Source organism: Vipera berus (assembly GCF_964194415.1).
Source record: "Vipera berus genome assembly, chromosome: 1".
In the NCBI taxonomy this organism is placed as follows: domain Eukaryota; kingdom Metazoa; phylum Chordata; class Lepidosauria; order Squamata; family Viperidae; genus Vipera; species Vipera berus.
The window spans coordinates 57,611,236-57,899,593 of record NC_138202.1 but is presented as its reverse complement, the minus strand read 5'-3'; the positions used below and the strand labels follow the sequence as shown (position 1 = coordinate 57,899,593).

The following is a 288,358-nucleotide window of genomic DNA, read 5'->3' as shown; positions in this document are numbered from 1 at the left end:
AACAATCAATGTGTTGTGGGGAATTAGGTCAAATCTGTAAACCAGTCGCTATACCACAGTGATTCAAATCCCCTGCCTTTTGTGTGTGTGTGTGTGTTTGTGTATGCATTTCTGTACAATGCTGTGCTCACTTTTTTGCATATATATTAATACCTTCCCCCACCTCATGGATGCCAGTAAATGAGTATCTTACTTTTCTACCAGTGGGAATTTGAAGTGCACTTTGTGGATTTGGGACTTTGTGACTTCAACCTTTGTAAGAGATACATAAATTTGTTTCTCATTCATCACACAGTCATAATATGATTTGTAGGTTATATCAGTCTGGGGACACTCTTGAGATGCAAAACAATCCACTGTTTAGGTTTCTTTCTAATTAATGATTGCCTTCATACTTCATACCCACTGTTAGAAAAGAACATTTTTTGCAGCACATTTAGTTTTACACCATTCAGCCTAGCACATTGATAATAACTGTCTAGAACTGGAACACTAATTGTGTGGCTAACCAAGGTTATCACCAATGTGATTTGTTAATTGCAGAGGAAGACACCACATTGATTGCATCATGTAGATCTCCACTTTCCCTTGAGTAGAAGATCAATTGACCATTATTTAAGCAATAAAACTTCCTAACAAATAGGCTGTGTGCATGTCTGGATATTTATGAATAACTAGAAAGGAATGGATAAATCTGTGAAATACTAAAATACTAGTATTTTGGATTCTGTGGAACAATTAACTGTATGCATCCAGTGATGCAATAGGTATGTCTAATATATTGAAGAAGACCTAGGCATTTTCTCTCCAAGAGATACTTCTGATTCTAAAACATTATAACTCTCAGAGTTTTTAACCAGATGTAGAGAACCAGCTGTTTTCCAGATGTTACTGAACTTGAACACCTCATGGTTCTGATTAGTACTGCCCTTGAGAGGGATGTTGGGAGTTGTAGTTCAGCAATATTTAGGGGACTGCAGACTCACCATCCTTTTTAAAATACTAAATGTGTGGCAACTGAGACAGTGCAATTTGTCCACTTTCTGTTGCTGGCTGTGAAGGAAGGACAGGAGCATTGCCAGCCTTTGATTGCTTGAGATTTAAATGTCCCACAGTTGCTTTTCAAAAAGCAACTGAACTTCATTCCCCCCCCTCTTAAGAATGTTTTGCTTCTCATCCAAAAGTTTCTTCAGTTTTGAAGGTCGGTGTTAACTCTATAATGACAAAGCGACCTTCAGAGTGCTAACGACCAGCTGACTGCTAGGGAATATAAATCCCTCTATTCAGCTTGATCTGAAGAAGTTTCTTGGATGAGAAGCAAAACATTTTCAAGAAAAAAACAAACAAAAAGAAAGTCCAATTGCCTTTTGAAAAAGCATCCTTGGGACAACCATGACTTGGATGATTGAGAAGCTCCATAGACATTGAGATTTAAATGCAGATCAGTAAGATAATTCTGCCTCAAGTGTTATTTGTGCTTTGTGGGAGAAAGTCAACATATGTTAATAGATTAACTGACTCTGCTACTTGAGCGATAATAGAGCCCTCAATGAAACAGATAATGCAGTAACCTCCAAGAAACCAAATGTACAGAGAAGGAAAGTGATTCCCACAGCACAACGATTTCTTGGTTTTAAGAGACTGGCTTTAAAACAGAATCTGCCTTCCTGAGCGTGTGGTTTTTCTGCCACCTTGTGGAAAAGCATCACTTTACTCCTCAAAGTGAGTGGAAAATCCAGCAATTTTATTCTGATATTCCTGCCTTCCAATAGTCCGAATAGCTCTTTCCTTATTGCTGTAATATAGTTGGATTCACACATAGGTTGACTAAAATATGTGTTGCAGCTCAGTATGCACTGGGAACCAGCTCCTTGGATGATATCAGGATATGCTAAAAGGAGCAGGGTGTCTGTGGTGTTTGATAAAAATAGTCAAGACGGGTTTTTTTTTAATATGCAATGGGGGTAGAGCATTGATCCCAGCTTCATAGTTGCCATCTTGTTTTTTTTTAAAAAAAGAAACATACACTCTGTGCCTACCCCCACCGCTCTGGAAAGGAGAGCTGTGGTAAGATGAAGAAAAGACTTTTGTTTAGAAAGTTACATTGGTGAGCGCTCAAAATTCATTGTTCTCAGGAGAAATTTTATCATTCCTTGTTGCGTGTATGATTCTGGCATTCATTCCATGTTCATTCAAATGATATTTCTTCAACCAAATGTGGTTTGAGAGCACCTTCTCCCAAGCAAATTACCCACAAGATTTGTTATTAAACTGCTGTGTCATTCATACATGACATAATGGCCTCTTTAGGCTGGAGCAAGATGGAAGAATAAAGCAAGCTGTGGGTGCTCCAAACATGGCATTGGTCACAGCATCTGAAAAGCAAATCATAGAGAGGTGATGTGGGTGGGAGAAAGGAGAATTACAGAACCATCCTGGCTAAATTGCAGTTTGCTGTGACCACATAATCTGAGTGGCTTTTTCCAAATATCATTGTTCTGTCCACTACTATTTTGGAAGCTGTTGTGGATAAGCTGTTTCCTCAGGCTGAGGCAGTGCTGCCAGATGGCTATAAATGACATAGACTGTCTCTCAGGGCTGCCCGAGCCTAAGGGTTGTTTGTGTCTGCATGCTCTTTCATTTAATCTGTTTTAGAATTAATCCCCATTGTGTCTTCTAAGGGTAATCCTGCTAAATGAAAAACAGCTTTCTTACTGTTAGGCAAACTAGTTCATTAAAGAGTACAATGAAAATGATGTGCTTCATACTATAAATCTAGAAAAGACTAACTCTGAGGACAAAACAAAATGGATGTGCTGGAACATCCAGTCATACAATGAGATCTCCACTCCTGAGAATTGCTAGTTTTGATCCAACTTTGTTGCATGAGTCAGTATTCTCAACAGACATGATGTGTAAGGACAATGTATTATTCACAATTATTTAAAGTTGGCTATGTCTGCTGAAGACTTTTCAGATGCCAGATCACCTATATGCAAAATAAGAAACAGATGACTCATTTTACAGGGTGTAAAATGGATGGAATTAAAAACAAACAAATTGAAAATACATTCAGTTGTGGAACGTTCCAATAATTTCAAGAAATTGTAAATTTGAGGCTGAGGCTGACATTGTTAGAGAAAGCTAGGAAGTAGGCATCAAAGTCAGGATTCTTCATTCCAAACTACAGAGTTTAGATTTTTCCAGATAAATAAATACTCCCAATATTTTGGGTTTTTTAAATGCAGAAGCAGTGTCTTGTTTCTGCAATGGAACATGGAAGCTTTGTATATATGCTGCTCAAAAAAATAAAGGGAACACTTAAACAACACAATGTACTGTATTTAATAGTAGGATGTCTTATCTTGCGTTCCGTTTATTTTTTTGAGCATTATATTTTCACTGGATTCATGAGAAATATGGTAGGAAACCATTTCATATGCTGTATTCTGAGGATTTACTCTGGAAACATGTCTTTCGTTTCTCCCTGTTATTATAGAAAATGCATGTTTCACCTCTTCATTAATGCAAACTTTTATTTTGCTTTGCATTGTTTTCAGAATAGGGCCAGCAAGGATATATTTTGTCCAACATTGCCATTTTTGATTCACTAGATCAGTGATGGCGAACCTTTTAGAGACTGAGTGCCCAAAGTGCAACCCAAAACCCACTTATTTATTGCTGGGTGCCGGGTGGGCGTGGTTGTGGTGGTCATGGCAGATTGGGTGTGTGTGGCCAAGGTGGGTGTGGTCACCCTCAATGTTGCTCATGGAGAGGAACTCCTGTGGGGGGGTGGGCAGGGTTGGGGGAGATCCAGGGGGGTCTCTGGCAGGTGGGGCAGGAGGCAGGAGGCTCCTCCTGTGGAGTGAGGTGAGGCAGGGCAGGGGCACACAGAGGCCAGCGAGTGCATGCAGGCCTACGGTGTCTGTCAGCAGCCACAGCCTGCTGGCCCCTCGACTGGCGCACTTTGGGGCTCCGCAGCCCACCACCAGCAGTTCAAAGAAGCCGCCTCTGAGCTGGATGGCCGGCTGACAGCTGAGGAGGTGATGCAGTGGGTTGTGCCTGGGAAAAGGAGAGCATGCAAGGCCAGGAGGGATGGGACGGAGGGGGCGAAATCAGCCATGCTGGGATGCATCCGGCCACATGGGGCCTTGGCGAGTTAGCAGGCGGCTGGTTGAGGAGGGACAGTTGCCATCTCCGGGGCATGGTGCACGTGCCCACAGAAAGGGCTCTGAGTGCCGCCTCTGGCACACGTGCCGTAGGTTCACCACCACTGCACTAGATCATTGTATTCATTACTTTGTCCTTCCAGTCTCTTGTCCAACCAGTTTTTCCCATTACAAGTTGGGTACAACAAAAACACAGATCTGAGGAGAAAAACAATAGGTGACAGCAGAACGCAGAGAATGTAAGGCCTTGAAATTGATTAGCTTAACGTATGTAATTGAAAGTATGGTTGAAACAACTCTGGTTTCTGTGCTATCTTGGGCTGGAAATTCCCTTTCCATTGGCCACTGCTAGCAGGAAACTCATTATTTCTTTGTTCCTCTCTTCATGGAATGTTGTTTAAAAGTTCCTTCCATCACAGAACAAAAGCTGATTCAGATACGGCCTCAACATATATCTATGCTAACACTTACCTAGCAACTGCATCTTGGTGGCACAAATCTGTATGATGGCTATCAATCGAGAGATACAAAATCTCCTCTATGCGCCATCTAATAGCTAATAGGACAATTGGTCATTCTGGAGAAAATAAAAGGAAGCCATGAAATTTATAAGCCCATCCCTGGTTTATTATTTATTTATTAAATTTCTACACTGCCCATCTCACCTAAGTGACTCTGGGCAGTTTACAACATCACAATAAAACCACATAAATACATAAATAAATTAAAAAGAATTAAAAGCAGGTTAAAACTTCCAAGTAAAGATAAAAGCATACTAATGATTTAATATGGTGAAAATGGTTTCATGCATATGATGAAAAGATAATTTGAAAGGTCTTTATTCTGTGTGCTTCTTCATTTGGATCTTTCATTTCTATCTTCATTTCTTCTCCACGTGCATGTTTTTTTTTTAAAGTTTACTTGACCATAGAAGGGAAGCTAGATGAGATACGGCTTCAACATACAGCCATACTAGATTGTGATTTGATACACAACTGATTTCACAAACTCTAGCTCTTCAGCGGCTGAACATCTTTCTCACAAAGACAACAAACCTTATAGTTGAACTCTGTCTCCAAGAACACAGCCATTGCATCTGGATTGCAAAAATCCAGGTGACCACTACCTTGAGATTAAAAGAGACAAAATCTCTGATTAACTGTTCTTCAGGAAGAAAAATGGAAATAATTTGTTTTGAAGAAAATCCATACTTAACAAGCAGCATTTCAAGGTATATTTTGTATAAGCATTGATGAAGTTTTTTTCTCATGGCTTAAATTTCAACCAGTGCCAATTTCTCTCCATACAGTGCCACACAGGTGGGTTATAGGAACACACACTCTTTTAAGATAGTGTTATTTGTAAAAACATGTTACCTTTAAACAAATGCATAGATGTTAAAATGTCCATATGAACATAGCTTTATTCCTCAATGTTTCCCAAATGTTATCTTATTTTGGGATAGCCCATCCCACCTTAAAAACACATGCCACTCACAGCTTATTGTTTTCTAGATATTGTTTATGGGCTACAGAAAATGACTTGGAGGAACACATATCACCTGTGACTGAAAATTTGAGGTTGAGTACCTTTCTTGACATTGTTAGAGAAAGCTAGGAAGTAGGCATCCTTAACAGAATAATTAGCATTCTGAAGCCAGCCTCCTTACACAGTGCTCCAGACTACAAGCTATTTACCTCCCAGGGATACACGTGCTATGTCTCAAGCAGAATCATATGGGCTTCTGTGTGCATGCAGTAAGCAGATTCCCTCAAATCCCTCCCTTTCTCTTAGAGAGGAAAAGTATCCCTGTCCTTTTCAAAAGCAGCCAGAATTTGGATATCAAGGCTAGATAAATAGTAAGAAATGACATTATTCTTCTGAGGCTCAGATTTAGGGCTGTAATCTACAAACATTAAAAAATCTAGGGAAAATAAGCGGCCTCATTTTTCCCTAAGGTATAGGTAACATGTTTAGCTAGAAATATTGTATTAAAATTTTTTTTTTTGGAATGTATACTGCCACTTACACCTTCTTGTTTCTGATATTTATTGTCCCTATGTAGCTTATTCAAGATGTTTTTTTAATCAGAATTGCTTCTAACTAGAAGCAATGTGCCAGAAGCTTTTCTATTTTTCTGTACATTTTTTTTTCTATTGGGAGTTCTTTAAAGAATCTGTTTTTAATCTTAGCAACTCTGTACATTTATTTCCTACACCATTACATGTTTTACATATGACTACTTATCATTAAAATGAATTTAATATTTTCCATTTTCATTTCCCCCCCCCCAAATTAATTCTATTTATGTCTTGTGAGATTAATCTATCTTCCAAAGGAGGAGGCTGATTTCTCTAGTCAGCTGTCTCTCCTTATTGGTCAGAAGATGATGCTATATAATTTATGCTATATTATACCATCTATTCCTTTAATTTGCCAGCAAAGTGGATAGATTGTTGGTGCCCTATCTTTTATACACTGTGGCTTTAGGGGAGAGGAGGCCAAATGAAGCAACTATCTGAGATAGGCAATAGCAAAAGTAACTACAAAGGCATACTCCAAGCCATGAGGTGGGTAAAGGTATGTAGACCTGACAATTTATGGGAAAGAAGGTTTCCACTTTCACTCTGTGGAATCAGGCCTGCTGCTACAATTAGATTTTGTGATTTGTACATGGATGAACTTAATCTGATGGCTCTTGTGGGAAAGTTCCCCTTGTTTGTGCAAATGCTGAACGGGAAGGAAAAATGTTTTTGTATGCAGAAATGCAAGTTCCAGTGGCTTGCAATGCTCCAGCATTAGCATATGAGATTCTGTGGCAATCTTAAGCCTTTTGTCTGTTCTTAGAACCTAAGCATAAGATGCCCATAAAACCCAGCCCTTTTCTGTTATGTTGGAAAGAAGTTTTCATGCTTGAGAAAAGCAGTTTTGCCCAAACCTCTCTAATCTCAGCAGTGCTGGCCAAAGATCAAAAATGTGTCATCTGTGTTTAAGTGTGAATTTTCAAGCTGCTGAGATTCAAGGTTGCCCAAAACAATTAGATTGGGGTAAATCAACTCAAGAGTCCAATGACTGATTTGCTGCTGGGTCCACAGCTCCTTGGCCCAGAGGATACACAGCTTGCTCACAGCCCCTCTTGAATCCTCATTTAGGCAGATGAAAAGCTGGCTACTCAGCATTCAGATGATACTGTAGATTAGCTTACAGCTGAGACATGATGGGCCATTTCACACACACCCCTTCCCTTCCCTCTCCCTGACTGGCTAAAAAGTTCTCCTCTTGTCAATTACAAATTAAATTTTAAAAATCCTTCTTTTTTTTTAAAGAAAAAGAATTTGTTTTTAGATTAAATGGCTGAAATACTTAGGAATCCTATTTGCTTCTAGTCCAGGGGGGGGGGTCAAACTCGCAACGTCACGTGATGTGTCACGACGTATTGTGACTTTTTTCCCATTGCCAGCAATTGGGTGGGCGCGGTTTCGTCATGATGCATCTGGCCTGCGGGTCAGCAGGTTGACACCCCTGCTCTAGGCAATGTTTTAAAACTGCACCCTATATTTAAAACATTGCTTAGATGTAAATAGGATTCCTAAGTATTTCAGTTACTTACAACCTAAACTGGGGGGAGGGAGGGATGATTTGCTTGGATGTTTAGATCATGTTTTAACATTTTTCATATTGTAAACAATTATACTCAAATTAGCTTGTGTTTGATAGCTACCAGGTGATTTGCAATAGCCAGGCTGAATTCATATGTGAATATCAATTTTTTTCTTCACACATAAATAATTTTGAACAGGTATGAATATACAACCTTACTAGAGCAGAGAGATCAATTCTCAGGTGTTGTTTTCTCTGAATAAATGCATAAAGACTCACGATGCTTGTATGCATGTGTGTTTTTAAGACAGTGACAGTGCACTTTCTCAACCCTCCTTGCATTTTTTTAGTCTGTCTCTTTAAAAAGCTTCTGTATTGTCTTGGACTCCCCTGGAAATGCAGTAAGGATTCCTATCACATCTCAGTTGCCATAGCAACAGCAGCCTTTCCCATAATGAGCTGCATCATCTGAACTGATGTCACAGCATCATGCAGCAGGTCAAACAAGGCACCTCCTAGTATTGCGTCCTACAGACTGTGCTGTAAACATCAAAGGGAGAATGGTGTGAAGTGGAGATGGTGAGTCTTATCATGAGACTGTCCTTGATTTGTGTCATGCTTTCTTGTAATAAGTGTTTGCCTACTTAGGATAGCTTTGGATGAAAGATGCTGCAGGTCTAAATATTAATGTTTAGGTAGGCAGGCTTAGACAAAGGCCTACCAGAGCTATAGGATGCTAGATAGATAGCTAATGACAGATAGCTGATTGCTTTGCTGTAGGGATCTGCAATGTATTGAATTTCATACCTTAATCTGTTCTCCCTCTTGCTTATTTCTTTCTTGGATTTAAGCAATATTTCATCTTGAAGCCAATAGATTTAAAAAAAAACAACCTACCTGTACTTGTATTTTCATGAGAAGTCACCATTCTACCTTTTTCTGACCTTTGCTAATTTTTAGAGGCTTGTGGTTTCATCAGCTTCCCTGAATGTGTTTGGCTAGCAGATAAAAATGGTAACTAATGGTGAATAAGCATTTGGCAGATGTTGCACTGACTTCAGCTAGACTCCTCCGCTGCTTGTTCCTTAGAATTTATAGCCCACAAGACGCCAACTTTTCTCCCCCCAAAAGTCACAGAGGTACTGTTCTTGTTACCTTTGCACGGCATAATGTGTCCCTTGAATTGAGATTGTTACTGGGGAAAAAAATTTTTTTTCCATCAAACTGCAGTAAAGGTATAGCCAAGAAAATTCATCTGACAATGCTGGTGTCTTATAAATACACTATTAGCATTTATGGTTGTGCTAACTTCCTCATAATTAACTGAGACCATTTGCACGCACTTGTTTCATACCAGGATGCTTTCCAGAAATTAATGGTATCTCAATGTTTCTGTTTCCTAATCAAATAATGTCATTGCTGATTCCTCAAGCCAACATGGGTCTCACTAACCTGGATGGGTGGGAAAACACCTTTCATTGTCTCTGAATGTTTAGATGAGTCATTGTTTCAATTGCTTGCAGTGAAAAGAAAGGAAATACTAGACACGTGTCATTTTCCCGACTGATGTATCCTCTGGGAATTAGGGAGTGGCCTCCATCTCTGCTTTGCTTATGTGACTTATTTTACCAGTGCAGTTAGACGTGGAGAAATATGGGGCAGTTTTGTTATCTGATTGAATCTTTTAAGAGCCCAAAGACAAGGCTTTTTTAAAAAAACAACAAAAAAAACCTCAGAGTTTACGGATGCTTACACCAAAGTGTAAAAGAGTAAACTGCAGAGAAGAACTGATTGTTTTTCAAAGCTGTAATGAGCACAAGGGTCTCATCTGGCATAATCTCTAATGGTTCTTTTTTATTTTAATTAGGCAGTTTACACTGTAATCTACAGGCATTATTCAGCATGGCCTCTTCTTTTAAACCAAGAAAAAAACCCTGTGACTATTTTATTTATTCTGATGGTTTAAAAAGTGACAATGTATTCTGTCAAAAGAAATCTCTGAAGTCCACCGGGTGTTTACCAGCCATGAAAAAGCTTGAGTTAGAGGCTCACGGTATTTTATTATTTGAGCATATGTTGAGCCATTGCTAAGGGGAAAAAAGTACTACTAATTATTATTAGTAATATACAGCAATGTTTGTGACTGTGTATGACCCAAGGAATTTGTTGGCATCATAGGTCTGGTAGGAAAAATATAAAATATGTGTGATTTAGGACATTTAAGACTAAGGCTGCTACTTGATGATCTTGGTTGCTCAAATATGCAATCTATTTCTTAGGGTTTTTCCTAATCATGCATCCAAGAAAGACAGTGGGCAATAAAGGATTCTAGCAGGTTTGATATGCTTCAGAAGCTTGTAGCCAAATTGGGTGGGGATGTGACTCAGTTTGAGCACACGAAGATTCTAAATTCAGCCTCATGTAGAGTAAACAAATATTCCTCTTATCTCAAAGGTGCTTTTTCACGAGGCAACTGGACTTTCTTGTTTTCTCTTTGAAGATTCTTGCTTCTCATCCAAGAAGCTGGATGAGAAGTGAAATATCTTCAAAGAAAAAACAAGAAAGTCGTCCAGTTGCCTTGTGAAAAAGCACTTTTGGGATAAATATGACCTGTATGACTGAAAATCTCCATTGATAAATGTTCCTCTTGGAAATGTTAGAGATTTCCTCTCATGTCTGAATCCAGTCATAGTGGGCATTAGTTAAGATTGTGAGATCCCAGAAAAAACAGATATACTATATGGCTTAATGTAATGTAATTTGTGAACTCAATGAGCTGTGTTTTTAATAAGCCATGGTTGAATAAATTAGTTAATATGATGTAAGGAGTTTTATATATTATTAGCCACGAACTCTGGAGGGAGACCTAATGTTATTGCTAAACAATGGGGGTGAATTTTGGAACAGATTTTTGAATCTGTTAACTAGTTACTTTAATTATATATTTTAATTGAACTTTGTATATTTTCCCACATATTTCTATCATTTTAACTTTTATTTTTAAAACATTTCTATATTAATAAAACTGCCTCCTGACAGTGAAGAAATGCAAATACAAATAATAAGATAGCTTCTTGAATATTACAGATATCAAAACCAGGATTTATATTATTATAGAGAAAAATCCTTTAATTATTTAAATTGAGACAAACAATAATAAAGCTCAAGATTCTCCTGAAAAAGTTCATGTTTAAAACTATAATGACAACATAAAAATATTAGAAGTACATCTGTCATTATTCATTAACTTTAAAATCACAGAAAACATTTTTAATAATTAATGATTTTGATGGCTAAATGAGGAAGGAACCAGCCACATAATATATCAGGATTTGCTAATCTCAAAAAGAATGAACCTATTTTTAGATACTTACTTAATATATATTAATGAATCTGAAATCATTCGTGTACTTAGTAAATCAGTAAAATTTGTGACAAGGTAAAAATGTGCATTTACAGAATTTTTTTCTGAGCTACAAAAAGCTCTTTTATCCTAATGGAATTTGTGATTCTTAATGATCTTTAATGATCCTTAAAAAGCATTATTGTTGTTGTCATCATTAGCATCATCCAGTTGTATGGCAATTTTTATTTTAAAAAGTTAACTAACATCATAGTAGAAAATCTGGAATGTGGAAATTATGATGATGTGAAAAATATGTTCCTGCCAATTTAAAAAATGCTTATCTGCTAGGAATTCATCTTTTAGTTATTGAACCAGATAAGTCATTTACCTTAGACATGATTGGTAGATATTTTTTCAAAGTAAATGGAACTATAAAATGTGACTCAGAAGGCCAAAAACAATCTACTGTCTACTCCTGACACATGAAGAGCCTTCATGTCATAAAACCAGATTTATCCTGCTCCTTGTATGTTGCAATATGTATTAAAGGAGCTACATTTTGATTAACAAGAATGCAGTACATTGTGCCTATATTATTTTATTTTTATGTAATTATTTTTAGTTGTTTATACCTTCTATCTCTGGCCCTATAATGAAGACCAATAATAACAATACTGTAATAAAACAAATTGGAGAAAAATATGAGTATATGTAGTGGAACTTGAATTTCTTGATTATCCATCTGCTAATATTCTTTAGGTAGCACATGCTTTATTATCAAAATTTAATTGTGTTAAATAGTACCCAAGGGTTGTTCAACGTAATTAGCTAAACATGGCTAATTTAGTTAAAGCACTGTCTGCCATTATGAGGAAGATAAACTAGAACACCCAGACGCACATGCTTTGCTTCACTTTCTCTGTTTTTCATGAGCACTGGGAGGATATTACTACAGTATCTTGCCCTTAGCATGTTTCCTGCTTAGATTACTGCCTTTGAGGATACCATCTGTAAACTTCAGCTGGTCCAAAGTGCAGTAACTGCATGTTTACAGGCTCCTGTTAATACTGCCGTGCTATACCATTGCTAGAGGAACTATGCTGGTTGCTAATGTGTTTTAAAGTACAGTTTAAGGTCCTTATCTTAAAAAAACTAAATATCCAAGTAATTGTCTTTCCCAGTTAAATTCTTCAACATGACTCAAATGGCCAGTGTTGTTCAACAGGAGATGGCCTGATAGTTGACATTCTCTATGAGAGTTGTACTCCTATGGAACAGTCTACCCCCTCCCCCAAAGCCAAAGATGGTCCCCACAATTAATGGCCTTCCAGAACCTGGTAAAGACCTTGCTTTTTTGGAGGTGTTTTGGAGAGCCACCAATACTGCAATTAGTTCTAGTCCAGGGGTGTCAAACTCAATTTCATTGAGGGCCGCATCAGCATTGCAGTTGCCCTCAGGGGGCTGGGTGGGTATGGCCAGGGTGGGCGTGGCCTACTGGGTGGGCGTGGCTAGAGTGCATATGGCTACTGGGTGGGCATGGCCAACTCTACATCATTCGCATCAAGGGTGCCTATGGGGGCCTGGGCAGGAGTGGGACAGATCTGAGGGTCTCTGGCAGAAGGAGGGTCTCTGGGCCAGGGCCAAGGAAGTGAGGGCCGTTCCCTCACTGTTTCCAGGATGGCTTCACGGGCCGCATGAAACCACTTCGTGGGCCGGATCTGGCCCCCAGACCTTGTGTTTGACATGTCTGTTCTAGTCTATTGTTATATTACATTATATTTTCTACTATGTTATTTTCTGTTATTATTACTTGTGTAGCACCTAAGGTTTGATTATATGAGGCAATGTATAAATTTCATAAATAAAAATAAATATTACTAGCTCTAGTTTTAACGTTGCAGCAGACTTTTGCCAGTTCTTTCAAATTGGATCTTGTTCCATTGTATCTACGTCACCTCACTTCATACTAACTCCCATATGATGCTTTCTGGAGCATAAAAGTCTTAATAGTTAGAGGCCTATGGCTGCAATTTTTTATAGAGATCTTTGAAATTCTCACACTTCGTAGTTTCAACTGAAAGTGTAAAGCCTGCCCTTTTTCAGAAAAGAAGGTATGGAAATTATGGTATTACAAATAAAAAAATTAAATGATGTTCACTTAATGTAGTGTTTCTCAACCTTGACAGATGAGTAGACATCAAGTCCCAGAATTCCCCAGCTAGACTACCAGTTACCAATATTGAGAATCTGATTTTAATGTAGGTTCTTGTATGTATTGCTACAGTTGGTAGTAAAGAAGATGGCAAGGAGGGTTTTGCTGTAGCAATCACAGATCTGACAGCAAGATATGGTCACAATCAGTGGTTCCAGGGTGCACCTTAGGGATTTAGGGTGTTCTCTTTCTCTGTCTCAGAGGAAAAATACCATTCTGGAAATTATCTTCCAGCATCTTCCCAGCCTCTGAGCCCAGCTTTTTGCATGTTGAGAAAACTTTATTTTGAAAAGGGCCAACAGCAGGTGTGCCTGGGGAGAGGCCATGGCTGTTGGATCCATGGTGTTGGATCTTTTACCCTCTACTATTTTTCTTCCTTTTGCCTTTTCAGCAGCTGTTCAACTATGCTTTTGCCTTGTGGAAAGTTTTGATTTCAAAGCTTCTCTAAATTGGCCGCAGAGAAAATCTTGTTATATTTTGTAATATTTATTCCTTTGTACATTACCTATTTACATCTTTTCTATCATACTTTCACAAATCATCCTAGACGAATTGTTTTGAGTTTCAAACTGAGCAAAAACAATGTTGGAGCTTCAAGTTGCACAACTGCCTAAATACAAAACTAGATTTTAGGCTTCTTCATTAATTGTACCCTACAGCGTTGCAGAGAGTTTTGTGGAGAATTTTTAACTTGAGGACTTGGACTTCAAAAACAGAGATTCTCTTTGTAGGTTACATGAAAAGACAAAAATGGGTTGTACCTCATATCCTAAAAGGTAATGCATTGAATCTAGTTTTATGGAATCAATATGTTATTCTCTGTTATTTGTAATTCCCCTGTATCTTATAGTTGCTTTTCCCATCTTGTTATACAGTAATAGAAAAACATGTTTAGAAGAGAAGATGGAATTGCAATATAATGCTTTTTGTTAGGAACACTAGGAGTCAATCATCTGAAAGTACATCTAATTAGCCCTATAATCCTTAACTCTTACACTTGGGAAATCATCTACTGTAAATAGTTCCAGAAATAAAGAATTTCATTTCCATAAATGAACTCTGCTGTTCTTTCTTTTGGAACTGGATAGAGCATAATTTAACAAAAGATGTATAAGAACAGGGGTGTCAAACTGCCGGCCCGCGGGATGGATGCATCATAGCGAAATTGCACCCACCCTATTGCCGGCAATGGAAAAAAAGTCACAATAAGTTACATGTCATGTGACGTTGCGAGTTTGACAACCCTGTATTAGAAGCCCCCTGGTATCAGAGAAAGACTAAAGAATACAATTGTGCTTTCACCTCCATACATGGAATTTTTCTGAATTTATAGGAAATGTCTTTTTGCTGAGGTCTTCTGCTTATGATAGTGTAATAACTCCTCAACCCTCTTTGAATTTGCTGCAAAATTGCATGAAAAGTCTTCCTTTCTGGTCTATACTGAGTCATGCTTGGAGCTGTCTCTAGTTTGCTACTTTATTCCTGGTTCTCTCCTCTTGTTGGAAGCATTTGGGTTGCCTGATTATCTTTTAAGAAATGGTCAACAGATCCTTTTAACTCCAAGTAGAGCCTCCAGGATTTCTTTCTCAATTAGTTTCAGAACCCTGTTGAATTCATTTAGGCTTGTTTTGAGCTTTTTCCATTTTTGGGACTGATAGCATCTGATTTGGAGTGATAGCATCTGATTAGTTGTTGTTCATTCAGTAACTCAGAATTTGTCCTGAAGAAACCAGCATGGGAGTAACAAAACCACAGGTATATGTTCCCCACTTCTAAGCAGCAGAAAATTCCATGGCTTTAGTTTTCTCTGAGTATTGGAGGTTATCTTTTGTAACATTGCTTAACTACAAAGAAGCAAGCAGAATATAATGTAAACAGCAGCTTGCATATCCCCAAACAGCAATTTCTCCATTTCCCTCAAATCTTTAATTACAATTTTAGCTAATATAAAATGAAGTTCTCACTCTTTTTTCTCTCCATATGTACTCCATATGTACGCCTGACGTCACCTAAGGGAGCATATTGCTGACAATTGGTTAACAGACAAAGATTACACACCCACCCCAAATCATTCTTAATAACTAGGAAGCAGAGTCAACATACTTCAATGTATCAAAATAATGTGCTCAGGAACGAGGTATAAGCCCTCTAAAGAGATTCATAAAAGTGATGCTAAATAGTTGCTGTAATTATAAATTCAATTATAAATTCAGATAGCATACAGTAAGGGATGGCAGTTAGGAAACTGGAAGTATATGAGAATTGCTTTAGATAGTGAGATGAGTGGCATATAAATTTAATAAATAATGAAGATGGATGTGATGGCAGTTAGGGGCAATAGATAAAGTATATAATGTGCAGTCTCAGCCACGTGTCCTGTTTTGGTTTATAGTTAGGGTACCCCTCTAGAATCAGAGGGAAATTACTTTCTGAAATATATACTTGTACAAAAGTGCTATGCTGTAGTGGCCCCCAACCTTTTGGGCACCAGGGACCGCTTCCGTGGAGAGAGGTTTTTCCACGGACCGGAGGGGGTGTGGTTTTGTGTGCTGCTTGTATCCCACGGGTGGGGCTTCCTTTGTTTGCATGGCCCGTTTTTTGGCCTGCCGCGGACTGGTGCCAGACCCCTGCTATACTGTATAAATAAAGGCTGTTTCAAATAAATTTGAGCAACTTCTTTCATGCTAGTTTAGTATAAAATCATGATCAGTGCCTCAGTTATGCTGATTCTTGATTTCTAGAACCTTATATTTATTTAAAAATAAATCTATAATAGTCAACTGGATATACTTTGTAATAAAAAATTGTGTAAGGTTGCAACCTAAGCAAGCAACTGCAAGTTAAGACTGGCTAACAATTTTTGAAAGAGAATCTGAAACTCTTGCTGTGTTCCTCTTCCCAGCAATGATGAAATTGTGCTATTTCCTGGACAGCCTGAATACAGCAAAGCTGATTCAGCCTTTTATCATTCCAAGGTCAAAAATGAGTTCTAAGTTTGAACAAACTTTAGAAGAAACTATGCCTTAATCTTATCTTGGCTGAGGGACTGAGACATTGGAAACAAGAGACGATGTGTTTTGCATAGATATTAAACCATTCATAATATATCTTTTCCAACTGAATGTTCTATCCAGTCTCTCTTCTGTTTTATAGTTTTTGATATTCTTCAGTTCCAAACATGGGAAGAACAGAACATTATAATCATACCAAATATATATATATAAAAACCGCACATCTCCTGAAAACTGGGTAATCTTAAACTGTTTTTCCTATAATTCTAACCTAGTGAACTCTAACATAAAATATAGCAATGTTTTCTTTGCATGCTTTTTTTATTTATTTGTCTAATTTATAGTCATCCATCTCACAAACAAGTGCTTCTGGATGCCATACAACAAAAATGCTTTTTTATTTATTGATATTTGGAATTATCTAAAAGAGAACACATGTTTAATGATATTCACACAACTGAACACTGGCTTTTAAAAATAATTGTATTTATTTAAAATTGAAATCTTTTTTCAAAATTAAAATTACTGATGACTAGATTTATAGATTGATTAATCATCTTCTAATTCCTGCTTAGGGCCCACTGCAATCTTTGAACTCAACCAATGGTTGCTTTTGGAGACAATTTTAGGTTTTCACTGCAGAGCATGAAGATTGTTAGGACCTCACATCCTTAACTGTTATCCTCAGAAAATTATTTTTATAGAAAGCTAAGCAGAGGTATCTTTCAAAAATTGTTTTCATAACTTTTTATTGACATGAACATTTATGACCAGAACTTTTTTTAAAAAATAAGCTTTTTGCAGGACCCAATCTGGGTTGGTCATCGGGACCAGAGGTTTAGTCTTCCTAGTTTTCAGACTTGTGCTGCAGTCCATCCTCAGGGAACATCTCTCTCACCAGAATGTGTCACAAGTGACTAAACCTTTGGTACTGGTAACTGACCCAGATTGGAACCTGCAACATTATTAGGGGACCCATACGTAAACCTTCATTTGTGAATTAATCTTTTAGTGGTGGGCTCAATATATTTGAATATAATTAGACATTGACTTAACAGATGCCCCTGATTCTAGATGAAAGACTATTACTCTTCTTCACATTAATGCTGCATTTAGTTGGTCTGAGCACAGGCCAGATAGTTTAGAAATACCATAGGCAGTTCTTCTCTTACCAGAAGATTCCTCCATCAATCCAGGGCACACTGCAAGCAAAACGAATAAAAAAGTTGCTTTTCAACTTTGAGAAATTCCTTTTTGTCCACCCCCACTTCTCATTCAACTGATGATTCATGGGGACCAAACGGGGTTTATTAGTGGTAGGCAAATGAAAAATAATGTGAGGCACATAGTTGATGTGTTAGAGTTTCTGGAAAGGAACAACCAGATCCCTGCGGTGCTAATCTTTCTAGATGCTGAAAAAGCTTTTGATCAATTGAATTGGCAATTTTTGATGAAAGTTTTAGACAAAATGGATTTTGGGGAAATTTTTTTACAACCGATTAGGGCACTATATCAAAAACAAACTGCCCGAATTATAGTTAATAATAGTTTGACAGAAGTATGTAATATTGAGAAGGGCACAAGGCAAGGGTGTCCGTTATCGCCCTTGTTATTTGTGTTAACATTAGAGATATTATTGGTTAAAATACGGAATTCGGAAAAAATTAAGGGTATACAAATTAGAGATCAGGATTATAGATTGAGAGCATTCGCAGATGATCTGGTTGTTACAGTGACCCAGCCAGAGAACTCTGTTGTGGACCTGATGGAGATAATAACACAATACGGGAAGGTTTCTGGATTTAAAGTTAATATACAGAAAACCAAAATTCTGGCCAAAAATATGACAGTTTCGCAAAAGGCTCTCTTAGAAGGATTAACTGGATTTGAGATTGTTAAAAGGGTTAAATATTTGGGGGTGCTTTTGTCGCCCTCTAATACAAAGTTATATAAAAATAATTATGAAAAACTATGGGGGAATATTCAAAAAGAATTGGAGAGTTGGGAAAAATTGCAATTGTCCTTGTTGGGACGGATCGCAGCAGTGAAAATGAACGTCCTGCCTAAATTTTTATTTTTATTTCAAATGATACCGATTCTTAAGAAAGATTCGAATTTGGAGGAATGGCAGCGAGGTATCAATAAATTTGTTTGGGCAGGGAAAAGGCCACGAGTTAAACTTAAGATTATGCAGGATACTCGTGAGAGAGGTGGTCTTAAAATGCCTAATCTTAAACTATACTATGAAGCTGCTGCATTAGTAGGAATAAGTGATTGGATTAATTTGACACAAGAGAGATTATTAAATCTTGAGGGCCACGATTTGTTGTTTGGCTGGCATGCATATTTGTTGTATGACAAGAAGGTAGACAATGTGTTTAGAGTGCATATTCTAAGACAGGCATTGTTGAGAGTTTGGAAGAAGTATAGACATAAGCAAGATTGTAAAATACCACTATGGGCAATTCCAAAACACGCAATAGAAAATATACATGCTGGTTTCAAACATGATGTGACTACGTACAAGGAGATTCTGAGCTTGGAAAGAAATGTCTGGAGTTTGAAATCATATAGCCTCTTGCGAGAAGAGAAGGTTGTTCAAAATTGGTTTCAATATACTCAGCTACGGGCCAGGTGGAAAGAAGACCAGAAAATTGGTTTTACAATGACTGATGAAAATTTGATAAAGCAAATTAGAAATCAGGGTCCAGCACATATCAAACGGATATATCTTGCCTTGATAGAAATTGACTCAGAAACAGAGCTTGTTAAAGATTGTATGATTAAATGGGCCCAAAATATCCAAGAAGTTGTTACAATGGATACGTGGGAAAGGATTTGGGTGAGGAACGTAAAATTTACACAAGCTCAAAATCTAAGAGAGAATTTTTATAAAATGTTTTATAGATGGCATTTAGATCCTAAAAAGCTTGCAAGTATGTATCCGAATTATCAGCCTAAATGTTGGAGGTGCGGTGACGAAGACGCAACATATTTTCACATATGGTGGACTTGTAAAAAGGTTAAGGCTTTTTGGATAAAAGTCTGGTGGAACATGCAGAAGATTTTTAAACAGAGGATAAAGTTTTGTCCGCAACTTTTTTTGTTGGGAATAATTACAGATGCAACAGTTGTGGACACTAAGTTGATGTTGAATTTAATTACGGCAGCAAGACTCTTAATAGGTCAGTATTGGAAGAAGGAGGAATTGCCGACTATAGAAGAATGGACTTTAAAGGTTTCTGACCTGGCAGAGATGGCAAAGATATCGGCCTATTTGAAAGATCATTCGCAAGAACGCTATATTATGGAGTGGAGAAAATGGATTGAGTATATCCAGAACAAATATGGGACTAAAAAGTTTCATGTAGCATTTGAATAAGTCTTTCCTTCTTTTCTCTCTTTTTTTTCCTCTTTTTTTATATATTTTATATTAATAGTGTTTGTAGTTATCCTATATGAGCTAGAGAGTGATAGATTTTAGAGTTTATGGTTGTTAGCATATGGTTGTTTATGATTCTTTTTTTTTTGTTTTTTATACCTTGTACTTAGCTCTGGGAAGTCGGGGGGGGGAGGGGGGGAGGGGTAAGGAGGGAGGGATAGGGGAGGGGTAGGGGGGTTTGTTAAAGACAAAATGTATGATAAAACTTTTCAATAAAAAAAAATGCTGCATTTAGTTGGTCTGAGCACAGGCCAGATAGTTTAGAAATACCATAGGCAGTTCTTCTCTTACCAGAAGATTCCTCCATCAATCCAGGGCACACTGCAAGCAAAACGAATAAAAAAGTTGCTTTTCAACTTTGAGAAATTCCTTTTTGTCCACCCCCACTTCTCATTCAACTGATAACAGCAAAATGCTGGGGAAAGCACTTAAAAGTGCAATGGAGGGAGGCAAAGCAAAGGAAAAGTGGGTTGGACTTACAATGTTTGTAAACTAAACAGGTTGGGAATGACAACGTTTGTGATTTTTAAAAGTCCTACTCAGTGAACACTTCCTCAGAGGAATATCTTACGAAATTCAACAGGACAATGGCTTAACCATTTGAAAATCGAGAACTTTAAATAATTGTACACCGAGTCCCCCAAAATTCAAACATCTTTGACTCATCACTTATTTGTCCAAATCAAAGGAATGTTGCTGATAATATTTTTCTTCTAGCTGTTTAGCTAGAAATACAGGTAGGAACATGTGGTTTTGCTTGCTCCTAAGAAATTGATTGACAAGGAAGGCATTTTTCTGTAGGTCATCATGTAGCTATCAGTGGTTAATGCAATGCCCTTTTTTTTAAAAAGCTGGTTTGCAGTTCAGGTGAGACACTTCGAACATATAGAAATAGCAAGAAATGGGTTCATTCAACTCACCTAGGCTGCCAATCTCAGTGCTAACCTGGGTGGGGCTTTAAGGAATGTAAAAAAGCTGGAACAACAGGATAAAACACTTATGCAGCACTTATGGAAAATGTTCTTTGAGTTGCAACATTTTCTTTTGGGTATTTTCAATAGGTGCATTTCAGACAATTACTTCAGTTGACATCCATCCTTTCTATTTGATCTGTTTGGTCCACGTAAATGCAGTATTACTTTGAAGAAGAGTAATAGTTTTTTTTTCTAGAATCAGGGTCACCTGATAAGTCAATGTCTCATTTCACACTGAGTAAAATATAGATTTTAGGGGGAAGGTAACTTCATTTTGAAAAGATAGTTTCAGTAGAATTTAAATTTGACCAATTAAATGCTTTAGCGTACAATAACAAAGTTTTCAGTCCCATTGTAATAAAAAATCTCACAATCTGATCATTTTAATTTCTTCTCTCATTTATGAATGAAATGAAACAGTCCATCAGCGTTCAGCAGGGCAGCATTACCAAGTCCATCTTTGTCTCTCTCCATTTTATCAAACTCAAAGATAACCACGGCACTCATTTTGTCAATATTTTTGACATATATACATATATGGTTTGAAACACAAAAGAAACATCTCTTTTAAAGAAAACTGCTTTTGATTACCTGAGCTAGCAACTTTTTTTTTCTTGGTCCAGTAGTACACCAGTGAAAAGCAGGATTTTCTTTCTAAAAAGTCAAGTAACATGAAAATTGGTGAAACAATGCACTAGTAAATTCATTAGAAAAGAAAAAGCAGTACAATGGATAGCTCAGGAAAAGAAAAAAAAATTCTCTGTGTTTCAGAGGGAATTTTAGGGGGGCATGTGTGCTACAACTGGCAGTCTCTAGACTGAACAAGTTGTTCCCAGAGGATATCAAACTGAGTAGACTTTTTGTCAGTTGAGTTAGGGTCCAACCATCATCAGCACAGGACAGGATCAATTTAAGGTAAAATGTGGATATACCCTTCTTTTTTGCAGGTCCACTGCTTACTCCTTTAAGAATGCCCTTGGATGTTCAAGTTAGTAGCATATGGTTATTGTTTGACTGACTTCATTTGCATAATAATAAAGTCAAGGCACCAACTCTAATTTGGCAATAAATCCAACATACTTAAAGAATATCAAGTTCAGAAAATCTGACATAGTCCTAGAAGAGTCTCTATTTACCAAAATAGTTTGAAAAATAAGTGGCAGATAACCATATGAACATTTTAGCCAACTTAGCTATAACTTATTAATTCTGCATAGCCTGTAGAGAAGTAGTCTTACCCAATCTTGTACACAAGAAGCTATCAATTGATATTACATTATAGAAGTAATTTGAAGGCTTGATTAAGTAGCATGGTCACCTGTGTCAGCTGGTTATGAAATGAAAGTCCAAGCTTCATCAATATTATCAACCATGTATAAAAAAAGAGCTGACAAACATTTCTTATGAATATTTACTGCAGCGAATAAAGTCAAGGGACTGTTGATGCTTCAAATCTTTCTACTATCAGTCAAGACATATCTCAGACATTTCATTATTTCCTCTTAATAATTTTTTGTTGGGAAAGGAAAACAATGAAGAAAAAACAGAAGAAATAATAGAAGTAATGGATTAGCTTACATAAAAGCCTTCCTTAGAAACACTGAAGCAATATGTTGTGTTCTGCATTTAGGGCATTCAAGTTGGCTAACAATAAAAACTAAAACAAGGAAACTAATCAAGGAGAGAAGCAACCTAGAACTAAGGAGAAACTTCCTGACAGTTAGAACAATTAATCAGTGGAACAAACTGCCTCCAGAAACTGTGAATGCTCCAACACTGGAGGTTTTTAAGAAGAGACTGGACAGCCATTTGTCTGAAATGGTATAAGGTTTCCTGCCTGAGCAGGGGGTTGGACTAGATGACCTCCAAGGTCCCTTCCAACATCATCATCATCATTATTATTATTATTATTATTATTATTATTATTATTATTATTATTATTATTATTATTATTATTATTATTATTATTATTAAAAATAATCTTCTAAACCCATTAAAAGCACTATTAAAAAGATTGAAATGGCTATATAAATATATCTAGAGAGAGGAACACAAAGAGGAAGCACAATAGTGCATTATAAAAACCTCAAAATGTCTGTATTGGGGAGACATAAAATAAATCATTGTTTCTCCCATAGCTCCTTTAGAATATTATGCCTTTCCTTTTCATCAGGGCGGCTGTAAGAGTACATTTGCAGAGAGAGAGAGAGAGAGAGAGAGAGAGAGAGAGAGAGAGAGAGAGAGAGAGAGAGAGAGAGAGAGAGAGATACAAGCCAAATGCTCATTCTTTACAGTTTGTTTGTGATTTATTTATTTATTTTTAATAGAGCATATTCCTCAAGAGCTCTTTAGATCCCAAGACAATGTATAGAAATAATCATGTTGTTGTTTACTGTGGCCTAGTGATACTGATATGTGAATATCCGAAACAAACCATATAATGAGTGACATAACATTCACTTGGACAATGTTATATAATCCTCTTCAAATGCTAAAATAACACATGCTATATGCAGTTTGCTGCTATCAATTTCAGAATATTTGATATACCATAAGATATTTCTATCACTGAAATTGTAATAAAACACACTAATAATGATATTAAAATGGAAGAAAATTAAAATGGAAGAAAATATTACTCTCTACAAGCTCTATAAGCCAATGGCCATGAGAACTAGCAAAGTGCCGAAGACTAATTTGAGGAAAACTAACTTTTTTCCCTTTCTGATTTCTGTGCAAACATTTATGCAGTTAACCCCTGAACAAGATTTTGTAGAAGTACCTGTTTAGTTATTTCTTTTTGAGGAAAGATTTTAAAATTCTTTTTTTATCTTGGGATTGTTGGCTATTGCCCAAATGTATACCTGAATAATTGCTACCTACATGTCTGCTTTTTATCTCCCAGAGATATACAGAGATAATAAAAGCTAATGCATTTGCTGGCAGGATATTTCATGAAGCTATAGAAAAGGTTTATGTGCTATTCCCAAGCTTACCCATCACTTGCTTCAGATAAATCAAGTTTGCTCTTTCAGCCCATTAAAAATACTGAAACAGATTTCTAGACAAAGGGAAGTCAACTAAAACTTTGGTTTAATTCATCACTGAAATAATTTATTCACAGACAACTATTTTATTTTGAAATAATCAAACCTGATAATTCTAAAAAAAAAGAGAAAAGTAAGCCTCAGCAGTTTTCTGTCTGTGGAAGGGCTAAGTTGGATACTTTTGAAAATACTTCATTATGTCTAGAGGTAGTACTTGGCACAGTTTTATCTGGATTTTGGGATCAAAATTAATAACCAACCAGAAAGCATCAGAGGATAGGAAAGCAAATACATCCTGAGCACCCAATTAGACTGACATTGTTTTCCATGGGATCCTTTTATTCCAAACATGTGTTATATTTTGAAGACAAACAAGTGGGTATGTTCAGAATTATAGATATTCATTTTCTTTATAAAATGGTTATCTATGTTATGCAGCAACTGAAGAATGGGAATCCTCCGCCACCATTAAGATCAAGAAGCACCATTGTACACAATATTTCAAGAGCATATGTTAAACCAAACAGTTGATCTGAAAAGCAAATATTTCTGACTTGTAGATTTTATAATCCTGGGGGATTCCTCTAGTTGATAAAGGCAAGCCCTCAAATTAGACAAATCAGTAGCAGATGGGCTAGAAGCAAAAAAATAATAATAATACATACACCATATGTTTCATCCTAACAGGGAAAGAGTCAAAAGGCAATAGGTTAGATTTAATCCTTGTTACAAGCAATTACAGAAGGCTTGATGCCAAGGATTCCTCTAATCTGATTCCACTAAACAATGATCACAATTTTTACAATGTCATTTAGGTATTTAGTTCTTCCACTATATTGTGAATAATATTGAAAACTTAACAAGGCAGGAAAACACTCAGAGCATGGCCTTAATGCAGCTCTGTTTGGGTTATGTGACCAGAAGGGAGATGGGGTTTAATAATGGAATAGGCAGTAATGAGTCAAGCTGCCTCTCCTCTAGCAGGATGTATTAAGGTACATTTTTCTCTTTTTAATTTTTTCCTGTGCAGCTCCTAGCATCATCATCATCATCATCATCATCATCATCATCATCATCATCATCATCATCATCATCATCATCATCATCATCATAATTCTGTCTCCAGGCACTGCCACATCCACTATCCAGACATTTTTTGTCTTTCTTAACAATTGTCAATAAGAAAGAAGATAATAAAATACAAAGACCTACAAGTAGAAATAGAACGACTGTGGCAAAGGCAAACAAGGATAGTACCAAAAGTAATAGGTGCCTTAGGTGCAATACCAAAACAACTGGAGCACCACTTGAACACAATTGGCATTGACAAATGCACCATTAGTCAATTACAAAAGTCAGCTTTACTAGGAACTGCTTCCATCCTGCGATGATATCTGTAATACCATCAATTCAAACATCCACATCTGCCTATCCCAGGTCCTTGGTAAGGACTCGATAGGTAGACAAAAATGTCAAATCCAGTTTGAACATCTGGCTGACTGTGCAATGATCAATAACAATAAGTTGGAAGGGACTTTGGAGGTCTTCTAGTCAACCCCCTCCTCAGGCAGGAAACCCTATACCATTTAAGATAAATGGTTGTCCAGTCTTTTCTTAAAAACTTCCAGTGTTGCAGCATTCACAACGTCTGGAGGCAGGTTGTTCCACTGATTAATTGTTCTAATGGTCAGGAAATTTCTCCTTAGTTCTAGGTTGCTTTTCTCTTTGATTAGTTTACATCTGTTGCTTCTTGTCTTGCCTTGCCTTCAGGTGCTTTAGAGAATAGCTTGACTCCCTCTTCTTTGTGGCAACCCCTGAGATATTGGAACACTGCTATCATGTCGCCCCTTGTCTTTCTCTTCATTAAACTAAACATACTCAATTCCAGCAACTGTTCTTTATATGTTTTAGCCTCTAGTCCCTTATTCATCTTTTTTGCTCTTCTCTGTACTCTTTCTGAAGTCTCAACCTCTTTTTTTACATCATGGTGACCAAAACTAGATGCAGTATTCCAAATGTAGCCCTACCAAGGCACTCTAAAGTGGTATTAACACTTCATGTGATCTTGATTCTATCCTTTTGTTAATGTAGCCTAGTGCTATGTTGGCTGGCACTGCTGGCTCATATTTAAGTGATTGTCCACTAGGACTCCAAGATCCCTCTCTAAGTTACTACTACTGAGCCAGGTAGCACCTATACTGTACCTGTGCATTTGGTTTTTCTTGCCTAAATGTAGAACTTTACTTTTTTCACCATTGAATTTCATTTTGTTAGGTAGCGCCCAATGTTCAAGTCTGTCCAGATCCTTCTGTATCTTAAGCATATCTTCTGGAGAGTTGGCTATTCCTGCCAGCTTGGTGTCATCTGCAAATTTGATGAGTTCCCCATCTATCCCCTCATCCAAATCAATGATGATATTGAAGAGCCTTACAGGAGCCTTGGTGCTCTGTGATATTGTTTTCACTTCATTCTGGTATCCTATGTCCTTAATTCTTGAGAAGAATATTAGGGAAGGAACTCTGTTAGATGCCCCTATCATAGCAGCTTTTATCAGTTCAGCTTTCTACCTTGAAAAATGTTTATCTGTCAAAACTATTGGGACTAAAACTGAATGAAAAAAACCCAGGTACCTTAACCTAATTTCAGTTTTCAGTTTTTCTGTTTGCAAGTCCTCATTTTAGGCATCCTGCTTTCTTATCTAAAAGCTGTATGGGCCATGTATCTTGGAACAGAAAGAATTGTCCTGCACCATCTTACAGTAGTTATGCTGCTTAGTGGAATGGAGAGGGGAAGATTTTCTGTCAGCAATAAAATCCAACTAGCACATCAGGGTACCAGGAGCTGGAAATTCAAACTGTAATTGGTTATATTTCATTTTTATAATCTGTTTAGCAGCTTTACCTAGCTTTTTTCTTCCCTCCATATACACGTGCAGTTTTTGAACCAAAAATCCCTTAAGGGCTGCTTTATTGGCACTGTTAATATTTCCACTGTAAACGCCAATACCATTTTCACCTCTTCGTGATTTTCAGTCTGCTGATTATTAATGGCATATGCCCTTGTTTGTCTCTCTCACACACATGCATACTCAAAAACACTGCTTTTCAGCAATCATCTATGCCACAATAATGCTGAAGATAGAAAATGAAAAAATCTTTATTGCTTTTTGATATAATATTTTTTCACCCTATGGGGTAATTATATAAAAAAGTCTAAGGCTAAAATCCTGACTTGGGATTTAATTTAATATTTGATTACATACTATTTATTGAAAAAGATAGGTATCAGTAAAGTGCTGATTTTACTGACACCTCTCTTTCAAATTGGAATGACAAAGCATAGTATTGGAATCTATGCTTTACTTTTTTCTATGGTAGGCACAGGATTATTCTTTATAATAATAATAATAAGTTGGAAGGGACCTTGGAGGTCATCTAGTCCAACCCCCTGCTCAGGCTGAAAACCCTATACCATTTCAGGCAAATGGCTGTCCAGTCTCTTCTTAAAAACCTCCAGTGTTGGAGCATTCACCACCTCTGGAGGCAGGTTGTTCCACTGGTTAATTGTTCTAACTGTCAGGAAGTTTCTCCTTAGTTCTAGGTTGCTTCTCTCCTTGACTAGTTTCCATCCGTTGCTTCTTGTCCTGCCTTCGGGCGCTTTGGAAAATAGCTTGACTCCCTCTTCTTTGTGGCAGCCCCTGAGATATTGGAACACTGCTAACATGTCACCCCTCACTCTTCTCTTCGTTAAACTACACATACCCAATTTCAGCAACCGTTCCCTATATGTTTTAGCCTCCAGTCCCCCAATCATCTTTGTTGCTCTTCTCTGTACCCTTTCTAGAGTCTCGACATCTTTTTTATATCGTGGTGACCAAAACTGGATGCAGTATTCCAGGTGTGGCCTTACCAAAGCATTGTAAAGTGGTATTAGTACTTCACTTGATCTTGATTCTATCCCTCTGTTAATGCAGCCTAGCACTGTGTTGGCTTTTTTGGCAGCTGCAGCACACTGTTGGCTCATATTGAAGTGATTGTCCACTAGGACTCCGAGATCCCTCTCACAGTTACTACTATTGAGCAAGGTACCACCTATACTATACCTGTGCATTTGATTTTTCCTGCCTAAATGTAGAACCTTACTTTTTCACCATTGAATTTCATTTTGTTAGATAGCGCCCAGTGTTCGAGTCTGTCCAGATCCTCCTGTATTTTAAGCCTATCTTCTGGAGTATTGGCTATTCCTGCCAGCTTGGTGTCGTCTGAAAATTTGATGAGTTTCCCATCTATCCCCTCATCCAAATCATTAATGAAGATATTGAAGAGCACTGGGCCCAGAACAGAGCTCTGGGGCACCCCACTACACACTTCCTTCCATGTAGATGCCGTTCCATTGAGGACCACACACTGAGTACAGCCTGTCAGCCAGCTATGAATCCATCTGGTGGTGATGCTATCTAACCCACATTTTTCTATTTTATCAAGTAGTAGGTTGTGATCTACTTTATATATGTGAAGTATTCTTCAACAGTAAAAGTTCTTGATAACTTCCATGAGAATATCAAGAACATCACATTCTAAATCTTCAAAATGTTTTCCCCACAATATTATCTCCATTTTGCATATGAGGAAGTTGAGGCAAAACCGGCCCAAGATATCTTACTGCCGGAGGCGAAAGTACCCACGTACAGTAATTTACCCAGCTGGCAATCATATTTTTCTAATTACTGGCAATGGGTACAGCAGATTCAGACCAAGCCATATGATATTCAGGGAAGACAATTGACCAGCCCTAGGGCAATATCATTGCAACTAAAGGACTGAATCTGCTGTGGAATTCAGGGGAAACAGCTGGGAGAGATGCTCAGGAGAAACAGTTTGAAAATTGGCACCATGATTCCCTAGTGACCAGCTTCTACCATCTGAGATGACCACCTTATCCTATTTCACTGAAGATCCTATTTATAACAGATACTGATCTTAGACTAGAGAACTGATTGACTTTAAATTTTATGTTCTTTGCCCCTGCATTATGGGAAATTAACACAATGAATTCAGTGATTCCAGATATGAATGGTTATTCTTAGTTGATTTTAGCTAGGTCAAAATTTTGTCCTACCAATAAGAAGACTTTCCATTTTGCTTGGGTTTTCAGTAAATATTCATGATTCTGTTTTGGGTTCAGTTTTTTTACTTTTAACATTTTTTTGGTCGTTATTCTTACCAGAGCATAAAAGCTAGTGTCAGGTAGGTCAAACAAATGTCGTTCACTTGCATAACTCGTAATTCATGCCAAATGATGCATGAATAAAAACCATGTATGAGTTACACTATGAAACAGAAGTAGTGGCAGCCTGCATTTTCATGCACAATTGCCCATTTGGCTATAGTCAATGAAGTAGGTTATAAGTAAAAAAGTTGCAACATGAAATAAATCAACAGAGAACATTGGAACTGATAGTTTGCTTAAAGAATAGTGGGTGCTAATGTTATACCAAAATATTTTTTCCAATTTCACCAAACTTTTTTCCCTTTCGAGGGGTACTCCAATTTCTCTGCTTCTTTTTGTAGAGATCTTTTCTTTTGAATTAATTTTAATAAGTTTTTGAATTTACTTTATGAGCAGGCCACAAATAATTTTATTGTTCTCCTTCTTTTGCTAAAGGGTTATGTGTGTATGTAAATATAAGAGCAAATCCACTACTAATTTCACCAATATATTCTGGACAGAAAATAAATCACCTCAGGTTTTTTTTTATCAGACTCTAAAAGGTAATCTTTTGTGTATTTTTGTGAGGAAGAATGAACTGGAATGCTTTAAAATGGAAGCCATTCTTATTTGGTTATGAATCTGCACTGGAAGAATATTAACATTCTTGTAGCATTTTTGTCAGTTCTTAGTTATGATCAGCATCTTGAGCATAGCTTGGATTCTTATGAAGTTATTCTCGAAACTACTTAAGCAATAAACAGTATTCAATAGCGCCACAAAAAATAATTTTGTCTGCCTTTGTTTCATGTATCAACTTCCCCTGCAATAGCCATGGCTTCTCTTCTTTAATATTTCTCTTAGACCTAATACCATCTTGCCTTTTTCAGGAGCAAGTTACAAGGTAACATTATTCACCATTTATGTGAGTTATATGTAACAAGAGATTCGTGTTCTGTTTATCGCTCCCTTTTTCTCCCCAGATGATTTATTTTTGTAGCACACTCAGATATCTGCAGATGGCCTCCTCTGAAAGATCTAGCCTGGGCTGAAAAAGTAGCAGGATCAGACTTTGTATTAGTATAGCAAGAGCTGGCAGTAATGAGTAGGTGTTACATTACATTACAGTTTTCCTGGTTTGTAGTGTCCTCAGTTTTAGCAGGAATGGGAAACATGTTTGACTTAAAAGGGTTATGGTACATATTTAAGGAACATTGTTCTATCTAAGATAAAGCTTATTCTATAATGGTAACTGAATAGTTGCATAAGCATTAAGCCTTGAGTGCTTTTTTGTCATTGGTTGTCAGCTGTTCTGCCATTCTTTATGCATCCACCACCAAATTTAAAATTCACTAACGTATTAACTAAAATGCAGCTACTTAGTGCATTGGATTTCTGTGCTAAGTGGTGCTTCAGACAAGGTTTATTGATTTTAGAGAACAACATCCTCCAAAGAGGATCTCATCTTAAGGAAGTTAGTACAAATCTATATTTTGTATAAACATGTAAATTCTTCCTTTTCCCCTAATAGGTATTTTAAACATAAAAAGAATGGGTACACTAAATTAATGTATTAATATTATCAGGAAACAGAATCAGGAAACAGAATCTATAGCCCTGAGAAATTCTTCAGCTACAATTTTCAGCAGCCTTATTTAATCTGGTCAATGCTGAGGAATGCTGGGCATAGTAAGTAATTTAATAATTTAGTAATATCTAGAAAGGCACAACTATTTTTTTTAAAAAAGCCCAATTACATTGCCTCCATAGTCACAGGAGAAAGCAGCTGTGTTTTAATCAGTGGGCAAGAGGGATGGTGCCTATGCACAGAAGATGGTGTGATGGATTATGGTGATGCTGCAGTTTCCCAGGCAGGAAGGGGCAGGCAAGACAAGAGACAGCACAACCTGGAGCTGGACTAGAAAACAGGATAGCCACTTCCTAGAATCCTCCTGGGTAAATCCATTAGGGTGAGAGTAGTAAAGGTTTAGTCTGGCAAGTTTCTGTCTATATGATGTGACAAAATAAAGAATTGCACTTTGGCTGGATTGTTCTACTTCATTCTTGGCCTGGGCCTGACATCAGTCTTGCCAGACTAAACTTTTACTGCTTTTACCCCCAACATATATACCACAGAAGTTTTATGATGTCTGGTCCAGCTTTAATTTCTTAAGAGAATTTTTCATTCACTTGCCAACTAAAAAGTACACTTCTGACATGCCAACTAAAAGGCTCAAAGAAATAATGGCATCTGAGCATGGTTGTTTTGTTGCATACATTTCATTACCCAAACTAAGTAACATCATCAGAGCACTGAGGATGTCACCTAGTTGGGGTAATGAAACATCTGCAAGAAACAGCACCAAGGACCCCTCATTTCAACCTGAGCTACAAATATTCTCCTTTATAAATAATGACATCATTTGGTCATTCTTCTATCTAAACACAATACATTTCCTTGTGCTCTTTGAAATCTAAACACCAGCCTAACATCTTTGTGGAATGGAATTAGGTCTAGGAAGTAGGTCATCTCTGCTTGGACCTAGGAGCTATGGTGGCACAGTGGCTAGAATGCAGTACTCTGGGCTAACTCTGCCCACAGTCTGGAGTTCAATCCTGACCAGCTCAAGGTTGACTTCCATACTTCCAAGGTCAGTAAAAGGAGGTCCCAGATTGTTAGGGGCAATATGTTGACATTGTAAACCATTCAGAGAGTGCTGTAAAGCACTATGGAGTTGTACATAGGTCTAAGTGCTATTGCTATTTATCCAGTCTATATTTTCAAAAGAAAACACCTAGGTAGCATGCTGTGTACCTAATGTATGACTCTGCCTGGAAGCAGATCTGCCCAAAGTTAAGGTTTGGATCTGGATATGTAATGTCTGGTTAAAGTTGAATTTCATACTACAAATGTTAGCCTCACTGATATTGGTAAACTCCTTGCATGTACACTAGAAAGTTTTCTGCTGTAAATGATGCGATATGGGCTTGCTGCTCAGATGCTTATAGAATGGGCTATGGCAGTATTTGTTTTTGTTAGTTGCGAAGTCGTGTCCGACCCATCGCGACCCTATGGACAACGTTCCTCCAGGCCTTCCTGTCCTCTACCATCTTCTGAAGTCCATTTAAGCTCACGCCTACTGCTTCAGTGACTCCATCCAGCCACCTCATTCTCTGTTGTCCCCTTCTTCTATTGCCCTCAATCTTTCCCAGCATGAGGCTCTTCTCCAGTGAGTCCTTCCTTCTCATTAGGTGGCCAAAGTATTTGAGTTTTAGCTTCAGGATCTGGCCTTCTAAAGAGCAGTCAGGGTTGATCTCCTCTAGGACTGACCAGTTTGATCGCCTTGCAGTCCAAGGGACTTGCAGGAGTCTTCTCCAGCACCAGAGTTCAAAGGCCTCAATTCTTTGGCACTCAGCCTTTTTTATGGTCCAACTTTCACTGCCATACATTGCAAATGGCAGTATAAGGCAGCAGAAATGTCCTGCAAAAAGGTCTCAGTGGTAAGATATACATTGCTAATCAGTCAGAATTCTTTGCAGCCTTAGAAGAGACATTAAATCACAGAGACGCAAGAAAACATAAGACAAACAATCTTGTCACAGACCAGAAGAACAAAAAAGCAAAAGGACTGGAGCAGCCATCAAGAACTTAAAGGACCAAACCATCATCAGCCTCCCAGCAGACAAAGGCCAAGCCATAGATCTCTGAACAGAACACAATATATACAAAAAAAACCCTAAATAATTATTAGAAGACAAAGAAATTTACATCCCAAGACTCAATATAAAAGCTGAACAATCTAATCATAGAATCCTCTAAGACCTAACCAAGAAATATCAAATTACAACAGTAATAGTTAAGCTCCTGTAAATATTGTTTGCTTCTTCTGGGTATTCATCATCTTTTTCTTTTTATCTTACAGTTCTTACTTTCTAAACTTTCAAGAATCCAGTAGCCTTTAAATTTTTAAAAACCTAAATAAATTAATAGCCAATTTAGGGGAATCTTGACTTTACATTTACAATGTACCTAATAGTGAATTAATAAAAAGTAGTTTATTGTAATAACTTACTAAATTAGGCATAGTATTTTAGTTACTATTTTCTTTTACTTGTTCTTCTCCAGTTTTGTTGGCTTTTTTTGGTGGTCAATGGTCAATCCAATATACAGTTTTATAACTAAGATGATAGATCCCAAATAAATGAAAGAATTTCTATAAAATGACAATAAATAAAATAGTGAAATGTTCAGGAGAAGTGTCTCATTAACGAGTAGGTTGCAACTATACAGTTTAGTGTTTCAAAAATTTAAAATATTAGTAGAACATTTAATTTTTTTGAGAAGTAACACAGTTCATGGCAGAAATTAAATTATATCTGTAATCAACTTTTTAGCATCAAATCCAGATTGACTAAAAACATAAAAGAGCTAATAATGACTAACTGCAAAGTGTTTGAAATCAGGAGACTTTGAGTTCTAGTCTTGTCTTAGGCTTAAAGCCAAGTGGTTGACTGAGTCAGTCACTCTTTTTCTGCCCAAGGAAGAAGAAGGCAAGACAAACCACATCTGGAATGTTTCCAGGAAAACTGTATGGACTTGTCATATAGTCTCCAGGAATCAAAACTGACTTGAAGGCACACACATTAAAGAATAAGAACACTCAGATAGTGTATCATACAGCTGCAGTTTCCTCTGTGAAATCAGGAAAGTCATTCACTGAAATTTGTAGGCATTAATATCACAGCTTAGCCATTTAAGAGATTTATTTAACAAAGCTGCTATCACAGTTCTTCCTTTTTGATATTCATTATCGCATCAGCAATGCAAGTTTTTCTTTTTTCTTTTTCTCAATTCCAGTTTAGATTTATTCTCTTAATCATATACTTGACACTCTTCACTTCTTGGGCAACAGGTTTGGCAATGACATTCACAGGCACCAGAAGGCTACTGGTTGCACCATAAAATGGTACTGTACATTTCCCTAAATTAAATAAACGATTGGAAATTCCACCAGTCTAGACTGGTGGAAATTCCACCAGACTATCAAATCTTGCAAGAATTTAGCATTTTCATGTGAAATTGCACAAGATTGGATGACCTTAGAAGATCTCTGCAATCTATAATGATTGATGGGTTTAGAAACACTGCTTAATCTGAGGGATCTTCTTCATGAGTGAATTAAAATGGTATTCACCAGTCCTTAAACAGATAGAAAACTGGCATATAATTTACTGTCCTTACTGGCAATCCCTATCCTACCATATCATGATGCTGGCAAATGGTGTTGTATTTACTTACACTATAGGGAATGTATATTAAAAATAGATATTGGTGGGTTCCCCAGCTTTGTTCCCCTTCTCTACCACTAAAAGACAATCATCTGGCAAGAAAAAAATCACTTTTTCTTAATATGGGATGTGCTAAGAGAGTAGGTATATTTTGACAGATGTCTAGGACAGAGTGTCTAGTCACCTGTCAAAACTTGCTCTGGTTTGGTGCAAATATTTTGGGCGGGATGCTATTCTGGAAGAGTACTAAGTCTGTGCCAGAAAGAAGCCTGATGATCCCTAGCTCACAGGGTCTCTCTGAACATAACATTAATTTAATTGTCACTGAAGCATGTCAGATAGCACTCAGGTCAGCCTGACAGATAGAAGGGAAAATTACTACTTTAATACTGGAACAGTAAAGAATGACTGGTGGGAATGAGATGAAGGTTTCATGAGGAGATGGCAGAATAAAGTGGTTACTGTGGCTAGGTACAATCTGTTTCTCCCCCCCCCCCCCAAATCACTCTAACCTCCATGCTGATTTAGTTTACTAAACTTTTTAGTTTACTAAAAAGAATATGAAGGATACTTAGTTACCATCTACTTAAAAAGAAGCATCAAAAGAATAAATCCCTAGTGTTAGAAGATGAGCTTTGCAAGCATTTCTACATCTCATTAGGAAGGAACAATTGATTTCCCTGCCTTCTTGCTTTCCTAAATGGCACAACTATCTGCTTATTTTGCTACATTCTGCTATTGAAAGAATGTACAGGGCAGGGCATAACTAGATCCAATGGGCTTAAATAATTTTTGATATGAGTTTAAAATAAACTTTGAAGACTCAGAGCAGAATTATAGTTAGTTACCAAGAGAAGTTCTCTACCACTAGAGATTTGTGAGTAGAGCCTGTGTTACCTTCTTTTATAAATTGTCTGGGTATTGATTTCCAGAATAAAACATTAAAAAATGGCTAGATGGTCTACAGCCCTTCCCTTATGAGCAAATAAACCTTTAGGGCAAGTCTTTTGAATGAGACCAAGTGGATACAAAGCACATCTGTTGGAATCATTAAGCTTCTACTGCTGCTTCAGAGGCTTCTCCCAAATATTTCCACATAAATGATTTGTCAGAGCATAGTGCTGGACATGCACACTCATAAAGACACAACTGGGAACATCTTCTAAAGCAGCCACATTGACCTGTAAAATGATGCGGCTGCTATAATGATCGGAAAATGGGTGCTTTCTGTTTTACACAGCCCCATAAACTGTTGTTAGTTTGCACTAATGGCGAATATCTGTAGCTCAGGAGTAGGATGAGGGTGAAGGTTCATTCTGAGCTTGTGGGTTGCTTTCCAAACATAAAGGCTTCATGTGGTCACCAGGTCTTATGATGGGGAGGTTACATTAGGTGAGGGTCATTGGGAGGTAAAGTGCTGATTGGGGGGCTTGCATGGGTTGGTTGAGGGTCAGTGGTGTCTCTGGTTGGTTGTGCAGTTGATTTTGATTCTGAGGGGTTTGTAGACTGCTTGTAGGTCAATGTGTCTGTTGATGGAATTGTTTGTGGAGTGCCAGGCTTCGATGAACTCATGAGCATGACAGGTAGTAGTGTGGCCAATGATTTTTCTGTTGCTCCAATCGAACTATAACCTCCCCATCACAAGACTCTCACTGGTGACTCACACCTGGCCCATCACAAGACCTATCACAACACCCTTACTTGACACACTCACATCTGACCCATTACAAGACTTACTGACAACATGAAGCCCTTATAAACAGAAGAACACTGACTCTGCTGAAGATGTTACCTAGCCTGGTAATGAATTGTTTGGAAACCAGCACACAAGCTTAGAGAATGAATCTTCACCCTCACTGTCGTTGGTATTATGGGTTCAACAATCTATGCTCCTCTAGATACTGGGCTGTACTGCTCACAATGCCTTGTCACTACTCTGCTTGATGGAAAATGTTGAATACTGTCTGAGGGGGCAAATTTTGCCATGCTAATTCTATCAGGTCTTCTTTTGTGTTTTGAAGCCAGAGTATCCATCCTCTTCTTGCATTGGAAAGCAAGGAGAAGGGAATTCCTATTTATTTATTTATTTATTTAGTTGCATTTGTATACCGCCCTTTCCCTGAGGACTCAGGGCGGTTTACAGGGAATTAAAAATCAAAACATACAAAAGTTAAAACCAGTTAAAAAGCATTAAATTCACCCTGTACACTAAAAACCCCAGTTAAAATTTTCTCCTCAGCCTGGGCCCGAGAGCTCAAAGAGCCAGGTCTTCAGGCCCCGGCGGAATGATCGGAGGTCGGGAGCAGTCCTCAGCTCCACCGGCAGCTGGTTCCAGAGGGCAGGCGCTCCCACTGAGAAGGCCCTATCCCTGGGTGTCACCCGCCGGCAATCTCTCACCGGCGGAACCCTGAGCAGACCCTCCCTGTGGGAGCGCACTGGGCGAAGGGCATTTGATGCCGGCAGCAGGTGTTCCCTCAAATAACCCGGCCCCAGGCCATGTAGGGCTTTATAGGTAATAACCAGCACCTTGAATTTCACCCGGAGGGCAACCGGAAGCCAATGCAGCTCGCGGAGTAGAGGTGTTACATGGGAGTATCGGGAGACCCCCATTACAACTCGCGCGGCCGCATTCTGCACCAGTTGAAGCCTCCGTGTGGTCTTCAAGGGCAGCCCCATGTAGAGAGCGTTACAGTAGTCCAAACGGGAGGTCACAAGCGCATGAGTGACTGTGCGTAGGGCGTCTCGGTCCAGATAGGGACGCAACTGGCGCACCAGGCGAACCTGTGCAAAAGCCCCCCTGATCACGGCTCCTATGTGATCTTCAAAATTGAGCCGTGAATCCAGGAGGACGCCCAAGTTGCGAGCCCTATCAACGGGGGGTAACACCTCACCCCCCATCATTAGAGGTGGAATAACTTGGTTAACCCGAGACGCCGATATGCACAGCCACTCAGTCTTGGCGGGATTGAGACGAAGCCTGTTTCTCCCCATCCAGACCTGAACCGCCTCCAGGCACCGGGACATCACGGAGAGGGCATCACTGGGTTGGTTCGGGGTGGAAAGAAAAAGTTGGGTATCATCAGCGTACTGGTGATAAAGGTAAAGGTAAAGGTTCCCCCGCACATGCGTGCTAGTCGTTTCCGACTCTAGGGGCCGGTGCTCATCTCCGTTTCAAAGCCGAAGAGCCAGCGCTTGTCCGAGGACGTCTCCGTGGTCATGTGGCCGGCATGACTAGACGCCAAAGGCGCACGGAACGCTGTTACCTTCCCACCGTAGTGGTCCCTATTTTTCTACTTGCATTTTTACGTGCTTTCGAACTGCTAGGTTGGCAGAAGCTGGGACGAGTAACAGGCGCTCACTCTGTTACGCGGCACTCGGGATTCGACCCGCCAAACTGCCGACCTTCCGATCGACAAGCTCAGCGTCCTAACCCACTGAGCCACCGCGTCCCTCTTGTACTGGTGATACCCCACCCCAAAACCACGAATGATCTCGCCCAGCGGCTTCATATAGATGTTGAACAGGAGAGGCGAGAGAACCGACCCCTGAGGGACTCCACAAATGAGAGACCTCGGGGCGGATCTCTGCCCTCCTGTCAACACCGACTGCAGATTTTATTTGCTTTTTTATTATACAAAACAAATATCTACTTGAGCTCACTTAAAGAAATCACAATACTTTTCCTATGTGTAGCCTCAGACGAAAAATTTTCTAGTCATCTGTTGCATGGATAAATAAAATCTGAAGTTGACATAGGAAGCATATTGTGCTCAGAGATGTAAAGCAGTGGTGGATAACTACATGTGATTTTTGTCTGAGTGGGTGGACCAAAATGCCAAGTGATTACTGTAAAAACAAGAGTTTTCCCCGTGGATTTTTGCAGAGTAGTTTTGGATTTTTATAACAGGCACATCTAGCAAAGTAAGTTTCAGAAGTCCTTGTCACAACAGAACATCATCACAACGAATTATAGCCTTATGATGTCACTTTCTAGTAAAGAAATGTGGGAGGGGCATTTGGCTGAATTCCTAAACAGACCTCGCTGCCTTGAGATTAATTAGGCAAGAAAGATATTTCTGGAGGCGTTGTCTTAAAGATTTCCCCGAAACAGAACTGTTTGGAGAAATTTCCAGACCTCTAGAAGAATGGATCATATATGGAGATCTAGGATCAATATTCAGATACTTAGATTAGGTTAGAGTTTTGATTTCATTTTGGATATTCAAAGCTGTGCTTGAATACTTTTTCATTAGCCCCAGGGTCCCTTTTGGAAAAGCTTAGTTTTATTGTTTCTAATGCTTACTCCTTGAATCCAGTCCTTTCTTTTCTAAGCCCAGCAGCCATCTACACTTTTCTATGTTGATGGGCATTTTCTAATAAACACTATATTAAATATAGGTTTGATGCCAGTTTGTGTTTTTAAACCTGACATCTGATGATATACCCCAGACAACTTCAGCAAACTGACTACCAGTTGCTGACATTAAATTTCTTCTCTTCTCTTCTTCTTTTTAATAGCTGTTATTGAGCAGGGTGAGTGAGACACAGGTGAGTGAAATTTCATGCAGTGTTTGTGGTTTTTTTTAAAAAATAAACTATTTTAAGTGTTAATATAGTGTCATTGTGTCAAGTATATTACATTACTGTACTGTTTCATTTCAAGTTTTGGCCTAGAAACAGACCGCTCTAAACCAGCTGTTCTGCCAGTCTTCCAAATCTATAGAATAATCAAAGTTTTTTGCCCATGTTATCATTGTTTCTTTGCCCACATTCTTCTATAGCATATTTTGAGGATCCCAAGTAGCAGAATTTTAATAAAAATAGAAAGGGTAGTACATTCACAAGAGTTGGCACTTCCTCCTCTCCTTATCAAGTCCCTTTTTTCTTTTTTTGCAACAAGTGTTGAAAACATGGAAGGGGTGCTAACAATTCATTTTTGAGTGGGAGTGAAGGATTGTTTGTTCCTCTAGGAAATGTGGCTGTTCAGTTCATTTTTTTGAATTCTCTTTTGATCAGCTGGAGGCAGAGCTGTTCCTACCTGTGGTCAGATGATGGTGGAAGTGAAGTTGAGTGAAGGTCAATTTTCAATTACTTTGTGAGGAAAGAGGGAAGAAGTGAAGAAAAGTGAACACGCCGAGTGAAAGCGCTCTTAGGGAGAAAATGCATATTGTAAACTGCTGCCCATTTATTTTAAAATTAAAGAAGATAATGAAGATAACATAACATTATAAGGAACAACACATGCTTGAAGGAGACAAAAGGGAAAGAAAAGAAAAAATAATTGGAGGACATGGGTGCATTATTATTAATTAATTTGTTTCTTTTCCTCTGAGTCACTTTCCAAGTGTTCTGGTTTTTCTAAAATAAAGGGAGAAGCTGAAAGAGAGGGGAATGGGAAAAAAATTACAAACTTTCCTTCTGAGGGCAGACATGAAGTTATTTTTAGTATATTTGTATGAGAAAAAAGCATCTCCAAAGGTCCACTTCTTACTAAAATAATTTTTTTAAGTACATCTCATCCAGCTTTTCCTCTTTGTTTTGTTGCTTTCCAAGTTGGGAACTTATCTAGTCTTTGTTTTATTATGACATGTTTTCCCAAACTATAGCACTTTCCATCTGTTTAAGGGATATAAGACACAGCTCAGATTTATTCATTTTTATAGCTATGTTTTCAGGCACTGAAGAATCACTGACACAGTCCTCTGTGATCTGTAGTGCTGCCTTGCTAGCCGTGCATACAACAAAAATGTAATATATGTCTAGAATTTTAAAAAAAAATGAAGAAACCAATAGGTAAGGTATATGAAGAATGATTGTAGGAACCTTTGGAAAGGGAAATTTGAGATTTTGTTGTGAGGGAGTGATAAGATAAGAACAGAAAAGAAATAATTTTTGCTCATCTTGGCCATTACAGGATGCTATTTAAAATTAATTAAAAGAGCATGTTTAATGGAGTGCTTTTTAAGTGTTTGCTACTAAGAGCTTTGTGCTAAATGAAATGAAAGAATTTTCATGTTGGATAAAGGGGTACATTGCACTTAAGCTAGACTGGCAAAAAAATGTGATGAAAGACCATGACATTTTCTCCTTTTGGTAGACATTGTAGTGAAGACCCATGTTAGTCTAAAGTAGCAAAAAAAAAACCTGAAATCTTTTTTGACTCACAAATTTTATTAAAACTCATAAGTTTTCATGAGTGCCTTGTAATGTATTGGGCTTTGTCTTGTTAAGGAAACACCACATGGGTTAATTGCTGGAAGGTTGCTTAAGCAGGGAAGCTGGCTAACGGCTCCCAGCTCCTCAGACAACCCGTCTCCAGCGCCACCATTGGCTGCCTCTAGGGCAGCAATAGGTTGCTTTAAACCTATTGGCCGCCGCCTAGAGGCCAGGGTATAACTTGCTGCATTCGCAGCCCTGTTTCTCAGTTCAGATCCTGCAAGCAATAAACGATGATCTTTGCTGAACTCACTCGCCTTGTCTTGTCATTGAAGCGACAAACCCAGTATCTAACACTGGCGATGAAGGTGGGATCCTGCTCCTCCAACTGAGCTGAAGAGTCACTAGGGGAGAGGCAGCGCACGCCTGGTGGGAAAAGCAATTCCTCCTATAGTTGGCTAGCACAGCCACGCTAGTGATCACGCGCCCAGAGGACCAGTCCCTGGGCAACGGAGGAGCAGGATTCGAAGACGCCGAGCACCAGCCACGAAGACCAGCAGAAATGGCCAAGGTCAGAAAGCTGGAAGAATTCAACATAACTCAGCCAGAAGGGTGGTCCTCATACCTGTCCAGGGTCGAGAACTACCTTCAAGCAAACCAGGTCACTGAGGAAGGATTGAAGGCTGCCACGCTCCTCTGTGTGTGCGGCCCAGCAACGTTCGACATAGCAGAGAACCTGTTCGCGCCAACGCCATTGGAGTCTGTATCATTTGTGGACTTGAAGAAGAAGCTTGGAGACCACTTCCAGCCCAAGCTGTCGGTAATCGCTTGGTGCTATGCATTCGAGCAAAGAGTCCAGCAACCAGGTGAAATCACGTCTGAGTTCATCGCAGCCTTGAGGCAGGCCGCACGCCTGTGCCAGTTCTCTGACATTGAGGAGAGGCTATGAGACCGGTTTGTCTGCGGTCTCTGAAATCGAGAGCTACAGCAAAAGCTCTTTGCCAAAGAGACTCTGTCATTCCCAGACGCGCTGAAGGAAGTCATGGCAGATGAAGTCGCCAGCGGGGCCGTATGAGCCATGCGGCCTGCCAAAACTACATAACACGAAGAAGCCGTACACCATGAGGACACTGAACACACAGAAGACCCCGAAGACGACACAGAAGTTGACAAGCTACACAGACACCACGACCAACAGCATCGCAGCAACAAGCAACATGGGGCCACTTACAAGGCAGATTCCTTCCTTAGATGCCCAGGTTGTGGCGGTCACCACCAACGCTTGGACTGTAGGTTCTGGACAGCCACGTGCCGGGCCTGCGGAAAGATGGGCCACATCACGTCCATCTGCAGAGGTCGCCAGAGGGACCAGCTATCAAATCGCCAGTTGGAAGATCCAACCAGGAGAGGTACCAGGGCCCCGGGACAGCATAGCGTGGGGTTTTGCTCCAGCCACAGAAGCATTTGCCGTACCGGGGCTCGCCACCCAATTAAACCAAAGTATAGACTTCAGGTGGAGCTGCAAGGGGTCCCTGCAAGATGGAGCTGGTCACGGGCTCTGTTGTTTCCATTATTTCCCTTGAAACATTTAATTTCATTTGTGGTCGTAGTAAAAGATGGACCAAGCTGAGGCCATCTGATATTGTATTAACTGATTTTCAGAATGCCAGAGTCGCAGTCAAGGGTGAGGCCACACTATCCATTAAATTTGAGGGGTTTTGGGGGCACCTGGATGTTGTCGTAGTAGGGGGTCAGTGAACGAACCTGATCGGGCTCGATTGGTTTGATGCACTAGGCATCCAAGTAACCGGGATCAACCGGACACAAGTCGCGAGTCTAGCGACAGTATGCAAAGAATTTGCAGATGTGTTTGATTCAGCTCTGGGGACATACACAGACCCGCCAATAGCATTTAAACTAGACCCAAACATAGTGCCAGTCAGGATTAAACCTTGTAGGGTTCCATTTACTCTTAAACACAAGATAGATGCTGAACTAGATAAACTTGTTGAACAGGGCGTACTGCAGCCAGTAGATGAGGGTGAGTGGGAGACCCCAATTGTAATGCCACTTAAAGCCAATGGGGAGGTCAGAATCTGTGCAGATTATAAATGCACAATTAACTGTGCACTCAAACAGCATGCATACCCAGTACCGGTAGTAAGCCACATCCTGGCATCTTTGCAGGGTGGCAACATTTTTGCAAAATTAGATTTGGCTCAGGCCTACCAGCAGCTCCCTGTTGATGAGGCCACAGTCACAGCACAGACCATTGTAACCCATAGGGGGGCATTTAAAGTAAAGCGCCTGCAATTTGAGGTCAGTGTAGCCCCCGGCATTTTTCAGGGCATCATGGAACATACACTCAAGGGCATTCCGGGGGTTTGCCCCTATTTTGATGAAGAGCTCATCGCCGGTGAGTCCACGGAGGTGCTTGCAAGGAGGCTCAGAGCCATCTTGCAAAGGCTGCGTGAAGCAGGCCTCAAGCTTAAAAAGAATAAGTGCAGTATTGGAGTCCCCTCAACTGAGTTCTTAGAGTTTTGCATTGATGCTGACGGCATCCACCCTGCTGAGTCGAAAGTAAAAGCCATTCAGATGGCACCCAGCCCTAAAACAAAAGAAGAGCTGCATGCATTCCTAGGCCTCCTAAATTTTTACCACTCATTCCTTCCTAACAAGGCCGCAGTGGCAGAGCCGCTACACCGGCTCTTGGATAAAAATGCTACATGGAAGTGGACTAGTGTTCACGAAAAGAGTTTCCAGGAATTGAAGGCCCTTCTGTCCATTAGTTCCATGATCACTCATTTCAAGGAGTCAAGACCAGTATGCCTAGTGTGTGATGCGTCCCCATATGGGGTGGGTGCAGTCCTGTCACTTAGAGAGAGATGGAACTCAAGTTCCAATTGCTTTTTATTCTAGGACATTGTCCTCCGCCGAGCGTAATTATGCTCAAATCGACAAAGAGGCACTGGCTATAGTTACTGGAGTAACAAAATTCCACGCCTACTTATATGGCAGGGACTTCATGGTCTTCACAGATGATAAACTGTTATTGGGGTTATTCACTACAGACAGACAGACATACCACATCCTATCCCCTAGGATGCTTAGATGGTCCATTTTTTATCAGCTTATACTTTTGAGCTAATTCACAAACCCGGCAAGAATATGGGCCTGAACAGGCTTCCACTGCCTTAAATCATACCAGATCCAGCCCCAGCGACCCGCGTTTTGTCCATTCAGGACTTGCCGGAGTTTCCCCTCCATGTGGGGGACACAGCTGCAGAAACGGCAGCAGACAAGACTCTAAGTAGAGTGCTATCTTGGGTACACATAGGGTGGCTGGATAAAAGCCCAGGTTCTGAATTTCAGAGCTATTTCACAAGGAGACATGAACTCTCAGCTCATAAGGGTTGTATTCTTTGGGGGAACAGGGTCATAGTTCCTACCTCACTAACAGACAGGGTATTGCAATCCCTTCATGAAGGTCATCCAGGTATTGTTCACATGAAAGTTTTGGCAAGACGCTATTTATGGTGGCCAGGATTAGATAAAGCCATTGAGGCCCAGGTGCATGGATGTTATACATGCCAGCAATCAAGGCCTGAAATGCCACATGCTCCAGTTCACAGGTGGGAGGAGACACACACTCCCTTTTCTAGGATTCATATAGACTTTGCTGGGCCATTTCAGGGACAGCTCTTTCTTATAGTGGTCGACAGCCACTCTAAATGGCTAGAGGTTATACCAATTGCAAATATGACTACTGCTAGGACCATCCAGGTGCTTAGGAAACTCTTTGCAATGCACGGGCTGCCGGACATCATAGTGTCTGATAACGAGCCCCAATTTACTGCGGCAGAATTTCAGGCATTCCTTAGGGCAAACCTCATTAGGCATGCAACATCGGCTCCATTTCACCCATCTACTAATGGTCAAGCCGAACGTATGGTTTGCACCACAAAAGAGTCATTGAGGCATATAGTGACTGGGGACTGGCACATTAGACAGGCCAACTTTTTGCTCTGTCAACATTCCACACCATGCACGGCAACAGGGAAAATCCCAGCAGAGCTGTGCTGGGGGAGGCGCCTAATCACAAAGCTGGACAGGCTGCATCCAGACCCTGTGGCAGCTGAGGCCTCTCGCCCAAAACCCCCAAGGGGGCTGCAAGTGGGTGACGGGGTGTGGGCCAGGAACTATGGGCATGGGAACTTGTGGGTGCCAGGGATGATCACCAAAATGTCAGGCCCTCTCTCATATGAAGTGGGCCTAGAGGGCAGGCGAGTTGTCCATTGCCATATCGATCAGCTTAGAAAGCATTTTCCAGAATGGCCACAAAGCGAGTACTTCATCCCAGGTCCTTTCCATGGACCTCAGGCAGCCAGGCCGATCAATCCATAGGCTCTGAGGGTCCAAGCAGCCAGAGCAATGGGGAGGTGGCCATAGGTGAGGAAAGCCCAGGAGTGCAACATGGGTCCCCTGATGGAGCAAGCCAACCAGAACACTACAGCCACTGTGCTAACTCTGCGGAGCAAACTGACTATGGGGTGGGCCAACCTGGAAGGGCCAGCCAGAGGATTCCAAGTCAACCAGACTCACTTGAACTTAAAGACACTGGTCTACCCAGCCCGGTGGGCAAGCTGGTAGACCAGGAAGTGCCTGGGTCCCCCAGGCATTCCACAAAGGTTTGCAATATCTACAAGATTTTGTTCTGAAATAACAAAGCTATAATGTTGTCTGTATCATTATTGTGCTGCTAGCTAGGAAGCATCTGTATTAGCCAGGAGGAAAAATGTGTAATTGCACACTAGTGTTGTACCTTTGTAAACTTGTATTGCTGTAATCATTTTCCTTTTGTTATTATAATGTTTGTACATTCTAGGGCGGAGGGGTATAATGTATTGGGCTTTGTCTTGTTAAGGGAACACCAAGTGGGTTAATTGCTGGAAGGTTGCTTAAGCAGGGAAGCTGGCTAATGGCTCCCAGCTCCTCAGACAACCCATCTCCAGCGCCGCCATTGGCTGCCTCTACGGCGGCAATAGGTTGCTTTAAACCTATTGGCCATTGCCTAGGGGCCAGGGTATAACTTGCTGCATTCGCAGCCCTGTTTCTCAGTGCAGATCCTGCAAGCAATAAACAATGATCTTTGCTGAACTCACTTGCCTCATCTCATCATTGAAGCGACGAACCTAGTATCTAAGACGCCTCTCACTACATCTGATGCCTACAAGTTAAACTGATGTAGGATTTAAATTTGGGTGGAAAGGGAAAAGAGAAGATAGATTGCTTTATCAATTAACAACTGCAATGGGTTAAAAACCTATTGAGTTTGTTGACAGCTTCTGAGATTGCCTAAAACCTTTTAATATATGGAAGATCAACAATTTTCTGCTTGATGGTGCCAGTAATGTCCTGCTTTTCTACAACAGTCACTCTGAAGTCTGCTGTCGATTGACCTGATAGGTTAAAATGCTCTGTTGTTAATTTGCCTTTGTTTCAAGTCCTGAGGTCAAATTTGTGTCCATTTTTTTGTGTGCAAAATTTATTCCTTTACTTATCATAAGTATCCAGCAAGGCAAATGCTAAGAGATGATGGCATGTATCATGTCAGAGAAACTAATTTTGTGAGTGTGTGATTATTAGGCCCATGATGGTCCTGTTGGTGTAGAGGTGAAGGCAAGGCATACATCTTTGTGCAGGAACTGGTTCTGATGTTGGCATGATTGTCCTGTGCTTGTTGCTTGTGAGAATCTGCTTCAGGTTGTCTATGTGCAAGTATGGGCCTCTGCCTGATAAAGAGCATTGTCATTGTCCAATGTGGGCTGTAGCTTGTTAATAAGGCATTTGAGAGCCTTGTGCTGTAGGTAACAACCAGTGGTTTCCTGTTATTCTGTTTTGGTGGGCTGTCTTTTAATAGGTCCTCCCTGGAAATTCATTTACCTTAATTGATTTGTCTATTGATCTCAGTGGGTGGGTAGTTCAGTTCTATGGAAGGCATAAAATGTACCTATAAAATGTTTTTATTTTATTTTATGCATGCAGCGGTACCTTGGTACTCAATTGCTTTGAAATTTATCAGATTTCATACTCAGTGCATTCCTTCATGAAAAATTTGTCCCGGTACTCATCGTTTGTTTGGTACTCAATGCACAAGGTAGAACTTGTCGATATGAACTGCCTTGTGACTCACTATATTATTCCTTATGGGAAAATTTTGTTTGGTATTCATCATTTTTGGTACTCATCGTGCCTCCTGGAACCAATTAACGATGAGTACTGAGGTATCACTGTGCTATGAAATAAGATGGAGAAATCCTACCAATTTATAAAAAATCAGCATTTTTTTCTTTCATGTTTTTCATTCTGCGTGGATTTCAAAGCTGCTCTATATAAATATCAATATGCTTCATCTGTACAGGCCTTTAGATGACACAGAAAACCCATACTGCTGCCTTACAATTTTCATTTCACTTTTCTTACTGCAGTGAGATGATGATTTGCTTTATTCAATGTGATTTTAGTGGTAGTGCTCATTGATGTCATTATGAAAATGTCCAGAGTTCAATAATGCTTCAAAATATACAGTATATAGATACTTTTAAGGTTGCCTTTTATCGAATGCTGAATCCAATCAACAAACTTCTAATTTAGAGCAGGAAGCTTTTTAGCCAAGCAATGTGGATTGTTCAATCCATTTAGCTGCAAGAGATAATAGTGCATTAGGTAGATGGCAGAAAGGACTGAATACTCCTGTTGAATGGTTGCTTGCTTTGTGTTTAATATTACATACAGCAGCTGGAATTGTATCACAGTGAACATTTTAGCTTTGTTGGGAAAACCCCCTCTTTTTAGAAAGTCTTTGATGATGTTTTAATTACTTATCTGACTTGCTCTCTGCAAGACCTTGACTCTTCAAAAAAGGGTTCACAAGTCAGCTATCTCACCAGCTTTTTTTTTTTAATTGGTTGATGCAGAGGTATCATGACAGTTGTCTTGCTTTACCAAGCAGAACACTTGTGGACACAATTAGAGAAAGATAAGGTTTTCCTAGCTTAGATTGAAGAATAACAATAAATCTAGGAAGGGCACAGCCTCTGTTTTTCCTTTTGTAGCTTGGAGACTGATAAAGGTGTTTTGATTCTGCTAAGCAACTTTCTAATCAATTAGACATAGTAATAATCATAATAATTTCTAATAATTTCTAATGCAACAGAATCATAATTTCTCCATGTAACATTTCCTCTTTTTTAAAAAATGTGCTGTTATTATAATATTTATCTTGCCTGCTAAATAAGCAGAAATATTGGGGAGTTGTCGAAACATGTGGGATTTTAGGGAGCAATGTTCACCCTATTTCTCTTTCGCCAATGTTGCCTGACTTATATAAGTGAGTTCAAGGTAGATTACTTATCAAAGTGCAGGTGTGCTTTGGCTCAGTTTTCTTTCCTCCCTTTTTTGTGCTCCTTTAATTATTGCCTATTTTATCAACTCCTAGCAGTTGGGAAGCAGAGCAAATAATAATGGGACTATCTTCTCAAACCCAAGTATCAAAACTTACCATACAATAAAATAGTTATAAGAAATTACTTGTCATTTTAATTGTATATACACATTTTGTCTCTGTCAATTATTTGCAGTCATAAATTGCTGGCAGCAAATGCAGATAGGATTTCCCCCCCCCCCAGTTTTGTAATTATCATTATATTCCATTTTTTTGCTAATTAGGCAGAGATTAAAGTTCCCTAATAAATGAAATAAAATTCTTTTAAAAAAACAAAAAACACTATTGGTGTGAAATTACTTACCGTATATAAATTATATTTGGTTCACTGTTGACACCTCTTACCAGTAATAGCTGTCCAGGATCTCAGACACAGAAAGATCTTTTTAATCATTTATTAGCTGATCTTTCTTCTTGGAGGTCCTACAGATTAACCTGGGATACTTGTACATTAGGCTTACAGCTCTGAGAAGCAAGAGGCTTCTCTTACTAAAGCTTCTTGTTTGATCCATCAGAACTCTTCTTACATGTTTTGCTAAAGCACAGGCTAATTTTTGGCTTTGGAAAATAAACTACAAACATTTTAATATTGCATTTTGGTTCTTTAATTCCTTAGATTTCTTACATTTTTCAATGTCCACACAAATAATAATAGTTATCAATTATTGATTAATAATTATTAATTGAGCTTAACTTTCATTAACTCTTTCTTTTCCCCTGATAATTTCTACCTGTTATGAACATATAGTTTCAAATATATAAGTAAACCCTGAATAGTGTAGTTTCTGAAACTGGAGGCTGTTAACTGATTGATTATGATTAATAAACCATCATTTGGGGAGCTTCCTAGTTGCTGTCAATCATCCTAATCATAAGAAGCAAAACTAAACCACGCTAGGTTTGTTTTGTTATTAAACTTCTGACACATATGTTTAGATTTGAATTTGGGTATGCTTAGACCGAATTTTAATTTGGTTAGTTGCAAACAAGTTCAACCTGCTTCCAGTGCTGTTAACAAATAGGCAGAATTCAATATATGTCTAAACATGCAGTATTTCAATTGTTATGGATGGGTGGATGTTTTATTCCAAGTTCTGTTTTTTTAATAAAAATTTTTTGCCCCTTTCCTCTTCCCTATGTGCAGCTGCTTTGTCAAGAAGCATGATCTAGAACTTCTGACACCAGCCATGGAAGTAGCTCTTTCCCCCATTCTTCCACAAGAACTGAATGCAGTTACTACCGATGTATCCCCCATGATCATCAATACGACTCCTACAACTGAGCAAGATGGTAAGGAAGATTTTGATTCCGAACAACAGTACGAAAAGCCTCCCCCGCTCCACACAGTTGCGGACTGGAAGATTGTTCTCCACTTGCCTGAGATTGAGACGTGGCTTCGGATGACATCAGAAAGAGTGCGGGATTTGACTTACTCAGTTCAGCAGGATCTGGACAGCAAGCATGTGGATGTGCATTTGGTGCAACTGAAAGTAAGATTAAATGCTGCTCTCTGCTGTCTCTCTTTCTGTAATGCTGCTTGGTTTGGCAGAGACTGATCATCTGCAGGTTGCTACGTGAGAGGAGAAAAATGTTTGAAAGTTACAGTAGCTGTTTCATTGTTTAATTTTATTTCTTTATTCTATCATAGTTTTACCGCTTTCTCAAAGTCTAAAATACAAACAGAAATTCAAAAGAGTAATAGACGACTAGAAAAAGGGGAAGGGAAAAGAAAAAAAAGGTAGTGTCAAGAGGGAAAAGAAAAGAAAAAGGCATCAACTTCCAACTTTCTTTAGCACCATAAAAGATACCAAATTACAATCACAACTTTTTCCTTTTACACAACAATATTTATTTTTATTTATTTTAATCCCATTTATATCCCGCCCTTTCTCCGAAGACTCAGGGCGGCTTACAATTTAAAGCACAAATCAATGTGCTTAGTAATAGCCTTCATTCTATGTATATGCCTGCTTATTAGGGCTTTCACACACGTCCCCAAGCGGCATTATTACAAAGTCAGCTTAATTGCGCCCAACAATCTGGGTCCTCATTTTACCTACCTCAGAAGGATGGAAGGCTGAGTCAACCTTGAGCCTGGTGGGATGCGAACCTGCACTAATTGCAGGCAGCTGGTGTTACTTAAGGAGGCATTAGCCCACTGCTCCACCAAGGCTCTTATAATGTTAATATGTGCAAACCATTTCTTTAACAATAAATTAGCAAAAACAAAAACATTCATTGCAAGCACAGTCTGGAAGCAATTTCAAAACAGAAACAAGATTAAATATATTTTCTTCTTTGGACAAAAGAATCAGTTTGACCATCTCTGCTACTCTTTGCTCTAGGGAATAATATATACCTCTATTGACTCATTAATCTTCGTCATAATTCATATTAAGGGAATCCCCTATATAACTTCAGGGGTTTTTTTTAACCCTAAGGGAGAAAACACATTCCCTGATTTGGATATTTTACTAACTTTAAACAACGCTCAAATATTATATATAAAAGGGAAAACAAAACAAAACAACAACAGCAACAACAACAAAAACTTATTCATTTTAAACCTAGAACCCAAAACACAAAACCACATTAAGGCTTCCACAACATTATGTAATGCTGTTGTTTAATTTTATTTCTATAGTTACTATATTTCCATACCATGAAATCAGCAGCAATTTAAAACTGATAATTAGAACATTCACAAGACAAATAAAATTAAAACATCCATTGATAATATGGTACATTAGATTAATTATTTAAATCTAAACTTACAGTAATTGACAGAATTTTAACAACCAATCTTATGACAATCGTAACAATAAAAATAATAAAGATGGCAAAATCATCATCATCATTATCATCACCACTAGAAAATGCTGTTTGGAAGAATTTCATCTAACATTAGGGAAGAAGCCAATTTATTTGTAAGGGGGAGGGCTTGTCCCTTAGAACTGGACCATGTAACCATGAAATAATGTCTCCTAGTCTTGCCTCACCACACAAACACGTGTGTGTGCATACACATGCATGGATACGCACACACACACACATTATGGAAGCATAAAACAACCGCTATCTCCTTCTGGGATGATTGTATACAGTTTATCTTTTTCTGCAGGAATTATTGTCAAATTTTATCAATAGTTTTACTTATTTATTTATTAAACATATTTATATGACTTCCCAAATCACAACAGTGACTCTGGAGGGCATACAACAATGAATAATCACAATTTAAAACCCTAATCCCTCTTCTCCCCCCACGGCAGAGAAAAGCCTTTTTCTTGGTCCCAACAGATTGGACCTGCAACAAGCCCAGCCTTTCTGCTCTAGTGGGCTGGATACAGTGGTGGGATTCATCCAGTTCACACCACTTCTGCAGAACCAGTAACCATTTTTTGGTTGCCCAGGACTAGAATGGACATCTGGAAGTGGCATCCACACAGAACTGGTTATTCACATATTTGAATCCCACCATTGGCTGGATAGATGTACTGAGGAGAGGCAGTCCTTCAAATAATCTGGCTCCAAGTTATGTAGGACTTTAAATGTGATAGCCAGTACCTTGAATTGCATCCAAAAGGAAATTGGCAACCAATGCAGCTCCCGCAAAAGAGATGACATATACACAAATTCAGGCTTGCGCAAAACTATGCAGGCTGCTGCATTTTGAGTGACTGAAGCTTTCTAGATACTCTTCAAGGGCAGTCCCTTGTAGGGAGCATTACAATAGTCCAAACAGAAAATGACTAGGCCATGGATGACTGTGAGAAAGTGTGATGGAATGTGCACCTGGAGGAGTAGAGGTGGAGACTTTTGACAACAGAGAGTTTTCCCAGAGAGAACCTGGATGAAGAGACTGTACAATCCTGAGCTGAATGGAAAAGGAGGGGGAAGAGAGATTCAAGGTAGGCCCTTCCTAGAATCTCTCAGGATATATCGAGTAGGTTTAGACCATTATAGCTTTAGTTTGGCAAGATTCTATCCATTAGATAAAGGATTGGACATAATTGCATTTTGCTGGTCTTGGGCCTGGTGGAAGGGCCTGTTGGTCCAGGAATGGCTGTAAGCATTGTGCAAAGCCCCCCCCTGGCACGACTGCCATCTGCTCCTCAAGCAGGAGTCACAAATTCAGGAAAACCCCCGATTATGCACCAGATCTGTCTGGGGGGCAATGCAACCCCAAAGATAGCAATTCCCCAAAATTATATGGCAAAATGTGACTCCAAGTGTATTATCTAATTGCTTCAACCTGGTTGCAATCCTATTTGATAGCACTGGATCAGAACCAGCAGATGCCCAGCAGCCTCACCGATACTGTGTTTTCTATCTGCCCCTGAATCCCTATCATTTTTATTCCTTCTTTAACAGGCAGCTTGCAACTAGGGTTATTACCTTGGGTATTTCTAGTGCTCCAAGCTTCTAGCATGAACCTTCAATCTTCTGTTCATGAATACCCGCCAGACCGGAGAGAGAAACAGATGCTCCTTAAAAGATCTTTGACCTACTGTATCTACCAAATTCAAGACAAAAGTGCACATTAATTAACACATTCAAGGCCTGCTCAGAGCTGCCACTTTTAGGATCAACCAACATGTTTTAATAGCACGCTGTCTAAAAAGGGTGTTTGAAAAGTCCACAACTGCACTCATTTTATTTGAAGAAGAAACCTAACCTTGCAGTTGCTGCCCTTGAGGAATACAGGAGAACAGTGAAAACAGGAAGTTGGATAGCAGACTGTCTTCTGTTTTCCTACCTTGAGACATATGGTAGGAGAGCAGAACAGATTATAGATTGTGTAAAATCCTTTATTTTCAAACAAGAATGTCCCTCATCTTTTGAGCTCAGTCATTTCTGGGCTGCAGGGGAGGAATAGAGCAGCGACGGGAGTATTAAGCAATACAAAGGAGTAACATGATGAATTATCATCAGAACTAGGTGTTGTCCACTACTTTTATCTCTTCCAAATATGTAGTCAACAAAGAAGAAGTATGTAAGCATTTGGGCAGGACATTGATTGCAGTGGAATGACTAGGGTTTAGGAATGAAGCATTTCTCTACATTAACTAATGGAAACACTTGGTTGTATATTACTGTCATCATAGCTGATGGCAGGGGTTTCACCACAGCTGAGTTAAATCGCTGCCCATAGGTCCTTGAGTTGACAGAGAACAATAATGGCATGAAATGTGCTGTCCTCATTTCCAACCCCTATCCTGTCTCTTTTGCTTTTGTTCTGATCCATGGTGGGAATGAGATTATCTAGATCAGACATGTCAAACTTGTGACGTCCCGTGACGTCGCACAACGTATCGGGACGGTTTTGCCATTGCTGGTAATGGGGTGGGCACGGCTACTGGATGACATGTCCGGCCTGCGGGCTGGCAGTTTGACACCCCTGATCTAGATTATAGATACTGTAGATGGTCTATCTAAAACTGAATTGGTTGAATTTTGTTGCCCTCCTTGCTCAGCCCAGATCCAGGTAGTGGGAGAATTATCTGCCAATCACAGTAGTGCACCCATAAAGGGAGGGGGGAATATCTGATTGTAGGGTTTTTTCCATCATCTCTTGCCTTCTTCCTTTCTGGAGTTTGTCCTTTTTGACATAGCCTGTGTGAAAAGAATCAAATCAGAAATTTCTCCTCTCCTCTCCTCTCCTCTCCTCTCCTCTCCTCTCCTCTCCTCTCCTCTCCTCTCCTCTCCTCTCCTCTCCTCTCCTCTCCTCTCCTCTCCTCTCCTCTCCTCTCCTCTCCTCTCCTCTCCTCTCCTCTCCTCTTGTAACTTTCAGATTTCACTATGCTCTGTTCAGCAGGCAGTGGGAGAGAGTGTGCAATGGTTTCATAATTTTACTGTCTGGACTGAAATAGAATTATGAATGATTGCTCTAAGATATTGAATGACTTTACTGTGTCATATTACAATTCTTATATACAGTATACAATATATGTAACTATAATAGACTTTTATATATCTAAATTTTATCTGTGTGACAAAGGCTTTGAATGAAAGTAAACTAAGAATTCTGCTGCCTTATTTAAAAATTAGTTGTGTGATACGGGAAGAAGGCAGTTAAAGATCAAACATGTTTTTATGTCTTAAATTTTAGGAACCATGTACTTGGGAATGTAAATATACACTTAATACTCTAATTGCTTTATAATATTCTTAGTTGCAGATCTCTGAAGTCATTCTTTCTGATATGTAGGTGAGACTGTATACAATGATGTCTTGATATTTCCTGATAGTTTTGCTATATGAGCTGAAGTTGGCAGAGTACAAAATGAACTCACAACCAAGCTGCACAAATGCTAGTAAGAAAAAGAAAATCACCCAAATGGGGGGGATTAGCAATGGCAAATAGGGAGCTGGAATGTCATATTAATCAATAGTGAATAAGTGGGGAAACTAATTATGGACATCCAATATTAAGTACTAAATAGAGAACTGGAATTGTCTTTCAAATCTGTAAAGGAATTCACACAAAGAGCAAATAAATTTATGCAAACCAAATCTGAGCACTAAGGAACTATCTTTGCATTAACTATAACCTGAAGATTTGTTTTAAATCTATTCATTTCTCAAGTAATGTCAGTGAACTTTCTGGACCTACACCTCGTTTTCTCATGTTTGCTTTTGTTACTTTGGAAACTATTCTGGGAAGCCTTCTCAGGCAGAGGCGTTGTGTAATTTGTTGGCTGAATTATATTCAGTGGGTTTAATGTCAAGGAAAGCAATCCCAGAAGCCTTGTTGCATTGTTTCCTAAAAAGTCCCCATAGATGCCTTAATACAGTGTTGTGAAACTTTATTTGGATTAGTGACCTGTTTCATCTGTTGGTGTCATGTTGATGACCAGATTCTAAAAGGACAATAATAAGCATGCAGGCTAGGTTAAAAATTAACTGTGATTTAATCAAGCTTAAACTAATTTTAAAACAGCAAGATATTTCATTACTTTCCCTTCTTTCGTATTAAGATTGGTAATTTGATGGCAGTTTTTGGAAACATTCCAAGGGCTGCATGGAGCCTTAGAGGCTAAGGTTGTGCACCTCTGCCAAATGTGCACACAAAGAAGTATCTATTCTATCTAAGCTCAGCTTTTTCCTAAGAACACAAATGAATCTTAGAGCGATTATATTTCTGTCCAAAAACTAAAACAACTTGAAACTTTTTCTGTGAAAAAAATTAAGAAATAAAGGATTAATATCCCCACCAAAAATTCAGGCAATAATTTCTAAATAATTTAATATTTAGAATTTGTTTTCTGAAAGCAGCCTTATGTGCCGCATGACATTTTAGTAATTCTCCCCTATATTTCCGGTGATGTCTAATTGCTATTTAAAAAAAGGAAACAGTTACTTCTGATGTAGTTACTACTAATGAGCCACTTTTCTTGTGGAAGCAAAATCTTCACTGGGGACTAAGAATGGAAACTTATCAAGGAGAGATACCTTGATAATCTAGAACTAAGGAGAAATTTCCCAGCAGTGAAAACAATTAATCAGTGAAACAGCTTGCCTCTAGAAGTTGTGGGTGCTCCAACACTGGTGGTTTTTAAGAAGAGATTGGACAACCATTTATCTGAAATGGTATAATGCTCCAGCAGGGGACTATACTAGAAGACCTCCAAGGTCCCTTTCCTGTTATTCTATTATTCTGGGGATAACTAGAATGTCTATATTCATCAGAAATTTATCTTTGTTCTTTAGTTACCAAATGTTGGCTGAATTTTAAAAGATTGCTAGAGATAAAGATAATCTTCCTCTGCTGTTTCATACAAGACTTCTGTTACCATAATCTCCTTCATATTAAATTGAAAAATTGAATGTTGATTAGTTTAATTGGATATGTATTGGGATTGATTATCTTTCATCAACAAATTCTGATAAATTATAAATAGCTCTTATTGCAATACTTCAAACAACCATTAGCAGCCCACAATAAAAGGAGATAATAAATCTGCAGGTTGTTTACATTTAGCACAGCACCCAGGAGGTTATTACATTTGTATTATACAAATAGAGCATGAAAATGTTGTCTCTAGGATAAAGGTTCTATATTCCACTGTGTAAGTGGAATATGTTCTAGAAGTAAAGCTTCTTGTTGTTGTTCTTGACCCATAACATCCATATCTGCTTTATCAAATCTCTGTAGCTGGGAAACAAGAAAATGGAAAAGAGAAACAGGAATCTGCTAGCAGCGTGTTTTCCTTTGATAGATGGACACAGCTGAGTACAATTTATGGTGCAATGATATGGAACATCATTGCTCAGTTTTTGTAAAGAGTTACAAAGCCCCCCTTAGAGACTTCTATATCTTTATTGGATAGAATATCTGTTTTCATCACTGTACCACACTTCAAAAGTTTATTTGCTTTTTGGGCACAAAACTGAATTAAACAATATGCTAAATATATTATACTGTACTATCACTGTAAGTCTATATTACTGCAATATTTGTAGTGTAACAAAGGGCAGATTTCCATTGCCACTCCCATTTCTTTTGTTCAGCCTTGCTGAATTGCATGAGAAACATTAGCTACTTTTGTGTACAGTCACACAAATGTAAATTATTTCATAGGTAGGTAAGTAGATCAAAGCTGGAATCCTTATACTTCTCAATAGTGACATTACTGTTGTCCTGGGAATGCCCAATTGGTGGCTCCTTTCATGCCTCCATTAACTTGCCCCCAAAGTGGTACTCATTTATCTACTCGCGGTTGCCCACTTTTGAATTGCTGGGTTGGCAGGAGCTGGAGCTAGTGATGAGAGCTCACCCTGTCCCATGGCAGCAGCTGGTTTTTCAATGCAAATCAGCTGATTGGCAGCCCAGCTGTCGGGCCTCGGGAGCCCGACACTCGAGGGGGGGCCCTCCACCTCCCCAGCACCCCCCGCCTGCCGCCCGCTTCACTAGAATATAGAACTACAGAGAAATGGTGTAAGGCTCTGTGGCACAAAATTGCTTCAAAGCTTTTGGCATAAATAGAATAATATAGTTACTATCATTTTCTACTTATAAATATTAATATTCAAAGTTGTCTAAAACTGAGTCATATCAATGGTTTGTCTAGCATGGGCTTTGATAGGCTCAATATATTACTGCCATTTATTTCACTTTCTTTCCTTAGAGTCTGAGGATAAAAAAAAGTCTTCCCTATGATCATATCACTGTCATTCCTTCCTCCTCTTCCTCCAGATCATGGCTTTGGTGTAAGTGGGAAGGGATGATTCTTTCTCAGCCTAGTGTACTCTCATGAAAAATTGTCTCTTAAATAACTGTTTTGATTCTTGCCATAGAAAATTTTCTTTATACTATAAGACAATTGGAATTATTTTTCACAGATAGAGATAGAGGAGCAGTGGTAGTTAGGGACATTTAGTCTCCCTCCTGATGGACTACACTGCAGGCTTTTTCATTGCTCCCACTTGTTCCATCACCAGCACTTCTAAAAATATAGATATTTAAGCCTAGAAGAATATGGAATTCAGTTGTCTAGCCCAGATGTGTGGTATCTCCTGGAACTCTCCCTTCTATTTTGTTTGCTTAAATTTATAAATTGCACACTCTGCTTATAAGATATTCTGGGAGATGTGCAGTAAAAATACAAATTAACTTTTATCTATAAAACCAAGAGAATTTTTTAAAAAAACATAAAATAGGAAATAGGAGAATGGCATAACAATGAAACAATTAAACTTTACTAGTATGATTATGTTTATATGACTATGATTAAGAGCTAATTGACCTGAATTTTACTACAATAAGGGTTTTTTTTATAAATCACATCATGACAAAGCTCAAAAAACTAGATATCACAGGCTGTTTTGGTTGTGTACAGTTATGTAATCAATGTTAGACATCCTCATAACGATAATAATTCTTGAAGAGAAGAAGCAGAAACATTGCCTTACGACGTTGGAACACATCTGCTATCAGTCTTAAATACAGAAAGTCTGTAGTTGTGTTTGCAACCTCTGAAACAACTGAGAAGAGATGCTGGCAAAGAAAAAAGGGCATTTTTTGCTTTCTGAAGCTGCTTCATGGCGAGTTGTGTGACAAAGTAGATGCACTGCGGGAAAGCAAGGATGCTGCATTGGACAAACTCACTCTGTGCTCTTTCGGATTAATGCTAAAACACTGGTATGTCAGTAGAAATGTCTAAAATATGTTTCTACCAGCAAAGCAACATATATCTGAGCTGACTAATCTACTAAGGTTCTCAGTGATATGCCGAGCTTGAATTAAAGTAGACAAAAGTCGGTATCTATGAAAACCTAGAAAAGGTCTCTGAAATGTGGAGGCCTCTGATAAGAGGTGGTGTCTATAAGTGGTAACAAGAAAATAAATCGGAGCATATGATTGTAGATTTGGGCTAGTAACTGTTTCCTTTGGGAAAATCTTTGCAAATTAGATTTTTAAAAGCATTATGAAACCATAGGTACAGGATAGCACTTCCCTCCTTTTGCTTATACCTAGCTGTAGTTACTATTTTTGTCAACATTTCTCAGACCCCAATTTCCCTATGCAATTTAGCATTTGTAACCAATATCCTTCTCTCTTCCTTACCCTTTGCTATATAGCCAAAAGCTGAATGTTGTCCTAGTTAATACGTGAGGCTGCTGAAAGCCACTAAATGTGCATAAGCATATGGTAATTTTTTTTTCTTCTACAGGCTAATCTATAAAATAGTTGGCAAATCTTAGCCAGCAGTTGAGCTTTGGAGATTAAAGCAGGGATAACGAAGGAAAGTATCTGTGGACAGATAATCCTTTTTAAGGATGCATACAGTATACTGGAGGCAGGAGATTACAAATGATAGTGTGCTCGGCAGGGCTTTTTTTCTCATAGAACGCTCAGAACGGAGTTCCGGCACCTTTTTTGGATGGAACCTTGTAGGGTAGGCAAGGCAGGTTGTATGACATGTGTGAGTTCCGGCACCTTTTTCTTTTACAAAAAAAGCACTGGTGCTCGGAGAAACAAATTTGTTAGCTTCACATATTTGGATTATTCTTCGAAATAGACCAAAACCTGCTGCTTAGTAAGCTAGAAAAAGGTGGGATAGACAATAACACCATCAGATGGATCTGTAGCTGGCTGACAAATCGTATTCAGTGAGTAGCAGTATTCCAGTATTTGAGGGGCTGCCACAAAGAAGAAGGCATCAAACTATTCTCCAAAGCACCAGTGGGAAAGACAAGAAACTGATCAAAGAGAGAAGCAACCTGGAATTAAGGAGAAACTTCCTAACAGTGAGGACAGTTAACCAGTGGAACAGCTTGCCTTCAGAAATCGTGGGCACTCCATCACTGGAGGTTTTTAAGAAGAGACTAGACCATGGGTGTCAAACTGCCGGCTCGCGAGTTGCATCATACGGAGGCCGCGCCCACCCCAGCTCCAGCAATGCAAAAAAAGTCACGATATGTCATGACACGTCATGTGACGTGGTGAGTTTGACACCCGTGGACTAGACAGTCACTTTTCTGAAATGCTGTAGGTTCTTCTGCTCAAGCAGGGGGCTGGACTAGAAGACCTCCAAGGTCCCTTCCAGCTCTATTCTATTCTATTCTATTCTATTCTATTCTATTCTATTCTATTCTATTCTATTCTATTCTATTCTATTCTATTCTAGTCTAGTCTAGTCTAGTCTAGTCTAGTCTAGTCTAGTAAAAATAAGTACATTGGTTTGGTGATATGTTTAGAAGTCAATCCACTTCTGCTCTGATTCTTTGGTTCAGCCAAAAGTAACATTAATCTGATATCAAATTATGAACAAGCTTCTTTTTTTAATCAAACTTTTGTGTTTAGTCTATATTTATAAATATACACTAACAGTAATAGAGTTGGAAGGGACCTTGGAGGTCATCTAGTCTAACCCCCTGTTCTCACAGGAGAGCTATATTACTTCTGATCGATGGTTGTCCAGTCTCTTAAAAGCCTCCAGTGTTGGGGCACCCACAATTTCTGAAGGCAATTTGTTCCACTGGTTAATTGTTCTCACTGTTAGGAATTTTCTCCTTAGTTCTAGGTTGTTTTTCTCCTTAATTAGTTTCCATCCATTGTTTCTTGTCCTTCCTACAAGTGCTTTGGTAAATAAGTTGTCCCCCCCTCTTCCTTGTGGCAAGACTGCTATCATGTTACCCCTGGTCCTTCTTTTCATTTTTATTGCTCTCCTCTTTTCTTCTCTGAACTCTTTCTTCTCTGAACTCTTTTCTTTCTTATATTGGGGTAACCAAAACTGGATGCAGTATTCTAAACATGGTCTTACCAAGGCTATACTCTCAAACAAATCCTAGAAAGTGATGAATCTTTTTATTAGTTTTTTATTGTACAGTTGACAAGCAGGCTGATATTTTCAGATTATCAGAGAGAGTAGATAATCATTTCCAGAGATGCATGGATGCATCAATAAAGGTTTGGAATGCAGATCCAGAAACTGATATAACATACATGGTTATAGTTCAGGGTGAAGACAGTCTTTCCGGGTTTTTCTCTGACTGAGAAAAATAGATTAGTGAAGAAGCCTTTCTGTAGCATGTGGGGAGGGGGAAATGGGGGAGGACAATTCATACTTTTAAAATGACATACCGTATTTTCCGGCCTATAAGACGACTTTTTAACCCATGAAAATCTTCTCAAAAGTTGGGGGTCATCTTATACGCCGAGTTGTCTTATATGCCGGAAAATACTATTCACCTCTCTGATCTTTTCTGCTGGACGGCGGGATCGCTGGGTGAATGGAGGTAGGCGATGGCGACCCGTGGTTAAGCGGCCAACAGCGAACGGGTGATGGAGGGCAAACTCTCGTCAGATCATGGGGCGGCTGCTGCAGCCGCCGCCATTGCTCTCTCTAGGACTGGCCATGCTGGCGCTTCCAATGCTGGCTGTCAGGTCCCCGACGAGAGGACGGGCAGGCGGTCCCCAGAGGTGCGCCGGTCAACAGTAGGAAGGGAGCACCTTTGCTCCCGCCGAGACACCACCTGACCAGAAGAATTGCTTGCCCGGTCACAGAGTGTGGAACTGAGAGCAGCAGCGTACCAAGCGAGAGAGCTCAGAGGAAAGAAGGCGAGGCGCGCATTTGGCAGGGAAGGAACAAAGCTGGGCAAATCACAGAGCAGGCGGAGCAGGGAAACGTTACAGGGGAAAAGGGGGTGGGGTTTAAAAGGCGAGGCAGGCGGGACGTGGAGACGTTCTGTTAGAAGTAACGAAGGAGCCTCTGGGCACTTTCTGGATCGGATTGTGCGAACTGAGGGTGCCGCTACAGTCCTTGTGTTTCCCAGGGTTGCCTGTCGTGCCAGAGGTATTCCCTGTAGCCCCAGATTCTTTAGCTCCCTACTTTCCTTAATTCGGGCGAATTTTGTGCTCCGTGGAGAAACATTAATACGCAAATGCCGTTTGTTTAACCGCGCAAAACTCGGGGGAAACCTTGGTATTTGGGAATGGAAAGGCTTAAGCCTTTTCATTTCTGTTTTATGCACGGGCTGGGAGGGTCACGAAGTTTACCTCTTTTATTTTAACAACATCGTGGCACTTATAAAAAAAGGGTACTAACGCTAAACGAGTTGTTAATATGCAGATTGTGTGCCAGGAAGTGAAATATTGAGTTATTAGCCCAAACCCTATAATTTAACACGAAAAGTAGGGGGTCGTCTTATACGCCGGAAAATACGGTAGATGTTTTGTTATACTAAATTGCTGGTCACCTCCTAAGAGAACCACTTTATCAAAACACAACATCTGAATAGTGTTACAACATTTTAATTTATGGTAATGATACTCCAAGACATTCAGCTACCTGGGAGAAAGATAATTTCACTATTCAAACCCTGTTCTTTGGGTGTTTAGCATACTGTAAACATTTCCACCTGCATAGAGAAGAGAACTTGCAGTCTGATGTTGGCTGTGGGTCCTTTCTCTTCCCAATCTCAGTAGAGAACTGTTAGCTATAAAACTGGTTGCTTTCCATATTATCTGGAATCATTTTTATTAGGTGGTAGAACAGGGAGAATACATATCCACTTTAAGCCTCTCAGCAGAATACATAGTGTTTCTTAACCTTGGGAACTTTATGATGTGTGGACTTCAACTCCTGGAATTCCCCAAGCAGCATGGAGAGCTGAAATCCACATGTCCTAAATTTGTCAAGGTTGAGAAACATTGATAAATAGAAAGCATGTTTAGTAATGCAATCTATTCTTTATCCAATATGAAATTATCATATCTTTAAACACATGCCTGAAAAGGAATAAAACCAGTTAAATTTGACATATGAGAAAGAAAATCTCACAAATGACTGTCTTCATTCTAGTCATGTGAAAATTAACTTAGTAAAAATTGATTAAGAATAGCTGAAACCAGCACTAGAGAGATCTCTATGTAGCACCATAAATTTAATTGCTTTCATTTGTTAAACAAATGGTTGTTTTTATGTATTGTTTCCCCTTATAAAAACATAGAACAATTTTTAGCATTAAAACCAAAAAGAAGGCTAAAAATGAAACAATTAGCTACGTGACTGGCTGTATTTCAGTCCTTTAAATATATTTCTAGTGTTTCTGAAATGGCCACATGTAAAACTAACATTATTGTTATCTGTTCACAACAGTGTGAAATAGCAGCTGCCAGTTCTTTAGCTGATATTGGCCTTCATAAGCCTTGAGTGAAGAGGAGGAGGAGGAGGAGTCACATAGTCAACCAGATGTTTAGACTGGACTTGGTATTTTTATTCACCCATGGAGTCCTTCCTAAAGATCTGAGATAGGCAGATTTTGTTGTTTGAGAGTGTTCAAGCTATCATCACAGGATGTAAACTATTTCTAAGAAAGCTGCCTTTTGCTGATGGTGACTTTGTCAATATTGATGGTATTCAAGTGGTACTCCAAATGTTTGAGATTGTGCCCAGGGCACCTATTACTTCTGGTACTATCTTTGCTTTCTGTCACCATAGTTGTTTTACTTTTATTTGCAAGTCTTTATATTTTGTGATTTTCTCCAGTTCTTTCTTTTCTATTCTGCTGTCTCTAGACACTGCCACATTCACTATCCAGAATTGTTTATCTTTCTCATCAACAATTGTTAACTCTGCGATATTACATAATCCCATAATATTTTAACTTGCTCATTTCAAATACATTCCCATCCTGGTTTCAACGAATTTTCATTATTGGCACATAATAGTTTTTACAGATGTTCCAGTGATCTATTGTTTATTTGATATACTGTTTCTTCGACTTCTTTGCACAATCTGCATTCTGAATCATTTGATGAGTTTTCAATTCTGGCTTTGATTGCCATTAGTTCAAATAGCTTGTTGTTGAGCTGACAAAATCAAGTCTTCACTTTCTTTTATTATGGTTATTATTATGGTTTCACACATAGCCAGCCAGCCAGATGTTTAGATTGGATTTGTCATTTTTATCCACCTATTGAGTCCTTCCCAAGGACCTGGGATAGGCAGATGTTGATGCTTGAAGGTGTTAGAGGTATCATTGCAGGATGTAAGATGTTCCGAATAAAGCTTTGTTATAAAGAGCTGTGGTGGCGCAATGGTTAGAATGCTAGAATGCTCCAGGCTACTTCTGCTGACTGCCGGCTTTCAGCAGTTCAATCCTCACCGGCTCAAGATTGACTCAGCCTTCCATCCTTCCAAGGTCAGTAAAATGAGGACCCAGATTGTTGGGGTCAATATGCTGACTCTGTAAACCATTCAGAGAAGACTGTAAAGCACTGTGAAGTGGCATGTAAGTCTAAGTGCTATTGCTATATTAATATAGTACTGAACTCCATTTTGCAGAAAACAGAAAAGAGAACACAGCCACTAGCTACAAAGAGCATCCATATTCAACTTGGTAGAGAAATAGTCTTTATATACACTTCAATATTTTATTTTATATGAAGTATAATATAAACTTCAGCAAGGGAAGCAAAGGAAAAGGAAAAGTAAACATTTAAAAATGTAGATGAATTAAAAATGTTTAACCAATGTCAATGGAAGTTTCTGCTCCTCTGTCCTGGACAGTAGATTAACACTGAGAAGCGATCCTCAGTTTCTTAATTCAGAAAGGGGTATTGTTGAGTGTTCTGCACATCTGCAGAATATTGAAAAAATAAATTATTAATCATAAAAGTATTTTTAATTCAAGAGTTGCATTTGTATGTTAAACTAATGTCATTTGGGCCCCAGTGTGATGGAAAATTTCAAATTACATAATCTCTTTGGGGTGGGGTGGGGGTTCAATCAAAAGAACAAATTCAGAATAAATGACCTGGCTTAGCATTCTGTTTCTGGGAAATAAAGCATATGATCATGCACTTTCGGCAGAAAGTGCATCATCTGCAGAAAATAATGTCTTTTTTATCCACAAGAAGTTATCTATAGTTGTGCATAAGACTGAAGATTCCACTGCAATTGTATCACAGCACCATCTAGTGCCTCTAAAATAAAATCAAACATTTCTGTAAGCTTATCTCTAAATGCAACTTTTAAATTTGATTTATATATGATACAGTTGCATCATTTAATATCCCCAATGAGAATAGAATAGAATAGAATAGAATAGAATAGAATAGAATAGAATAGAATAGAATAGAATAGAATAGAATAGAATAGATCTCTCCACCTCACAAATAATTTTTAAAAAGTATATTGCCAGAATGGCAGCTCAGTTTATACACTTAGTTTTCTGACTAAATTAAATGCAGATGGCTTCATATTTGTATGTCAGTATGTACTATTTCCTTTTTGACAGCAAACATGGATTCATTATAATTGTTTCCCTGTTTTTTTTTAAAATTCAAAACCAAATTGATTTTTGTGCCATACTTATCTAAACTCTTGTTTTATCAGATGGTACCTAATATGTCTAATTCTGAAGCTTTGCCTTGTGGAAGTGACATGTCCCAATTTAATCTTATTAATTTGATAAGAGCAGCTCCTGAATGTGCCCACTTTTTTCATACGATTTTTTCAAATCGTATCCAATTCTCAGAGACTGCCTGGACAAATCCCTGGAGGTTTTTTTTTGCAAGGTTTTTCAGAAGTGGTTTGCCATAGCCTCCTTCTACGTCTGAAAGAAAGTGACAGGCCCAAGGTCACACAGCTAGATTTGTACCTAAGGTTGGATTAGAATTCATAGTTGCCTAGCTTCTAGCCTGATACTTTAAGCACTATACCAAACTGGCTCTCTGTCCATATCTTTATGCTACTGTTATCTGCAGCCAATATGCTCTACGTTTTAGAAGTGGAGCATTACAGAGAAGAGCAACAAAGATGATCAAGGGACTGGAGGCTAAAACATATAAGGAACGGTTGCTTGAATTGGGCATGTCTAGTTTAATGAAGAAAAGGACTAGGGGTGACATGATAGCAGTGTTCCAATATCTCAGGGGCTGCCACAAAGAAGAGGGAGTCAAGCTATTCTCCAAAGCACCAGAAGGCAGGACAAGAAGCAATGGATGGAAACTAAACAAGGAGAGAAGCAACCTAGAACTAAGGAGAAACTTCCTGATAGTTAGAACAATTAACCAGTGGAACAACCTGCCTCCAGAAGTGGTGAATGCTCCAACACTGGAAGTTTTTAAGAAGAGACTGGACAGCCAAGAAGCAATGGATGGAAACTAACCAAAGAGAGAAACAACCTAGATCTAAGGAGAAATTTGCTGACAGTTAGAACAATTAATCAGTGGAACAACCTGCCTCTAGAAGTTGTGAATGCTCCAACACTGGAAGTATTTAAGAAGACAGGGGGTTGGAGTAGAAAACCTCCAAGGTCCCTTCCAACTCTATTATTATTATTATTGTTATTGTTATTGTTATTGTTATTGTTATTGTCTTATCACTTCTTGACAAAATAGGTGTTTAGATAAACTATTGATAGAAGTGGTATCCTCTTCATGCATTGCTGCAGATATACCCACTGCAGCAAAGTTATACCAAATGTCTTATGGTAACCTCAGTACTAAAGCAACTACTTGCATCATTAAAGAAATATTCTGAGAATTTCTAGAGAGGAGCTATCTTGATCCTCTTTTTCCCAACCAAATCTTCTAAACTTTACCATCTCTTGGCATTTTGGAATGCAGCCTCTTTCTCCTGAGAATCCAGACTACATTTCACAACAGAAATATTTTATCACATGTACCAGCAAGTACACATTAAACACTCACTAGAAGAGACTGCTTCATAGTGGCTTTACAGCCCTCTCTGAGTGGTTTACAGAATCACCATATTGCCCCCCAAAATCTGGGTTCTCATTTTACCAACCTAGGAAGGATGGAAGGCTGAGCCAACCTTGAGCCAGTGAGAACTGAACTGCCGAACTGCTGGCAGCCAGCAGCAGTCAGTAGAAATAGCCTGCAGTACTGCATTCTAACCACTGTGCCACCATGGCTCCAACTATACAGTATACAAATAGTATTCATATAATTGTTATTTAATTAATTCAGTATCTACTGCAATATTGTTCTGCATAATGTTTCACTGTGCCAAAACCAAAAATGCAAGTAATGCATTTTCTTTCATTTCTCATGAAGTAATCTGCTTGCTGCCAGCCACTTCTTGAAGAAGGATAATACAACTTTCCAATTTCTCTGTGTTGAACCAGGTGAAGATGAAGGGTACTCGTGCAAAGCTGGAGCTTTGGCCTTGATCTGCCTGGATGTGGTATCTGGATAGAACAGGATGAGGTTCCATTGGCAATTAACCCTTCCCCAATTTGTAACCATTCTCAGATTTGATTGTGACCCCTAGATAGTTGCAATCTGAAGGTTGAGAATTCTGATGTAAGTTTCTGTGAATCACTTTATTAGAACAGATGGGATATTATAAGTCCATTACTGGGGACAGCGAGAAATGTAAATGAAAGCAGAAAGAAATGAAGTACATATGTTAAATGCACATGCTGATATTTATGTTCTTGATAGTGGTCACTGAAAAGCAGTTGTCAAGTGTAATGCATAGATTTTGTGTGGATGATTTTTTTTTATTTTACTTTAATTAATCATTTTCAAGTTATGAAATCTATGAAATTTAAATTAATCAAAAAGGGCCAAGCTAGGAATATAAAATACACTTGGAAAAATACACTTGGGGAAAAAATCAGTAAAAGATTTTTCACTTGCAAATAAAAACATATATCACCAATGATGTTATTTATAATTAATTTTCACTGCTATAATTTTATAAACCTGAAGCTGCTTATAAATGTATAGCTATCCTAAAACATTTGCTGAACAACAATATATTTTCAAGTTTCACCTATATAGAAACACTTCTTCCAGTACATGAGGCTACAGCAAGGTATAGCAAGCCTGTTCTGTACTGCCATACACAAACCATGTATTCATGATGTTTCACATGTTACTGATCTGAAATTTTGGAATATCTTTATAATTAAAAAAAAAGTGCTGTGGGGCCTCTACTGCTGATCTGGTTAGTCCCATATGGTCTTCTTGATGAGATCATTAATACACGTAGTGTGATAAGAAACTGGCTTCAGTTTAATTTCTTGGAAAAAGGTTGAACTCTCCATAAATTTTAATGTCATGTTTATACCAGAAAAGAAATCTAAGTAATAAGCTTGTACAGGGATGAACATGATTCTTCTACATCAGAGGAGGAGTCAATTATCCTTGATAAGGCACACACTTGCATTAAACAAACTAAGCTTCTTCATTTTGTACAAAGGAAATTGTAAGACATACTGAACAGTATACGGCAGCTTCCTAGAAGACAAAATTCTAGTCATCAAATGGACTACTGGTAGTATTCATGTGGCTGGTACTTATTTTTAGGGTACTCTCCTCACACAGCAGTTTAACTCTTCACTTGCAGGCCTGGTGTGATCCTGCCCTTCCTGTCCCAGTAGTTTCCATTTCACTGCAATCCTACTTGTCTGCTGAAGGCACAGCTGAATAAGAAGATAAAGGCCCACAAATATGGAATGTAACAGCTGGTTTTATATAGCTCATTCAAAGTGATGTAACCCCATTGCTTAGATATGAAAGGAATGTAACCATCATCCTTACAAAGATGGATGGTGAGGGTGAGGAACCAGCTGAGCCAGTCTTCCCCACTATTTGTGCAGGAAATTGCACACTTTAAAGAATCACTTGATTAAATCCTTAAGGGTAAGAACTAATCTGGCTGGCTGTTTAATCTCTCAGAAGTGTGGGGGGGGGGAGAAAATTCAATTTGATACTTTATTGCAGCAGCCTTACTGAATCTACTTTGCGCTTTGCTGAAAGACATGAAGAAAATGGTTTAGTTCAAAACGTTGCTTCTACTTAATCAATTATATTATACAACTAAAATGTCAGCTGAGATGTGAGAGTGATAATTTATCTTAGGTCAGAATGCATAATATTGGTCTTGAAAGTCATAGATGAAACTTCTACAGTGGTCTGTTTTTCATGAACCTTTGTATTAAAAAAATAAAACTATAAGAATTTTGATTAAGTCAGTTCAAAATACTAGATTGAATAGTTTTCATTTACCCTCTCCACCTCCAAACTGTTAGTTCACCTCCTTCCTTCAAGGAAATAAGGATATATCACAATTAATTTTGCTTTGTTGATATAAAATACCCACAGGGTAGTTTGGTATTTCTCCTGGAATGAAGCAGCAGGATCATCTGAGCTGAAAAATATATCAACATTTTATTCTCAGTTAGTTTACCACTATTATATAGTACTGAGAAAGCTAGCAGCCCCCAGTGTAAATTTAGTATTTTTCTGGTATTGTGAGTCACTGCCAAAGGGAAGCAAATGTTTCCAACCTCCTGATCTTGGTGCTCTGAAAAAAAAATTATCTCAGAGCTTTCAAAACGTCTCCAGCTTTACTAAAGTAAAACTTCTCCAGCTTTGCTTTAAAATCCACACACCATGTTTGCTCACAAATCCCAAAGATTCCATAAGGCACTTGCTTTTCAGTGTTTCGATTTATCATATAAATCCTGTAAATGTTTACTTAGAACTGTGTTCTGCACAGTTCAGCTGAGCTTATTACTAAGCCAGACTGCATAAATTTGCAGACATGTCAGGAAACAAATGCTTTCTCCAGAAATAAATCCAAATTTGAACCTTTATTATTGGCTTTGTACTGTAACCAAGTGACCGATTTATATTAGATTCCTTTTTGCCATCTTGGTGCACTGCTAACATTCTCCTGGAATGCATGTCAGTGACTAAAATAACCCAACTAATTTCAAGTGGCAAGTGGCTGGTGAGTCAGACATCTTTATGACAGAGAAAACATTCGAGTGTTATAGTAGCTCAGAAACTTCTGTGCAAAGAAACAGCTAGGTTTAATCTCAGGAATAATGTTGTGCTCACCCATTTTTTAAAAGATTAATTTTAAATTTGTTTTCCATACAAAGCAAAAGCAATTGCCTGAGAACTGAAAATGGATCCAACTGTGATTTGTCTGGATTTTACATTGGCATGTTTCCTGAATCGCTAACTCAAATTAACTGCTTTGGCCAAGAAGAAGAAGAAGGGGGGGGTTGTTAATCTTCTGCTAAATAGATGAATGAAAATTCTCCTTTCAAAACAATTAAGGTAGGAAACCTTGTAGTGGGAAATAATTAACAAAGCATAGATTCTTGAAATAGATCTGAGAACCTTAGTTTTTAAAGTGTAACCTTTGCAGATACTGTTTTATACTGTAGCCTTTTTAAGGGAATCACATTTCATATCTCTGAACTTCCCTTTAGTGCTTCATTCCTTTGCATGTTATAATTTCTGTCAACAATACTTAACATAGAAATAATTACTGTATTACAAGGTGTTTAAGGAATTAGTACATTAGACTATCTTGTTAAAGACAAGCTCCAACCCCCCTTTCTTTCTGTTTTAACAGCCCATATATCAAGTTTCTGTGGTAACTGGTTGACATTATCATGATCTTAATAATTTGTTTGATTAAGTATATTTGGAGGGTTGCCAAAGCACCCTTTTTTATAATCGGTAGGTTTTCACGTTTCTATGGATTCTAAGCTTTTGATAAAGATTCATTCTTCCATGATTAATATCAGTGAAAAATAATACTTATGTTTTAGCAAGATTTAAAACAGTGTTGCTTGGCTATTTATAATTCAAAGTACGATTAAAAATAGTTACATACAACTACATTGTCTTGACTATAAAGTTTGGCCTAAAATATAGTGCATCATTTTTATTTTATATTAACAAATTCATAATAAAAAGCATTGTTGGCATAATTTATTGCAATTATGTTATTAGTGTGTCTACTATATTATCCAAAGTTTACAGAAGTCAAATTAAATGAATAAAATAATTAGTAGGTAACAATGATCTAGTTACAGTAATGATCAATCAGTTTTAATTTCTATAGTAAGATGTGTTATTGTAACATTTTCACATTGTTTCTTGTAATAATGGATATTATTCATAGTATAGCTCTCCTTAGTTTATTTATATATTAAAGGAGAAACTATAGTTTGATAACAATAACAATAAAAATAACATCTGCCTATCCCAGATTCTTGGGAAGGACTTAATAAGTGGCTAAAAATGCAAATCCAGTGTAAACATCTGGGTGACTGTGCAACCATCTATAACAATTTTGTAGTGAAAAGGATGAAATAATTGACCATTTGATCAGTGATGCAGCAAAATTTCACAAACCGACTATAAGCATCATTGTGATCAAGTTGTCAAAATTTTGCCAGGGGTTTGGATTTGAATATAGCAAGAACCAATGGGTAGTTGAGAAGGTTTTGGAAAATGAGTGGGCTAAAATCTTATGGGATTTCAAAATTCAAACAGATAATCCCCTCATAATGTGCCTGGTATAACAGTCATTGAAAAGAAGAAAGTTGCTACTGGAAATATGATTGTTAAAAATTACAGAACTTGCAGACTGAAGTTGAATGTTCATGGGAAAAGAAATTTTCTGTTATATCAGTCATGATTGGAGCCTTTGGAACAATACCTTAGAACTCCCTTGATATTTGGAAATTTGAATTTATTGCACCTGAACACCCTAGGTTTTATTTTTTTAATACCCTGGGAGTCACCATATGAACTGCCTATATCCTCAGATGCTATTTTAATAATCCAATCCTTAGTTAGGACTTGAATTATTAAGTTTTCACCAACCTTTGCAAATCTAATTGTAGATTAGTCATATAATTTATTAAATTTACATACTACCCAATTCCCAATCACTCTGGGCACTTCAGTGGTAGACATAAGAAGATGCCATAATCATTGTCCTATTCTCCAGATAGGACAATGAAAGACCCCTGCCTAAAATTTTTAGGCATTTAGATTTTCCATGAGTTATTATTTACGCTTTAAATAACCATGGGCCTAATGATATTCTTACAAACAATTTAATTTTATCTTGAGATCTGATAAAGGATGAAAATTCTGTCTACATAGGACTGAATATATTTGATCAGCTTTAAATGGAGGTGATTCAAAATTATGATGAAAATGGAACTCTAAGAATATATGAGAATATAGGAAGGAGGAATATTGTCTGATGACGTTTGAAAATATTGTTCCTGGAGAACTAGATTTTCAGATTAATAATATAGTGCATATTAAGTTTTTTACTAGGCTTCTTAAGAAAGACTCATCTTTATAAAATGAAGATCATATCAGATATGCTTGTTTACCAGAAGCTGTGATAGCTTCAACATTAGATGTTTTAAAGAAGAGATTGGGCAACCATTTGTCTGAAATGGTATAGGGTTTCCTGCCTGAGGGGGTTGGACTAGAAGACCTCCAGGCTCTATTCTGTTCTATTCTATTCTATTCTATTCTATTCTATTCTATTCTATTCTATTCTATTCTATTCTATGCTATGCTATGCTATGCTATGCTATGCTATGCTATGCTATGCTATGCTATGCTATGCTATGACATGACATGACATGACATGACATGACATGACATGACATGATATGACATGACATGACATATTCTTCCTTGACTTATAATCACAATTGAGGCTAAAATTTCCATTGCTGAGAAGGTTAGTTGTTAAGTAGGTTGAGACCCATTTTACGATATTTTTACCATAGTTGTTAAGCAAATCACTGCAGTTAGTGAATCATGCGGTTGTTAAGCAGCTCTGGCTTCCCCCATTGACTTTACTTGTCAGAAACTAACTGGGAAGGTTACAAATGGTAATCATATGAACCCAGGACAGTGCAACTGTCATAAATACATGCCAGTTGCCAAGCACCCGAATTTGGATCATGTGACCATGGGGATGAGGCAACAGTCATAAGTGAGAAAACCAGTCACAAATAATTTTTTCAGTGCCATTGTAACGTCAAATGGCCACTAAAGAAATGGTTGTAAGTTGAGGACTACTTGTACAGCAAGTACAGAAAGGGAAATAAATTTATTTTTCTTTAGTTTCAGAACCTGACAAGAAAAATAATGTGGATTTGGTTGGGGGGGAAAATCCAAAGAAAAGGCATTACCAGATAGTATGTGACATTTGAAATTGCAGTGACTGTGGAATTTAGAAATAATCAGATTTTACACGGAGCATATTTTCCCCTCTTTCACTCCAGACCTTAGAAACCCTGCAGGATTAATATTCACTCAGTTATAAATAACTCAGCTTGATTAAAAGTCTTCTTTCCCCAACAGAGTTAAATTCAGATTGCTCTCTCTCTCTCTCTCTCTCTCACACACACACACACACACACACACACACACATACAAGCGTGCGCGCGCGCACGCACACACACACACACATCTTAATGGCGAATTCCATTTAGTTATTTGGGTTTTTATTTTCTGTTTGTTACTTGAACCCTCATTATTTCAAGGCCATAGTTGTCTCACCCGGAAATATCTTTCATTCCATCAACTTGGCACATTTCCTCCAGGGGCAGCTGACATGGAGTGAATTCCTATCTAGTTTCTGTTGGATTTAGTAGTAAAGAAATCTTAGAAGAGTCTGCTTGCCAGAACTGCACGTACAATGGCTGTCCTTTCAAAACAATAATATATCAACTAAGATATATCAACTGAAATTCTAAAATTTATAATTTTTGTTCAGTCTCTCTTACAGTATGATCATGCTCACTGTGTGATAAATATTTTATTTAATCTCTTTCTCAACTACATGCAAGCAGACATTTTGGTAACAGTTTATTTAAATCAGCTTTTCTCAATTTCCAGAACTGCTGAGTATAATTATTTAATTAATTGATTTATTAAACAAATGTATATGGCTGCCCACCTCATGGTGACTCCAGGAAGGATACAGTAATAAAAAGCTACAATTTAACCCCACCCACAAACCCTTACCCCCTAATTATGTTCCCTAATCTCCAAGCATATTTTTTTTGGAAACAACTTCATCAAAAAGTGTCTGACCACTCAACCCAATCAACACAAGCTGTAACATTGCCATACATCAATAACATCTCGGAAACCACCAATTGACTACTCCAGCCACATGGCCTCAGCATAGCACACAAACCAATTAAGGCCCTCCAAAACATGATACATAAACCAAAAGACCCAGCAGTCCCAGAGGAAAAATCAGGACTCATCTACAACATACAGTGTTGTAGACTGCAATAGCCATTGCATTGGACAAATAGGCAGAAGAATAACAGAATACATCCATGAAGACCAAGTCAGAACACATGAAAACTCTTTAATTTTACAATATATGAGCAGATTTAACCATAGCTGAATCTGCGACCATCCTAGATCAAACTACTCCAAAAATGCTAGAGAATTTCTGGAAGCCTGGCACTCTGACAAATGGGCCATCAGTAGACACATAGACATAAACAACATCTACATACTGCGCAAAAGGGCAATTGATAAGCCAAAAAGGGAACAAAAAGTCTAAAATTGTAACAACTGCAACCAATTCTACATGGGACAAACATCATGTCAATTAAAAACCAGGATCCAAGAACACTGGCTGGTACTCAAATACCACATTCCCAAATCCTTAATCTCTACCCACACTAATACCAAACAGCACCAGTTTGATTGGAGCAACACAAAAATCACCAGCTACACTACCATCCACCACCCTCGTGAGTTCATCAAAGCCTGGCACTCCACAAGCAATTCCATCAACAAACATATTGACCTACAACTAGCCTATGAACTCCTCAGAATCCAAATCAAATCCAAATCCACACAGCTAACAAGAGATAGCACTGACCCTCAACCAACCCAGGCAAGCCCTTCCCAACCAGCAATTCACCTTCCAATGACCCTCCTCCCTGATGTAACCTCCCCATCACAAGACCCATCACAAGACCCTCACTTGACACACCCACATCTGACCCATCAGAAGACCTATTGACCACATGAAGCCCTTATAAACAGATGAACACTGACACTGACATCCCCCAAACTCTGCTGAAGATGTTACCAAGCCTGGTAATGAAACGTTTGGAAACCAACCCCCAAGGTGGGAGAATGAACCTTCACCCTCATCCTAAACCCGAGCTACAGATATTTGCCACTATTGCAAACAATTATAATGTTAAATAAAATTAATTAAGGCAGACATGCTTAAAATATGTTTTGCACGTAAGCATGTCTTATGAAATGTGTAAGTCTCTATTTTTTGCAGAAGATTTAAGGATTAGGAACATAAAGCCATACATTTACTTGCGACACTCTTATACTGTAATTATGAAGTCCTGGAACTTGTTATTTTCTATTAGATTTTGTATGCTGTATATGGCTGCATTGTTGGAATAATTAAAACAAAAACCCAAAAAGCCAACCCTCCATTAGTACTTATGTTTTTTTAAAAAATGTGTGATTAAAAACAAATAGACCTGAGTAGATATTATGAATCCATATTTTCATTCCTGAAAATAAGACTGTTGAATTCACTTGGAGTAACTTCCAAGTAAATAGAGTTTGTCAGTGTTCACGTTTTTGTTGGAACAGTCTTTATATACTAGAGTTTTTTGAAGTTGGCACAGGGTTTTTCTGATAGATAGTAGCAGCTGTAAATTATTGGTTCAGCTGTTACCTAGACTGGGTTAAGTGGATAGTTGGTACAATAGAGGAGACAGGCTTTAATGTATTGAGAAATTCCATAGCTCTAAGTGGTTCTGTATAAACTACAGCTCAAAATTAAATCCATAGTTTTGTAAATTTGTGCTGGATAAATTATGTTTTTTTTAAAAAAAAACAATTTGTTTACTCAGGCAACTGGTATAAAGTGGGCATACCGGTAATTTGTTAGCAAAGGAAGTATTTTTCAGTCCTGGGATTTCTATCTGATTGCTGGATTTTGAACAAAAGATAACAACATGGGGACAGAATTTCTGCTAACGATTGATGGCTAGATTTCTTAAACCACATGTTTTTATTTAAAAAATTAAAAGGTAATCAGTGGTCAAAATTAGTAATATAGTTTGCTCAGTTTTCTTTGCATGAACCTAGTTTTGTGCTCTGTATACCACATGAGGATTTACTTGTTATTTACATGAAAACCTAATTCTAATTATCTTGAAGACTTAATACACAATGGCAGTAAGAGTTGTCTGTCTTGCCTAATATATCTTCCTAATTGCCCAATAGTATCTGATAATCCTTCCATTGTTGTTTACCTGCTAAGATTCCATTCCTGCTTTGTCTGGCATGCTGTCATGATCTGTGCCATCCTTATCTACTCTGATGTTCTTCACCTGCAGTGGGTTGGAAGCCAACCAACATTTTTTCTTTATATTATACTTTATGACTTAGTATGATGCAAGGGACGCGGTGGCTCAGTGGGTTAGGACGCTGAGCTTGTCGATCAGAAGGTCGGCAGTTTGGCGGGTCGAATCCCGAGTGCCGCGTAACAGAGTGAGCGCCTGTTACTCGTCCCAGCTTCTGCCAACCTAGCAGTTCGAAAGCATGTAAAAATGCAAGTAGAAAAATAGGGACCACTACGGTGGGAAGGTAACAGCGTTCCGTGCGCCTTTGGCGTCTAGTCATGCCAGCCACATGACCACAGAGACGTCCTCGGACAAGCGCTGGCTCTTCGGCTTTGAAACGGAGATGAGCACCGGCCCCTAGAGTCGGAAACGACTAGCACGCATGCGCGGGGGAACCTTTACCTTTACCTATGATGCATGAACTAAAACAACCAAAACCAACACTAAATAAACTAAGTGGTAGTGCCATGTATGAATCTATTCAAACAGCAAACCTCCCTTTTCCACAGCTGGGATTATGTAAGCTACATTACCTTACTGTATAAAAAGAACAACTGAAACAGGTTTGAAGAAAGGAAATCAGCAACTGAAGAAGGAACGCGTTCGAGAGACGAACGTGAGCATTTGAATATTGGATGCCCTCTGTGATCCTGGACCATCTTTCTGGGGATCTGCAGATAGTAAGCAGATTCCTGCTGCTCATATAAATCCAGGTTACCGTATATCAAAAATCAAGACAATATATCTTATTAATTTTTCTCAAGGAATATATTATTGGAGTTAGGAATGTTCAAAAGTCATGTATCGAATGAGTAAGGAAGTGTTTGTTGAGGTGGCTCCATTGTTATTGATATCCCTTTACCCATTATTAATCTTTTTAGCTTCATTTTTATAATTTTGAAAGTGTTTTTAATAATTGTCATTTGTGTACTGTTGTTTTTTTAACTTGGTTGTACTCCACCCAGAGTCACTTGTTTTGTGAGATGGGTAACTGTATCAATTTGAAAAATAAATAAATAATAAAATAAAGAAAACAGCAACCAACTGAATGTAATTTTTATAATATAATTTATAAATGTAATTTTTATAATAGTCTGTAGGCCTGACATTGGTACAACCTGTATATAGAGACAAAGGAGAGGAATATCACCTCTTATTGGAAAACATATTTCAGGACAGCCAAAATGTTTATCTTCTAGAACTCCTCCTCCATCTAGTCCCTAATAACTTCTAAATACTGATTCAAGACCTCCATAGAATCAGCAATTTAGCCTAGACAGGTAGGGTACCACTGAATACCATTTACATACTGATAGTATCTCAACCTAAATCAGTGGATGACTTATATTATCAGAGATATATCATGTACTGTGCCCTACAATATACCATCTACAGTCAAAGGCTTTATTGCTCTTCCCCGTGACTTTCATCTGGAAACCCCACTTAGATAGAAGTTAAACCATTGAAAATCTGTGGTCTGTTCTTCCAAGCATCAAAGGCAATTTTGATTTTCTATAAAATAATTTTTAATCAGTTCTGTGGTCTGGAGTATCCCATAGGTCAAATTAGGAGATATAGTAAATGTTTCACCCAAAAGAGTCTACTTAGCTAAAGGTATTAATGTATATACAGATATTCAAAAAATCTCCCATAGGTCAAATTAGCCGAGAAGAAGAATGAAAACACGTTTTCTAGAAATAATATGCTTATTACATTTAATCCAAAAGAGTCCAAGTAACCAAAGATATTATATGCAAATATTCCAAAAGTTTCCAAGAAGAGAATGTGCAGTAAGTGAAGATGTCCAAGAGTTGGTCAAATGAAACAGCAGCCCCATTTGAACTGAGGATAGCATTTTTGTTTCAAATCTATCACTGCAATTGAAAAACTTGATTCAAATTTACAAAACAGTGTGCTGAATTCTTAATTTTTTTCCATAAAAACACATTTCCAGACATACACATTTTCATGCAAAATATAAATATGGGAATTATACTCATGTTATCATTGTTATCTACACCAAAGAAAAAGGTTTAATGACTCTATATCTATCGATGCCAGAAAAATGACTTGTATATCTTATTCATATTCAGTGTAATCACTTGAGAAATTGGTCTAAAATAATTTGATACAAATACCTAAATAATTGATATATTCAATACATATGCAAACATGATATTTATTAATATGAATAAACATGTCCTTATTGTTTCAAAGAAACTAACATCCTTTTAATTTTTTATTGAAATATTAAATTTGGTAGCATACACATAAATTATCTAAGTAACACTGCTCTTGTTTGGCTGAGACAAATTAATGTACAAAGCCCTCAGTTAAGAAAATCAAGATGTTCACAAATATAAAAAAACAGAACAGTGATGCTTTGTAAATTTTTACACATGACACATGATGCAAATATGGCTTGTATTAGGTGCAGGACTTACCTAGAGGGAAGATTTAGAAGGCATTTAATTTTTCGATGGAGGATCAGAGCCAGAAGGAAAGGTCACTGAACAGAAATATAATTAGTTCTTAACATATAATCTAAAAACACTACATTCTGTCATTGTTGATGAACTATTTAGATATCTTGACAGTGCATATTCCTCCGTATTATCATTCTAGTTATTGTAATTATCCTGTCTTGATATTATTGTTAGCTGTTTTGCTTGTTATAGAGCTCAGTCTCAGCAGCCAACCTTTAGCACTGGATGTCATAAAATTGGAAGTAATCAAAATGAGTTTATATCAGAATCATGTAAGCTTTCTTATATACAATGTGATGTTTTTTCCAAGAAAGAATACCAATTTTTGAAAAACAACAACAGTATTATTTACTAAAGGATTATAATTATATTTACAATGCTTAAAGCATCTTTCACTGCTATTAGAATCAATCAGTTCTCATTAACATAACTACCTATATACACATTTTAAAAGAGATGGTATACTATTTCCAGGTTTTTAGGACAGGTCACTGCATTTAAAACATAATTTGCTTAGAGTTCGGATATTGATTTATCAAGATGCCAGTTATTCTGTCCAGTACAATCTACCATTAGTGCAAATGATAACAATTTTCCTGAAGTTCATAAAACATCAAAAATGAGCTTTTGATCTAATGTGCATATTAAGTTACTACCAGTGTGTGCATGCATATTAAGTCACTACCGGTGTGTTTGTGTGCTTGTGTGCACCATCTTTATACCTTTTTATATAGCTTTTATATTGACTTCAATAGGCTTTTTCACTTGTGTGTGTAAGCATATATAGTTATGAATAAATGAATGAATTTGAAATAGTTGTGGGTAATATTTTCTTTTCTCTGTTGTCACAGGACATATGTGAAGATATCTCTGATCATGTTGAACAAATCCATGCTCTTCTAGAGACTGAATTTTCCCTGAAACTTCTATCTTACTCAGTCAATGTAATTGTTGATATCCACACGGTACAGTTTCTTTGGCATCAGCTTCGAGTTTCTGTCCTGGTTCTAAGAGAGAGAATTCTTCAGGGACTGCAAGATGCCAATGGAAATTACACCAGGCAAACTGATATTTTGCAAGCTTTTACAGAAGAAACAAAAGAGGTATGGCCAATAAATATAAGAAATTTCTTTCTGGATTCTAAGTCCTAGAATTGTTTGCCTACTGAGGCCCCTATTAAAGCAAGTACTGGTATAGCAGTTTGCAGCAGAATCTTCTGGGTTTAGGCTACTTAAGCTAACTCCAGTACCAGTCCATTTTAACAAAGCAAAAACTTAACACTACATATAGTCCTTCCTTCAGAGTGACTGATCCAGGTGAAATGAAATGTATTTTATTTGATGTGGCTGTTTCAGAGATAACTGTAGAGCTAAAAGCAAAAAGCTATTGTAACCTTAAACTCTAAAGATAGCTAAGTGCATTGCTTATTCCCTACGATTAACACAGAGGTAGATACATCAATCATAATGATTCCCTTAATGGAAGCTTACAGGTTCACATTAACAATACTGTTAAGGGAATGTATTAACCCACAAGTAATATTTTCCCCATGATTACACAAATATGCACACATTCATTACAGGCAAGATTTTCTTGAAACTTGAACAACCTCTGTCATAAATCTCATTTAAGTTGTAATTTATTCAAAAGTGGAATATCTTTCACATACATTCTTGCATTCCAGTCCTATGGATAGACATTATTTTGGAGTATTTAGATTTTGCCCTATTTCACTGGTTCCATAAACTTTTTTTCCACCCCAAAAAATTTTTTGAGCTATTCCTATGAACAGCTGAAAAACCATAACATCAGTGTAAAGACAGCTGGAATCGCATTGTTACATAAGACTTCTATAAATCTGGTCCTTTAATTTAAAATACTTTTTATTATTTTTGTCAGCATATACACATCAGCTCCTGCATACCCAGGGCACAGTGCTCTTTTGAAGACTCACACAGACATAGACACAGAATCAGACAGACACACAAACAAACACAGACACACACACACACACACACACACACACACACACACACACAAACTCCTTTTCTTCTTAGGCCATCTTATGTCAGTATGTTTTCAAAATAAGGGCTTGATGGCTTGTAAAGGGGTATAATAGACCTTAAAAAACTGCAAATGAGGGTAACCAAAATAATCTGGAAACTCAAACTTCTTCTCTATGAGAAAAGACTGTAATGTTCAGGTCTCTTTAACTTGAAAAAAAATCAGTTCAAGAGGATCATATATTGAGGTGTATAAAATAAGAAACGATAATGTTCTCTCTCTCTGGAAGCACTGGGGTGAAATGGTCCAAATGCTGATTGGATGAAGATTTAATGCAGATAAAAGGTAGCACATCTTCACATAAAGCATAATCAGCTTGCAGAATTAATTGCCCCTTGGTGTGAGGAAAGCTGCTAACTTGAATACGTGTACAAAGATCAGATTAATCTAAGGCTATTTGATGTGAAGACTTGATACTTGCTCTAGCTTAGCTCTAGGTTAGCAGGCATATGCAAGGGAACAACTGCAGAAGACAGGTATCTCCTTTTTCTGCTTCTAAGCACCCAATTTCATTTGGTTGGCCATTGTGAGAAACAATACAGAATTAAAGTGGACCTTAGCCTAAAATATCGTAACTTCTTATGTTCTTAATTCTTGGAATTATATATGAACTGATGAGTTTTTAGTTCCTTGAGTGGACAATGTTTATCTAATGGATCACTACAAATTACAAACACTGAATCGTGTATTTAAATGGACATTGCCTTCTAAGCCATCAAAGACCTATGCATGACAGGGTAACAGTTTCTTAAAATATTGAGCCCTGTTGTAGAAATGCTTGGAAATTAATTCACTAAATATAATGTCTTTCACTTTTCCCTGTTCTGGCTCTGACAGACCAATATTCTATAGGGACTGTAAGATGACAGTGGAACTTAATGCCAGTGCTTCATGATGGGTACTGAATTTAATCTGAATTTTAATCCAATTTTCAGGCAAACACTCATTTCTATGTGTGTTACCAGATACTTAATTTACTCACAGCAATTGAGAACCTGTTGTTGAATATAAATTGTCAGCACAGAAGATCTGCACAAACCTAAATTTTGGCTTCACAATTCTCGCTTGACTTAAGTTATACATGTGGTTAATTTACAAAGAATGTGTCAGTACTGTTGGTTTGGTTCTTTTTCTTCTGGCCAACTACAATTTAAATAATATAAAAATATAAATCGCTTCATAGTTTTTTTTTAGAAACTGATTAGAAGCGAGTGGTTGATTCTGAAACTGAATCCATTCTTTTCCCACCTGCAGTTCCTAATGACCCACCATTTCTTTAGGTCTAATTTTGACTGAAATTCCAATTCACTGTGGTAAATAAATGAGTGCCGTGTGTCAAATTTCAGAAAAGATTTCATAGATCTGTTGCAGGGGATAAGTACTAAAATAAGGGGAGCCTGTTCCTTGCTCAATTCACAGGGTTACAAGCAGGGTCAGGAAAGTGTTACAGGATCCAAGTCATGGCACATATCAGGAGGACAACTATTTCACTGTCAACCTTGATGCTCGTTAGGTTTGCATTATCACAAAAGAAAAACAAGAACAAGTTGGAAATAGAGTACAATATTTGTCTCCAATATTACTCCAGAAACATATTTTAACCAGGGGAATTTTGATGTGAAAATGTAGGGAATACAATATTTCTCTCCAACCTTCTATATTTCTTTCCTAATGTATTTTATACTGCTAAAACTTAAAAAATATCAACATATTTGTTTAATAATCATAATGTCCTAGTATGCCTTTGATTTGAACATGAATTAGGAACTATCCTAAAAATTATACAAATCTATTATGGCAATTGCATAACAATGTAAACTAACAGAAATAGTGGCTTGTGATCTATTATAATTCCAAATCTATTTTTATGCAATTTTATAGAAATTTTAGAATATTTGCATTGCTTTGATTACAGTCTTTAAAAATTTAAACTGCTGACAAAAGAGTATTAAAGTTAAAACATTCTTTCCACGTGTATTAGACATTTTTTTTTAAAAAAATATCCATTTAGAAATTAAAGGCTTATTCAAGAATTCTTCCAGTTTTAAGCTCATGTTCCTGGCCTAAAGAAAGGATAAAAAACAGAAAATAGAAGCTTATCTTTTTGCTTAATTAAGTGGCAACTGAATAATACAAAGTGAGATTTTTAAAGACTATGAAATAAATCAAAACATTGTAATATTCAATATATGCAAAAAAGTAGAAATAATGTCCTGACTATCTGAAGTTGTAAGGATATACAACCAACCCATGTTACATATTGAGTTCTGAACAAATTAATTATTATTTTGTATTCCTTGCATGATAGTAATAAATAAGAATAATATAATAAAATGCCATCAGGTACAGACTTTAATGCATATGGCTCTATTAAACATTGGTTCATGAACTTTTTGCCATTCGCATTCCATTCAGTGTTACCCAGGCATAGCACATCACTTCTACATCAATTGTTTAAAGCTAGCCAACAATTGGACAATCTCTTCCATTATTGCATTCTTCATTTACTGAATTAATGTTACCCATTTTCAGTGAAATCTATAAAACAATGTGATAATTTTATGATCAGTAATGTTCTGAAGATCAAGGTGAAAGCCCCCCTCCCACTGTTCCTGTTTCTGAATTTGCAAGGTTTAGCATTATAGATTTTAAAAATCATAAGCACAACTGTTTTTTCTCTTTTGATTTTGTTACAGGACCGTCTTGATTCTTTAACAGAAGTGGATGACTCAGGACAGCTAACTATCAAATGCTCTCAAAATTATTTATCCCTAGACTGTGGAATTACTGCCTTTGAACTGTCTGACTACAGCCCGAGTGAAGATTTGCTTGGTGCTCTTGGGGACATGACTTCCGGTCCAGCTAAAATAACATCTTTTGAGTCTTGGAGCTGTAGTGAAATGGACAAAGCCTTTCCAGAACTTACTAGAAATGTGGGATTACTGGATGTAGCAACAGATTCAGGTGCTTCCAAATGCATTGAAAGTATTAATACAAAGGAAATCCACTTACCCTTGTCAATAGATCAGCTGCAGGGGGAAGGCCAAAGTTGCAAAGAACCATCAACTATATCTGCTGAACTTTCACTCACTCATCTTTTTGAGCACTTACCCTTTTGTAAAGTAGCTTCTGAGGATTCGGCTGTCTCATTTGGCCACAAGAAGGTCTTGGAAACAATAAAACAGGAGCCAAACCCAGTGCCCGCCAGTGGTGCAAAAGCCGATCATCACCCTCACAGTGAAAACTCAACTCCCAAGAGATCAATACAAGATGGTTGTGACTACAATGAGGATTCACCCACACAGCCCACCTTGCCCAAGAGGGGTTTGTTTCTCAAAGAAGACATATTTAAAACAGATATTGTAGTTGATGATATAAAAAATCAGTTCTCTTTGATTAAGACAGAGATCAGTAAGAGCACACCTTCACTGCTAGAGCCACCAGACCGATCTAAGCTTTGCCTAGCACTACAAACAGCATACAATAATTCCCCTTCTGCTATAAGTCAATCGTGTGATTGTTTACACAACATAAGTGAGCTCAAGTTTGCAATTCAAAATCATTTCAAAGAAAAGTCTATGGCTTTAGGTAAGTCAAGTGACAGTGCTAAAAGGCAGAAGCTGAGGTGCAAGAAGTCACACGACATTCCTGAGGAGGTGGCATCCTGCAGGATTTCTGAAATGGTATCAAATACTGCACCAACCAATCAGGTGAACAAAAGAGGAGTTCTGGCTTTACAAAATGGAATCTCTTCTGGCAGCATGCAATCCATAGAAGGGACAGAAAGTGATATGACATCAACCTCTTCTGAGCCTTATAAGGAAGAAGAACGGAATGGTCAGTCTGCCAGTGAAGGAGAACCATCTGGTTCACCCACTAATAGTCACGTCAGTAGCTTTTCAGCTGGATCAGATCCTTTTATATCTCCCTTCCCTCTTCTTCAAAGAAACAAGAGTGAAAAGACCCACTCATCTTCACCAAATAATGCCAGCACAGATGGTAAAATAGGTAATGCCTGGTATGGTTCTGATGAATACTTAGCTCTCCCATCCCATCTCAAACAGACAGAAGTATTAGCTTTGAAATTAGAAAATTTGACAAAATTGCTTCCACAGAAATCTCCAGGAGAAACTATTCAAAATATTGATGACTGGGAACTATCTGAAATGAATTCAGACTCAGAGCTTTACCCAAACTATCAGGTCAAAAAGAAGCACAAAAGATTAGGTAGAATTTCACCAAGTTCGTCAAGTGATATCATATCCTCAGTAGGAGACAGCATTGAATCGGGCCCTCTTAGTGATATCCTTTCTGACGAAGAACTTTGCACATTCTCATCTAGCATGAAAAGGTATCTAGAAGATAGGCCACAAAAGCCATCAATATGTCAGGTTTCTGATAAAAATGAAATGACTTTCACAAAGAAATCAGCTTTAATACAGCAACTGATGGAAGATATACAACATCAAGAGAATAATGAAATTGTATGGAAAAAAATGGAGGTAAGTAGGAAACTGATGATGTGGACAGACCTTTCTCTTTTTATCAATATATGGCAGCATAAAGAGGAAATTTGCAAAATACACTGATGCAAGCGAAGTACTACTTGAAATGTTAAAGCAGCCACATCATGCAAAAGATTCAACATCACTGTTTTGAAGGCTTTCCCATATGTGTGCATAACTGCTTCATTCTGCCGGTGGACCCAGAAGTGTTATCTAGTTATACACACATAAACACACAGTTGGGGAAAGACTTTGAAACCAGTGTGTCAAAACCTTTGATATACTCTTTGGCTTTAATGCTTTGAGGAGGATTTCTGTTCTGTTTTGCTTTGCAAAATATCTCTTTTAAAAGTTTGGTACTGTCCTAATGTTCATGAGTTGAGCAGGAAGGCAAGGTCTATAAGGTATGAGAGATAAATGATATTTTTTGTATTAAGTGTGTTCAGTCATAAGTCCATTCAATCACTTCTTCTGTATCGATGTTCAAGAGGGGGCTTTCTGGGGGGAATGGAATCCATATGAAAAAATCGTATTTAATCTATATGTCTTTTTATATGCATTATATGTTATATGCATTGGGGTAAATTTTTAAAGATGAAACTGCGCTGCAGAATTTGAAGAAATACAGAATAGGAACAATACTGGTAGCTTATATTGTTATGCACTTTAGTGTAGGAAATGCAAATTAGGTCAGTTTATTTCCACATGAAACCAGATTACAACTTTGAACATCCATAATAGCATGGGTAAGAACCAAACACAAGACTAAATTGAAACATGGCAAAATGTTGTTTCCATGAATGTGGGCCTACTGGCAAGGATCTATGCAGCTGCTGAGAAACACTAGGCTGCTGATTGTCTATTTAAAAAATAACACATATCCCTTTTATTCTAATGCAGAAACTCAGTCAAAATAGCAATGGATATGTATGGATGGATGTATAATGCATACTTCCTGCTTAGAGCAAACAGAGAGCAAATCACTACACTGTGTAGGGTCCCCAATGACATCATTGTAATATATCAATAATGACTTGATTTATTTATCTGTTAGGTTTATTTCCAAACTTTTCTTCAGGAACTCAAGATAGCAAACATAGCATTCTATTCTCTATTTTTTCTCCATAATAGCAGCCCTGTGAGGTAAAATTGGTGAGTTTTCATTGCCGGTGTCCCCAGTGGTACTCCAATCTGTTATCCCCTAGTACACCACACCGAGTTCTCTATACCTAAGGACATTTCAGGAAAGTTTCTGGTGTGAGTATACTGTCAGCCCTTCAAAGTGGACCAGATTAAGAAATCAAAGATATAAATGCTGACACTACCTTTATTATAAGGTTACAGGTACAGAATCTGAATATGACTGCCCAATAAGCATTTTTTTAAAATCTTTCTGACAATTTGAAAAGTCATGTCTCAGATACTTTCTCAAATTATATTGTGTTTTTTTTGGACTCAGATTTATTTTATCTGACCATTATTTTAGTTGGAGCTCTTCCACCTCTTCTTCAAGATTATTCCTTCTGCCCATTACACATACTTGCTTACCCCAATAATGGCCCTTGCTTGATACATGGACCAGTTTTGAAAAGGAAAGTTCAGAACATTAAAAATGGCTGAGAAAGTTTTGGATTTTTTTGAACCTGAACTCATGTGTATTCCAAAATTGTCCTTCCCTAAGTTGGAGTGTGCAACTCAACAGTAAAAAAGATGTGTAGATGACCTTCAAATATGTATGCATTAGTAAAATGTGCACAAAAACTGGTATATGAGTAAAAAGATCATATGCAAAATATATATTAAAAATGTTCACAAGAAAAATGACCTCAGCAAACTGTGACTCGAAAAGTAAAGTCAACTGAATTAAACAAAAGGTGCAGATTTTTTTAATTCAGATCTTCTGAAGACAGAACAAGAGAGTGAAAGTTTGAATCAATCTATCAATCAATCAGTCAACCAGAATAGAGCTGGAAGGGACCTTGAAGGTCTTCTAGTCCTGCTCAAGCAAGAGACCCTAAACTATTTCAGACAAGTGACTGTCCAGTCTCTTCTTAAAATCTAAGCAGCAAATGTGTAGCACACTAAGGCTATATATTAAGAAATGGCAATTAATAGCACAAGGGGAGCTTAATACACAGATTTACAGATGTTTTAATAATGAAGGCTTTTCTGGCTAAAGTCATCTGGTGCTCATCAAATCTGAACAAGTTTCAGGGGTTTGCAGCTATATCAAGATATTCTCAAGTGAATGACCATTGTGGTCAATTAGATCTGACTTCTAGACAAAAGATTCTGCTTCAGGCTTTATACTAGACTCCCATTCCTCTGCTCCTGAGACTTGCTAAATTGTCTTCCATCTCTTTGGGATTTTCCTCAGATGAGACTATGATACCTTAAGGAGTAAGTGAAATGATCAAACATGTATCCAATGTCACCAAGGCATATTAGGTATCAAGTGGATACTCTTCTATATCATGCTATAAACATATATTGATATTAAGAATGGCAGCTATACCTACTCCAGTGTAGGATGGCATTTGACTGAATTTCCAGATTATGTCAACTCAGTGGTGTAGCGACTATGCAGCTGGCCTTGAAGAATCTGTTAGGAATTATGAATTTAGCCCAAGAAAGCAGGAAAGTGTAAGAAAGAATATCAAGATTGCTTTGCCTTGACTCCTTTTGGTATAAGAGGGAAGAATAGAAAAATATGGTCAGACTTTCAATCCCCGTGTTACTGTAACCAAATCTATGAAGTAGAATTCTAGTATTCTTGTGACATCTGTTTCCTGACCTGATCTATCTTAACAGTTGGATGGTCGGGCTGCTGCTTGGATGCTGGATCAAAATATATTCCCTGTGTATGATGCAAGTAAATGCCACATTTTTACTTAGTATTGGTTAGATTTCTTACAAGTTCCTGAAGAAAAATGATTGCATGCACTACTTATACAGTGACTCTCAAGCAGAAAACCAAAATCCAGGATAAGTACTGTTCTAGTCAATCCTCCCCTATTCTTTTGTAATGGTTAAGGCAATTTAACAGAATAACAGAGTTGGAAGGGACCCTGGAGGTCTTCTAGTCCAATCCCCTACTCAAGCAGGAAGCCTTATACCCAGTGGTGGGATTCAAATATGTGAACAACCGGTTCTCTGTGTGGATGCTGCTTCCGGAAGTCCACTCTGGGCCTGGGCAACAAAAAAATAGCAACCGGTTCTGCCAAAGTGGTGTGAACTGGCTGAATCCCACCACTGCCTATACCATATTAAACAAATGGCTGTCCAGTCTCTTCTTAAAATCCTCCAGTCTTGAAGTACTCACAACTTCTGGAGGCAAGTCCACTGATTAATAGTTCTGTCAGGAAATTTCTCCTTAGTTCTAGGTTGCTTCTCTCTTTGATTAGTTCCTATCCATTGCTTCTTGTCCTGCCTTCAGGTGCTTTGGAGAATAGGTTGACCCCCTATAAACATGCTGTGTTCATAGCACTGTTTTTAAAAATGCTTGAAAGAATTTCACAAGACATGGCTCTGCAAATTTTCCATACATAGTTCACATTTTTTTTAAAAAAATATTAATTTAACTAGTGTGTGTAGCACACCCCCGAAGGGGTGGTGCTGGCCCAAGGGGTCTTTCACGTTGACACCTCTGCTTGTCAGGGCACGTAGCATGCAGTCATGGTCAGCAGCCACACACATGGGGTGATGATGGTCAATCTCTCTTGATGGTAACTCATGTGGAATGATGGTAGTCGACCTCAGGCTGTAAGAACTTACAGGGAACTTACAGGTAGTCAGTTCCTGATAACGGCAGCTGGCGTAAAACGATGGTAGTCCCTGGTAACATCAACCTGCTTAAGGTGGTGTTAGCCAGTCTCTGGTGACAGCAACTTGCCTAAGCCAATGGTAGTCAGTCTCTGGTGACAGCAACTTGCCTAAGACAATGTTAGTCAGTCTCTGGTAACAGTGACTTGTCTAGAGCATGAGGTACGGGTGCATCCCAACATTTCCTTTGGTTGGGTGCCCACCTTTTTCTAACAGGGCCACCTAACCAGACTAGCTCCTGGAAGGAAGGAATTGGGAGAGGGCTAGATATGGAAAGACTACAGCTTGGTAACTGATTGTTGTAAATGGTCAACTGTGTAACCAGCCATCTGCTAAATCAGGGGTGTCAAACTCAATTTCATTGAGGGCCGCATCAGCATTGCGGTTGCCCTCAGGGGGCCGGGTGGGTATGGCCAGGGTGGGCGTGGCCTACTGGGTGGGCGTGGCTAAAGTGCATATGGCCTACTGGGTGGGCGTGGCCAGCTCTACATCGTTCACATCAAGGGTGCCTATGGGGGCCTGGGCAGGAGTGGGACAGATCTGAGGGTCTCTGGCAGAAGGAGGGTGTCTGGGCCAGGGCCAAGGCAGTGGGGGCCGTTTCCTCACTGTTTCCAGGATGGCTTCATGGGCCGCATGAAACCACTTCACGGGCCAGATCCGGCCCCCGGGCCTTGTGTTTGACATGTCTGTGCTAAATCATCAGATCTCCTCACTAGTAGTCATTTTGTTAGAGTGCCAACAATATAAGCTTAAAATTCCAAATGTGCTCGTGGATGCAGAAAGTCTGGATAGTCCTCATATAAAGGCAGATAGTAATGAATAGATATTTCCAGTATTTGCCATAGGTTGGCATTTCATAATAACTAGAAGGCTATGATTAAGATTAAACAGTTCTTTAAAATCTCATGATGACTTTGCTGTTTTGTGGTTATTCCTCCAGATGGTGCTGTTTACTTAGACAATGACACTTCGGACCTGACAATGTTGCACCCTCTGATAATAAGTTTCAATATCTGGCTTTCAGCATTTGAAATAATTTTCAGTTTTTACAGTTGTTTTCTTTTGAATAGTCTCCATAAAAATTTATAGAAGTCATCAGAAAAATAGTGTTTTTTTTAAAGATTCATATTTTTTTATTGGAAAATGGACTTTATTCCAATCACAGGTATAGCCATAGTAACAGTTTCTTATACTTTCATCTATTTCTGAAATTTATTGTTACACTTCAGGGATGTTCACTAGAAATACCTGTACTTGTGATAATAACATCATGGCCCTTACTGTCACTACAGTATATTTTAGTAAATGTACTAGGGGAATGTTTACATTATTTAATAAATGATTCAAGCTTATCAGTTTTCCGTGTTAGTATTTTACTTCAGTATTTCAGCTTTTTAAATATTAAATATGTTATAAAAATGATATCTTTTAGTAAAATATAGGTTTCAAATTATAGATTGTTTATCATAGGGAACGGTTGCTGGAATTGGGTATGTGTAGTTTAATGAAGAGAAGGGTGAGGGGTGACATGATAGCAGTGTTCTCAGGGGCTACCACAAAGAAGAGGGAGTCAAGCTATTCTCCAAAGCACCTGAAAGCAGGACAAGAAGCAACGGATGGAAACTAGTCAAGGAGAGAAGCAACCTAGAACTAAGGAGAAACTTCCTGACAGTTAGAACAATTAACCAGTGGAACAGCCTGCCTCCAGAAGTGGTGAATGCTCCAACACTGGAAGTTTTTAAGAAGAGACTGGACAGCCATTTGCCTGAAATGGTATAAGGTTTCCTGCCTGAGCAGGGGGTTGGACTAGATGACCTCCAAGGTCCCTTCCAACTTATTATTATTAATAATAGGTCATGGAATGTTTCTATATTAAAAATATATATTTATCTATTTTGAATAGGATTTCATTTTTATTTTCTACACTATTATCCCTCTATGATCACATACCCTGAGAATAAATGATACTACATATCTTGCCCTTTGTGAGAACAAAGTTTTAGTTTCTGTATCTCTAACTAGGTATAGATTTGTGCAAAAGCCTCTGTGTATTGTATGGTTCTAGCATATGTTCAGTAACTGCAGCACAGCACAGCTTATTTTAACAGGAAGGAAGGAAGGAAGGAAGGAAGGAAGGAAGGAAGGAAGGAAGGAAGGAAGGAAGGAAGGAAGGACCAATGGTTATATCCATACCATACAGAGAAAGAAAGAAGGATCAATGGCTGTACTCAAACAATATTCATGGGCACTTTGTTTAATCGTTTTTAATTTTTGTATTTTGTTTTTTTAATATGTATTGCCCTGTTCACCGCCCTGCGTCCTTCGGGAGAAGGGCGGTATACAAATAATAATAATAATAATAATAATAATAATAATAATAATAATAATAATAATAATAATAATAATAATAATAATAATAATAATAATAATAATAATAATAATAATAATATGAAGGTTATTCAACTAGCATATGTTTCAAACCTAGGCGGTGCAACCAAATGTGATTTTGTCAGAAAGAAAAAGTTGGAGCAACCCCCAAATGGGAGTTCTTCAGCTGTCTGTTTCTGAATTTTTTAAAAATCCTTCCAGCATTGCACAAGAGGCTATGTAAAATGTGGGCAGAAAAATATATAAGAAATAAAGTTTCCTTTCTCTCTCCTTATCTATAATGGCTCCAACTTTGATGGGCTACAGGAAATTTTCATTGATTAAAAATAAATAAATAAAATAAAAATTACTTGGTGCTAGCTCTCAGAGTTGAAGTTTACTATTAGTATGTGCCAAATGCATCTCTCCCTCTGTCTCTCTCTCTGTCTGTCTCTCCTGCCCCTGGTATAAAAACATATAAATTTTCAAAATTGCCTCTAATGAAATACAGGTTTTCCATGGTTATGACATTAAATCTATAATCTATAATTTATATTCATTGCTGCCCTAAATTTTCTCAATATATGTTAGGCCCAATTCCTTTTCTCCCATCCTTTCTCATCATCAAGTTGTTTTAGTATACAGCTACTTACTGGATGCAGAGCTGTATTATAACTGTATTACTTATTTACAATGTTTTTTAAACAACTGTCTTTTCTTGCTTTCTCTTTTTCAAGGGGTTTGTAAGCAAGTTGGATGAATTCATTCAGTGGTTAAATGAAGCCATGGAAACCACAGAAAACTGGAGTCCTCCCAAGGCCGAGACAGACAGTCTTAAACTCTACCTGGAAACACACTTGGTAGGACAAAATTATATTGTTACCTAAATCAGTAATAAAGAAAACAAGTTTCTTTACTGCTATTCTCCTGATGTTCATTCTCTATTATAGATAGTTTGGGCTTTCCAGAAATATGTACGTGTATGAATTAGGAAGTCAGCCAATTCATGAATGGGGAAAAAGGTAGAATCCCCTTTGGAGGTTTTAAATGTAAATAGTGTAGAACAAATGCTACAGCAGGATTAAGAAGCCCCTAAAATAATAAATAAATCATATTCTTACAAAGAAATATAGTTTTTATATTTAAATATGTCACTTAGGCGAGATGGGAGATTTAGAAATTTAATAAATTGTAAACAAGAACTTTATAATAGTAATGAAGTCCTTTTTGCATTTTTAATTGTGCTGTCAGATCATTACTATATTGTACATTCTTATTTATTTATTTATTTAGAAAATTTATATAGCCACCTACTCACTCACAGCGACTCTAGGCATTATAATATGAACTTTATTATCTCATTATCTCAAAATCCAAATAATCCTGGAAGAAATATAACTATTATATTTTCATGACAGTATAATTATAATTGCATGGAGAAATTTGGAATCCATTGACAAAAACAATGAGGAATAGATTGATGGCTGGATGGACAGATAGATGTAGACAGACAGACATATGGCTATAGATGAAGAGTAGAGAGCCAAATCTGACTTCCAGATAATGGTGGTACATTAGTTTTCAATATCAGACGTTCCATGCTCAAAGCAATTAATTTTTGTTGTGTACCATATTATATGTTAGGGGAATTAAGCTGCAATCTTATATACATTTTCCATGAACTCAATAAGGTTTACCTTTCAATAGATATGCTACACCAGGGCTTTTCAACTTTTTCACCCATTGTACCACTTTTAGGATATGGCAACATCCAAGTACCACCAGTCACCTAGCAAGGTGTCAAAAACGTGAACAAAAAAAAAGGAAAAAAGTGATGAAGTACAGGTAGTCCTCGAGTTACAACAGTTTGCTTAGTGACTGTTCAAAGTTACAATGGCACTGAAAAAAGTGTCCTCCAAGCCACAGCCGAGCAAGACACCTGCCTGCCTGCCCAGTGGCGCTCTTCCTCCTGTCTGAGGTTTTCATTGTTGTGAGCATTTCTGTTGAGGATTGGCAGCAGGGGTGGGGTGGGGGGTGTTTGGATTTTATTCCCCCCATCTGCTGGGTGGTTGCAGCAGCTTTTGGTCACTTCACATGACCCTGGGACACTGTGACCATCATAAATATGAATCAGTTGCCAAGCATCTGAATGTAAATCACAAGAGCCTGGAGATACTGCAACATTCCAGCTGATCAGCACTTCTTCTGGGCTCAGCAGAAGTGCCAGGATCAGCACTGAGCTCCAGCTGGAGCTTGGCACGGATCCTGGTGCTTCCGCTGAGCCCTGACAGCCCTGCAGCTCCAGCCGTCTCTCACTCAGGCTTGTACGGTGCTGCCACCGGTTCAGCTCATTCCCCTCCCCCACTACCACTTTTGTAGGATGGTCGCATACCACCTGCCAGGTGCCAATGTACCACAGGTGGTACCTGTACCACTGGTTGAAAAGCCCTGTGCTACACAATTGCACACTTTAAGATAGAATTCAATTAGATATGCTTCTGAGTGGGTACATATATGATTGCATTGCAAAAATTTAATGTAGTGTCTTGTTTGTAGTTGAAAGATAGAGCTAGTCAATGCTTTATATTATATTAATTATAATGTCATCTTTTCAATTGATATTGTTTTGGCAGAAACTCTAATCTCTATTTAAGCAGAAGTCTATGAAATTAAATTCCCATGAAGTGCAGTGTCAAAATTATCCTGATAGAGTATTTGAAGGAGCAGGTGCCTGAGCTCATTATGTAAGACACATGACAAAGCTCTTCATAGTGAGTCTTGGATAGATCCACACATAAAACATTTGGCTGAACTCATGCTGCTGCAAAAGAAAATCTTTTGTGTGTGCCTGCAATAGGTTTTCTTCTCTGAACAAAGGGAAGAGTTATGTAATTTCTCCCTTCATGGATTTTGTTCAGCATTAGATTGGAAGAGAGTCATTACAATAGTAGGATATGTCTATGGTTGCATAATAAAAATGATATATTTGTGTATGTGCCTTTACCACTAGTATTAAATGCATATGTAATAGTAGTATATTCAGTGGTGGCTGCCATGGCCTTGTTTGTGGATTCCTAGGAAGAATCATGCTAGAAAGATCAAAGGGTTAATTAATCGATCATCTATTCTCATAGTGGCCAATAAGATACCATCAGGAAGCATACAAGCAGATTATGACTGTAAGGGTATCTTCTGGCTTTATGATCTCCAGCAGTTGTTATCCAGAAGAATACTACCTCAGTTACTGCAAATAATATGAAGATTAATTTTATTCCCCATGATAATTCTTTTGTGCAGCTGCCCAAACTAGTAAGCACCATTGTTTCTTCTGGCAATGAATTCCTTTCTTTTATATTCTGAATCCCTGCTATTCAGGTTGATTGGATTACTCCATTTTAGGGAGAAAAACCTGTTCATATCCACTTTCACCAGTCTTATTTTTATGTGTCAAGTATTTTCACCTTCTTATTTTATCCTTATGACTACCTAGTTTGCTCTTTTCCGTATCTTTTCCATATCATTTACAAATCACACAACTAAAGCTGAACACAGTATTCAAAATTATAAATCACATAGCCATAATTCACGTAAAATAGGGCATTATACAGTTTATATATTTAATTCCTTTCTCACGGCAACTGTACACTGAGTCACCATTTTATTGACACAATGCCAAGATTCTTTTCATGGCCATTTGTTATATATTCAGATCTCATGATTTGATTTTTTTTGTCTCTTTCTAAATCATGTAATTAATTAAGTTACATAAAGGCAGTTTCTTCCAGTTTAGTGAGATCCTTTTGAAGTTTTTCCTTTTTCAAAATCCTGGAATAATTTGGAATTACATAATCTTAGCCATTGCACTGCCAGTCTAGCATCATATCATTTTTAAGAAATGTAAAAGCATTGGCAGAGATACTGTATGTAACCCAGGAGAATTCTACAGTTTTATATTAAACTAGTGCATATCCTTCAATGGGGTGCCTTCCTGAGCAGTGAAGCATAATTGCAGGTCTGCTCATTGGACATGAAAATGACTACCTATCATTTTTAGAGTACAAGAAGATGGGGCAAGATCCTCAGTGCACCCCAAGCATGCTGTTAAGGCAAACTCCACTCATCTTTTTTTGTTTTGTTTTGGTGTATAGCAAAGCAGGTATTTTCCAGACTTGGGCAGATTGACTGCTGCATTTGATTATATTTTAGGTAAATTCCCCCATTCCTATTAGTTAATGTTCTGGGGTAGCCATACCTCATCACTGATTAGCATCTCTACAACCATTTTGTCTTGGATTGCTGGCCTGACTGTGCTCTTCCAATGTACAGTAAAACTTTTATACAAAGTCTGCTGGACTCTAGACTAAGGTCAGAGACGACTGGTCAAAGAGCAGACTTTTCTCTTTGTTTCCCTTTTGAAAACTACCTTACCAATAGAGCAGTGGAAAGATGAAGTGGCCTTTCAGTTCACAAGATGACCAGTGAAATATTGTGAAATAGTGAAACTCCCAAATGCTGGGTAAAAATTGACAAGAATTCCATGAATTTCTCCTTTGGATTCAAGTGACATCAAGAAAGGTAAAACTATCTACAGTTTTATATAAGACTGGCACACCTCTCTCCAAAAGAAGAGGATGCCTCACCGACAAGGGCTATAAGGAAACTATATGTCCATTCATAGAAAGGAATATAATTGGCATTTTTTCTCTCCAATATATCTAAGAGTGCAAAAGAAGCAGGAGGAATCTATCAGCCAGATCCAATGGTATTATATATGACCAGCATCATTGCCAAAACTAAGAAATTGATTGAAAGCTAAACAGGAATATCTTTAGCCAGCTTCATTCCCAACTAGTATAGCACAGGAAACAATCAGCTTAAGACTGCTACACGGATGTACCCGATGAAGATGTACAGCAAAAACAATCGCCTTTATCTTTAGCAATGTTTTCTATTAAATTGCTGGGGTTGGATATTCAGCTAATTTATTGGACATTTGGACCATCTTTTAAAACCTGATAATATATGGAAAACCACTCACCTGTCCTGCACAGAACCTCATCCTTATTGTCCACCTGGTGACTATTGCTCTGTTTTGTAATACTGAAAGAAGTTACAATAACAATAGAAAATTTACAACAGCAGTTTCAAATAAAGTAATAGTTTAGTCCTGATGAAACATGATTGTTACCTTTGGACCAACTATAAGGATGTAAGAAGTACTATGGTGTGGCAGACAAATGATTTAATTAGTCCCTTATTTTGTTTCAGAGTGGTGAATCAGTTGCGTAAAGTAAACCCAGAAGGAGAACTGCTATATATTAGCCATTCAGCTGATGTTCCCTAAACACTAGCATTGCTTAGTCTGGATAGTTTTCTCTGGAAAGTGATAAACTCAGTTTCGATGACTAAAGAAGAAAAAGACACATACCGGACTGAAAATAATATAGCAAACAGCTACCATCTATTTTGCTCTTGTTTGCTGTGACACTTGCAGGTTGTGAAAATAGTTTTCCCCTTAAGACCAATGTGTTATTGGTTAATCTATTGCTAGATTTTGCTATATGTGCTTTGCAGCAAATTAGACTGAATTTTGTGCAACTGTAAAATTGCAAATCAAGCCCCAGAGTTTTGGCCCATCTTTATTCATCATATTTTACTTCTTCAGTCAACATTATTACTGGTTAATAGGTGCACCTGTAAATCAAGCTGCATTGTGTACTTGATATGTTATGTTAAGTGAATCTTTTCTAGGGCAGCAAGTCTATTTTTTCTAATGAAGAAGAATATCTCATCTTTCCCAATTTTCCTATCAAACACATCTACATCATCTTGAGGCAGCATCACATCCAGCTGCATCAATGCTCTGCTTCAATTATATGAAATTACCCAAACTCCTCTGGGGTCCTTTAGGGTTTTTTTGCTATATGAGGCGCCTTCATGTACATCTCTTGTGAAGTACATGATTACAAACTATTCAACACAAGCCTGTTTTAAGTAAACAGTAAATTAAATATTGTCAGAGCTTGTTCAAGCTTCCATCTATGAAAGAAATTCTCAAAAAAAAAAGGATTTCATGAAAAGTAACGCTTTAAGAAAAGTAGTTGTACTAAGACTCCATGCTTTTCCCTTTTGGGGGAATGCTTGAACTAGTTTATATTTTTGGCTTGAGATAATTTTCATCTAGGCTTCAGCATGATTTGCTTAATAGTATTAAAATTATGTAAATATATTACATAATTTGATTTATAAAAGCAAAAAGCTTAAATTCCTAAAATAGAGAAATTCATTATTTCATTCTGTGTGAGAAATTCAGTGCTACAAAAATAGTATGGCAAGACTTTAAGGATTAGCTTTGGGATATAGTTTTTTAAGAAAATCTCTACTTATTTAACTTCTAACAATTATTAAAAGTAGGTTCTGTAGTACAGCTCTTTTGTTATTCCTGTGCAGCAAACAGTACCAAAGCTAATTTCTTCTTATATGTTTCCTCCCATCTATAAGTTTCTTTAGTTGAGCTAAGGGAATGCGATGATAAATGATGATGATAAATGTGACTATATATGGAATATGTAAGAATACATAAGGTATTTCCTAATAGTATTCCATAAAATGCACCTTACCAGTTCATGAAACTCTGCAAAGAAAGTCCTCCTCCTCCACCTCCTGTTTAGCAGACTTGTGTTGAACAGGGATAGATATCCTCTAATATTTCATTTAATTGAGCAATGCTATGAAAATCAACTTGAGAATTATTGGGTAGTTGATACAGAGGCAATGTCTTTTTGGATTAAGCTATGTGAAAGTGACATTTCTGAATGATGTTTCTCTCTTGTACTTTCATGTCATTTTACATGGAAGCATTTTAATGGCTATGCCATAAACAATTACAAAAATAAATTGGGATACAAATATGATGTATTTATGCATGTAAGCATTCATGTTATGATGATCTAAATTAAATCATAATGTGTTTTCTACAAAACACAAATTATCTGTAATGAAATTCTCATAAAGTGCCAGCAATGTGGTCATTTTCTATCACAGAACTGTTTTAACTATTCACTAAATCATATCTAAATTTTGAGCTCCTGGCACATCAACAGTTATAACAATTTCACTCTGCGAAGTTTACTTAATGAAGAATCAGTGTCGCAACTGAGAGCCAAGTACCAGCACTGGTAATATTTGCAATTTGTAATCTTGTGACCTGGTGACTACACAGACCTGTGATCTTTTTTGGGCAAGATTTTCAGAAATGGATTGCTATTGCTTTCTTTCTAAGGCTAAAAGATGGTGATTCACCTCAAATCATATACTGTAGTTGGCTTCATTCTCAAGGTTGGATTAGCACATAGTCCAGTGGTGGGATTCAAATATGTGAACAACTGGTTCTCTGTGTGGATGCCACTTCCGGAAGTCCATTCCGGGTCTGGGCAACAAAAAAATAGCTACTGGTTTCTGCTGAAGTGGTGTGAACTGGCTGAATCCCACCACTGACATAGTCCATAGGTTCTAGCCAAGAGTTTTAACCAAACTGGTTCTCGGTCTGAATGTAACATTTTTCAACTTTCATTTTGTCTTATTTTATTAAATCCATATTTAAGCTTATAGTTCTTTCTTTTCAGTACAGTCAATAGCTAACTCAAATATGTTATGATTATTTTAGTACATTGTAACAACTATGAGTGTAATCATAGTTCTCAGTTAAATCCTGCCTTCCTTTGTGGAGGAAGACTGATGTGACTTCATAATTTACGGCTGAATTTTGAAGACCATATAGGTGCCGTGACCAGGGGGGCTTTTGCCCAGGTTCGCCTGGTGCGCCAGTTGCGACCCTATCTGGACCGAGATGCCCTACGCACAGTCACTCATGCGTTCGTGACCTCCCGTTTAGACTACTGCAATGCCCTCTACATGGGGCTGCCCTTGAGGACCACTCGGAGGCTTCAACTGGTGCAGAATGCGGCCGTGCGAGTTGTGATGGGGGCTTCCCGATACTCCCATGTAACACCTCTACTCTGCGAGCTGCATTGGCTTCCGGTTGCCCTCCGGGTGAGATTCAAGGTGCTGGTGATGACCTATAAAGCCCTAAATGGCTTGGGTCTGGGATATTTGAGGGAACACCTGCTGCCAGCATCAAGTTCCCTTCGTCCAGTGCGCTCACACAGGGAGGGTCTCCTCAGGGTCCCGCCGGTAAAAGACTGCCAGTGGATAACACCCAGGGGGAGGGCCTTCTCTGTGGGTGCGCCTGCCCTCTGGAACCAGCTGCCCGTGGAGCTGAGAACTGCCCCTGACCTTCGTTCATTCTGCCTGGACCTGAAGACCTGGCTCTTTGAGCTCTCCAGCCCAGGCTGAGAATTTTTTAACCGGGGTTTTTATTTTAAGGGATAATTTAATCTTTTTTAATTGTTTTTTAACTTTTGTATTTGTATTGCTGATTTTAAATACCCTGTAAACCGCCCTGAGTCCTTCAGGAAAGGGCGGTATATAAATCTAATAAAATTAAATTAAATTAATTAAAATAATAATGACTGGGCTCTTAAAAATCCTATTGAGCATGAAATGAAGTACAACTGCATTATTTGTTTTCTTAACAGCTTGGATATAGGACCTACTTTAAATTATAACCAGGTAAGGTGGATGGCCTTTTTATTTGCTGATTATCACCTATAAAACCTCTACAGCAGGAAGCCTATTTATCTGAGGAATCACTTATCTCCTGTGGTTTCTGCCTAACTAATGGACAGAGTTGGCACACTCTGGGTCTCCCAGATTAAACCGTATCATTTTTTGGGACTCATTAAATGCACCTTCTCTGTCATATTGCTTATCCTCTGGAATAAGGCCTTCCCTAGCTGGATAGCTCCCATCTTGACGACATTATGGAGCATCTTAAAAACAGTAGGTTTAGAATAGAATAGAATAGAATAGAATAGAATAGAATAGAATAGAATAGAATAGAATAGAATAGAATAGAATAGAATAGAATAGAATAGAATAGAATAGAATAGAATAGAATAGAATAGAATAGAATAGAATAGAATAGAATAGAATAGAATAGAATAGAATAAACCTTGGAGGTCTTCTAGTCCAGCTCTCCATTCAAGGAGAAGCTATACCATCTCAGACAAGTGACTGTCCAGTCTCTTCTTAAAAATGTCCAGTGATGGAGCACCCATGATTTCTGGGGACAAGCTGCTCCACTGGTTAATTGTCCTCACTGTTAGGAACTTTCTCCTTAATTCCAGGTTGCTTCTCTCTTTGATCAGTTTCCAACCATTGTTTCTTATCCTGCCCTCTAGTGCTTTGGAGAATAATTTGACCCCCTCTTCTTTGTGGCAGCCTCTCAAATACTGGAATACTGCTATCATGTCATCCCTATTTCTCTTTTCTTTAGACTAGCCAAACCCAAGTCCTGCAGCCATTCTTCATATATTTTAGTCTCCAGGCCTTGGATCATCTTAATTGCTCTTCTCTGAACTTTTTCCAAGGTCTCAACATCTTTTTTTAGATGGAATTCTCTTACTCAAGTTTTGACATGTGTTCTACATGTTTTGATGTGAGTTGTCCAAGCTACTGTTTTGTTATTTCCTGTTTGTTACTTTATTGTCATTTTATTATTTTATTTTACTTTGCTTTTATATTGCGAGTTGTCCAGAGTAACTGAGTGGCACTAAAATCAAATTGATTAAATTATTAAATGCATAATAATGACAAGCAACTAGACACTATTGGAAATGTTCAAAAAGTAGGTTTGACAGGAAGTAGACCCTCATAGGAAATATCTTTATTTACCAACATCAAGCCTGATTTACCAGCATCAAGCATTAAACCATTAGTTTTGACTTCTTCGTATACAAACAGGAGGGGAGAGGGGAAATCAATACTTTATATTCCAGTTTGGAAAAAAAAGAACTAAACCATGGAATATAAAAAGATGGTGAGAAAGGGCAATTATAGGGCAATTCAGGGTAAAGGGACTGTAAGTTACAGTTAAAATTATAGTGTTGAAAGGTACAAGCCCAGGACCGCAAATTTGCAGCTGCTGACATATGGCTCTTGTATGTATTGACATATTTTTCTATGCAACTTATTTGACTACTACTAAATTCATTACTATATGCATTAATTACAGTATATTGGTTACCAATTGGAAATTATATTTTGGAAAGGTTTCTTGCCAAGAGTAGGGAATGATACTGTAGACTTTTTAAAGATGCAGAAGTGTATTTAATTATTGATTGATGGCAATTGAAATCAGAGATCTAGGACTGACTTCTGCTTTTTCTCTATCCTATTTTTAACAGCATATTCAGATTTGCTCCTTAGAATCAAGAAAAGAATCCTGAACATTTTAGCCTTCTCAAACTTTATCACAAGAAACCTTTACCTTTACCTTTACCTTAAGTGAATGAAGTAGTAGGGGTCTACATTCTCCCCTTGACTGAATACAGTAAATTTATAAAAAGAAGTAAATTGTATTTTGTTTGTATTAAAAAAAATGAAAATCAAATAAAAGTAGGTCTTACTTGCATTAATTACTTGCTTAAATTTTGACTGTACAGTAAGTAGACACTTGCACAAAATTTTTGCAGTTCGTTGTGTTGCTATGTGTGATTATAAAAATGTAATTTATTATTTCCCAGAATAAATATAATAGTTGCAGACTGCATTTGCAAAAGAGCAATGTTAGTTACTTTATCAGTAGACGCAGTGGAGACCTTACACAAATCAACAATTATAGTATGAAGAAAAAGACGTTGCAGCTGATTAATTATATTGATTTGTTTCAATATTTTGTATTAATACATTTTAATGTATACTGCACACATTTATTTAAATTGTTCATTCACCAGTATTTGAAATGTATCTGGAAAAGATAGCTGCAACAGTATATTTTATAGGACACTATTATTCCAGAGGTAGCCTTGGGCTCTGGCTTTTCATAAAAACAAATGAATTTCTAGATTTGTCAGCTGTTTCAACCAGATGCACTTTAGTAATTTAATGGAAACATTTTCAATTCAATTCCAAAATATCAATATCTTTTAGAATTGAGAATTAATTTGTCTATTAGCATGGTGGTTCTTGATAACAGTAGCAAATATTTTAGCACACATGCTTTATATTAGAAATGTATCCATACCATTTGATACTTAAATATAAAAGCATCCCCCTTTTTTTTTGCAGAGTTTTAAATTGAATGTAGATAGCCACTGTGCATTAAAGGAAGCTGTTACAGAAGAAGGATGCCAACTTCTCGATCTTATAGTATCTCACAAATCAGGTAGATTCTTCTGAAATATTGCAAGTCTTTATGTCTCCAGACTATTAAAGAATAAAGAAGCATTGCTGTAAATTACTGCATATATTCGCTTCTTTATGTATTATTAATATTTACATTATCACTTTGACCTTCAAGATTTATAAATGTTTCATATGCTGCATACAATGCTGTGATACTTATTAAATGAAATACTGCTAGCAAATAGTCTGTTCATTTTATTTTGGTCTTGCTGTTGAGCTGACTTTCAATTGAAATTACATCACTGAAAACTTCATGTTGACATGTTCTTTGATGTAAGTGCTATGGAAATATCATTAAGATGATACATTAGGATTTTATATCTATACATACGTATATTTTTACATAGCTAGCTAGCAGGAATAATTGCACTGATAAAGCTCCTTTGCTATTTAAACTAATTCTTACTGCAGTTTTAAAGTATTTATTAAGTAATATTAGGAGTGAGGATTTTCGACAGTTGTGCATGCAATTTTCAATATAAGCCTGGATAAGTCAGGAATTTTTTGTCATAGTGCTTAATGGTCTGGATTTAATCAAAACACTCTGTGTTGCTAAAAATTGGTAGCATTATTTTAGCTGATTTTTTTTCTTTTGTTTTTTTCCTCAATAAAATGAAGGATCTGGAAGATTTTTCTTTGTTTCATTTGCATTTTGTAACTCATAAACCTGGCTATCTAGAACCTAAAATAGCACCACCTTTGAGGTCTAGTTAACCTGCATAAGTTTCTGGAGGTTGTAAAATCTTACCACTTGTGGTAACAACAAATATCTGTACTAAACAGCAGACAATAGAATGGTGTTTTGTTTTTTGTTTCTTTACTGTTTTATATATTTCTGAGATTATTTTTCTTTGCTGACTTCAGTCACTGCTGTCTGTGTGTCATGTTTTGATCCTATCACATTGTTGGCAGTGCCGGTTTGTTAGAATTCCTGATCTGGTTTCTCTGTAAAGAATGCCAGAATATTTAAGGCGAAAGGATTTTTATTCCCCTTAAGAATTCTTGCCTTTAACAAATGAGGTTCTTCAAATGATAACGTTGAATGTATGACTTAATTTCTTTCTGTCATTTTTGGAGAAGGACTGAAGGACATGCTGCAGATGATTGCAAGTCAGTGGAAGGAACTACAGAAACAAATCAAACGACAACACAGCTGGATTCTTAGGACTCTGCGTATCATCAAAGCAGAGATACTGGCTACTGATGTGTCTGCAATGGATGAGGAAGGGACTGAGAGCCCCAAGGTAAGTGGCTTGAAGTTGGTCTTATTTCCTCTTATTTCAGCCTCCTTTTGAACTAGGCATCACTGAAGTTTTCATTCCACCCTAAGGGTTTTCATTTCTGCTGGGTAAAAATTTTTACAAACAAAATGAAATGTGTCTTTCTGAAACAATATCCATTCTAAAAGGCAGAAACTTTTTACATGTTTTAGACAAACTTCTCCGGGTGGAAATCTAGAAGGGGCAGGGAAAGGGGTGTAAAATATTTAGTAAACAAAACATACAGTATCTTTAACATGAATAATCAGAATGGTTTTAAATTGTTTTGTTGCAACTATAAATCACCATAATCAGTGCAATCACTCAGCTCTGACATCCATTAGCCGCTTGGTTACAGCAAATTAACAAAGAAGAGAGAAAGTGATTCATTATCTCATTCCTGTTAATGACTATCAGATGCATTGCCTAATTAGGGGATGGCCATTGCAGTGGGGAGAAGGTCATATGCTTTGCCACAAATCTTTTTTGCTTGGAATTTAAACCTTCCACAATGGTGCATGTGTTGAATACATATCAATAATATATTGATATCTAAATCTGTTTTTTGAGGACTTCTTTGGGAACAATGAAAGCCACCTCCCACCTCCTATGCTAGGAATATGTTGATAGAGGAAACAGAAAACCTGCTGCAAGATGAATTACTTTCCTATGGCAAAAGAACATTTTATTCCCTTTTTTTTCCAAAAGAGAGAAAAAGAGATATAATTCGAGAGAAGTACGTATCATTAAGGACATTAAAAATGTTGTGGAAATGTTGAAAGCATTGATGCAGTGATTGCTAGCCTTGGACTATTTTTATTTAACAGAACTGTGATGTAATTTATGATATTCAACACTATGATGTCACAGGCACTATCCAATAGCTAAATACAGCAAGAAAGCTCTAAGGGCGGGTATTAATATTATGCTCCATATCAGCTGATGACTTTTATAATTAGATAATGCCATCAAGATGAAGTTGTATTGATACTTAATATCACGTAAGCCAACATCTTGTCTGTTTAATAGTTCATTGATTCCTCCAAATGTTAGAGTGGTTATAATAACACACAGGAGAAGGGAGAGGAATTCCATTATTCCAAAAGTGTAATTTTGGCAGATAGACAGATATCAGTAGATTTCATGCTTGGCTGTCCTTTTGGTGGCAGGATCCTGCTTCTAAGGAGCTTAAGGTAGGTTTTTTTTTCCCCAGTTGAGAATAAATTTTGGTCAAGGACCAAATTAAGGACAAGACTGAAAAAAATAATAATAAACAGAGCTGGGACACACCACTTCCCTAATGGACAAGAACGGGGATGGGGAATGAAAAATATGAAAAATTACTTAGAAGCTGTTAATATTTTTATCCTGATTTAATCAATAATTTCATATTTATATATATATTTACTGAACTGCCTGTGCTGCTGCAGTCGTAAGATAGGTACAAGATTTATAGGAAATGTATAAAACCTTTATGATACAGTAAGGATAATGATCAAAAGCAACAATTCATCTAAAAAGAGAGCAACACCCAAAGCAAATTCATAAGATGGGGGCATTTAATAGCTGATTTTTAAAAGCCCTGCATAATTGCTCTGCCTTAAACTGTTTCAAGGTCAGAGCCAGTTGAATTTCCAAGAGAAAGCTAGTCCATTGCAGAGAGACCACCCTGATTTCATGGAGATAAGGAATCAAAAGAGTTTCTCTTAGGATGCATATATTGGACAGGTTGATTCTAGTTGGAATAGTGGGCCTGCAAGAACTTCAGTGCCAAACCATTTGGAATTTAAGGGATGAGTCTCCATTGGTGGCCAATGCAGGGCAAAGGTAAAATGTGTTCTTGGAGCCTAGAGCTAATTAGTAGGTGGATTTTATATCAACTGCCATTTCCAGGTAGATGTTATAGGCATCCTCTTGAAGGTGCATTGCATAGTCCAGATGAGTATGATTTACTGTTGTATGATCTTCCTGCTCAAGCTAGGAAAGGAAGCTAGATGGGGGTTGAGCCCATTGAACTCCATCTGCTTCTTGTCATAATACATGCCTATGTTTATTCAGAAGTACATTTATCTAAATTCATAAATTCTCCAATAAATGCAAATAGAATCAGGATTTCAACAAAATAATGGGTAGGCTGGTAAGACCCATGATATTCTAGATTTTATTTCTTACAGTGATCAAATGGATGTCTCTAAAGTACTCATAAGCAATTCTAAGACAACTCATTTTGGGAGCATACTATTGCCAAACTAAGATAAGATTGAGTCTCTAAGACCTAGCTCTTAGTAGATTGTTTTCCATGAATGTATCCCTCATTTTAAAGCCATCTAAAATAGTGACTGATACCACATAATACGGTAAGGAATGTTGAAGAAGTATTTTCTTTTGTCAGTTTTAAATTTTCCAATTATGTTAAATTGCATGACACCCCCAACAAAAGAACTCTTTTCCTTTTCATTTTCTCCATGCTTTTTCCATGTCCTGCATTTTTTATGTATCCCAATCATATTTTCCTTCTATCATGTTCTTTCCAAGCTAAAGAATCCCAAATATTCCATCTTTTTCTCATGGCAAAGACGTTTGAGACCACTAAAAAGGAGGAACCTGCCCCACTTTACATCGGGGAGGACTGTGTAGAGAGAGTTTCCTCCTTTAAATTTCTGGGAGTCTGCCTCTGTGAAGATCTGACCTGGAAAGTTAACACAACCCAGGTGGCTAGAAAGACCCAACAGAGGCTTCACTTTCTTAGGGTCTTGCGGAAGAACAGGGTAGAACAATGGCTAATGACCCTCTTTTATCGGTCTACTATAGAGAGCGTCCTCTCGTATGGTACTGTGGTTTGGTATGCTGGTCTGACAGCCGCGGACAGGAAAGTATTACAGAGGGTAGTGAGCACAGCACAAGACATTGTGGGCTGTTCCCTGACACCACTGGATGACATCGCCAGGGCTTGTTGCCTTGGAAGAGTGAGGAAGATTCTCAGGGATGACTCACACCCTGGACGGTATCTCTTTACTCTCCTACCATCCAGTATGAGATATAGGAATATAGCCAGCCGTACCAACAGGCTGAAAAATAGCTTTTATCCGTGGGCTGTTAGGCTTTTAAATGGGACATAATCTCTGTGAATTTATGCAGAATTGACTTGGGAGGCCAGTGTGTGGTGTAGTTGGTTCACATGGTGTGGTAGGATGGAGGGTTTGTTTTCACTGTGTGTTGGGGGGAGAGAGCATGGGGGGAGGCTCAGCTAATCTCAATGTACACATATTGTACTTTGACAATAAAGGGTTTATTATTACTATTAATCATCCTTGTAATTGTAATAAACATCTCTATACCTTTTTCTAGCTGCCATATACCTTTTTTGGATGGGGAAATAAAACCTGTATGCTCTAGATACAGATATGCAATATATTAATTTAAGGGCATTATATATTTGACATTTTCATTGAGCTATCCATTAGTCAAAATCTTTTTCTTGAGTATCTTCAGAAAAAGTCCCTATCAGTCTATATATAAAATCAGAGATGCTTTTTTTTTGCTCAAGCATGCATCATTTTACACTAATTTAGATTAAACTGCAATTGCTATTTGGTTGACTATCATTCAGTTTTGAGCAGTCCTTCTGAAATTCTTCACATTTATTTTTGGTTTTACGCAAATTATATATACTACTTGGAAAAAATTTAAAATTATCTGCCTACTGGTCACCATATTGCTTACCTCTTAATCAAGAGCATTTATGAACAATACAGATTCTTGAGGATCTCTGCTTTTCATTTCTTTGAAAAAATAATCACCCATTTATTTCTATTCTTTACTTTTTGATTTTCAGCAATTCATAAAAAGACAACTCTTTCATTTTAAAAAAAAATTTCCTATTTCTTACAATTTGCTTGGAAAACATTAAGCCAACTGGCCTTTAATTTCCTGGATCATTCTTTGGTCCTCCCTTCCCCCCTCAAATATCACATTAACTATGTTTCAGTCTGTGAATGTTCAGTCTTCTGTCATCAGAGCTGTTCAATTTCACAATAAGATGAAAATTAATAAAAATGAATTGTACAACAACTAAGAAGCAAAAACCATACAATAAAATCTATGGGTAGATTAAAAGCTACAACAGGTCCCAATATGTGAAAACAAACTATATGGCCAACTAAACTATATGGCCAACTGTATTATCTTATCTTATCTAAAAGTACAAGAATGGAGCTAATTACATTTCCTTGGGGTGTATTTCTACAATCAAGTTGCTGCTGAAAAAATCTGCCATAAATAAGCACTGATTATACTTTTTTAAGACTTTGCAACAAGTCTTTTGATGGAAGTACCGATTCAAGGATTGGCACAAGGGGAGGCAGTGTGTGAACTCTTCTGGGCCTTAATCACTTTGAATTCTTTAGAAGAAAGCCAGCAACAAAAATGAGTCTAAAAATTAATAGGAAGTTGGTAATATTGTCCAAAAATTGGGATAATATTATGAAAAAAGTATACTTCTGAAAGAACTCTACTAGCTCCCACATTTTATTCTTACTGCAAATTCTTAGTTCCATAGCAGCAGTACAAATACAATACAGACACATACTCATACATATAATAATATGAATTATTATAATTATAATTATATATTACTATTATTAAATACAAATCCTGTGGTCAAATATTTATTCCAAGAAATAGTAAGTTTCAGCTGCCACTCTGGTTGAACATGGTGAAAGACACAACTGACTGTACAATTCTCAACAATGTCTCTGCTTTCTACATGATCATTCAGAGAACTTATTGCTTCATCCACAGTAAATATATAATTACTTCTGAATTAGATTGTTTACTTATCAATAGTACCTCTTCTTGACAAGACTAGGCTGAGGATGTTTACTCTTACTTAGTTTTTTATTACATCCTAACAAGGCTTTAAAAAGGGACGCGGTGCTCAGTGGGTTAGGACGCTGAGCTTGTCAACAGGGAGGGAAGTTAAACATTATGGTCGGAATCCATCGTTTTAATCTGCCACTGAGCGTATGTCCAAGTTCTGTTCAGGATGAGCACGTGGTGAGAAAACCAAAAGCATTCTTTTTGCTGATTCTGCCTCGCTTTGCAGTTCATCTCTTGCTCTAGAAGATTCCCCAGTCCTTTGGAAGAGCTCCTGGGTGGGAGACAGGGAACTGCAGGGGAAGGAGGAATTGATAAAGATCATCACCTCTCTCTTTCAGCTAGAGGAAAATCTCCTGTGCATCAAAAGCCTCCTGCTGCTAGAAAGAGCACTTCTCTCGGCAGGAGACATTTTCTGAATTCACGATATGTGTTGATTTTTATTAAACAGCCAGTCCTTTGGCTGTAAGATTCTAGTATGCTGTTAATCTGAGAAACTCTGAGCAGTGAGATGGCTTTCCATGGGTAATTCACATTCCTCTAATGGATATTAATTAATTCTCTTTCCATTCTGTCAGCACCATATAAGTTTAAATTGCTAATGACGGCCAAAGCTCCTGGTAGTGTGTTCCCTCCCCGCGTTTTGGTGGAATGAGAAAATCAAAATCAAAATAAGAAAGATAATAAGAAAAATCCCTCTTGATTTCCACAATACCATGGAGCCCATAAGATGCCTGTGAAGCATAATAGAAAATCTAAGAAATACATTTAGGGGGTGCTTTTCTTTTCTTTCTTTCTTTTTTGCACCTTGCTCAGAGACAACCGTGGAGAGCTGATGTTACAAATCTCTAAAGTAACCAGAAATAGCAAGGATTTCAAAGTCTCTAGAAAACTTTTCCCTTTGGAGTTTTTAAAGGAATGTTTTCCATCTTACCATAGGGCCTTTTTATGAGTATATAGGGAGGGGGGGGGAAAAGAGGCATTTATAGAAATGTATTATAAGCATTTACTTTCAGGGACTCGGATTTTGCATATATTATACAGTTGTGCTTTTTATTATGTTGCAGGTATTTTTCTTTTTCACAACTGGATATAGAACTTGGGATACATTTGTGTAGAAAACTTTTTTTTTCAAATTAGAGTTAACTCTTTCACTTTATATCTTATTCTTTGACCTTTAAATAAGAAAAAAGAAAATTGGTGGAAGGGATTATTCACTTAGAAAATTGATATCAAAAGTATGATTTCTGAAAGAAATGATCAGTATCAATGCTTTGGAAATGCTTTTTTTATTTAAAATTGCTTTTTTATTAAAAATTGAATTTCAGTGTAGAAGAAATGCATTTTATAAATTACTTAACAAAGAAGATCACATATAATAACCTTGTTTCATTGAATCCATTAAGTAAGTTGCATTTTTCTTGTAGAAAAAGATTCTCTCTTTTGGGGAGGAGGGGTTGGTTGATAGACCAAAAATTCTCCCCATGAGTTTCTCCTCATCATTATTTCTCCTCTACCCACACCCCACATCCTTCTTCTTTATCTGCCTGGAAAGAGAAACCTGGCTCGGTACTCAAGAAATAACTCAGTGGTAAGCTTTGTATGAAAAAGGTCCCAGGTTCAATCTGTGGCCTTACCAGTGCTTTTTTTGTAAAAGAAAAAGGTGCCGGAACTCACACATGTCATACAACCCGCCTTGCCTACCCTACAAGGTTCCATCCAAAAAAGGTGCCGGAACTCCGTTCTGAGCGTTCTGAGAAAAAAAGCCCTGGGCCTTACAACTAGGGAAGACCAACTCCTTCAAATCCCCTTCAAGCCATATAGAGAATTCTGAGCAGAAGGAATAGCAAGGACATCATTTAATAAGCAGAAGCTTTTTTTCTTTCAAACACTTTATATTTCTTACAGAGATATTTATTTGAATGGGCTTTGTTGTTTTGTTTTGTTTGAAGTTTCCTTCCATCGTTTACAGTGTTATTTATTCTTAGTACAGTTAATGCTGGATTTACTAGCAAGATTTTTTATATATAAGTTTTATTATTTTTTAAAAAATTACAATCTTTAGAGCTTAGTAAAGAATATGTTGTCTGGGTTCACATATTTAACATTAACTTCTTCGATATAAATTTATTCAGTACTGCACAATCCAATATTTTTTTCCTTGATCTTCCTTTCTTCCCCATATTTTTCCCATTTTCCCCTCATTAGACAACTACAATTCTTGGTACTATTGATGCATACAAAATTAGATATAGACATCTTCATCATATTTTACTAATATTATACAAATAATAATATCAATTCACAAGTCAATATCCTGTTTTTCGTGTTATTAAAGTTTGATTTCCCATCACTATTTGAAGTATCTTTGTCAGTTATGATTTTCTCAATATTAATTACATTTATAAGAATTTTTTTTAAGAAAAAGGAACAATGTGTATATTGTAAAGTACTGACTACATTCAGGCATTATCTTATGTCATATGTCAGTGTGCACAAGATCTTGTGGCTAATGATGAAGGCAGGAAACAAACACTTCTCAACTGTTGCAAAGTGGAGGGAGGGAAGTTGGGCTTTTTATCTTATGATTTAAATTTAATTACCTAAACAGCCACAATTAAATCTATTGCAATCTAAAGGTGGGACACACTGTTGGTGACATCAGAAAGGCTTGATGAATGATATGTGTTTTCCTTCCTTCCTTCCTTCCTTCCTTCCTTCCTTCCTTCCTTCCTTCCTTTCCTCCCTCCCTCCCTCCTTCCTTCCTTCCTTTTTCCCTCCTTCCCTCTTTCTTTCTTTCTTTCTTTCTTTTTTCTTTCTTTCTTTCTTTCTTTCTTTCTTTCTTTCTTTCTTTCTTTCTTTCTTTCTTTCTTTTTTATATATACAACTTATTTTCTGGTACTTTCTATAATCATCATTCTTAATAATAAATTACACCAACTGCCTCTTTTCTTAGTTTGACCATTGCCTGATTAAATCCTGAAACCTGTTTTATTTCTGTAGGATCCAATCCTGCAGTAATTATAAAAATAGTATATTTTATATACTATTTTATGCTATTTATATGCTATTTTATATAAAAATAGCATATTTGTCTTCATTCATGTCTCATTATTGCTGGTGGTACACCCAATTGTAGAACTACATATAAAAAAGAAGTCAAAACTTTTGTATGGATCAAATTTATAGTTTTGGAAGAATGAGTGCACCTGGAATCTCCTGTGGATATTCCTTATAGGTATTAAAGTTTACATAATTTAGAAGATTGGAGAGAATAAAATTAATGTTTGTTGTTTGAAAGTGTTTAATCAGTTAGAATTCTTTCATATAATGAATAACTTTACTTTTATGATTGATTCCATTATGAGGGTGGGGAGTACACAATCTCATATACACTAGGAAAAATGAAAAGAAAATTCTCCTTTATTAAAATTTACAATGGAGGAACTTCCTCAATTAGCACGGTTGTATTTTAAGAAAAATAGTAACTTTTTTCACTGTTTTTCTCAAAATACAACCACACTAATTTTTAATTTGAGCCATGTGCAGAGGTGGAGCTACCTAAGGTACTTACTTGGTTCATCTTCTATACCAGGTGTAGGCAACCTTGGCTCTTTTATGACTTGTGGACTTCAACTCCCAGAATTCCTGAGCCAGCTAGGATTTGAAGTCCACGAGTCATAAAAGAGCCAAGGTTGCCTACTCCTGTTCTACACAATATATGCTCAAACTATTGATCCTAATCTACAAAAGCTAAGGTTGATTTGGTAAATCTTGGGAGAGGAGAAAACTGAAAGGAAAGAAAGGTTGAATTGTAGTTACAAAGTGCTAACCTATTGCTGGGACTCTAATGTATCTTGATGGTTTAACCTGCACTGCTTTTTCTGGGATACTTTAGCATTATGATACTGAAAAAAATACGAATGAATTGATTTAGGTCTTTTGATCAATACAGAGAAATGTCATCCACATGAAGAGATATGTTGCTTTCTCTAGCTCATTTAAAAAGCTTTTCAACTCTAGACTTCTAATCTCCAAAGGTTCCTATTATGATAAATCTACTATGGTCAGCAGTACTGTAATTGCAGCAATGATTTCTAAATAAGCTATAATTCTTTGCTCATTTACTTGGAAGTAAGTCCCTTTGAACTCTTGTGAGGTTAATTTTGAAGTAGACATATTTAGCATTGCACTGTAAATTGTGGAACTAAAAACAGACATATAATTTCTCATAATAATGGTTTGCATAAAAAAAGTGTGGCGGCTTAAAATCAGTTACTATACTCTAAAGAGAAGCCAAGGTCTTCAAAACACAAAAACAGGGTCCTAAAACTTCACTTAGGACCTCATTTTAGCTGATCTTATGTTATCACTCAAGGTTTAAAATAAACTGAAAAGTTACCTAGACTGCTATGTTCCCTCCATATTGACCAGCATGGAGATTTTTCAAAGTAGAACTATTGATAATCTTCTTTTTAAAGTTCTTCCCAGCTTAGTACATATTGTACTAATATTGGCCATTGCCTGATTAAATCTTGAAACCTGTAAGTTAAGTTAGTATTCATTAGAATGAAATGCTAAAGGACAGCTGAATTTAGAAAAAAAACCAATGCGTCCTTCAATAAGATACAAGATTTTCTATGCCTTGCAAAAAACTTTGCCAGGTATTTGAAACATTCATGGCAAAAACATAGCGTGCAACATACTCTAGTTTCCCATATGTTCATTCATATGCAAAGATAACATTTTGACTCAAAGGGAAGGGGCAGGCAGGAGAAAAGGAAGTTAAGATGGAGAAAAATGGTTGATAATTGAGAAATATGCAGTCTAATTGTGTTCATTTTGGTTGCTCTTAAGAATTGCTAAAAGGATGCCCTTAGCTCCCAGTAACAAAGCCAGCTAGAATCTCTTTTGAGTAGTGCTATGTACTGGGCTTTTTGAGGGAATACCACGTGGGTTGCTGGAGCAGTTAACGGCTCTCCAGGAACCAGCAAGAAGAACGCAGGAACCAGCAAGAAGAATGCCGAAAGTCAGGAAACTGCGAGAATTTGATGTGAAATACCCGGAGGAATGGCCATCATATTTATCGCAAGTAGAAAACTATCTCAGAGCCAATCAGATAGCGGAAGAAGGACTGAAGGCCGCAACACTACTCTGCGTGTGCAGCCCATCAACTTTTGATTTAGCTGAGAACTTTTTTTCTCCTAAACTTCTATCACACATTTCTATCTCATAAGGCAGCAATAGCAGAGCCCCTCCACAGGCTTCTAGATAAGAAAGGTCCATGGAAATGGACTAACTTACATGAAAAAAGTTTCCAGGACTTTAAAGCACTATTGTCAGAACAGTCCACTGTAACTCAGTACAAAGAGTCTAAACATGTATGTCTTGCATGTGATGCATCTCCCTATGGGTTGGGGGCAGTTTTAAGTCACATAGAGAAAAATGGGAAACAGGTTCCTATAGCGTTTTACTCAAGGACATTGTCCTCTGCTGAGCAAAACTATGCTCAGATTGACAAAGAGGCCCTGGCCATCGTTGCTGGAATAAAAAAATTCCATGACTATTTATATGGCAGGGATTTCATGGTCTACACTGACCACAAACCTCTGTTGGGACTGTTCACAACGGACAAACAAGCCCCCCAGATACAATCTCCAAGAATGTTGAGATGGTCTATTTTCCTATCTGCATACAATTTTAAATTAATCCACAAACCAGGCAAGGAAATAGACCATGCTGATGGCCTCAGCAGACTACCACTGCCACTAATGGATCCATATCTGGCTCCTGCTGCTAGAATATTGTCCATACAGGACATACCTGAGTTTCCCCTCCATGCAGGGGACATTGCTGCTGAAACTGCCACAGATACTACTTAGTAGAATATTGTCATGGGTATACACGGGCTGGTTGGAAAAAAGTCCAGGCTCAGAATTTCAGAGCTATTTTGTCAGGAGGCATGAGTTATCTGCCCATGAAGTGTGCATTTTATGGGGAAACAGAGTCATAATTCCCACTTCCCTAAGAGACAGGGTTTTACAATCATTACATAAAGGCCATCCAGGCATAGTCAGAATGAAAGCTTTAGCTAGAAGCTACCTCTGGTGGCCTGGCCTTGATAAGGACATTGAGGCTCAAGTCCATGGTTGTTATGCATGCCAGCAATCTAGGCCTGAAATGCCACAGGCTCCAGTTCACAGATGGGAGGAAACGCACACTCCCTGGTCTAGGGTTCACATAGACTACGCTGGGCCTTTTCAAGGACAGTTCTTCCTTATAGTAGTGGATAGCCACTCCAAATGGCTGAAAGTAATTCCAGTTCCTAACATGACTACTGCTAGGACCATCCAGGTGCTGAGAAAACTCTTTGCCACACTTAGTTTCAGACAATGGGGCCCAATTCACTGCTGCTGAATTTCATGCCTTCCTTAGAGCTAATTTCATCAGACATGCAATGTCTGCGCCTTTTCATCCATCGTCTAATGGTCAAGCTGAATGCATGGTGAGGACAATGAAGGAGGCACTTAAGCGCATTGTCACAGGTGACTGGCATCATAGATTGGCAGATTTTTTACTCTGCCAGCATTCTACACCCTGCAGCGCACAGGCAAAAGTCCTGCAGAGCTACATTGGAGGAGGCGTTTGATCACTAAACTGAACAGGTTGCATCCAGATAGAGTGGCAGCAGAAGCCTCTCGACCAAAACCCCCAAGGGGGCTGCACATGGGCGATTGGGTTTGGGCCAGGAACTATGGTCAGGGGAATCTGTGGGTTCCTGGTCAAATCACCAAGGCATTCGGACCCCTATTTATGAAGTGGGGTTGGAGGGAGGACGAGTTGTCAGTAGACACATTGATTAGCTCAGGAAACGGTTTCCAGAATGGCCACTAAGTGAGGACTGCATCATAAGTCCCTCCCCAGGTCCTCAAACTTGCAGCCAAGCCAGTCATCACATAGACTATCAGGACTTTTCCTTCTTAACTGAGATGGAACCAGAGGGAGAACTGGGAGCTCTGGAGTGCAACATGGACCCCCTGAAGGAGCAAGCCAACCGAACCTCAGCAACCGCTGTGCCTACTCTGCAGAACAGTCTGACTCGGGGGTGGGCCAACCTGGAGAGGCCAGCCAGAGTGCATCGAATCCCCTTGACTCAGGAGCACAAAAGGACACAAGTCTACCCAGTCCACTGGGTAAGCTGGTAGACCACAAAGTGATGGGAACTCCAAGACGTTCCTCTAGGGCTCACAAGCCTCCTTCATATCTTGCAGATTACATTGTAAAATAAAGAGCTATATGTTATGTAAATCCTGTTGCCACTAGACTACAGAACTAATGTTATGATGTAACTGTCTAAAAGTGCCATTTTGGTAGCCTATTCATTCAGACGTTGTTTAATAACATTGTAGTCCACATTGTTTTTTATCACTTTACTTTAGTGTATTTGGATATTAAGTTTTGACAATTGTTGAGAATAATTGATGTTATTATGGTCTGAGCTAAGGGGGGAGGGGTGTTATGTACTGGGCTTTTTGAGGGAATACCACGTGGGTTGCTGGAGCAGCTAATGGCTCTCCAGCAACCCAGACTACAAGTCTCCTGTGCTGCAATTGGCTATCTCCAGGCGGCAATGGTTGATTCAAACCTATTGGCTGCCGCCTAGGGGCTAGACTATATATTGCGGCTGGTTGCAGCCGTTTCCCTCAGTACAGTCACAGCATGAAATAAACTATGAGTTACCTGTACTCTGTTTGCATCTTCATTCCCGCGTCAAAGAACCCGCTATTTAACAAGTATCATCCTAGGATACTTAGCAACGGATGGATTTGAGGATTTGTTGTTGGAGTTGGAAGAAGTGCAACAACTGCTAATGCTGACATTGCTAACTTGAGCCTGTGCTCTATTCCTGGATCACTTGCTGAGAATTAATACCTGGTACAAGGGAGATAGACGGATAGGGCCCAGTAGGCTCCTATAGAAATAAAGATGAGGAGACTATCCTTCTCTTGCTTCCTTACTTCTACTGCTGCATCCTTGGATGTTTTTCTTACTCTCTTTCTTGTGTCTATGAAGGTTTTGAGGCAGCATCACAGACATGGTTTGCCCATGTCTTCTTCAAATCTAAATTAAAGCCCTGGTTCTCCATGAAAGCCTTCCCTCCATGTACTAGTCAGACCTACTTAGCTTCTGGGCTCAGACAACATTGACCAGGTGCTTCTAACACCTGCTAATTATGAATTTTCATATACTCACATGTACAAACATCGCTAAAACTCTGATCTGTTGCAAAAAGATCAGGATGCAGTCTGGACTGCTGCTATTATTCCCAATGTTAGTACTTTGATTTTTCCACACGCTACATATGATAATGACATAAATGTCATATTTTATGTTTCTTTGCTGGGGATATAAACAGTTCCCTCTAACAGAGCTTAGCTGCACCCCAAAGAATCACTGTATGACCTGCCCTGAAAGACTGTTGGAGGGAAAAAAGCTGGCTACTGGAAGGCAGCAACTAGAGTAGATTTCAATAATATCCAGGTTGATCAAATATCTTCTTTTCTTTTCTACCAAAGCTCCTAATTGTTTGCTTATAGCTGCTTTTGACTACGTCTGCCCCACTTTCATCCACAGCTCGGTGTCTGCTCATGGATCATGTACTGCCATATCAATTATATAACACATCATACATACATCTTATAAATTCAATAATAGTAGTTAACTTATGGGAATCCCATGTATTTATTATCTTCTGCCTATGTTTTTCCTTATTTGACTGCTTGTCATACATACAAGAACTAATTTGCATGACTAGTAGATATCATCTCTGAATTTACTGAATATTTTAAAAACATCATCCCTGTTGGTAGCAATGTCTATAACTTGTGGTATAGAATAGCAATTCTAGATAGTTATTGTTTTTAAAATTGATTTAGAGTTGTCCACTTTCTAAATACTTAACTTGATTCTAATCACTAAATATTTATTAATGGAGATGAATACTTCTAGAGATGAAAAGTATTCTTTATTTCAATGATTGGTGACTAGTACAGTAAGTTACTACACATTTTTTCAAAAGCATCTCACACTTTTATAGTATTTGTGTGGGTTTTTTTGTTTCTATGGTACACCTTATAGTGTTGTCTTTAATTAGCAGTTACTATTTGAATTTTTTCTGTAACTGTTATGCTGAAGAAAGATTATGTAATAAACTAGAAAAGGAATTTCATATGAACAACAATATTCTTAAATAGAGACAACTTTTAGATTCTACGTATTTGGATTCCATTAAAACTATTTTAATTACTTTCATAATCCATCTGGTTATCTTTCCTTCTTTCTTTCTTTCTTTCTTTCTTTCTTTCTTTCTTTCTTTCTTTCTTTCTTTCTTTCTTTCTTCTTCTTCTTTCATTTTTCAGCACAAAATAACAACCTTTTTATCTGTGAAATCTTTTAGCTCTACTCCCAACAGAATACATAAAACATAGCTATTCTGCACCAGGGTGGGCGCAAAGGGAAAAGCAGGTAAAACAGTGTTTGAAGGGGGGAAAAATCTATTTAGACATCGTGAATTTTATATCCAGCTGACTTCAAAATGCTTTATGCTTTGGTAGAATTGACAAGTAAGACTTTTTGTGTGTGTGAAAAATGTTTAATTCCAAACTCAGTGTACTCCAAGCCTCTATAATGACTACCCTTTCTTAATATCAGGAAGATAAGGACTTTATACTTTCTGTCCCAAACAGCTGTGGAGATCCTATGCATTCCCAGCAAACCCTGAGACACTGTGAGCTTTCCACATTTTTACTCTCCATTATGTCACAACGTCAAAAGAAAAACAAATGTTCAGATATAGACGTTTGATTGTTGAAACATTCACAACTATTTTTACCAAATGCTAAAATGCGGAGTGAAACAAAATGAAACGAATGTTAGCACCAGCCCACTTTTTGGAAAAGGGTATTCTATAATTGAGTGTCATAGCTACAAAAGTGCTCTCTCTTGTTGCATGTAATCTCAAGGAGGGATGGTGAGAGGTGGAAATCCCTGTGAAACTTTATCTTATGAGACAGAGAGAGACAACAATATTCTAAAATATTTACATTATACTAAAAAGAGAAACTAAGTGTAGTTAGTCTGTAGCAGTAGATTGAAGCAAGCAGTATTTTTGAATGATATTTCCAAATGATAACAAAAGTTCTCGCCTAAGCCTAAGAAACATCTGCCTGGGATCTCTAATTATTGTTTTGTATTGTTTCTAACCTGAGAATACCACAAAAATGAAGAGAACATGAGAGCAGCAAAATAGCAAGAAAATGAAATGGATGGTTTTTTTCTCATTAAATAAACTCTGTTTTTAATACATAAGATGAACTGATTCTGAATTACAAAGAGATTTGTTTTAGATCAATATTATGGGCTAATTTTTAAAAAAATATTGTTACAAAATCAATTTTGGACTCTTGTGATATTTCAAAACTTAAAATGCAGGCATTTAAAAAATACAGCACTCCTCCCCCCCCACTTTGTAAGTTTCTTTAAAACTGACTTGATTGTGTTTTTAGTGTCCAAATCTAAGGGCACTAAAATTACTAAATTCTATTCAATTCTATAAAAATATTGTTATAAAAATGCAACATACTCAAATATTAATTTTTAACTCACTGCAAAATCTTCAGCATAGTATAATTTAATGTATTCTACAAGTTTCTTCTTGATTTCCTTTGACATAAAGACCTTGGAACATAGGACAAATCTTAATTAAAATAAGTTTAAATCACAGGGTAAAATGTTGATTTTCTGAGCCAGCACTGCTGCTGTTTTTAGTTTGTTTTTAATTCTCAAAAAGCATATTAAAATTAACTTTTTCCCCATTTGCCTAATGTGTATATAACTAAGCTTCCTTCCTACTGTGAGACAGTTTCATTTATTGCTATTTGCAAACAGCTTTAAAAAGATGCATTGTGGATTGGACCAGAAGCTCCTTGAACAGTTTCTTTTAAAATAACACTACATACGTTAAGCTCAATTACACATCCAAACAGCCACAGCACACTTTTGGTAATTTATTCATTGATTTAACATAGTACCCAGAAGAGTCATGCTTGCTGCCAATTTTGTAATATATTATGTTTTAAATATACTCATGCTCAGCCATGCACACCATTAAGGTGTGCATAAACCTGTGTTTTTCTCTCTTGACAGCTATAAATGTTTGTTATTATTACACAAAACATATGTTCATGTTGTTTTTGTCTAAATTATTCTATCTGGGGCTATAAAGTTTTAATGTTATTAGTTGCCCTTAGAATTTTAATGTTTCACTGCTGTAACCTTCTTAGGATTTCCTTACAATTAAATAGGAACTAGTTCCGTACAGCCTGAAAGAATTTATTTTTACCCCAATAGTTTTAGTTTAAGAAACTTTTTTTTATATATAGCAGAGTTTCTTCAGTGGCATTTTATATAAGAAAACCTTTCAGGCGTTGTTTTCCAGTTGGCCTTGTGTAACGTTGATAATTTTTCCTCATTTCCCTATTCGTCAGCGTGAGGAAAAAAAATAGCTGCAGCCATGTTGAATAGCTTATTCTAAAAAAATCAATTGTAAAACTTAATTCTGAGAAAGTGGGTAAACGTTGACTATATCAAAACATTATTTTTCCATTGGCAAGGCCCTACAAATTGCTTTTTGAGCATTGAGCATTAATGTGCACTCCAAAACAATACTGTGATAATATAGTATAATAAAGAGTGGCTTTGCAATAAACATTTTGCTCTATTTTCATAGAAACCTAATTTTTATTACATCAAAAAATTCTGCAAATGGCACAGCATCAAGCATAAGAATGTTTGTACATCGTGAAATGTTTTTTTCTTCTCTATGTAGTCCAACATTTAACTTGAGTTTATTTCATCTGCCTAATTCAAAGTTTATCCAGTCCATATCCCAAAGATGCTCTCTCAAAAGGCAACTGGACTTTCTAAGTTTTTTCCTTGAAGACTTTTTATTTCTCATCCAAGAAGCTTCTTCAGTTTCAACTGAATGGTGGGGAATGGAAAGATTTAGTTTTCTCACAGTTATCTGGTTGTTAGCACACTTTCTGAGAGTTATTGAAGCCACTTGGATTTTAAGTCAACTTTATCTCTGAAATATGTTCCCTAGTTTGTTCATCTCTTAACCTGAGACATTTATATGGCAAGTAAAACTCCTGGTTTTCGATTCTGCTTCTTGAGGCAGAAACAAGCTAGGAATCCCTTTGGGGTATCATGTTAAACAAAACAGGTTAAGTTATTTCCATTTGACAGAACAAAAGAAGAGCAATAAAATAGCACATACCAACCACTTCTTTTTCATCATAAAATGAACTTTTAAAGAATTTTCAGCTAAATATTATAGGTAAATTGATCCAAAATTTGTTTCTTTTCCTCAAAATGTGGTGATTGGAATTCCCAATTTTTTGAGACCCTCATACTAACACATTTAACATTATATAATTTACTGCCATTTATATGATGAAAGTACACAGCAAAGAAAAATTCTTAGCATTCCTATCTAGAAACTGAGAAGGTTATCAGATTATACATCTACGTATAATACTACATCTGCCACTATGTTGGATAATAAAAATACTAGGTAATGCTGATAAATTTGATGAAATTATCAACTCTAAATAATTAAATACTGCTAAATAATTCACTCTGCTTGAAAGAAAGTTGCCACATAAAATTGCAATGCAACCATCCACATTTGTGACTTACAAACCAAGAGGTAATGGACATAAAAATACATACACTTCTTAAAAATGATTGCATCTTTATTATATTGTAATCTTAGACATACTTTCAGAGTTGTTATAATATAGATTAACTGTTTTTAATAGCTATTGAACATCTATTAAAATGAGGTGTGGTAACTGAATCAGTGAACAAGGGCTAGTGAAAAAGCAAATCATATGCTTTCTAAAAAAAGAAAATGGTGATCTAATTACTAATTCATATACATGTATTCAATAACCCATCTCATAATTATAGATATGTGTTTGTAAATCCTAGTTACATTTTTTGCGGCAATTGGGAGAGAAGATTTGACATGTGTGCATTATTTTATAGAGATTTTGCAAGCATTAAAATTCCTAGTTATTCCTAGCATGCTTGCTTCTGAATTACTTGACTCTTTGTGGCTTAGACACATTTGCTACAAGAGAGAGAACTGCTGTTTTTGTCCTTGACGGATTCCACTCAAGAGGAGAAATGGCAGAAAATACTGAAAATGTTGAAGCTCGTTCAGAACCAGAATTGGATGTCAGACTAAAATATTGCTGACACTATCTAAACAGCATAGAAATATATTTTGCCTTAGTTTCAAGATTGGTAATTTACCCTTCTTTTGAAACAGCTGAAATCATATAGATATGTATATCTATATGTTTAACTCTCTGTGTGTTTATACATACAGCTATGTACCATCTCTATATATCTCTATATCTCCATCTCTCCATCTCCATCTCCATATCTATATCTAATCTATAGCTATATCTATCTACATCTTTACCTACATCTAATTTATATACATATTTACATCATCTATATCTATATATACACTTGCAGTTGAAACAGAATGAACCAAGAACTCCCTTTATCAATTTAAAAATTACATCATACCATTATTAAGCATCTTAAAAATCTGATTGCAGAGAAAGGACTTAATTCTTTTCTGCAAAACAGAGCCAATGGCGGCTATTCATAATTCTTGCTTGTATTTATCAAATATATTAAATTCCTGCTTGCATGTTCTCTCCTTTTCTGCATTTTTTTGTTATCATAAACTTGATATGTACCCTGTTCTAGCTGTTTTAGAATGCCTTTTAAAGCAATATATATCCTTCAAAATGAGAAAGCAGGGTGCACATTTTAAATGATAGTGTGCTAAGAATGTTATTTAAAATACTGAGTACTGAAAAATCAAACACAAACTAGCATTTATAGTTAGGAATGCAATAAACGGAATGTTGATGGTTAGGAAGAACTTTCTAATTGTAAGACTATTTTGACAGTAGAACCAATTATTAAAGGAGTTGAAGAAAAGGCTAGGAAAGCCATTTATTTTGGATGCTGTGATTTGGATTCCTGCGCAGAGAGAGGGATTTGTGTTCACTGGCCCAAAAGGCTCCTTTCAACTTAAATTCAACTTCTGTATATTAAATAGAAACATATTTTATATATATTTCTATTTTATATATTATGTATTTCCAGATGAACTGTGTATTATATCCAGCAATGGCCATTAACATGGGAGAACAGATTTTCATACTTCTTTTGTATTGCATATTTTTCTTGCATAAAGCCACTAAAACATAAAGACACTGTTTATCTGGATGGGAAACTGCACAGGCTTTCCTCTATAAATACAGGAAGTTGTTTTTACAACAGGATTGATAGCCCACAAGAGAAAGAAGGAGAGAATGAGATCTTGACACATATTCAGAAGCTTGGTAATTTATTAAGATCTGTTTCTTCTCAGAAATATGAGCTTGAATAGGATATGAAAACTTGAGCAGTTTGAGATTTTGGACTCTGTGTTTGAGTGTGGACATTTGTGTGTCTTGTATGCTGTTACAAGCACCTTATTCCTTTGGAAAATAAACCTGCAATTGCTGCAATTTGTCAGTATTTTTGCATGTAATTTATCTAATTGCTTCTATTTTCTGTTGTATCATGCAAATTATGAATCTCACCATTCTTTTAGTGCTACTACCAAAAAATTAATACTCTAAAGGTGCTAGGAGGCATTGTTGCCATGTCACTTTGGGTCTGGGATTATAAAGCCCCCCTCCCCACCAAAAAAACCCCTAAGAGTACATGAGGCAAGCTATACTGTAAAAACTATAAAGATTTGCACCATTCATTCATGACACACACCAAAAAAAACCAAACATATTTTCAAATGATTATGAACAAATGGTACAACTTAGTATCATATTATTAAAGCTCAGCAAAGGAGCTGATCTTTTTAAAAATTATTAAATCCCATTTCTTATGCATTGTACTGTTGAAATATGATGTGTAGATATATAGTGCATTGCATATTTATTGTACTTATTACTTCTATTTCAGGGGGTGCACAACTTCATGAATTTTATCTTCTGCTCCCCAAATCACATGAAACCTTTCTGATTATTATAACAGTGCAAAATACCTATGAATATTTTATCTTAAAACAATCTTTTTATCTTAATAGATATATTTAAGTTATGAGCTTTTTTCTTGTGCAAAGAAGATACCAAGAGAGAGCAGATTTTTGTTATTTAGATATGCCATATTATTATTAAAATATTATACATCATAACACAATAAGATTCTGTTTTGGATAGAAAAATGGTAAAATGAAATAATTGTCTACTGGACATAAATGACTGTCTCTGAAAGCAAGTATGTCAATTTAGGGGGGTTTTTTGTTTTTGTTTTTTACTTTTAAGAGGTAGATTCCGTTCAGAGAATTGGGGTAGCTTATTGTATGATTATGATTTCTGGATAATTGTAATGTCTACTTAGTTATGAAGATTAAGAAGATTAATTGCATAGCAATAGCACATAGTGCTTTACAGCACTCCCAACAATTTGAATCCTCATTTTACTGACCTCAGAAGGATGGAAGGCTGAGTCAACCTTGAGCCAATCAGAATCGAACTGCTGGCAGTTGTCAGAATTAGCCTGCAATATTGCATTCTAACCACGGTGCCACCATGGCTTTTAAGCATATTTTGCAACTGTCATGTCTAGCTTGAGTTATTTTCTTGGGTCTCTACAATGAGTTAAGTTGAGCTATGGACTAACCGCTAATATGGTTTCAGGAAATCTTATAGGAAATCTTATAAACCATAAGCCTGACTCAGTTCATCTGGATAGCTTCTATTTAAAATTACCATAGTAACTGGCAGACATAGTGCTTCTGAATAACATGTAAATTGGCCAACCATCTTGACATGTCTATGGAGATTCTCAGTCATCGAGCTCATGGTTGTCCCAAAGGTGCTTTTTCAGGAGGCAACTGGACTTTCTTGTTTTCAAAAGAAAAACAAGAAAGTTCAGTTGTCTCCTGAAAAAGCATCTTTGAGACTATCTTGTCTTTATATCCTGCTTTTCCTCTAGGAGCTCAATGATTTTATAATCTGTAGCATGAAGGCTATTCTACACTTTCCTGTCCAGATGCCCCATCATCAGCATAGGCAGGCAACTATTTTTGGAAGGCAGCAGTACATATCATTGCCCCACTCAGTGTCAAAGTAACCCAATAATACATTTTTTTCATCTCTTTTTCTTTTTGATATTATATTCTCTTGAGTGTCCCTGTCTGTCTTCACATTTGGTGTCAGTTTGTTATAGGCTAAGCCTAATAGTTCTTCTTTAGCTGTTTTACAGGAGAAGGACCTTTCCTTTAATGTACTCAGTATACTCTTTTTAACCATACTGTTGAAATGGCACAATGGCTATGACCTTTGTCTTGCCTATAGAAGGGTTTCCCCGCCCCCCTCTTTTTCCTGATTCAGCTACTTTTTCCCTCTAGACATTTTTTTTAGATAAATTCAATGGTGCAGTGTTTTTCCCAGTCATCTGAGATAGAAGGACTTCATTCACAGCTCCAAGTTAGCCCATACATTATTTGATCTATTTGTAAACCAAAATGTCTGGAAAAAATAGTGAAAACAATATGTAACTAGAGTTTTTTAAAAATATATATCAAAGAACAGAGAAAGAAGAAAAATAATAAGAACTTACTACTAGAGAATATTATAGTCATCTTGCTATTAGAAGATGAATTAGAGATTGGATCTAAAAGATACTACAAAGAAATAGAGCAATAGGAAAGATTTTCTGTCCAGGATGTTCTCCTAGATGATACAACTGGTATTCATTATTTGTTTGTTTGGTGCGTTAGGGAATTAGTAAGCATTTCAGAGTTGGTAGGAAAGGAGTGGCATATAAACCCAAGTAAGTAAATAAAATCATCATCATCATCATCATCCATTTAAATGATCTGCAGATGGAGTATTTACATTCAGCCAACTTTCCTAGTTCACTTCGCACTTAAGTAGATTTTGTCCCTATTCCTCAAAAAGGTTAACTAGCCCCAAACCTCCTCTATTCACACAGCAATTTATGCACAGCTTTTGAGCAGGATAGAGTTATTTTGCAATAAAAGATGCAGACATTATAGCCGGTAATATTAATTTCAGAATAAGTCAACATTGTCCATGCTAACCTGAGATCTTTTTCCATTTCCTATGCTTTTTTATTTCACATTTAAAAATTAATTGAGTGGGGGGGAATAAGAATTCTATCATCTAGTTTGTTTATCCTAATCAGGATTAGCTTATTCTAATCAACAATCTTAGATTCAGTTTTAATGATATTTCATTAGCTTCTTAAAACTACCTTTCCTGTCTAGATCTAATTATATTTAATGGAATGTATCTCAACTCACTATATTAAATCATGGTAAAGACTATTTTTAAAATTATCACAGAGACTTGTATAGGAGTTGAGGAAAGGAATAACTCCTTTTCCTCCTTCAAGGACCAAAGGACCTAATAGACTGATATAGCACTGTTGTGTAGTGAATTCGTTGCGCAGGAATGAAGACGAGGCGAGTGAGTTCAGCAATGGTCATGTTTATTTGCTTGTAGGATTGAACTGAGCTGCAGCCTGCAGCAATTTATAGCCTGGCCCCTAGGCGGCAGCCAATAGTTTTAAAGCAACCCATTGCTGCCTAGGGGCGGCCAATAGCAGCACTGGAGACGGGGTGTCAGAGTTGCTGGGAGCTGTTAGCTAGCTCCAGCTTACCACGTGGTGTTACAATTAAGCCCAATACATAACAAGCACCATCAAATAGTTGGAAATAATGATAAATTATTCTGCCTCCCATGTGAAATTTAGCTCAAGTAATTGCTCACTTTATATTTCCTGCACATTAGAATTAAAAAGTTATTTTTTGCCTTGAAATGCCGTACAGTATGACATTAACAGTTAAAAGCTGAAATTTTCTGGGTTTGTGCCTTTTTTCCTGAATTTTATAGCTTTAAAACATCTTCCTAAACAAAAGAATAGTTCTGTTGCTTTTATAGTGCTGTGTTGTGCAAGGTGACAGGCAAAACACAACAAATTGTAGGCAAAAGCAGGGAGAAACAACTACAGCAGGCAAGGAACTGTCAGATGTGATCTCAGAACCACTGAACTATATTTTTCAAAGATCCTGGAGCACTGGGGAATTACCAGAGGACTGGAAAAGAGCTGATGTAATTCCCATCTTCAAAAAAGGGAAAAAAATAGATCCAGAAAACTACAGACCTATCAGACTGACCTCAATACCTGGGAAGATTCTGGAAAAGATAATCAAACAGTGCATCAGCGAAATCTAGAGGCAAACAAAGTCTTTACTAAAAGCCATCATGGGTTTATCAAAAAGAGATCATGCCAGACAAATCTTATTGCATTCTTTGACCAAGTGACAAAATTAGTGGACCAGAGGAATGCTGTGGATATAATTTACTTGGACTTCAGTAAGGCATTTGATAAAGTAGATCACAACCTACTACTTGATAAGATAGAAAAATGTGGGTTAGACAGTGTTATGTTTCAGGTTCGGACAAGCAGGAAAGACGCCAGGCAGATGAGTACAGAAGAATAGTTGCTTTATTCATAACTGTAACTGCACTGAGGGTTAGGGGTATCCATGTAGTCTTTATATAATCTCCCATAGTCTGAACAACCAATCAGATTGAACCCATCATTCCCACCAAGTTAACTGCAGCCTGGACTGGAAAGTCCTATCTGTGTTACTGGAGAACCTTAGCTTTCCAACGTACACGTGATAAAGTCTTCCCAAAAGCTCAGTACATAACACCCCTTCCCCAATGTTTGACCCAATTCAAGGTAAGATAATCATAACGTGACCTTCTCGGATGTGCAGTGTATAGGTTGCATGCAATGAGACTAAAGACAGCTTTGCTGTTCTGCCAGTAGTATTACACCACCTAAAGTACAAGTGGACTACAACTAAATTAAAGAATGATTTCTTGAGAGATTTTCTCTCTGTTAATCCCTTTTCAGTATGCAATGCAACCTATTATATGTTGATTAACAAAATCCCAAAAACAATGGGCATGCTCACAAGCTAGTAAACCATTTACAATACTTTGTCTTATTTGACAACATAGTCAGCAAGGTATGCAGGTGGCCTGTGAGGCCGTGAGGAACGTCTTTAAGTTCCGCCCACTTGGTGGTCTACCAACTTATCTGGCACACCAGGTGTATTCATACTCTCCTGTGCTGAAAAATCCGAGGATGGAGGATTGCTCTGGCTGGCCTCACCTGGTAGGTCCACCCCAGAGTCAAAACTTGAAGCAGAGTGAGCGCAGTGGTCACTGGCGTTCGGCTGATCCAACTGATCAGGGGTTCCCTGTTGCACCTCCATGCTGTCTTGGTCTTCTTCAGACTTGAAACCTGCTGTGTGCTGAAAACGCTGATAGGGAGGATAAGAGCTAGCCTGTGTGCCAGCTTGATAACTACGAGAGGGACTAGTACCCCCATACTCACTTAGTGACCGTTCTGGAAATCTCTTCCTTAGTTGGTCCACATGTCGTCTTACCAGACGCCCTCCCTCCACCCCTACTGTATAAGATAGGGGCCCTGATTTGTCAACCACCTTCCCCAGAACCCACAAATGTCCCGGCCCATAATTTCTGGCCCAGACCAAGTCACCAGGTTGTAGCCCCCTTGGGGGTTTGGGTTGAGCAGCATCTGATGCCACTCTGTCTGGATGGAGTCTGTCCAGCTTAGTGATGAGACGTCTGCCCCAGTGAAGCTCCACAGGACTTTTTCCTGTGGCTGTACAAGGTGTGGAGTGTTGACAAAGTAGAAAGTCTGCTAGTCTGTGGTGCCAGTCACCTGTGATGATGTGCTTGAGTGTGTCTTTGGTCGTTCTCACCATTCGTTCTGCTTGTCCATTCGACGATGGGTGGAATGGTGCAGATGTGGCATGTCTGATCATGTTTGCTCTGAGGAAAGCCTGAAACTCAGCAGCAGTAAATTGAGCCCCATTTTCTAAAACCACATCAGGTAGCAAAAAGTTTCCTCAGCACCTGGATGGTCCTAGTGGTGGTTATATTGGGGACTGGAACTACTTCCAGCCATTTTGAGTGGCTATCTGCTACAACTAAGAATAGCTGTCCTTGAAAAGGCCCAGTGTAATCAATATGAATCCTGGATCAGGGCGTGTGAGTTGCCTCCCATCTATGAACAGGTGCCTGAGGCATTTCAGGTCTTGACCTTTGGCAGATATAGCAACTGTGTACCTGCTCCTCAACAGCCTTATCTAAACCAGGCCACCACAGGTAGCTTCTAGCTAATGCCTTCATGTGCACTATACCAGGGTGTCCCTCATGCAAGGATTGTAGTACTCTATCCCTTAAAACTGAGGGAATAATGACTCTCTTACCCCATAACAAACATCCTTTGTGTGCAGATAACTCATGCCTTCTGATAAAATAACTCTGGAATTCAGGGCCTGGACTTCTGTCTTGCCATCCTGTGAATACCCATGACAATACTCTGCTTAGAATTCTATCTGTAGCAGTTTCATCAGCAATGTCCCCAGCATGGAGGGGGAATTCAGGTAACTCCTGTATGGACAGTATTTGTGCATCAGGGGCTGGATCAGGATCCATAAGAGGTAAGGGTAGCCTACTGAGGCCACCTGCATGGCCCATTTCTTTTCTAGGTTTGTGAATAATCTTGAAATTATAAGCAGACAAAATATGGACCACCTGAGCATTCTAGGTGATAATATGTGCGGGGTTTGCTTATCTGTTGTGAATAAGCCCAAAAGAGGTTTGTGATCAGTAAATACAGTGAATTTCCTTCCATATAAATAATCATGGAATTTTTTGACCCCAGCCACTATGGCTAAGGCTTCCTTATCAATTTGTGCATAATTTCTTTCAGCAACAGATAAGGTTCTCGAATAGTATGCTATGGGGACTTGCTTCCCATTTTTTTCTAAGTGGCCTAGAACAGCTCCCACTCCATAGGGAGATGCATCACAAGCAATGCAAACAGGTTTAGATTCTATATAACGTGTGACAGTAGATTTGTCTGACAACAGGCCCTTAAGGTCCTGAAAACTCCTCTCATGTACATTGGTCCAATTCCAGACAGCCTTCTTATCAAGCAGCCTGTGGAGGGGCTCTGCTATGGCTGCCTTGTGAAGCAGAAAGGTATGATAAAAATTCAATAAACCCAAAAATGCTTGTAATTCTGCTTTATTCTTGGGACTAGGAGTCAATTTGATGGCCCTTACCTTTGATTCTGCAGGGTGGATTCCACTGGCATCTATACGGAATCCCAAAAACTCTGTTGAAGTGACCCGATACTGCATTTGTTTCTTTTCAATTTAAGGCCCGCGTTGCATAGCCTGTGTAATACAGCCCTGAGCCTACTAGCTAAAACCTCTTCAGATTCTCCTGTGATGAGAACATTGTCAAAGTATGGGCAAATACCCTGAATGCCCTTAAGTGTGCGTTCCATAATTTCTTGAAATATGCCAGGTGCTACGCTTACGCCAAACTGCAACCGTTTGACCTTGAAAGCTCCTTTGTGTGTGACTATAGTTTGAGCCACTGCTGTGGCCTCATCTACTGGCAGCTTCTGGTACGCCTGCACCAAATCGAGCTTAGCGAAAATGGCGCCTCCCTGTAAAGAGGCGAGAATATGGCTGACTGTTGGAACCAGGTAAGCATGCTGGTTTAAAGCTTTGTTTAGGGTGCACTTATAGTCTGCGCAAACACGAACTTCTCCATTTGGCTTAAGTGGGGTAACAATAGGGGTTTCCTATTCCCCCCCTTCAACAGGTTGCAACACTCCTTGTTCCACTAATTTATCTATTTCTGCTTCGATTTTGTGTTTTAATGCAAACGGAACTCTTCTTGGTTTTATTCTGATTGGCATTACATTAGGGTCTAATTTAAATGAAATAGGCGGCCCTGTGTAAGTTCCCAATTTAGAATCAAATATGTCTGCAAATTCCTCACAGACAGTTTTGAGGTCAATACTTTGTGTTCGATTTATGCCTGTTATCTGGATTCCCAATGCCTCAAACCAGTCAAGTCCTATCAGACTTGTACATTGGCCCTCTACCACTATGACATCCAGGTGCCCTAGAAACTTTTTAAATTTTACTGACAGGGTGGCCTCCCCCTTGATTTTAACATGGGCATTCTGAAAGTTGGTCAGAATAATGCTTGAGGGCCTCAATTTCACCCAGTGATTGCTGCGGCTGCAAACATAGTTAAATGTCTCATGTGAAATGATCGAGACTGCTGAGCCAGAGTCTAATTCCATTTTACATGGAATGCCTTGTAATTCGACTGAAAGTTTAAGCTTGGATTTAAGGGGATGATGAGCCCCTGTGCGGCAGATACTCCTCCGGCTTTTAAAAAAACCCACACTGGTTGCACCCTGGGCCCCAGTACCTCTCTTTGTCAGTTCCCCAAACTGCTACTTGTGTTGACTGTCTCTTTGACGAGCTCAGCATATGACCGCGATGTGTTCAGTCCTTCCACAGGCCCGACACGTGGCCATCTGGAACCTGTAATTCACGCGGGCATGATTGCCCCCACAACCCATGCATCTAGAGAAGAGAACTGCCTTATAATTGTTCTCTTTTCATTGAAGTCCATGATTTTGTGTTCCTGCTTGCTTCTGTAGCTTGTCTATCTCTGACTCTTCCTATACTGTGGTTTCGCCACCATATTTTGTGACCTCGTGGTGGATTGATTCTTCTGTTTTGAGAGGTTTGGTGGTTTGCACTACTTGTACTGCGCCTCCAGCTGCTTCGTCAGCCATTATTTCATCTTGTGCCTCCAACAGTGTTAAATTTGGTTTTGCGAATAGTCTCTGTTGGAGCGCATCGTGAAGGCCGCATACTAACCGATCCCTCAGGCATTCTTCCAGGTTGGAGAATTTGCAAAGATGCGCGGCCTGGTGCAGGCCTGCGATGAACTCCGATGCCGTTTCTCCTGGGTGTTGCACTCTCTGATCAAATTTGAATCTCCACACCATTTCGGACATTCTCAGTTTAAAATGTCCATTCAACTTTTGCTTGAGGTTGGCAAATGATACTGACTCTATTGGCATGGGGGCAAATAGACTCTCCGCTAGATCAAATGTTGCAGGTCCGCATATGCAGAGCAGTGTTGCTGCCTTGAGACCTTCTTCAGTGATTTGATTTGCCTGTAGGTAATTTTAGATCTGTCCAAGGTACGACGGCCACTCTTCGGGGTGGCGAATCTCGAACTCTCGGAGCTTGCCGACCTTTGCCATCTTTTCAATTCCTGCGTTCTGGATCCTGCTTCATGAGCTCAGACGGGTAATTCTGAGCGTGTGGCCGCTAGCGTATTAATATTAGCCGGCCGAAAGAGAGGGGGGGAAAGATGCCGACCCCTCATGACTTCAGCTCTTTGCGAAGCAGGATCCCACCTTTGTCGCCACTGTTATGTTTCGGGTTCGGACAAGCAGGAAAGACTCCAGGCAGATGAGTACAGAAGAATAGTTGCTTTATTCATAACTGTAACTGTACTGAGGTTTAGGGGTATCCATGCAGTCTTTATATAGTCTCCCATAGTCTGAACAACCAATCAGATTGAACCCATCATTCCCGCCAAGTTGACTGCAGCCTGGACTGGAAAGTCCTATCTGTGTTACTGGAGAACCTTAGCTTTCCAACGTACACGTGATAAGGTCTTCCCAAAAGCTCAGTACATAACAGACAGCATCACCACCAAATGGATTCGTAGTTGGCTGACCGGCCGTACTCAGCATGTGGTCCTCAATGAAACTGCATCTCATGGAGGGAAGTGTATAGTAGGGTACCTCAGGGCTCTATTCTGGGTCCAGTGCTGTTCAACATCTTCATCAATGATTTGGATGAGGGGATAGATGGGGAACTCATCAAATTTGCAGATGACACCAAGCTGGCAGGAATAGCCAACACTCCAGAAGACAGGCTTAAGATACAGGAGGATCTGGACAGACCTGAACACTGAGCGCTATCTAACAAAATGAAATTCAATGGTGAAAAAAGTAAGGTTCTACATTTAGGTAAGAAAAACCAAATGTACAGGTATAGTACAATATAAGTAGTACCTTGCTCAATAATAGCAACTGTGAGAGGGATCTTGGAGTCCTAGTGGACAATCAATTAAATATGAGCCAGCAGTATACTGCAGCTGCCAAAAAAGCCAACACAGTGCTAGGCTGCATTAACAGAGGGATCACATAAATTGTTAATACCACTTCCAATGCCTTGCTAAGGCCACACTTGGAATACTGCATGCAGTTTTGGTCACAACAATGTAAAAAAGTTGTTGAGACTCTGGAAAGAGTACAGAGAACAGCAACAAAGATGACCAGGGGACTGGAGGCTAAAAATATAAAGAACAGTTGCTGGAATTGGCTATGTCTAGTTCAATGAAGAGAAGGATGAGGGGGGACATGATAGCAGTGTTCCAATATCTCAGGGGCTGCCATAAAGAAGAGGGAGTCAAGCTATTCTCCAAAGCACCTGAAAGCAGGACAAGAAGCAACGGATGGAAACTAGTCAAGGAGAGAAGCAACCTAGAACTAAGGAGAAACTTCCTGACAGTTAGAACAATTAACCAGTGGAACAACCTGCCTCCAGAAGTGGTGAATGCTGCAACACTGGAAGTTTTAAAGAAGAGACTGGACAGCCATTTGTCTGAAATGGTATAGGGTTCCCTGCCTGAGCAGGGGGTTGGACTAGATGACCTCCAAGGTTGTTGTTGTTGTTGTTGTTGTTTGTTATTGTTATTGTTATTATATTTTATATTATGTAACTTTATTTAACTATATATTAAAAGACATTGTATCTATGTCATCTCTATTTCTATCTATATATATCTATATATGCATGCATTTAAATAGATGTGAAAACATATGATAATATTTACAAATATAACAGTGAAGTTTACAAATGATTTCACTAGAGGATTAATAAATCATAAATGACAAAAGCTCATGTTATTATAATTATTGTTATCTAGTCATATTTTGTTTTCTCTATTAAAATTAGATAATCAAATTCATTTTAAAGTAATTCCAATATTTTGCTTAAATCCTCAGTAAGGATAGACTATAATTATGTTAATTTTGAAAATCCTTTTTTTCAACTTTGGCAAAAGAATGTTTTTATTTTTCAGTATGTTTATATAAAGAAACTGCTTCTATGCATTTAAACCATCTTCACATTGAAGTGGCTATTCAAGGAACTTCTACCATACAAGCTGTTAGTTGATGCTACTATATCAACATTGTTTAACTAATAACCTTGTCACAGCAAGATAGGTGACAAATTTAATAAATAAATAAATTATTGTATTAAAATAAATCTGTAGTGTAGAATTTTGTGCCCTCACATCTCTGCAGTGACCTTTGCATTTAAACTAGATCTTTCAAATATCATTGAAATGTTAAAATGAAATCTGAGTGTGACATAATGTTAAAGAATTAAAATGCAGTTCAGCCACAGTTTTCTTTAAGATAGCAGTATACAACTTTTTTTAGACAGTAAGCTGTTCTTAGGCCTGAAGGATGAAATTAGGATAGAAATTGAATGTGATTTGATTTCATTTACCGGTATATTTATATTTAATTAAGATTATTAATGTCCTTCACCTGCCATTTAAAAATACAACATGATAACTTTGAAGGTTTCTGAGTATTGCACCTAATATTTTCAATGGTCATAATTAGACTTTGAGGATAAGATTGTTCACCTTTGTCTTAATTGATTGATTACATACCATTAAGTCATTTTCAGCTCTTAGCAACCACACAGATATTTTTCATGTGACTAAATTGGTCCTCCAATGCTTCTAACAGTGTACTCATTGCTACTGTAGCTGAGTCTTGCTGCAGATTACAAAATACACACATTGGTCATATCACTTTTATATTGGAATGCAATCATATAGGGTAGGGTGGATATTGGGACCAAAGATCCTCAGTCCTACTAGCCATTGAATCAAATATGACACACACTTATTATAAGATCAAAAACTGCCTTCAAACAAAGTACTCTGCAACATAGAGCAATGAATGAAGTTGTCTTAAACTGATCACATAACCACATTATTTTTAAAGATTGTGTGGATGATTCTGAAGCTTGCAGACTTGCAAATGACATTGTTGTGTTAAAAATTCAACACAACAATGTGTTCTCCTGAGCTGCAAAACATTTCTTTTGAAGGCTTTGCACGGTGTTGTTATTGTACAGGTACAAATTTGATCACATTCTTAAATCCATCTATTGAAATCTATTTGCACTATGAGCAATAACTTAATCTTCTTGTTTTATATAAAAGAATTAACTACGAGGAAGAATATTTAGCTGATGATCAGATGCAATGATCATAATAGTCATCCTTTGTATGAATATTATGTAGCAATAAATATTTAAGTTGATAATCAGACAGAATGTACTTTTCTTTTATCTGATAGAAAAACACTTATGCCCAGGGGTAATTTAATATTACCTGTCAGTCAATAGAAATCCCTGAGAAAATGGGTTTCCCTTCCTCAGTGAGGGGCTATCCCACTGTGTCAGCCTTGTGTTCAAGTAACTCATTTTACATGTGGGCCTTGCAGGTGCCAAGAATCCAAATATCTATCTTTCTTTTCTTTTCTTTTCTTTTCTTTTCTTTTCTTTTCTTTTCTTTTCTTTTCTTTTCTTTTCTTTTCTTTTCTTTTCTTTTCTTTTCTTTTCTTTTCTTTCTTTTCTTTCTTTCTCTTCTTCCTTCCTTCCTTCCTTCCTTCCTATCTTCCTCTTCCCCTCCTTCTCCTTCTTTCTTTCTTTCTTTCTTTCTTTCTTTCTTTCTTTCTTTCTTTCTTTCTTTCTTTCTTTCTTTCTTCCTTCCTTCCTTCCTTCCTTCCTTCCTATCTTCCTCTTCCCCTCCTTCTCCTTCTTTCTTTCTTTTTTTCTTTCTTTCATCAGAACAGATTTATAGCATGATTTGCAATGTAGTTTTCTGTCCCCTTCCCCTCTCCTTTCAGCCCAAACCAACATCTTCTGAATCTTCACTCGAATAAAATGTTCCTTTTCTTCTACTTTTTCCTACATAGACAGTTTAGCAGAAATCCTTAATTTCACAAATTTTGCCTCTTTCCAATTTAATATAAATTGAGGCAGCAAATATGCACACAGACTGCATAATGTGAAGTTCTAAAATGATGTTCCTAGATAGTAACAAGGCTCTGCTTAATAGCAAACTGATATACTTTTGTTGTTATAGCAACTAATTAGTGTATACACCTGCTTAGGAAATAATTTTGCACCTTATGAGCATTTGAAAATCCTAGCCTATTCACCACTCCATTCTTTCCCCATCTATCTATTGAGGAAACCACTTTTCCTTGGGGTGTCAGAAAATTCTCTGAAAAATAGACATGACATGACTAAAAGGAAAAGAGATAGATTTGAATTATTTTAATGTCAGTATTGAATATGCAAAATCCTATCAAGGTTTTTCGAGTGATTGATCGGAAAATATAGACATTTCTATTTGCTTTGGGACATGTATTTAGCAATGCAAAAAATATTGCAGGAAATCCATAATTTCTAGACTGAAATTCAGAATAGCCTTCTATATTTCCTTTTATCATTTTTTAGTTCTTCCCCTTCTGCTGAAATATCTTCTGAAAGTATCTGTGATTTTATAAACCAGATTTGCTCCTCTGCTAGATATGAATCGTACAAGCTCCATACTGCTATTTAATGCAGTGCTTTGTTTGATAAGCAAAGGGTGAACAAAATAGTGAAACAAAAAATGGTTCTGGAGCTAAGAAATAAACTCAAAATCCATTGATGGTATTATCTGTGGCATGAAATGTTTGAAAGCATATTTACGTAGTGCTCCTATATAAAAATGTTTCTTTTAGATAGATGAACTTTTCTGTTCAAAGGTCAGGCAGAGTCAATATCATTCTGCTTCAATGTGAATGAAGAAAATAATGAGATCATAAAAAGCTGTTAATAATTTTTAGCCATAAAAGCTGAATACATTATTGGAGGAGGTTTTCAAGTAATGGCAACATCTGGCAAACTCTGGAGAAAATGCCATATTTTATTTAAAGCATTCTGAAAGTCTGCAAGTATTCTATGTATCTTCTTGCCTGCCCCCATTCCCAATTTTCAGAAACTTGAAAGCTCGATACAAGAATTTTGGCTTCCAAAGACTGTTGGACAGCATTTATTCGGGCTCCTCAGCTAGCTAAGGAGTTATTGTTGCTGAAATGATAACATTTTTATAAGTAATCATATTTATTTGGATAATGATTCTCAGGAGATCATTCATGAATATGCCATCCTGTGGCCATTTGATGATTTATTATTATTTTTTAAAGTATGAGGTTTAAATTATAGATCTATGCTATGCATTCCTTTAGACAAGCATAAAACTTTGTCAATAAGGGAAGAGGTATTTCTAGGGGAAGACTTTCTAAAGTAATTCTGATATATCAGACTGAATCCTAGCTAATGATGAGTTAATTGACTTTAATTGGTTGTACTTAGTTGAAGAGAAGAGTGGAAAAGGTGTCTGAGTAAGCAACTATCTGAAGCCCATTCAAGGAAATCTGAATTTTTATGAAAAGATAGATATATTTTCCTGGACTTAATTTTATCATAACACAATTAAACATTTCAAAGTGTTTCTATCATTAAATTACTTCTGGAGTTTCCAATGTTTCCAGGCTCATTATGAAGTAAAATATTAAACAGTTTTACACAATTTTCAGTTTTTGTCATTAGATATCACAATAGCTGTACTAATGCTTGAGATGTCATGTTGATTGTGATTTCCCTTAAGATTTCAAAAAATAAGATTTCAGATTGAATTCTTTCAAGAAAAACAAGGCAATCAAGCAAGTCCTTGATTAAAATGAACAGTGAAGCTGTTAATCTTATGTGAAACTCAAGAAACACTGTTGACTAACTAGATTTTATAAATGCCTTTTATACCTCATGAGTGGGTAAACCTTTGGTTAATGTATGACAGGTAAGGAAGGCTAGGGTGTCAACTTGCACATACACTTCCACATATATAGCCTTCTCCCATTCCCTAATCCCTGTGTGAGCCAGTTAGGAAGAGGTGAGAACTTCACAAAGGAATGATTGTTTTTTTTCATTGCATGCCTATTCCTTTTGCTTTGTCCATCAGGTTGGCAGTGGGTACTTTGAAGAGCATTGCTTCCTTGCAATTTAATTACAATATCTATGCCAATAGAATAGAGTCTGTCATTTAATAATTCTATAACTGTCTAGCTTGGTACAGCTAGCTTGGTACAGACTTCAACGGATAGTTAAGACTGCAGAAAAAACAATTGCAACCAGCCTGCATTCTGTTGAGGACCTATATACTGCACAGGTCAGAAAGAGGGCTGAAAAAATATCTACAGACCCCTCATATCCTGGACATAAACTGTTTCCATTCCTCCCCTTGGGAAGCTGTTATAGGCCATTGCATGGCAAAACAACTAGACACAAAGACAGTATTTTCCGTCATGCCATTAGTCTGCTGAACACCTAATTCCCACAATACTGTCTTATGTCAAAGTATATTTACCCATGTAGTATGGCTGTATTATTATTATCCTTCTTATCTTTTCTACTACCTTCTCTTATTGGTATCATCATCATTATTATTATTACTTTGCTGTTTTGTATGTACACCGAGAGTTTATGCACCAGAGACAAATTCTTTGTTCATCTAATCACACTTGGCCAAATAAAGTATCCTACTCTACTCTACTCTACTCTACTCTACTCTACTCTACTCTACTCTACTCTACTCTACTCTACTCTACTCTATTCTAAACATTCATATTTATTCCTCTGCCTCAGTCTTTGAAAATGTCAGATGGATGAATTCTTACTGCTTTAACTTCATCTAGGCAAGACAATGCTTGAGATGTCTATTATTTTTCATCCTGATAAGTTTCTCTTTTGTTTCCTGTTGTCTCTTTTGCTCTTTTTAAGCCGCAGATGTCTTCTGTGGTACATAATTGAAAAGTTACTGATGAGAAACTTAGTATGCCTTTCACTGATAAAACACTACAAGAAGTCATACCTTCTAAATAACCCGAGGATTTGTTGATACCTTACTTCAGAAATGGATAAGCACGGTTTTGATGGTATTCCACCTGGATTTCTAGTTTGCAGACAGTTCTTTCTGACTCTGCTTATATTCAGTAGTCCATGAACAGAGTAATGCAGTTCCTTGGATTGTATATCTGTCTCCCCCCATTTTTTTTATCTGTCCCTTCTTTGGTTGCATTATCAGGAGTGTTTAAAGTGCTAATGTTGACTTTCTGGAGAGTATACTCCCAGTTTTTTTAATTGATTGCTTGATTGGATTGGATTGGATTGGATTGGATTGGACTGAACTGATTACTATTATTACTATTCTTGTACAGTTGCCCCAATTGTGCCATCAGACTGAATTAGATTTTCCTTGTATTAATATAGCCACCTCACATATTAGGACTTTTTCCCTGTTTAGTTTTTCATCTCTAGAATCACTTCCCCCTTGAACTACAACTGTACCCTGATCTCCTAAAAGATCAGAAAGACCCTGAAAATGCTTTAGAGAAATTTGTTTATATTTTTAATTTAATTAAGAGACATGTTATCATATGTAATAAACCTGTCATAGCATAGTTTAACAATTAAACATAAAAATACTATCAACATAGTCATTAGTCATACCCCTAAATAACATCTCTCCATGTATTTGCTGGGCTCTAGTCTCACCCTTGTCCAATTTTGGAGGAAGGTCCAGCTATTAAAAATCTTTATTGAAACCAAAATGATGGGGATCTGCTGGATCTCAGGGTGGGCCGTTCCACAAGGCAGGGATAGTTATGAAATAGGTATAACTACTAGGTTCACTGGAGTGTGGACCTGTACTGTGCATGCCCTATTTGATCTTTCAGGGTAAGCAGAGACCGTCATGGACATTTTTCTCATTATTCACTATAGATTTATACTAAGGTACTGATAGTATTGTGATACTGTTTATGGTAGGTAGGTAGGTAGGTAGGTAGGTAGGTAGGTAGAAGATAGATAGATAGATAGATAGATAGATAGATAGATAGATAGATAGATAGATAGATTAGATAACTGAGATAATGTTCACTTCTACTATGACACACTGTTAAACTTTTTTCCAATGTTAGTCAGCTAGTTAGCCAAAAGGAATTATTTACACACTACATGGACAAGACTGTGAGTCACTATTATTTATTTATTTATTTAGCATTTGATGACAACATGGCAGAAAAGAAGTAAACATATAAACACAATATAATTATATCCAGTGCTTTTTTTGTAAAAGATAAAGGTGCCGGAACTCACACATGTCATACAACCCGCCTTGCCTACCCTACAAGGTTCCATCCCAAAAAGGTGCCGGAACTCCATTCTAAGCATTCTATGAGAAAAAAAGCCCTGATTATATCCAAAATGTCTAGAAGGGATATGGCAGAGGACTCATAACTTGATGTCCAAATTCAGCTATTCTTGCAATTGCCTCTGGCATTGCTTTGTGTAGATTTTCTAGGGAACCAGAGAACACAAGTGATGGTCAATCTTGCACAATATGTTTAATAGTGTGTATATCAGCACCACAATTGCCACAAGGGGAAATCTTTCTATCCCCACTGTTACAGGGCAGAGGCACTTCTTCCAGTGTCACATCTAATTCTCCTCAATTTCATCCAGACAAAGCAAGGCAGGTCAAATCCAGGTGGTTGGTAGAGGGATCACTGGTCAGGCCAGAAGAAGATCCCTTGGACCATTCTTCTCTCCAGGCATTCTCCAGGTTAAACTGGGTAGATGTTGAGTGAATAGCTGTTTTCCATGCTGGCCTGCAGGATTTCAATCTTGTGATGTACTATGCACTGCCCTGTTAGTGACTGTGGGTCACTGATTTGGGCCTGAAGTGAACAAAACCTATAAGAACCTAAAGAATTATGTTCTTTCTACTGTTGCATTGCAGTAGTTTAATTGGGCAAAGCTTACTTTCTCTGCGGCTGTATTAATGCCATGTGTGTGATAAGGCCCTTTTTGACTTTCTCTTGCTACTATATAGAAAGTGTCAACCTGTTAACTATATAACAATTTTGATACCATTAGTATTTCACATACAGTGTTGCTGGGATTTTAATGGTTCACCCTGATTTTACACTAGTATGTTATTCTAGCTACTGTACCCCATTATTATATGGCAATTTCATAACTGGCGTACAATTGAACTACAAAGGCATAGACTGAGGAAGTGAACTGAAATTTGTTACCCCAAAGCAGAGGTGTGTCTCCCAAAAGATAAAACTAGTTTACATTTCCACATGTATCAACATAAGCAGCCACACTGCTAAAAATGTCATGAGCTGCTCAGTAGGATAATAAATAGCATTGCTTTGCTATGATTACCCCTGAATGGGGAAAGAATATATATTTCGGATTTTGACTAATTCTAAGTGGCTTCAAAATGTATCTTTGTAGGAACATTAGGAAAAAGATATATCATAACCATTACTGAAGAAAAATTCAAATACTTTAATATTGTTTTAACTTCAGCATCCATTATTTCCCAACATGTAATAGCTGAACTAGCAACAATAAAGATGTCCAGGTTTCAATGAAATATATTTCATAAATTAGCTTATCATTGCACTGATTTAGCATGCCTAGCAGGTGAAAGACAAAAACATGTGTTATCTTCCCTAGGGAGCCTTCAGTGAATGTCATTCCAGCTTCATATGTCTTTCTTCTTTCCCCTTCTTGAACTGATATAAAATTCTAATGTGTGCCCTCTGGTTCCATCTTCATTGAAATCTAGCAAAACTGCTGAAGGTAAGATAGTGGCAATGGTGCATGTAAAAAGGAAAAAGGAATGCAGTGATTCATAGTACACTTGAAGAAAGTTGCCATTGTTAACAGCACTACTTTTTGTATATAGACAGGTTAAAATATGTCACATTGGTGTTAAAAAAGAATAAAGTTATTTATCTTAGCTAGTTTCTCAAAGTTCAGAAGCTCAGCAATAAAACTGGGAAATGTATGTTTATAAATTACTTGACATCTCTCTCAAAAACAAATGCATCCAGCATCTCAAACAGAAAGTGAGAAGGCAGCAGATTGTTACATTTCAACATTAAGATTACTATTGCAATACTATTATTATTACTATTGGCTTTTGCTAACTGCCAAATTCTGCCCAATGCATTCAGTATTTCACACCCACTGAATTTTACTTCTCCAAGTATATATATTACAAGAATCCAAAAAGGACAATTGTAAAAAATCAGCAGTTAAATTCCTGGTGAAGTGAGCAAAGCCCTCATCCAACCTTTTCTCAACAGTGATATGTCAACAGAGATATTCTCCATATTTCTGGACCACACTTCTCTTTTATAGGGCCACTGGCTATGTTGTCTACGGCTGATAGGATGACCGCACCAAATTTCAATTATACAATCAGGATACAAGTGTACCCTTAGACCACCCTAGTTACACTAGTCCCTTCCCCTTTCTTCATTGGAAAATGGATAGCAATTAACACACAGTGTCCCTGCTTATCCATTTAGTATTCTCATCTTCTGTTCTACTTTGCTGCTGTCTTTTCTCTGATTTTTCTGCTTCTCCATTTCACCCCATCCCATAGGTATAAATATTTAATGCAAAACCAAATGCAGGCAACAGAGATAGGAAGAGCTTGCCCAATATGTCACCAAACTTAGAATATTAAAGGATGCAATGAGCCAATATTGATTAGAACAACTAATCCAGTAACAGAGCTGAAAGAGACCTTGAAGGTCTTCTAGTCCACCTCCCTACTAAAGCAGGAGACCCTATACCATTCCTGACAAATGGCTGTCCACTCTCTTCTTAAAAACCTCAAGTCATGAAACTTCTGCAACTTCTGGAGCCAAGCCATTCCACTGATTAATTGGAATTAATCTGTCTGGAAAGTTCTCCTTATTTCTAGGTGGGATTGGTCTTTGATAAGTTTCCAACTGTTACTTCTTGTCCGTCCCTCAGATGGTTTGAGGAATAGGTCTACCTCCTCATCTCTGTGATAGCTCCAACTATGCACTTGAACATCCTTGTGAGTAAACTAACAAAAGATTGAGGCATAAATGTGTTTCTTTGCTCAATTTATACTTTCAGAAATCTATTTCAATTTTGGTTATAGTTATCTGATCCATAGTAGAGATTATCATATTTCACAAAGTGAGCTTCATATGTGATTTTGTTCCAACTGTGATTCTCTGCATTATTTGCTTGAGTGAACATAATATTTTAGCTAGCTAACAGAATACTTTTATAAATTGTCATTGGCAACACTATAGAAATTTTACTTTTCTGTGCAAATATTCATGAATGAATGAATGAACCTTTATTGTCAAAGTATACATTGAGATTGGCTGAGCCTCCCTTCATGCCCCCCCAACTCACAGTGACAACAAACCCTCCAGCTTGTTACACCATGTGAGCTAATTGCACAACACACCAGCCTCACAAGTCAGTCATACATAAAATTATAAAATTATTTCCCATTCAAGAGCCTAACAGCCCATGGATAAATGCTGTTCTTCAGCCTGTTGGTACGGCTGGCTATACTCCTATATCTCCTACCTGATGGTAGGAGAGTAAAGAGATATTGACCAGGGTGTGAGTCATCCCTGAGAATTTTCCTCACTCTTCCAAGGCAGCAAGCCCTGGCAATGTCATCCAGTGGTGTCAGGGGGCACCCCACACAAGACATTGTGTCTTGTGCTGTGCTCACCACCCTCTGTAATAATTTCCTATCTGCGCCTGTCAGGCCAGTATACCAAACCACAACACAGTGCGAGAGGACGCTCTCTATAGTAGACCGGTAAAAGAGGGTCATTAGCCGTTGTACTACCCTGTTCTTCCGCAAGACCCTGAGGAAGTAGAATCTCTGTTGGGCCTTTCTGGCCACCTGGGTTGTATTAACTTTCCAGGTAAGATCTTCACAGAGGTATTCAGTAATGTATGTTAGTTGAGTGAAAGGAGAAATACCTGGCGGTCTTTATGTTATGTTTCATTATAATTTATCTAATTTACCACAATCAGTTTTGATACTCCTGGGATTTTGAAACAGATTTTTAACTCATATCAGACAACCTACTGTTTCTTAACCTTAGCAACATTAAGATAAAGGGACTTCAAATCCCAGAATTCCCTAGCCAGAATTGAAGTCCACATATCTTAATGTTGCTAAGGCTGAAAAACACTGAGCTACACTATAACAATAATACAAGTTGTCCCTTGGATCTCTACTGTGAAATACATATTGCTCAAGAAAAAAAAACTAGTTGGGCATGTCAAAGGAAGTCTTATGTGTATTATTAATTTATGCAGTATATTTGGGAGAGCAGATCTATGTTTGTTATATTAATGTTTCTGAAAGCATATGTGATGAATTCCAAATGTATAACCAAATAAACCTGCATTAGTTATAAGCATATCATTCACATATTCAAATATACAAAATCCAATTAAGCCACAGCCGTTCATATTTTTTCATTCAGGAGACAACATCGTTATGACAAAAAGCAAATAAGTAAAAAGTTTCTTTTACCCAAAATATAATATATATAAACTTATATATGTATATATAAGTTTGAAGTTAGTCTTTCACAGATAGCCAGTTTAATTATGCTAAAAATGACATTTTTAATTAAACACCAAGGTAAGCATAAATGGATTTCAAAATAATTAATCAAACATCAAAAAATTGAAACCTTTTTCTGCTTGAGCAGCAGAAATGAAAGAACCATCTTCGGGTCTCATAGAGATTCAATCTAATTTAATTCTCTGTCTTCTCTAAATAAACATTCCTAAAACCTTTTTTTCATCTGGGGGAATAAGGATGAGAAAGGTAATCAATATTTCTAGCATTTTAATTAAAACCGTTAGTGGAATAAATCCATTTAATTATCAGTTAATGAAATACAAGGTCATTTACCTGACAGGAACTTTGAAGGTGGATTACTAGCTGGAATAAAGTAGACGCACCCAATGTCACAGCCATTTAGCTTCTGTCAAATTTAAGGTTAAAATCCTTTTAGACTGTTTAACCTATTCTCTACCATTTTTCTATTATGTATGCAAATTGGGAAGAGGAAATACATGGTCAAAACCCATCTTCCATTTAATCTGTCCCCAAACTTTTTATCAAGTTCATCCAATTTTACTGTTCTTTTTTAGAGTTCAGCCCATATAACAGAGCAAAAATATATTACCATTTATTTTAAATGAAAATTGCACATATAACATTACTATATTATCAATAAAAATCATAGAACCCTTCTTAACACAATGCAAGTCTTATTTCACTTGTGCAACAGAATTAGTCTTCATTCGCCTCTCTTCTTTCACTGTCTTCCAACTGCCCCAGAAGGTTGATTTATTGATATGTATCCTGCCTTTATTATCTCAAAGTGATGATTATGTTTAACCCACCTTCCTTCTCTTCCTCCTGTTTTTCCCCCAACAACAACCCCAAGTAGTTATTTGGGCTGAGAGAGAGTGACTGGCCAAAGGTTACTCAGTTGGCTTTATGAATAAGGCAGGACTAGAACTCACAGTCTCTGGCTTTCTAGCCTGGTGCTTTAATCACTAGACCAAACTGGCTCTCTAGATAGGTTCTCTACCCTATTGGATACAATCCATGACATTTTACAAAGCAGAAGAGAAGATCTACACAAAAAACATTCCTGCATGAAAAAGGTTAAATATTCCCTAGGGTTAAGAGCCATACATTTAAAATTCAGCAAAAATTCAATTAATCAAGAAAGGAGGAAGGAAGAAAAGTGTGCATGGGGAGGATGTGCAGTTTGATGAACCAATTAATCATCTCCAAGATGCCATTCCCCCATTGGGTCCCCAGGGCAGCTGGCAGAGCCAGGTCTTCAACCCTTTTGGAAGGCCAGAATGGTGGCTACAGATCTCACCTGGGGCATTGGGGGCAGGATGTTCCAGAGGGTGGGTGCCAGGGCAGTAAAGGTTCTTCTCCTGGACCCTGCCAGCTAAAATTCCTTGACTGTATTTATTTATTTATTTATTTATTTATTTATTTATTTATTTATTTATTTATTTATTTATTTATTTATTTATTTATTTATTTATTTATTTATTTATTTATTTATTTATTTATTTATTTAATACTATTTCTATACCGCCCTTCTCCCGAAGGACTCAGGGCGGTGAACAGGGCAAGAATAAAAATACAAATTACAAAAGATAAAACAAGATTAAATAAATGCCCACATACTAAAATACATCATTAAAACCTAATAAAAAACAGTAGCAACCCCCCCCAATCCCCTCATCAGGCCAGGCCAGCTTGTTCAAAAAAGTATGTTTTTAGCTCGCGGCAAAAGGAGCAAAGGTCGGGTGCCGTCCGGAGCTCAACCGGTAGCTGGTTCCATAGCTCCGGGGCGCCCACAGAGAAGGATCTCCCCCTGGGGGCCACCAATCAACATTCTCTGACTGGTGGCACCCTGAGGAGGCCCTCTCTGTGGGAACGCACAGGGCGGAGGGAAGTCGATGCCGGCAGCAGGTGTTCCCTCAGGTACTCCGGACCCCTGCCATGTAGGGCTTTGAATACCATTACTAGTACCTTGAATCTCACCCGGAAGGCAACTGGTAACCAATGCAGCTCACGGAGCAGAGGTGTAACGTGGGAGTATCGGGAGACTCCCAACACAACTCTCGCGGCTGCATTCTGTACCAGTTGGAGCCTCCGGGTGGTCCTCAAGGGCAGCCCCATGTAGAGAGCGTTGCAGTAGTCTAGTCGAGAGGTCACGAGCGCATGAGTGACCGTGCATAGATCATCCCGGCTTAGATAGGGCCGCAACTGGCGCACCAGGCGAACCTGGGCGAAAGCCCCCCTAGTCACAGCTCCTATGTGGTCTTCCAGGGTGAGCCGTGAATCTAGGAGGACTCCCAAGTTGCGAGCCCTATCTACGGGGGGTAATAGTTCACCCCCCATAGCGAGAGGTGGAATGTCCGAATAAACCCGGGATGAAGGTATGCAAAGCCACTCGGTCTTGTCAGGGTTGAGTTGAAGTCTGTTCCTCCCCATCCAGACCCGAACCGCCTCCAGGCAACGGGACATCACGTTGAGGGCATCACTGGGGTGGTTTGGGGTCGAAAGGAAAAGCTGGGTATCATCAGCATACTGATGATACCCAACTCCAAAACCACGAATGATCTCACCCAGCGGTTTCATATAGATGTTGAACAGGAGAGGCGAGAGGACCGACCCCTGAGGAACTCCACAAATGAGAGACCTCGCGGTCGACCTCTGCCCTCCTGCCAACACCGACTGCGAGCGTCCCTGGAGATAGGAGGAGAACCACTGTAAAACTGTGCCTCCCACTCCCAATCCCCTGAGACGCCGCAGCAAGATATCATGGTCGATGGTATCGAAAGCCGCTGAGAGGTCTAATAGGACCAGAACAGAGGAATGCCCCCTGTCCCGAGCCCTCCAGAGATCATTCACCAGCGCGACCAATGCCGTCTCCGTGCTGTACCCGGGCCTGAAACCCGATTGGTACGGGTCTAGATAATCCGCTTCATCCAGGACCAGAGGGAGCTGATGTGCCACCACACTCTCAACAACCTTCGCAAGAAAGCGAAGGTTGGAGACAGGACGAAAGTTGTTCAATACAGCTGGGTCCAAGGCAGGCTTCTTGAGGAGAGGCCTCACCACCGCCTCTTTCAAGACGGCGGGGAAGCTACCCTCACTCAGAGAAGCCGATATAACTGCCTGGAACCAGCTGCGTGTCCTCTCCCGGGCTGCATAGACCAGCCAGGAAGGGCACGGGTCCAATAAACATGTGGTGGTGCTCAGCCTCCCCATGATCCTGTCCACTTCCTCCGGAGTCACAGAATCAAACTCCTCCCAGGTGATATCGACAAGACCGCCCGCGTCCTGCTCGACAGACTCTGCCCAGTCAGAGTCCAGACCGGTCCGAATCCGAGCGATTTTGTCCGACAGATGCTGGTTAAACTCCTCGGCACGACCCTGCAAGGGTTCCTCCCTCACCTCCTGATTCAGGAGGGAGTGAGTCACCCTAAACAGGGCAGCCGGGCGATTATCTGCGGACGCGATAAGGGTGGCGAAGTGGTTAGACCTCGCCTCCCTTATCGCAGCGAGATAAGACCTAGTATAGGTTCTTAGTCGCAATCGGTCGGATTCGGATCGGCTGGATCTCCAACCGCTCTCTAGGCCCCGTCTCCGACGCTTCATCTCCCGGAGCTCCGCGGAGAACCATGGAGCTCGACGGGATCTGCACCGGGTCAGGGGCCGCAGGGGTACAACTCGGTCAAGAGCCTCAGTGGCTGCCCTTTCCCAGGCTTCCACTAAGGCGTCTGCCGAGCTGTGAGCAAGGGAGGCAGGTGGGGACCCCAGCGCCGCCTGGAACCTCTGGGGATCCATTAAGCGTCTGGGGCGGTACCATTTAATTGGTTCCACACACCCACGGCGGGGGATGGCAAAATGGAAGACCAGCCGCAGGAGATGATGATCGGTCCATGACAGGGGCATAACAATTGGGGAGCCCCCACCAAGATCATCTAACCACCATCCAGATAAGAAAACTAAGTCAAGAGTGTGGCCTCCCTCATGAGTCGGTCCCGCAATTACTTGTGTCAGGTCCATGGCCGTCATGGAAGCCATGAACTCCCGAGCCAACTCAGATGATCCTCCCAGCGATGGTAGATTGAAGTCCCCCAAAACTATAAGTTTCGGGAACTCAATCACCAACCCAGAGAGGACATCGAGGAGCTCGGGCAGGGCTGCTGCTATGTGACTAGGCGAAAGGTACACCAGCAACAAGCCCAACTGCGCACCAGGGCTGCATCTCAAAAAGAGAGACTCACACCCGACTATCTGGGGAACGGTGGCCTCCCGCGGACACAAGGTCTCCCTCATGACAACAGCCACACCCCCACCCCTACCCTGAGCCCGAGGCCGGTGTAGCACCCGGAAACCTGGTGGGCACAGGTCAACCAGAGGAATCCCTCCCTCTGGGCCCAACCAAGTCTCCGTGATGCAAGCCAGGTCCGCCTGCTCACCCTCGACCATGCATGTAGCATGGTTCTTCTACTGGCATGGGTGAGGCAGGCTAATCCCCTAATCTTCAGATACATTGGATCCATGCCATGAAAGTCTTTAAAGGTGATAACAACACCTTGAATTCGACCCAGAAGCAAACTGGCAACCAACACAGCTCATGGAGCAGCAATGTAAGTGGCTTAGGGATTCCCATAAAAGCAAACAATACTCTGCAGATGCAATAAAAGCAGAGAAATATTGATATTTTGCTGCTCTTACTACCACAAAGTAGCCTTAATAGCAGTCAAAGTTGTGTCTGGTCAGATTCATTTCTTGTTTTCCTCCAGCAGTTCTCTAGGTGTCTCTTTGTCCTTTTCAGAACCCACAGCTCCCCCATGAACCACGGAGAGTAACAGGAGTGATGGGTTAAGAGAAGGCCACACAAAGCCTTAGCTGCCCTTTGGTTCAAGGACGTAACCAGAGCTTCAACAGTATTGTGCAGCAAGCCCCCACCCACCCCGGATATCCCCCAACTTCCTCAGGAACCTACTTGGGTCCATGACTCACTGGTGGACCATTCAAATGGGTGCGACCTCCATACAGAGGGCAGCAACATAAGTGTAACCCCATGTACCTGCTGAAAGTATTCCAAATTCTATAGCCAAGATGCACCTAAATTAGGTGCTAAATAATTCAGTTGTAACTATCAAAGAAGTTGGATGAAACAACAGTCAAATCTTAATAATAAATATTATTTATTTATGTGTTCATTTGTTCAGCTATTCATTCATTGATCCATTCATTCACATTTGTATCCCCCTGAGATCTGAAGACTCCAACTGCTAACATCCAAATAAATTCATAACAAACATAATGCAGCAATAATATAAAAACAAAAAATAACCATACAAAGGTGGAAGGTTAAAAAAAAATCATCCTGCAGCTTTTTTTAAAAAAGAGATGCTACTTGTATTTGAAATTTGAGTTTTGAAATAATATAGAGTGAAGACAGGGAATTTTTAAAAAGATAAAGAACTGGAACAGATGGGCTAAGACAGTTGCTTCTTTGCTAAATGAGTGATGACATTTGCAGGATATAATGTACTGTATTAGGTTCTATAATTATTCTACAATTTCATAGACCACTATTTAGTTGAATGACTTTGTCTTGCTACGCTAAAAAAAATTGTCTATTTATCTTCTACTCAAAGTCTGTAGAGATGTCTTCATTCTTTTCCTGTTGAATTCCTATTCTGGCTTTGATTTAAATAAACAAAGGAAAACGAAAAATGTCTGCTGAGATCCTGAAAGTGATTATAAAAGAAATTATTTTTTGCTTTAGAAAGATGATCTGGACCATATTCCCAGTGCTTTGAGTTTTTAAAAGCTTTGTAGCATTTCACAAAATATTCTGCAAATGAACATACCACTGCTAGTAAAATGCACCAAGGAATACTACTTTTTATTATTTAAGAGGCTGCCAGTTGTGTACATTTGTACAGATTTTATATTTATGTTTCTGTATGTACAAATGTGCAAATGCTCTGGGAATTTAAAACAAAGTGTTAAGGTACCTCTAACCATAATGGAACTTAAACCTATATACTAATTTTACTGTGCGCATTGAAAACAGTATGCCTAGAAAACAATAGTTGTGCTATTAAATCAGGGCTTTCTTCTTTTCTTCTCTTCTGTGAGTCTTTTATTCCTAAAATGTAAGTTTCAATAAAAAAAACTGAGTTGATAGCCCTAGAGATTTCAGTTAGAGTTGTACATCCCTCAGTGCCAAGGGATAGTCATTGTAGCATTTTCTTGGCCCTTTCACTCTCTCCAGCCTCCAATGTTCCCTTTCACTGGAAGTATTGAATGCAGACTAATTTGGGGTCTTTTACAATGACTGACTTCATATAGTGTCTTCTCAAGTGCTCCCTTTTCAATGGAGCATGCAAAAAGTGGTTGTAATTTATGATTAACAACAGGTTCAATTGCTCAGTTGCAACAAAGGATTTTTACTGATGTTCTGCATTCAGAAAAAAGGAATTGTTCCACTGCAAATCCCAGAAACACATTGTTCTAAATTATGAAAGCATCTGTACTCTTGGGGTATTCCAAAAAGCAACCCAGTTTAATGATCTTGGAAAATTATGTTTTTCAAGAAAATGTCATTGTTTTGTGTTTACCCAGGAACCTTTTTCTATATTAGACAAATGGCAGATGCTCAAAATATCTGAAAAAAATAATGAAACATAACATTCTAGCCAATAGGGCCTACAAACATACTGTTCATTGCTAGCAAGTTATTTCCTTTCAGGATAAGGAATATTATGCAGAGTACATCACATCCATACATTGCCTCTTGTTCTTTAAACTTCTAATCTTTGCCCTTTTGAGGACCTTATCTCCTTCATCCAAACATCCAAGCATAAATTTTAAAGTTTTTCTTTTCCTTTCCTCTAAGTTCATCCACTCTTTCTTCATATATTTTGTTTAGCCATTTAATTCCCATTCATTTTCTCTATATAGGTAGCCCCAGTTAATGACACCAGTTGAGAGTATGCAGTTGCCATTGTTAAGTGATGTGGTCATAAAATGCAACATCATGTGACTGTGCCACTTAGCAAGGGCAGTTCCAGGACTCTCAGTTGCCATTGTCAAGCAAATCACCACAGATCATTAAATGAGAAGATCAGGTGGTTGCCATTTGTAATCTGCCAGCTTCCCCATTGACTTTGATCATCAGAAGCTGGCAAATAAGGTCACAAATTTCATACATTACTTTTCAGTTCCATGTTCTTTGTTGCATCACACCATTGAAATTTTGTAACTTTTTTTGCAAATTATTTGGGTTCCTAGTCAACAAGGTGGTTTTGTTGTTGTTAGCTGCGAAGTCATGTCTGACCCATCGCGACCCTATGGACAACGTTCCTCCAGGCCTTCCTGTCCTCTACCATCTTCTGGAGTCCATTTAACCTCACACCTACTGCTTCAGTGACTCCATCCAGCCACCTCATTCTCTGTCGTCCCCTTCTTCTCTTGCCTTCAATCTTTCCCAGCATTAGGCTCTTCTCCAATGAGTCCTTCCTTCTAATCAGGTGGCCAAAGTATTTGAGTTTTAGCTTCAGGATCTGGCCTTCTAAAGAGCAGTCAGGGTTGATCTCCTCTAGGACTGACCGGTTTGATTGCCTTGCAGTCCAAGGGACTTGCAGGAGTCTTCTCCAGCACCATACTTCAAAGGCCTCAATTCTTTGACGCTCAGCCTTTTTTATGGTCCAACTTTCACTGCCATACATTGCAACTGGGAAGACCATAGACTTGAGTATACACACTTTTGTTGACAGGGTGATATCTCTGCTTTTTAGTGTGCTGTCTAGATTTGCCATGGCTTTCCTCCCAAGGAGCAAGCGTCTTTTAATTTCTTGGCTACAGTCCTCATCTGCAGTGATCTTGGAGCCCAGGAAAATAAAATCTGTCACTACCTCCATTTCTTCTCCATCTATTTGCCAGGAATTGAGAGGGCCGGATGCCATGATCTTGGTTTTCTTAATGTCAACCCAACTTTTGCACTCTCCTTCTTCACCCGCAACAAGAGGCTCTTTAGTTCTTCTTCACTTTCTGCCATTAGAGTGGTATCATCTGCATATCTTAGGTTGTTGATATTTCTTCCGGCAATCTTAATTCCAACTTTTGATTCATCTAGCCCTGCCTTTCTCATGATGTGCTCTGCATATAAGTTAAATAGGCAGGGCAACAGTATACAGCCTTGCCGGACTCCTTTCCCAATTTTGAACCAATCAGTGGTTCTGTGTCCAGTTCTCACTGTTGCTTCTTGGCCCGCATATAGGTTTCTCAAGAGACAAATAAGATGGTCTGGTACACCCATGTCTTTAAGAACTTGCCACAGTTTGTTATGATCCACACAATCAAAGGCTTTAGCATAGTCAATGAAGCAGAAGTAGACGTTTTTCTGGAACTCTCTAGCTTTCTCCATGATCCAGTGTATGTTGGCAGTTTGATCTCTAGTTTCTCTGTCTCTTCGAAATCCTGCCTGAACTTCTGGTAGTTCTCGATCCCCATACTGCTGGAGTCTAGCTTGTAGAATTTTAAGCATAACTTTACTAGCATGAGAAATGAGTGCAATGGTGCGATAGTTTGAACATTCTTTGGCACTGCCTTTCTTTGGAATTGGAATGTAAAGTGATCTTTTCCAATCCTGTGGCCAGTGTTGAGTTTTCCAAATTTGCTGGCAAATTGAGTGTAGCACTTTTACTGCATCGTCTTTTAAGATTTTGAATAGCTCAGCTGGAATACTGTCACCTCCACTAGCTTTGTTGTTGCTCAGCTTTTCTAAGGCCCACTTCACTTCACATTCTAGGATGTCTGGCTCGAGGTCAGTAGCCACCTCATTGTGATTATCAGGGATGTTAAGCTCATTCTTGTATAGTTCGTCTGTGTAATTTTGCCACCTCTTCTTAATCTCTTCTGCCTCTGTTAGGTCCCTGCCATTTTGGTCCTTTATCATGCCCATTTTTGCATTAAACGTTCCCTTCATCTCTCCAATTTTCTTGAAAAGATCTCTGGTCTTCCCTATTCTATTGTTTTCTTCTATTTCTTTGCACTGTTCATTTAAGAAGGCATTCTTATCTCTTCTAGCTATTCTCTGGAATTCTGCATTCAATTGAGTGTATCTTTCTTTTTCTTGCTTGCCTTTCGCTTCCCTCCTTTCCTCAGCTATTTGCAAATCTTCCTCAGACAGCCATTTTGGGTTTTTTGCATTTCTTTTTCTTTGGGATGGTTTTGGTTGCTACCTGTTGTACAATGTTGCGAACCTCTGTCCATAGTTCTTCAGGCACTCTGTCTACCAGATCTAATTCCTTAAATCTATTTGTCACCTCTACTGTATATTCAACAGGTATATGATTTAATTCATACCTGAGTGGCCTAGTGCTTTTCCCTACTTTCTTCAGTTTAAGCCTAAACTTTGCAACGAGAAGCTCGTGGTCTGAGCCACAGTCAGCTCCTGGTCTTGTTTTTACTGACTGTATAGAGCTTCTCCATCTTTGGCTGCAGAGCACATAGTCAATCTGATTTCTGTGTTGACCATCTGGTGATGTCCATGTGTAGAGCCGTCTCTTGGGTTGTTGGAAAAGAGTATTTGCTATGGCCATCGTATTCTCTTGACAAAATTCTATCAGCCTGTGCCCTGCTTCATTTTGTACTCCAAGGCCAAACTTGCCTGTTATTCCGGTTATCTTTTGGCTTCCTACTTTAGCATTCCAATCCCCCATGATGATAAGGACATCATTTTTTGGTGTTAGTTTTATAAGGTGCTGTAGGGCTTCATAGAACCGGTCAATTTCATCCTCTTCAGCACTGGTGGTTGGGGCATAGACTTGGACTACTGTGATATTGAATGGTTTGCCTTGGATTCGAACTGAGATCATTCTGTCATTTTGAGGATTGTATCCCAGTATTGCTTTTCCTACTTTTTTATTGACTATGAAGGCTACTCAATTTCTTCTGATGGATTCTTGCCTGCAGTAGTATACCTGATGGTCATCTGAATTAAATTCACCCATTCCTGTCCATTTTAGCTCGCTGATACCCAAGATGTCTATGTTCAGTCTTGTCATCTCTTGTTTGACCACGTCCAGCTTGCCTTGATTCATGGATCTTACATTCCAGATTCCTATGGAGAAAAAATCTTTACAGCATCGGACTTTCCTTTCACCACCAGATATATCCACAGCTGAGTGTCCTTTCGGCTTTGGCCCAGTCGCTTCATTCTTTCTGGCGCTACTAGTACTAGCCCTCTGCTCTTCCCCAGTAGCATATTGGACACCTTCCCACCTGAGGGGCTCATCTTCCAGCATCATATCATTTTGCCTTTTGGAACTGTCCATAGGGTTTTCATGGCAAAGATACTGGAGTGGGTTGCCATTTCCTTCTCCAGTGGATCACGTTTTGTCAGAACTCTCTGCTATGACCTTTCTGTCTTGGGTGGCCCTGCACGGCATAGCTCATAGCTTCATTGAATTATGCAAGCCCCTTCGCCACGACAAGGCAGTAATCCATGAAGGGGAACAAGGTGGTACCATCTACCTATAAAAATACACATACATTCAAATCCATAACCAGTACAGTTATGTCACTATTAAAGGTAAAGGTAAAGGTTCCCCTGCACATGCGTGCTAGTCATTTCCAACTCTAGGGGCCGGTGCTCATCTCTGTTTCAAAGCCGAAGAGCCAGCGTTTGTCCGAGGACATTTCCGTGGTCACGTGGCCGGCATGACTAGATGCCAAAGGCACACGGAACGCTGTTGCCTTCCCACTGTAGTGGTCCCTATTTTTCTACTTGCATTTTTACGTGCTTTCAAACTGCTAGGTTGGCAGAAGCTGGGACGAGTAACAGGCGCTCACTCTGTTACACGGCACTCGGGATTCGACCCGCCAAACTGCCAATCTTCTGATCGACAAGCTCAGCGTCCTAACCCACTGAGCCACCGCGTCCCTTTATGTCTCTATAAACACTGCTTATATATTCATCCATAAGCACATTTTGGATATCACACATTCTTGTCTTATTCCATGCTCAGTGTTAGGTTTTCTGTGAAGCAATCCATTCTCAGGCATGCTTAACTTCCATACATTGCTTACATCCCATTCAGCAACTAACTACATAATTGCATAAACAATTCCATTATTCCAGATTGTTTGCTTTATCAAATGCTTTCTTTAAATCAACAAATGTATATTTTCCTTTCTTGCATTCATCCATTTTAATACATTTTAATGAAGAGCCAAAATCTATAATTACTTCCTAAATTTTGCTCATTGTTATCTCTTGTAACCTATACATCAAAATTCTGCTAGACAGATTTGCAAATGCACTTAGTAAGCCAACTTGCTGTAATGTTTCTATTCGCTCTTAAGTGCTCTACCCTTAAGTGACAAGTAATTATTATCTTCCAAATGCTAGATATTAATGCAGTTTTCCCATAGTTATTAAATAAGGCAATAGTAATTTTAACATAAATTTTTCACAGCTTCTATAATTTCCTATGAGAGGATGGATTTATATGCAGGCATTTGTTTCAGTTACACTCTTCAATGTATCTAATTAATTAATCAGTGGAACAACTTGCCCCCAGAAGTTGTGAATGCTCCAACACTGGAAGTTTTTAAGAAGAGACTGGACAATCATTTGTCTGAAATGGTACAGGGCAGGGGTGTCCAACTGCCGGCCAGTGGGCTGGATGCATCATAGCAAAACTGTCCCCACCCCATTGCCGGCAATGGCAAAAAAGTCATGATACGTCGCGACGCATCATGTGACGTTGCAAGTTTGACACCCTTGGTATAGGGTTTCCTACCTGAGCAGGGGGTTGGCTTAGAGGACCTCTAAGGTCCCTTCCAACTCTGTTATTTTGTTCTGTATTGTTCCCATATAAATTCCTTAAATGCTTCTGTTAGCATTTCTTCATTTAAGTTTCATGCCAAATAATTTTTAAAACCATTAGTTATGTCCTTGTTCAGCCCTTTTTACTCACTTCCAAAACATTTTATTTCCATCAAAATCGTAGTACCTTTTCTGTGCCTTATTAAATCATAGTTATTTCCTTTTTGTCATTTGCTCTTGCTTCCTGTTGGACCTAATGAGTTTTTCTGTACTCTCTCTCATTCTCACTCTTCAATTCATATTAGCTGGGAGAAAGTTTTGTTTGTTTTATTTGGGGTCTGTGTGTGTGTGTTTTTGTTTTGTTTTGTTTTGTTTTGTTTTGTTTTGTTTTGCTAGATCATGTTCATTAGAAGTTTGCACAGTTTTCTCTAACATGACTGGTTCTTCCATTATTACCATTCAATGGAATCAGCAACCTATAGATTTGCACTTAACAACAATCTTGACTGCACCGATTTCTCTTTTCTAATATACACTTTAACCCAGAGGTCTTCAAACTTGTCCCTTTTATGACGTTGACTTCAACTCCCAAAATTCCTCAGCCAGGCACGCTGGCTGAGGAATTCTGGGAGTTGAAGTCCACAGGTCATAAAAGGGGCAAGTTTGAAGACCCTGCTTTAACCATTCATCATTAGACCTTCATTTGCATACATGTATCCATCAATTCTATCGTTCAAAATTGGATCACTTTAGTTCAGAACTGTTATATTCTTCCTCCTTATCTTTATTTCAGAGACACACAACCTATTTTTTTCCTATTTTATTCTTTACATTTCTTCTCCCTGTCACGATTTATGTCAATGAAGGTTTTCTTATAATGCCTATGGAGATTCTCAGTCATCCAGGTCATGGTTGTCCCAAAGGTGCTGGAAGGCAACTGTTTTTTCTTTGAAGACATTTCACTTCTCATCCAAGAAGCTTCTTCAATTCCATATTCATATTCATATAATGCTTTTTAGTAAGATATAGATCAACATGCCATATGGAGCATCCCCTGTTACAAGTAAGGCGAGTACTAGTAGGTTCTGACACATTTTAATAATCAATAAGCACAACCAAAGTGCAGTTTTACCTTAAGCTTGGTTCAATGCAAACTAATTTCTGCAACCTAGAACTACCTTTGCAAGCCAACGTACTGTTGCCAGCATTCCATGAATTATGATATATATGTAGTATATTCCACATATACAAATGCTCCTAAATGAAATAACAATAAAAAACTCAAGGGTTTTTTAAAAAGTATCCTAGGTTTGTTTGTTTGTTTGTTTGTTTATCGCTAGATATATTTGAGAACAGCTCAGGGTCATAGTTCTATTAATTATTGGCGTTTGATTCTTCAAGCACATCTGTTACTAGGAAATTATGTAGGTATTATCATTACACAAAATTATTCATTAGTCAAATAACTGGTGGAGGATTTCTATGTACTGTAGCTCAAGAGGTTGAAAATACTTAGCTAACTGTGATTAAAAAACTAAGTATTTGTGTCCATATATTATCATGACCATGGAAATATCTTCAGACAATGCTGGGTCCCTCGGTTAAGAAACAGAGATGAGCACCATACCTTAAGGCAGAGGTCTTCAAATATGGCCCTTTTATGATGCCTAGCTGAGGAATTCTGGGAGTTGAAGTCCAAAAGTCATAAAAGGGCCATGTTTGAAGACCCCTGCCTTAAGGTAAGACACAACTGGACAGAGAAAACCTTTACCTTTACCTGTACCTTTATCAAACTACACACTTTTGATGGACTATTTTCTTCTCTTTTTTCCTTTGCAGCCTCCCTGCATCTCCCAAATCTGTTACTGGTGTTGGGAGACAGCACACACACACATATACTCACATATCATAATAAGGAATTTGTAGTATGGGAAGAGGAGAATTGGAAAATTCCTATTCTCTTCATATGATGTTGAATTTATCCTTGTGAGAAGGACTGTGGTATTTTTAATTCATCATTTTTTTTAATTATGGCAATTTTGTTTTGCTTTTTTAAAGTGAGAAATATAAGTGTCTACAACATAAGAGTCTAATATAGTCTAATATGATTTAAAATATTTACATTTCAAGGATTTCAAGTAACTTATTTATTGAATAAAATACTTCTTAAAACTGTCAATGTGCTATGTGATTTACAGCCTAGGGGAAAGAAATAACATAGAAGTCATAACTTTGCAGGTTTTGTGATGCATGAAGATCAGATTTTTTAATGTTGGTTAATGCTTTACTAATTAAAGTGTGCATGTTAATTAAAGCAGAGGCTAATGTTAATTACCTATATTAATGGAATCTCATGTAGCACCTGCCTGAAGCAATGGGTTCAATTTTCAAAATATCTCAATTAAGGCTGAAACTTTTGATTTGCATCTAGTAGGGTTTCAATTAACTGCATTGCAAACTTAAATAACACACTTAAAGGCATAATATCACAAATCACATGCAGCACTGAAGAATTGGTTGGTTTAATTAGTGAATAGGACTGTGAAAGCTTTCACAGTCAGTAAGGTGAAGGCCATAATACTGGCATGCGAGAATAATCTAGGTTCCTTATCTATTTCAAAAGGGATATTAAATGTTTCCTTCATGTTGATGGTAATGAGAGCTGTGTGACATATATGCCAGTGTGTGAAATTTAATGGCGAAGAATAAAATTAGTGGGCCTTACCTTCATATAAAAGTACACATGATTAGAGTGCAAAGTCATTCACCAATTCAAATGCTAGTTTGTTCTTTTTGACATGATTTCTATCTTTCTACTGAGCCTAAAGAAATTACTCCAGTGTAGATCATCCCTGCATTATTAAAAATAGGAGGGCTCATGCAGTCTCTCCCCTCTTCCCCTTCTGTCTGTCTGTCTCTGTGACCCTTAGGAAAAAATTCAGATAATGGCCTAATTTACCCATATTGCTATTTCATAATGCAGTTTCTTATCACATTAACCACGGTGTGCAAAACCATCCATTATAACTTAGGGTTGTGTGTGAATTAGCCAATAAGGCTTGTCCAACAAAGTATTTTTTTTAAAGACTTAGTTTAGTAACATATGCAAATATGATCAATTATTATTTCTGCCTTTTAAGGGCCCAACAAGACCATTCTCCCTATACATTCAGAAGTATTTAGGGACACAGACATCTGTTTTACCAATAAGATGAACTGCAGAACCTACCATTAACACTTTCTTGATAAGTTGATTGTTGAGAAAATGAATATGGTGGATTAGATCTAGATTAACCAAGCTGATGGTCTTCGATAGATCAGCTAACTTCTTAGTCTCTAGCTTCATTTCCTGCACTGTTCTTGCCGATTTGCAAAGTGGTTGCAGAAAGAGGAAGAATTGGCAAAAATTGTTCCTCCTCTTCTATTTCATCAATGTCTATTTCACTATGGTAGCACAGAGGTAAGAATGAAACAGGTGGAACAATTGTGGAGGTAAGAAGAGGGGGAAATGAAAATTTATTGTGCAAAAGGATTTGGGAGTGCTGAAAGGAAAAACAGATCTGGGTGTGGCACAGCAAAGAGAGAGAAAATGATAGGATGCAGGCAGCCAAAGAAAACATCCAGTGAACAAAGGATGCTTGTTACTACAAACAGAGAGATCATGCGTAGTAAGGTGCAAGTGTGAGATGAGGGGGTACAGAGGAAAAGAATGGAGAGTTGTAATAATGCAAAAGAGGGAAAGTAGATTTTTAAAAAGTGTGCACTTGATAATATGTGATATATTGAAGAAGACAATTATAAATACGTATTACAATCAACCTTTTTAAAAGGCAGTTTAAAAAAAGCGGAAATTGGATAAGTACAATTCAGAGAATGATGTACTCACTTACATACTCACAAAGCTCCAGTATCTGTGTTGTCCCCTTGACTTCAAAGGTGGAGATAAGTACAAAGCAATGCATCACAGAGACCAAAAGAGTTTTATTAGGACTGGCAACATTAATGTCTGTTGCCTCAGACATTAAAAGCAATAACTCAAAGGATGAATGGACTTGGGCTTTTTGGTATATTTCTGATCTTAACTCCCTAGAGCATGAACTGTATGAAAAAGCAAGATGAGGCAAAGCAAAAGAATGGACAACACTATTTGTTCTGTCATCACGCAGCTCTTAGCCTATTCCTAATGTCCATACATTAAGCACAAATGGCCACAGGAAAAGCCCTACAGGCACTGGAAATGAGACTAAGAAACTGCAATTTTGGGGTGGAGCAGGAGGAATGGAGCAGAGTCTAAGAAACTATGTTTTGGGATACCACATTATCTTACTTCTAATGCCCTGATCAAAAACAAAATATTAGAGGACAATCTATAATTTTTATAGCATATAAAAAGTGCATGTGAAGCAGGGAGCAGCTGAATCCATCGAAAAGTACATGCACATGATTAAGGGAAAGATGGAATAGAATATTGGTTTCTCTGTAGAACACACAAAGTAAATAAAAGGTATAAAGCTTTCATTATTCTCCTCTGAGTTATGTATCATTTGGGGGCCTAATCAAGTGGTAAGCAATATTGAAAATGCTTAATTAATTGCTTCCTGAAATTACACATTATAAAACCTTTAGGAGGAAATAAAATATTAGGTTTCACCACTACCCCCTAAGCTTAAAATAGGGATCTTTCGGGGATCCTGTATTGATGAACCACCAAAACTTTTTCCCAAATCTTCTCTAAAAAGTTGTCTTTATGAAAATTGTCCAACACAGTCAGACGTTTCTTCTACTCTCCCCACAGCCTTGTAAAGGCGACTGTATTTCTATGAAGCCTACTTACACATTGAAGGGGATCATTTATTTTATTTATTTATTTTATTACATTTATATACCACCCTTTCCCGGAGGACTCAGGGCGGTTTACAGGGAATTAAAAACCAAAAATACAAAAGTTAAAAACCAAGTTTAAAAAAGATTAAATTTATCCCTGTACAAATAAAACCCCCGATTAAAATAAATTAATCCTCAGTGTTGTTCCCACACTCTTCCAACCGTAGTGAATTAAGGACGTATTTATCTGAGCTATTTCTGAATGTTGCTATCTTGGGCATAAAAAAGTTTCATTTTTCAATAGCTCCTGCATATCTTCACCAAAGTCATCTTCTTACTCACTACAACTAATCCCTAAAGAAATGAAATACCCACCCATTCCAATCCTTGCACCAAGGAGGCTATTCCCTGCTCTTATGCACAGATACTTTTCTTCTTTCTCTGACTGGATCCCTCAGCCAAAAATCTGATACCCAGAGTACCCCAAGTACAGCTATCACATGCATAGCAATCGGACGTAAATCCACTTTCTGACCAGTGCTGCTAGACTTCTCCATTCATCAACCTCAATCCAGGCAAATTCTCCAATTAAGCTATCACAGCATCCCTTCCGGGTCCCATTCTGTCACCTTATTTGCAACCATCTTGATATCAATAGTGGCTGCCATATCTTCTCCTTATCTTTCCAGTTACAATGCTGTAGAGGAGGCCATTCATTTTAGAGCGTAGAATTCAGATTTTATGTCAGATCACACACAGTATGATGTTTATGTTAAAGTAACGGGTTGTTGGGGTTTTTTTTGTTGGTTGGTTTCCTACTTTTTTTTTTGCAGTTCTACAATGAAACTTGCTGGTGTGCATTGAGAGCACTCCAGCAGACACACATAAAAGGAGGTGAAGATCATACGCAGCCCTGGTACTGCAGATTTTCATTCCTATCACACAGAGAATATATTTGTCCAACTGTCCCTTCATACATTGCTTCAATATTTTTTCATTGCTCTTTGGTTTTTTATCTATTTAAGTAAATGAATATACCACGGAATCATAGTTTGGACGTTTCAATAATCACAAAAAATAAATTATGCTGACAGTTGTGGCATTTGCATTGAGTTCCAAAGGCAATGTTTTAAAAAGCATTTTTCTTTTCTCAAGTGGATTTGCTGTTTATCTTTACATATAATAAAAACAAATCCTATAAATGATTTTACACATTAAGAATTTAACTTCACTTTAATACGAATCATATCGAATCAATCAGTATATGGGCTGTTCAGTCAGTGCATGGATGTTTAATAGGACTAAGATTTATCATAGGTATGCAAAGACCACATACTGTTTTCAGCATGCAAATAATATGATTTCACAATCAGTTTCTCAGCCAAATAAATACATCCAATTTAGATAAGTCTCTCCTAAGAAGAAATCTTATGTGAACATAAACTAGCAATGGTATGAAAAAAGGCCAGAAAGAAAGAGGGTGTGATTTAGGAAGAACATTTCATAGGGAGACAGGGAGGATAGGTAACAAAGATGTACAGCAATTTAAGTTAGTGGCAAAGGACATGAATGGTTTTGTGAGGCACTTTTGTAGTGGCCAAGTAGTCCCCATACAGCTCTAAATTTTTGATTTTTTTAAGCCTGCTTTCTTACATCCATTTTGAAAGAAATCCTAAATTGGACTTTTGAGGTGGTGAATAAAATGGTAGATCTTCCAGTACCCATCCACCTACTTCCAGATAGGAGGGAAAGAGAAGGGACTAGGTAGAAGTCTGCCTCCCTTTGATTTCAGAGATTATGCCTAACTCATCCCATGGATGTTCCATTTGGGTTTTCATCAGGCAACAAATTGCCAAACCTAAATTTATAATTGTAGTAACTGGAATCACTTAGCCAGACTCAGCTTCACCACTGCTAGAACGTCTCTTCTATAAACAGTGGGAGTCAGTTCTGAATGTTAACTTGCCCTAAGTGAAATTAGGATGTTATGTGCATAGATGTACAAATTAAGGATGAATGCAAAGTAAAGTATTTTGTTTCAGGTTTCACCCAAGCCTCCAGAAAGACTGCCTAAATGGATTCATTTAAAGATGATTTTGGGGGAAAAAAACATCTACATGGAAAATGGAAGTGAATTAAAGCATTCTTTCTCCAGCACAGTTCCAGGGAGCCCAGAAAAAAGCAAATAACAGCAATTACAATAGCAAAAGATTACGTATAGTCTTCAGAGACTGCATTTCTTAGTGCACATGAGTGCCCAGCACACTTTTTGCATCATGAACTGGGTCTGAGCCCAGCAGAAGACAACTGCACTAACCAAGTAGTTTCACTTCAACAGAGCCAGTGATGAATGATAGCAAAACAAATACACACATAGATGGATTTATTTCTGATTGTAGTTTAGAAAGAGACTCTTCTTAGAAAACACATCAGGGCACACTTTTTGCATTTTAACGTAACCTGTCAGTTGCAGCTCTCACAATACAGCCGAAATATAATTTGGCAATGTCTTAGCCACCTCCAAATACAGGTTTTGAGTAGAAACAGCACATGCATTTTTGCATTTCAAGATGTTAATTTGTCAATCTTTGGAATGAATTCAATGGTGGTAGATGTGTAGGCTTAAAACTAGAATTAATAACAATGACCCACATTGGTAAAGAATTGAAATCTAAATGTTTAGAGGTTAGACCTGGACTGAAAAAGGCTGGATTAGCTTTTGCAATGAGCAGTAACAACCTGAAATCTCAGTCAATTGCATCATCATCATCATCATCATCATAAGAAGAAGAAGAAGAAGAAGAAGAAGAAGAAGAAGAAGAAGAAGAAGAAGAAGAAGAAGAAGAAGAAGAAGAAGAAGAAGAAGAAGAAGAAGAAGAAGAAGAAGAATTTGGAAGGTACCTTGGAGGTCATCTAGTCCAACCCCCTGTTCAGGCAGGAAACCCTATACCATTTCAGACAAATGGCTGGTCAGTCTTTTCTTAAAAACTTCCAGTGTTGGAGCATTCACCACTTCTGGAGGCAGGTTGTTCCACTGGTTAATTGTTCTAACTGTCAGGAAGTTTCTCCTTAGTTCTAGGTTGCTTCTCTCCTTGACTAGTTTCCATCCATTGCTTCTTGTCCTGCTTTCAGGTGCTTTGGAGAATAGCTTGACTCCCTCTTCTTTGTGACAGCCCCTGAGATATTGGAACACTGCTATCATGTCGCCCCTCACCCTTCTCTTCGTTAAACTACACATACCCAATTCCAGCAACCGTTCCCTATATGTTTTAGCCTCCAGTCCCCCAATTATCTTTGTTGCTCTTCTCTGTACTCTTTCTAGAGTCTCAACATCTTTTTTACAATGTGGTGACCAAAACTGGGTGCAGTATTCCAGGCGTGGCCTTACCAAAGCATTGTAAAGTGGTATTAGTACTTCACGTGATCTTGATTCTATCCCTCTGTTAATGCAGCCTAGCACTGTGTTGGCTTTTTTTGGCAGCTGCAGCACACTGCTGTCTCATATTGAAGTGATTGTCCATTAGGACTCGGAGATCCCTCTCACAGTTACTACTATTGAGCAAGGTACCACCTATACTATATCTGTGCATTTGATTTTTCCTGCCTAAATGTAGAACCTTACTTTTTTCACCATTGAATTTCATTTTGTTAGATAGCACCCAGTGTTCGAGTCTGTCCAGATCCTTCTATATCTTTAGCCTGTCTTCTGGAGTATTGGCTATTCCTGCCAGCTTGGTGTCGTCTGCAAATTTGATGAGTTCCCCATCTATCCCCTCATCCAAATTGTTGATGAAGATGTTGAAGAGCACTGGGCCCAGAACAGAAGCCCTGGGGCACCCTACTACACACTTCCTTCCATGTAGATGCAGTTCCATTGAGGACCACATGCTGAGTAAGGCCGGTCAGCCAGCTACGAATCCATCTGGTGGTGATGCTATCTAACCCACATCTTTCTGTCTTATCAAGTAGTAGGTTGTGATCTACTTTATCAAATGCCTTACTGAAGTCCAAGTAAATTATATCTACAGCATTCCTCTGGTCCACTAATTTTGTCACTTGGTCAAAGAATGCAATAAGATTTGTCTGGCATGATCTGTTTGATCTTCCACTTGGTGCAGAGTTTGTCTCCCTGTTGATATCAGGGTAATTAAAGTCCCCCATTACTATTGTGATGTGCTTCCTACATACCTTAGTTAGCTGACCAGCAAAAAGTTCATCTATTTCCTCTGCTTGGTTGGGCGGCCTATAGTGTACACCTATGGCAATGCCATTTTCCCCCCTTTTATATTGACCCAAATGCATTCAAGTTTACAGTTTTCATCATTGTTGTGCTCTATTTCTGTAGAGATAAAGTTATTTCTTATATATAGAGCAACTCCAGCTCCTCTTTTGTTTAGTCTGTTTCTTTTAAATAATTTAAATCCCTCTAGCTGTGTGTTCCATTTGTGGGTTTCATCCCACCATGTTTCTGTAATGGCAACAATATCATATCTGCCCTCATTTACCTGAATTTCTAGTTCACCCTGCTTACTGTTCATACTCTGCGCATTGGTGTATAGACATTTGAGTCCTTTATGACTGACCCTGTGTTTACTTGCTACATAACTTGTGTGGTGCCTGAGTTCCCCTATTTTCTTAGATTGCCGGGGACAGTGATGTTCTGTATCAATTAACTCACTGTCCCCATTGTTTAGTTTAAATATTCATCCAGAAAAGCTGTGAATTTATTGCCAAGTAACTCAGTCCCTTTCTTGGATGGATACAGAACATCTCTTTTGTACATTTTTTCATTGGATCAGCTGCAGACATCGTGACTAATATAACCAAAGCCTTCTCCTTTACACCACTTCTTTAGCCACATATTAAATTCTGCAATATGCTGGCCTTTTCCATTTTGCTCCTTATACACTGGTAAAACCTCAGAAAAAGTGAGCCTACAGCCTATTCTGCTGAGTTCCTGCCCCAAGCTCTGGAAATCATTGTGCACACGGAGTACATCCTTTTGGGACAGATTGTTAGTGCCAAGATGTACAATAGCATCCACATCACAGTCATTGCTGGCATTGTTGACTATTTTGAAAATACGCTTCTTGTCCCTACTGGCAGTAGCACCTGGAAGACACCTTGACCTCTTTTGAAACCTCTGTATCCTTTCCTAAATTTACATCCCTTATAATTGAATCACCAACCAGAAGGTGGCTTCTCTTTTTGGATGCCTTTCTGTTTTTGCATGACTGGTGTGTAATACCTGATTCGCACTACTCCCTGTCAAAAACAAGTTCATCTCGGACCATGGTCCCCTGCTTATTTGAGTTATCATCACAATTACCTTGACCTGTTTCCTTAATGTCCCTATTAATTTAATTTAATTTAATTTAATATTTGCATTTGTATACCGCCCTTTCCCTGAGGACTCAGGGCGGTTTACAGGGAATTAAAAATCAAAACATACAAAAGTTAAAACCAATTTAAAAAGCATTAAATTCACCCTGTACATTAAAACCCCAGTTAAAATTTTCCCCTCAGCCTGGGCCCGAGAGCTCAAAGAGCCAGGTCTTCAGGCCCCGGCGGAATGATCGGAGGTCGGGAGCAATCCTCAGCTCTACTGGCAGCTGGTTCCAGAGGGCAGGCGCTCCCACTGAGAAGGCCCTATCCCTGGGTGTCACCCGCTGGCAATCTCTCACCGGCGGAACCCTGAGCAGACCCTCCCTGTGGGAGCGCACTGGGCGAAGGGCGTTTGATGCCGGCAGCAGGTGTTCCCTCAAATAACCCGGACCCAGGCCATGTAGGGCTTTATAGGTGATAACCAGCACCTTGAATTTCACCCGGAGGGCAACCGGAAGCCAATGCAGCTCGCGGAGTAGAGGTGTTACATGGGAGTATCGGGAAACCCCCATTACAACTCGCGCGGCCGCATTCTGCACCAGTTGAAGCCTCCGAGTGGTCTTCAAGGGCAGCCCCATGTAGAGAGCGTTACAGTAGTCCAAACGGGAGGTCAGCAAGGGCACTGTATCTGTTATGCAGGGACACAGCGAAAGCTTTGGGTTTATGGTTCACAGCTCTCACCCTACCAGATCCCACGGTTGTCCACACTACCCTTCTTGTGCAGGATCTTTGCAGTACAGGGGGCTGATAGTGCAGAGGCTCAGTAGAGTAGGAGGGCTGAACTGAACACCTAATTTCTGCCTGAAGAGCACAGATTACAGACCCTAGATAAAAAATCTGGCCTTGTAGATTAGTGATTTGTGTACAGATAGGACAGTTTCCCAGTTTGAAAAGAGTGCTGCAAAAGACAGCTGCAAAACAAGTGTTGCACTGAACTAAGCCAGACATGCTGAGATGAAAGGAATCTCAGATGCACTTGCCCTGAATGTACCACCACTATTTTTGATTTTTAGTTATATGATTCGTGTGCCACTACTTTGCTCCTCCACCCACCTTCTTCTTAACTCATAGTATTGTAGCTTTTCCCAGCAGCCTCTGGCAGTTTAAAAGCAAAGAGGGTCCAATCAACAAGGGCTTAGCTACTTTGCTCCTCCATCCACCTTCTTCTTAACTCACAGTATTGTAGCTTTTCCCAGCAGCCTCTGGCATTTTAAAAGCAAAGAGGGTCCAATCAGCAAGGGCTTAGCTACTTTGTTCCTTCACCCACCTTCTTCTTAACTCACAGTATTGTAGCTTTTCCCAGCAGCCTCTGGCATTTTAAAAGCAAAGAGGGTCCAATCAGCAAGGGCTTAGCTACTTTGCTCCTCCACCCACCTTCTTCTTAATTCACAGTCTAAATCTGTAATGAACCTGGCATACACTTTACACTTGTCTATCTGCTGTGTCTGAAAAGGAGAAAACATACAAGGAGCAAGACAATAATACTTCATTGACCCATGAACTGAACCCAGTATAGTACACTTAACTTCCCTATAGCAAAAAATATCAAACCAGACAAGAAACAGTAGGGCATTTTTATGTGTGAAACTAGACATCCTTGTGAACTGCTGCATCATCATTTGAGAGAAAGCTAGTACAGTCTGATATGATCAGAATGAACATTAAATGTTAGGCTGATCATTTAGTCTCATGATCATCTAATAAGAGATTATCATAAATAGAAAAAATAATTGTAGTCCAAACTGTCAGGCTTGAATAACATTGAACAATCCTAAGTTCAGTTCTTTATTTGCTCACACGTAATAAGCACAATCTTGCCAGACTAAACCTATGCTATTCTAACCCTAACAGATATGCTGTGATATATGCTAGAGAGTGGCTATTTTACATCTCTGTCTCCATCTCTGATCCAGGCTGTGTTGTTGTCTCCCCACCACCACCTGGAATGTACTCTTTCCTTCCTGGTTCTCTAGTTTTAAGCCTACTCATCTGCCACCATTGAATTCATCCCAAAGATTGACAAATTAACTGCCATTTCACTATAGTCCATCACACCATCTCCCCTTCATAGACACAATTCATCACACACACAAAATTTCAATAATAAGTCAATATTTCCTTACCTAAGCAGAGAAACAGAATGACCACTTGCAGGCAAAAAGAGCAGTGGAAGCAGCTTCACCAACAGACTTTGACCCAAAGAGGGACACAATTCTCAAACACAATTGTTTTATTCTTAGCTAATTCTCTTTGCTCATTTTGACCACAGGACACTGTAAATCTAGAATATTTTGCAAATCCCTTGTAAATTGTGGCTGTGACTTTCTGTTTTAGAAAAAATGACAGTATTAGCTGATTAAAGAAACAAGGAATAAAGGTTAGAAAATATTAATTTGGGAAATTTACATAATTATGTTCACATATATATATGTGGGAGGGAACGTTTACCTTTACTTTATATGTATGTGTGTGTGTGTGTGTGTGTGTGTGTGTGTGTAAAGGTTCCCCTGCACATGCATGCTAGTCGTTTCCAACTCTAGGGGCCAGTGCTCATCTCCGTTTCAAAGCCGAAGAGCCAGCTCTTGTCCAAGGACGTCTCCGTGGTCATGTGGCCAGCATGACTAGATGCCAAAGGCACACGGAATGCTGTTACCTTCCCACCGTAGTGTTCCCTATTTTTCTACTTGCATTTTTACATGCTTTTGAACTGCTAGGTTGGCAGAAGCTGGGACGAGTAACAGGCACTCACTCTGTTATGCGGCACGCGGGATTTGACCTGCCAAACTGCTGACCTTCTAATCGACAAGCTCAGCCTCCTAACCCACTGAGCCACCGCCTCCCTATATATGGATTTTAACTGATTTGAAATTTTACAAATAAATTTGTAAATTATAAATTAATTAAATTACAGATAAATTCATTCTTTCTTGCCTTTATCCTTTGGCACAAAAAAACATGCACATGTCAAAATTCACTTGAAGTAAATTGCCAACAGGTTACAATAAAAATCGCTATGTTCAGATAAGGCAAAAGAAATGGAATTGCATTACCATCCTTACTAAACAGAGTTTATTATATGAAAGGATATATTGGAAAGTAATTCCTAATTCCTTTCTAATTTTTACATGTATTAATTGGATTATATTTTTAATACCAGTTTTATCCTTTACCAACACATCAATATGTAGACATAAAGTAAAGGTTTAACTCTAAGTTTATACTCTCATTTTTGTTGCTATTATTTTACTGCAGGTTTCAGTTTGACATAAAGGCATAAAGCATTTTTATTTTCAAGTAAAGTTATATTAGCTACACTCCCCAGCTGTTTTAAATGTAGCATCATTTCCTATTGATTCCATTACTGGGACAATTCTTCTTCCCCATTCTCTGGTTTCAATAGCTCCTCAACCTCTCCCTTTTGAATTAAAAGTAAAAAATGTCTTTTAACAAAGGCATTTTATAATTGTCTTTGTATTCAGCAATCTAAATATTTTATTTAAAACATCTGTTTGCATAATACCTCATAAATGTACTAGCAGATATCATCCTTCTTCAAAGCAGTTGTTGCCACTTTTATTTAATTTACCAGAGAAAATCAACAAAATTGCTCTTTAACTGGAAAGCCTTTCTACTAAGCCAGTATAAAATTATATTTGCCAGGCCAAAGCTGCAACTTTGGTTCTTGCTATACCAAAATAGTTCTTTTTTAAAAAAGTATGGAGGGTTTATTTTTCTTTTTTTAAAAAAGTATAAACATTGTATCATTAACTTTAAATATATAGGTTTTTTTTAAAAAAAAACACGCCCTTATATTAAAAATAAGGATATACTGCTCCTAAAAACAGTACCGAAGACAATTGCATTTTAATGGCTTTTGTTTGGGAAGCAACATTGATATTTGTACTCCATAATGTTGTAAAGTTTTAAGCATTATTACAGTAGTCAGCTAGATTTTGCTTGTCATTTTTAGGGGGGAGAAAACATCAATGGAGAGAGTACATGTTTAAAGCTCTTTGTTTTCCTAGTGTTCCCAGGGTTTCCTTGCATTCAAAACTCCACTACAAATTCTGTTTTTTGTGAGAGCCAAAAGGAGTAAGTGTTTAACTTATAATAGGTTGACACTGCAGTAGAATTGGCAAACTGCTCTCCCTCACTCAAGAAATAAATACACAAACATTCTACGGTATGTCTAAATAAGACGAGATTACTTTTTCTACTGAAATAAATCAAACTACATCTTTCTGATGCACTAACAGTATGAGAAGGAAATGATTATGGCTCCCTGCTGGCATCCTGTTATGACTGACAGGAAAAACCAACAACTTTGCCATTTGGGATGTCTTGTTCAGGAACTTTCTGGAGGATAGTAAATTGCTGTTGGCACAAAGACCGAAAAATAAAATGATTTGATTCAGCAGTTTTCATTCTGAAATCTCCTAGTGCTAAAGGAAGAAGTAAATATTCATCAAATGATAAATATATATATATATATATTGATTTTTATTCCACATTAGCAGCTCAAAGTCAAGATTCCTGACAAGGTGGAGGTTGGGGTTTGAATGATTCTCTTTGTAATAAGGATATAGGCCCTAGGCTGAGTGTTACTGTGTATTCTGGATCTCTAGGAAAAAGAGCATTAGAGCCATAGGAGGCTAAATTTTTAATATTTAAGAACTCTATAGGGCCAGACTCTCTCGTTCCTTTTTGATAACTAAATTGTTGTTATTCATATGGAAAATAAATTATGTTGTTCCTACTTGCATCAGTCTGCCATCATCTAAGAATAACTCTTTTGCCCAATTTCTATGTTATTCTGATATTTTTTTGATATTGCACCTGAATAATTATGATCTTTACCATTATGGGTATATATGACTGTAGTTAGACAGAAGCAGTAGGTCAGCCAGATAAAAGAGAGACACCTTATTTATTCTCCTTATGCATCTTCCATTCATGATTGCTTGCTGTGAACATCAGAGTAATCTGAACTGATGGGGGGGGGGAGGAAATGGCCTTAATGTTAGCTAGACTTTGCATGACAAGTCCAGCAGAAGTAAGAAAGCAATTAAATACTGGTAAGAAAAGTTGCTTAAAAAGGAACTGCATCCTTTCTTTCAGGCACCAGATACAAACTGTACCCCTGGCTGAAAATAAATAAATCAACTACATAAAAATGTATTCTATGGAATGCAAAATATTGAAAATAAAAAGACATGCCACCTTCATAAATGCTTTGCTGTTATTAAAAAAATGGCTTTAGGATGCCTTCTCTTATATTTTAAAATTGCATTCATTGCTGTGAAAAAAGAAAGGGGATTTGTTTACTGCCTTCCAGTCTAAGGCACAAAGGGTGTAACTAGCAGAGTGTTAACAAATTTCCCAGCTGTCATAGATGCTTACAATTCAGCAAACATCTTTAACTGCACAGCTCTAAAATTAAATTTTCCAAACATTACTCCTAATGCTTTAATGGTATGCAAATTGCCAAGAATTCAGCAGCACCAGAGAAGCTGACCTCTCACCAATATAAATAGTTTATTTTTAGAAGAGTTGTATTTTTTTAAGAGAGAGGCTCTGGACATTACAAGGAGTACCATTGACTGGATGTGTCAGTGATGTATCTTTGTAGCAGCCAAAGGAAAACCGATTTGGGGACATGTGCCAGCTTTTAATGTGAAAACAGCTTGAGTAAATCCTCTGTATGAATTTCTAAATAACTGCTGCTAGCAGGATGAATAAATCACTAGTTTGTTTTCCCCAGTATGGGGCTCCAGTATGATTTGGGCTCCAACTTCCATCAACCCTATTATGCTGGCAGGGACTGACAGGAGTTAGAATCTAAAATAATTAAAGGCATCCAGTCAGAAAAGGCTGTGCTTCAGCTGCACTTCCCATAATATCAAAAGATAGTGTTGTTGTTGCTGATCATAATCAAGAAACTGTTTTTGACCTCACTCCACATCCTGAAATTCCCCATCCCAAATGTAGTTTTCCTGCCCTATGAGATCCTTCTTGGAATTCCCTGCCGAATGAGAAGTCCTATCCATTTCACTGGTGAAGAATAGTTTGCTTTTGCAGATGATTTTAGCCACAGTGATACATTCTGGCCTATTGAGACAAAAGGTTAATTTGTGCCTGTATGAAATTCCATTTCTAAATATTGGTTGCATCTCTGTTCTTTCCAATTGCCAAGAAAAGCTTTTTAAAACCGGTTTTCCGTTCAAATTTCTTGGAGTGGGGTGGAATATGAATATTGAAACACATATTTTTGAGCCAATATATCTGTAAGTGTGACACTGTCTTTTGATTATGTATAACTAAAAAGAATAAAATATAGTGACTTGAACACTACAGCTTTCTAACAACTGATATATTTGGTAGTTATGTGCAATGAGGAAGAGAGAGTATGCCTATTAAGAAGACATATGATCAGTGTTTTATAAAATGAATTCAGGTTTAAGATAATAAATGCTTTGAAATATTGGTTGAATTCTAATTTTTATTCTGCTCATGAAAATGAACCTCACCTAAACAATCTCACAGAATAAGCTTTTCCAGTACTATCTGTTCCTGAATGCTGGAGAACTTTCCCAGACTATAAATTTAATAATTTGTTCATTCATCCATTCTATAAACAGATATGTATAATGACATGTGGTTTGGGAAGCTGCAAAGGAATTGATAAATATTAGATGCTTCTCCTAGGTTCCAAACCTGGACTTTCTCTTCAGTAAATCTCTAATGTTGCCATAAGATTTGGAGTATTATACTAAGTCTACAACAGTGTGGTCTTTTAGGGTTTTCCCTTTTTTCCCCTAGGTGTTTTGCAATTCATAACTTGTTCATCCATGCAAGACATTCTTACCACAGATCTTTGGGAGACAATGATTTGATCACAGCTGCACAGTAAATGTAGCAGAGCAATGGATTTGCACTCTATCACACTGAATATTCTTACTGTAGCAAATTGTGATAGAAATGTTAGAAATGAATAAATATTAAATCATAAACCAACTTCCCAAATTCAAATCATAAAAAGACAAAGCATGTTAGGGAGGATCAGAAATGTTTCATCTGAGAGAAGCCATTGTTTTGGAAAGAGATGTTTATTTAGTTACAATGTCTGCTAGCTTTCTTGAACACTGGTAGCAAAGCAGTATAAAACACAGCAAACAAATAAACACATTTCAAAATAATTTGCTCAAGTGTTGGCAAAATAATATGGAAAGAATGATGTCAGTTCAGCATCAGTGACATTCTGGGACTGGTAAATGTAAGCATCTGTCTGTCTGTCACATTCAACCACAAATGTAGTAATCTATCACATATTGATAGCATTAATTATGAAGGATTGTATCTGGGAAATATGGTATCTTACCTGTGTTGTCTGATTAAAAAATACACACACTCCTTATATTACTGTGCATTTATTCATTAAAAACCCATTAAGGATATTTACAGTAAAAGACTAGTATCTATTTGTTTTAAATTTTTACTTTTGGAACCAATCTTGAAAGTATGCCAACAACAAATTGTGTAGCCAAAGCTAGCACTTTGGATTGCACCTAGAAATTTGTTGCCACCTAATTCAGAGCTCATGGAAGAGGTGTGATATGACCATGGCAATAAACACTAGTCACCAAATTGGTCATTGCAGCTGGAGACAGGCTAGTTTCTTGGATTTATAAGGCTGATAACATATTGTAGGAGGGGAATGCTGCCAGAAGTCTTGAAGGAGGCAGTGATACATTTTTCATCTTTAAGGGTTCCTTCTGGTTGCTCCCCTGTCATTTCATTTCATTTCATTTATTGGATTTCTATACCGCCCTTCTCCCTAGGGACTCAGGGCGGTTCACAGGGCATATATAAATAACTGTACAAAAATTAAAAGAGAATTAAACCATGCCCAATTAAAATACAGCAATAGTAAAATAATAAAACCAATTAAAAACCCATATTCCCCTTCAGGCCAGACCAGCTAACTCAAACAAGTGGGTCTTCAACCCGCGACGGAAGGATCGGAGGTCCGATGCCATCCGGAGCTCAACCGGCAGTTGGTTCCATAGTGCCGGGGCACCCACAGAGAAGGCCCTCCCCCTGGGGGCCACCAGTCAACATTCCCTGACCGGAGGCACCCTGAGGAGGCCCTCTCTGTGGGCACGCACAGGGCGGAGGGGAGTTGACGCCGGCAGCAGGTGGTCCTCGAGGTATCCCGGACCCATGCCATGTAAGGACTTAAAGATCATAACCAAGACCTTGAACCTCACCCGGAAGACAACTGGTAACCAATGCAGCTCGCGGAGCAAAGGTGTAACATGGGAGTACCGGGAAACTCCCAAGACAACTCTCGCGGCCGCATTCTGTACCAGTTGGAGCCTCCGAGTGGTCTTCAAGGGAAGCCCCATGTAGAGAGCATTACAATAGTCTAGGCGAGAGGTCACGAGCGCATGAGTGACCGTACACAGGGCATCCCGGTCCAGATAGGGCCGCAACTGGCGCACCAGGCGAACCTGGGCGAAAGCCCCCCTAGTCACGGCTACTATATGGTCTTCCAGGGTAAGTCGTGAATCTAGGAGGACTCCCAAGTTGCGAGCCCTATCCACGGGGGGTAAGAACTCACCCCCCATAGAAAGCGATGGAACATTTTGAATGTCCCGGGATGCCAGAATGTACAGCCACTCAGTCTTGTCAGGGTTGAGTTGAAGTCTGTTCCTCCCCATCCAGACCCGAACCGCCTCCAGGCAGCGGGACATCACAGCGAGGGCATCACTGGGGTGGTTTGGGGTCGAAATGAAAAGTTGGGTATCATCGGCATATTGATGATACCCAACTCCAAAACCACGAATGATCTCACCCAGCGGTTTCATGTAGATGTTGAACAGGAGAGGCGAGAGAACCGACCCCTGAGGAACTCCACAAACGAGAGACCAAGGGGCCGATCTCTGCCCCCCTGCCAACACCGACTGCGAGCGTCCCAGGAGATAGGAGGAGAACCACTGAAGAACTGTGCCTCCCACTCCCAATCCCCTGAGACGCCGCAGCAAGATACCATGGTCGATGGTATCAAAAGCCGCCGAGAGGTCTAATAGGACTAGGACAGAGGAATATCCTCTATCCCGAGCCCTCCAGAGATCATTCACCAGAGCGACCAATGCCGTCTCCGTGCTGTACCCGGGCCTGAAACCCGATTGGTAAGGGTCCAGATAATCCGCTTCATCCAGGACCAGAGGGAGCTGATGCGCCACCACACTCTCAACAACCTTCGCAAGAAAGCGAAGGTTGGAGACTGGACGAAAGTTGTTCAATACAGCTGGGTCCAAGGCAGGCTTCTTGAGGAGAGGTCTCACCACCGCCTCCTTCAAGACGGTGGGGAAATAACCCTCACTCAAAGAAGCAGATATAACCGCCTGGAGCCAGCCTCGTGTCCTCTCCCTAGCTGCATAAACCAGCCAGGAAGGGCACGGATCCAATAAACATGTGGTGGAGCTCAGCCTCCCCATAATCCTGTCCACTTCATCAGGGGTCACAGAATCAAACTCCTCCCAGATAACATTGACAAGACCGCCCGTGTCCTGATCGCCAGACTCTGCCCAGCTGGAGTCCAAACCGGTCCGAATCCGAGCGATTTTATCCGACAGATGTTGACTGAATTCCTCGGCACGACCCTGCAAGGGATCCTCCCTCACCTCCTGATTAAGAAGGGAGCGAGTCACCCTAAACAGGGCGGCTGGGCGATTATCTGCGGACGCGATGAGGGTAGAGAAGTAATTACACCTCGCCACCCTCATCGCTGCGAGATAAGACCTAATATGGGTTCTTAACCGCAACCGGTCGGATTCAGATCGGCTAGACCTCCAGCAGCTCTCTAGGCCCCGTTTCCGACGCTTCATCTCCCGGAGCTCCGCGGAGAACCATGGAGCTCGTTGGGATCTGCACCGGGTCAGGGGCCGCAAGGGTACAACCCGGTCAAGTGCCTCAGTGGCTGCCCTTTCCCAGGCTTCCACTAAGGCATCCGCCGAGTTGTGAGCAATGGAGGCAGGTGGGGACCCCAGCGCCGCTTGGAATCTATCAGGATCCATTAAGTGTCTGGGGCGGTACCATCTAATTGGCTCCGTACCCCCATGGCGGGGGGTGGCAAAACGGAAGACCAGCCGCAGGAGGTGATGATCGGTCCATGACAGGGGCATAATAAATGGAGAGCCCCCACCAAGATCATCCAACCACGGTCCAGATAAAAAAATCAGGTCAAGGGTGTGGCCTCCCTCATGAGTTGGTTCAGAAATTACTTGCGTCAGGTCCATGGCCGTCATGGAAGCCATGAACTCCCGAGCTAGCTCAGATAAGCCTCCCAGGGATGGTAGATTGAAGTCTCCCAAAACTATAAGTTTGGGAAACTCAACCACCAACCCCAAGAGGATATCGAGCAGCTCGGGCAGGGCTGCCGCTGCGCGACTAGGCGAAATGTACACCAGCAGCAAGCCCAACTGCGCCCCAGAACCAAATCTCACAAAGAGAGACTCACACCCGACTATCTGAGGAACGGTGGTCTCCCGCGGACATAAGGTCTCCCTAATAGTCACCGCCACACCCCCACCCCTACCATGAGCTCGTGGCCGATGTAGCACCCGGAAGCCTGGTGGGCAGAGGTCAACCAAAGGGACCCCACCCTCTGGGTCCAACCAAGTCTCCGTGATGCAAGCCAGGTCCGCGTGCTCACCCTCAACTAAATCCCTAACGAGGGGAGCTTTGTTAACCACGGACCTGGCATTCAGGTACACCAGCCGGAGCTCAGGAGGCTGCACATCCTCGCTCCCGGAACCTCGGGGAAGAGGCAGAGGGTCGGAGCGCCTCACCGCTTGCAAATAGCGGAGACGGCCCTCCCGGTAACGATACGGCCCTCTGTCTATCCACCTGCTGCCATTCCCCGTCGTGGGAATCGGTAATCCCACAACCCACTCATGAGCCCCAGAGACAACCACACCCCGTTCTCCCCCCGCGCGGTCAGACCCAAGTCTGGCCTGAGCCATGGTTGATTGGCCACCCCCCATAGCCAGACAACCCCTATCTCCCACCCCTCTCCCTAACCCCGTAAAAAATTTAGATAAAAAAGTAATCAGAGGCCTCTTATTAAATTTGTGTAGACGGCCCCTGCCCCTGCCCAGCCATCTCTCCGGGTCCCAAAACTCGGGCCCGTCATCGAGGTTAAGAATGTTTAAGGAGGCGGGTTGCACCCAGGAGAGGGGGGCACCCCTGAGGGCGTACAAGTCCGTGCTAGTGTATTGTCGCATGGGTCTAGCAAGTCCAGGGTAGGCATCCCATTAGTTATGTCCATGGGAGGATCGAAACATAGAGACAGATATCTGGATCCCCACCCAACTTCACTGCCACTCAGTTGGGTGCCCCCAGAGACAGGCCGCCCCCCGCCCTCTCACGAGCTGTCATGCCAGATAAACCTGAAATTCTCTGGCATCACCATCAAGGTTCTTTGCTCAAGTGGTATCCTTTGTGGGATAGCACTGTCCCTGAAAAAGGAGGTCCATCATTTGGGGATCTTCCAGGATGGCCATTCTTAATAGAATGGTTTAATCCCAAACTGTAGCCTATTAGAACAGCATGGCCTTCTTTGCAGTTCAACTGTGGCTCTACCTGGGGCAAGAAGATCTTGTTGCGGTGATCCATGTTCTTGTCATCACACATTTAGACCTGCTGCAACATGGGGCTGCCTTTTAAGAAGCTAACATCTGTGTTATGGGCACTGCTAGTGCTAACGTAGAAAACCTAAATGACTTGGCACCAAATTATCTGCAGGACCTCATTCTTGCATTGGAATTGGCCCGGCCAGTTGAGTCTAAGCATGAGAAGCAGCTAGCAGATGTCCACTTTAGGGAGGTGAGGAGGACTATGGCTTGGAAGAACTGATTTTCACTGGTAGCACTGGTCCTTTGGAATGACGTCCCATTGGAAATCAAGTTTATTTCAGCTTCGACTGCTTTCCAAATCATCTCCAAACAGATGAATTAATTGATTTCCTTCAAACACCAAATCTTATTTCTCACTAAAGTGATTTACAAGTATAATTAGCAGATAAGATGCAAAATTAGCTGAGTAATCTATAATATCTTTATAACTTTAAAATATTCTTAAAATGTTTGTGCTTTTTATTTTTTTCTTGACTTTTGAGGATTGCAGTAGCCTCTGAAGATACAGAAGGTTTTTTTAATTAAAATAATCAATACTTACTTGATGTTTTCAGAACCTCCCTGAAATTACAATGATATCAATAGCACATGAGCTGTTGGCATGGGAAAAGAGTCTTAACTACAGTGCCATGCAATAGATAACATCATATAAAAATCAGAAAGAGCTCTTTGAACCTCACTTCTGCTTCGATTAGTGCACACTGAAAGATTTGCAGTAGCTAGGTAAAACATTACATATAGTATTGAAACAGTGGTTGATGTAGTGGATGACAAACAAACTCTTTGTTTAATTACACTAATTGGGACTGGAAACTCTGTTGCCAAGGAAAGCAATCATAAGTCAAACAACTACGCTGCTTAGTGACAGTAATTCCAGCAGTCCAGGTTGCATTGTTAAGTGAAGACAATGCAGCTCTTTAAGCAAGGATTTCATGTGACTGCAGCTGACACTGTGGCGGCATATCCAAAAAAACAATTTAAAAGCAGGGGTCCTTGGTGCTCTCTGCACTTGGCTGTTTCCTTGCAGATGTTTCATTACTCATGAATATCGTGATTATGTTACCTAGGCTGGGTAATGAAACATCTGCAAGAAAACAACCAAACGTTGAATAATTGGAAATAGTACTTTATACATAATGTTACTCACTTTCGGGAATTGTTTTCCCAGTTTCCCTTTTTACAAAAGGATGGAATATTAAAAAAAGCTAAAGAAAGCCATGTTTTGTATGTTTCCCTATTGAAGGCTAGGAAAAGATACAAACAGCTGAGGCAATTCCACATTTGAACCTTGGATAAAGCCTGTTCTTAAATTGAGTTTGTAGGAATTCTGAGATGAGTTGGGGTAATTTAGAATAGTTTGTTATTTAACTGAAACAAAATGGTTTAACTGATATAATTCAAATTCTTTCTGTCTGACTGCAATCTATTGTTCCAGATTTCTGTGACATTTTAATTAATTTTGCCACAACAGCTTTGTTACTCGGGTGAAACCCCATGGCAACAATGGGAATATTGGGTGCAGTGTTTGCGGTTGGATCAGAATGGCCCTTCTGCTCAAATCACTTCCAAAATATTGGAAAAGATGGAGTGATTTGGGGAGAAGAATCCTTTGTTTTTCCATACCATCTAGTCATTGTTAACTTGTCTGTCATCCTAAGTCTTGACTATTTAGTTAACTAATTGAACATAGAACATAGAATAATAAGAGCTGGACAGAACCTTGGAGGTCTTTTAGTCCAGCCCCCTGCTCCAGCAGAAGAGCCTATACCATTTCAGACAAAGTATTGTCCACCACAACTTCTGAAGGCAAGGTATTCCTTTGGTTGATTGCTCTCACCATTAGGAAATTTCTCCTTCATTCTAGGTTGCTTCTCTCCTCGGTTAATTTCCAGACATTGTTTCTTGTCTTGCCTTTTGGTACTTTGGAAAATTGATTTAATATCTCATTGGTTTTATGGAAAAGATCAGTGATTGAAATCTCATATCTTGCTGCTTGAACCCTGACAAGAAGCTGCACTGTATTTTGGAAAGAGTATTGTAATTCCTAGTGACTATCTTTCACTTCCTTTAGAAGAATCTACTATAGTGAAAGGTGGCATAGATATTCCTCATCATAGGGAGATCTTGGCTACAAATTTCACCATACTTTGGCCCAGTTTTAAAACACTGATTTTAAATAGTTCATTTTCCAAAACCCTGGTCATTCTTTCGCATCTAATATTCCTGCAACTTAGTAAATATGATTTAGCCCTCTGAGTTGTTTTCCAGGACACTGGAAAACATCTACTTAAATCATACTTCAAAATTGGGAAAGAAACCAGAAAAGATTACAATATAATGACCTTAGACAGAACTGATAATTTATGGAGAACCAGATACCATTCCTGGTTGGTCTCTGCACTGTACATAACTACTATTGTGGACATTTTATTGGAAAGTGCTCCTGAATAACAACAACAACAGGCAATTTTGAATAACAAATAAAGATCTACTGACATCTTTGAGTCACAAGCTCAATAAGTTTCTTCAAAAAAAAATCCCCTGAAGAGTGGTTGTAGCCAATGGTTTGCTTGGATGTATACAGTATTTGGCTGCCTAGAAAAATGTAACATGGGAGCTTCAGAGTTGACTGTGTCTTTCAAGGGTGGGCGTTAGAGCTGACAGCTCTACTATTGCTTAGTGTCTACATTCCTATGGCAGCTATTTTATACTTTAAAAATCCAACCCACACAATCATTTTGTGGCAGTACAAATTGTCAAACCTCAACATGTCAAAATTCCAAACATGCCCACAAGCCTTTAGCTAAAAAGCTTGAAGACCCTGCTCTGCAGTGACTGGCAGCAACTGGCTGAGACTTCTTCTCTGTCTGGACCCTTCTTCACTCAAAGCATATAGTATACTTGTAGTCTGCAGCTTTTTCCCCCTTACCCCCTCCCCAGCTATCACTATTTATTTTATGGAAAGAAGTCTTTCTGTACTTTTAACTATTGCAACATTTCTCTGTGCATCAAATAGACACTCGCCATAGACTACCTGCGCCGTATCAGAGGGGATGGAATGATTTCCCTTGTTTGTGCTTATATGCAAACTATTAAACATATTGTGCAAGTTTGCCCATGACATGAAGCAATGTCAGAGGCAATTGCCTGGATTACTCAATTGGACATCCAGTTGTTAGGCCACTGCCATACCCCCATAGACATTTTGGGTATAATTATGTGGATTGTGTGCACGTGTTTACTTCTCTTTTGTCATGTTTTCATCATATGCATAATGATAATAACAACAACAGCAGCAACAGTGAGGCACTACCTTGACATGATTGTGGGAGTTGTGTGCTCTGAGGAAGATGACAGCTATGCCAGAGGTTCTGGACAGGTCTCATCAGAGGAGTCAGACAAAGAGTGTCTCTCCCATTAAAAATATGGTGAGAGATAAATTTTAGAAAGCCATACCTGCTCAGACATTACTCGGGTTAACAAGGTCCACACTAGATGTTGGAGTTCCTGGATACCTGGTGAAAAAAAAGGGCTAAGTCTGCCTATCCCAGGGAGGGGACTCGATAGGTAGACAAAAATGCCAAACCCAGTCTGAACATGGATGACTACAAATCATAATAATAATTTTAAAAAACTAGCTACAGAAACCCTGCCCCTTCTAATGTTCTTTACAACAAGTGAGACACCCAATTGTAGAAAACTTCTGAACTACATATAGAAACCTTCCTTCTTAAGAAATAGATACTTTATATGGGTAGACCAAATTAAGTTGCAAATTGATACTTCTTTATGAAGCTCATTGCAATTATAATCAGCATGTTAGGATTTTAGTGGAGCATGTTGTATGAAAACAATGCCATATTGGCCCCCAAGTGCTCTTGAACTCAACCTTGCCTCTGTACTTTTCCAGCTACCCAGGGATAAACATGGCAAGCAGCCAAATGTATCTCCATATCATCTCCTGTGCTAAGCTCCAGAATCCAACTCATCAGCACAGCTGCAATACATAATGTAGCTACATTCTAAAGCCAAAGAGAATTCTATATTACTTTGATCAGGAAATTGTCTAAAAGAAAACACCCTGATAAATGTATTTCATGTTGTTTAAAGTTGAGGTTGCTGGGTAGTCCTTAGAAAGCTGATTGGTCCAATGAGACATCTCTGCTGTTGTATTTACCTTATTAATAAAACAAACAACAGAAATGCAAGTTTGGTATATGAAGCTACTAAGTGATTCTGTGGATAAATGAATAATTCTTGGAAATTCAACACAAGTAATTCTATAATCCATGCTCTGGCATTTACATGAATGTAATGGAAATAATACAGCTGTTAACAAAATTATATAATGATAAACTACATATATTGCTTCAAGATAAACATAACTTTCTCAACATCACCAGAAAAATTCATTTCCTAAACCTGAAAAAAAAGCCAATAGGGTTAGGAAGAGATTTTCACATAGGCACATACACATGTGTTTCCAATTTGATTGTCAATAACAAAATAATATAGCATATTATAATATACATCAACAAATAGCTTTAATGGAATTATTGTCCATCTCTCTCTGTCTCTGTCTCTCTCTCTCTCTCTACACACACACACAGAGAGAGAGAGAGAGAGAGAGAGAGACAGAGGGAGAGAGATTTGGTCTATGGTTAAGGCCAGTGGGGAAATGGGAGGAGGAAGTATGTTGGATATGTTTGCCACCTTGAGTTATTTGTAAAAATAATAAAGACAGAATACAAATAAATACATAAAAATATATGCAGAGATTGTTTTCACTGAGCTTCTTTGTTGACTTCAGACTTCACATGTCTCTAGACACTTCCCTCTGACATTAGTTGAAAAATCCTGGTGAAAAATACACTATGATCAATACATCACAAAAGTTGGATTCATTCACCAGTGCTAAGCCAGATCTAAATAATATACATAGTACATTCAGTTGGCATCAAAACTTCCACCATGCAGGAAAGCTGTGGAGCCCAGTTCATGAATTTAGACAAAAGCTAGGAGAACTGGGTCAGCAGTCAGTAAGCGGGCACAAATACATACAGGCAGTGGTGGGATACAAATATGTGAACAACTAGTTCTCTGTGTGGATGCCATTTCCGGAAGTCCATTCTGGGCCTGGGCAACAAAAAATTAGTTACCGGTTCTGCCAAACTGGTGTAAACTGGCTGAACCCCACCACTGCATATAAGGTTGCTGAGGTCAGGTGGAAGGTGCTTTTTGTTGACAAGAAGACCCTAATTTGTTTCTTTAGTTGTTAGAACTGACACAGAAAGGACAAAGTTGCAATATGAGCAGATAGCTGTGCATTCTTAACTTACTGCTTGGACAAAGTATACAGCAAAATACTTAGAGATGTTGTTGTTGTTAGTTGCGAAGTCGTGTCTGGCCCATTGCAACCCTATGGACAACATTCCTCCAGGCCTTCCTGCCCTCTACCATCTTCTGGAGTCCATTTAAGCTCACACCTACTGCTTCAGTGACTCCAGCCACCTCATTCTCTGTCGTCCCCTTCTTCTATTGCCCTCGATCTTTCCCAGCATTAGGCTCTTCTCCAGTGAGTCCTTCCTGCTCATTAGGTGGCCAAAGTATTTGAATTTCAACTTCAGGATTTGGCCTTCTAAAGAGCAGTCAGGGTTGATCTCCTCTAGGACTAACCGGTTTGATCACCTTGCAGTCCAAGGGACTCACAGGAGTCTTCTCCAGCACCATAGTTCAAAGGCCTCAATTCTTTGGCACTCAGCCTTTCTTATGGTCCAACTTTCACAGCCATACATTGCAGCTGGGAAGACCATACCCTTGACTATACGCACTTTTGTTGGCAGGGTGATGTCTCTGCTTTTTTTTTTTGCCATGGCTTTCCTCCGCAGGAGCAAGCGTCTTTTAATTTCTTGGCTACAGTCCCCATCTGTGGTGATCTTGGAGCCTAGGAAAATAAAATCTGTCACTACCTCCATTTCTTCCCCATCTATTTGCCAGGAATTGAGAGGGCCGGAGGCCTTGATCTTGGTTTTCTTAATGTTAAGTTTCAAGCCAACTTTTGCACTCTTCTTCTTCACCCGCAGCAAGATGCTCTTTAGTTCCTCTTCACTTTCTGCCATTAGAGTGGTATCATCTGCATATCTTAGGTACAGAGATAATGTTTGCTGTTTTGTAAACTTTTTGGGTTTCCAAATTATTTCTCTTTTTTCCTGTGGTTTGTGTAGCAGAGATGTTTGATAATACCACTGGTCCTAGAAAAAAAATTGATTTGTAATTATACCTAAGACAGTTAATCAAGAAAAAAAATTCCTCTAAAAGATTAATGGAAAGAGGCATGGTTCATAATCTCCCCCACCCCAAGACTTTTATAAAAAAAGGGTCATTAAAAATCAATACAATAATTATTACAATCACGCTTAATATCACTGTGAATATATTCATTTAATCTCAAACCGGCAACTTTATATAAGCATTTGTTATGAATTAAAAACAAGGTTTCATTCCTTATTGTTTCCTTTTTCTAGGCAGAGGTTCAGCTATGCTTTCTGGAAGCACAAAGAGATGCTGTTGAACAGATGTCCTTAAAGCTATACAGTGAGCAGTACAACAGCAGCAGCAATCGAAAGGAAGAATTTGCGGATATGTCAAAAGTTCACACAGTGGGAAGTAATGGGTAGGGAGCTATTCTTTTTGTTGTTTTATTCTCAGTGATCTGTATCTTCTTTTTTTAAAAAAAAACATGATCTTCTCTTCCCCACTTCTATGTTAGCCAGAAAGATTTTTCTTACTAAGCCAAAAGACAGGGAATCCATCATTCTCTCTCTCTCTCTCTCTCTCTCTCTCTCTCTCTCTCTCTCTCTCTCTCTCTCTCTCTCTCTCTCTCTCTCTCTCTCTCTCTCTCTCTCTCTCTCTCTCTCTCTTTCTTTCTTTCTCTCTCTCTCTCTCTCTCTTTCTCTTTCCCCCTGCATGTGTGCACGCACGTGTGTGTGTGTACTGTAGAACATCAGTCTGCTTCAACTCATTTCCCAAACTTATTTGTTCACTGACTGGGCAAACTAATTACAGCTGACCAAGTTTGTTTAAAGGTTTCATCCTGGAATGCATTTATTTGTATTTTTATGCTTGTATTTTATTTGTTCTGCACCATTTGTACAAAAAAAATGAGTACAAAATTAAATGAAATCTAGCATTTTTCCCAGCATCAACCTAAATATCTATCTTTCACAGACTTTTTTTCCCCCAGCTATGGTCAATCTAATGTCCCTGCAAAATTGACAGTTCAGGCATTTCAAAGATTACCTGATATAACCTGGTAATTAATTGTAATAATCACTGCTGCTAGTTGCAATGCAGTGCTGGTGACCTCTGGGCCAATGGCTTTGAAGCAAAATGGGATTAATTATAGACAAAATAGAACTCACTACATAATCAGGACCTCCTAATATATGTAGCAAAATGTAGCTTTTAAATTCAGCTCTGCTGCCTCCAAATAAAATGGATATAATATAATGGAAAATAGAAAATATATATTTGTGTCATAGGACAGACTTAATATTTCCAATACGCAGTTCACTTATTCTAGGTCTGCTGAGGTTCTTTACATCTACATTACTGTACTGTACTATATTGGACAGAGACCTGCTTTTTAACAGAGTTGTTGCCCCCCCTCCTCTTTCAAATGTATGTGTATGAATGTGTACATATGGCAAGGTATGTATATGATATTTTAATATATTAGTGCCTTTAGTGTAGTGTGTATGTGTATGCTAGAAGTCATTTGCTCCTTTTTGTCAGTTGCAACCTCACTTGCACATTTTAAAGGCACCCAAAAACATGTATAATATCCATGTTGGAAATAAATCCAATATAAGTAAGTTATGGTTAAAACTACCCATGTAGCAAAGTTATTCACTTCCAACATGGACATCTATTGTCGCATGATGCAAGTTGTTCCAAATAAAGCTGTCTTTTGTAATTGAGTGATGGTGATTTTGTCAGTGTTGATGGTATTCAAGTGGTACTCCAAACGTTTTGGCTTGCACCTAAGACCCCTCTTACTATTGTTACTATCTTTGCTTTCTGTTGCAATGGTAGTTCTACTTCTATTTGCAGATCTTTTTATTTTGTGATTTTCTCCAGTTCTTTGTCCTCTATGCAGCTGTCTTCAGGCACTGCCACACCCATTATCCAGACTTTTTTATCTTTCTTATCGACAATTATTAAGTCTAAGGTGTTATATGGCAGCTGCTTGTCTGTTTGAAATCTAGAGGCCCAGACCACTTTAACTTCTTCATTTTCTATTACTTTGTCTGTTTAGTAGTCCCACCTGTTCTTGTTTGCTGGCAAATAATATTTCTTGCAGATACTCCAATGCACCATTGTTGCTACTTTGTCATCCCATTTTTTATAGTCAGTCTGTGTGCACTTCTTGCAGAAGCAATTATTATTGTTATTGTTGTTGTTGTTATTATTATTGAATTATACTTTTATTGGCAGTGTATGCACGTACCTTTTACTTACAGTAATTTGATGTGCATAAAAGTACATTTTCATGGAATGGCTGTGCAACTTGTGTAACGTGTGTATGAAAATCCTATCTATGCCTAAAGATTCAAAAATGCTATTATTGTTTCCTTACACGAAGGGAAAAAGTTCCAAAAGTTGAATGTAAACTTTAGGGATATTGGTTTCTTCAATATGCTTCAGTAGTTATTTGAAAGTATAGAACAGGTAGCAGAGAGCCAACTTTGGGAAGTACAATGTGTTGTTATATAAACAGGACTGTACAAACAAGATTTTTCCTCTTCAGAAAGTCATGATGAAATGAATGAATAAAAGAAAGAAAATTTAATGTATGTTGATTTAGACAAGTTTATGATAAAGTGAGTAGGCTTAAATAATAGGTTGTTTTGCACATATCTGAAATCAAAGGGAGATTGCTGATGCAGTAAGATTGATATATGATGGGAATAAACCTGGCATGAGAATAAATGGAAATCTCAGTGAATGATTCAACAGTGAGCAGACAATAAAATGAGATATCCTTGGTCTTTAATGTATTTATTGATAAATGTATAAGAAATGTTTGTAATAACAGCAATACGTTACATATGTAGTAATATGTCTGCATTTTTATATGCAGATGATCTGTTATTGGCTAAGATCAAATTAATTTACAGTAAATGTTAATTAGATTGTATGATGCAATAAGGATCATGAATCTGAACAGTTGTGTATCAGACCAAATAAAATAGAATGAATGATTGCAAGGTAAGAAATTAGAGTTGGTAGATGAATTTATGAATCTTAGTAAAATGTTCACCAAGACTGGGGAAAAAGATGGAGAAATTTGAGGTGTATAAATGTCAGTAGAAAGATAATGGGTAATATGTAGTCTGTTGTGATGAATATTTGTGACCAAAAGCTAAAATAGCTATGTGTAAATATGTTTCTGCCCATTTGGATGTATGAAAGTGAGAGGTGGATATGTTAGCAGAATCATAAAGATAAATTGGATGTAATGGGAATGGAAAGCTTAAAACGTGTGCCTGGTAAAAGAAGAGATCAGTTCAAGAATGAATAAGTGCTGAATGAGAAACTTAAAAGAACAAAATATGATGTATGAAGTGGTGTATTAATATAGTAGAAGCAAGAAGGCTTTGCAAGGATAGAAACATATGGAGAGATATAGTAAATGCAGCTGGCATGAACTAAATTCAGATTTCTTTTTCTTTTTTTTTAGCTGGTGCCTTTAATTTGATTTACTACTTCTTACTGGGTTTTTTTTTTGTTTTTGTTTGTTTGTTTGCATAACATTGCTTACCTTGAATTATGTGCTGGGTCTCTCTCTGGGTGCTGTAGTGTTTAAACTAGGATTTTATATCCTTAGAAATAGACAGTTCTGGAAACCAACAAAGAGATGAGAAATCAGATTTCATTCTGAGGTCAGAGTCTTGGAAGATGACACAAAAAAACCATAAATGGTCAGATTAGATGATTAGATTAGATTAGATTAGATTAGATTAGATTAGATTAGATTAGATTAGAAATAATTTCACCATGGAACTCCATTCATGGACTGCTCTTAATAGTATTTTTACTCAAACTATTGCTGATAGCTAATGATGACAGTTTAACATGGTGCACCAAGACATCATTATAATGCTTGCGCTGATTTCACTGCTTCATGTTATAACTGCAAAAAACAACAACAAAACAACAAAATAAAACAAAACCCTAGGCAGAGTTTGAAAGGTAATGCATGTTTCCTTATTTGTCTGTACTTAGCTAATAAAAGCCACATGCTACAATAATGTACAGTTCCAAAGAAATATAAGATCATATTGCCATATGACTTTTGGTGATTATTTTTTAATTCAGTAACCAGATGCATACATTCAGAGCTATGTGGAGGTGCATCATCAACATTTTTAGCATTATAAATCAAAGTGGTAATTTGTTAGTTCTAGTTCACTTAGAGAGGTCCATCACTGCAGACCTGCTTTATATATTGACCAAACTAATTATTCATGGTGGAAGATTATTTCACAAATTATATTTTAATAATAATAAATTATAGGCCAATATGACTCAGTTTGGTGTAGTGGTTAAAACATCATGCCAGAAACAAGGAAATTGTAAGTTCTAGTTCCACCGTAGAAACAAATATATGCATATATTTTATACATACTCATAGATTTGGGTACACAAATGTACACACATACATACAACGAAGCATCCTTTCACACATTCTGGCTGTATGCCATTTATAATGAGGCTTATTTCTGAATATAAATGTCTGGGTTGAACTAAAATTTTCAAGTTATTTTTAAATTCTGCGCTGCTGGAATGAATGAACCACTTTCAAACTTTATTTGGGGAATAAAAAGCAAAACTGCTGAGCAGCAGAGCCAAGAAGATAAATTCCTAAAGATTAGAGAGGATGCAAGAAGAAAAATAGAAAAGTCATATTAGTTGATAATACTCTACTACAAAGAACATAAATGAATTTGTTCCAGCTGGTCTTATCAGGTTGTGGAGTAGGCACTCTGCCAGAAATACTGATTAGATATGTGATGCAAATTAGTTCAGTGATAATTTCTGCTCATCCATGAGATACTATGATGAACAACTACAGCCCATCAATATGGACTTGAGTCTGATTTTAGGATTTAATCCTAGAAAAGAAACTCATTCTATGCTTGAATACTTTGGAATTTGAGAAGTATGTTTTAATATATTCAAAGCCATTTTAGGTAGAATTGCATAGCATGAGAAATCTGTAGGAAAATTGGGATGGGGTGATGCAAAAAATTAAGATAGAGAGAAAGAGAAAGAGAGAGAGAGAGAGCTTTTTCATTCTAGGGCTGAGAGATAATGACTACTACATGAAACTGACTTTCAAGCAAAGTTTACAATTCATTAATGTTAAAACAATTTATTTGTATAAATCTGGAAAATTAATATCTACACCTCTGATAGAAATTGAAGCTTCTTTCATTAACATATACAGTATCCAGGCAATCCTCAGAATATTTTTGTAAACAGTTATGAGAATGATAATAATTATTAAACAAATGTATATGCCATCTGACTCCCAGCCACCTATAAAGGCAGATGGCATGATTGCCATGGCCTGTTGGGCTTATCTTTAGATGTAGAGTAGGGGAATCTGAGGGCAATAATGTCAGAGTAGGTGATTCCAATGAAGCCACTCTAGCTGAAACAGACTACCAATCTCCCCGGGGACTCCTTGCCTGCACCCACTGACTCTGAAGTTTAGCCATGCAAGCCTAAGCAGAAGCATGTGATAAGGATCCAATAGCAGAGAGCTGAGCTTCAGGCGGGAGTGGTTTGATAAAAAACAGACCAGTAGATGAGCAGACTCTAATGAGGGATGTGTATGTACATTTGAATGGAGGCTCCATATTGCTGATTAATTGGCCTTGTTCCCTGGGAGAATGCTAAGAACAACTTCTATGAAAACATATTTTTCTTGTATATTTTATTTAAGGCAGCTGCTAACTGGTCCAAAACACAGCAATGTGAGCAGTAACAAGGACTTCTTGTTATGCCCATCTGTCATCACTGCTATGCAAGCTACCAATTTAGCTTCCAGATACAATTGAAAGCGCTGGTCCTCATATATCAAGCCCTTCAATGAGGCTGATCCTTTGCATGACTGCCTATCTCCAATAATTTCCACATTCTTCGTTCATTCAGGTAGAGTGAGTGTACTCCAGGTCCCCTCAATTAAATATCATTTTGTGGGATGGAAGTAGCACCTCTTCTCTTCCATGCCCCCTGCCCTCTGGAACATCTCCCAAGTCGTACATGTAGCACCAGAAGAGACAAGGAAAGAAGACCTTTTCCAACCTCTTGCAGGAAGGAAGGAGGAGAATCAGGACTTGCAGGCAAGGGTAAACCTGAAGGAAGAGGTATCATGAGAATGAATGAGTAGCTAAAAGAGACTAGTAGCCAATGTATGAACAGTATTTAGGGATAGAATGGCTTGTCTTGTCAGAAGAAAAAGGCTTTGAATAGGGTCTGTCCTACAGGGGAAAAAAACCAAAAATATCAGAATTAGATAAAATATTAAACTAATTTCATTTTTTGTTTATTAATGGTACTCGCAATATTATTTTCTTATGAGAAAGACTCATGAATTTTCATTTTATATTATGAATTAATGCCTACACCTTAATAAATACGTTTGCATTCAAAGGATTAGGTGTGCAACACTGCATTTATGATTATCTATCCATGAAGTTACAATTTATTCCTTATGACTTAATTTTTCAATACATACAAAGAAACTAAATGAATTTATATTCATATTCTGTAGCATACTAGGATGTCCATGTTGCAGTTATTTTAACAACAGAGGAAGATGACCTGTATGAAATCAGAATACCAATCTGTCCTGCTCAGTATTGTCTACATCAAAGGCAGTATTCCATACATTGCTGAACTCTGCTCCATGTAGTGGGTTCTGAGACTTGTAATCTAGAAAGACATGCATTTTGCATTCCTATTTATACTAGGGACGTGGTGGCTCAGTGGGTTAGGACGCTGAGCTTGTCGATCAGAAGGTCGGCAGTTTGGCGGGTCGAATCCCGAGTGCCGCGTAACAGAGTGAGCGCCTGTTACTCGTCCCAGCTTCTGCCAACCTAGCAGTTCGAAAGCACGTAAAAATGCAAGTAGAAAAATAGGGACCACTACGGTGGGAAGGTAACAGCGTTCCGTGCGCCTTTGGCGTCTAGTCATGCCAGCCACATGACCACGGAGACATCCTCGGACAAGCGCTGGCTCTTTGGCTTTGAAACGGAGATGAGCACCAGCCCCTAGAGTTGGAAACGACTAGCACGCATGTGCGGGGGAACCTTTACCTTATTTATACTAATTGGCAATGGATCATCAGGATTTCAAACAGGAGCTTTTTCCTGTCCTCCTGGAGATATCAGCACAAAGATAGGAGATCTTTTGAGACTGGGTGTGACATATTACATTTTTTCAGGGAGTCACCGTAGGCATGGTAATAATGTATAATATAGGCTGATGTCAAATGTGTGGGCTGGGAAGGAATCTGGGAGGGGGATTTGGCTTAATAAAGAACCCTGGAATACAGGTTCTGTTTTTCACATGGTCTATGCAAAAAGACAAAGATTAAAAATAATGATTAATTTTGAAGATACTATGATTAGGTACAATGTAATTCCTTGACCCATGGACTTGGTCATAGACTATGTTTCCTTGATTACAGGTTTTTGGATTGGTTTCCCAAGAACTGATAGAAGTATGATGAGGAGAATCTTGCATACTTAATAAATAGGCATTAAATTAAATATTTTGCAGTGTATAATAAAGTATCAGATGACACCGCATATTGAGTACAGGAACATTTCAAATTTTATGCTATTGTGGCTCCATAAAATTATAAAAAAACTTAGTCCCACGTCCCCAATAAATAAAAGTAATGGTTTCATTGAATTTAAGGAATAATAAATTCAAGAAATAAATATGCCACTTGTTTTAAATATTTACATTTAATCTACATATCAAATAAAATAATAATACTTTACAGCTTTATAAAATAGAACATTACCCTGAGAATCATCACCCACCCAATAACATTTAAAGCCATATTGAAGTTACATTGTGGCAATGTTTTGCAGAAATCTTGTGTATTACTTTCTAATATCACATTATTAAGTTTTCAGAGCTGGCTTACGTAATAGCAATGGGAAAAATTCAAGAACTGTGATATCAGATTCTAAGAATGGAAGGTTTAATACATGCTTGATTTATTTTTCAATAATTTCATCAACCCAAAAATGGAATGGGTAATTATCCTAGATCTAATTCTCACCAAGAGCTGATGTTTGTGATAAAATGCACACAATATCTTCTTTGAATTCGTGATATTGGTGGAACAAAAACTCAGCATGTCACATATTTGTCATGAGCCAAAGTTAATTTCAACAAATATAAAGAGATGAGGGGCACTTTCTCACAACACTGTAATCACATAAAAGTTTGAGATATGAAGGCCAAATCAGTTTATATTCAGCCTGTATCAGTTTCACATATATACAACCCTCTCTATAACTACATAAACCTGTTGATATTTTAATGCATAATATTTGCATTTAATGACTCTTTTTCTGTGTAGGCATTTTGTACATTTTATCCCTAATAAGTACATTTTTATGTGCAACATTCTCTAAGTCACAGATATTAATATGTCATTTTTGCATTAAGAATTGTGGTACAATAATCACAGATATGTCCAGTGGTATTCAGTATCTGAAAAATAAATAGCCAGTTTTTGTGACAGTAACTTGAAAATGATGGAGAAATTCTAGAATTTAAATAGGCTTGAGCATAGAACTGTTGAATGTGGGAGTGTGTTACATTTAGGGTGCTGCGTATTTTTGTTTTGGTTTATGAGCAACCCTGGTCATGGTACATAAGATGTACATACAAGTCTTTAAACAAACAAACAAACTCTGGGTGCTATGTATCTGTATTTGCATCTATCTTGATTTCTGTGTTCTTCAGTTTGCAAATTGTGTTTGTGTGTCTGTGTATTTGTGCTGTATCAGATTTCACACCTGCCATGGCAATAAATCTTATCTGTTCAGACACTTTTACTCCATACTCAGGAGCAGAATATATGCATGAGATATTTTGTTTACAACAAAAACTACCCATATTGTATATATGAGATTTCTTGTTTACAACGAAATAATTAATCTACTCGTGCTGTTTCTGTAAGCTTCTGCTGTTGAGTATGGGGTAAAAGTGTCTGGACAGTCAAGATGTATTGCCATGGCAGGTGTGAAGCACTGACAGTGTCTGGGACTGTGGATTGAAAGGAGTTTTGCTGTCATACCCTGCATGTGAAAGTTTGTCGCGCCATGATGGGAGTAGAGAGAAATAGTCTGATGCAGCAAGGTTTTTCGTACAATTAAGAGGAATACACTGATAGGGTTGCCTTTGTATTATCTGCTGAGGCCCTAGTCGAAGCCTGGGAGTGGGCGGCTGCTGGGGCCTTGGATCGAGTTGTGCCTTTGCGGCCTCTGACCCGGCGCAGACCCTGGGTGGCCCCCTGGTTTACTGAGGAGCTCCGGGAGATGAAGCGCCGGAAAAGATGCCTAGAGAGCTGTTGGAGGTCCAGCGGATCTGAATCTGATTGAACACAGCTAAGAACTTATCTTAAGTCTTACCTAGTGGCGATGGAAGCAGCAAAGCGTGTTTACTTTTCTGCTCTCATTGCATCCACAGATAACCACCCAGCTGCCCTGTTTAGGGTGACCTGCTCCCTGTTTAATCAGGGACCGAGGGATGACCCCTTGCAGGGTAGGGCTGAGGAATTTGTACAGTATCTGCAGGACAAAATCGCTCAGATCCGGATTGGCTTGGACTCCGACTGGGCGGAATCCGGTGGAGTGGAGAGGGCAGGTCTTGGTCATACCATTTGGGGTGAGTTTGACCCTGTGACTCTGGATGATGTGGACAGGATCATGCGTAGACTGAGCACTACGACTTGTTTACTGGACCCATGTCCCTCCTGGTTGGTTTTGGCCGCCTGGGAGGTGACAGGGGGCTGGCTCCAGGCAGTTGTTAATGCTTCTTTGATGGAGGGTGTCTTCCCCTCTGCCTTAAAAGAGGCGGTGGTGAGGCCCCTCCTCAAGAAGCCTGCTCTGGACCCGGCCTCATTGAATAACTACCGTCCTGTCTCCAACCTTCGCTTTGTAGCGAAGGTTTAATTTAATTTAATTTAATTATATTTTTATACCGCCCTTCTCCCGAAGGACTCAGGGCAGTGTACAGGGCAATAAATATAAAAAGCGGAATACAAAAGTTAAAAAACGATTAAATATTTAGCCCAGTTTAAAACAGTATTAAAACATATTAAAACCCCAACCCTAACCCATCAGACCAGGTCAGAACTGCTCGAATAGATATGTTTTTAAGTCACGCCGGAAGGAGCGGAGGTCGGGGGCCGTCCGGAGCTCAACCGGCAAGCGGTTCCATAGGTCTGGCGCACCCACAGAGAACGCTCTCCCCCTGGGGGCCACCATTCGGCATTCTTTGATCGGAGGCACCCTGAGGAGGCCCTCTCTGTGGGAGCGCACTGGACGGAAGGAAGTTGACGCCGGCTGCAGGTGTTTATTTATTTATTTATTGATTGATGGGATTTATATCCCGCCCTATCTCCCGAAGGACTCAGGGCGGCTAACAACAAAACATATAATAAGTACAGAAATCAAGATAAAAATAAAATTGAAATCATCTGTGCAATAAATTAAAATTAAAGAAATTAAAAATAAATTAAAAATTCTAAATATAAATTAATTAAAGTGCTTGTCAGTCCAGGTCGGCCTGGTGGAACAGGAGTGTTTTGAGGCCGCGGCGAAAGGATTGGAGGTTTTGGGCCATCCGAAGCTCAGGGGGGAGCTGATTCCATAGGGCTGGCGCTCCCACAGAGAAGGCCCTCCCCCTGGGGGTCGCCAGCCGACATTGCCTAGCTGACGGTACCCTGAGGAGGCCTTCTCTGTGTGAGCGTACTGGACGATGGGAATTTGTTCCCGGCAGCAGATGGTCCTGCAAGTATCCCGGACCTAAGCCATGTAGGGCTTTAAAGGTAAGTACCAGCACCTTAAATCTCACCCGGAGGGCAACTGGTAGCCAATGCAGCTCACGCAGGAGGGGTGTAATATGGGAGTATCAGGGTGCTCCCATCACAACCCGTGCAGCTGCATTCTGCACCAGCTGAAGCCTCCGGGTGGTCTTCAAGGGCAGCCCCATGTAGAGAGCATTACAGTAATCAATACGGGAGGTGACGAGTGCGTGGGTGACTGTACGTAGGGCATCTCGGTCCAAAAAGGGGCGCAATTGGTATATAAGACGAATCTGTGCAAATGCCCCCCTAGCCACGACTCCAATATGATCTTCAAAACTGAGTCGTGAGTCTAGGAGGACGCCCAGATTGCGTGCTCTATCAATGGGAGGTAACATCTCTCCTCCTATAGTCAGAGATGGAACCTCTTGGACTAAATGAGATGACGGTATGTACAGCCACTCAGTCTTGGCTGGGTTGAGTCGAAGCCTGTTTTCTCCCATCCAAATCTGTACCGCTTCCAGGCAACGGGACATCACATCGAGGGCATCACTGGGTTTGTTCGGGGTGGAGATGAATAGCTGGGTATCATCAGCATATTGATGATATTTCACCCCGAAGTTACGGATGATCTCTCCCAGCGGCTTCATATAGATGTTGAACAGGAGGGGCGAGAGTACCGAACCCTGAGGCACTCCACAATTAAGAGGCCTAGGGCTTGACCTCTGCCCTCCTGCCAGCACCGTCTGCGAACGGTCCGAGAGGTAGGAGGAGAACCACCGCAGAACGGTGCCTCCCACTCCCAGCCCCTCAAGACGACGCAGTAAGATACCATGGTCGATGGTATCAAAAGCCGCTGATAGATCTAATAGGACCAGGACAGAGGAATAACCTCTATCTCGGGCCCGCCAGAGATCATTCACCAGTGCGACCAATGCCGTCTCCGTGCTGTGCCCGGGTCTGAAACCCGATTGGTACAGATCTAGATATTCAGCTTCCTCCAGGTTCAAAGGGAGCTGTCGTGCCACCACGCTCTCAACGACCTTCGCAAGGAAGCGAAGGTTGGAGACTGGACGGAAGTTGTTTAAAACAGCTGGGTCCAGTGCCGGTTTCTTGAGGAGGGGCCTTACCACCGCCTCTTTCAAGGCGGCAGGGAAGTACCCCTCACTCAGTGAGGCATTGATGACTGCTAGGAGCCAGCCTCGTGTAACCTCCCGGGATGCATAGACAAGCCAGGAGGGACACGGGTCCAACAAACATGTGGCGGCACTTAGTTTCCCCATGATCTTGTCCACTTCATCCGGAGTCACAGGATCGAACTCTTCCCAAATGTATTCGGCCAACTTCATTGTTTTCCTCTCGTTAGATACTGCCCAGTCAGAGTCCAGACCAGCCCGAATCTGAGCAATTTTGTCCACCAGATATTTACTAAATTCCTCAGCCCGTCCATGTAGGGGGTCCTCTCCCGTCTCTTGACTTAAAAGGGAGCGGACCACTCTAAATAGGGCGGCCGGGCGGTTATCTGCGGACGCAATGAGGGTGGTGAAGTAGGCGCGCTTTGCCACCCTCATTGCCACAAGATAAGATCTAGAAAAGGATCTTAACTGTGTTCGGTCAGACTCAGACCAACTGGTTCTCCAAATGCTCTCTAGGCCCCTTCTCTGGCGTTTCATCTCCCGCAGGTCCTTGGAGAACCAAGGGGTGAGTCGGGACTTGCGCCGGGTCAGAGGCCGCAAAGGGACAACGCGGTCGAGAGCCTCCGAAGCAGCCTGTTGCCAGGCATTAACTAAGGACTCGACTGGGTTGTGGGAGAGGGAGGTGGGAATCGGTCCAAGCGCCATCTGGAATTTATCTGGGTCCATCAGGCGCCTGGGGCGGAACCACCTGGCCGGTTCCGCCTCCTGACAGCGGGGGGTGACGTGACGGAGGCCCAACCGCAGGAGGTAATGGTCTGTCCATGAAAGGGGTTGTGATGTTGGAGTAACCCCACCCAGTCCATTTAGCCATTGCCCAGAGACAAAAATAAGATCAGGCATGTTTCCTCCCTCGTGAGTTGGGTCCTGAGTAATTTGAGTCAGGTCCATGGCCGTCATGGAGGCCATGAACTCTCGGACCACTTCTGATGCATTGCCCAGGGATGGTAGATTAAAGTCTCCCAGTACCATAAGTTTTGGAAATTCGACCGCCAATCCTGAGATGGCGTCAGGTAGCTTGGGTAGAACCGTTGCTGTGCAGCTTGGAGAGAGGTATACCAGAAGTAGGCCCAACTGACCACCAGGACCCCATCTTAAGAGGAGGGATTCACATCCGTCTATCTGAGGGGCAGTGGCCTCCCGCAGATGGAGGGTTTCTCTGATAACGACCGCCACGCCACCTCCCCTACCCTGAGCTCGAGGTTGATGTAGCACACGGAAACCTGGAGGGGATAAATCAGTCAGAGGGACCCCTCCCTCTGGGCCCAACCAGGTTTCCGTGATGCACGCCAGGTCTGCGTCTTCCTCCTCGATCAAGTCATGGATGAGGGGAGCTTTATTCACAACAGACCTGGCATTAAAATAGATCAGCCTGAGCTCAGGAGTCTGCCCTCCCTCTTCCCCAGGACAGCAGGTGAGAGCCAGAGGGTCAGAGCGCGCCACAGCTTGAAGATAGCGGGGGCGCGATCTCAGATTACGATATGGCCCTCTGCTCATCCATCTGCTGCCATTCCCAATTACTGTGGGGATCGGTATCCCTATCCCATCCCCCTGGGTCACAAGACTCTCCCCGGCCCTCATATTGCCGCGGCCATTGGCCAACCTAGACTGAGACAGGTCCGGTAGGATCTTCCCCTCATTCTGCCGGGCCTGACCCTCCCCCCTCCCTAACCCTTCAAAAATTTTTAAAAGAAAACCCAAGAGCCTCTTTTTGGCGCCATGCCACCTCTCGGGGTCGGTAATCCGGAACCATGCCATGTAGGGCTTTGTAAGTCATTACTAACACCTTGAATCTTGTTGTTGAGAGTGTTGTGGTGCGTCAGCTCCCACAATTCCTGGATGAAGCGGACTATCTGGACCCGTACCAGTCTGGTTTCAGACCTGGCTACAGCATGGAAACGGCATTGGTCGCACTGGTGGATGATCTCTGGCGGTCCCGGGACGGGCTGTTCCTCTGTCCTGGTCCTACTTGACCTCTCAGCGGCTTTTGATACCATCGACCACGGTATCCTGCTGTGACGGCTAGAGGGGTTGGGAGTGGGAGGCACTGTTTTATGGTGGTTCTCCTCCTACCTCTCAGGCTGTTCGCAGTTTGTATTGGCAGGGGGACAGAGATCTACCTCGAGGCCCCTCACTTGTGGGGTGCCTCAGGGGTCAGTTCTCTCCCCCCTCCTGTTTAACATCTATATGAAGCCGCTGGGTGAGATCATCCGTGGCTTTGGGGTGAGGTATCACCAATATGCAGATGATACCCAGTTGTTCATCTCCACCCCAAGCCAACCCAGTGATGTCCTTGATGTGATGTCCCAGTGCCTGGAGGTGGTGTGGGTCTGGGTGGGAAGGAACAGGCTCAGGCTTAACCCCTCCAGGACCGAGTGGCTGTGGATACCGGCATCTCGTATTGTCCAACAAGTTCCTCTCTTTCGATGGGGGGGAGGTATTGCCCCCCCTCAGAAAGGGCTCGCAACTTGGGTGTCCTCCTGGATTCACAGCTTAATTTGGAAGATCATCTAACGGCCGTGACCAGGGGGGCCTTCGCACAGGTTCGCCTAGTGCACCAGTTGTGCCCCTTTTTGGACCGAGATGCCCTATGCACGGTTACCCATGCCCTCGTCACTTTTCGCCTGGATTACTGCAATGCTCTACATGGGGCTGCCCTTGAAGAGCACCCGGAGGCTTCAACTGGTGCAAAATGCGGCCGCGCGGGTGCTTATGGGAGTATCTCAGTACTCCCATGTTACACCACTCCTGCGCGAGCTGCATTGGCTTCCGGTTGCCCTCCGACTGCGATTTAAGGTGCTGGTAATAACCTGTAAAGCCCTGCATGGCTTAGGCCCGGGGTACTTGAGAGACCACCTGCTGCCATTGTCAACCTCCCATCACCCGGTTCGCTCCCACAGAGTCAGCCTCCTCAGGGTTCCGTTGGCCAGGCAATGCCGGCTGGCAACCCCCAGGGGGAGAGCCTTCTCTGTGGGCGCGCCGACCCTCTGGAATGAGTTGCCTCCAGAGCTGCGGACGGCCCCTGACCTTCGGTCCTTCCGCCGTGACCTGAAGACCTGGTTGTTTGAACAAGCGGGCCTGGACTGACTACGATTTTTAATTAGGCTTTTACTGGGTTAAATTGTTTTGTAATTTCGTATTTATTGTTTAATTCTCTTTTAAATTTTTTACTCTATGTTTTTTAATTTTTATTGTTGTGAGCCGCCCTGAGTCCTCAGGGAGAAGGGCGGCATATAAATTTAATAAAATGAATGAAAATGAATGAATGAAAGTTCTAATATAAAGTTTCATGTTTAGGTATCCATGTAGGGGCATAATTATGCTGTTATTAAAAATGTAATCTTAAAATGTAATCAAAGTGTACTATTATGTGGCTGCTGATTTTGGTTTTTGCTTACCGTAATCTAATTCAAGTCTATCGATGCCAAATATTTATGTTCAGGATCTTCTTGCTGCACCATTGGATTGGTTTTCTTCAGGCCTACAAAGAGTATAATAGACATTGCACATGAAATTCAAATATACCAAGTGTATGAGTTTTGATAAAGTATACCACACAGTGTTTACAGTAGAATTGTACAGTACTTTGGATTTGTTTCCCTAAGATGCTTTACTGTATGTTGGAGCATGAATATACCACTTGCCCAAAACTTTTAAAAGCAGGTTTATCTTTTCTCAGGATCCTTCAGCTGGCCTTCATAAATTCACATATTCTACATACTGATCCCCTTTTCTTTTCTTTTCCTTTCCCTTCCTTCCTTCCTTCCTTCTCCTTCTCCTTCTCCTCTCCTTTCTCTCCTCTTCTTTCCTCCTCCTCTTCCTCCTCCTCTTCCTCCTTCCCCTTCTTCCTTTCCTTTCCTTTCCTTTCCTTTCCTTTCCTTTCTTTCCTTTCCTTTCCTTTCCTTTCCTTTCCTTTCCTTTCCTTTCCTTTCCTTTCCTTTCCTTTCCTTTCCCTTCCCTTCCCTTCCCTTCCCTTCCCTTCCCTTCCCTTCCCTTCCCTTCCCTTCCTTTCCTTTCCTTTCCTTTCCTTTCCTTTCCTTTCCTTTCTCCTCCCCTTTTTTGTATTGTGATGTTTTACTTATTCACTAGGCTTTCAATAGAGAATAATGTTAATCCTTTTAAGCTCCTTATTCTAATGATTTATTTTGTTGGAAACCGCTGTGATCCTTCTTTGAATTTTAATGATTGCTGGCTATTCAAGGATTCATTGTTTTGACTTCCTGTCCTTACCTTTGTTTCTAACATGTCTGTAGGGAACACCTGTCTAATACTGTATCTGGCCTTGGTTCTCACTGGCTTACCATCTTCACTCAAGCCTATCTTAAAGTGTTGTGTTGAAATGCTAGCTATTCATGCATGAAAATATACTTGCAGAGATAGGCAGATGGACAGCAAATGGATGGCTAAATGGATTGAGTCATTTTTCTCTGAAAATAGTTCTGGTGCAAATAAATGCTCATCATGATTATCACACAGAGAAGTTTGCTGAATACGTCGGCACTTTAAAAACTGTGAAGACACTGTATTTATTTCTTACATTTTTTGAAGCGAATGAAATATGTCTGCTTTTGTTGACAGAACCTGGAATAATTTGCTGAGATGTGGGTCACGGCTTATATTTGTGTTGCACCCCTCCTGTTTAAAGTAAAGAATCTTTCTGCAAAAAAGAACATGCATTTTCCAGAAAGCCTTATTCTAATATATAGATTTGAACAGTTCTAATCTATTATGCATAATGCCTTTTTCTTTATCTGCAGCCTTTTGGACTTTGATTCAGAATACCAGGAGCTTTGGGATTGGCTGATTGACATGGAATCCATAGTGATCGACAGCCATGACCTGATGATGTCAGAGGAGCAGCAGCTGCATCTTTACAAGGTTAGAGCTTTTGTGCCTGCCTTTACCTAGCTATAGGAGATCGGATGAGTTTGACATGTCTTTCTCTCACAGGATAGTTCTGTGTTCATTGTATACATCATGGTGTCTATTAGAATTCCCTTCCCTGACCCCAACCTCATTTCCATCCCCTCTGTGCTGAAAAGCCTGAGCCGACATCATAATTGTAAGAAAGTTCCCTTCATCACATGCCATTTGGTACAATCCTATAGGAGGACAAAGATTTGTCATTGGATGAATTGGAATGGATGAAACTGCATCCTTAAACAGACTGAAACGATACGAAGAAAAATAAAATGATTGTAGCATTTAGAAAACGTGCTTTCATAGGAACTATGTTCAGAATTTCTATCACTTTTCATTCTTTTTAGTGAACCTATTGTTTCAGGATATAGCATTCTTCCAATAGAATTTATGTTAGTTACTTCTTTGAAAGCAGATACTTTCCTTTTAAGAATGCACGATTGTTATGAATAAAGAACATGAACTATAAATGTGTGCATTGATTATGAATCTTATTATTTAATGCAGACATAAAAAGACAGGGGAAATGATCCTTTTCTCACTATTGCTACTATACAGGAAGTCCAATTATCCATCCATTTTACTTTTACTTTTCTTTTTATATTGTTCAATGTGAAGTGGAAGCAGAAGGTCAGGAATGTAGATTTTGTAAGGGCTTTGTATCAAATGATCAAGATGTAGTAAATCTTTCTCATTTAGGCAATTTTTATTGGACTAATTGTGACATTTGTCCTCCTTGAGTTTCATTAAGCATATGGCATATCTCAAAGAGCAGACTGTAAATCATGAAAAATGGAACAAAATTAATAACTAGCCACAGAATCCACAACAATATAGTTTAGCAACCACCCTTTAGCTTTTAAAAATTTCTTCCAGAAGAAATTACAGATTTAAGTTCAAAACAAGTTATTTCTTTTTTATTTATCAATTATGCTTTAAACTATTTTGCTGTTTTCTATGGAATTTGTATAGAAACATTTTGCACAAAATGTTTGAATAGAAGAAAATTATTTACATTTAAATAAATTGGTAAACTACTATGCCAGCTGCTTATTAGTGTATAAACAAACACTGAGTATTAAATACATTTTTAAGTGTTTTGCTTTTTTAAAAAAGTGCTTAGTAACTTAACCAGTTTGTACACCAGATGCTGCCAGTTTGGTGCACTGGTTAAGGGATCAGGCAACAACTGGAGAAACTGTGAGTTCTAGTCCTACCTTAGACACAAAGCCAGCTGAGTGACTGAGGCCAGTTGTTTTATTTCACCCTTAGGAAGGAGGCAATGGCAAATCACCTTTGAAAAACCTTGCCAAGAAAGTTGCAGGAAGTTGTCCAAGCAGTTTCTGAATAGTGGACAAAATTGGATGGAAGAAAACAATTTTTTCCCCAATTCTATTTCTAGTTATGTTTAAAAGTTTATTCAAGCTTTTTTGAGTTAATAATCTTAACTTTCTTAGATTTTCTGAGGTACGATATTACAATAGTACATTACATTAATGACCAGCACTATCTATAACTGTTTGATATGTGAGTGAATGATGTTGTACAAAGCCTCTATGGGCAAAGGCATGGTAGAAGCTGCTTTGATGTCAAAATGACATTGTGTACATCATGATGTCATTGGGCAAATGACACAGTGCCCCTCTTGCTCAGGAACATAATTGGTTGAGAAAGAAAGCAGTATGAACCAGTACCCATATGCCACAACCCAAAGAGTTTCAGCCATCTTAGTTCTGTTGCTCAGTTGAATGTATACCTAAAGGAAGACATTAAGAATATAAACTATATAAAAATTTCTACAGACACTATTATATGCAGTTATATGCACAGTAGACTTATATTTTGTACTTTTTAATACTATTTTTTGTACTTCTCAAGTTTCATATATTAAGAAAATATTCTAAGAATCAAGATGAAACAGAATAAAAATGGTGTAGCATACTCACCTACCATAAACATTGGGAGCCTTATTTACAACTCCCAGGATGAAGTTTAGCCCCATGCATGGTTTCTAAATTTGTTCAAAAGCTAATTATGCATACTATCACTTGTAATGGAGAGTACGTTTGGTGTAATGGTGAAGGAGGGAAACCAGGAGTGTACTATTGTCTTAGGGATAAAGCGAGCTGGGTGACCTTGGGCCAGTCACTCTCTCAGCCCTAGGAAGAAGCCAGTGCCAAACTACTTCTGAAAATCTTGCCAAGATAACCACAGGGACTAATCCAGGCAATTACAAGTCAACACTGGCTTCAAAGAGCCAAAAACAAGTGTGTGTGTGTGGGGGGGGGAAAATACCAACTGGAATCTTCTTTTCATAGGCCATCTTGGAACTACCCTGACAATTCTGACTTAAATGCACACATACATTACTTGTATTAGAATAAGCTAGGTTCCTATTCAGTCCCTTTTGATCCACAAATTCCTTTGGGATAGTTACTTAATGTTCTTGACATTTAGTTACTTTGAGTGTGTATGTGATAAATGATAAAAATAAATTGCTCCAATATAATAAAGCTAAAATATCTGGGGGGCGGGTTTAAAAAAAATTGTACTAGGTCTGTAAAATAACACTAGAAATTTTTAAAAGGGTATTCTTTGACTATAAAAATGGAGATGTCAAATGTACATGAAATGAAAACCATCTCAGATTCATAGAAAATATGCCACAGATACTTAAAGAATATTCAAATACCGGCAAACACTTAAAATAATCAGATATTGAGTGATTAGTATTTTCGGTTAAAAATAGCAGTGTAAGATTTGATTTGGGAATATGATGCTACATCTGGAAGAAGACTGATATGAATATTCAGTGATAGCAAAAAAAGGCTGCTTGCAGTTTTAGTCATAACAGCCTTTAGTTCAGGAATAAGTTTAAATTGCACTGCAAAATACTATAAACAGTAGGACTACACTACAATCATGATTAGAAGACAAAAAGGTAATTTGGAGCATGCAGGGTACTCATATAGCACCTGTTAGCAACTCTTAAACAAGATGTATTTGCTTTAAAGAAGGGCCAGCAGGTGTTGTTTGTGCACTCCAAATGCTCTAAATCACGGCTGTCAAACTCGATCACGTCACATGACGTATCATGACGTATCATGATGATTTTGCCTTTGCAGAGCCGGGGTGAGTGTGGCCTGCACATGACGCATCAGGCCCATGGGCCGTTAGTTTGACATCCCTGCTCTAAATCATTATTTTTCCTTTAGAAGTTGGATTGTTGCATGGTCCTAATAGGGAACTTGGACATTTTTCTTTCAAAAAGTATTAAATATTGATTTGTTGATTTGGTTACTGTCTTAATATTAAAGACATAATAAAATCTAACATAAAGCATATAACTGAAGCAAAACCAAAATAAAATATAAAACAGAGACTATAGTGTTTGGCCATTTAATCATGCACTATTTGGATTATATATTCCTCATCTACATATAGGTTTAAGATGGTCTGGATTTTCATTTCCAGAAAACACATTCTCCAGACTGGCAACACCATCAAATGCTTTTCTATGATCAGTCAAGCACACATTGAATTTTGGAGGTTATTCTTTGGATTTCTCAATTATCCAGTTTACATTAAGTAATGATGTCTCTTATTCCTTTGCTTTTCTAATGCCAGCCTGAACATGTGGTATCTTCCTTTCCCTCGTAGGAATCTATTATGACTTAGATTATTTTAAACATTAGATGGTAGCATGTGAAAATAAAATTATTTTTTGTTCTGGCCTCATGTATGAGTTTTTGAAATATGGTTCTAAATTGGCCACACAAACATGAATGCATTCCTTGAACTAAAAAAAAGAGTACCTTAATATAAAACTAACTACAGTATAATATAAAGCAACATGTACTATAGAGAGAGAGAATATTTGATGCAAAAATATTGTATTGATCTTCTACATCTGGCATCTGAGAGGAAAGTTAGTTATATTGGCTAATCTTGTGCACATTTACCAGGCAGTAAATTGTATTACATTTGCCTGCAGAGATTAGGCTTCACTTGTGTTCAGTGCTAGCATCAATTCCTCAGTTGCCTGCGTGGAATCTTATAGCAACCAGTGATTAACCAGATACCAAGTAATATGTGAGAATTTTCCAATGTAAGAACAATTCTGAAATTGATCAGATTTAGAAAGTAAATTTGGAGCCCATTGTCACTCTAGTTCACCCTTATGAATGAACAAAGGAGATGACTGTAATGTATAAACCAAACTAAGGTAGGTTGAAACTTGGCTCAGACTTCAGCATTGGCAACATCTAGCAACACTTTTAGCACTAATAATAAAATTCAAAATTTGTTATGAGTCACATTATAAAATATGAAAAATTTAAATTGTTTAGAAAAATCCATCAAGTTTGTGGAACTTGTGGTATGAGGATGACAAGAACTGCAGTCAATTTCAAATGATTAATGCCTCTTGTTAAAACATGCCCATGTATTGATAGCTGGCATTTATTACAAGTGGAAGGTTATTCATTTCAACCCTTGCTGGAGAAGTGATTAATGCTATCTGTCACCACGTGAGGGCTCACTTGAGAACAGAAATTGAGCTTTGAAGTAGACAATGTGCATCTTTTTGGTACAAAATTTACATACTAATCCTCACACTTTTCAGTGGTCACTATGGACTGAATATTTGAGTTGTTTGACCTGGTCATCTTCTTACAGAACTATGCCATGAATATTTCTGTGGATAAGCCCTATCTGATGCACATTCATGATACTCTCCTACACCAACCAGTTCATTGTACTTTCTCTTTTCCTGTGATGAGTTTCTTAAATCCACAGAATTTTCCTTCCAGATATTGAATTGATAAGTAATTGCACCTCTGAGCCAGCTCAGCAAAGCATCTCTGCCAGGTTACATGCTGTGTTATCACTACTGCCAGCAGTAATCTTTGCCTCTATGGAGTCTATAAATGAGAAAGATCTATAATAAAGCAAGTACATTGCAAGACAAGAGTATGCATTAAAAGTGTAATAACAATATAGAAATAGCCAAACTGAGTATGAAAAAATACTCTGTAAATTCACAGTTCAGTATACGTTCACTGTGATGGGTATTTTTTTAGATCTCATACTGATTCATATCAATTTCTCTGCCCTATTGTTTTATGCTGATAGATGCAGACAGCATGTCTTCTTTTAAAAAAAGGCATAGAACTCAGTCATGTTTTGTTGCCTCTTGGCTTAATCTTTAATTGTTTTCACATCCAAAGAATTCTCCTTCTGATGCCTCTGGAGGGCATTAGAATATAAAATTATTTAAACAAACAAGTCTGTAATTATTTTGAAACCTTCTTTCAGATGCCATTAGATTGTAGTCTGATGTAAAAATGATCCTCAACACATGGACAATACACAGTTGCCTTTCTTGTTATAATCTACTGGTTTCCAGCATGCTAGAGAATTGAATGTTGAGAAGTAAACATTTGACATTTCCTGCTTATTAGGTTGCCTAGCCAATAATGTTTCTAGGAATTAATTAGAATTAGAATTAGAATTCTTTATTGGCCAAGTGTGATTGGACACACAAGGAATTTGTTTCTGGTGCATAAGTTCTTAGTGTACATACAAGCAACAAGTAATAAATCATAATCATAAAATACAATCATCATAAATCATAAGATACAACACACAGTGATAGTCAGGATACTAAATAAAAGCAATCAACATAATAAGATATGAATAACAAAGTTGTAGTTATAAGAAGGTAGTAAATAGGTAATAGGATGAGAAGGATAATAGTAATACAGCACTACTAGGTAGTTTGACATCCCATGGCATAAGACAGTGTTGCGGGAATTACTTGTTTAACAGAGTGATGGCATGGAGAAAAAACTGTCCTTGTGTTTAGTTGTTTTGGTGTGCAATGCCCTGTACCATCACCTTGAGGGAAAAAGTTGAAACAATTTGTGACCAGGATATGTGGAGTCTGTTGATATTTTCACAGCCCTTCTCATGCCTTCTCAGAGTGGGATGTGTATTACAACTGTGAGTGCATGGGTCAGTAAACCATTATTTCAGAACAAAGCTGCGGAACATTTGGTTATTTTGACTGACAGAAGGGTAAGAAGATGAAAGTGGTAGTGGTATTGGTCAAGCAATGCAACAAGTAAATAGTTTGGATAATTATCTTTCAACTTTTGATTTGATGGTATGGTAAAGACTGACATTAATATCCATTTAGTGATAATGCATGAGTTTGTGTTTGACCTCTGCATGAGTTGTCTTTCAGTCTTGGAACTAACATCTGTTTCTTAGTCGTTCTTTTGCTTTTAAAATACACAACCAGAATTTAATATTTTGTATATGTCTTGTTTATTCTAATAAATCAATCTATTGCACAGCTAAATGTCAACTATGTTTTGTTTGTATATCAAAAAAAATATGGGTCCTGATGGCCCAAACATTCTATAAAGCTCCAGTGGCAACTATCTTCAAGAAGTATTATAGGATCTGGTCCAAGCATGGAAACTCCTCTTATTAATCCTTTAATAGAAACCTCTGTGTTGATGCAATATTTCTGTCTGGAGCTTTCAAAATTTAAGCAAATAAGGGTTTATTGGAGCTGTGGAGAGTAGAAATGAGTATACTAGATGAAGTTAATGATAATTCCTTACATTTTCCCTAGAAGATTAATTGTGTGTTAGATTGAAACCCTATTGCATTGAGTAAGATATGATTGTTAAAATTGTTAGCATGTAGGGAATAAAATCAACCAAACAATGCTTTAACCAATATAAAAATGTTGGCATCTCCTTTGACATTTGAAGGTTTGATTATGAAAACATTTAAGGTGTTTGAGATACATATTATATAAAATCTGCCCTGATTAAATCTTCAGTAAGGAGGTATGCATGGTGGGTTTGAAAAATGCTGCTGCTGGCATAATGATTTATAAAGAATATGTTGATTTAATAACCGGAGAAGTTAAACACAAAGCTATCCTCTAAAGGATAGGTTGTTCCCTTGGCTAAATGGCATTAAAATTTGTGGACAAAAGTGAAAGCTTTCTAAAGAAACTTAGATTAAAAAAAAACCCAGCTACCTGCCTTTTCCCCTGGGTGAGGTAAATAGTAGCTGGAGGGGAGAGTAATTAACATTGGACAAACAGGTTTACATTAAATGTATGTAGAGTTGGAATCATACATCAGAAGGACCACCTATTTCCAAAAGTACCCATCAATTATGATCCTCGACGGTAACCGTTCTCTGGTTGCTTCTAATCATCACAGCTAATGAGAAATATGCTCTGGCATTTAAATCTGTGAAACTTTTACATCTACTAAAATCTTTTTTTCATTATTGTAATTGTTATATGGTCTCCCTCCTTTTCTCTCTTCTGTTCAACCATGTCCAGTTCTCAGATACTGACTGGACAAGCCCCTGCAGTTTTCTTGGCAAGATTGTTCAGACTTGGTTTGCCAATATCTTCTTCCTAATGCTGAGAGAAAGTGAATTGCCCAAGGTCATGCATTGGACCTTGTGCCCAAGGCAGGACTAGAACTCACAGTCTCTTGGTTTCTAACCTGATATCTTTAATTGCTGCTAGCTTTAATTGTTGAGCTGGTTCTCAGTCTTTTTTATGGTAATATTAATAATATTAAAATACACTCTATTTTAAATGTTAGAATGGCAATTTATTAATTTTGTTCTTTCTATTCATGTTGAAATCATTGGCCAAATGTGAGAGCTGCTTCTGTCAGGATCAGAAACAGGCAGCCTGAGACTGGATTAGTTCATACTGAGTGTCAGAATCCATTTATATCATATTCATAAATGGAATGTTTCAAACACTATTCCATGGATTCTGCCATCTCCCGAAGAGAAGAGAATAGATGTGTATTGAACCAGTATTAGGCATTTCAAAGGAAAAGAGAAGCCTTTTGAACTGGGGAAACAAAAGGGGGGGCTAGCATCTGGCTTTTGTCACGGAAGAGAGCAATAAACATGAAGGGTCCTAAGTTCCTTTTTCCCACGAGAGGGATGATACGAGATAAAGGATGGGGGACTGACCAAATGGGGTTAAGGGGGGTTGAACCGGGAACTCTTTATAAGGGTTTACTTCGTGGAATAATATTAAGTCCTGTCTCGTTTCCTACAACCAAGCATGTCATAGTAAAGATTCTTTTTGGAATAGATTTGACTCCAAGAATTTTGTCTTCCTAAGACATGGTTTGGGGTGGGTCCTGACACTGAGACTGGATTAGTACAATCATAAGACAATAGGAAGAAACCACCCTTATCACCACCACCTCCAAAAGTTTTAAGCCGGTTGCATCATGCAGATAGAAAAAACAGCACAAGAATTTCAACCTTATGCCAAAGGTGCTTTTTTCCCCCAAAGGCAACTGGACTTTCTTTGTTTTGCTTGAAGACGTTTCATTTCTCATCCAAGAAGATTTTTGGATGAGATGCGAAGCATCTTCAAACAAAGCAAAGAAAGACCAGTTGCCTTTGGGGGGGAAAAGCACCTTTGGGACAACCATGAACTAGATGACTGAGAATCTCCGTAGACAATTTCAATTTCACTATAAATAGGGGCTGAAATGTTATAGTTACTGAAATGCTTTCATAGCAGCTTCATTGCTTTTGACATAAAAGTCAGAGATAAGCATCTTGAAATGTCTACTTGGTCTGCTTCCACTTAGTGCTAAGAGAAGTCTTGTTAGTTTACCATGTTTTTAAAAAAGTACCATCTGCACAATTTGCTGCCTAATTTATGTGCTCACTGTGGCATCTGATCAAAGAATTTTAGAGTACAGTTTTATTTATTTATTATTTTAAAACAAATTTATATGGCCTCACACACGGTGACTCTCACATGGTGATTTCAGGTGGCTGACAAAATTAAAAATTCACATTACAATAATTCTTTTTTAAAATTTCTTTTTAAAATGTCTACATTAATCTAGACTTTGGAAAAGAGTACTTTGATCCTACCTTTCAGTTCATTTCATTGCTGAACCTGCCATTATGTTTCCCACAGGGTAAGTGTGTTTGAGATAAAGCCCTTGAATTCCTGCATCATATTGTGGAAAGGGTAGGCTCATTAATAATTTCTCTAAGTCAAATATACTATTCTTCACCAAAAGGCTTGCTTTTTATTACTGGAGAATTAAGTAACACCATATAGTAAATAACATCACTACAGATCCATTATTTTTCAACCTATTGTTGTCTAGAGGAAACAGTTAAAATAATCAGAGCCATAGGTTTATTAATGCTGTTCTACATTTTACAGGTAGCAAAAACTGGGGGACTATCTGTCCACTGTCCAAAACTTCTTTAGACAGCTTTAAAAGCAAAGTTATTAGTTTTTTGCTTTTTAGTTCTCATATCTGTTCCTACAAAAACCTAAGACCCATGGAACTGGTCCAATGTAATTTGTTAAGGTCTAATTTCTGAGTTCCCCAAGAATGTGCCTCTGTTTCTTTGTTACAACTGGCATCAGGAATCAATTGCTTCTGGGAAAGCCTATATGAGACTTTGTCACCTTACATTCCGTGTAAAATTAATGTCTAGGCAGGTGGGGTTCTTTTTTTACTTACTTGAATAATTGCCAATCATCTCAAGGGGAAGGGCACTGAATTAGGTCTTTCATACTGTGAACTTTAACCCCATAGCTGTGTTTATTAGGAGGGTCAAGGGATAATTGAAATAATATGGCCTCGGTGCCAATCTTTACAGTGACTGGATCACAATCTCCTTTATTTTGTGGGTGCTAAGGAAGGAATAATAATCCAAATAGTAACTAATAACTATTAATAACTTAGCAATTCGTTTGCTGCTAAGTTGTTCATGGTTGTTATAATATGGGAAAATACATCCTTTTTGGTTTGTGCAATTGTCATTAGGAGGCTAATGGTTAATGCTTTGTAATTATTAAATATTAATGATATATTTTTTGGGCTCATGAGTGAGAATAATTAGCCTTATTAGTTCCTTATGGAACTTCATTTTTTATTGTTCTTACATTCTACATAGTTTCTTTTTTCCAGTATTTTTTTTTTATTATTTAATTGGATTTATATACCGCCCTTTCCCGCAGGACTCAGGGCGGTTTACAGGCTATTTAAAACAAGAAATACAAAAGTTAAAACAATTAAAAATAATTACAACAGTCCCTGAAAAAGTAAAAAAACCCAATTAAAATTAAAATTCTCAGCCTGGGCCAGAGAGCTCGAAGAGCCAGGTCTTCAGGTCCCGGCAGAATGAACGGAGGTCGGGGGCAGTCCTAAGCTCCAAGGGCAGCTGGTTCCGGAGGGCAGGCGCACCCACTGAGAAGGCCCTCCCCCTGGGTGTTACCTATCTTTTTATTTTGTTGACTAAATAATGCTTACATTTACCCAAAGGAAATCAAGAAGCGATTGATTTATAAGCAATTTGAAACTATAGTAATCAACAGAAATAAACATGCATTTGTAAAGAACAAATCTTGGATAATCTAATCTTATAACTACTTTAATAGAGTATAGGGATGTTATAGATATAATATATCTTCACTTTATATCCAAAGCATGCTCATTAGCAAGATAGTTAAATGGATGATATTATATTTAAACAAATACTTAGCTGACTTTACCAAACTAGATTAAGCGAGGTTCCCCCAAAGTTTAATTCTGGATTTTCTACACATCAATATCTCTTTAATGACTTGGATGAAGAGATGGAGAGAATGGTTGGGAAATTTGCAAATGACACAAAATTGGGTGAGAGAGCTGACTCTCTAAAGGACAGAATCTTGATCCAAGTAAGTTGGAGAAATGAGCTGAAAGAAACCAAATGAACTTTAACTGAGGCAAGCGAAAGTTCTTCACTTAGGAAATAAAAATCAAATGGATAAATATAGAATAGAGGATAGCTGGCTTGGTAACTGTAAAAAAGATATTAGAATAGAAACTGAATATGAGCCAGCAGTTTTATAGTATACGGGTACAAAAATGTAAATGCAATTTTAGGTTGTATGAATAGAGTATAATTTCCAAAACATATGAACTATTCTATTTATTTTGATTTATATTCTAGAAAATTGAGATCAAATGTTATAAAAAAAAACCTTCTCAATCAGTGAAACCAAGGAGATGGTGGTCTCTTTTTCACTATATGTTCAGATGGAGGCTTGACAGCTGCTGTTTTCAATGGAGATGCTTTATTTGGATATCTGTTTAAATGGTCTTTTCCAAATCTATTATTCTATGTCACTGTGTTAATGCTCAATTTTTATTCATTTAAATCATTTTGTGATTTAATAATGAGATATGTGGAAATGTAAATGAAGAAGAATGTAAAAAATATTATAACTTTATCCTTGTTTTTTATCTGACTTCTTTTATTGTTGTACTATATTTTTATATTTTTTATGCTTTTAGTCTTACACTGCTCAAAGTCATTCTGAGAGGGAGATAAATACTAGATAAATAAATAGATAGATAGATAGATAGATAGATAGATAGATGGATGGATGGATGGATGGATGGATGGATGGACGGACGGACGGACGGACAGACAGACAGACAGACAGACAGACTCCCCAGATGGGTGTGATTTCTGAGGACTGTAGTCTACCATATTTGGCAGATACAGAATCTTAGAAGTTTCCTCCCTGGTAAAAACAGATTGTATTAATTAATTTATTAAACAAATTTATATGGCTACTCAATTCACACAGTGACTCTGGATTGTGTATAATAATAAAAAACACAGTTTACACACACACACACACACACACACACACACACAATCCCACCCCTTCCGCTCTGTGGCAGTGAGAGACACAATTCAATAAACCACTCAATGGGCTCCATACCAACTGGGGTCCCTAGACAGAACCATGTGCTCAGGACTTTTCAGACAAGTAACAAGATGGGGGCCAATATTATCTCTGGGGGAATGATGTTCCACAGGGAAGGAGCCACTACAGAGAAGGCCCATCTTCTCGGTCCCAACAGATGTATTTCCTTAATAGAACGGACAATGTTTTAGTGTATTACTTTATTATTTGCCCATTAAATATGCAGCTGTGAATGCACCAAACGGTTGATGACTAGATGTGATTCAGCACCACTAACCAAAAATAAACATTTCTGAGAACCTTGTTCCTATCATATTTTAACTTGAAGTATACGTAATGACATATACGTCATTAAGTGGTTTAGGATAGATGACTGCTGACACTTAAATCTATTATTTGTATAGGGATGAGCCTGCAGTGATGCATAATATGCTTAGAGCAGCAATCATTTGGGGGCAAATTATGTCTCTTCTTTTCACTAGTAACATGTAAGAGGATAGAGGTTTTCTGTGCTTCTGAAGGTACAGCTCATTTTCTCCTCTGGGTGTGCTGCTGCTCCATGTGCCTCTTTCCCAGTTCTGTGCGATGCTGTGTCCTGAAGTGGATCAAACAAACCATGGTGAATGTTTCCCTCATTTGCATCACTTCTAGACAGCCCCTGTCGTAGTCTTTGCTGACAGGAAATCACTGTCTTTGTCACCTTTCTTCAGTGATCTCCTTTTGGCAGAGATGGTCCATGTGACCAGGATTAATCACAACAACAATTCTGGCTTAGAATTCAATGACATGTTTTGCTCTGTGCTCCAATAACAGTGTAGGCTGGAATCAGTAGGAAATGACTACATTAATTTCAGAGTGAAAAGATAATTAACACTTAAAGAGTAATGTTATAATTCATGAAGCTATAATTCAAATGCATGGGGAAAAATGTGTTGGAGTGGTGAAGTGCGGGGGAATGGACTAGTTCTCTGTTTTATAGTTAAAAATAAACTTAAAATAATTTGGGAAACTGAACGTGGAAGAGGTGAAATATATTTGAAGAGAACAGTGAACAGAAGCTATAATACTTCAGTGTTTGAAACTGCAGCCTCAAGTATGCGTAAAGTGCTTACTTAGATGATATGAATAGGATACAGGCAAACAAAAGCAGCAGTGTGCTCGGAGAATGCTGTGCTTAAGGAGTTTCCTTGGCAACAGAAATGCAGTTCCAAAAGTAGACAGAACTTTCCTCAGAAAACATGCTATTAATAACAACCTTCCGGAACAACCTGGAACAATTTGACTACTTGGCAGTGATAATGCCAAGTGTTCTGCAAATTAATGTAACACAACAGTTATATGTTTTCTCTTGCCCATAATTCTTCTGGAACTGAAGTCTGTTCTGTTTGTGGGTATAAATGCACGAAGCCATTCCAAATGTTAGCAAAGTGAAAGAAAGCTGGTAGCTCAACAAATGCCCTCCCTGTATCATTTCATTTTGAATAATAGCTTTGTCCAAATAGATGATTTTATTCTAATTAGGGAAAAAAAGCTTACATGCTTAGTGAGTGTAATTTTGAATTTACCAATTTACCAATGTGTAGACAGTATTTTAACAGATCCAGGAAGGCTGAGGAGATTCAGTATACATTTATTCATCCCAACTGTTTTTCATCTTGGTGTGCATCACTCTATGTGTAAGCCGTACACTTTTTAATCTGCAAAAATATTTTTCCCCCACAAACAAGAATATTGGCAACATTTCTTCTTATTTACTGACATGGTTACCCCCTTCTGTCCCACTGATTGAGGGTGGCTTATAAAGTTAACATTAACAGAAGCTGAAGTTAAGCAGACGGCCCCTGCATATTCTCAACGTCCAAGAGCAGCAGAAAGTATAAAATATGCTATCCATGCAGACTTTTCAAAATAGATCATGGTAGCTGTCTGCCAAGAGAATAAACTAATTTCAGATCTGCCTTGCCAAGTGGAATCATTAGAATTCTGTTAAAGGCCATAAGTTTACTAGACGGGAAAGGTAGACTGCTCTACTGCCTTGACCTTTCCTGAATCCTTAAATCTAAAGGTTAAAAATAATCAATATCTCATTGTGCATCCTGGTAATAAGTAATAACCATCATGTTAAAATCTAAATGATTGCAGATCGCACTTAAGCATGTTTGACCCATTTGGGAGCCTTGTTTAATTGCAATCAGGATACTGATTATGGTTTGCTAATAAACTTTTAACCTAAATGGCAAAAATTGCAGCCTTTAGCTTTTTATAAAATATGACTTCAACCTGTAACACTGTTCCAGAGGTTGTGTTGCACATTAAACAGCCATTTGCTCTGATAAAGACCTAAATACAGTTCGTGATTGTTTTTCATAAGAATGAAAAAAGGGTATTTGAAATATCAGAAATAATACTGTTGTCCTCATGTTTACTTTTTCAGTATACACACTTTACTATTATTATACATATTTATCCTGAGCAGGATTATATAGGAACAGAGAGATTTTGGCGTCTGTCACTAATTCTCAACTCAATTTACCTCACAAGATTGTCATGGAGAAAAATTGGATAAAGTAGTATGTACTGTTTGCTACCTTGAGATCCAAGAAGAAAGGCAGAAGATAAATCCAAACACAAGAAGATGATGATAATTGTAGAGAATGGCACTGCATGACCTCCTATCCAATTTCAGCATGGATGTAGCCTGTGTACCTTCTACTCAGAATGTGTATCAAGCTTTGAGTTTGTCCACAATGTAAAAGGAAAGATTCTGTGTATGAATGTTAGATGATTGGAAAGCAGTGAGCAAAGAGAGGTGATTAGGAAGGTGTGAGAAGAAAAGCTCTAGAATGGCCTAATTTATTCTTCTCTCCTTTTTTTCTTCTCTGTTTTACCAGTGATATTGTATGATACTCTTTTTCCTTGATTAATCCTTGCGTGAACATTTAACCAAGAAGCATAGTCCTGACTACATGGTAATATACAGTATATGTTGAAAATAAAACAGATATAGAAAGGAAAGAATTAAACTGGGCCAAGGTGGCTTCTTCTTGGTTGCCCAAATTCTTCATGAATGACTTGCCTACTGGCTTCTATCTTCCACATTCCACAGTCCACTGTTGTATTTTTTAATCTTTACAATATAAGAGACACTGAATTACAAGACTTGGCAATCACAATTACATTAGATAACTCTAAAAGGTGATTAGTCTAATTTATAGCAGACCCATCTATCAGTAGCTATTAGCGACATGTTCAGAAGTTATGCCATTGAGAATCTATTTCTGAAATAATCTGGTTTGCTAATGCTCAGTTTTTCCATTTTATTTGCTCCTAGAAAGTGTAGAAAGATTTGATTTAAATGTTCTTAAATTTTACAAGTTGCTATGATAATAACATAGAAAGAGGAAGGCAAATAGTTCAGATAAAGATCAACTTGAAAAAAATCCAGATCTCTCAGGTATCATTGTGTTTTATACTATATTTGTGTTTGAATACAAGAAAACAAAGAAGTGTTTTTTCTCTCAGATTATAAATAAATAAGCTTTATTATTCAATGAGAATTAAAAAAAGATTAACTGATTTCAACTCTCCTTGCTGAAAACTTCCAAACTACCTTTTTTTGTGAAGTGGGATGGGTTTGTTTGACCTTCTTCACAGTGTGTCATTTTCAGCAAAGTATGATACTTCATTGAATCAGTGTTTGTTTATATTTCATTGAATCAGTGTTTGTTTGTGATAGTGAGATCTCCATGGAGATATTCTAAATCCATTGTTCAAGATACTGACAATGCAACCTATAAATGTGTATTCAGCAATAAAATCCCATAGAATTCTGTCCTGCTCCCTCATAAGTTCATTAAACAAACTTTGCCATCTGAAAATCATGACATGTTTGATATTTCAGGTATCAATTGCAGGAAATATGCTAAATGCTATTGTCAGCCATCCTGGCATCTGAACAACAAATATGCAAAGGACATCAAGTCAATGCCAATCACAAACTGAAGTTCACATATATACAACTAATCTATGCATCTAGTCTTGAGTGGATGGATAGAAGGGATGCTGGAACTTTTAGAAAGAAATTGATTTGTTATGAGATTATATTCCTCCCTCCCACCTGGATCTATCCTAATAAAGATTACTAGGGTAAAGTAAGCTTGTTGCATATTAAGCATTTTATGTGACTACTAGACAACCTGTGACCTTTTGGGTCATTCTTTCAGATATATTTCCTTCCCTAAACAGAGAAACAGAATGATTACTGGCAGGCAAAAAATCAGTGTGAGTGACTTCCAACTTCCTGACTTCTCCTTGTGGAAGCTGGCAAGAAAGGAAGCATTCTTCTTCCTCCTTGGCTGACCTGCATAACAGCCTTCCACTTTGCTTGGGAAGGGGGAACAAAGAGCAGTGGAACGTGAGAAAAACTACACCCACACTCCCCGTCCTGACGTGTCTCCAAGTGCCCCCAGGAAGGAAGAAGGCTCACTTGTCGACTGTCAGCCTGCTCCAGCTAGCCCTACTTCGCCAGCAGGCATCCAATTGCTCCCTCATCCTTTTGCTGCCCACTGCCATTAAGAGATTTCAGATTTCAGCCCTGGTTCCGAAGCAGCAATTGCTGCCCACTTGCTGTGCCTAGTCACCAGCTGATTGAGTACAGAGGCCAAAGAGGATGGGGAAATGGCCCTCTCATCCACCCTTGAGCCATGAAACTTGCTGATTTCTTGGAAGCAGCCACAACTTTCCTAAATTTCATTCCCATGGTCTCAAGACACTGTAAGTCAGCCATTTGATTTGTCTTGATTCAATAATTGTTGCCCTATACCAGGGGTGTCAAACTCAATTTCATTGAGGGCCGCATCAGCATTGCGGTTGCCCTCAGGGGACTGGGTGGGTGTGGCCTGGGTGGGCGTGGCCTACTGGGTGGGCGTGGCTAGAGTGCGTATGGCCTACTGGGTGGGCGTGGCCAGCTCTACATCGTTCGCATCAAGGGTGCCTATGGGGGCCTGGGCAGGAGTGGGACAGATCTGAGGGTCTCTGGCAGGAGGAGGGTCTCTGGGCCAGGGCCAAGGCAGTGGAGGCCGTTCCCTCACTGTTTCCAGGATGGCTTCGCGGGCCACATGAAACCACTTCGTGGGCCGGATCCGGCCCCCGGGCCTTGTGTTTGACATGTCTGCCCTATACCTTCTATTTTCACTGAACTGAAGGTGACAAAGAGACATGAGAGTTTTAGTATATATAGGTATAACTTCCTTTTGTACTGAAAACTGAAAAAAGAGTGACTACTTAAAACAATATCAAATTCAAGAGAAAATGCAGAAATGCTAGCAATAAGAGTAAAACTATATTTTAAATGGTCCCCTTTGACCTTATGCCTTGACATTTGTTGATATTATCATTCATGGAATTCCCAGGCAATAAATACTTAGATACAAACTTTTATTCTTTTATCACAAACTTGGATTGCAAGATAGAAATAACAAACATATGCTAACATATCTTAGTTTAGTGAAATAATACCCAATAAAGGAGTTCTTTCATTATATCATTTTCTTCCTAAAGACTTATCTAGATTTTGATGATGATTATTAAAGATGCCAACTATAATAAAAATCTACTTTAAATTCTTTCCAAAAATGAATATTTTTACAATTGCATCTTGTTATGCAGAAGTAAGGAAAATGGAATTTGATTCCCTCTTCTATATCACTATTAATATCAGACTAGCATTCTCCCAGACTTGTTTCCAGAACTAAGTCAGCATCACTAATATCACTAAAACTTTCTTTTTTATATTTTTGTAAATCCTTTTACATAAAAGAAATGATTCAATATCCTTAAAAATATACTGAATCACTGTTCAACCAAAGAAAATCTAAATTAGAGAATGATTTTGGACATTGTATAATTTCTCCTTTATTGTATAATTTGTGTATAAAATCTGATTTCTTGCTATAGTTTTGGAAGATGATTGGCTGATTAAAAAGGACTTGTTCCTTAAATGTTTATTTCAGTTACATATTATAAACTTTGAATTCTTCAAAGCTGACAATGTTTTGCTTGTCTTTCAAATTAATTATTCATGTGACCACCAGGTGGCCTCCCACACTGCATTGTGTATTGTATAGTTTTGGTCTGGTTTTTAAAACTTTCATAATGCAATATACTTACACAAATGTCTATTGCCTAGTGGAATTTCTTTGTGGGTGTCACATTGTGGAGTTTGCAATGTTAACTTCAGACTCTATGGTCCTTTTAAATTTACATCAATCTCCAATCCGTGAAAGTTATCTGTTGTTGAATCAATGGTACAAAATTGAATTCAGAAAAAGATTTTTAAAGACTAAGGCATGCTTTAAATATGCTAGCTTTTTACTTAAGTACTTAATTGCTTTACCCAATGACACCTAACTTCTGCCAGTATCACTTTGTTCAGCTGATTAGATAAAATGCAAAGAACAAAATCAATATAATAGCAATTCCTCAAATGTCAGTATCTAATGCCAATCACTGTGGCCTGAAAAATTACATTTAATAGGCTCACAGTATTATCAGGGTAGCCTATTAATATATAAAATATTATGGATTCTTTGAAATATTTCTATCTTACTTTCATTTTTAAATGTAGGACATATTAATACTTTCTGCTATAAATCTGACTGAAAAAATCTGACTATGCAATCTTGTACAGTGCAGTCCTGCAGATCTCAGTGTAATTTCTTCAGTTGTGCAGGATGTCTAAAATAATGAATATTTAGGCTGATTTTCTCAGCACACTTAATGGGGAAATGAGACACCTAGAAAATGGAAGCTCTTTTGAATAAATCTGCATATTATTCATTATACAATCTATACTTGTATAACAATATACAAGTTATTGTTATTTGTAATAAAGCATTTCTTTATGAAAGAAGCATATTACAGTTCTTTTTTTTATTGAAAAGTTTTACAATACATTTTATCTTTAACAATCCCTCCCCCCCTCCCTCCACCCAACCCTTCCTAACCCTCCCCCCTTCCCCCCTCCCCCCTCCCCGACTTCCCAGAGCTAAATACAAGGTATAAAAGTAAAAACAATCATAAACAACCATATGTTAGCAACAATAAACTATTAAGTCTATCGCACTCTAGCTCATATGAAATGACTACAAGCAATACTAATATCACATAAAAAAACTTATACAAATGCTAAAGCATATTACAGTTCTTAAGCTTCTGTTGGTTCAAATAAGTGAAATCAAATACAGCTTAAATTTAACTGTCTTTGTTTTCTATTTTTTTGACCACTTTAAACATTACAAAGAAAACAAGTGATACTCATACTGGAATTTAACATAATGCAAACACTAGCAATAGAAAACAATCCAACCAGTGTCTTAAACTTCAAAACAGCTGACTTTAACAAACTCAGAGAGAATCTAGGAAAGATCCCATGGATCAAAATCATAAAGAGGAAAACAACCCAAGAAGCATGGGAAACTCTGAAAAATGCAGTCATAAAAGCCCAGACGAATACAATACCACTGAAAAAGAAAAACAAGAAATTCAAGAAGAAACCAGCATGGCTGCACAAAGGTCTCTCTGACAAACTGAAGACAAAAAGGACAAATACTAAAAATGAAAAGAGGGGCACATAACTAAGGCCAATTATCAGCAGATAGCCAGAACATGCAAAGATGAAGTCAGGAAAGCAAAGGCCCAGAACGAACAAAGACTTGCAACAGAAATCAAGGATAATAATAAAAAATTCTTCCAACTCATTAACAAAAAGAAAAAAGTCAAGGAAACTGTAGGTCCACTAAAAAGAGAAGATGACAAAGAAATAACAGGCAACAGGAAGAAAGCAGAACTGCTTAACTCATACTTTGCATCAGTCTTCACACAAAAAGAAACTATAGCCCAATATACAAAAAACCCCACTGCAAAGACAAACTAGAAACAAAAATTAAAATTAAAAAACATGGTAAGAGAACACCTATCTGAACTTGACGAGTATAAATCACCAGGACCTGACAGTTTACATCCCAGAGTTCTGAAGGAGCTGGCAGATGTTATTTCAGAAACATTACACCACATCTTTCATAAATCCTAGAGCATCGGGGAAGTACCTGAGGATTGGAAAAGGGGTGATGTGGTTTCCATCTTCAAGAAAGGGGAAAAACAGACCCAGAAAACTACAAACCAATCAGTTTAACATCAATACCTGGGAAGATCCTAGAAAAGATAATAAAAAAAACAGATCTGCGAACAACTAGAAGCAAGCAAATTTATAACTAGTAGCCAGCATAGATTTGTTAAAAACAGATCATGCCAAATCAATCTTATTTCATTCTTCGATAAAGTGACTAAACTAGTAGACCAGTGAAATGCTGTGGACATAGTATATTTAGTCATTTGATAAAGTAGACCACAACCTACTCCTTGGTAAGCTAGAAAATGGTGGAATAGACAACATCACCACCAGATGGATCTGTAGCTGGCTGGCAAACCATACTCAACAAGTAGTCCTCAATGGCACCGTATTCACATGGAGAGAAGTAAGCACCGGGGTACCAAAAGGTTTCGTCTTAGGCCCAGTACTCTTCAATATCTTCATAAATGACTTACATGAGCGAATTGAAGGGGAATTCATCAAATTTGCAAATGACACCAAACTGACAGGAGTAGCCAACACCCCAAAAAACAAACTCAGGATCCAAAAAGATCTTGACAAACTTGAACAATGGGCCCTATCCAACAAAATAAGTTTCAATGTGGAGAAAAGCAAAGTTTTACATTTAGGCAGGAAAAATCAAAGGTACAAGTACAGATTGGTGAGATCTGGCTCAAAAACAGTAATTGTGAGAAGGATCTTGGAGTCCTAGTGGACGATCACTATGAGCCAGCAGTGTGCAGCAGCAACCAAAAAAGCTAATACAATCCTGGGTTGTATAAACAGAGACATAGAATCAAGATCACGCGATTAGTACCACTTTATAAAAACCATGGTAAGACCACACCTGGAATACTGCAGCCAATTTTTGTCAGCACATCACAAAAAAGATATTGAGAGTTTGGAAAAAATTCAGAGAAGAACAACTAACATGATCAAAGGCCTGGAGACTAAAACATATGAAGAACGCTTTGGGACCTGGGTTTGGCTAGTCTTAAAAAAAGAAGAAATAGGGGAGACATGATAGCAGTATTCCAGTATTTGATGGCCTGCCACAAAGAAGAGGGGTCAAATTATTCACCAAAGCACCAGAGGGAAGGATGAGAAACAAGGGCTGGAAACTGATCAAAGAGAAAAGCAACCTGGAATTAAGGAGAAACTTTCTGACAGTGAGGACAATTAACTAGTGGAACAGCTTGCCTCCAGAAATCATGGGTGCTCCATCACTGGAGATTTTTAAGAAGAGACTAGACAGTCACTTGTCTGAGATGGTATAGGTTCTCCTGCTTGAGTGGGGGGCTGGACTAGAAGACCTCCAAGGACCCTTCCAGTTCTATTCATTTGTTTTCCCTGCTGTCTTAAAACGATGAGAAACAAACTACCAGTTTGTTAATATCAAATGTGCAACTGTATTTTAAATGACTAATATTATTATTCTAAATAGCTCCAGGAGACAATGGAAACTTATCTAATACCTACTGTAACTCCACAGTTTCAGATGAGAAATGGACATGTCCCACATGTCCTGGTCCACAACCTGGTTCCCTACCCTATTCCATTTATTCAAAAGAAGATGGAGAAAAATTGCATACAAATGTAATCAAACATTTACTGTCATATCTGGTTTTGTGCAAACACACATCCAAAGAAAAAAGTATGATTTCACCAGACAGATATTCAGGTGACATTGGCATAACACATTAAGATAGCAAGCATTTTGTTCTGTTCTGTTATGTTCAAATGAAATGACATGTGGATGAATCTTCTCGAATATGCCAGATTCTGTACCTAGCAGACCTTGATATATATATTCATTCTTTTAAATCAGTAAAAATAAATAAATAAGTGTAAAGTTGGGATGGTACAAACTAATACATGAGCCTCCTGCAATAATTTTACAATAATACATTAGAGTCCCACATAGGTTCTCATGGCATGCTTAGAAAATATAAATGACAGATGGCTGCATCCCTATGTTTTAGAATGGGTCCATTTCAAAAGAAAGAAAGAAAATAAATTGGAATATGTTCTTACAAACTGGGTGGCTAGTGGGTATGCAGAGAGCAGCCTATCTGGCTAGGTTTATGAGTAAATGGGTATTTTGTAACTGGCCACATCCACCTATACAAGAAATTTTGCAAGTAAGGAAGGCTTCACTATTGGGCTACAATGGGCTCTAAATGTCACTGTAAGAACTTTTGTTTCAAATCTAGCCACAAGGTATCCTGGGATTTGATTCAATGGGTATACACTGTAGTCATTTTTCAGCAGTGACATCATATTTTTTTCACATGAGGAATTAATCTTAAGGAATTCTCTCCTTTGGGAAAACCATTTCCAAATTTTGAATTTAGTATTTAAAAGCCTTTAATCAGAGAGAGAGAGAGAGAGAGAGAGAGAGAGAGAGAGAGAGAGAGAGAGAGAGAGAGAGAGAGAGAGAGAGAGAGAGAGAGAGAGAGAGAGAGAGAGAGAGAGTGTTTTATGTTTCTGCAAAATAAAGTGCATCATCCAAAATCTAGATTATATTTGAAGGTTTTGGTTGAATGGTTGGAGAATTACTTTGGATACATTTAGCCCAATATGCCAACACAATTATAAGTATAAAAATGTTTTTAAATATTGTTATAATTCATAGAGCTGCTAATGTATCAGGAATAAGTCATTCCATAGCTTCCAGTGCAGACATGATGTCACAAAGATCTGTCAATAAAATAAAATAATTCTGCCTTGAAGAAGGTCTAAATACTTATACATCAATTGAACCAGGTTCGTGGTCTAGCATGGCTGTATGTTTATTTTATTGGTTTCTCCTTTAGAGATGTTCCTTTCTCCCTTGCCCAGCAATTGTGTTAAGAAAAACTTAAATTTACATAAGCCTTGCAAATGTATGCAGCTAATTTGAATAAGGTATAGGGAATTTTGTATATGTGCTTGAAACATGCAAAACTAGTCTGTGTAATGGTTGAAAAATAGAGGTAATACTGTTTCCTTGTAATGTTTCCAATAAATTAATACAAACACAAAGATTTGTGGAATCTAACAATTCAGTCCTCTGAGAACTTAAATTGCTTTTGTACTTTTTCTGCACTATTGTGCTCCTCCTGTCCAATTTATATGAACGTGTGGTTGTTGGTAAGGGTGAGAAGAAAACAGATTTGAAATATGAATAGACAACCTGGCCATATTATAAACTAACAAATAAAAAATAAGAAACTGGAAAGCTTATGTGATGCCTTAAATTTGAACCAATAGTGGAGTCATGATTTGTGATTCATGAAGGAATAATTTAAAATATGACAAACCCACTGAATCATTGACAATGCATTTATCTCTACTGATCAGAACATTACTTGATTATTTTATTGTAATGGACCAGCATAGCTACCTGACATATTTGCTGAAAATGCATAAAGGAAGTAACTTTGACTTCATACATCTACAGTTACAGATACTGTTTCCTGGAAAAAGTCACCTGAGCATAAAGGCATATTTTTTTCTAACATATATTTCCAAACTTGCAACATGTTAAAGTTAAATCATTACTTTCCTCCACACCAAATTTGCTTGATATGAAAGAATTTGAAAGTATTGATTGTGGTATAGGAAGTCAGATACTGGTATTTTGGCAATGTGGCTATGACAAAATACATTACATATCATATATCATATATCTATATTTGTTAGCAGATAAATAAGTTATAATGTTAGTCCTCGCTTAACAACAGTCACTTAGCAATCATTCAAAGTTACAACCGACCTTCCCAAAGCTACGTAACCCCATTTTCAAAGTTCCAAAGCCTCCCCAAATGTCATGTGATCACATTTTAAGTATTTGTAATATCTCACAGTCACAAAACCACGATTTTTCAGCATGTTTTACTGGTTTCTCGCATTTATTACTGATTACCAGCAAAAGCCGTCCATTGGGTATAATGGATTTGTGATGGTCAGTTAACCATAAAATCAGCACAGTCACATGGTGACCCACTTAACAACTGCCATGCCTTACAGCCATAACTCCAGGTTCAAATATGGTCATAAGTCAAGGATTACCTGTATTCTAAAAGCAAAGTCTGTGGTGAAATAATATTTCTACATATCTAGCCTTTGAGCTGTTTTGTCAGTTCAGATAAATTTATTTTTGCTTTGTGCAAAAATGAGCAAAAATATATAAAATGAAATAAAGACAATATAGGAATTTCATTTGCTTCAAGTGTTCAGTGTCCAGAATAAAGCAGCAGTTCAAGAAATCTAGTTAAAATCTATACCTACAAAATAAAATGGAAAGAAAACATTTTAAAACTCAAGTTGCTGAATAACTACCATCAACTAGTAGATCCATGAGGCCTATTCAGCTAAAAGTCACAGCAGACTTTGTAATGCAATGATGTAATCTTGGCTTTGTGTCATTTATATTCAACCTAATTTTTTTTCCTGAATAGACAGGCTGACAACAATATTGTTCAGTGTTGGTTTTTATTTGGATTGCTTCCAAATTGTTCACATGCCTTCATTGAATCACATCATGCCTGCTTAAATTTTCCCCGAATTCCTGCTTCCTCCTTGTCTCATATTTTATTTTGCTTTTAAAGCCTTGGTTATGTTTGTGAAACTAACCACCCTGGCCACAAAATTAGGATGTATCTTGCAGAGTGCATTCATTTTACTTTTTGCATATTTTTCCTGAGGTCATGTCAAGGTTAGTTTGAATTCCATCCTACATTAAGACTTCTTTCACAGCTATTTAGCTCTGCAGCCTACTCCCCGCTGGGGTCTGCCCCTTGGGCACGTCAAAGCTTCAGACCTGACAAATCACACACAGATGAAGCTGTATACTTTTTTTAACAGTTTCATCAGTAACATTTGCCTATACAATATTTTTTTTCTATATATCGAACTGCATTCTCTTGATTGTGGCATCAGGGAAATTTATTCTGTATGCAAAAGCATTGTTTCATAAAGAAACTGCTAAATATGAGGCCTTAGTACAGCTAGAATTTACTCAGAGGCAAATATGTTAGAAATGAATGATTGTGTTTTCTGTTAGGTTCTATTAGATTTTAAAATCAGATATACAAAATGAGCTGTGATATCCTTCGTTGAAATGCACTAAGTGACATTCTTGAGCAAGCCACTATCTTCCAGCCCTCATTCAACTGTTTGTATCCACCAATATGAATAATTCATTAATTAGTCTTTATGACTGTTCCTAGATATTAATAGGAACCCATAAATTCTCATAATTGGTAGACGTGTGGTTTAATGATTGCCATGAAAAGTATTTGAAAAAATATTATTAAAAGTTTGTGAACAAGGTAACTTGTTGAATGAAATCAGAGCAATATTCAAATTTATGAACAGTTTATGTATACAGATTTTTCTGCTGCCTATTTGGGCTACTGTAATGAAAAAGGACTTTTATGTATGTTTGTGAATTGTGTGTGTGTATGCTTGCATTTGCTTAAAAAGTATATGCCTCTGTCTCACTTCAGTATGGACTTAAAGTTATATATTCATATATGTTATATGTTCATAAATATATATTTTAAAACATATGAATTTAGCAAACACAGTTTTTACTTTATTCAATGCATTCTTACCTTTCAAGAAAAAAAGTAACAATGAAGATAAAATGAACAAGCTATTAAAACCCATTAATTAAAATACCACTAAAACAATAAACTCATCACCCTACTTCAATAAATCCATTTAGGAAGAAGCAATAAATCCATTTAGGAACAAACTGAAGGATGTTCAAGCAATTTGGTTACAGCTGCTTGTCTTATATTATGTTTAAATATTTTTACTAAATTTTTAAAGTGTATTTTATATATTGAGTTTTTTAATAGCTTGTTAATTTGATATTTGTATTTTTTTTCTTCTGAGTTTGGAAGCAATGTCAATGTAAATGTTAAGAGCACATTGTGATGAAAATGTCTTTGGTAGAGAAAGAGTCAACACAGACAATTTGGGAGGGAGTTTTAAGGACTGAGAGCAACTAGCATGAAGACTTTTTCTTATGTTCCCACCAAATGTACAATACAATACTATAACAGACTTGGAAGGGACCTTGTAGGCCAACCCCCTGCTCAGCAGGAAACCCTACACCATTTCAGACAAATGGTTGTCCAATCTCTTCTTAAAAACATCCAGTGTTGGAACATCCACAACTTCTGGAGGCAAGTTGTTCCACTGGTTAATTGTTCTAACTGAAATTTCTCCTTAATTCTAGGTTGCTTCTCTGCTTGATTAGTTTCCATCCATTGCTTCTTGTCCTACACGCTTTGGAGAATAGCTTGACTCCCTCTTCTTTGTGGCAACCCCTGAGATATTGGAACACTGCTATCATGTCACCCCTAGTCCTTCTCTTCGTTAAACTAGACATACCCAATTCCAGCAATGTATTTGTGATAATGATAGGAGACAGAGAAGTGTGTATTACAGTAATCCAGACAAGAAGTAATTAAAACATGGGTCAAGGAATTTGACTGGGCATCTTGAGAAATGGGTGCCCTTGGCATGCTTTCCTTAGATATGTAAATGTGCCTCTGGCCATTATCAAAATCTAACACCCAGTTAAGGGTTGAATGCTAGAATATATCTAAAATAAGTTCATGTTTTCAAGCAAAAGTAAATTCTTGTTCCTGATTTCTTTTTCAAATGAAACAGTCTGGAACAGCAATGAGTTTGCTGTAGATGAGACTTCAATAATGTTTTCACTTTTATCCAGTACATTAGTGATACAGAATAATGAGCACCATCAGCATATTGATAGCAACAGACACCTGAACTCATTGGACAATCTTTCCTAGTTGTTTCATACATGAAATCTCAAGCAGAATAAGATGACACTTACTATGTTTTAGCATGGCTTTATTTAGCTTAGTTTATTTTAGCTTTCTTTAGTTTAATGTGTAAGTCTAAACATATTTCTTGATCTCTTTACATGTTTAGTTTCTTTGCTTAATGTACTTGATTGGAGACTATGGATTTTGCCATCCTTCTCCCTTGTACACACCCATGTGGGAGTGGTCTGAGTTCCTGCTACTTATATTACTTCTTTAAATTAATGATTGATTGTTTAAAAAGTATAAGAATGAACAGAAGCAGTAACACAATTCCCCAGTCAGTCTTCTGGCTAAGTTGTCCATCAAAGCAATTGAAGCATATTCTGTCCCATAACAATTTCCAAAGTCAAACAGAAATGGATCTAAAAATTTTGGAAGAGAATAAAATGGAACTAAAAGATAATATACTCTATATAGAAGAAAACATACAACTTTCAAAGTTTTCTAGGTGTTATGTGATAAACACTTGGAAATACTGGAAAAATATTGATAATCTGATAATATATTTCTTATTTGAATAAATACAGCTGGAGTTCTTGGCTTTTAATGAGTATATTAGTGAGCAGCAATATATTTTTAAATAGGCTTAAGCTGTTAAGGATTTTTTAAAAGCATCTTACCCTCTTTTGTTTTACAGGACAAAATTTACTGCCTTCTACAAATTGCTTGATTGACTGATGAAGTGTGTAATTATAGCTGCACTGCCATTTTGACAAAGCCACAATAACTGATTGTAGTTTAGTTCCTACTTAAGACACACCACCCTTTGCATAACAAAACCCAGTTTTACTGGTCTAATTTTTATTCAGAACAAAAGGCACCTGGAGATATTAACTGTATTCTAACAAGGAAATACAGAACCTAGGGAAAAATAATAACATTGGAACACAACTGTACAGTTAGTTCAAGAGGAGTGGGTATCTAATGAAGAGTTGTCTAAAGGGCTGCTTGTTTGGAACTAATTAAAGACAGATCTTCTAAATAGCGAAAGGATCATAGGAATTACATTAGGTGTCTGGAGACTTGTTATTCTTTTGGCACTCTGATGGTGGAAGTTGTTAGTCTAGAAATAAACCATCCTAATAACAACTCTTTCCCGCTCACCCACTATTGGCTGAACAGTTGTATTTATGTTAACTGCCCTTGTTGCAATAAGATTCATATCAATGGTCAGAGTCCTGAAGAAAAAAAAAAACACAACTTTTTTTCTTTGCATTAACACACTGCGGTGAGAAGAGTCTTACGCTTTCACTCATGCATTTCCAGCCTTCAATTAACGTGAAAGCAGTACAATGCCTACACAACTTCTCTTGCCTAGTGGTGCACCATTTATCATTGCAGTTTTACATTGACCTTGACACCCACTTCATTAGAATAAAGATTGTCTACCATTTAGGTTACATTGTTCCTCTGCACAGAGACCCCATGCAAATTTTCTGTTCAGATAGAAGAGCTGTGAGCCTGTCAGAGGTCATCTGCATTAAATGATTGCAGCTATTTTCCAACTGCTTCTTTTCATTCTACTCAATTCAGGCTAGGAGGATCAATCAAGCCTTCTGCCTGAAACAGTGGGACTGCTGGGAATATAACTGTTTTTGGTGGTAGTGGATATGCCCTAAACAGCATTAAATATTTAATATCAGCTCATTAAAGGGCACACAAGATTTTACAGTTAAAGTCAAAATTTAAATCTTTTGGATCACATTATTTCATAAAAGTGGAGCAATTTTTTTAAAAAAACCCCACATTATTTTATTATGGCAAAATAAATTCTTAAAAATGAGTTTTTCTTCCATAGAATTGTGACAAAGATATAACTGAGGAGGTGGGGAGCTCAGATGAAAGACATAAACGCTAGCACACAGACACACACACACACATACACACACAGAGACATAGGTACTGCCCATCTTACTCTCAGTGTATATATTCATTCCTTGCCTGAAATTATTTAAACAAAATGATTTTTGTTTTGCAGTTGTATGTTCTTATTGTGCATAAATGACATTGTGCAATTTTTTAATTATTCTTTCTTAAAGGACTTTATAAGAATAAGTTACTGATTTCTTCCTTCAATTTTCAAGGTGATACAATTGGAGTTAAGTTAATGAAATACACTTTTTTTAAAAATTGATTTTTGAACTTCTATTGGAAAATGTTCAATTCATTTTGATTTATACTAAAAATAATGCAATGTATCCCCAATTAACAATACATAGCCAAAATAGTATGATTTCTAGATCATGCATCTAGAATAGCTTAGAGAAAAAGAAAACAAATTCTTAACCCTGGAAATTATTTGCTGTGTGAGTTTGGGCTACTTTAAACAATATTGCAGCTTTTAATTCCCCCCCCCCCCCACAAGGCTTACTAGCAAATTTGTCCCAATAATAAGAAAACTTATTATTCATTTAGAAGGACAACTATAGAAGTCTTTATAATTTTTATGTGCAGTTATTTGGTGTGCTCTGATAGTAGGAGATTGCAAGAAGTTTGAACAAAGTAATGGCTGTTAAGACAAAAATATTCATTATAAGACCTGAACGCCATACAGATATTCTGATTGTATTTGCAAGATATATGAAATATGGAATATAATCCTGCCTCTGGATTGTTTGTAAAATTTCTTGCTTTGGTGTTAGGAAAGGACTTGGTGCCTACGAGCTGTTGTGAAGGGTAGCCTGGCCTCTAGCAGATTCCTTCACTCTGCATGTATACAGCTGAGCTTTGGACTCTGAGCTTCGGAATAAAAAGAGTCTTTGTTCATTAATGAATGGCATTAGGCATGGGCTTCCTGAGGGGCCACCATGAAGCCTAGGCGTGAAGAGCAGGAATATTAGCCAGAAAGCAAAGGATGTGTATGTATGTAGGCAGATGACAGGCAAGGACTTAAGTCGTGCATAGGTATCAGTTTTAATGCAATGTACATTTATTAATGTAATTGGAGAATGTATCCACAGGGCAGTGTTCCTAATAAGAGGCTCTGTACAGCCCATAGGAAAGAGTTATTTGCAAATGAAGTGCACATATGTGTGTTGTATGTGCTCATACATGAGATGTATTTATATCTGGCAATAACTCTTTAGCAAGAGACAAATCTGTGAACATTTACATAGTGTGTTTCAGTGAAATTTGAAGCATTGTTTGAGTCCTTAAATTAGTGTGCATTATTCTGTAATTAAAACAAGGTCTAAAATGCATGATGTAAAATCTGAAAAAGTGAAGCCCACTTTGAGTAATATTCCAACCAAAGAGAAGGGTTCCTTGACTTAATTCTTCTTTCCCTTATACTCACAGCTCGCTATGTTTGGTATGTCTGGTCTCTTTTCAGTTTAACCCACAGAAGCACCATACAAAAGTCTTACAATAGATGTCTTAATCTCTCTGTGTGCTTTTAAAGCATTATTTTGAATTCCATCATGCAGCCTTTTTTTTCTTTCCTTCTTTTTTTTTCTTTCCTCTTCTGAAGTTTTATTGCAACAAAATTCCCAGGGAGCTTTAGTCCCAAGGGCTGCATAATATTGCCCTAACATTTCACTCTAGGGCAGGAATATGTATCTAGACCCTGATTTTTGTGGGGTGAGGGTGGGGTAGGGGTGCGCAATGCTGCTCTTTCAGGAAAAGTAGGCAATAAAGACTTGGTCTGTTCTTAAATGTCAGAATTATTATTGTTATTATTATCATTAACCATAGAGTTGACATCCACAATCTTTTCATAATGATTTCTTTCTTTGACCTCTTGGTGACTAGGCATCTTGTTCTTTAACACTGAAGGAGACAAAAAAAATGCTTAGTTGCTCAATGAGTGTCTTCTAGGCCGATTTCAAAATGGCTTATTCTTCTGGTTTCCATGGTGACAATTAATGCTGTTTCAAGGCATTGTTCCAGTCTCTGTTTGGACAGAATTTTGGGGTGTGATTTTTCACACACACACACACACACACATGCACGCACACACACAGACACACACACACACTTAAAGAAAAAGCTGGCCACTTTAGGAAACATTCATCACAAAATTCTCTTAATAATCTTTTCTACATTTCCTGATTATGTTCCAGGGAATTGTCTTTATTACAAACTTTTTATGAGATATCTAAAGTGTATTAGTTTTAATTACTTTAAAAGATTGTAAGTGGAGAAGGAAAAAAGGATGAGGGGAAGAGAAGGGGATCACAATTCCTCAGCTTAAATCATGCTTCTGCCTTTTTTCTCTTGAGTGGATTCAAAATAAATCCCTTCTATTTGTCCATAGATATGAACACCAAAAAAACAATATAAGCCTTTTTTTCTGTGGGCAAATGAAGTAGAAAAATAAATATTAAATCATTTTATGTATTACAGCTATTGTTGGATGGTGGAGAAAAAGAAAGGAAAATGATGTGACTTTTAAAATTCTTTAAAATCTCATTGTTGGCTATTGAACAGTAATCTATATCATAACATTCACAGCCTGTCACAATACAGCCGTCTTTGCTCACTTAATGCTGAGGGTAGAATGAATATGAAGATTAAATTATCTTCTCACCACAGGATAAAGAACTCGTACTAGACTAAGGTTGTGCAGCACTGATAGAGCTGGGAAGCTAATTTTGCAGTGTAGATGTTTGAAGGGTAAAAAAAAATTAACGTGCTATCAGAACCTTAGCTCAACAGTACAGTAAGCGTTTTTCTCACAGTGGAATAAATAACTTCAGTTTAAGTACTTTACCTTGAAACAATACTGACTGTTCTTTTCATAGCTGGTGCATCATTCAGTTAAATGTTTTTTTTTTACCCTATAACTTTTCCAGACACTATACAATGCATATTCTAGCAATTAGCCTCTTTTATCATGCTGTTTATGCAGTATGATACCCTGTGAGAGAGACAGAAAGTATATAGAAGCCTAACCTATTTATTTGGTTTAATGTCATAATTTTTATAGCATCTGTCACAAGGACTCTTCGTATTATGAAGCATAGTGCAACCATTTTATTTAGGACCCAAATTAAATGATATCCATTAGGTTTTTATGATAACTAGAGTATTATTGTTAAGAGACATGTTGCCTGATTTGTTTAGATGTTAATCTTTACCAGCTCAAAAACACAGCTACAATACTTTTCAGCCCAAAGCAAACAAACCCAGTTTATTACAGGTAAAAAATATTAGTAGACAAGTCCAAAACATAGTCAGACAATTAGAGAACTCCCTTAGACACTTATTTTGTATTTAAGTGAAACCACGTAGATTGTACTGTCTAGCTAAAACAGACTTGGATCTCTCCTGATATTATCCATACTTGCAGAAATAATTATGTAAATCTTTTTCAGCTTTAAATAGAAATCAGATTACATAAAGCAGATTGTAATCTCCTCTAGTCACCCTTTCCAGCTGAAAAGGCAATCACGTAGAGCCAACAAGCATACTTGTTGGCAATTTTAGCCCAGGGAAAGGTTAGCTATTTTGTGATCCAATCCTATCATTTGAAACCTAATTACTTCTTTTTCAAGCAGACTTTTTTTATATAGAAAAACAGCTTCTAGTTTCCTTTTCACATATTGAAAAGACAAGTTTGTTTTATAAATCTAGACATTCATTGGTTGCCTCTTATGCATATTCATGCTTATTTTTGATACACTGGCATCTGGACTGTGTTCATTAATAATGAGAAATACTTTAAATCATCTAATTTAAAACATTTTGCTCTGTGATCCACAAATGACTAATATTTGAAGTTGGCAAAATATAAATGATATTCATGCATAGTGCAAATGAAAGATTAAAATATGAAATTAACAATATGCAAACATATTCATGCAAATACTGACGATCTATTAGCTGAAAGAATGATTTCACAACTTCCTTGTTTTCTGCTAAGTACTCTCCAATTATATTTTTGTTTTGTTTTGTTCTGTCAGGCAACGTGTTCTTGGATCTGACAAAAGTGCTCAGGTTTCAAATGTTCTTTAGTCTACTTTGACTTTGCTCTAGTTTCTTCTGGTTTTAATTTTTTTCCCTTCAACGGCAGCAGAAGGAACTTTATTCTTTAGGTTTCAAAAAAGCCTAATGTTAAATGTGCAAATTGCTAATAGAGAAGCATGATTTATATGACACTTTTAAGTGCCTTTTGGACAATTGTGTTTTGTACTAGTATCTAAATACATATTATCACTGTTTCTTTAAAACAGGAAGAAACTGTGCCTATGAACTTGAGTGTGTGTGTGTGTGTGTGTCATATGCATGTTTGTGTATATGTGTGCAACACAGACAGAGAAAAAAATGTAGCCAGTAAGATGTTGTTGGGGGGGGGTGTTTGCCAAGTAAACTCACTGTGATTTGCTCAAATTTATTGCAGAGTCTCCCAACTTGGCTAAGACATCTGTGGGAGAAGGAGTGATCTGTTCCTAATAAAGTCATCACTTTACATGTTGTATATAAGTTGCATCATAATGCAATTGATGTATGTCATTTACGGAAGCACCTCTTGCCGGCGTTAACTTCCCATCGCCCTGTGCGCTCCCACAGAGAGGGCCTCCTCAGGGTGCCATCGGTCAAGGAATGTCGACTGGTGGCCCCCAGGGGGAGAGCATTCTCTGTGGGCGCGCCTGCCCTCTGGAATCAGCTTCCGGTTGAGCTCCAGATGGCTCCCGACCTTCTCTCGTTTCGCCGCAACCTGAAAACTTGGTTGTTTGAACAGGCCGGCCTGGACTGAGGGATTGGATTTTAGTGTTTAAATTTTTAAAAAATTTTAAATTTTAGATTGTATTTATTACTTAGGGCTATTGATTTAATCTTATTTTAATTTTATACCTTGCGTGTTGTTACTGTTTTAATTGCCCTGTACACCGCCCCGAGTCCTTGGAGAGGGGCGGTATATAAATCTAAAAAAATAAAAAAATAAAAAAAATTTGCATGGTGATATCATAACATACGATATTATTATAGCTTGCTCTACATGCTTTTGTGCAGGGTTTTCCAAGCTTATACCTTCCAGAGGTGGTAGAATTGCAGCTTTTAAAATTTGTGGCTATGATTGGGAATCTGGGTAGCACCAACGGAAGAAGGTTGCTATAAGAGCCCTCTAGGCATATAGTGGCTTTCTGTAGATTCTGCAGTACAAAGTATAAGATCCAATGTAATATCACCATATTTTGTATGCTCACTGAAACATTAATTTTAGTTTTTCAGGCAATAGACTTCTTTTTCATGTTCACAGTAAACTTTTTCTATGTCAAGATGCTTTGAAACACAACAGAAAAATGTACCCACTGGGCCCTTCCAGCCAACGCTTGAGCTAATGAGCTATCCATGAATATTTAACCTCTATTCCCTTGTTGAGTGAGCCAATCATATGCTTCCAAAGAAGGCATTGTCCTGGTTACCTGGCCAACTGTGCCTGCTCTTCAGAAGACCCAATGGAAAGGAAATGATTATTTGCCAAGTCATAAACTAAGGCTAGAGAGACATGTGAATACACTTAGATTATGATATGGACTGAGATTTGTTGGCAAATGTAAATGTATTTTAAAATGCAATGAAGATTCATATGACCTTGAATAGGATACAGTCACTTGCTGGATTCCAGCCAAAGAAACAATTTGTATGTGAGAACATGACAAAAATTGTTTCTCCCAAGAATTGAGAGATACAAGGAAATTTATAATCATCACCTTTAAAATGGTTTGGTATAAATATTTTTCCCTGTTATATATGAATTATTTTCATTAGCTTGAATTAGAATTGGGAATCAAATGAATGTAGAGACCCTACTGAACCAAATTGGAAGCCATCTTTAGGTCACAATTGTCCTCATTATTCTCATTTTGTTGGTGTAATTTTAAAAGTCATTTAGAAGTACATGAATTACATAATAGTGACATCATATTCAGCCCTCTTACTTTCTAAGATTATATTTTAATTAAAGGTATTTTTATATAGTTAACTCATCTTTTTTTTTTCATTTTAGAGGTACAGCGTAGAAATGTCAATCAGACATCCCAAAAAGATGGAATTGCTGAGTAAAGTTGAAGCACTGAAGAGAAGTAGTGTTTTACTACCAAGCGATCTCCTTGAAAAAGTGGATTCAATTAATGAAAAATGGGAACTGCTTGGGGTATTTGCATTTTTATTACTGTTTGTGGGTTGTATGTCCTTTTCCTGTGTCTTAAAGTATGCTGATTTTTAGATGGACCCTTTCATTCAACTCACTAGATACATTTCAAACATACTATTATAGAAAAAAGATAGTATTTTTCTTGTCTGTTATTTTGTTCTGTTTATGTCTGGTCCGACTTTAATAATTTTAGTACTTTAATGCAGAAAAAAATGTAAGTAAAATATGCCATGTATTAAGGGTATGCACTAAGTCAGCTCTAACACAGTATACACTATAATATAGATATACATGGACTGTCATGCTTGAGTGAATATTAATAGAATTTATTTTGAAGGTACATGTTAGAGACATCTACTCTTTAACTATTTACTATACCCTAAAGATGAAAAGTGGGGATGTCACTACATATTTCAGCTCATACTGATGCTGCAGAAAATAAATGTGCAAATATGGCACCCATCTCAAATCACAACTCTGAGGGTAGCAATCAGGATGTGTTTCATAGTGACATGTGCAGCTCGTGTTTGACAAAAGAAGTAAACAAAAAAGTAAAGATTTTATATAATTCATTTCATGCTATAATAGTCCCACTGTCAACCAAATGTGAGATTCTAGCAACATCTGCAGCACAGTGAGTCTCTCAGTCAGATACCAATAAGGCATTATTTCAGAAGCTTTACAGCCAATTGTTAAAAGGTATGGGAGAGGACAAATGTGTTTGTACTATCCATTCCTTACCTTAATTGGTGTCACTCAAGATCAAAGGTCAGGAAACTTTACAAACTAAATGATAAAGTTATAGGTAAGCAATGATTTTAGTAAAAGTTCTACACCTTCAGACTTTTAAATAATAGCCGTAAAAACAATGGATGTACCCCCACCTCACTGTATCCATCCCCTGCAAAAATAGTTTCAATGCAGTGTGATTCAGCTACACACAAGCAAACAATAACAATAGTCATAAAAATCAGAATAATGAGAGGAAAAATAAGTAACACAACACAGCACTCTCATATAATCCACAATCAGAAAGAAGGTTAATCAGTGTTGAGTTCCTGTCCAAATTCAAGAAAGTTCCAGGATCTGCAGGTGAAAAGACTTTGTTCTGCATACCTGCTGATTACAATTCTGATGGCAGAGAAAACAAAGAACAAAGAGGCACATGTGGGAGCATATTGCTTTTTAGATCATCTTCCAGGAAGGTAGCACTTTGGACTGACCTTAGAGCCAAACTAGGAGTTTATTAAATGAAATAACAATGGAATAATAAGTACAGAAAAATATCCCTATCAGGCTTCTATATAAGCTACCATTTTTGACATGTTGCATAGACAACATCACATGTAATGTTTCCAGTAACTAATATATGGCCAAAATACATGAACTCTCCATGCAGAGATCCACTTCTCAGAATTCTGCACTCAGCCTACCACGCAAAAAGCAAATTTCTGTACATTTACTACTTTTCATAGATCAAAGTATCTTTTGGGGGGAAAATGCACTTTTAGTTTGAAACATTTAAATACTGCAATATAAAAATGCAATATTTTATTGGGAGAAAAGTTTCTGTCCTTAACAGTTACAGAATATTCCTTGATGCCAATGTCTATAGACCAATGATGTTTCCATAGTTTTGGAAACATATATTTGCCTCTGTCCATATACTTTGGCCACATATTGCTTACTGAAAACACTCAGACCAGAAAAAGAATTACACATACTATGCTGAATGGGTGGATATTTGATATGATGAGTTTGTATAGCATTGATCATCTGCTCAGGGTGGCATAAGATCAGGGCTTTTTTTCTCATTGAACGCTCAGAACGGAGTTCCGGCACCTTTTTTGGATGGAACCTTGTAGGGTAGGCAAAGCGGGTTGTATGACATGTGTGAGTTCCGGCACCTTTTTCTTTTACAAAAAAAGCACTGCATAAGATTATGTTTCCAACAGCTGCTTTAGGAATCCCCAAGTTTTTAATCATATTCAGCAGCAATAGTATTTCTAATTCTGTTTCTTTTGTTTTCATTAGGAAGAAGCAATCACTATGTCATATAACAGTTCTCTCTTTCCAAGTTCCTTCCACTAGCAAGGTAGATTTTGTGTGATGTGGAAAGGACTATTTTATAGCAAACTCAAATTCCCCTTGGGCATTCAAAATTAATTGTTCATCTTTTTAAATCAGTGTATTTCAAGAACAATCCTAAATTCTTGGTTACCCCAGAAGCATATACAGTCAGTCATAAAAGCAATTAATCAACTTTCCTTCATTAAAATAATCAGATTTTAAAACAGAAATAAAAGACCACTCTGCCATTTAAAATGAATTTTAAAGGTCCTTTCTTTTTCTATCAAGAAGCAATTTTATATTACTTTTTCAAATTAATTTCTGCATTTACAAAAAAAGTTGCTTTTTCTTCTTAAATGAAATTTCACGTCTAATGAGCAGTTTTTGATGGAGTTTTCTTTAATTTAATAAGAAAAACTGTGGAAACTAACAACACCATGCATACTGTTTAATTGGCATGATTACTTTTAATTGGCATAAAAAAATTAAAGACAAGGATTTTAACTTCTAACAATGGTAAAATAGAGAGATATGGTTTTTAATATTACTTTCATCTAAGGTGAACAGTGTGGAATGGAAATACATTAGAATGAAATGTCAGTGGTGCGTACAGTTTAATCTGTGAAATTTTGTCCCCTGTGCTGAATATTACTCAGTCTCAATTGCATATTAAACAACCCTATCAAGGCAGGCATTGGCATCTGCTGTGCTGACACAAATTGTGAATTAAATGAAATTGATGTCCTCTGTCGTATATTTATGAAGACGGACCATTCTCTGAAGTATTCTGTTTATGAAGAATTTATGATTGCAAACTGTTCCAGAACAAAAAAGTGGCAATAAATTCTTTTTTGTGACCCTACCCACCAAGGGCATTGATTTCACCTCCTGCTGCTACTTTTGTTACAGTGTAAAAACAATAGCTAAAGCTGGATTCCACTGAGAGCCTTCAAATTATCAATATTTGAGCCATCAAAATAGAAGGGTGTTGCCAAGAATGCTTGTTTTATTCTGTTACGATCTCCCAAACACATTATTTGCACAATGTTTGAGAATAGATGAGTATCTGTTGATTTAATTCAGTATGTATTTCAAAGCCTATTGTTAGGCTGTTAAATTCTCAAAACACTTATTTCCCATTTCACTGATTTGAATGGGACTAATCTTAACTTACTCTCCCTTTAATAATTCATTGATTATTGCAGGCAAAGAAAGTCTAGCTTTTGGAAGCCTTGATAGCAATAACTCCAATTACTATGCAACCATTCACATAATTTTAAAGTACTTTGAGTCATTGTAATTACAGTCAAAACCTAGTCTTTAATGCCTCCTATTTGGCTATTACCTAAATTAGCTCAAGTGAAACTTAATCCAAGTAATTTTATATAAAATTTGATAGTGATAAATAATCAAATAGTAGCCTAATACATAGAAATACCCAGATAAATATAATAACACATACATACATACATACATACATACATACATACATCTATATCGGTATCCATTTTCAGACCTAACAGGAGCAAAGATTAAACTATTCTTTGATGATCTCTGCCATATAAACACTTTTAAAACAATGTATGATGGAGTAGGTTGTCTTGGGTACGAGAAGAAAGCTAGCTGAATTTTAGATTCCTGCAATCCCATTTCCCCCTCCTTTTTTTGTTGAAATAAAAGGATTGGTTGGCACACAAGTAGATTGGTGAGAATCTCTACAGAATCTAAGAACTGGCATCATTTAATTGGAATCACCAATAAATCCCAATAAATTGACTTATAACTCTGCAATCTAAGAGCTAAGATATATGCTAATATTAACCCTATCAGTACAACAAATCAAAGTGATTCTAAGGCCAAATAAGATGACTCACAATAAATTCTGAATGAAAAAAATATTTTAAAAAAACATAGAAAAATGTGTGTCCTATATCTTTGTGAACTAGTAAATCTGTCACGACCATGTAGTTTGTGGCATCCGGTCTTTTTATTTTCCCTTACTGGTTTTTCATATGGCCATACCTTGTGGCACCTTATCAGTTCCCCTTATGCATTTATTATTTACACAATGACAAGCTGGCACTCATGTCCCAGATCAACCTGCTTCACTGAATACATATTCTATGATTACAGATGCTCTTGTATTTGAAAGCTTATCTACTTATTTCATGAGCGTGTTTTGTAAAAGTACAAAAACACAAAATGTACAGATATTTTAATACATTAAAATTAGCATTTTAAATAAATAATTGAGAAAACTGACAGAAGTAAACATAATTGTGGTAGACTGGAACCATTTTGTGTTTCTGTACTTCCTATATGTAAATTCTACTGAATCCTACTGAAAAACAGCAGTTAAGTTAAATTCCATTGATTCCATTGATTTCAGTATATCTTCTCTACATACTGTATGTCTAAGCCTTCACTATCCAGCATCATTGAAATGTTCAGTTATTGGCAATTTTAAAACTTCCCATGTAGTCTATTTCCTATTTCATTATAGAATTCCAGTTAAAATTTCTTGTTACAATTTTAGTTCACCTAGATCAGAGTGCACAATCTACATCCACCTAGTTGTTTTAGACCATAACTTTGAGAAGCTCCAGGAAGAATAGGGAATATTTTCAGAGCTTGGGAGCTGTATTACAAAGCATGTGGAGAACACCATTATTGCATTCTTAACTGTAATTAATTTAAATTATAAACTCCTGAGCAAAGTAATCAGTTATCTCATATCATTTCATATGTCTTGTTATACATGAAGTTAAGAAAACAATGACTCTGATACAAAATGTTGTAGAAAAAGGCATTTTTCTTTGGGTAGGGAGATACCTCCTTCGCTTGAATTTCTTTGTCCCTTGTCTCCTAGCTCTAAGTCTTCTTTGCTATTATATCACACCATCCAAGGTATATCTAGCCCTCAACAGAAACCTTTAATGAAAGATAAATAATTGTAATAATTTTAAGTGGAAACGTAGATCTTCAGTCATAGGTCTATTTGCAGGTTTTTTTTATCCAAACCAGTTCTTATTGGTTTGTGAGAATCAAACATTCATGATGAGCCATGGATTCAACAAACTGTATAACTCCAGCATTATGGCAACTTCAAATCATAGTTTAATATCTATATTTCAGCTTTGTATAACACATTTGACTATATATATATATACATATTAGGTTTATAATTATATAATATATAATTAGGTTATATAATATAACTAGAATATTATACCCATAAGCTTCTATTGATGATCAAACCTATTTGAGAACTGTTTATCCCAAAGCAATTCAGTTATCGGCTCAGATAGTATTTTGATAAGAGTCTATTAGAAATATACTAAAAACACTAAAACCTGTTCTGTATCTACTTACTGGGTATTGAGCCATGCTGATTTCAGCAGAATATTTAAAAAACATGCATAAGATAAATCAGGAGTTAGAGTGACTAATTTGGTTGCTTTCTAGCCAGTTATATATATGTACTTTAGAACCTTAGATTAATCTATGTTTTCTTTCTCTGTTGCATTAGAAAACGTTACAAGAGAAGATTCAAGACTCATTGGTGGGGCACAGCGGGTTAGGATCACGTGACTTGCTGTCCCCTGAAAGTGGCAGCCTAGTAAGGCAGCTGGAAGTCAGAATAAAAGAACTGAAAGGGTGGCTGAGAGATACTGAGCTTTTTATCTTTAATTCCTGTCTGAGGCAAGAAAATGTAGGAACAATGAATGCAGAGAAGCAACTGCAGTACTTTAAGGTAATAAAAAAGCATTGATGCAAATTGGGTTGATTTTTGGAGCAATATAGAATATGAAATGCATATGTGTTCTATGCTGTTACCTGCATAGTCAATCGTGAACATATAATTTCTGCACATTTATATGAAGACATTGCCTTTTCTGTTACAGAACTTCATTTTAAACATAAATCTTTCTGTACATAAACATTTGCAAGGACCAAAATAATTTCAGTCTTACGTCCTGACTCCTTATAACTGTCTCATTGCATTCAGTACTGAATTCTGTATACTCTATCCAGCTTAATGAAGACTCATTGTGTGATTTTTAGTAGTAAGTTACTCTTGCATATGTTTAGCATAAATAAGAGAAAAAGGAAAAAGCATGCAGCTGGTTTTGTATTAGTACAGTGCTGTGACCAATTGATAGAAGTGAAACAGCACCTTTGCTGTATAGGTTGAGATTTGTCATTAGCTAGCTGCCCAATAGCCAATGTTTGGGCACAGATTGAGCCTTGTTAATCAACAAAAATGTTGATCAAGGATGGCAACTCTGACAGCAGAATATATATAATAATAATTGTATTGTTTTATCTACATCATAACCAACATAAAAGCATAATAGAAGTTGCCATTGAGCATATATGGGAGGATCATATTTGACTTTGGGGGAACTCAGAAATGGATTTTTTAAAGGGAAAATGCAGAAATGGACTTTACCAACATTGTACCCTTTTGATAGATGAGTACTAAAGGATGTGCAGGAGTGACTTTTGTGATATGGCAGCAGATCAAGCCACAGTGTTAAAGACTCGGCTACAACTTTTAATTTTATCCTCAAATTAATCAAGTGGCGAAAATAGCTCTTGACCAAGTCCTATGTAAATCATGTCATTATTCAGCTCATTAATAAGACAGATTTCATATATTATTTGTTTCAAAATTAAACCATCAGATTATAGAGGACAATTATACATTGGCTACAGTGAGTACCCGTATTCTTTGCAGAGGTATACCATAGGTCCAATCTTTTAGCCTCCTTTGTCTCCTTAAATTTAATGTCCAGATTAAGAAAATTTTCAAATCAAATTCCTACAAGACACTTAATGCAAGATAAAACCTGCTGTATTTAAGACTATAAAATATATAACACATGTATTTTCAATAAAAGTTTTAGAAAAATTTCAAGAACTTAGTTAGAATTTAATTTAGCAAAAATACAATAATATTGGATTTGTCTATGATATATGGAACATGATTTCAGAATAGCTTTTAATATTCTAACAGACAGTATTTATTTTGTAAAAAAGGACAATTCTTTAATTTTGGTTTTCATTTTGCATTGTATTAGTTCCGTAGAAAGATGAAATTTGAAAAAAGGAACTGATCATTATTTAAAGATGCTGAAACTGTATAGTATTTTAACATGTTGAGCAAAGATCAATCTTTTAAACATTTTGATTTATCTGTTAAAACTGCATACAGATAGTCCTTGATTTACACAACTGAGACCAGAATTTCCATTGCTAAGCAAGCTGGTTGTTAAGTGAGTTGTCACCAATTTTACAACCTTTCTTGCCATTGCTGTTAAGCAAATCTTTGCAGCTGTTAAGTGAATCTTGTGGTTTAGTAAATTTGCCTTGCCCCATTGACTTTGCTTGTTGGAAGCCAAACACCATATACAGTACATTGGTTGTCAAGCACCTGAATTTTGTAGGGATGCTGCAATGGTGGCACAGTGGTTAGAATGTGGTATTGCAGGCTGACTCTGCTCACTGCCAGGAGTTCAATCCTCACCAGCTCAAGGTTGACTCAGCCTTCCATCCTTCTGAGGTCAATAAAATTGAGGATCCAGATTGTTGGGGAAAATATGTTGACTCTGTAAAACCACTTAGAGAGGGCTGTAAAGTGGTGAAGTGGTATATACGTCTACGTGCTATTGCTATAAGTCATAAGTCACTTTTTTCAATGCTTTGTGACTTCAAATAATTGCTAAACTAATGCTTGTAATTTGAGGACTACCTGTACTGCAAATGTGTCAGAACTTTTCAAAACACTAAATATAAGGATGAATTCATTGTTAAAAATACAAGGATTTCCACTCACAGGGAAATTTTAGAGTGTATTTAGCTGAAAACATTTTCAAGTCTTCTGGAACAATTTGCTCAAACTGCAGATATCTAGAGAAAAGCTGGATACACATAAGTAGTAGAATTAGATCTGCAGATAAATTCTGTACACTGCCTCAGTACACTCCAGAAGGGAAAGCAGGATATAAATCTAATAAATAACTGTAAAAAATAAATACATGGCTTTTTTAGCTCATTCAGTGAAGGAGAACTTGTTATTTCTTGGGGTAATTAGTTTCACAATCAAATTGTTCTAACTGCTAAGATGAATTTCTTAACATTCCCTCAGAACCTGCCTTCTTGTAATTCATATTTTGTGTGCTGTTCTTTAATCAATGGAAATTGACCTTTTCTGCATTATATTCTTTTAAGTATTTGTAGAGTGCTACCACATGTCCTTTTGGACTTCTCAAGCCAAATGGTAAATCTCTCTTTGTAGAACTTCATTTCTAGTTGACACTCCCTACAGTCACATTTTCCTTTTTTGCAGCCATGGCACACTCAAGTTTAATTTAGTTTGTCATCAACTAGTATACCAAGACCTTTTTTCAAAGATCTTATCAAGATAGCTATTTATATTCCCTTGGTTTGCATTTATGTCTCTTACATTTCATTAATTTTATTTCTCAAATCTGTCTCCTGAAATATTGGCTATCCAGTCCAATTTGGGGTAATCTGTAGATCTAGTAAGCTTTTGTTCCACCTCTTCATTTATTAAAAATGTTGAAGAGTTAAGAGAGTAAGACCAATCCCAACTCAGCACCTACCCTAATTTAATGAGGAACCATTCTTATGCCCAAAATATAATAATTTGAGACTGGTTATTTGGGTTTCAAGTGGATCTCTGGATCAGTGGTTCATTTTTTCACTTTCTTGAGTATCTATGGTATTTTTAGGAGTTTTCACCAATACCAAATTTAAAAGTATCAGTACTATTTTTCTCCTGCTTCTTCACTGTCCAATTTTTGCTTCAGTAACATGTTACATGGAAAACCATTCCCTGCACAATTCAGATATTTGTAAGTATGGATGTGTCATGGCGTCTGAATATCTTTTCCTTCATCATTACCCTACTAAGTGCTAGTCTGTAGCATATTTCTTGACTGCAGACTTATTTTATTTTATTTTATTTTATTATTTTAACCTCACCTTTATTATTTTTATAAATAACTCAAGCTGATGAACATATCTAATACTCTTTCCTCCTCCTTGTTTTCCCAGAACAGCAACCCTGTGAGGGGAGTTAGGCAGAGAGAGAGTCACTGACCCAAGTTGGTCATCCAGTTGGGTTTTCATGCCAAAGGCAGGACTAGAACTCACAGTCATCTAGTTTCTAAACTGGTGCACTGGCCATTAGACCAAACTGGCTATTGTTGATAGTCAGTCGTAAAAGACAGCAGCTGTCTACTACTTCAATATATTTAATGTTAACAATATGGCTGATTGCTGTACCTGTTAAGTAGATTGATGTTTTAATAGATTGATAAAATTATATTTTTATTCTAGTTGGACATAGTCATAGCTGCCAACAATTCAGTAATAATGCACAGAATTTATATCTATTAGAATTTTCTTTCAGAAGAAATTATATGATTAGAATTTTAATAGATTTTTTTCCAGAGTGGTATAGTGGACTGCTAATAACATAGGAACATGTACTAAATATCAGTACATTAGCATGGCATTAGCATTAGATCCTCCCTTGCTGTGTAGCATAAATATGATTACAATAAAGAATATTCTTTAAATAAAAACAGTTTACAAAGTAAGAACAGGTTTAAAAATTTTACCTAAACATAAGATGTATCATGGAGAAATTTTAAAAAAACATGTTTGGTTAGTCATTCAGTATATCTCTGTCTATATGACATGCTTTTGGAGATGATCTGGGATAAATATAGATGCCATTTATTGGCTAATGGTGCAAGAAATTTAATTGTTTTCAAGTAATTTATGGTATTTTATAGTGTACTTATATGCTTATATTTCAAAGCCTGTAATTTGACAGGAGTGATTATCTTTAAATTATTTAACCTGAATAGCAATGAGTCATGGATAATTGTTAAACAATCAAACATATTTAAAATAATTTTTGTTAAAATGTAGCATTTTATGTAGCATAGCATTTGCATTTTTTCACCTGTGAATGGGCCAAGAAAGGAAAATAAGGTCTTAATTACAAATGTGGATATTTTTAATACTAAATGTCACATGCCATTTCAAAACTTGTCAGTGAGATCTTGCACTCTTACAAAAGAATCTTGGCAAGGGAGATTTTCAGTTTCGTGGATAATAGTATAAAAGCTTTGTTTCTTAAACAGAAAAAAAATACAGTTCACTTTTTGAAAAAAAGAACTCATGATGTCTTTTAAACTGTCATTCCTTGTTCTTAACTTGCAATTAGGCAGTATTTCCAAAATGTCATTCTGAGATTTTTCCTTCAACCATCATCCTAATAAAAACTGACGGCAAGCATATTATAACCAAACTTTCTCCCCTGTAATTACAAAGAACAATTTCAAACAGTTTAATAAGGGAAATTCTACAACATATTTCCAAGGACAGCTATGAAAACAACAGCATGCTTTTAAAAAAGTACTCTGCAATATTGGCAAGATGGATGGTGATCAGGAGTCAAACATATGAGCAAAGCTGTTTGGAGAGAATAGTTTTGTAGTATGTGATATATACTATGTAAATGAGCTTATTAGGACACTCATCTTTTATTATTGGTGCCCTATTTAATAGAGGCATTTTAAAAAACAATATTTCTGCCTGACTCCAGGGACAGAAAAAGATACATTGATATAATTGAAAGCAAATGATTGTATGTTGTACTATTTAATCATGTCATTTTTCAGTAGCTAGTTCATTACATAATTATAGAATAGTTAGCTTTAGCATAGCTTAGGTCTCACTATTAGTAATCAAGCATGGTTTTGTTGTTTTATCCTTGAAAACAGTTAAAATACTCCTATTTGCCAATATTTTCTTTAAAAATGTGACATGTCATAATTCACTTCAAGGATATGGCGTTTGCTTTATTTTTGCTTTGGGAGATTGCTTACAATTGGCTGCTCTTTTAAAGTTCCAAAGTATTTTGTTTATGAAGTATGTAGCTAATTTTTAAATTAAAGAAATCATCACAGTATAAATCAAAATATAGCTAATATATATATTGCTAATAACAATTTCAGCTAACGTGTGCAAAGATGCCTGTTTATAACAAATATAAAAATACTGATGAAAGGACTCTCTGCACTGTGCATATATTTAATACAACCTGGCTATCAAACTGCCCTAATCCATCTCCTTTCTAACAGATTTTAGAAATAGCACAGGGCACAAACAAGTAAAAGGCCGTAAATTAGGTTAAGGCTGTAATTCTATCCATACTTGCGTGGCCATAAATCCTATTGAATCATAAGATTTATTTCTGAGTATACATGCTTAGGACTATGTGCTTTTTTGTGATGATTTTCCTATGATACTTCATCAGGCTAAAGCCAGATTTTTTGCATCCAAAGCTATGTTTGCATAAGCCCTAATCCAATGTGAGTCCTTAAATTCTGGCCTCACTTCAAATTTCCTGCCTTGATAAGAACTGCCCCTTCCATAAGAGAAGGAAAGAAGATATCAGAAACTAATAGCCCTATCCACTTCTGGTTCTGGACAGGCTGACTTCAGTTCCCATTTCCCTAACAGAATTCAACCTCTGACAGAAAAATGGTTTCTTACCTCCCCAATAGCATAATCACGATCCCTACTTCTGCAAGAATTTGACTCATTTTCAAGCAAACACAAGCAGAATTTTCGTGCAGATCTTCTTGTTTAGCAATGAACTCTAACAGCCAGATGTGACGAAACTAAGTATGCTTCTATGGGTGATATTTTGAGTATTTTTTCTATGACAGATATATCATTTATAGAAGATTAGGATCTCTTTGGAAGTACTCTCAGCACTGATAATGTAGAAGTACCTCTCCTTCTCTGGAGAGACAATACAAGTTGACTGTGAAGAGTATTGATTAGCTGGAGTCAATAGCTGGATGAACACTCCATCTCTCCTCATATTGTAAGAAGTTTTGTATATCATGGGAATCCAGGTTCAGGGAAGCCTTGGCAGCATTTAGTGTATTGCATTAAATAGGATCATGTGCAAGAGGAAAGCCTTGCAAATGTGGAACTGGATACATGACCGGAACATCTCTGTGTAAGCAATGTTTGGGTTGCTGGTGTTGAAATTAATCATGCAAATTGCAAAGCTGGCAGAGCTTATGTATCTGTTTTAATACTACATTTGCCCTTCAACTGAATGTTGTCATAATAATGAACCCCAGGAAAGTAAATATGGAGGGAATATATAAAAATCATGCACTACTATAAACTAAATAAGGGTAGTTTTGAAATTTATCACTCAATCTTTTAAAGATTCAGAAGTATTAACAGTGAAAGAGATCCCTCACTGAAGAAATAATGACATTCTATTACAAGTGGTTGTGAGTCATTGTAATCGAGTCAGATCCAATTTTAATACCATTTTCATGATAGTTGTTAAGTAAATGATCATGGTTGCTAAGCAGATCTGTGTTTGTTAAGTGGTTGGTGTTGTTGATCTTCCGAATGGGCTCGCAAATCATGATCATGTGATCACAGGATCCTGCAACTGGTTGTAAACGTGAGTCAGTTGTCAAGCACCCAAATTGCAATCACGCGACTATAAGGGTGATGCAATGGTCATAAGTTTGAGGATTAGTCGTAACTGAGTGGACTGGAATTTTTCACCATTACTGTGGTAACTTAGAATGGCTGCTAAATGAATGGTCATTAAATCAAGGATAGAACTTAAGCAGTTGAGATAATTATAGAATGCTTTTTATTAATAAGTAGCACATTGTATGAAATATCTACCTGTGCAATGCTCTACAATAAAATGCACTTACTAAGACATCTTCTAATAAAGCCATCTTGAAATTAACATTTAGAAGAAAATATATTGTGAGTATGACTGAATTACATTGTTTGCTCTATTTCATTAATAAATAAAATGGTTAACTACTTGTTATCTCCTTGAGCTCTCAGCAGCCTTTGATACCATCAACTATGGTATCATTTTGGACTGGCTTCAGGGTTTGGGGCTAGACAACACAATTCTGTGCTGGCTTGGTTCCTTTCTCCAAAGCTGGTCCTGATTGCTGTTGATAGGCCATGAGAGATCTGGCCCCTGCCACATTCTTGTGGCATTCTGCAGGGTTCAGTACTCTCCCCACTCCTGTTTAACATCTGCATGAAGTCTATGGGTGAGATCATCCATCACCATGTGTTGATGTATCATCGTTATGCTGAAGATACTCAACTTTACATCTCCACATCTGGTGACCTGAGTGATGCTGTTGCTACCTTTCATGGTGCCTGGAGGCTGTGGGAGCATGGATGGGGGACAACCAGTAGTGGGATTCAGCTGGTTCGCACCACTTTGGCAGAACCGGTAGCTAATTTTTTGTTGCCCAGGCCCAGAATGGACTTCCAGAAGCAGCATCCACACAGAGAACTGGTTGTTCACATATTTGAATCCCACCACTGGGAACAACAGGTTAGGACTGAACCCTAGCAAGATTAAGTGGCATTAGGTGCATGGAGTGTCAAGAGCCAAATCTTTAACATCTTTAGTTCTGGACAGGTTGCACTACCCCCTTCAGACCCAGTTTACAACTTAGAAGTTCTTCTGGACTCATGACTCCTGCTAAATCACAGGTCCCCAACCTGTGTCCATGGACTGGTACCAGGCATGCCAACAACCGGTCTGCACAAACAAGCAAAGCCCATCTGTGGGATGCAGGCAGCACACAAAACCACACACTCTCCAAGAGAAAAGAATCAGTCCCTGGTGACTCCCTGTGCTCAGTCACTCAAGCCCTAGACATTTCTTGTCTAGACTACTTCAATATGTTCTGCATGGGGCCATCTCTGAAATGCAATTGGAAGCTTCAGCTGGTGCAAAGTGCAGCAGTGTGAGCAATCTTTGATGCTCCTACAACGGCCCATGTTACACTGCTGTTGCATGAGCTAAACTGGCTGCCTGTTTGCTTCTGGGTGCAGTTCAGGGTATTGGTTATGACCTTTAAAGCCCTCCATGGCATGGGTCTTGATTAATTATGAACCATCTTGTCCTACTTGGGCAGGCCTGTTCTACTCCTGCCAGCAAAGGAGGCCTAGTGTTGATCCTGTCAGTCAAGGAGCCCTGGTTGGCAGTATCCAAGAGAAGAGCCCTCTCTGCCCTAGCACCCATCCTCTGAAACATCCTGTCCCTGGGGTGAAGTCTGCCCCCACCCTCCTGCCCTTCCATGAGAATCTGAAGACTTGGCTCTGCCAGTTGGCCTGGGGACCTAATGGGGGAATACCACACAGAAGGTGGCTATTGGACTAATATCTGACCCCACTTCCCTGCTGCGTGCCCTGTTTCCTCCCACACATCTTTTAATTCATATTGCTGTATTTTCATTATTTTATTGTTTCATTGTTTTACTATTGTTATATTTACATTTTGAAGGGACGCAGTGGCTCAGTGGGTTAGGACGCTGAGCTTGTCGATCGGAAGGTCGGCAGTTTGGCGGGTCGAATCCCGAGTGCCGCGTAACAGAGTGAGCGCCTGTTACTCGTCCCAGCTTCTGCCCACCTAGCAGTTCGAAAGCACGTAAAAATGCAAGTAGAAAAATAGGGACCACTCCGGTGGGAAGGTAACAGCGTTCCGTGCGCCTTTGGCGTCTAGTCATGCCGGCCACATGACCACGGAGATGTCCTTGGACAAACGCTGGCTCTTCGGCTATGAAACGGAGATGAGCACCGGCCCCTAGAGTCGGAAACGACTAGCACGCATGTGCGGGGGAACCTTTACCTTTACCTTTTATTTACATTTTAAAATAATTTTTACATTCTACCATTGTATGCCAACCAGAGTAGCCCCACAGAGAGATGGACAGCAAATAAATCAATAAAATAAATAGAAACAGAACAATTGTTCAAGAGAATAATTAATGATTAATAATTTAATGTTATAGATGTAATCATAATTCTGTTGAAGACTTTTCAATGTAAGAATGTTTTTCATATTATTCAGAAACATTAAAAAGAATATTCTAATTAAAAAATTCATATCAATGTCTTGATTCAAGAATTCAGGTTAATCAAGCTAAAAAGAATTACAGATAAGACTTCTGGTTTTGTGTTGCGGTGAGACAGGATGCAGGAAGGCAGAGCTCTGTCTTCTGCACCCAATTTTGCCCTGCTGGAGGTCCTGAAAAGGGCCTAAACTAAAGTCACCCCGAAGAGGCAATGAAGAAGGAGAGGTGCCTTGTCCATCACAGAGAGACAGCAATCTCTCCATTCAATCCAAGGAAAGCCTTCTAAACTCGCAGGGAAAGACCAGACATACCTCTGCGGCCAGCCATTAGCTGCTGACAACCGAAGAACAAAAGCTTTAATTAGCACATCGTAAACAGCATGTTTGGACTGGGTGAGAATATTGATCGTTTCTTTACTATTTTACAACTGAATTTCCTGGAAAGGCTCCCAAGAAGCTTAAAACCTTCAGATGTGAACAGAAGCAGCGTTTATGGGGGAAACAAATACATAATACTGAAGTGAAAGTAATAAAAAGCTACAGTTTTGATAAATCTGAGAACTGAGATAATTGTTAAGATTTTCTCTTTGGAAAAAAATTATTGAGGTGAAATATACGAAATATAAGAAATCAACTCTTTGTTTTAAGAGTGTAAAATGAACTTTGAGTGACATCTAGTGGTGGATTTGAGTACAGCACTATAACTAGCTCCTTGGCTGCTTGGTGATTTTCAGCTTAAGGGAAAACAACTGGCAATAAGGGAAAATATTTTGGCATATTTATCATCCTGATCTTCTATAAATACCTACTGAGCTTGGACTTTTAATGTCAAGAGCTAGTGGGATAGAAAGAAAAATTTGACTTTTGAATACGTCTGGCTGCCAGGAGATTGAACATTTTGAACACCTGGAACATTGTGGATTACAACCTTGCCTGACTGATAATTTTCAGGATACTTGAGACAAAGGATTACTATAAAATATTGCTATTAGGACTGGATTATAAAGGCTATATATAAAGACCAGAAAACTAGAGGAAATTTTGTTCCATTCTTACTGAGACTGGTGAGACTAGAGGATTTCTAGGGATGATGCCTCAAGAAAAATCTAATACCTTTCAGAAGGAAATATTTTCCATGCTACAGCAAATTCATCAAACAATTGTTGCACACAAAGAGGACATAAAAAGAAACCATAATGAGACTAAAAATAACCTAGATAATATAAAGAACCAAATCTCCAAATTGAAGCTACAACTGGAAAGCTCCCAGACGACCACAAAGTATGAACAAATAAACCAGAAATCAGAGGGTGAAGCAAAAGAAATGGATCTAGAGATAGAGGAGATAGGAAAAGGAAAATATGGACTGCCACACACAAATAAAATACTGCAAGACCTACATATAACAATTAAAATACAAAAGACCCTTCACTCCTTTCTCCAAAATACACCTGATAACAAGGAAAAAGATTCTAGAAAATGGAACATAGAGTGGGTAGAGGAAATGCCTAGGAAATGTGGGTGGGCAGAGTTCCCCGCAAAAAATACTCTACCTAAATTGTCTTTCTCTTGCTAAGCAGCTTTCACAAACATAGAAAGAAAATTCTTAGGTGATTTAATTGCCTGGGCCTCGAAAGCTGCTTGGAAAAGAAAGAAAGTGAGAGTTAGACTTAAAAAAACTGAGGATTTGATCTATCAGAGGCGGCACTATCTGTTTAATATACCTGTTTGAATATGATTGAAAGAACGGATGACCCTTAGATATAACTAGATTTTTCTAATGGAAGATATGATTTAGAATTAAAATAGCATTTTTTTATTTTGATATGGGAAATTTTAAAATAAGAGGATTGGTCTGAATAATTTTTTTTGCTATATAAATGTAATTAATATTGAGAAAATGATCTGACCAAGATAACTTAAATATTGATGGGAAATCAAAGAGCACGAAAAATAGGATATTGACTTATGAATTGATATTATTGTTATTTCTAAAATATTAGTAAAATATGATGAAGATATCTATATCTAATTTTGTATACATCAATAGTACTAACAATTGTAATTGTGTAATGAGGACGAAATGGAAAAATATGGGGAAGAAAGGAGGATCAGGGAAAAAATACTGGATTGTGCAGTACTGAATAGATTTACGGTATATTGAAGAAGTTAATCTTAAATATGTGAACCCAGATGACATGTTTACTAAGCTCTAAAGACTGTAATTCTTAAAAATTAATAAAACCTATAAAAAAAGAATTACAGATAAAATTAGTCCTTGACTTACAGCAGTTCATTTAGTGACCATTTGAAGTTACAACGGCACTGCAAAAAGTGACTTATGACCATTTTCACACTTACAACCCTGTGGTCAGATGATCAAAATTTGGCTGCTTGGCAACTGGTTCATATTTACACTATGATGAACGCCGTGTCCTGGGTCATGTCATCACCTTTTGTGACCTTCTGACAAGCAAAGTCACTGGGAAAACCAGATTCACTTAACAACCATGTTACTAACTTAACTATGGTGATTCACTTAACAACTGTGCCAAGACAGGTCATAAAATGAGATAAATTCACTTAACAACTGTCTTGCTTAGCAACAGAGATTTTGGGCTCAATTGTGGTTGTAAGATGAGAACTACCAGTACTCAACTTAGGATGACGATGAATCCCAAAAAAGTTACAAAGGACTCAGATCTTCCCCCTCCCCCCCATGATTGCATTTTGCGCACTCAGCAGCCTGCTCATATTTGTGGTTGTTTGCATTCTCCCAGAGTCATGTGACTTTTATTCCTGACATTTTTGCCCCAAACAGGCATTTACAGTACTTCAATGGATTTGCTTACTGACTGCTGTGTTTGCTTAACAACCACTGCAAAGAAGATAATAAAATTGGATCTGGTCACCTGGTGACCCATTTTACAACTGTGATGACTTATGATCTAAATCAGGGGTGTCAGACTCACAACATCACATGACATGTCTCGACGTATCATGACTTTTTTGCCATTTCTATCAATGGGGTGGGCGCGGTTTTGCTATGATGCATCCGGCCCACGGGCTGGCAGTTTGACACCCCTGATCTAAATTGTGGGCTTAATTACAGTCATAATTCAAGGACTACCTGCATACCTTCCACATATCAAATGCATTGTATATTTTTATACATACTATTGTTCGGTAAATGTCATTTTATACAGTTTAAATGACTTGATAAGGGCTTGAGTGTGAAGAATATATTATAATATGGTAAAAATGTGCAGAGCATCACTGTAAACTAAATACTGAACTTAATGCAGAGCTGAATAACATATCTTTGTTCTTTTTCAAACTTGTTAAAAACACTATACAATGTTGATTGTAAATCTTCACATGTACAAAGAGTGATGTGGAATGGACCAATCAAAATATGAAGCATTAAAATAGGACACAAGTAAAAGGAAATATTGCTTAGTATGAATTACAGATTGAAATTCCTCTGCATTCTAGGTCATTCTATTAAATTTTTCAGTAAATGAAATACAAAATACAAATATTGAAGCTAAATATGCAAGTTTCAAAATTATCTTGGTCCATTATAAAAATGTTGACAAAAGTAACGAAATAACTTCATAATTATAAACTGCTAGTATTCATGAGTAGAATGGCTACCTTTTTTTGCTATTTTCCTTTATCATCCAGTCCAAGGAAAAGATAGCATTTCAAAAACTAGCATCTTCATGCTTTGTAGTTTTGTGTTCCTAATAAGTCAATATACAGAATATATAGAAGAACAACATTGGAAGGGACCTTGGGGGTCTTCTAGCGTAGGTCCCTGCTCAAGCAGGAAACCCTATACCAGGGGTAGGCAACCTTGGCTCTTTTATGACTCATGGACTTCAACTCCCAGAATTCCTGAGCCAGCCATGCTGGCTCAGGAATTCTGGGAGTTGAAGTCCATGAGTCATAAAAGAGCCAAGGTTGCCTACCCCTGCCCTACACCTTATCAGAGAAATGGTTGTCCATTCTTGGAGCATTCACAACTTCTGGAGGCAAATCATTCTTTCACTGACATTGTGACCTTTATACATTGTAACCATTTATAAATAATGTGTGGGTGTGGGTGTGACAAGGTGATCCTTCCTAGGAAGGAAAAGTAAAATAGCATATCTTCTTTGTTTATATCAGCCCCAATGAACAATGGGGGGTAGGGTGGGTGAGAGAATTTTCTCCTCTGGCCATTTGTGATTTAATAATTTCCTTCTTGCATTTTCAAGAAGAAAGAACACGACTACACACCTGCCTGAAGCTGACATACCTAACAATTTCATTCAGCCTTGGGCCTGAAGAAAAGGACCTTCTTGAGAGAGGCATATACATGCATGGATGTATATGCCTCCATGCCTCCATGCATCCATACACTCATACACACAGACACAGACACACACACACACATCCTATATTCAGTGATATAAGTTATTATGCCCATCATAACTGATTGGAGCAGCTTAGGAACCTCATGAATAAATAAGTTCATGAAGTTGTGAGTACAATCAGAGATTTGAGACTACACAGAATTGTTATGTAAATGTGCAGCAGATGTATCTAATAATTATGACAGGGAAAAGAAATGTCAAAAGACTGTTGACTCAAGAGAACAGGGGAAATGGCCTACGATTTAAAGCCTAGGCTGAGATACTGTATGTACAGTCAAATCATGGCTTAATGGACCTTTGCTCTGATGCAATGGACATTTTGTTCATTCAGTTCCCACACCATTTAATGTCCATTAAATGAATATGTGTGTGTTAAATAGAGGTCTTCCAGGAAATAACATTATTGACAACAACTATGTAATAATGCAAATGGCATAAATTAATGCAATAAAATACAACCATAATTTATGGTCATTCAGATTTAATGGACATCCCCTTTAGTGGGTTGTTAAATTGATATATACACATAAACATATGTATCTGTCTGTTTGATGTCAAGTGCTGGATTTTGTAACAAGCAGATCTGCATTTACAGTTCTTTGTAATAAAAAGATATGATCTAGCTATGTTGAGTCTGTGAAGCTTCTGCTGTTAGTATCTGAATATGGGAGTGATTTTCTGGAGAGAAAAAATATTCAAGATTGCTGTAGTTAGTGTGAAGTCTGATAAACAGAATCAGAACATCTCTACCTATCTACTTTGGAAGGTCTGCTTAAAAGTCTGCTATCCTCTGTCTTTTATAATGGTAGATTTATATCTGAGAACGTTCTACAAATATAATTTCAACATCTGGGTTCCAAAATGATAGAATGAGTCTCCAATATATACTCATTGTTAGGTTATCACACCAACTGCCTAATGAATCTCTCAGCAGCTTACAATAAGAGATAAAATCAAAACCCCTGAAATATTAAAACAATTAAAACCAGCAGTTGAAAAGCTCTTTTTGCAGGTTCTTTGCATGGCTTTTTAAAAAAAGGAAACAAAAAGATTAGGTTACCATCATCACAAAGAAGTAGAGTTCCTACAGGGTGAAAAAAGGCTTGATAAAGAGATGCTATGGGATATGCCATAACAAATTGTAGACAAATCTTTTCAGATGATCTTAAAGACTGAATTGGGAGGGGGGATGTCTTATGGGCAGATGTGTTCTCTCAGGTTTTCTGGACCCAAGCCACAACAGAATTTTAAAGCTTTTTAGTTTTTACCTGGATATTGCCCACTGTAATGCTTTTTACAAAGGGATAAATATATTATCCTCAGTTCTATACTAGATATGTGTTTAAAATCAAGGGGAGCCCCACATAGGTCAAATTATAATAGCCAAGTCTGGAAATAAGAATATATCCAATTTAAAGTAATTCATATGGCATTATTTAGTTATCAAACTTGTATGCTGTCCATCTCTCTGAAGACAACTCGTATACATCTATTTATTTCAAGGCCTTTATGCTGCTTCAGTCCTTCAGACTCTAAGCAGTTTAGAGCAGAGAAATCAGTACAGTAATTACAATAATATAAAAATAATCAAAATACCAGTACTGTGGTGTATATCTTTAGAATGATAGTATAAACTATCTGCCAAACAATCAGTAAATTGCATCAGTACTGATAGTGCCCTCATACATGTTATGATTAGATTCAAACTTAACTCCACCATCTTGAAGATACATGGAAAAGCCAAGTTTTTAACAGCTTGCTTAAAATCAAGACTGAGAAATACAGATCTTATTTCTGGTGGTAAGGCATTCTACAAAGGGGAAGTTTCTGCAGAAAGCATTTGTCTCTGAATTTCCATCATGCCTCAGCAGGTATTCTCTTCAGGCACAGAGTGGATGGATGGACAGAGTCTATTGGAAGAAAGTGGCCTTGTGTATAATCAGGCTGCAGACCACAAGCCATCATACCCAGCAAGGGACACATGTCAGGACATTGATTATATTATCACATAGGTTTTCCATGTGGTAAATCCTATCTAGAGGTCAAGATGGTTACATCTTTCTCTCTCTCTCCCTCTTCAATCCATCCATCCCCAAATATATCAAGGAGGGTTTTACCTGTAAAACATAGTCTCTTTACCAGTAATCAATTATTTTCAAAACTTACGAAGTAGCCTAAGATCAATTAGAAGTAGGCTTCACCACTCTAACTAGGAATCTGTTTAGAAATCTATTCCTAATGTAAGTCATTGCTCTGAAAATAAAAAGTGCCAGTCTTCCTTTGGACTTTTCTTACTTTTAGGGCTCTGCAGCCATTTCCTCCCCCCCCCCTCCTCTCCTATTGTGAAGCAATGTAGAATCATCCAAGAAAGAATGTTTTTTTAAAAAAAAACTATTTTTATTAGATAACAATATTTTTTTAAAAAAAATTGTCTTCATGAATATAAATATAGGCTTAATGAGTTAAGCCTATGGCACCAACAATATAAAACGATTGAACAAAGAAGGAGACATCACTGACACTTTCAAATTAGCTTCATAGGAACACATTTGCATTTTGATCTGACTGTTGTTCACTCAAGAGCTGCTGCAATCTACAAGTGATTTTTGCAATGTATATGTACAATGTATAGTGGAACATATACATTTGCTTTATACCCCACCTTTCTATTTATACAGGAGCTCAAGGTGGCTTACAACAATAGAAACAAAATGCAAAACCTAAAAGATGACCATAAAATCAATTCAATTTCAGTATATTGACATTGACCTTCTTCTGTCCACAGTCTCTGTGCTGTGAAATCAAGCAGAGGCGTCGAGGGGTAGGCTCAGTGTTACGTTTGTGCCAACACCTCCTTGATGATCAGGATACCTGTAGTCTGAATGCGGACCATCAGTCGATGCAGCTGATAATTGTAAATCTTGAAAGAAGGTGGGAAGCTATCATCATGCAAGCAGTCCAGTGGCAAACTAGGTTGCAGAAGAAGTTGGCAAAGCATCCAGTAAGTGATACCTGTCTGACTTACCTCCTCCCCTTCCTATCCATTCCCATTGGACTTATTGTTCCATTATCTCAACCTTTCTTATTATGTTATAGCCAGGTACAACAGGAGCCAAATAATTTGCTTTTGGAATTTTTTTTTATTAAAATTCACATTTTAATTTCCACAACGATGGAATACATCAATTAATGGGTTGGGCAGGAATTATTTTAAAGATTACAATTCTGTATTTTACATTGTGTGATGTCTGTACTAAATGAAATTATTTCTGAAGAGCTAAAACTCTCCAGTGATGGATAAATAACATCCGTCCTTCTTATAATTCAGTCCAAAAATTTTTCTTCTTTTTTTTTTTTGCAAATCAGGTGTAGACATTCTTTTAGCATCTGGGATTGCCTTTTTTAGGATAATTTTGAATTAGTGTTGTGGTAGGGAATGGGGCAGGGGCATTATGACATTGTGCAAGTCTATGGAACTGATTTTCCATTTCAGAAACGGTTGCAGTTTTAGGTATGTATCAACCTGCCAGTGACTGCTAGTTTATATCTATATACTTCATGTTCTTTCTTCCTCTGTTGCACCATTTCCAAGTTCATCTTTAATAAAATCACAGAGCAAGGAAAATGTGAGGTCATGAATGTTCTGTTTGAGCTTGACTTATGAATGATTGCTTAATGGTTCAAAGTTACTATGGATATCCCCAGAGTTATTTATGACCTGTTTTCGGAGTTACAACAGCTGCATGCACCCAAGAGTCCTAGGATCACATTTTGGGCACTTTTACTGCCATTTGTAACACTCCACAGTCACAGGACTGTGACTTTTTTTTGCTGATTTCCAGCACTTGCCTCCAGTTTCCAGCAAAAAACATCCTTGGGAAAAATGAATTTGCTTTACAACCAGATGTTTGTTTAATGACCATTGTAACCAAAAAGAGTTGTAATTTCATATATTGGCATGTGATGCCTCATATTATGACCACAGCAACTTAAGTTTGAAATTACAGGTTCAATTGTTGTCATAAGTCAAGTGTTACCTGTACTAGAATTGTTCTACAACTAATCTGTTCCAGCCCACCATACTACAGAACATTCATGTCATCCTTGGCAAATATTAGTACTGCCCTTCATTTTCTTGGATTATGGCCACTGATGGACAGGGTCTGTTCAGTTTAATAATTTCCAGGTTTTTGACCAGTATTCCTAAGACCACTCAAAACACTTGTAAAATAAAGACCAAAACTTAAGAACGACTCTGCTGGATCAGGCCAAGATCCATCTTTGTCCAGCATTTTGTTTCTCAGAGTGGGCAATGAGATGCTTTTGTAGCCTCAACCACCTTTATTCTCCTGCCACTGATTTGGAAGCCAGATGTGTTTGAGCCATTGATAGACCATAAATATATTCAATCACTATTTAAAGCTACTAAAATTATCTTTAAAATTTAAAGCTCATTCACTGGTGGCAGTGAATTCCATAGGTTAATTATGCACTGTGGAAGATGTTCTTTGTGAAGAAGTGGACATACAGTATGGTTGCTGTCTTTCCAGAATTCACCTTTGCCCCCAACAGTGGTTTGATTTTGCATGAACAGCACACTGGAAGTATGGCAACTCCAGATAACCCTGCAGCAAACTGTCTCACTCCCGATGTCCTCATATAGTGCAGATGGTGAATATATGGTATATGGCTGGGAGCAGAGACGGTAATTTTGTTTTGTTTTGTTTCACTTAAAATACCTGCAACTAGCAGTGAGCTGTTCTATTGTGTTGTGGTTCCATTTCAATGTCACCTTAGGTCCTGTCCTCTTCTGCCTCAAGCAGAGGCAAGGAGAACCATGGGAAAAACCTAGTGGGCCGCTGAACACGCAAGAGTGCTGCAGATGGGAACAAGTTTTCTTTTTTCCAGACAGGCAACTGCTTGGAGGTACTGCAGTATCTCTAAATAAGTGGATATGTGTTAATTAAATGTGAACGCTGCTTCTGCAGCAGGAGTGAAGTAGTCTTGTGTCTTTATTTGGACAGGAATCGATTAGGAAGTGAGGTAGAAGGAGTGTAGAAGCACTACTTTCTCTTTGTATCAGGACTGGACAGAACTTCACAAGCTCCACACTGCTTTGTTCCGTCTTTGCCTGGGGAAACCTGGCCTTGTTTGTTGGACTGAATTATCTTTTACCTAGTAGGGAATGCAACTTGTTTCCTGCCAAGACATGGCAGCTATTAAAAATTCTTTCCAGGTTTGATTTGGAGCGCAGATGATATTTTTGTTTTGTGGAGACTTGTAGCTGCAAACATATTCACCATACAAAAATGTGGGCCTTCGTATGTAAGTATTATTCCAGTGATGAAAGAGTTCTTAGAATCCAAATGTTCTGGTTGGAATTGAATTTCGTTAGCTTCTGCTGCATTTGCTTTCTCCCAATTCCAAGCTGGCATTTTACAGCATTTCCTTTCATTCAGTTCCTGTGTAGTCATTTCTTGGGTTGATCCCAAAATTGCTTTCTCTGCTTTGTCTACTTCCTTGAGCTTGATGCTGTGCCAGTCTTGGCAAATGAATAGTTTCCCTGGGAAACTGTGTCTGTATGTGTGTTTTAATTGAGGTTGTCCAAAATATACTGTAATATATAAAACAAAGCGGATGTGTTTGCATCTCTGATGGCATCTTACTTGATATTAGTAAGAGTCACTGATATGGAAAAAAGATTACTTGGATTATTACATCATGCAATATGTAAGGTCAGGAGTTATTTCCATCTTTTCTTTAAAGTGCTGTTCTAACATTTTTCTTTGACAATTTTTTTTACCAGTGGTATCTACTGGCATTCTATTATTACTACTCAAAGAGATTTAACTGAGTGTTTAATTTCTCTGTTTAATTTCAGTATTATTTCTTCCTTCTTCTCCTCCTTCCCTGCTCCCCCAAAGAGGAAATAATAAGTAAAGGAACTGCAGGTTGGGACTATTAGCTGGCTGTCCAAAATTTCTTTTCTGGATGAAAAGCACATGGTGATCAAAAGCAATTGTTATTTTCTTTTCCCTGTGAATCCTGAATTTGCTTAACACCACCAGTGTTTTCATATTTTGTAGAAAGAAGGGTTTTATATTTTAGTTTAACTTTTCCAAATTTGCATTAATGCATGATCCTTCTTTCCCCTTCTTTTTAATATGCAACTGTTTTAAAGATAATATATCCCTCCACACTGTCATTTTTGTAATGGTGCATGCCAATTTCTCAACATTCAAAATGTGTCCACGAACAACAACTACAAAATCCCTTTAGTTTACACCTCTGGGTGTAAGAACAGCACGGATTACTGGGCCCTTCTTAACATTCCCAAAGAAGGTAAAATTCACAAGCAACACTACATTAATTCAATGCATCCAGTTGCCTAATTGCTAATCCACTATTCTTCCCTTTAGTTGCAAGCTCTTTCCTTCTCTAATGGCTGTGAAATATGTTATGTGTGTGTATGTGATTCATAAGAATTTCTAAACTACTCTTCCTCTGAGGAAGCCATTCCATTGTGTTGAATTAAACTCTCTGAATTCTAAGCCATCCTGACCAATTTATCTGAGTTGCATTCAGCATCTATGAAAAGCAGCATTTTGAATAGAATGCTCTAAATTTTGGATAGTAAACGAGCTATGAAGTAAATCAGGGAATCTTTTTCCTAGAATAAACTATTTTGTTTTAATATTGTGTTTGCATAAGTGTCTCTGTGTACTTGTTTGTGTTTTATAGCTGTTCCATACAGTATTTTATATTCCGACAAAAACTTTTAAATACTATATCAATTGTGAAAGTGACATTTTAAAATTCCCTTAACTGAAGGTAACTGAAAGCTAATGTTTTCCCAGCTGAAACTTGGAAATATTTAAACTGCTCCTAATAAGCACATGTAAATATGAAATATTTTGTATTTTTATACTCTGACTTTGGGGGGGAGAAAATGTCAATAGAACAAGAGGCCCTCACACTTATTTTTCTTGCTTTCTTCCTCATCTTTTTCCAAAGGCCAGTTTATTCATTCGACCCTTATATGCTATCTCTTTTTTTCATTTCCTGAGGAAAATGAAAACATAGAAGGCTTAACCAGGGGTTGCTTTGATGCTTCTTTTGTCTCTTGCTCAGGAGAAAAATAGACAGTGTGAGGTATTCACCACTGAGTTTAAGCTACCCATTCAGTAGCCAGATCTTGCTCTGAATCCATTCTTTCTAGAGGTATCCTTTATACACTGTATCATACATTCCTGTCCTGACTTTCCAGGCAGCAAGCCCTGTGGGCTGGATACACATATTTTACTAAGCCAAAATGATTGCTTTTCATTTAACATGTGCATTCTGATATCACGTGAATAAATGCATGTGATGATCTGTGGCTTCATATATTATGTGAAGCCAGCAATTGTTGTTTGTTTCATAAACCATAGTTAAACAAGCAAGGCATAATGCGATAGATAAATCCACTCCATAGACTTACTTCTGAATGAGTTTGCATAAGATTGCTTATTAAATATATTTTAAAATATAAAAACACATTTTATTTATTTAATCACTCGCTCCCGACATAAAGCTGAGAAAGAATTAAAAAGGAAAAAAATCCTGCAAAATAAACATGTTATTATTCTTATTGATTTAAATTTATGGGGCACCAACTCCAGTGGATTTTTGAAAGGATTTTTGTCCTTTCCTATTTTTTTATTTCACTGACCTAGACTTCAAATTTATCTCAGATAAAACCTTATTTTTTTTCTCTTGCAGTCTAGAAGTTACTAATTCTCAATAGAGGCAGAGAAATTCTGAAGCAGTATTATCAGTTTGGAATAGCCTGACAGCCTGTTTCTGATTCTGTATAATATTCCTGACTCATATTATTCATGTGGTTTTGAGAAGCACTTCCATTCCATCATGCAAATTTTTATCTACCGCCAAACATTTCTGTAAGTACACTGTTCTGTGTGTCCAGCATAATTCCCATGTGCGTTGGCTTTGAAAGTATGCTGTACATCCAGCCACATAATTGAAAATAATAAGGCCACAATAAATGGGATGGCCTTAGGGTATAACACCCAAGGGATTCAATTGGTGTCGCTCTGCATCAGTGTCCATGCATCATGGTAATTGAGGTAACATAACCAATTACCACATTTTAATTAGAGTTGTAAGAACTTGGAGAAATCTGCAGTAGTGAGACAGCTTATTTTTTTTTAAAAAAAACACAACACTACCAAGCATTTTCATTCCAGAAGCCTTTTCTCTTGGTTGCTTATTCTTAGGAGTCAAAGAGGCTGCTGAAAGTGCTATTTGAGAAAGGTTGGGAAAAATCCCAGATTCTTTATAATGAATGAAAAGCAAACCTAGAAAACAAAATGTGTTAAAATGATGCATTGCTGCTAAGCCGATATCCTCATCCACTTCTCCTTTTGTGCTTTTTGGGAAAAGAACACAGGCCTTGGTAAAGTTGGTCCTAATGGTGTCCCTGTTCTATCCTTTTCCCTTAAGAAAAAGCAAAACAAATATGCGGTCTGATGGTCATTAGAGTCTACCTAAGAGATAAATGGAAGAGCCATCGTTTTGTTATTTGTACAACTTGTCACTTACTATGGACAATCCTAATTAAATGACTTAATGGCAAATTAGGTAATTATTTTGAAGAGAAGGAACAAAAAAATGTATAAAACTTTTGAAAAAGTTTTTGTAGACTTATGCAAAACTTAGGACAAAAAAACCCCAATGAGCATTCTCTACAAATAATCTCCACCTATTATATTCCAGTAATACCAAGGGTTTAACCCGACTACTGTTGCACTAATTGCACAGACTGCAGTAAAAATATTTTGGAAGAATTGCATAATCTGTTATTGCAGGAGAGAGCAGAGCAACCTCTGATGTAATTGTGGACTGCTCACTGTCATGGTTGTTTGAGGGTCGAAGTATAATACAAGGGCTCTGGAATTCACTCCCTTTTCTCCTTGCCTGGCAAGCAATAATCTCCATCAGTAGTAGTTGCTCATCCTGAGAATGTACACAAACATATGCAATCCTCTAATGAGTCACATAGTTGGAGGACTGCATATGTGTGTGTACTTTCTTGTCCTGGTATTAGATTCATTACGAACAGAAAAACACCCTTGCTAGATCAGGTCAAAGAAGTACATCATGGCATTCTGAAGTATCCCTGTTCTTGAAACACCTATTTATTTGGCTTTAATTGCAGTTTTATTACAAATTGTTTATTCTATAACTGTTCTTTTCAGAATGAGTCAAATCAAACTTTATGGAAATACTGGACTTTTTTGGATCAGTCAATGTCTCTCAATCTAACCTACCTTACAGGGTTGATATGGAGGGAATAAAATGAAGAAAACACACACACACACACACACACACACACACACACACACACACACACACACACACGGACACACACGGACACACACACACACACCCTACGCTGCCTCAAACTGTTTACTCAAAAGTTTCTCACACTGAATTAATTAAACTGATTCGCAGCTATATACTGAATTATACAGGCCATATAATAGTCCCGGAGTCATATATTTGGTCTGAAATTTGATCAAGTAAATATGTCTGATCCTGATACAAAATGTTATCAAGTATGTCTTGTTTTGTATTTTTCTCAATGCTTTTATTAATTCACTATACACTGAAGCATAAGCTAAAATAAATTAATAAATAAGTGGTACTTAATTTTTTTATCAACTAGTTTCATTCTGACATCCTCCAGGTAACCTAAGACTGCATGTTACAACATTTCCAGTACCAATGAGTATGAGCAGACATGCATGAGCTTTAAAAGTGCAATAATAAATATCCTTTCAGATCTTCCCACAAAATTAACAGAAATGTATAAACGATCTGGGCTGATGAGAGCTTCTGTATGGCTCCTGATTTAATCTTAGAGGGTTATTTCAGGTAAATGCCTGTACAAAGCTATGAACAAACACCAAGAGTGTCAATTTTCTCATATATATTTTTCTGCCCAATAATTTTCTTTTGTGGATGTTAATGTATTCCTAAAAGGCACATACATGTTTCTACATATATTGCACAGAAAAATGTCACTCATGAGAACGGTAAATTGAGAGATAGATAGAATTTTCATTTCCTTTATCTATATAGCATTTCTGTCATAACAGGAGCTCTAATCCATATTCAGGTCTCTGTGTTTAGTGTGCAGTAATATGTAAATTACCTAGCCAGCTGCATTAAGCAGTGTTTGTTTATTCTATTTCTTTTGGCACTGCATGCACCTGAACCTCTGCCAAAAAGGGGGAAAAAAAGCCTGCTTCAGGGAACACCATTCTGGATAAAGTAGTTTAGAAGAGGAACACACACAATAAATACATCTGCTCTGTATGAAGACAACAGAATCAAACTTAACTTTCTGTTTCTGGAGAGATTAGTCTTCGCAAGGGGAAAAAATGGTATGTTTTGTTATAACGAAGATAGTGAATTTCTCTTTTTCAGAAGTTTGGTTTGCCCTGGCGTGGTGAACAAAGATGCTGCACTGAGAACTTGTGATATTTCACTGTTGGCAATTTTTGACCACGATGAAAAGGAGGAACATGGGAAGCTTAAGGGCAATCGTTTCAGTGTGGTACATTTATTCCTCAGAATGGGTGGCGTTTGAAATGCATTTGGATTAGGACAGCTGTGGAGTTTAGGTATTAAAAATGGCATTAATGATGCATCAGAGCTATCTGCTTAGGCTGGCAGTCCTCCTTCTGTGTTTCAGTCTTCCAGTCTGACACTTCCTCTTTTATCCAGCCAGCTAATTTCCCTTCTTTTGTGAAGAGTAACTGTTTTCACACTACTGCTTACTCGGCAAGCCTCCTCATTGTTGCATGGTTAATTATCTGTTTGAGCTTCACCTTCTCAAGTTAAGAGAAAAAGACTTGGGCCTCCCAATGGCTCTAATGAAAGCTCAGCTTTATAAAAGTACTGTGTGAATAAATGCAGTGTCTGATCGAGCAACATAATAAATGAGTTCCTAAAGTTTATAGAGCCATTCCCTCTGTAGGAGGTTTGCTCAGCTGTGTAGAAAGACCCTGGAGTTTTGTGTCTGAAAAAGTCAATTTTGGAAAAGAGATCCAAACTTGATCAGTGGTTGCAACCTAGGAGCTTAGACTGAACAAATACTGTATATGCACTTAATACACTTCTTGAATAACGTTATGGAATACTGTGTCATAGTATCATTTATATCAGTTACAAAAAATCATGTTGGTTGTTGGTTTACTTATTTTGCAATACTTTTAGCCTACTCCACATATGATGAGGAAGGATATAAACGTTTTACAGTGTTGTAACTTTTTTTTCACCTTAATGGTTTATTATGCCCTAATCTGTGTAGTCTGTGAAAGAAAGCTTATTCTACAATAATTATGTTGAGATTTTAAGAGGCCACAAGATTCTTTGTTAGCTTTGTTGCAAAAGGCTAGCATATTTGGGAATCAGTATCAATCTTTCTCTGCCAGCCACTGGTGCCAGAGTTGCTGCAGTCTTTGGGCTTTATGTTTAGCTAATGTTTGGGTGGATTTTTTTTATTTCCATAATAAAATTTTTGGTATCCAACCATTGTTATGATTAAAATTACTATGCCATTTTGGAAAGGATTTCCACCACTTTGCTTGCAAAGGATAGCATGTTCTGAAATGCACTAATTTTCTTCTGTCAGTAATATCCGCTCCTAACTTCTAAGGTGTTATATAGTTCAGTGTTTCCCAACCTTTCTAACTTGGTGGATCGGTGGAGATGGTGGCTGGGGGGGGGGGGTAGAGGATGGTTTTGTACACGTGTTTGCACCACTTTCACAAATGAAGCTGCACATGCTCTCACACATGCACACATACACACACCCATTCCCCAACGCTTCCGCAGCCTTGTTATAGTTCCACACCTGCACACCTAGAGCAATTGCAAAGGGGATGGCAATTTTAAAAAGTACAGCCTTTTTCTACAAACTCAAGTGCTTGAAATAAACAAGGAGCTGTGCAGAGATATAAAGAAACTGGATGGGCCTTCAAGATTATAATCTAATTAAGATTAACAAGGAAAAAAGAAAGTGGGGGAGAACTGTGATAGTGACTTCTGAATCTCAGTTTAATCACAGTTTGCTTGTGGGTTTAAAACAGGGCACAGGGCACCCATAATAAAAAAGAAGATATGAATTTGAACAAATATATTTGAATGCACTCCATTTATCTGAACAGAATGAATATTCAAATACATTGTGGTTCTTCACATTCTGGCACCAATCATGTACAAATAATGTTAAAAATGCAACTTAAACTGGATCATGACATTGCTGCTAATGTTATGATGATGACCAGATAGATCTAATAGCCAAAATCCTGTTTTCTAAACAGAATAGACACAAAAATGCTTGCTGTTTTTATAATCTTACGAATGTTTCAGTAAACCCATATTAGAATTTGCATCAGAGTATTGTAGCAATGTATCTCTATGTCTTTATATCTATCTATATGGCTGGCTGGGGAATTCTGGGAGTTGAAGTCCACATGTCTTAAAGTTGCCAAGGTTGCATACCCTTGATCTATACCTTTAATTTGTAAGCATAATAACATTTCAAAGGAACTTTCTAGGGGCCCCAGAATGTTTGATAAAACTAGTAGGTTAAAAAAATAGTACAAGTACATTCAAGAGAGTAAGTTGATTATTTTTTTGGTGCCAGTCTTTACTTTTTAAAAATGTTTCTTTCATTGCTTTCATTGGGTCCAAAAAATGTCAGTTCCAGAGACGTGTGTATATGTCCCAACAATCCCCTTTTCAGTATGTTCCAGCCAAACTATTTTGGCACGAGGCAAAAAAGAAAAAAGAAAAAAAAACATTGACAGTTCATTCCATCCCTGGCCAAAAAAGTTACAATACTAGCAAATAAAGCAATTATTTACTGTCCTTCCACAACACTCTAAATTAGCTACATAGCTACAGATAGACGCACTTGTGCACACACACTAAATACATACCATAAATTTCCCACAAATACGTAAATATGTGCTTGATATGAAGAAAACATACATTTTTTGCTGAAACAAAGCATTCATTACACTCAAAGCACTGTTGAATTCAAAATTATAGTCCAATCAGTACATATGAGCACACAGAGAGATATATAAACAAAAATGCATACACACACATACACATATACCTGTCATGTAACTCTTTGACAAATAGTTAATTCTAGAGTAATATAAGCTTCTCAATAAAATTTACTGGATGATGTTATCAGGACAAACATATCCTCTACCTATGCAATTTGACATGTAAGTCAGTGATTGTCATTTCAATTGGTTTAAAATGAAACAAATGAAAATTTAACCAGTGTTTCTTATGGAAATTCTTTGCTGGAATTGGACTATTAATGTGCTTGAGAAACAGTAGTGGCTTACACTGATATACCATCTCACTTTGTGGAATTGTTATTATTATTTTGTAAATATCTGTTCTAAGTGAAAGATATTTTAAACAGTGCATTCAGAGATTTTCTTTAGAAACTTTTTGTGGATTTTTGTGTTATCCTATCTATAATGTTTGCAATGAACTTTTTAAAATGGTAAAATAAGTCTTTAATATGATCTTGGATCCAAAGATTATGGATAGTTAGCAACAAAGGTTTTTTTTTTAATCTGGCAGATGTAGCTGTATGTAATTTACAGATAAAACTAAACTAGATTGACCAATGACGTAGTATAAACATTTCTTGACACAAATTTTTATTGTTCTATGACAAAATTTTATAAAACATTTTTTCTTTATAAAAAGGTAGCTTTTTTTAAAAATGGGAGAAATTATATTTCTCTATCACATCCCATAGACATGATGGTTATTTCTACTCTTTTTAAAAAAAGAACCTGAGTTTTAAATTGTTTTTTCTTTCAGAATAAACAGAGTTACTAATTAATATCCACTTTAACTATAATTGTTCTATGGATAGAATAATTACCTTTTCCTTTCAAAAGCCATAATAAAACATAATTGTTGTTTTACATATTAGTACAATATTGTATTTTGAATGAAGATGATGATCTCTGGCTGTAACACAGGAGGTTCCAAGTAAACATTAATGAATGAGGCAGAAGTGGATCTGAAAATATGATCATTTTTATCCAAGTAAATGCACAGCATACTAACAGTTTTTCAAATGCAAAATTCTTGTGGTAAGGAAATTCCTTCTCTGTGTTTGTGTTTTAATCTAATTTTGTGGAGGGCTATTACTGAACCTCTGTAAGGAACAACATTATTCTTATGATTGCACTGCACAACATATCAAATCACAACTAACTAACTTTCAGCTTAGGTTAGCCTATACGCTTAGCTTATGATTGAATTGGACATTCAAACTCATTATTATTTATTTAGTACATGATGAGAACGTGACAGAAGAAAAGTAAACATATATAGAATATTCAAACTCATAAAACTGCATTAATGGAGAAAGGCATGTGGTGCATAGGCTTTGCTTTTGTAAATTGTCTTGTTTATAACAGTACTGTATGTTAGAATGATATTGCAGATCTTTTCTGCCAAGGCACAAGCCTTATATATCTGACATCATAACTGTTTCTCTATAGGAGAAACAATTCTTCTCTCATGCAGAGAAGAAGCATTAACACTGTCATGTGCTAAGCTGTTATTTGTTGACATATCAAATCCAAGGCTCAATGCCACTCCATCTGGAAATTTACACTTTGCACGCTCATTAAGGTGATAATATGTTTTGTATCAAACAACGTTCCTGCGACTATTGAAAAACTGGTCCAGCAAGTCATTTAGCATGACATGAGAAAATTGAAGTTCTCTCACTATCTTCCATTGCAGCCATCAAGAGAACCAATTGCCTACTAAAATTATTCCTTTTAAAAAATTCCCTTCATTTTGGGTTGTTCCTGTAAACTTTTGCATCAAAAAGGAAAATCAATTTAGAATTTATTAGAATAGTGATATTAAGTCATTAAAAATAGAAACAATATACATTAAAGGATCCATTCAATTAAATAAATGAAGCAACTGTAATGTAATTAAAATGATTACTCAAAGTACAAAGCAATTGACTAAAAATATAAAAATAAATCAGAATCAATTGAAACATGACTCCCCCCCCCAAAATTAGTTCAAACTATGGAACAGTATAGTACATTCCAATTTTTGTTTAAATATTATCCAAAGGAAGATTTTAAAAAGTCAAGGGGGTGACTACCCTATGGTTCCAATTATATGGTTTGGATGCCCTGCTGAATTAAAAAATTCCCCAGTTGCCCAAAATATTGTGTCTACCACTGTAATTAGAAACAAAATTCTTTGATAATATAACATTATAACACAGCAATGTGGAATATAAATAATATTGTAGTAATTCTACAACATTAAATATATTTAAATAATAGCAATCTCAGTATTGTTTATTAGTTTTATAAATCCCAATATGTTCTACTAAATTCTGAATTCTTGCATAATCAAATAGGATACTACAATCAAAAAGAAATGTCAGGAACTACCTCTGCTTCTTCACTTTAAAGTAGTATCCCAAAGTAAACAGGACATTGTGTTTTATTTTGCATCAACTATTTCCATAAGAGCTGAAGAAGAAAAAAAACCCAGTTAAAACCATCTTTGGTTCAAAACATGGCTTCATGCAATGTTTTAGTCCAAAGTTAGTCCAGTTCAGCTTCATTCAGTCAGGTGTTATTGTTTATGTATTTGACTCCTTATTCACAGCATGAGTTTTCTTCAGGCTTCATTCAACACACATTTCAGGAGGCCCTGCCAATTCTATGTACTTCATTTACAGCAGACATGTCAAACACAAGGCCCAGGGGCTGGATCCGGCCCGCGAAGTGGTTTCATGTGGCCCGCGAAGCCATCCTGGAAACAGTGAGGGAACGGCCCCCACTGCCTTGGCCCTGGCCCAGAGACCCTCCTTCTGCCAGAGACCCTCAGATCTGTCCCACTCCTGCCCAGGCCCCCATAGGCACCCTTGATGTGAACGATGTAGAGCTGGCCACGCCCACCCAGTAGGCCATACGCACTCTAGCCACGCCCACCCAGTAGGCCACACCCACCCTGGCCATACCCACCCGGTCCCCTGAGGGCAACCGCAATGCTGATGCGGCCCTCAATGAAATTGAGTTTGACACCCCTGATTTACAGTATCAAGAAGTGACTAAATTAACATATTTAAGATGCTATAAAAGCAGTCCTGCAGTCCAAACTTCTCACCCTACCTTTGGCCCCCTTTAATAGTTTGCTTGATCCTGTGAAAGCAAATGAAACACTAACATGGGTTACACCAACATTTTGTTACTGAGACTGGATCTTTTTATTTCTCTATTAAAATTTTACATAGTTTAAATGAGGTAAGAGACAAAAATGTTTTATATTAAGTGGATTTACATTTAAGATAAGTGAGTTAAAGTTACATCATTGTGGGACTTGCATTGTTGAATTTGTACAACAGGCAAAATAAATAAAGCTGGCAACAGTTGATTTACAGTCCAAATGTTATCCTTCCAATCAAAGAAAAAATATTTCATATTTGAGAAGAGACTGAGTAATAATTCACAAACTCTATGGAATTTACAGATGGCTATTTAAACTGTATGTAAGTTACATGGGACATATAATTTTGAATAAAGGAGAAGCTCCAGTGATATCTTTTTAGAGCTAACTATGGAGCTTTTAGGTAGAAGATTTAAAATCTTGAAATCCTTTACCAATTTTTTACATCCAGGTGCCTTCCAGATGTGTTGGACAACAATCAGGGATGTATCGTTCTTTCCATATTCAGTCTGCAGTAATACTGTACTTTTATTTCCTTTATATATTTTGTGTGAATCATGTATTATTCTTTGCCTTGATGTATCCATTTTTTGAAATATATTTTTAAATGAAATTTGAGCTGAGAAATATTTAAGTCCTTGTGGATTTTGTGAATGACATATTGTATTTTGCCAGAGCTTTTATTACTTGAAAAGAAATTTGTCAGATAAATCTGACACTTCTAGCTACACCCTCCCACCCTACCATTCCTACATTTAATGACTATGTTAACTGGGAATTATGGAAATCCAACTCTACTGAAGCACATAGTTTGCCCTCTATTTGTATATATTTAAGATAGTTCTTTTATTTCAGTAATAGCATGATGGACTAAAAGTTGAGGAATGAGAATGAGAAATGCATCCTTATTCCAATCTCCAGCATACCATTTTGATTATAAAGTCATAAAAGGAGTATAGGTGAAGTTTATAGCTTTATTTAATTATTGTAGTATACAATTTGCTTTTTGTTCACAGCTGAGTATACTTCTAAAATATTAGAAAAAGATATGTGTGATTAAATGTTGTACAAATGTGCGTTGGAAGACAACTTTTTAAAATCTTGCATCATCATTCAGCAGAACGTAAAATCTACACTTGATGGACTGTAATGGGGACTTGATATAGTTCTTTCACTATGAATAAAGCATATTGAATGTGGATCAGTACATCGTCTAGCTGATGGGATATCAGCAACAGTATATTGACTTGAAAGATATAAAATAGCTTGAGAACACTTGGAGTAAATCTGGGCTTTATTTGGGCTTGTGGCATACTGACTGAAATGTGCCACCATGTTTCTCACCATTAGTGGGGAATACTGCATGTGATATAAGTGTCGCTGAACTGTTTTCCATAGGCATCATGAGCCCAACTCTTTCTTGATCTACTAAGTTGTTGGTACAGATATTGTTCAGAGAGAGTTTAAAGAGAGCCACTTATCTCCCTGAGATATCTGCAAAATGTAAGAGTACCATGCCCAAAAGCAATAATTGTGTGTTTAAGCCAATATTAGTTTGATGAGTGTAAATTTCATTCTAATGATGATCAGCTAGGAGGTGATAAAGAAGAAAATATTATACACACACACACACACACACACACACACACACTTCATATATTCCAGTTATGATGTTAAATTTATGAATTAAAACTCTGCTTTAACTAATAATTCTGTTGTTCTTTTTTAAACAGGACTCCCTGAATGTTATTGATCCTGGTTTAATGGAGCTAAATAGCACAAGTGAAGATGCTCTAGAATGGGATGAAACAGATATAAGTAATAAGTTAATTAGTATTAATGAAGAATTTACTGAACCTGAACTAAAACAAGATGACACAAAGCTGAATTCTTCACCTGAAATATCTGGTAATGGTAATTCAAAAGAAGAAGGAGCCCCTAGCATTCATGGAGACAATCTCAGTGATCCAAGAATGACATCTTCTTCAGGCCCAAAGGTCTACCAAGTATACAGCCTCCATGATGTTGAATTATCCAGAAAAAATCATATATCTCTTATGAAAAACACAACCAAAAGCTCAAGTCTTACACCTTCAACTATTGCAAACAAAGACATAAATAAAGATTCTTCTTTATCATCTACAAAATATTTGCCAGAATTAATGGGTAGCACCACATTGGCAAAACCTCAGAATTATATGTATCATAGTGGAAACATTACCAGGCATTCTGAAAGTCAGAATAAAGTAATCAATGAAAGAAAGCCAAAAGCTATCAGCAACTCTGAAATCCAATTGTTTCCTGATACTGATGGAATACAAGATAAATTTATGACTAATATTTCAGATTCTGACTTAGGGAATATAGTTGATGTGATAAAACAAAATTTTAAGCAGAAAGATGAAGAAAGCCTTGATAACTTCACAACATCTGAACCAAAGTTTAGTAACAAAACAAAAAATGTGGTCAATGGTACCCATCATGATTCTATGAGTGCAGAAGAATTACAAGGAAAACACAATGCTTTTACATTTTATGACTACTCATATCTTCAAGATTCAAAATTAAAGCTACCACAGATGATAAAGCAACCACAGTTAGAAAAAACACACAAGCAGGGCAATTTGCTTCATGGCTTTTATTTTGATAAAGTTCCCTTTATATCTGGAAATCAGCCTGGGGAGTTAAAATCCTGTACAGAAAAGCTTGCTTTACCAACTGACTGGAATGATGCCAATCCTAAACACACTGAGATTGTGGAAGATTTAAAGAAACTATGTGACACAACAAATGGCAAAGCGTTTTCAACTCTGTCTCATAGCTCTTCTTTAGATTCCCTTTGTTTGACAAGTGAATTGTTGGGCTTAACTGTTTTTAGAAGTGGAGATGGCCTTAATCGTAGCACTTCCTTAGAGAGTTTGGTAAATCCTTACAAGAGCAATGAAGACCTTTTTAGTCATAATGGGTCTAGTGATCTAAGCGGAAGTAGTGATTCTGTTGGAGAACTCAGTAAAAGGACGTTAGATCTTTTGAATCGTTTAGAAAATATCCAAAGTCCTTTAGATCAAAAAATAAAGCGGAGCATCTCTGATATCACCCTCCAGAGCACTTCTCAAAGAATGCCCTTGACTGGCCAGGTATCACTGGATATTGCCTCCTCAATCAATGAAGACTCACCTGCTTCTCTTACTGAGTTAAGCAGCAGTGATGACCTGTCTCTCTGCTCTGAAGACATTATAATGCCCAGGATCAAAGTGCTAGATTCAAATGCATCATTCAGAAAGCACCTCAGTCAATCTGTGGCTGATGAGAGTGATATCAATGTTAGCATGATTGTTAATGTTTCCTGCACCTCCGCTTGCACTGATGATGAAGATGATAGTGATTTGTTATCAAGTTCTACTCTCACCTTGACTGAGGAAGAGCTCGGCATGAAAGATGACGATGATGATTCCAGCATTGCAACTGATGAGGATATTTATGAAGACTGCAATTTAATTTCAGGACTTGACTACATTAAGAATGAACTCCACACTTGGATTAGACCTAAATTATGTCTGACAAAGGAGAAGAGAAGACATCATGTGGATGATGACATTTGGGGCTATAAGGAGTTAAGAGATGAGGAGACTTTGAAACCAAAGGATTCATTGAACATTGAACAATTTTTGAGTGATTCCGTATGTAAGCTTTCACAAAATAATGGCAACAGTAAGAATTTATTGGAGAATCGTACATCAGAGACAAAAAGACAAGCACAAAACGAAGGTATTCAGCTTTTGCAAGATCGCTTAGTAGATGATATGGAGAATGGAAATGTTGCCATTACTCAAGAAAGTCTAAATGGACAATGTATTTCAACATCTGCTATAACTGTTAGTACATTAGATGGGAAAGAGAGTGAAAACGAAGATTGTATCTGTGAATCATTTACTGATAGTTCAAAAGATTCTCATATTAACAGTAAGGAAGCTGTTCAGCTACCAAATATAACCAGCCCTCAAAAAGAGTATCAAAATCATATTCAGTATGCTGGCCAGTGTATTAAAAATCTTCTCACAGAATGTGACTCAGATATCAAAGAAGACAGTACACCAGGTACAGCGTTATTAACATTGCCTCCAAGTTATCAACAAAGTAAAACAGGAATTAGTGAGCATGTTAGTGATTGCTATGCATGTTTAAAATCAAATGAAACAGAAAAAAACACATCAGCTAGCAGTCATGATTCATGCTGCAACTGTGAATCAGTTGCTTTTGATAAAAGAAACGGGGAAGATTGCTCAGTGCATAATTTTGTGATGGAGATAATTGACATGGCTTCCACAGCCTTGAAGAACAAATCACAGCCTGAAAGTGAACCAGCTGTTCCGCATTCATTAGCCCAGATCAAAGAAAAGGTTCTAGAACATTCTCACAGGCCAATCCAACTTAGAAAGGGGGATTTTTATTCTTACCTTTCACTCTCTTCTCATGATAGTGACTGTGGGGAAGTGACTAAATACGTTGAAGAAAAGAGCAGTACTCCTGTTCCGCTGGACTTTGCAGAAAACATTGAATGCTTTTTTGAAGCCTGTCCTGAGGAAGAACGAGTTGAACAGCAGATGCACATTGCTCCTAATGAAGCTGAGGTACCTTTGGTCATGTACAAGGACTTGGATTTAATAGATGAACCCCAAACATCCACCTATTGTAATGACTTTTCTTTCTTATCTAAGGAGAAGGGTACAAATCCTCCAGGCACTTTTAGCAAAACAGTATCAGAGAACATAAAAAATTATCCTGATGAATCTTTCAATCAAGAGATCTCTAACAAAGGTCCAGTCTTGAATTCTTTTCCAAACGATTCTATAGAAAACCATCCAGATCAGTCCTTTGGCACTGCAAAATCTGAAGATTTTGTCACCTCGCCAAAGACCTTAGTTAAAGCCACTCAGTTAAAACCTGATCACTCAAAAGGCAAAGAAGTTATGCTCCCAAACCCAAAAACTCTTGTATGTGAAGAAAAACTCCTGCCTCTTTACAAAGAAAGGCACATAAATACAAAGAGATAGAATGTAACTCTCCCTGGACACATAGATGTTATTTCATGAGCAGGTATGTACTGAAATCTTGATGACTGAATATTATTAGTGACATGACCATATAATTAAACAAATGGTAATATTGCTTAGGACTGTTTCAGTAGATAATAACAGTGTGCCTTTTGAATTTATTTTCACAATAACAAAATAATATTTAAGCTTACCTTTTACAGGTAGTCAGTGACCATCCATAGTTACTGGGGAAAAATGGACTCATACTAAGTCCTCAAAACTGCGACCACTGTAACTTCCCCATGGTCACATCATCAAAATTTGAATGCTTGGCAACTGGCTCACTTTTTATGATTGATGTAGCATCTTGCAATCACGTTCTTCTGCCCTGCACAAACTGCCTTCATTTCAACTCCCTCCTTCTCTGCCTTTTGGCCACCCTGCAGAGCACAACCATGATGAAGAGGCCACTGTCTTCATCCTTCACTGCTCTCCAGGGTTGCCCCCAGCTGACATTTATCATCACCTTTGTCTCACCTCTGCTGGAGTCACCTCTGCCTCCATATCCACCATTATTTTTTTCAGTTGAGTGCATCCCTGTTTCCTTTTGCTGCTCTTTGATTGTGATAAAAATTTGATTGGGGGGAGGGAGTTGAAGTGGATGCAAGATGCACAGAGCAGGGGAAGAGTGAGGTCCTCACCTAATGACTGGTCTTGGTGACTGCAACCTGGACTGCTTGTAGCTCCCTTTCCAATTCTAATTAGTTCATTTAGAAAACATTTGTGTTTTGTTTCTTGAAATATAATACTTAACCTTAGAGAAAATTTAGAATCAATGCTATATTACTTGCACTGGAGGAGAAAAAGATATTGAACCATTATTTATATATGTCACTTGCTGTTTCCTATTAAATGTAGCAGTGCTGAGTTTACCATATTTAAAGTATTTTGAGCCCTAACCTGTGATACCCCATCTCATGTGCTAAAATCTCAATCCTAACTAGGGCCTAAAGCAATATACGTAACATAAATGAAGTCAACATTAAAATTAATATTATTTGCCCTTGTCCATGTAAGAACTATAGGCATCAATTCCATAATCGTTACACCATTGCTTTAAATCTCACATTTGTTTTCTGATAAGCATGCTTATCATGTCTTTTTAAATTTAAATTTGAGCTAGATGGTGGCAAATAATTGAAGAAAACTGGTATTACCAGTGTAGACTACATTTCTGTGCTATCCTTTGGTTTATTGCACTGTCTAGTCAATGTCAGCTTTAACAACTTATTGGCTCTATACAAGTTCTCAGTGGACACTTCCCCCCCCAACCACCTCCTGTGAAATCAATATGTTCCTTTTTCCCCCAAGAAAACCAGAAAACTGAATGTGAAGTCCTGGAATTAAGAAACATGGCAGTTATTACCGAAACCAGTTCACCTTTACAAACCAATATGAATAGTTTATTGGAATGTGCATTAGCAAAAGGAGGAAACTGATACAGCTCTTATTTTCAGGACAATATACCGGAAATTACATATTTTCTACAGTTACAATGATGTGTTCTAATTCAGAAGTGGGCAATCTACCTCCTTCAGCCTCCACTTCAAAAGCTTTGTGAAGAATTCACTTAGGTTTCTGGCAAGAATAATCTGGCTTCCTCAGACAACTTGTTCTGAGAGTAGAAAAAAAGAAAGGGAAAGAAAGAAAAGAGTGCTAGAAAAGAGAGTGAAAAAGGAAGTGCCATGAAGAGACAGAAAGCAAGCAAAACCTGCACACTTCCCTGCATCTTGCATAGCCCAAGAGAGTACAATTCATGACTGATTTTCCACCCTTGCCTTGGCTCAATATTCACCTATTAGTGATTGTGCACCAACTGTCACTGCCTACCCAAGCTTCCTTTTCACTAAAGGCAGAAACTTAGTGCATACAAAGCTATATACGTACTGAGGTGCCTTCTAAAATGTCAATTAATGAAGGTGTAATATAATTCAGCAAGGATATTGCTGTGGAGTCTTCACATAAGAAGTACCCTAACTCAGAAATCCACAGCTCCTCAAGTCAACAAGAAGACCCCAGGCTCTGTAAGCTACCCACCAGATTCTTGAAATCCCTCCTCCCTACTGTGAGGGCTTACTTGATACTTTAACTTCATTTCTCATGCTATGGGAAATGAATTAGAAGCAATCTATCCTAATTTGTTAACTTATTCAAATAACAGTTATTATACTTAACTATGCTAAAGATTATCTTTTTGGTGGCAGATTGTTTATTTTTTGATGAGCCTAATTACTGATTTTCCAAAGGTAATTTACATTTATTACTAATACATCTTTTAAAATGTGACAGATAAATGTTGTTCCCATAAGTGTATTATGAAAAAAGTTACTATTTAAAAACACATTATTTAATTTGAAAGATAAATGGCAAACACCATTATTTTTTTTTCTTGGAGCACCTGTGCTGTAAGCTCATTAAAATGTGTGATTTTATGTGAAGCTGAGATACTTAAGAGAAAAATTATCTATGGTATATGTATACCCTAAAAATAAACCCAGTACGCAAAGGTGACAGTATGCATATTTACCAACGTAGTTCAACTAATTTAATGTGATTTCTGCTCCAGCTGCAAGCCAGAATAAAGCTGTTGTGAGCAAATATATTTTCCTGCTGAATACCATATACTGAAGCTGTAATCTCACTCTTTTATATGGATGGTAAAAAATTGACCATTAAGGGACAGCAGCTTTAAAAAATTCTATATAAGTGATAATTCTGCTGTTTTATCCAGACTGCTGCTAACTTTATAACTGTACAGAGATGTTTCCTCAAAGGTTCAGAGGTTTTGTTTTCCATGGAGGCAAGATTTATCAAGAAAATTTATCATGGCACTTTCTTTTCCTGTCAGTATGGTCCATAGCCTTTACCTCCTATACTTTTTTCTTTGAGGCACACATGAAGTTATACCAGATCCAATTATTTTTTACGCAGTCCACTATTTTCTATTCTGATTTGCAGAGACTGTCTAATCATGTATCAGACAGAGGTTTTCCCTACCATCTGTCGTCTAATTCTTCCACGAGGTGATGCCAAGTCATTCACATCAAATCATCTTTATTAGTGTAATTGATTGATCCAAACATAAGAATATAACAGGGCAAAAGAAACAACAAGAGGTGCCATCTATGCAGGAAAATTTTGAACTTTTTCCAACTGGCGAGACATCTCATTCATCTAGCCAAGGTTAGGCCTACTTCAGTGTTCTTGTTATCAGCAATCTTTTAAGATAAATTCCATATCTCCTTTTTTGGTATTGCTCATTCTGCTATATTTGAGGTGTTCACATCATCCTATTTTTTTTTACTATTAGACCATGTAGATTTATTTCTTTTCTATTGACACTATTGCATTGCAGATACAAGAGTTATACTTAGTGTGACCAAACTTTGTGCTTTAGTTTATAAAGTCAGCCAAATGATCTTTCTGGGATTGGTTAGTGATGAATATTTAAGACCCTAAGCTTTAACTGGATCTTGCCAGCATACTAGCCTTACTACTAGTAGTAATTATTATTACTATTATTGTTTGCACAGTCAACCTGATGCTTAGAGTGGATTTGGCATTTTTGTCCACCTATCAAATTCTTTTCAAGGATCTGGGCTAGGTAGATATTTAATAATATTAAAGGTACTGTCACGATGAAAGCTGTTCCAAGTAAAGTTGCCTTTTGCAATTGACTGATGGATGATTTTGTCAATGCTGATGGTGCTCAAGTGGTGTTCCAGATGTTTTGGGATTGCACCCAAGACACTTATTACTATTGGTACTGTCTTTGCTTTCTTTTTCTATAATCATTTTACTTTTATTTGCAGGTCTTTGTATTTTGTGATTTTTCTCCAGCTCTTTCACTTCTATTCTGCTGTCTTTCAAGTACTGCAACGTTCACTATGTAGATTTTTTTTTAAACTTTCTTATTGACAAATGATAAGTCTGGGGTGTTATGTGACAAGTGCTTATCTGTTTGAATTCTTAAGTGCCAGAACACTTTAGTTTCTTCATTTTCTATTATTTTGTCTATTTTCAACCAGTTCTTGCTTGCAAGCAAACAGCATTTCTTGCAGATATTCTAATGCACCATTGTTGCTATTTTGTCGTGCCATTGTTTGTAGTCGGTCTGTCCACTGTTTCTTCAGTTTCTTTGCAGAGAGCATTTGTTGCCTGTTGCTGTCTTCTCAGTTCTAGCTTTGTATGCATTTGTTCTTAAGGTGTGTTCTTGTGTCTTTCTTCAACTTTCCTGCTCTTATCCATGCAGTTTTCTGCTGGCCTGCTCCCCCCCCAATGTATTGGTCATGTAGTACTTTACTTTGTTGTGTCTCTTTTTTATTCTTCATTTAGTCATATAGGCCAGTTGGGTCTCTCCGGTATTTAGTAAGCCTTCAGTGCATCTTCTTCATTGTCCTTCAGATATTCTTGAAATGATTTTTCTTCTTCTTCAACTGTCTGGTGTACTTTCAACATTCCATGCCCACCTATTTTCCTTTGTAAGTATAGTCTGTCAAGATGGCTGTGAGGATGAGGCACATGATTCATTGTCTATGGAGATTCTCAATCATTCAGGTCATTTTTTTTTAATTCCATTTATATCCCGCCCTTCTCCGAAGACTCAGGGCGGCTTACAAGCTTAGCAGTAGCCTTCATTCTATGTATATGCCTGGTTATTAGGGCTTTCACACACACCCCCAAGCGGCATTATTACAAAGTCAGCTTAATTGCCCCCAACAATCTGGGTCCTCATTTTACCTACCTCGGAAGGATGGAAGGCTGAGTCAACCTTGAGCCTGGTGGGATGCGAACCTGCACTAATTGCAGGCAGCTGGTGTTACTTAAGGAGGCATTAGCCCACTGCTCCACCAATGATTCATTGTCATTATTTTTCTGGTATTCTTATCCAGGGCTTTTAGTTCAGTGGCTTCAGTCCAGTCCACTATTTCAATTGTGTATCCATTGACTGGAATTGCCTCAGTGTTAATTGCTTAGATGGGGTTTAGACTTTAAGATCTTTATTCTCATGATGTACTCACTTCTGACTTTCTTCTTAACTTCATTGTGTTTGATATTGTCCTGCTATATCATGTTTTGTCACATAGTCAGCCAGATATTTAGACTGGATTTAGCATTTTTATCCACCTATGTAGTTCTTTCCAAAGACTTGGATTGTTATTATTATTGTTATTTTCTTTAAAAAACTTGATTTAATGTCAGAGAGGCTCATTACCTCATGCCTGCGAACAATTTGTACTATCATGACCAGTGCTTAATGCCATCTCTATTCTACCATTGAGCAGTGCCAATAAGTTCACACAAACTAATAGGAAAGGTCTAGAACTGGCCAGAACTGGAACAAACAACCAAAGACATCTTCCATTCTTCTTAGTCAAGGAGATTACTACCAAATGGTGATGTAGGTCCAAGAAATCATGAAGGAATGTCAGGTGTAGATTAACCTCCTGGTTTGTTTCGTGATTTAATCAGTATTTTGTCAAAGTAGTAATTTTTTCTAGAAAGCTTATATAAAGAGTACCAGATTGTTTTATTTCTAATATTAAGTTGACATATTTAATTTTATAGCTATGTATAAGTTTAGATACTTAAAAAGCACACAGTTCTAATAGTGTATGTTTTTTTAAATATTATTAAAAGCCCATTTTAGGATTTGAGGGTAGATATGCAACTCATGTTTCATGTTTAAATCATAGGCCTGCATTTGTTTCAAATTTGTGGAGGGAGAGAGGGAGAGAGAGGGGGGGGGAGAGAGAGAAAGAGGGGGGGTCCACAACATTAATTAATATTAAACAAGAATGTGACTGGATAACTCCAGATATTTTTACTTAATTTGAAAAGTATAAAACACAAGGCTGGAGAGCCTCCTTGGAAATGCTGTGATAAGGTACTTTGTACTAATCCCTTTGTAATCTTCATCCCATGCTTTAGCTCTTTGTTGCACAGGTTAACCCTAAATTCTAAACTGGAAACAATTTGCATCAGAAATACAAGTAGTCTTTGACTCATGTCAATAATTGGAACTGGAATTTCCATCATAAGTCAATCCAGTTGTAAAGTGAGCCATCATAATGACCAGATGTAATTTTACAAACATTTTTTCTGCGGTCATTAAACAAATAAAGCTTCCCCAACTTACTTTTTTTGTAAGAAACAAGCTGGAAAGGTCACAGACCATGATCATGTGGCCACACGATGCTGTAATCAGTTGTAAATAGTTGTTGTTGCCAAGTGGCAAGAAAATAGTTGTTGTTGCCAACAAATTGCAAATTACATGATTGTGAGCATGGGGCAACATTTGCCAGTGCAAAGATAGGTCATCAATCACTTTTTCTGAAGACATCATAATTTTGAACTATTGTTTAAACAGTCATAATTTGAGGACTATCTATATTAATTATTCCTCTTAGTAAGAAATATTAGGGCAATATCAATTAGTGGATTATTTATCTATGTCTTCTCTTTTTTTATTTTTTTGAGAGAGAATTCGATTCAGTATTTTAGATTATACCCATATTTATATAACCTCAAGCCTAAATAGATTATTTGACAGTCAATCCTACTGATTTTAATAGGACTTATTTCCATGTAGTGGGCTCAGGATTGCAGATTATATTGGTTGGCTGGGTGGCCTTTATTGAGTCTTACGTGCCTATTGATTGATACACTTTCAGAATGTAGAGGAGGCATGTTCACAGATACCTAAAAGGATGGGATTGAGGGAAAAGGTCAGACTTGATTATTTCCCCTGTGTCTTTTGAAACTAAATCTTGTTTTATAAAAATCAATGAGGGTTTCCACATCAATGAGAAGATATAACTCTGATTTAAACCATACGCTACAAAAAAATGCTGTTCATAGCTGATTTTGCATATACCGGTAAGGACACTGGTGTGAGATCATATAATAGCTAATGTGGCTATTTTAGAGAAGATTGTGTTTTACAAATGGAATTATAGTCGATGTAGCACGCTCTTACTTTTTTTTTCCTTTTCTTTCCCCTTTTCCTTTTAGAAACTTGGCTGCATATCAGATGTAGGCTTATCCTCTAAACCCTGGGATGACCTCTAATTCCATTGTATCACTGCCTTTTGTTACACTTGACTCCCAAGATAAATTTTCCTTCCAAACGTTATTTGTACATTTTAGCTTTGTAACCAGGTTGCATATGCTGGAGCAATTTCAGTTAGCAAAACGTTTTTCTTTCATATGGGTTTATATGCCAAGCTACCTCTTAACAACTTTCTTTTCAAATGTGTATGCCTCTGTATGACATCTCACCCACTAATATTTTAATGATTTTGCAATTGCACAGTTTCTGTGATCATTTCAAGCCATCATTTCATAACTGTAAATGTCATTAATTCTCCTGTTTTATGTATCAAATTTGGTATTTTATGTGTACAACGCATATTGTTTATTGAAAGTATTGTAGAAAGGAAATTATGATTGCAGCAAAGAGGAAACAATTGCTCCTGATTCGAAAGAACCGGTTATACAAAGTAAACACAAATGTATCTTTTTGCTTTTTCTAAAAACAACAACAACAACTATGCAACACTTCAAGAAACAGCTATGTAGTGTTGTATATTAAGAACTGTTAACATTGTACTAAATTAAATAAAACATTTTGGTTTTCTACTATGCTTCTTGAGGTGGTAATCAGAAAAGAACCCCACATTTTAAAAAGAAACTGTGCCTTGCTGTATTTCTTATAACATTTATTAAAAAGTTGCTTTCACAGTAAAATTACATTCATTTGAAAGAAGGAAATAGCAAGGTGTGAATCATTTCTGTATATATGTATAACCAAGTGCAAACATTGATGTACAATGACAGTATAAAATGCTTTAATGTTTGTGATGCCTGGTGGTGTAGAAAACAAGCCTTAAAGCCACTAGAATGCATGATAATTAGAACTGACATAATAAACATAAGTTTACTGGGGAAATTTTAGAACTGGCTCTCATTTACCCACATCTGTCTAAACGCAAATATTGCATGGATCTGCCATAAGTATTTGAATATTTATAAGGGCCTCTCAAGTTTTGTGTAGGCCTTTAGGAACAACTTTGTCTGTGACCCTTCGGTGCTGAAAGTTCAGCTACTTCTGGTAAAATTGGAAGAGGACTTTGAACTAGAATCTCATTCTGGAATAATTCCCTTACCGTCTTCACCTGTTAAGATGCCCATTTGGAGACCACAGAAGAGGTCATCTTCAAGAATCTTGCGTGCTAATATGGACCAGCAAATGTCCTGTTCTTTCTGAATGCCCACTTTCCACCTGGGTTTCTTTTTTTTTCATAACAAACAGAATTTTCTCTCTCTCCCTCCCTCCCTCTCTCTTTCCCTTCTCCCCGCTCCCTCTCTCATACACACAAATATCCATTATAAAATGGGTCACTCTGAGGTTTACTAGTCTTTCATGCATTACAACTGAATTGGTCAAAAGGGTTTCTTAATTTCCAAGTTCCTGCTATATAGCTCTTGTTTGGTGGCAAGCTGTTATACTGATGATGAAAAAGTATCTTCACATTTACAAAGTTTGAAGATCTAGATCTAGATCATAAGGTTGTAAGTACAGTAGCAATTTCACTTAAGGACCGTTTCACTTAACAGCTGAATTGTTGGTTGCAAATGTGGTGGCTAACAGACGACTACTTCTATCATTTACATACTGAACAAAAGTATAAAAGAAAATACAGATCTACATACTACTACCTAAAAATGTAGATTTACTACAAGATGACAGTGTTGTGCCACATCTGAAATCTCATTGATACTGAGGAAAAAGGGCTTATTTTCTCCAGTCTTTTCTTCTGTTGTTATGGTCTGGAACCTTCCTTCCCGAATGCTATTGGTATTGCCTGAATATTCCCTCTGTTCACTGTGGGTGAGGGCAGGGGAGAAGGTTGTTGATTTTGCAGAGCGGGCCCCTTGTCATTTCTGGTGCTTTGGACCAATGGATTGATAACAACTAAGGAGTACATAAGTTTAGTTACTGAGTTTATCTGGTTTTTTTAAAAAAGTCCACAGCGAGTATATTCCTGAAAAATAAAAGATGCATATCTTCCCTAGCTGTGCACTCCAATTTGATAAGACTACAGCTTTTTACCTATCTGGTGAGATAAATGCATAGGATCCTTTTTTCATATATGCATTTTTTGAATGTGTATATAATAAAAGTAACATGTATGTGATCATCCTTCATACTGAATACAAATTCATATGAGTATGAATAAGAATTCTGATATGAATATGAATATACTGCATCCAATTTTGGTCACCATACTAGAAAAAAGAAGTTGAGACTTTGGAAAAAGTGCAAAGAAGAGCAACTAAGATGATTAAAGGCCTGGAGACAAAAACATATGAAGAATGGTTGCAGGAAATGGGTGTGGCTAGTCTAGAGAAAAGAAGGACTATGGGTGACATGATAACAGTATTCCAGTATTTGTGGGGCTGCCACAAAGAAGAAGGGGTCAACTTACTTTCCAAAGTGCCAGAAGGCAAGACAAGAAACAACGGATGGAAACTAATCAAGGAGAGAAGCAACCTGGAATTAAGGAGAAACTTCCTTACAGTTGAGAACAATTAACCAGTGGAACAGCTTGCCTTCAGAAGTTGTAGGTGCTTCTTACACCTATCTGAAATACTATAGACTCTCCTGCTTGAGTAGGGGGTTGGACTAGAAGACCTCCAAGGCCCCTTCCACCTCTATTCTGATTGATTCATAGAGATCATTTATAGGTTTCCAAAGTTCTTATTTTTCAGTTAACTGGTTAATGCAGTACTTAGGTAAGTTATAAGCCACAAGTAAATATGGATGAAAATAAAAACATACATATTATAAAGTGGTTCTTATATTCAGGGTCAAATGAATGTGGTATATTAAAGTTGATGTTTCAGAATAAAAGGCTGAAAGCTTTGTAATAATATTCAGATTTGAAGAATCCCTCATCCAATTACAAGTTAAGATTGTAAATTCAGATAATGCATTGATTTCCCAGTTCAGTCCTATTTTATGATGCAATCTTTGGGCCATTCATATTTATGCTCTAATTGGAAAGTGTCTTGCTATTTTATTTACTTTTCTTCCAACAATGCACACATAAAATCTGAGAATTTTAAATGTATAAAAGAAACCAAAACATTTTTTTTCTGAAATAATTACGTATTGCCAACCCAAATGTGATTTGCCTATGGAACTGGAAACAGTGTTCCAAACCCTCCCCAAAAGTGTGTGTGTGTGTGTGTAGCTTATTCCATGCCTTATTCCATGCATAAATTCTACCCAAATGCCTTCAGGAAATTCACACTATGTACAATTAATTCTATTTTGCAGACTCCCCATTTGAAGAATTATAGAACAATATTATTGGTTTGCTAAGCCATGGCAGCAGGGGTGGGGGACAAAAAGCAACTGCCTTATATCAAGCTTTTTCTGACTGACAGGAAAACACCAAAGACTCCAATAGCTGTCATTTCTATCACCTGCTGCCTAGTCAGATGCCAGAAATTTAACCCAAGATCTGTATATAAAAAAGTACTTCACTACTGAGCTGTTTTAGCAACAGAACCAACGAAATGAAATGGCCAAGTGGATGATATTTAATAACAATAATCCAACAAAGCGGGTCCAGAGCAAAGGAGGGAAAAGCGAGTCAGTTGTTAACAAGGTTCACGATCAATTCATCACACATCTTTGAAAGTTTAGCAGAAAGATATTGAAAAAGTCAGAAATACGGGACATAATGTAGTTGGATATTACTTTGTACATAAATCACTTATTTACTTTCATGTTCGTCAATACTATTCTGGACTAGAACCTACCTTAAAGCAGTTTCATTTAGTCATTAAGGCTTGTGGGAAATGTTATATGTTTTCAATTTAAATAAAAAAAATAAATTTAAAATTCATTTATATGACCAATTTGCCACTTTAAATATAGGAGTACATCCCAAAGTATCTGCCAGCCTATGAAGTAGACCAGCCGATGAAGCTATATAGGCTTAAAATGACTTTTGTTGAAATGGCAAGTCTAAATTTATTTTTATTTTATTTTATTACATTTATATACCGCCCTTTCCCGAAGGACTCAGGGCGGTTTACAGGGTAATTAAAAACCAAGATACAAAAGTTAAAAACAAGTTTAAAAAGAAATAATATTTGTCCCTGTATAAATAAAACCCCAGTTAAAATAAGATTAATCCTCAGCCTGGGCCAGAGAGCTCGAAGAGCCAGGTCTTCAGGTCCCGGCGGAATGAACAGAGGTCGGGGGCAGTCCTCAGCTCCACTGGCAGCTGGTTCCAAAGGGCAGGCGCCCCCACCAAGAAGGCCCTATCCCTGGGTGTCGTCCGCCGGCAATCTCTTACCGGTGGCACCCTGAGAAGACCCTCCCTGTGGGAGCGCACTGGACAAAGGGAACTTGATGCCGGCAGCAGGTGTTCCCTCAGATATCCCGGACCCAAGCCATTTA

At 37.8% G+C, this 288,358-nt stretch overlaps 1 protein-coding gene across 1 annotated transcript; it reads left to right on the top strand.

Annotated features, from left to right (window-relative positions):
* Positions 1-49,145: 49,145 nt before the first annotated feature.
* On the top strand, positions 49,146-284,504 carry AKAP6 (A-kinase anchoring protein 6; the record flags this gene model as incomplete). Its single annotated transcript, XM_081319843.1, has 13 exons — positions 49,146-49,448; positions 78,974-79,240; positions 82,883-84,688; positions 91,618-91,740; positions 102,071-102,167; positions 103,265-103,431; positions 184,373-184,521; positions 200,924-201,044; positions 235,841-235,987; positions 241,587-241,811; positions 258,246-258,461; positions 273,517-276,880; positions 283,894-284,504. The coding sequence occupies 12 exons, from the start codon at positions 49,146-49,148 to the stop codon at positions 276,835-276,837; spliced, it is 6,942 nt and encodes a 2,313-aa protein (XP_081175969.1). The 3' UTR covers positions 276,838-276,880; positions 283,894-284,504.
* Positions 284,505-288,358: the final 3,854 nt, after the last annotated feature.